This window comes from Brassica napus, chromosome C9 (genome assembly GCF_020379485.1).
Source record: "Brassica napus cultivar Da-Ae chromosome C9, Da-Ae, whole genome shotgun sequence".
Classification (NCBI taxonomy): domain Eukaryota; kingdom Viridiplantae; phylum Streptophyta; class Magnoliopsida; order Brassicales; family Brassicaceae; genus Brassica; species Brassica napus.
In genome coordinates, this window is record NC_063452.1 from 64,126,714 (window position 1) to 64,407,490 (window position 280,777).

Here is a 280,777-nt window from a genome sequence, read left to right on the forward strand (position 1 = left end):
CATTCGGGACATTAATAATCATAAATGTAGTGTGGCAAATAAAACATAATGATCTCTAATGATCAAATCACTGATATGACGCCATATTTTATTTGTTTTCACACATTATTAATTAGTATAAATTTCCATTGCCAATTAAACAATATAAGAAAATCTCCTATATAGAGCGTTTAACGTAAAACTCATATTTCGTATGGATCTAACACAATACAATGTATTTAGAAAATTTAAAACAACACTAAAAAGTTTAGGCTTCAGTATATAGAGCGTTTAGCGTAAAACTCAATATTTCGTATGAGTTTATACATAGATTTTGAAAAAAATCAAAAATATAACAATATTGTTTTAATGCATAGTTGCATCCTAAACTAACATATGATGATGGTCAAAGAGGATTGGAACGTTTGTTGTCTATGTTTATGTAGAAAATAGCGATTTTATAAATGTTATCCACTAATTTTGGGATTACATGAAGTTTTACAAAATTAATTGATAGAAAATTAGAAAAATGTCAATGTACCATGAAAGAGAGTTTAAATAACATTAATACAAATTTAGAATGTGGTTACAAATTTTAAAATAACGCTAAAGATTATAGGCTTCAGTATATAAAACATTTACCAAAAACTCAATATTTTCGTAGGGGTTGTTATGTTAACACATAGATTTTGAGAAAATTTCAAATTTTTTGACAATATTGTTTTAATGCATAGTTGCATCATGCACTAACATATGATGATGTTCAAAGAGGTTTAGAGCCTTTGTTGTCTCCGTTTTTCGAGAAAATAGCGATTTTATAGTGGTTGTTCCACCTATTTAGAGAGTATTATGAAATTTTACTAAATTAACTGATAAAAATTATAACGATTCTCATATACCATGAAAGAGAGTTTAACATACATTAATACAAATGTAGAATGTGGTTAGAAATTTTAAAACAACACTAAAAAGTTTAGGCTTCAGTATATAGAGCGCTTAACGTAAAACTCAAAATTTCGTATGGGTTTCTACATAGATTTTGAAAGAATTAAAAAATATAACAATATTGTTTTAATGCATAGTTGCATCTTTAACTAACATATGTTGATGGTCAAAGAGACTTGAAACCTTTGTTGTCTATGTTTCTCTAGAAAATAACGATTTTATAATGGTTAGTCCACTAATTTAGGGATTACATGAAGTTTTACAAAATTAATTGAAATAAATTTAGAAAGATGACCATGTACCTTGAAAGAGAGTTCAAATAACCTTAATACAAATTTAGAATGTTGTTACAAATTTTAAAATAATGCTAAAGATTATAGGCTTCAGTATATAAAGCATTTACCAAAAACTCAATAACACATAAATTTTGAGAAAATTTCAAAACAAAATTGACAACATTGTTTTAATGCATAGTTTCATCCAGAACTAATATATGATGATGTTCAAAGAGGTTTGGAGCCTTTGTTTTTTCCATTTTTCAAGAAAATAACGATTTTATAGTGGTTATTCCACATATTTATGAAGTATTATGAAGTTTTACTAAATTAATTGATAAAAAATTTTATAAAGATTCCCATATACCATGTAAGAGAGTTTAACATACATTAATACAAATGTAGAATGTGGTTAGAAATTTTAAAACAACACTAAAAAGTTTAGGCTTGAGTATATAGAGCGTTTAACGTAAAACTCAATATTTTGTATGGGTTTATACATAGATTTTGAAAAAAATCAAAAATATATCCATATTTTTTTAATGTATAGTTGTGAAGATGGTCAAAGAGGCTTCGAGCCTTTGTTGTCTATGTTTCTCTAGAAAATAACGGTTTTGTAATGGTCAGTCCACTAATATAGAGATTACATGAAGTTTTACAAAATTAATTTATATAAAATTAGAAAGATGCACATGTACCATGAAAGAGAGTTTAAATAACATTAATACAAATTTAGAATATTACAAATTTTAAAACAACGCTAAAGATTATAGGCTTCAGTATATAAAGCATTTACCAAAAACTCAATATTTTCGTAGGGACACATAGATTTTGAGAAAATTTCAAAAAAGTTGACAATATTGTTTTAATGCAAAGTTGTATCCTTCACTAATATATGATGATGTTCAAAGAAGTTTGGAGCCTTTGTTGTCTCCGCTTTTAAAGAAATAGTGATTTTATAGTGGTTATTCCACCTATTTAGGAAGTATTACGAAGTTTTACTAAATTAATTGATAAATTTTTTATAAAGATTCCAATATACCATGAAAAAAAGTTTAACATACATTAATACAAATATAGAATGTGGTTAGAAATTTTAAAACAACACTAAAAGTTTAGGCTTCAGTATATAGAGCGCTTAACGTAAAACTCAATATTTCGTATGGGTTTATATATAGATTTTGAAAAAAAAAATCAAAAATATAATACTATTGTTTTAATGCATAGTTGCATCCTTAATAAACATATGATGATGGTCAAAGAGGCTTGGAACCTTTGTTGTCTATGTTTTCTAAAAATAACGATTTTATAACGGTTAGTCCACAAATTTAGGGATTACATGAAGTATTACAAAATTAATTGATATAAAATTAGAAAGATGCCCATGTACCATGAAAGAGAGTTTAAATAACCTTAATACAAATTTAGAATGTGGTTACAAATTTTAAAATAACGCAAAAGATTATAGGCTTCAGTATATAAATCATTTACCAAAAACTCAATATTTTCGTAGGGACACATAGATTTTGAGAAAATTTCAAAAAATTCGACTATATTGTTTTAATGCATAGTTGCATCATGCACTAATATATGATGATGTTCAAAGAGGTTTGGAGTCTTTTTTGTTTTCGTTTTTGAAGAAAATAGCGATTTTATAGTGGTTATTCCACCTATTTAGGAAGTATTATGAAATTTTACTAAATTAATTGAAATTTTTTTTATAAGGATTTCCATATACCATGAAAGAGAGTTTAACATACATGAATACAAATGTACAATATGGTTAAAAATTTTAAAACAACACTAAAAAGTTTAGGCTTCAGTATATAGAGCGTTTAACGTTAAACTGAATATTTCGTATGAGTATAAACATAAATTTTGAAAAAATTGAAAAATATAACAATATTGTATTAATGCATAGTTGCATTTTAAACTAATATATAGTGATAGTTAAAGAGGCTTGGAACCTTTGTTGTCAATGTTTCTCTAGAAAATAACAATTTTATAATGGTTAGTCCACTAATATAAGGATTACATGAAGTTTTAAAAGAATAATTGATATAAAATAAGAAAAATGCCCATGTACCATGAAAGAGAGTTTAAATAACATTGTTACAAATTTAGAATGCGGTTAAATTTTAAAATAACGCTAAAGATTATAGGCTTCAGTATATAAAGCATTTACCAAAAACTCAATATTTTCGCAAGAGTTAACACATATATTTTGAGAAAATTTAAAAAAATTTAAAAATATTTTTTTAATTTATAGTTGCATCCTACACTAATATATGATGATGTGCAAAGAGGTTTGGAGCCTCTGTTGTCTCTGTTTTTCAAGAAAATAGTGATTCTATAGTGGTTATTCCACCTATTTAGGGAGTGTTATGAAGTTTTACTAAATTAATTAATAAAAAAATTATAAAGATTCTCATATACCTTGAAAGAGAGTTTAATATACATTAATACAAATGTAGAATGTGGTTAGAAATTTTAAAACAACACTAAAAAGTTTAGGCTTCAGTATGTAGATCGTTTAACGTAAAACTCAATATTTCGTATGGATATACATAGATTTTGAAAAAATTTAAACCTATAACAATATTGTTTTAATGCATAGATTCATTTTAAACTAATATATGATGATGGTCAAAGAGGCTTGGAACCTTTGTTGTCTATGTTTCTCTAGAAAATAATGATTTTATAATGGTTAGTCCACTAATTTAAGTATTACATGAAGTTTTACAAAATTAATTGATATAAAATTAGAAAAATGCCCATGTACCATGAAAGAGAGTTTAAATAAAATTAATACAAATTAAAAATGTGGTTACAAATTTTAAAATAACTCGAAAAATAATAGACTTGAGTATATAAAGCATTTACCAAAAACTCAATATTTTCGTAGGGAGTTAACACATATATTTTGAAAAAATTTCAAAAAAAATTGACAATGTTGTTTTAATACATAGTTGTATCCTGCACTAATACATGATGATGTTCAAAGAGGTTTGGAGCCGTTGTTGTCTCCGTTTTTCAAGAAAATAATGATTATATTGTGGTTATTCCACCTATTTAGGCAATGTTATGAAGTTTTACTAAATTAATTGATAAAAAAATTTATAAAGATTCCCAAATACCATGAAAGACAGTTTAACATACATTAATATGAATGTAGAAGGCGGTTAGAAATTTTAAAACAACACTAAAAAGATTAGGTTTCAGTATATAGAGCGTTTAATGTAAAACTCAATATTTCGTATGGTTTTATACATAGATTTCAAAAAAATTCAAAAATTTAACTACATTGTTTTAATGCATAGTTGCATCCTAAAGTAACATATATGATGATGGTAAATGAGGCTTGGAACCTTTGTTGTCTATGTTTCTCTAGAAAATAACGATTTTATAATGGTTAGTCCACTAATATAGGGATTAAATGAAGTCTTACAAAATTAATTGAGATAAATATAGAAAAATGCTCTTGTACCATGAAAGAGAGTTTAAATAACATTAATGCAAATTTAAAATGTGGTTACAAATTTTAAAATAACGCTAAAGATTATAGGATTCAGTATATAAAGCATTTAACAAATATTTAACACATAGATTTTGAGAGAATTTCAAAAAATTTGACAATATTATTTTAATGCATAGTTGCATCATGCACTAATTTATGATGTTATTCAAAGAGGTTTGGAGCCTTTGTTGTCTCCGTTTTTCAAGAAAATAGTGATTATATAGTGGTTATTCCACCTATATAGGGAGTATTATGAAGTTTTACTAAATTAATTGATAAAAAATTTATAAAGATTCTCATATACCATGAAAGAGAGTTTAACATACATAAATTCAAATGTATAATGTGGTTAAATTTTTTAAAACGAGACTAAAAAGTTTAGGCTTCAGTATATAGAGCGTTTAACGTAAAACTCAATATTTCGTATGAGTTTATACGTAGATTTTGAAAATATTCAAAAATATAACAATAATGTTTTAATACATATTTGTATCCTTAACTAACATATGATAATGGTCAAAGAGGCTTGGAACCTTTGTTGTCTATGTTTCTCTAGAAAATAACGATTTTATAACAGTTAGTCTACTAATTTAGGGATTACACGAAGTATTACAAAATTAATTGATATAAAATTAGAAAGATGCCCATGTACCATGAAAGATAGTTTAAATAACCTTAATACAAATTTAGAATGTGGTTACAAATTTTAAAATAACGCAAAAGATTATAGGCTTCAATATATAAAGCATTTACAAAAAAACTCAATATTTTCTTAGGAGTTAAAAAAATAGATTTTGAGAAAACTTTCAAAAAATTTGACAATATTGTTTTAATGAATAGTTGTATCCTGCACTAATATATGATGATGTTCAAAGAGGTTTGGAGCCGTTGTTGTCTCCATTTTTCAAGAAAATAGTGATTCTATAGTGGTTATTCCACCTATTTAAGAGGTATTATTAAGTTTAACTAAATTAATTGATAAACAATTTATAAAGATTGCCATATACAATGAAAGAGAGTTTAACATACATTAATACAAATGTAGAATGTAGTTAGAAATTTTAAAACAACACTAAAAAGTTTAGGCTTCAGTATATAGACCGTATAACGTAAAACTCAATATTTCGCATGGTTTTATACCTAGATTTTGATAAATTCAAAAATATAACTATATTTTTTTTAATGCATAGTTGCATCATAAACTAACATATGATGATGGTCAAAGAGGCTTGAAACCTTTGTTGTCTATATTTCTGTAGAAAATAACGATTGTTAGTCTACTAATTTAGGGATTACTTGAAGTTTTACAAAATTAATTGATATAAAATTAGAAAGATGCTCATGTACCATGAAAGATAGTTTAAATAACCTTAATACAAATTTAGAATGTGGTTACAAATTTTAAAATATTGGTGAAGATTATATGCTTCAGTATATAAAGCATTTACCAAAAACTCAATATTTTCGTAGGGGTTAACACATAGATTTTGAGAAGATTTCAAAAAATTTGACAATATTTTTTTAATGCATAGTTGCATCCTGCACCAATATATTATGATGTTCAAAGAGGTTTGCACCTTTTGTTGTCTCTGTTTTTTTTAAAAAAGAGTGATTCTATAGTGGTTATTCCACCTATTTAGGTAGTATTATGAAGTTTTACTAAATTAATTGATAAAATATTTATAAAGATTCACATATACCATGAAAGAGAGTTTAACATACATTAATACAACCGTAGAATGTGGTTAGAAATTTTAAAACAACACTAAAAATTTTAGGCATCAGTATATAGAGTGTTTAACGTAAAACTCAATATTTCGTATGGTTTTATACATAGATTTTGAAAAAAATTCAGAAATATAACTATATTGTTTTAATGCATAGTTGCATCCTAAACAAACATATGATGATGGTCGAAGAGGCTTGGAACCTTTGTTGTCTATGTTTCTCTAGAAAATAGCGATTTTATAACGGTAGTCCACTAATTTAGAGATTACATGAAGTTTTACAAAATTAAATGATATAAAATTATAAAGATGCCCATGTACCATGAAATAGAATTTAAATAACCTTAATACAAATTTATAATGTGGTTACAAATTTTTAAATAACTCAAAATATTATAGGCTTCAGTATATAAAGCATTTACCAATAACTCAATATTTTCGTAGGGAACACATAGACTTTGAGAAAATTTCAAAACAATTGACCAAAAATTGCTTTAATGCATAGTTGCATCATGCACTAATATATGATAATGTTCAAAGAGGTTTGGTGCATTTGTTGTCTCTGTTTTTCAAGAATATAGCAATTCTATAGTGGTTGTTCCACCTACTTAAAGAGTATTATGAACCTTTAATAAATTAATTGATAAAAAAATTATAACGATTCCAATATACCATTAAAGAGAATTTAACATACATTAATACAAATGTAGAATGTGGTTAGAAATTTTAAAACAACACTAAAAAGTTTAGGCTTCAGTATATATAGCGCTTAACGTAAAACTTAATATTTCGTATGGGTTTATACATAGATTTTGAAAGAAATCAAAAATATAACAATATTGTTTTAATGCATAGTTACATCCTTAACTAACATATGATAATGGTCAAAAAGGCTTGAAACCTTTGTTGTCTATTTTTTCTCTAGAAAATAACGATTTTATAACGATTAGTCCACTAATTTAGAGGTTACTTGAAGTATTACAAAATTAAGTGATATAAAATTAGAAAGATGCCCATGTACCAAGAAAGATAGTTTAAATAACCTTAATAAAAATTTAGAATGTGGTTACAAATTTTAAAATAACGCAAAAGATTATAGGCTTCAGTATATAAAGCATTTACAAAAAAACTCAATATTTTCGTAGGGTTTTAACACATAGATTTCGAGAAAATTTCAAAAAATTAACAATATTGTTTTAATGCATAGTTGCATCATACACTAATATATAATGATGTTCAAAGAGGTTTGGAGCCTTTGTTGTCTCTGTTTTTCAAGAAAATAGTGATTCTATAGTGGTTATTCCACCTATTTAGTGAGTATTATGAAGTTTTACTAAATTAATTGATAAAATATTTATAAAGATTCACATATACCATGAAAGAGAGTTTAACATACATTAATACAAATGTATAATGTGGTTAGAAATTTTAAAACAACACTAAAAAGTTTAGGCTTCAGTATATAGAGCGTTTAACGTAAAACTCAATATTTCGTATGGTTTTATACATAGATTTTGAAAAAATTCAAAAATATAACTATATTGTTTAATGCATAGTTACATCCTAAATAACATATGATGATGGTCAAAGAGGCTTGGAACCTTTGTTGTCTATGTTTCTCTAGAAAATTGCGATTTTATAACGGGTAGTCTACTAATTTTGAGATTACATGAAGTTTTACAAAATTAATTGATATAAAATTATAAAGATGCCCATGTACCATGAAATTGAGTTTAAATAACCTTAATACAAATTTAGAATGTGGTTACAAATTTTAAAATAACGTTAAAGATTATAGGCTTCAGTATATAAAGCATTTACCAAAAACTCAATATTTTCGTAGGGGTTAACGCATAGACTTTGAGAAAATTTCAACATTTTTGACAATATTGTTTTAATGCATAGTTGCATTCTGCACTAATATATGATGATGTTCAAAGAGGATTGGAGCTTTGTTGTCTCCGTTTTTCAAGAAAATAGCAATTCTATAGTGGTTGTTCCACCTATTTAGGGAGTATTATGAAGCTTTACTAAATTAATTGATGAGAAAATTATAGCGATTCTCATATACCATGAAAGAGAATTTAAATACATTAATACAAATGTAGAATGTGGTTAGAAGTTTTAAAACAACACTGAAAAGTTTAGGGTTCAGTATATATAGCGCTTAACGTAAAACTCAATATTTCGTAAGGGTTTATACATAGATTTTGCAAAAAAAATCAAAAATATAACAATATTGTTTTAATGCATAGGTGCATCCGTAACTAACATATGATGATGGTCAAATAGGCTTGCAACCTTTGTTGTCTATTTTACTCTAGAAAATAACGATTTTATAATGGTTAGTCCACTAATTTAGAGATTACATGAAGTATTACAAAATTAATTGATATGAAATTAGAAATATGTTCATGTACCATGAAATATAGTTTAAATAACTTAAAAAAATTTAGAATGTGGTTACAAGTTTTAAAATAACGCAAAAGATTATAGGTTTCTGTATATAACACATAGATTTTGAGAATTTTTTTTAAAACGTTGACAATATTGTCTTAATGCATAGTTGCATCCTGCACTAATATATGATGATGTTCAAAGAGGTTTGGAGCCTTTGTTGTCTCCGTTTTTAAAGAAAATAGTGATTCTGTAGTGGTTATTCCATCTATTTAGGGAGTATTATGAAGTGTTACTAAATTAATTGATCAAAAATTTATAAAGATTCCCTTATACCATGAAAGAGAGTTTAACATTTATTAATACAAATGTAGAATGTGGTTAGAAATTTTAAAACAACACTAAAAAGTTTAGGCTTCAGTATATAGAGCGTTTAACGTAAAACTCTATATTTTGTATGGTTTTATACATAGATTTTGAAAAAATTCAAAAATATAACAATATTGTTTTAATGCATAGTTGCATCCTAAACTAACATATGATGATGGTCAAAGAGTCTTGGAACCTTTGTTGTCTATGTTTCTCTAGAAAATAGCGATTTTATAATGGGTAGTCCACAAATTTAGAGATTACATGAAGTTTTACAAAATTAATTTATATAAAATTATAAAGATGCCCATGTACCATGAAATAGAGTTTAAAAAACCTTAATACAAATGTAGAATGTGGTTAGAAATTTTAAAACAACACTAAAAAGTTTAGGATTCAATATATAGAGCGCTTAACGTAAAACTCAATATTTCATATGAGTTTATACATAGATTTTGAAAAAAAAAATCAAAAATATAATAATATTGTTTTAATACATAGTTTCATTCTAAACTAACATGTGATGATGGTCAAAGAGGCTTGAAACCTTTGTTGTCTATGTTTCTCTAGAAAATAACGATTTTATAACGGTTAGTCCACTAATTTAGAGATTACATAAAGTTTTACAAAATTAATTCATATAAAATTAGAAAGATGCCCATGTACCATAAAAGATAGTTTAAATAACCTTAATACAAATTTAGAATGTGGTTACAAATTTCAAAATATCGCTAAAGATTATATGCTTCAGTATATAAACCATTTACCAAAGACTAAATATTTTCGTAGGGGATGCTTCAGGGTTAACACATAGATTTTGAGAAAATTTCAAAAAATTAAAAAATTTGACAATATTGTTTTAATGCATAGTTGCATCATGCACTAATATGTGATGGTGTTCAAAGAGGTTTGGAGCCTTCGGTGTCTCCGTTTCTCAAGAAAATAGTGATTATATAGTGGTTATTCCACCTTTTTATGGAGTATTACGAAGTTTTACTAAATTAATTGATAACAAATTTATAAAGATTCACATTCTCATATACCATGAAAGAGAGTTTAACATACATTATTACTAATGAAGAATGTGGTTAGAAATTTTAAAACAACACTAACAAAGTTTAAGCTTCAGTATGTAAAGCATTTAACGTAAAACTCAATATTTCGTACGGATTTATACATAGATTTTGAAAAAAAATCAAATATATAACTATATTGTTTTAAGGCATAGTTGCATCCAAAAATAACATATGATGATGGTCAAAGAGTCTTGGAACCTTTGTTGTCTATGTTTTTCTAGAAAATAACGATGTTATAAGGGTTATTCCACTAATTTAGGGATTACATGAAGTTTTAGAAAGTTAATTGATATAAAATTAGAAAGATGCTCGTGTATCATGAAAGAGAGTTTAAATAACCTTAATACAAATTTAGAATGTGGTTACAAATTTTATAATATCGCTAGATTATATGCTTCAGTATATAAAGCATTTACCAAAAACTCAATATTTTCGTAGGGGTTAACACATAGATTTTGAAAAAATTACAAAAATTTGACAATATTGTTTTAATTCATTTTTGCATCATGCACTAATATATGATGATGTTCAAAGAGGTTTGGAGCCTTTGTTCTCTCCGTTTTTCAAGAAAATAGCAATTCCATAGTGGTTGTTCCTCCTATTTAGAGAGTATTACGAAGCTTTACTAAATTAATTGATAAAAAAATTATAACAATTCTCATACACCATGAAAGAGAATTTAACATACATTAATAAAAATGAAGAATGTGGTTATAAATTTTAAAACAACACTAAAAAGTTTAGGCTTCCGTATTTAGTATATAGAGCTTTTAACGTAAAAACAACACTAAAAAGTTTTGGCTTCAGTATATAGAGCTTTTAACGTAAAACTCAATATTTCGTATGGTTTTATACATAGATTTTGAAAAAAAATCAAAAATATAATTATATTGTTTTAATGCATAGTTGCATCCTAAAGTAACATATGATGATGGTCAAAGAGGCTTGGAACCTTTGTTGTCCATGTTTCTCTAGAAAATAGCGATTTTATAATGCATTTACAAAAAAAACTCAATTTTTCGTAGGGGTTAACACATAGATTTTGAGAAAATTTTCAAAAAAATTGACAATGTTGTTTTAATGCATAGTTTCATCCTTCACTAACATATTATGATATTCAAAGAGGTTTGGAGCCTTTGTTGTCTCCGTTTTTCATGAAAATAGCAATTCTATAGTGGTTATTCCACCTATTTAGGAAGTATTATGAACTTTTACTAAATTAATTGATAAAAAAAGTTATAACGATTCCCATATACCATGAAAGAGAGGTTAACATACATTAATACAAATGTAGAATGTGGATAGAAATTTTAAAACAAAACTAAAAAGTTTAGGCTTTAGTATACAGAGCGTTTAACGTAAAACTCAATATCTCGTATGGTTTTATACATTGATTTTGAAAAAAATCATAAATATAACTATATTGTTTTAATGCATAGTTGCATCCTAAACTAACATATGATGATGGTCAAAGAGGCTTGGAACCTTTGTTGTCTATGTTTCTCTAGAAAATAGCGATTTTATAATGGATAGTCCATTAATTTAGAGATTACATGAAGTTTTACAAAATTAATTGATATAAAATTATAAAGATGCCCATGTACCACGAAATAGAGTTTAAATAACCCTAATACAAATTTATAATGTGGTTACAAATTTTAAAATAACACTAAAGATTATAGGCTTCAATATATAAAGCATTTACCAAAAAACTCAATATTTTCGTAGGGGTTAACGCATAGAGTTTGAGAAAATTTCAAAAATTTTGACAATATTGTTTTAATGCAAAGTTGCATTCTACACTAATATATGATGATGTTCAAAGAGTCTTGGAGCCTTTGTTGTCTCCATTTATCAAGAAAATAGCAATTTTATAGTGGTTGTTCCACTTAATTTGAGAGTATTATGAAGTTTTACTAAATTAATTGATAAAAAAATTATAAAGATTCCCATATACCATGAAATAGAGTTTAACATACATTAATACAATTGTAGAATGTGGTTAAGCCCTCTATATACTGAAGCCTAAACTTTTTAGTGGTTGTTCCACTTAATTTGAGAGTATTATGAATTTTTACTAAATTAATTGATAAAAAAAATTATAAAGATTCCCATATACCATGAAATAGAGTTTAACATACATTAATACAATTGTAGAATGTGGTTAGAAATTTTAAAACAATACTAAAAAGTTTAGGCTTCAGTATATAGAGGGCTTAACGTAAAATTCAATATTTCGGATGGGTTTGTTTATACATAGATTTTGAAACAAATTCAAAAATATAACATTATTGTTTTAATGCATAGTTTCATCCTAAAGTAACATATGATGATGGTCAAAGAGGCTTGAAACCTTTGTTGTCTATGTTTCTCTAGAAAATAACGATTTTATAATGGTTAGTCCACTAATTTAGGGATTACATGAAGTTTTACAAAATTAATTGATATAAAATTAGAAAGATGCCCATGTACCATGAAAGAGAGTTTAAATAACCTTAATACAAATTTAGAATGTGGTTACGAATTTTAAAATATCGATAAAGATTATATACTTCAGTATATAAAGCATTTACCAAAAACTCAATATTTTCATAGGAGGTTAAGCACATAGATTTTGAGAAAATTTCAAAAAAATTTTACAACATTGTTTTAATACATAGTTGCATCCTGCATTAATATATGATGATGTTCAAAGAGGTTTGGAATTTTTGGTGTCTCCGTTTTTAAAGAAAAATAGTGATTATATAGTGGTTATTCCACCTATTTAGGGAGTATTATGAAGTTTTACTAAAGAGAGTTAAAAATACATAAATAAAATCGTAGAATGTGGTTAGAAATTTTAAAACAACACTAAAAAAGTTTAGGCTTCAGTATATAGAGCGTTTAACGTAAAACTCAATATTTCGTAAGGGTTTATACATAGATTTTGAAAAAAAAATCAACAATATAACTACATTGTTTTATTGCATAGTTGCATCCTAAACTAACATATGATGATGGTCAAAGAGGCTTGGAACCTTTGTTGTCTATGTTTCTCTAGAAAATAGCGATTTTATAACGGGTAGTCCACTAATTTAGAGATTACATGAAGTTTTACAAAATTAAATGATATAAAATGATAAAGATGCCCATGTACCATGAAATAGAATTTAAATAACCTTAATACAAATTTAGAACGTGGTTACGAATTTTTAAATAACGCAAAAGATTATAGGCTTCAATATATAAAGCATTTACCAATAACTCAATATTTTCGTAGGGGGTTAACACATAGACTTTGAGAAAATTTAAAAAAATTGACCAAAAATTCTTTTAATGCATAGTTGCATCCTGCACTAATATATGATGATGTTCAAAGAGGTTTGGTGCCTTTGTTGTCTCCGTTTTCAAGAAAATAGCAATTCTATAGTGGTTGTTCCACCTATTTAAAGAGTATTATGAAGCTTTACTAAATTAATTGATAAAACTATTATAATGATTCTCATATACCATTAAAGAGAATTTAACATACATTAATACAAATGTAGAATGTGGTTTGAAATTTTAAAACAACACTAAAAAGTTTAGGCTTCAGTATATATAGCGCTTAACGTAAAACTTAATATTTCGTATGGGTTTATACATAGATTTTGAAAAAAATCAAAAATATAACAATATTGTTTTAACGCATAGTTACATCCTTAACTAACATATGATAACAGTCAAATAGGCTTGAAATCTTTGTTGTCTATTTTTCTCTAGAAAATAACGATTTTATAACGATTAATACACTAATTTAGAGGTTACTTGAAGTATTACAAAATTAATTGATATAAAATTAGAAAAATGCTCATGTACGAAGAAAGATAGTTTAAATAACCTTAATAAAAATTTAGAATGTGATTACAAATTTTAAAATAACGCAAAAGATTATAGGCTTGAGTATATAAAGCATTTACAAAAAAACTCAATATTTTCGTAGGGTTTTTTTAACACATAGATTTTGAGAAAATTTCAAAAAATTTAACAATATTGTTTTAATGCATAGTTGCATCATGCACTGATATATGATGATGTTCAAAGAGGTTTGGAGCCTTTGTTGTCTCTGTTTTTCAAGAAAATAGTGATTCTATAGTGGTTATTCCACCTATTTAGGGAGTATTATGAAGTTTTACTAAATTAATTGATAAAATATTTATAAAATTCACATATACCATGAAAGAGAGTTTAACATACATTAATACAAATGTAGAATGTGGTTAGAAATTTTAAAACAACACTAAAAAGTTTAGGCTTCAGTATATAGAGCGTTTAACGTAAAACTCAATATTTCGTATGGTTTTATACATAGATTTTGAAAAAATTCAAAAATATAACTATATTGTTTAATGCCTAGTTACATCCTAAACAAACATATGATTATGGTCAAAGAGGCTTGGAACCTTTGTTGTCTATGTTTCTCTAGAAAATTGCGATTTTATAACGGGTAGTCCACTAATTTAGAGATTACATGAAGTTTTACAAAATTAATTAATAAAAAATTATAAAGATGCCCATGTACCATGAAATAGAGTTTAAAATAACCTTAATAAAAATTTAGAATGTGGTTACAAATTTTAAAATAACGCTAAAGATTATAGGCTTCAGTATATAAAGCATTTACCAAAAACTCAATATTTTCGTAGGGGTTAATGCATAGTCTTTGAGAAAATTTCAAAAATTTGACAATATTGTTTTAATGCATAGGTGCATTCTGCACTAATATATGATGATGTTCAAAGAGGTTTGGAGCATTTGTTGTCTCCGTTTTTCAAGAAAATAGCAATTCTATAGTGGTTGTTCCTCCTATTTAGATTGTATTATGAAGCTTTACTAAATTAATTGATAAAAAAATTATAACGATTCTCATATACCATGAAAGAGAATGTAAATACATTAATACAAATGTAAAATGTGGTTAGAAGTTTTAAAACAACACTGAAAAGTTTAGGGTTCAGTATATATAGTACTTAACGTAAAACTCAATATTTCGTAAGGGTTTATACATAGATTTTGAAAAAAAATAAAAAATATAACAATATTTTTTAATACATAGTTGCATCCTTAACTAACATATGATGATGGTCAAATAGGCTTGTAACCTTTGTTGTCTATTTTACTGTAGAAAATAACGATTTTATAATGGTTAGTCCATTAATTTAGAGATTACATGAAGTATTACAAAATTAATTGATATAAAATTAAAAAGATGCTCATGTACCATGAAAGATAGTTTAAATAACCTTAATAAAAATTTAGAATGTGGTTACAAATTTTAAAATAACGCAAAAGATTATAGGCTTCTGTATATAACACATAGATTTTGAGAATTTTTTTAAAAAATTTGACAATATTGTTTTAATGCATTTTTGCATCATGCACTAATATATGATGATGTTCAAAGAGGTTTGGAGCCTTTGTTGTCTCCGTTTTTAAAGAAAATAGTGATTCTATAGTGGTTATTCCACCTATTTAGGGAGTATTATGAAGTGTTACTAAATTAATTGATCAAAAAATTATAAAGATTCCCTTATACCATGAAAGAGAGTTTAACATTTATTAATACAAATGTAGAATGTGGTTAGAAATTTTAAAACAACACTAAAAAGTTTAGGCTTCAGTATATAGAGCGTTTAACGTAAAACTCAATATTTCGTATGGTTTTATACATAGATTTTGAAAAAATTCAAAAATATAACAATATTTTTTTAATGCATAGTTGCATCCTAAAGTAACATATAATTATGGTCAAAGAGTCTTGGAACCTTTGTTGTCTATGTTTCTCTAGAAAATAGCGATTTTATAATGGGTAGTCCACTAATTTAGAGATTACATGAAGTTTTACAAAATTAATTGATATAAAATTATAAAGATGCCCATGTACCATGAAATAGAGTTTAAATAACCTTAATACAAATTTAGAATATGGTTACAAATTTTAAAATAAGGCTAAAGATTATAGGCTTCAGCATATAAAGCATTTGCCAAAAACTCAATATTTTCGTAGGGGTTAACACATAGACTTTGAGAAAATTTCAAAACTTTTGACAATATTGTTTTAATGCATAGTTGCATTCTGCACTAATATATGATGATGTTCAAAGAGTCTTGCAGCCTTTGTTGTCTCCGTTTTTCAAGAAAATAACAATTCGATGGTGGTTTTTTTTTTTTTTTTTTTGAAACACAAACTTACTTTCATTAAAAACTCAATCTTCTTCCGTACAACAAAAAGAGGGAATCATCCATCTTCTTTTTCCATAAGCATAAAATGCAACAAATAAATAAGCTAAACGAGATAAGTCTTCAACCAAAGATGACAACGAATTCGAGACGATGCTTGAATGCGTCGGGGAAGCTTTCACGACAAAGTCGGACAGCTTAGAATTAATCACAAGTGACGTTGAGAGACAGTTCTCACCAACAAGAAAAACCGAAGTAGTCTCGATTGCACCTTCAGGCCCCGTACAGACCGCTCCACAAGGTAACAAACCGGTGAGTAAACTGAAACTAAAGCTCGAAAAAGAATCCGAGAAATTTGCTCCATTCATAAAAAGAGATATGGTAGTGAAATACTCTCCGCAACAGAGGAGGAGATGGAAGTTGTGCGCAAACAACATGACCTTACTAGTTTTTGATGGCTCAGAGCTGGACGCCGGAGTGGATTCCCACCTACATCGGACACCAGATTCACAAACAAATGGCTCAGAGCTAGACGTCGGAGTGGATTCCCACCTACATCGGACATCAGATTCACAAACAGATGAAGACATGGTTGTAAGGTTGTCAAGGACGGTATAAGTTTGCCAAACAAACTCGGATCTGGTCGGAGGATGCTACGGATCTGGCGCTGGAAATGGAGGGAAGCAAAACCCGAGAAGATTTTGGACTCAGCTTTTCCTTGTTGAAGAAAGGGAGAGCACAAGTGATGAACATGATGCTCCATGGCAGATTGAAGAGCTTGGACAAAGCCTTCCGTGTGACTTGTCCGTCGGCGGTAAACCATGGGTTCAACGGAGATTACCCCCCATAAACAAAGCACAGCAGCGGTGAGAGAGTCCTCCTGACTCATTGCTGGTGAACAAAACAAACGATAGGGAAGAGACACCAAGAGGACGAGAACGGAGAACCAGATCGATGGTCCTCGTCGCGTGCTTCGTCGGGATCTCCTTCTTCCTTCACAGAACATGAAGAGAAACAAAGCAGAGCTAAAACAAAGCAGTAGCGTGAAGAGCAGAGAGCAGAGAAGAGATGGTGGCCAGCGCTGGCGATAAAGAGCCTCACCGGCGCCGGAGATCGTGAATCGCAAGGTCTCCTCGATGTTCGTGTCTGAGAGAGCGGCTAGGGTTGTAGGGTAAACTCAATAACAATTCTATGGTGGTTATTCCACTTATTTAGAGAGTATTATGAAGTTTTAGTAAATTAATTGATAAAAAAACTATAAAGATTCTCATATACCATGAAAAAGAGTTTAACATACATTAATACAAATGTAGAATGTGGTTAGAAATTTTAAAACAACACTAAAAAGTTTAGGCTTCAGTATATAGAGCGTTTAACGTAAAACTCAATATTTCGTATGAGTTTATACATAGATTTTGAAAAAAATTCAAAAATATAATAATATTGTTTTAATACATAGTTGCATCCTAAACTAACATATGATGATGGTCAAAGAGGCTTGAAACATTTGTTGTCTATGTTTCTCTAGAAAATAACAATTTTATAATGGTTAGTCCACTAATTTAGAGATTACATGAAGTTTTACAAAATTAATTCATATAAAATTAGAAAGATGCCCATGTACCATGAAAGATAGTTTAAATAACCTTAATACAAATTTATAATGTGGTTACAAATTTCAAAATATCGCTAAATATTATATGCTTCAGTATATAAACCATTTACCAAAGACTGAATATTTTCGTAGGGGATGTTTCAGGGTTAACACATAGATTTTGAGAAAAATTCTAAAAATTAAAAAATTTGACAATATTGTTTTAATGCATAGTTGCATCATGCACTAATATGTGATGGTGTTCAAAGAGGTTTGGAGCTTTCAGTGTCTCCGTTTCTCAAGAAAATAGTGATTATATAGTGGTTATTCCACCTATTTATGGAGTATTATGAAGTTTTACTAAATTAATTGATAACAAATTTATAAAGATTCTCATATACCATGAAAGAGAGTTTAACATACATTATTACAAATGTAGAATGTGGTTAGAAATTTTAAAACAACACTAACAAAGTTTAAGCTTCAGTATGTAAAGCGTTTAACGTAAAACTCAATATTTCGTACGGATTTATACATAGATTTTGAAAAAAAATCAAAAATATAACAATATTGTTTTAAGGCATAGTTGCATCCTAAAATAACATATGATGATGGTCAAAGAGGCTTGAAACCTTTGTTGTCTATGTTTTTCAAGAAAATAACGATGTTATAAGGGTTATTCCACTAATTTAGGGATTACATGAAGTTTTAAAAAATTAATTGATATAAAATTAGAAAGATGCCCGTGTATCATGAAATAGAGTTTAAATAACCTTAATACAAATTTAGAATGTGGTTACAAATCTTAAAATATCGCTAGATTATATGCTTCAGTATATAAAGCATTTACCAAAAACTCTATATTTTCGTAGGGGTTAACACATAGATTTTGAGAAAATTACAAAATTTTGACAATATTGTTTTAATGCATTTTTGCATCATGCACTAATATATGATGATGTTCAAAGAGGTTTGGAGCCTTTGTTGTCTCCGTTTTTCAAGAAAATAGCAATTCTATAGTGGTTGTTCCACCTATTTATAGAGTATTAGGGCCTAACTACTGATAGGAATGGTAACCCGATGGATCTTAATGCTCGGCCCTCCCTCGTGAAGCTTTACTAAATTAATTGATAAAAAAATTAGAACGATTCTCATATACCATGAAAAAGAATTTAACATACATTAATACAAATGTAGAATGTGGTTAGAAATTTTAAAACAACACTAAAAAGTTTAGGCTTCAGTATATAGAGCGTTTAACGTAAAACTCAATATTTCGTATGGTTTTATACATAGATTTTGAAAAAAATCAAAAATATAACTATATTGTTTTAATGCATAGTTGCATCCTAAAGTAACATATGATGATGGTCAAAGAAGCTTGGAACCTTTGTTGTCCATGTTTCTCTAGAAAATAGCGATTTTATAATGGATAGTCCACTAATTTAGAGATTACATGAAATTTTACAAAATTAATTCATATAAAATTAGAAAGATGCCCATGTACCATGAAAGAGAGTTTAAATAACCTTAATACAAATTTAGAATGTGGTTACAAATTTCAAAATATCGCTAAAGATTATATGTTTCAGTATATAAACCATTTACCAAAGACTGGATATTTTCGTAGGGGATGCTTCAGGGTTAACACATAGATTTTGAGAAAATTTCAAAAAATTAAAAAATTTGACAATATTGTTTTAATGCATAGTTGCATCCTGCACTAATATATGATGGTGTTCAAAGATGTTTGGAGCCTTTGGTGTCTCCGTTTTTCAAGAAAATAGTGATTATATAGTGGTTATTCCACCTATTTAGGGAGTATTATGAAGTTTTACAAAATTAATTGATAACAAATTTATAAAGATTCTCATATACCATGAAAGAGAGTTTAACATACATTAATACAAATGTATAATGTGGTTATAAATTTTAAAACAACACTAAAAAGGTTTAACCTTTAGTATGTAGAGCGTTTAACGTAAAACCCAATATTTCGTATGAGTTTATACATAGATTTTGAAAAAAATTCAAAAATATAACTATATTGTTTTAATGCATAGTTGCATCCTAAAATAAAATATGATGATGGTCAAAGAGGCTTGGAACCTTTGTTGTCTATGTTTCTCTGGGAAATAACGATTTTATAATGGTTATTCCACTAATTTAGGGATTACATGAAGTTTTAGAAAATTAATTGATATAAAACTAGAAATATGGCCGTGTATCATGAAAGAGAGTTTAAATAACCTTAATACAAATTTAGAATGTGGTTACAAATTTTAAAATATCGCTAGATTATATGCTTCAGTATATAAAGCATTTACCAAAAAGTCAATATTTTCGTAAGGGTTAACGCATAGATTTTTAGATAATTACAAAAAATTTGACAATATCGTTTTAATGCATAGTTGCATCCTGCACTAATATATGATGATGTTCAAAGAGGTTTGGAGCCTTTGTTGTCTCCGTTTTTCAAGAAAATAGCAATTCTATAGTGGTTGTTCCACCTATTTAGAGAGTATTATGAAGCTTTACTAAATTAATTGATAAAAAAAAAATTAACGATTCTCATATACCGTGAAAGAGAATTTAACATACATTAATACAAATGTAGAATGTGATTAGAAATTTTAAAACAACACTAAAAAGTTTAGGCTTCAGTATATATAGCGTTTAACGTAAAACTCAATATTTCGTATGGGTTTATACATAGATTTTGAAAAAATTCAAAAATATAACAATATTGTTTTAATGCATAGTTGCATCCTTAACTAACATATGATGATGGTCAAATAGTATTGGAACCTTTGTTATCTATTTTTTCTAGAAAATAACGATTTTATAATGGTTAGTCCACTAATTTAGAGATTACATGAAGTATTACAAAATTAATTGATATAAAATTAGAAAGATGCCCATGTACCATGAAAGATGCCCATGTACCATGAAAGACAGTTTAAATAACCTTAATAAAAATTTAGAATGTGGTTACAAATTTTAAAATAACGCAAAAGATTATAGGCTTGAGTATATAAAGCATTTACAAAAAACTCAATTTTTCGTAGGGGTTAACACATAGATTTTGAGAAAATTTTCAAAAAAAATGACAATGTTGTTTTAATGCATAGTTTCATCCTTCACTAACATATTATGATGTTCAAAAAGGTTTGGTGCCTTTGTTGTCTCCGTTTTTCAAGAAAATAGCAATTCTATAGTGGTTATTCCACCTATTTAGGAAGTATTATGAACTTTTACTAAATTAATTGATAAAAAAAGTTATAATGATTCTCATATACCATGAAAGAGAGTTTAACATACATTAAAACAAACGTAGAATGTGGTTAGAAATTTTAAAACAAAACTAAAAAGTTTAGGCTTTAGTGTACAGAGCATTTAACGTAAAACTCAATATTTCGTATGGTTTTATACATAGATTTTGAAAAAAATCATAAATATAACTATATTGTTTTAATGAATATTTGCATCCTAAACTAACATATGGTGATGGTCAAAGAGGCTTGAAACCATTGTTGTCTATGTTTCTCTAGAAAATAGCGATTTTATAATGGATAGTCCACTAATTTAGAGATTACATGAAGTTTTACAAAATTAATTGATATAAAATTAAAAAGATGCCCATGTACCATGAAATAGAGTTTAAATAACCTTAATACAAATTTATAATGTGGTTACAAATTTTAAAATAACGCTAAAGATTATAGGATTCAGTATATAAAGCATTTACTAAAAACTCAATATTTTCGTAGGGGTTAAGGCATAGAGTTTGAGAAAATTTCAAAAATTTTGACAATATTGTTTTAATGCAAAGTTGCATTATGCACTAATATATGATGATGTTCAAATATTCTTGGAGCCTTTGTTGTCTCCGTTTATCAAGAAAATAACAATTTTATAGTGGTTATTCCACTTATTTAGAGAGTATTACGAAGTTTTACTAAATTAATTGAAAGAAAAAATATAAATATTTCCATATACCATGAAATAGAGTTTAACATACATTAATACAAATGTATAATGTGGTTATAAATTTAAAAACAACACTAAAAAGTTTAGGTTTCAGTATATAGAGCGCTTAACGTAAAACTCAATATTTCGTATGGGTTTATATGTAGATTTTGAAACAAATTAAAAAATATAACATTATTGTTTTAATGCATAGTTTCATCCTAAAGTAACATATGATGATGGTCAAAAAGGCTTGAAACCTTTGTTGTATATGTTTCTCTAGAAAATAACGATTTTATAAAGGTTAGTCCACTAACTTAGGGATTACATGAAGTTTTACAAAATTAATTGATATAAAATTAGAAAGATGCCCATGTACCATGAAAGAGAGTTTAAATAACCTTAATACAAATTTAGAATGTGGTTACAAATTTTAAAATATCGATAAAGATTATATGCTTCAGTATATAAAGCATTTACCAAAAACTCAATATTTTCGTAGGGGGTTAAACACATAGATTTTGAGAAAATTTCAAAAAATTTGACAATATTGTTTTAATGCATAGTTTCATCCTGCACTAATATATGATGATGTTCAAAGAGGTTTGGAGTTTTTGGTGTCTCCGTTTTTCAAGAGAATAGTGATTATATAGTGGTTATTCCACCTATTTAGGGAGTATTATGAAGTTTTACTAAATTAACTGATAAAAAATTTATAAAGATTCTCATATACCATGAAAGAGAGTTTAACATACATAAATACAAATATAGAATGTGGTTAGAAATTTTAAAACAACACTAAAAAAGTTTTGGCTTCAGTATATAGAGCTTTTAACGTAAAACTCAATATTTCGTATGGGTTTATACATAGATTTTGAAAAAAAATAAAAAATATAACAATATTGTTTTAATGCATAGTTGCATCTTAAACTAACATATGATGATGGTCAACGAGGCTTGAAACATTTGTTGTCTATGTTTCTCTAGAAAATAACGATTTATAACGGTTATTCCTATGATTTAGGAATTACATGAAGTTTTACAAAATTAATTAATATAAAATTCAAAAATGTCCATGTTCCATGAAAAATAGTTTAAATAAAATTAATACAAATTTAGAATGTGGTTAAAAATTTTAAGATAACGCTAAAGATTATAGGCTTCAGTATATAAAGCATTTACCAAAAACTCAATATTTTCATAGGGGGTTAACATATAGATTTTGAGGAAATTTCAAAAAGTTTGACAATATTGTTTTAATGCATAGTTGCATCCTTCACTAACATATTATGATGTTCAAAGAGGTTTGGAGCCTTTGTTGTCTCTGTTTTTCAAGAAAATAGCAATTCTATAGTGGTTATTCCACCTATTTAGGAAGTATTGTGAAGTTTTACTAAGTTAATTAATAAAAAAAAAGTTATAACGATTCTCATATACCATGAAAGAGAGTTTAACATATATTAATACAAATGTAGAATGTGGTTAGAAATTTTAAAACAACACCAAAAAGTTTAGGCTTCAGTATATAGAGCGTTTAACGTAAAACTCAATATTTCGTATGGGTTTATATATAGATTTTGAAAAAATTCAAAAATATATTCATATTGTTTTAATGGATGCATCCTAAACTAACATATGATGATGGTCAAAGAGGCTTGGAGCCTTTGTTATCTATGTTTCTCTAGAAAATAACGGTTTTATAATGGTCAGTCCACTGATATAAAGATTACATGAAGTTTTTCAAAATTAATTGATATAAAATTATAAAGATGCTCATGTACCATGAAAGAGAGTTTAAATAACATTAATACAAATTTAGAAAGTGGTTACAAATTTTAAAACAACGCTAAAGATTATAGGCTTTAGTATATAAAAAAACATTTACCAAAAACTCAATATTTTCGTAGGGGTTAACACATAGATTTTGAGAAAATTTCAAAAAAGTTGACAATATTGTTTTACTGCATTGTTGCTTCCTGCACTAATATATGATGATGTTCAAAGATGTTTGGAGCCTTTGTTGTCTCCGTTTTTAAAGAAATAGTGATTTTATAGTGGTTATTCCACCTATTAGGAAGTATTATGAAGTTTTACTAAATTAATTGATAAAAAATTTATAAAGATTCTCATATACCATGAAACAAAGTTTAACATACATTATTACAAATGTACAATGTGGTTAGAAATTTTAAAACAACACTAAAAAGCTTAGGCTTCAGTATATAGAGCGTTTAACGTAAAACTCAATATTTCGTATGGGTTTATACATAGATTTTGAAAATTTTCAAAAATATAACTATATTATTTTAATGCATAGTTGCATCCTAAACTAACGTATAATGATGGTCAAAGAGGTTTAGAGTCTTTGTTCTCTCCGTATTTTCATGTGTTTCAAAAAAAAAAAGTCTCCTAAAAATTTTAACAAAAAAACAGTATTAAATCCATAACATAACATAATGCAAATAAACACACACAAGTTCTTATTTTATTTGTTTCTACACATTATGACTACACATAAGTTCCCATTATCATCAATAGTAATATAAAACTCCTTCAAACTAAATTCTTTGAGAAATATTATTTTTCCTAAAATAGTTTAAAATCTACAAGGAAAACATATTTAAAACAAATAAGCAACAAGCAAAGACGTTCTTTTATTATTTTTTAGAAAACATAAAAATACGCTATATATTTTTTTCTATTAATGGATTGACTAGGAACAACTTAGTATTATAATTGTGGAATACATTAATTTGTTTATTATATGCTCATTATGGAAACAACACAACCACTTTTAAGTTGCAAATATAAAATTAACAAACCAGAAAAAAAAAATATTTGAATTTGTTGAATTACAGAAGATAAGCAAAGGCTGTAGTAGTGTGTACTTGTATCCGAATTAACAAGCTCTCACATTCTTTGGGTTCCATAACTTATCCAACCAACCTCCTTCTCCACCATCAACAACCTTGTTGCTCTTCTCTTCCTCATCTCTAGATAGACTCCTGAGTGGAAGCAGCTGCTTCTTGCCACCACTCCTAGGCGAAGAAGTTTCCACAATCTTCGTCACCATCTCCAACACCTCACTCATCTTCGGACGTGCCTTTGGGTTCCTAGCAAGGCAGAGGTTGGCTAGGACAGCTAGTCTCTGAATCGGTTTGATCAAGTATTTGCCTTCAAGCCTCGGGTCTATAATGAGCCTAAACTTCTTTGTGTCGCTTAAGTAAGGTCTCACCCATTCAAGAAGCTTCTGCTCTCCTTTAGGCCTGTTCTTGTCTAGTGGCCTCCTTCCTGTAATGAGCTCGTAGATGAAAACTCCGTAACCCCACACGTCGCTTTTCGATGTCAGACGACCTGTCTGGATGTATTCTGGAGCTGCGTAGCCCATTGTTCCTACCACCTGTTAAACCCCATAAACAACTTAATGATTTTGTATCAAACCAAATGAAGTGTGAAATGTACAAAAGACTTACACCAGTAGAGACATGAGTTGATCCTGGTTCAGGACCTAACCGAGCCAACCCGAAATCCGAAAGCTTTGCTTTCCAATCCTCGTCTAGTAGAATGTTGGAGGACTTGAAATCTCGAAATATTATCTACAAAATTATATTGAGTCGTAATCGAGTCTGTTTATGTTGATGATAAAAAAAAAAAAAAAAAGAGTTCATGTTCCTTACTTGGAAGTCCATTTCTTCGTGGAGGTATGTTAAACCCCGGGCCGCGTCTTGCGCTATTCTCAACCTGAGATCCCAAGTAAGCACAGTCGGCGAACGTGGAGCTAAATGAAACTCGACGCTTTGGTTTGGCATGTATTCATAAACCAAAAGCCTCTGGATCCCACGTTCGTCGTCTTCTGCGCAATGACCCAAAAGCTTCACCAAGTTTGGATGCTCCACCACCCCAAGAAAGTTAACTTCCGTCACCCACTCCTTATGACCCTGCAACCCTCTCTTGCCGAGCTGTTTCACCGCGACTTCGATTTTCTTGGAAGGGTCTTGCGAGCTCTTGATGGTTCCCCAGTAGACGCAGCCGAAGCCGCCTTCGCCTATCATAACGGAGCGGCTGAAGTTCTTGGTGGCGGATTTGAGATCAGCGATGGTGAACTCTCTGAGGTTGTTTTCTCTAACGGGCAAGGAGGTCCTCCCAGTGGATGATGAAACCATGCTGGTTCCAGAGCCGTTAGTAGAACCGTTAATGGTGAAGCCAGAACGGTGGTCGGAGAGGGGTGAGAGAGGTTTAGGGCTTCTCTGTTCGTCTCTCTTGTTGTTGTCTCCGTGAGGGAATAAGAAGCACTTCTTCATTCTCCCGAGGAGAGGAAAACACCCACGTGGCTTCTCCACTGAAGACAAAGACAAAGACAAGAAGTAAAGTAATCAAATGAACTAGTTACTTAGTTCGATTCATTCCTGATTTGATCTATTGAATCAAACTGATCAACAACAACACAGAGAATCCTATGAATAGTACAAAGATAGAAAAAGCCCCAAAATTTATTTAGCAAACGAAACCTAAGCTCACCTTTGAGATCTTTTGAGTACATAAACAATTTTTTTCTCAGGATAGCGAAGCGAAGGAGTTAGATTACAAAACTGGATTGAGGAACTGAAAGAAAAATCTATATGAAAGGGTCTTTTGATATGAATTCGGAAATAAAAGTTGGAAGAAGAAGAAGAAGACGAAGACGACGACTAGGAGAGGAGAGGAAGAAGTCAACGTTCTTGACTGCAAAAGCACACGACTTGTTTTTTCTTTTTTTGTTGTTTTAACTTTTAAGATATATACACACTTATTATTAATAAAAATAAAATACATACTTTATTTTTTGTTAATTTTAGATTTTAATTTATATTTTATTTTTAAAACAAAATGTATTAATTAAAGTTAGAACATCAATTTTAATATACAAAGAAAAAACTAAAATACTGTATTTAAATTCTCTCTTTTGATCTCTTGGTTTTAAAACTAAATTTGTGGAATATATATATATTCCGTACGTAAATATTCAACATGGAGCTTGGATTTATTGTTTCGTGACAATGATCAGACCAATGAATTCCATTTGCATCTTTTTAATATGAAAAAAGGTGAGTAAATGTTTTATCATTCATGTGTCTCATCTTATATGGGAGAGAACTGTGCAACTAAAGCACACAAAATAAAGTTGTATTCATCACACTTCAAAAGTTTAATGCGTCTTTGTCATAAATCGAGCACATGTTCGTTTTTGCTGAATTGGGTATGAACAAGGGATATGCCAGTGCGAATGATGAACGTATTACTGCTGTATTAGCACACCGTACGTGCTGCATAAAAAGAAAATACATATTTGAAACCGAAAGAGTCGAGGTGGCATAGTTCGCACACGAAGTCAAGAACCATTTATTTGGGCTCAAGATGGGTCAAGAGTGTAAGTGAATAGGCATGCTTCATGCAGTATAACATAATCACATTCCAATGCGAAAGCAGGAAGCATGCACGTTTTTTTTTTAAAGCTTTTTTCATCCTACAATGTTTTGATATCTTCATCAAATCGCATTAGATATTAACTAAAATGTAGTCTAAGCCCATCACTTATCTCCTCATAAATATATGTCCGGAGGACGTGAGATTTTAACCACAATGAACCTTCGTCACGAGAAACTTAATTTGGAAGTTACGTTCCTGCTTTCAGTTAATTCCACACGGAATATCAGGAAGTCATATGTTGAACGGCTATGAATGAATCTATTCTGATCGAAAGGTTAGTAATGGTCTCTCCTTTCCTTAAAGAGAGAAGCAGAATTAAGCAATGGGATGAATCACCGGCCTGTCCATCAGAATATCCAACACAAAACAAAACACAATAAATAAGAAGAAAAAAATGGATGCCACCACTTAAGAAAATTAATATTCTAGTAGCAATTTAGTTATACTCAAATAATACGTAGATATGTACTTAAGTCGATGAAAAGTTAAATCTCAAGATTTACATCTAGAGTATCATATTAAAATTAAGTCGTAGAAATGTTTAATAATGTAGCCAGTACTTCTCATCAGTTACATCTAGAGTATCATAGATAAAGATACCTATCATTCCTTCAAAGATCAGACAATTTGCATTTGTGAACAAGTATTTCGAATTCAAATTTTAATTAACGCCATTTATTTACGGGAATCTTCCTGCATGCATGCATGACAAGGATACACGTATTTGTTAATTTTCTTTGTTAAAGTTTCCGAAGGAGACACTTCGGCTACACGATACTCGATACGTACTACTAACAAAGCATGTACAGATTACATGTATGCAATTCTGAGTATGTTAACAATTTCCTCCGTAAAACATCTCACGGTTATGCAAATTATGTTAGGCATCCACCGTATATTAACACAAAACATATGGTCAACCACCAATAATATATAATAATGGTTCATGGTTGACAGCCTTTAACCACTATTGAACATGCTTACGCGTGATACCATGATTTATAAAATACTATAGGTGTATGTTAAGATTTTGGTAATCACCAGTGACACATCACGATGGTTAATTCCAGCATTACAAATCGGTTCGGATAAGATACATATTAATTAGTTTAATAATTTGATTATATTTTAGCAGTATTTTATTTTGGTAATCGCCAGTGACACATCACAATGGTGAAATCCAGCAAAACAAATCGGCCATTCGATTTATATAACACAACCAATTTACCTTCAAGTTATACACATATAACGAATTCATGCATACACCTTGTCTCAAATTTTGAATTTAAAAATGCTTAGAATTCTTCATTTTGGATATCGATGATTACATGAACAACTTTAAGAACGAGGGTAACATATCGATGCACTATGTCCAAGAGTCTTATCCCATTTCTCATGTCTTTTAGATCTTATCTTCCTCCTACATTTAATCAAACCGTGGGGACCCTTATTTTCACAGCTTCAAAAATAATGCATTTCTCCTTTTAATCAGAAACAGAAATGTTTCTCCATAAGTTTTAGTTATTTGTTTAATATTTTGATAAAGGTTTCCTACATAAAAACTACACAAAGCTATATGAATTACTTGATATGTGGGTATAAACTTCCAACTCAAAAATCAGCTGAGAATGCATAGGGTAGTCTACATCATCATTCATATATTAGATTATGCTATTTCTTACATTACCAATGAATACATGTGTACTGTTTGCATCTGATTGGGATTGATAGCCTTATTGTTTCACTTTCAATCAAAGTGGTACTAAAATCGTATGTTGATAAACTGGATTTGAATATAAGAATAAAAATGAAGAATAACCTAATTAAAGTGATTCTACCACTTAGCATACTTGTGGCTGAATGGAGATGCGTGTACACTGTACAGCACTTACGGTCTCCTGTGTGTTTTTTTGTGCAACAAAGGATTACATTAATAAGTGGTACATGGGCTCCTGTGTGTATTTTATCATAATAAATGGAGATGCGTGTACAGCATGTACTTTTATGTATATATGGGCAAACACACAAATACTTTACTATTTTTTACGGTTTTCTTTATTAAAGAAGGGGTTATATATTAGTATTATTTTTAGTTGCCCAATAGTTGAGTGCCAATGCGAGCCATGCCGATAGAGATTGTTTGTTTTCATGAGAAATTAAAAGATTACAAAACTAATAAATTAGGGAAGATGCATGTTCGTACGATCTCGTATGTCAAAGTACAGCATGGCCGTAGTTGACAAACGAATGACACATATTATAGTTTTTTTAGTAAATATCATATGAATATTTATATATTTTTTTCATGGTAGTAAAGTATACGGAATGGAACATTCACATAGTTTTCATAATAACTAATCATGTAGATCATGTATTATTGCAAAAGAAGACGACATGGTCCAAAACAAATCATTAACAATACACACATATAGTGGACCTACGTTTATGACTTTGTGTGTATATATACAACGTACGAAACTAGTACCTCTATACATTTCATCTCGCACTAACCTCCTAAGAAAACGTCCATCTCTCTCCCTCTATATCTCTCTTCTCTCTCATAAATCATAACCATGATGAAGAAGAGCAAGCTGATCACAAAGGCATGGAAGCAAATGTCTAGCAGAGTAGCGAATCGTCGTGCTTCGACCGAGAACCTTCATATACCACATGACGTACCAAAGGGACACCTAGTGGTGTACGTAGGCAAAGAAGAGGAGAGTTACAAGAGGTTCGTCATCAAGATCACGTTGCTTCACGATCCCACCATCAGGGCTTTGCTTGATCAATCGAAAGACGAAGCTTACGATGACTTCACTTCAGGAGACTCTAAGCTCTGTATCCTTTGCGACGAAACTGTCTTCCTCGAGGTCCTCCGTTGCGTTTCTCCCCGCTAGTCTTGAGTCTTGATCTTGATGAGTCTCTAATTCGAGTAAAGGTTTAGTTTTTCGGCTAATGTAACACGGGTCCTCTTGAGATCTATGTAGAGCTAATGAAGACATTTGTAATATGAACCATTTTTAGCTGATATAAGCCCTTATTGATTGCGTTGCATCAACATATCATATACTTCATATTACGGAGCAAGATATAATTTTTCTCAACCGAATGATATTAAAGTATCAATGATTATGGTAAATAAAAACAAAAGCCAAAAAAAAAAAAAAAACTCGTTGAGAGATTGTTGAATCAAAGATACTTGTTTTTATTTGGAAGATATCACAAAACTGAGGATGGCTCAGTATATAATTTAGTTGAAGTCGGGCTTCTCAGGGTAAGTGCAGCCAGATCTTTGGATCACCACGTTAGACGCGTAGCATCCGGCCTTCACGCACTCCTCAATCGATTTCCCTTTCACCAACTGTGACATGAATCCTCCCACAAATGCATCACCTGCCAGAGGTATGTCCACAGACAACGGTTAAGTTGCTTGAAATGACAAGGATGCGCTTATTCTATGGTCATATCACTAAGCTTATAGTTGAATGTTGGAGGTTTGGCTATTAAATGAGTACCTGCACCGTTGGTGTCAACAAGCTTCTCCTTTGAGAGAGGGATCACAGGGTATTTCGTGACCTTTCCATCTTCAGCAACAACCACTGGGTCTGCGCCCTGTGTAATCACGGTGGTCCTCTTGTATGTTCCTGTGGCCTTGGGTAGCTGTGAGATCTTGACAGCTATTTGTTCCACATCTTCGGTCTATATATATATATATATAAACATGTAAACAGGTTAAGTTTTATTATTTCTGTAATAGAAAACAGAAGCAGCTTGTTGAAGTTTAGTCGTGTAAGAGAAATAGTACCTCCCAGCCATGAACCTTGGAGAAGGTTCTTGCCTCTGTCTCATTGCCAAAAACAAAGTCCATGTACCTGTCCGAGCAATGCAGGGTGCTTTTAAGTACATTTACGCAATCATAAAATCTTTAATATCATAACAAATGATTAGGTATTTCTTACGGCAAGAACTTCTCCTGCGCATCTTTGAAGAATTCACAGATGAATGGAGCAGAGAGGTTCATTGTGAACACCTGAAAGATTAGTGTCGAGGATGTTATTAATACAAGTAAACGAGTCTGGTGAAACAGGGTCTAATGGAATGTAGGATCAAATGTAGTGTACCTTGTTGTTAGCAGCAGCGTGCTCAGATACCAACTGAATGGATTCGGGAGACACCGTGAGGAAGAATCCAGCGATGTAGTAGAACTTGGCCTTCTCAACTACACAGAAACATATTTGAAGACATATCATGAAGAAATAGAAACAGATCTTTTTAACGGGAAATGGATCTTACCCAATGCCCAGTTTTCAGGCTTCTTAAGGTGCTCAACCTTGTAGCAGTTAGCAGCTGAAAGATTGGCAATAAGCGACCTCTCTCCACCAACAACACAGACACCGCAGGTTCCAGTAGGTGCTGACTCATCCTCATAGTAGTGAACCTGATACACAGAGAATACTGTAATGTTAATACACCTTGGTTTCAACAACTATGCCCAAAGACAAAAAGAACATAGACTCAACATGAAACCAGAGGAGACAAGGACATAGGGTTTACATTGACACCAGCAGCTGTAGCATCCTTCTTCATAGCCTCGCCGTATTTGTCCTTTCCAATGGAACCCATGTAACTGGTAGCCCCAGGAATTTGAAGCATCCACTGCAGGTCAGCAAGTGAAAAAAACACCCTTGATTTTAGCAGTTGTTCACACATACCAAAAAGAAAGCACAAGAAGAAGGCAAAAGAATGTACCTGAGCCACTTTGATAGAGTTCTGAGTAGCACCTGAAAAGGAATGAATAAAGAAAATATCATCACCTCCTTGTCAAGGAATATACGATTAAAGTTTTAAGAGGATACTCAAAAAAAAAAGAAAAAAGATGAAATACCTCCGGCAATGTATTCAACATTGAACTTGCTACTCATCTCATCATACCTATAAAAAAAACAAAATTGCTTCATGTATAATAAAACCCATCAACTATGTGTTTAACAATGAATTTGAACACAGTGTGTCAAAGGGTAGCCGTAAAAGATAAAACAAAGAAAGATTAAATATCCTTTTTGTTACTTGTCAGTTTATATATAACATGATAAACATTATTGATTACAAAGCCTAATTTAACCAATCAATATGCAACATTATTAAAAAAGACCTTTGCGTTTCCCTACTCAATCCATATTAAAATTTTGACTCACGAAACCAAAATAAAAGTTGGATACACGACTTGTAGCGAACGATTCCACTAACATGAAAACAAAGTTTAAACGTAGACCAAAAAAAAGCAATAATGCTTACATGGGCAAATGTTTTTCCTCGGCGAGAATCGCATTGTTCAGCTTGACGTCGTATCTGTTCACATCGGAAAAGATTTAAACGATCAAATCTAGATTCGAACGAAACGACTGCGATAGAAAGAAAAAAAAAACAAACAATAGAGCGATTTGAAAAGAGAGGGATCTGACTTGGTGAGAAAGTCCTCGTCGACGACGGCAGAGATGTCGAGGAGTGGGTTGCCCATCCCGAGGAGGATTCCATCGTAGTTAGAGGATGACATGATGATGAATCTGAGAAGAGAGGTTTAGATTCAGATCCGCTTTTTATTTGTATCAGAGGAGGCGAGTTGAGTGGTGTGTGAAGGCGTCTTGTTTATATTCAAAGAGCTCGCGGAAGGTTGGTACACCTACGACATTTTCTTCTCCCTTATTGGGTTTCTTTTTTTTAATTAAAATCGTAAATGTGTTTATTTTGTCGGTAGCCTTGGTGGGCCGAGTAATTATGCCCATTCATTGAATGTTAGTTAATCTAAAATTTCCACAAAAGAATGATTTTTTTTTTTTCCAAATTGAAATTTTATTGAACCACTGGGCCTAGCCCACGGCCGAGGCCCAAGACCACTCGCTTACAACCCACAAAACCCAAGAAAGACATTGGCAACAGAAAAAACCGGCCGAAGCCCAAATAAGACACATGGCCCAAGGCCCACAAACGCTGCGCCGTGGTTGCTCTGGACGCGCGGGAAGGAAGCAGAGCAGAACACGTGCTATGATCTGGATGATCCGCCCTCCACGTGTCGCTCGCCTCAACTTATTCGCCCCATCCACGCACAGCCACCGACGCTTTCCACCGTCACAACTATTCGCCGGAGCTCCGAACCTAAAGAGCTTCCGCGCCATCGGATTTCTACGCCGCCTTGTCACCCCGCAGGAGAGTTCAATCGTTGAACGAGATCTCTTCCGCCTATGAACCACCGGAAACCCTAGACAAGAACGACGAGAACTACCGCTAACCTTCTCTTCAAACAAAAGAAACCGTCGCCGGAGATCTTCTTCTTGAGATCTTAACCGTTGCGACCCACGACTCACCTCAACCTTCAACAAATCGAAACCGTCACCTCAACCCAAAAGACCCGGGATTCCACAACGACAGCGCGGAGCTTTGTTAGCCTCCACCCTCCGTGACCAAAACCGGCGAAGAAGGAGCTGATTGAGCCTCCTCTTCCCAAAAGCTAGAGCGGCGACGGTAGAACTGAGGAAGCCTCCACCCCATCCCGCAACAAGATGATGGATCTAGGTTAGCCTCCATCTTCCGGGTTAAACGACTACAACATGCAAGCCGCTCCATCTCCACCACAATCCTTCAGAACGGCCGCGCCGTTACTCCAAAGCCGACTCTCCTCACATGGAAAACCTCGGCGTCAGAGCTCCGACAAGGCAACCGTTGATTAACGTTTCTCCCAATTGTTGTTGAATCCTTCCTCCGATCGATCAATAAAATCATGGCAGAGATGGAGAGCCTCGATCCCGAAGGAATCGACTCAGTCCGGATGATGTGGAACGTCTGGCCTCGCAACAAAGTCGAAACCAGCAAGTGCGTCGTCCCCGTCGCGACCTGCATCTCCCCGATCCGCTACCACCGCGACATCCAATCCGTCCCCTACGCTCCCCTCCGCTGCCGCACCTGCTCCGCCGCCCTCAACCCCTTCGCGCGCGTCGATTTCTCCGCCAAGATCTGGATCCCGAAATGGTCTCTTGAAGGGGGCTGAGATTTTGTAATTAGTTTTTTTTTTTTTTTTAAACATCATTCTCTAACGTTGAGTTATGGTAGCAGTATCTCGAAAACTAAATACTATTTAACATTTTTTTCCATGCGAGGACTGTACCACGTTTGTAACGATCAATTGATGTCAATAACAACAAACAAAGATAAACAAGTTGGTAAAAATAATTCAAGCAAGAAACCAAAACTCTTTGTCAGAAAACCATCATCCTTTTTCCCTGTGTTAATAATCTTGCCTTACGGCAGCAGCACAGAAAATTGTAAAGAACACGTGTTGGAGGCAGAAACAATGAACTTCCAAAGGGTATAAAACTTCATTAGCCAATACCTTTTTATTCTAATCGTAATCGAGAAAGGAAAATTCGATAAAGAATTTGAGTATTTTTTTACGATTGTTTCAGAGATGGTCACAGATTGCCTTTGTGAAGTCCGTGGTGGTGGAACTTCCTCCAAGATCCGCGGTTCTGTATTTTCCCTCAGCTATCGTGTTGATGATTGCTCTGTGGATCTGTTCTGCTTGTTCGTTCAGCTTCAGGTGACGCAACATCATCACTCCACTCAGTAGCAAAGCTGTTGGGTTCGCCAAGTTCTATACATCATTGCCAAAGCAAAAAACGACAAAAGATTAAAACGAAAAAGATCATATACTAAGGCCATTTGAAATCAAGTTCATAACGAGACTAAGCTACTAACTTGATAAGCTTCTGACTACAAGACTTGATGCAAGTTTACTTGCTATTGTTTACCTTTCCAGCGATATCAGGTGCAGAACCGTGAACTGCTTCAGCAAGGGCTACACCATCTTCCCCTATATTACAACTGTGTCAAATATAAAAAAAAAAAGCATTTCAATTGATTTAGCTCATAATCACACTTTACATAACTACTACTCAAGATGAAGGAACAAATGTTTCACCTTGGAGTCAATCCTAGTCCTCCAACCAATCCAGCACACAAGTCACTGATAATGTCACCATAAAGGTTTGGCATCACCAACACATCAAACAGTGCTGGGTTTTTCACAAGCTACAAGGGCATCCTCAAGACTATCATTCACATGTTCCACACAAAACAATAACGAAACTTTTCCCAAAGTAGGCTAGCTTACCATCATACAGCAGTTGTCAATGACTACTTCCTCGTAAGTTATCTCAGGATACTTCTCAGCAACCTCACGACAACACTGCAAAAGAAGACTATTGAGACACTTATACACATAACAGCATTGACCTCCTTATAAGAAAATGGGTAGACCTTGAGGAAAAGACCATCAGTTTTCTGCATAATGTTAGCTTTGTGAATAGCGGAAACCCTCTCTCTTCCATGAGTCTTAGCATAGTGAAACGCATACTCGGCAACTCTCAAACTCGCCTGGCGTGTAATGATCTTAAGACTCTCCACCACACCTCTAACAACCTATAACAAACACAACTCCAGAAAATCAGAAAAACAATTGTCACAAAAAACTAACCATAATTACTCAAAACTTAAATAAACCTGATGCTCGAGTCCACTGTATTCTCCCTCAGTGTTTTCCCTAATGGTGATGAGATTAACATCATCGTAACGAGTCTTGTAGCCAGGAAGACTGTAGCAAGGCCTAACATTGGCGTATAGATTCAGCTCTTTCCTAAGAGTCAAATTCAAAGAGCGGTGACCTTTCCCGATCGGAGTAGCCATTGGCCCTTTCAAACCGACTTTGTTCCTACGCACGGATTCGAGACTCTCCCAGGTTAAGAAACTCTGCGTTCTCGGATCTATCTCGGTCCCAACGAAGTGTTCTTCCCAATCAATCGGCACACCGGCCGTTGTAAACACCTGGATCAAATATCAGTTCCCATCAATCAACGATCAATACGTAAGGATGATGATGATGATTACCTTTTTGACGGATTCAGCGATCTCGGGGCCGATCCCGTCGCCAGGGAACAAAGTTGCGGTGATTGGAGTGGTGGAGGAGCAGAAAGCCCTAGCGACGGAAGTGGTTGCGGTTGAGGTGGATCGGCTTCCGATCAGCCGTTTCGCGAAGGTTGCTGCCATGGTCATCTCTTCAAGCACCAAAAGGACGCAGAGAAATGATTCGAGAGGGAGACTTTCTGCGTTGGGACTAAAAGTTTTTGGAAGACTTTTCTTTAGAGAGAATATTATAAAAACGGCATGAAGTAAGTACGCTAAAGTACAAAACGTAACGAAGTGTTTTCTCAAAATATCTAGGCCCAGTAAAGAGCTTATTTGTTTCCGCATTGGCCCAATAACGAGTGAAATACACTTCATTGAACTTATTGAACAAAGTACAAGTTTACGTCATATTATTACATCATTACAAACAACGTTTGCTAAACCTCCGGTGTAGCTTTTTGCGGCGGTGCAGGTGCTGGCATACCAGCCAACGGCGGACCGTAGTGAAGCTGCGACGTACCTTCTCGCCGGCCGATTTTTCTTCCGATGAGGTAAAAAGCGATAGCCACGATCAAGAGGAGAAGGATCGCCGAAAACGATATGTAGATCACAAACGCCATTAGAGTTGTTGCTCTTCTGCTGGTTCCTTTTCCTTCAACTTGAATGATTTAAGTAACCACTAAGACTGATAATTATTGACTCATGCGGCCACGTGTCAAAGGAGATTTTAACCATTCAAACCGACGAACTAGTTTCTGAATCCGGAACAAATTACACAAACCGGATTCGGTTTTGTAGCTATGGTCCGGTCCTATATGATATGTATGGATAACATAACACTCGATAACATATAACATTACAACCAACTTAACAAGAAAGAAAAGTTCTGAAGCAACAAAAATCCCTTCTTTTTTTCTTAATACACAATAACGAAGCAGAGGTTTTGATTCTTCGGCTTCTTCTCGACGTCTCTTTGATCATCATGAGTTTCAAATGGTCCTTCTTCAACCCATTGGTCCGTACACAGACGCTGCAGCATTCAGGCCCTTTCTCGAACCGGGTCCATCTTGATTCATACCGCCCGGTTTATTCGATAACCGACGCTTATACCGCTTCAACACGGAAGCCAAATTCTCTTTCCCCTTTGGGAAAGCCACGTCTCCAGCAGCTGTACCGGTCCGGCCTTTCCTACAAGAGATTGATATCTCAACGTCTTTGATTAGATCAAGAAGTGTGACTGCTGTTGTGCATTTGCCTTTGGCTGGTCTTGCAGCTGGAGGTAACATTCCGTTAGAAGCTGAAGGCGGACTCGCTCTTTGTTGGCTCGCCGGAATCTGAAGGCAGAAGCATGGTGTCATCGGTGTCCGCAGCTTTGCGAACGCCGGTTCTATAACTCCCTGTTGAATCAAATTTTTAGTCAAGCTTGCGGATTCAGTGAAGAAGAGAGAGTGTGAGGTTTTTTGTTTTTACCTGAAGGCGGTTGAGAACGTAAGTGTACTTCCCCCAGAGCTCAGGACGACTCTCCATGAGAGACAAGTCAAGGACACGGTGGATGCACCAAACTCCAAAGCTCACAATCAAATCAGCTCTCCAAACGCAACCATCTCCACAGTTCGGAACGGATGAAACCTGAGGCTCGCCCATGTGACCCACTTGGTTTGCTTCTCGCGTTTCAGCTTCATAGATAAACTTCTCTCTCGCAGCTACCTTGTCAATCAGTTCTTCATCGACTCCATCGCTTTGCCCAAACAACCATTCCGATCCTTCCAGTTTAATAAGCTTCAGTATACAATTCCTGAACGACTGAAGAAGCTTAGCCTCTGCATCAACGGTAGAAGCGTTGTTGTTGTTGTCTATATTTATCGGAGCTGATCGATTCCTGACTTCCTCACCAACAGCGCCGTTCCTCTCCGCTACACCAAACTGCTCAAAGGGCTGTCTGGACCAAAGCGATCCAGTCCCTGTTGTTGCACTCTGCGGCATTGTATATGCATCTCTGTAGCCTCCTCTTGACTGAGAAATGGTTTCATAACCCGAGGCTACTCCAACCCTTGACCCCAAATTAGAATATAATGATGATGATTCATTGCTTAAACGACCATACGAAGAAGCGCTATACCCTGCTCCTCCTCCTCCAGTTGATGCATCCCAGTATCCACTCTTGTTGTTTGGCGAATGCATGTTCCTTGCTGACATAGACAATCCCGATATATCTGGCATGCTACTATACTTCTTCTCATTAGCAACTACGGCGTTTACAGAATCGGTGTTTCCAGAAGATGGAACACCGTAGTAAGATCTTTCGGATTGTCGCGATAAGTTTCTAGACCCAGCAAAGTTCTCAAAACCAGGAGCTGGTCCAGGGGTTAGACCATTCTGAGACTTCTGTTTTAAAGCTAAAGCCAGTTGCTGTGTATAGCTCAATGAACCCAGGGCCATAGATCGAGATGTTGGGATCTCTCCACGGGACTGTAAAGCTTCAAGCCTTTCTTTTGCCAAATTGTCAACATAGGACTTAATCTGGTATCCATGAATTGTAGCTGGTTGTTGGTGTTCCCGAGACTCTGAGGACGATGGAGCACGCAGGCTAGAGTATCTTCTCTCACTCAATTCATAAGCATTATTATTATTGGCAGTGTTACCATATGCAGTCAACATCTGCATACGGTTGACCAACGGTGATGATGATGGTGATGAACCTCTTTGTAGTCCATATAAAGAATCGATACTTCCAGGTGCCCTCTGCTGCTTCAGTGAATCATACAAACTCGAATTCATCTGTGGTTCCAATCCCTTTGTTGTTGGTGACATGCAATATCCACTGCTAGTGTTGTCCCTTACAAAAGAATCCACTTTCACAGGAGAGGGTGACTTTTGATCAGCGCCAAACAACTGGTCTAGTTTCTTTGCCCTGGCTTCAGCTACTAATTGCCCATGAAAATCATATAAATGTCCCCAAAACTCATCAAGAATCGCAGACAAGTGTCGTCGAGCAGCACGACCCAAACCTTGCAACCGGGAAAGGCTTCCGGCACCACTTCCCCCTTCCTCGCTTCTTAGGCTGCGGAATGAAGGCGGACCGTCAGATACAACAGCAGGAAAGTTGCTTGCAGGGGAGGCAGCTTGGGTAGCTTCTTCTGTTTCCCATGAAACTCCTTCAACGTCCTTTGCAATGAACTTGATATTATTCTCCATGCTAACAGTCTTCTCCACCGGACTCGTCGGTTCAATCTTTGCCATCTTTGTTTCAACAACCAAATCCTTATCATCAGTAACCTCATTGATCACCGTTGACTGCAAAACTGTCTGTTCCTTCACATCTGAGATTTCCCCAAAACTAGTAACTTGAGAGGCGGAGACTTTCACGTCCAACTTGCTTTCCTCTAGAGGACACGAACGGATTTTCTGATCCGTCATTAGAATGTTATCTGGCAGATCATAGACCGAGCTAGTGACAGGCGTAGTATCTAACTGATCTTTCACCCTGCTTTCCAGCTGCACTGCCGATTCTTCTTCATCCTGCCTTGTTTCAAGTTTTCCAGTTTCCTCTTCTTGAACAGATGGATAAGATAACGCATTTTGAACATCCATGTTCCATATCTGAGCTTCTACTAGGTTACTGGCAGATTTCAGCGGCGTAGCTGCAAGCCAGAGCATCAGGCATAAGGATGCACAAGACGATACAAGCAACGTGGTGTACTGAACAGAGGTGCCCGTCAAGGTGTTCCATCTCAAACCGCCAGCCCAGTCACTGTTCCCAAATACCATTTCCACAACGAAAACGACATTCAAACCCATAAACCCCAGAAGCGTTGCAAGCGCAAGGAACTCGCCGACCTGCGAAATTTTGTGGACACCCATTATTTGCCTGGACGAGGCAATGCGGAACAGCGGTATTGCAGCGGACGGCAGCATCATCGCCACGAGGACCTGGGTGAATATAAGTAGCTGGTATATACCGTCTGCACCGCATGTCCACACACAATAAAGGGCAGGAGCAACTGCGAGGATTCTGATAGTAGCACGATGAAGCCAACCAGGTATTTCTATCTTCAGGAAGTCATGCAGGACAGCTTCTCCACCGAAAGCCCAAGCTAGTGCCGTGATTTGACTAGAGAAGAACAAGAGCATCAAAAAGACCAACGGAAGGAGTGGACTCCCAAATACCTGTGCTCAACAATCAAGAACCAAAATAGTTAATAATCAGACTGTCTTCCTAAAAAACGAATTAATTGTCAGAACAAACCTGCTCCATCAGTGACATGGCGTCCTGAAATGTCAGTACCACAAGGCCAGTACTGTGGAACACATTTGCTGCTGCATTCATCAGTACATAATTCACAACTGAAAGTCCGCTGAAGACACAAAAGATGGCGAACAAATGGTCTTGACACAAGCTGCTCTTGTCGGCATCCGACGAAGATGTACTTCCCTGCAATAAAGCGTTCACTGCTTAGTAAGACTATTGTTGCTCAACAGAATTACAGAGATTCATAGGAAATAAGAAAGAGGTTACCCCAGCAAAATAAGAATGGATGTAAAAATTGTGAGGCGCGACGCTTGCTCCAAGAAGACCCATCAGTGCGAATGTGCTTTCTCCATTCAAGCGAGTTAACACCCCGTTCATAGAGAATGGGATCTCCGACTGACTCAGCAAGACACCAGAAACATATAGAAATAAAACCAGGCCTGCTGAGCAAATGGATACTGTATTTGCCATCCCATTTTCCTGTAAAATTTTGGATGCATATCAGCTATTTTCCAAATAATGAGCACGGAAAAGAAAACAGAGAAAAAAAAAAGGAAGATGAGAGGCCAGTCATACAAGGAAAGAGGCGAAAACAGGGAAGAAAAATGCATCCATGGCGGCTAAAAACACTCCAGTGGATAAGTCCACCCCTAAGAGAAGGTTAAGTGCATGTGCAACACCCAAAACCTGTTCAAATTGAGAAGCTCAAGTCAGAGGGATAGAATAATCATTTTCGCATTAAATATAGATTTTAACTTTTAAGACTGTAAGTAACTACCATGGTAAGGTCGAGTAGAATTGCAGAGAATTCCGCCTGAACGCCCAAGAACATGCACGTCCACTTATCATATTCTTCATTGCAGATCTGTCCAAGTAAACAACATTAAAATGTTAGAGAAGGTGGGGGGGAACAGATGGTATAATTGCACAACTAAAATTCATTCCAAAAATAGCAAATCTGACAACAACAACAACAACAACAACAAAGCGCAGAGAAAGAGTGAACAAATAAATACCTGAGCTAAGTTTCTACCAGTTGCAACGCTGATTAGAGCAGCTACATACTGACACAAGATGGCAGCCAAATTGAAGAGGAGAGTAACAGCCACCAAGTCATACCCAAAACGGGCACCTCCTTCTATATTCACAACCCATTTCCCAGGATCGATATATCCGACAGAGACCAAAAGGACTGGTAACAGAGCAGGAACCACTCGCTGGATGAACCCTCCTTGCTGAGGAGGTCTCACACTCACAGTCTCACCTTCCATCCTATATATCTATCTGAAAATAATAATAATAATCAAATTACTCAAGAGGAAGGTTAACAACACTAACAAATCAATTTGGTAGTTACACTGAAAGTAGACTCACCGAGTTATATATAAATAACAGATTATATTATGATCTTAATAACCCCTTCCCCCTGCTAAATTAAACTCCCTTTGATCCGCAGATTCTTCTGTTACTATGAGCTGTCGCCTTGCTTTACAGCTCCTGTAGTCTTTTACTTAAATAACCGTAAGATTCCTCCTAGTAACAACCAACCAGTGGGAGCTTTTTAAGTTAAAGTCAATGCAAGCTTCCTTGAGCTAAGTCGGCCCAAATGGAGCCAAGAACAAAATACACACTCCCATATGCTCCTTAAACCATCCACAAACAGCTTCAGAGCTGAAAACAAAAACAAAACGGTAAAATATCTTCAATCTTAGTAAGCTCAATTAATTGGAAACAAAAAAATAGCGAATCCCAACGCAGCTTCAGTGAATTGAAGATAAACAGAATCGTAACGGTGACGAAAAGGTGAGATCCGCGTGCGTATGATGTACGCATTTAGATTTTCGAGATAACAAAAAAAAATAGAGGTCAACCACAAAAAAAAAGATACACAAAGAAAGTCCCCACAGTAGAAGAAGATTAGCTTCAATCTCCCTCTCATTGATTTTTTTTTTTTTTTTTAAACTAGATCAGAGAAAACAATCCTAACGTCTGCGATTCCAGAAATATCGAGGGGGGAGAGATCTAGCTCGAATACGATCCACCTAGCTGAAACGAGTATATCATACGAGGATGAAAGTACGTACAAAATCCCAGAAATTAGTTAGGGTTTCTGTAAAGAAGAGATAGTAGTAACCTGTGAAATCGCTATGATCCCAAAGTTTGACCTAGTAATTATCCAGTGAGTGGGAGAGAGAGAGAAAGAGAGAAGTCTAGAAACGGATCTTCTCAGAGAAAACTCTTATAGGTAGAGAGAAAAGGAAAGAGAGAAATTAGAGATCAGTTTCGTCCCAGAGAAAGAAAAGATGAGATAAAAAAAAGAGATCCAAAATTATATAAAATTATATATTTACATACACACTCACATTATGGGTGCTTGTGCCACCTTCAGAGAGAGAGAGAGAGAGAGATATTTTACTGTATATAAAAAACAAAATTAAAGAAAGTAATATTCTTTTTTCTTCTGACAAAATAATAAACGTCTTTTTAATTAAGTTCAGTGTTTACAAATATCTTAATGTTTTTTTTTATTTTTATACTCATCGTTAGTTTTTGATTCCAATATAAGTGGACAAGAGATTTATATTAATTTTAATATTCTGGTCCCCCTCTCATTGCATTGTTGATCAAAACTAATATTATTACCTTTTTAATATCAACTTAACATTTTTAAATTGCTCTATCAAATAACTATTTCTCGTAAGGGCCATCAGAAGAATGAATATATCAATTGACTATTTGCAAATGTTAGCTTCGGATGTATAGGATAGGCCTTTGATTTTTTTTGTTAGGTGTAACTTAAATATATATGTTATATACTTGTTTCACTTTTAACGTAACTTTCTAATAATAATTTATACTTTTTAGTTTATCTAATTTTTATAAGCAAATCTAAAATATATAAATACTTTTAAAATCCATGCAAAACTTAACTTAGTGGTCTGAAAATTTGGACTTCTAGATATATTACATTGTTCACTTAGTCAGCTTGTGGTCTTTCTGGTCCAGGATCGACACACCTGAACGGCTACTAGCTATTACTCTAGCTCGGTTAACAACTTCATGATTTCTCCGGGAGAATATAGCACAAGTCATTCTATAAGAAAAAGTTGGACTAATTAGAACAAGCAAAATAAAAGAAAGAGTTGGTCTTTGTTCTGGCCATAAACTCTTTTCAGACCGATAGATTTCATTTTGATGTTAGCATTAAATGGTTTTAAAATTTAGAAGAAATATACTCCTGATACTTGAAATTAAATGCCTGAAAATGTTCCATAAATTACAAATCTACCATTTACATATAAAATAATAAAATTGCGAGGGACAAAATTACGTTATTTGACACAATATAACAAAAGTTTTTGGTACAAAGGGAAGTTATTTAAGTTGTTGACTACGAAACAAATGGAAGAATAAATGAGAACGTTAATGTCGTCCATGAAATATATAAAACCGGCAATTAAAACAGGATTGGTTAGTATACTCCACGTAATGCTAAAAATAGCATGTCTTTATATGGAAAGCTTTTATGTATAACTAAAATAGATATCATAGATGTTACAAGAAAACTAAAAAAATAATAGATATCATACGTTTTTTTTCTTTTGGAACATAGATATCATACGTAAATATGTGTGTATAACTATGTATACATATTTTACCAAAAAAAACTATGTATACATATTTAATTATATTTTCCAAGCGCCATGTTTGCTGTCATTTATTATTTTCATTTTTTTTAAAATAAGTTATTTTTCATCTTGCTAATTGTCATTTGAAATAAGTTATATTTTTAAATAAGTTATTTTTCATTTTGTCATTTGATTATAATCTACTGGAAAGTAACTTTTAAATCTCATAAGTATTTGATAAGGCGATATCTTTTGGTCTTTAACAAAAAAAGAAGAAGAAAAAACTCATTAGTACTAGATGTAACATAATTATCATGATAACTTGCGTCAAACAAAAATATAAATTACATGTATACTCATATGGTTTAAGGTGAAACAGTTAATAAACCATATCATAATTTACTAACCTGAACCAAACTAACGAAACAACAAATCAAACCAAAAACCAAAGAAGAATTTCTCCTACTTATAATCAAATATAATCCACGTGTTCGTAATCATCTCCAACATAAATGGAAGTACAGCTTGGGCTTTCGTTACTCATACATTGTACCTTACTATATTTCCCGATTGGATTTGTTTTCCACTTTTCATTTAAGTTGTCCCTATATATTTAACTTACTCATCACTATCCATGCTCTTGGCATATATGTATACTGGATAGGAAGCAAATTTAAATACAAGAAACTAAGACTTTGCAGCAATGTAAAGAACATGGGCTTCTCCCAGTCCTATGTTTGATGTATATGTTCAATGAACCATAACATAGAAAGTACACTTGTTTTTATATACACTCACATTATACATAGCTTTAATTGTTGAAACAAAAACAAAATGAAATTTCTAATGTCAAAAACAAAAATTAATTGAAGATAGCTTCATGATTTGATCAATAAATCAACTTCAAATATTTTAAAAAGCCTCAGCAATGTTGCTTGGGCAGTTAAGTAAGCGTAAACACCCAAAAAGGGAACAAAGCTACATGGTACAGATCATCCATCAGCTTAAAGAATCTTTCTTGTCTCTCTTTTTTAACTAGATCGTAATCTTTTGGGCTTTGTGTCCAAATAATTAATTATTATTAGCGTATTAATTAATTGGATTTTGTAACATAACCTTTCATTAGTGTAAGAGACAATTGAAATTATTTTCCTTCCTGGTTCACTGAATCTCTCTTGGACTTAAAACACATGCAGGGTGGGTTCATAAGAATTAACGATATGATCATATTCTAATTAACCTCGAAACAAGATACGTCAGTTACAAACCAAACTCGCTAATTTCTTAGTTAACCAGTTTGATTCAACGAATGTTTTAGGTTAAACAAGTGGCTTTTCTTTATCTTTCGGGTTTCTTTCATTTACTAGAGTTTTTTTTGGAAACGATAAGGATAAGATCGATTCGGAGTGTTTTAGCCTTTTAGGCAGAGATATATGTTAACAATGTGACATTATGTTATGATTTATTTATAGTTAATGATTAGTTGACTCGTGACTTGTCACTTGTGAGAAGGTGGTAGCTCAGGTAAATATTTAGAAAATTGATTTCGAAACTCTAAAGAAAAGTTATACAGTTAAATATTATAACAAGATTTATGGAGCAAAATTATGTAATATCACAAGCGATATTGTAGTCTAACAAATTTGTTTATGTTGATTGATTCTTTTTTTTTTGAGCAAATGTTGTTGGTTGATTCTAAATATCATATATTATCAACAAATTGTTTTAGTTACATACTACTAGGCAGTAGACAATTCACTAGAAAAGGTTCAAGACTAATGAGTTTCACTCTATAAAAGATCCCACATGAAAAAATGTATGGTATATGATGACCAACCGTTGCCCGTTGGTCATCTTTTTTTCCTTCTTAACACAGCCAGTAATTATATTTTTAGCAACCAAGTGTTAATGGATATCAGGGTTACATTAATCTCAAGGAAAATGCAGTTATTAGCCATATAGATATGCTAACACATTCCATTTGGGCTTGTGGACATTACATTACTTGGGTTTACTTAGCATGATAATGAGCTGTCTTATCGTTTTGCAATTTGCGTATGGACGTTTGGACCAAAGTGTGGTCAGATAATTCAACAAACTAGTATTACTCTGACCGGTCAGTAGCGTAAATCCTGATAAATTGATAAACAAAGCAAAAAAACATGATTCAAAGACCAGTCATTTTCCCTTACCCAATAACATCACTATATAATTGCAATGTTTACCCCAATAAAACTAATTATATATAGACTATAAACGATTGTCTAAGCAACATGTAAAGCTGAGTTAAGAGCATCTTTATCCCTAAAACCTCATTTAGATTTTTATTATTATTATTTTTGTTTTTCCTGATTTATAAAAAAAAAAAAATTAAACTCGAATCAATCGTGGACCGCTACGTGTCAGTGGAGTCCACGAACAGTTCAAGAAGCGTCCCTTATTTCACAATTTTTGGCAACGGCTTTTGTTTTTTCAGTAGGGCCTACACCCACTTTTTTGTTAAAAACTCTTTCTAAAGACTATGGATAAAGATGTTCTAAGTTTGTTATAGGAGGATTGTATACTAATATCGAAATATTACCGAAACAATCTTCAAAAAGCAATACACAGTTATTTATTTACACGTAGAATAGGTGAATTCTCAAAATGTAAAATGTAAAAAACTCGGTTTTACGGAATTTATATTTGATTTTGAGGGCTTATGGAACAAGTACAAAACAGGTATGGGTAGACATCTTTTTTTTTAAACACTATTTTATATATTCCAAAAGATTACAAGAAGGATCAGAGTCAATCCCAATTAAAACAGAGTTTTAAAAACAGAACAAACCAAACTTGCTTTTAAACATAAAGGTGTCTAAGCCAAGCTGGAAACCCAATAGCAATATAGGATTGAAAGAGATCCTTAGAGACTACACTATTAGCGATTTGTGTAGCCCCTCTGAGATCTTTGTGTGCTGCCCATGAAACACGCCAATTCAAAAAGCTTTGGAACATTGGCATGAGTTTTGAGGTATAAAACTTGAGAGCTGGCCATGCTGAAGGCTTGACGATTGCTTTGATGAGATCATGATCTTCACCACTGAAAATGACTGAGTTATAATGAAGCGATTTCATACTTTCAATAGCCCAGCTCCAGCTTTCAAAAGATGCTTCTAAACGACTGTTAATGCTGGAAAAGGATCTTCTACCATGAAGCATCACTTTACCATCTGCATTTGAAAGAATCCAAGAAGCTCCACTTTGATTCCTGTCTTTGTCCCATGCCGATCCAATTTCACATTTGAGCCATGATATTGGAGGAGGTTTCCAACCGAAAATGATCCTCTTCTTTCTTTCAAGATCAATTTGACATTCCTGTTTTTCCATCGCCTTGACTAGAAACCAATGATCTGTTTCTTCATATATTGATCTGATAAGGGGAGGACCTAAGGATAACCTGTTTTCGAAGAAAAAGGAGTTCCTGTTCTTCCATATTGACCACAGGATCCAGGGACCACTTCTTCTGATTGAATGGGGAACATTCTGGTTTATCCTTGTCTTTAGAACATAGTAAATGTTGGCGTAGATAGAATCGTGATCAAACCCATTTCGCGGAACAGGGAAGTTGGAAGAAGCCCATGTTTGTTTTGCTACCGTACATGTAAACATGACATGATTAATGGATTCTCCTTCTAATCCACAAATTTGGCATCTTGTATCCACTTTCATTCCTCTGTTGATGAGGTTATCAGCCACAGGTAACGCTCCAGAAACTGCTTTCCAAAGAAACATCTTGATTTTTGGTTCTGTTTCTAGAAGCCAAATATTATTCTTGATTTCATTCAAAGAGGGTAGAGCTTGACCCAGTGCATAGGCTTCTTTAAACGTTTCTTTTTCTGCAAACCAGTAACCCGAGCGAACCGCATAATCTCCAGATTTAGTATGGTTCCAACAATAGAAATCCGGACTATCAATCACTGGTTTAATCTTCAGGATGAGCTCAATATCTTCTTGATAAAATAGCTCCTCAAGTTTTTGCATATTCCAGTTATGGGAATTGGGAAGCAGGAGATCAGAAACTCTGAGATTCAGATCAATCAGTATGTTCTTCATCAAGGGAATGCGAAGTCTATCTCCGTCCACAATCCAGGGTGAAGACCAGACAGATAAAGTTTGACCATTACCAACCATATGCCTTAAACCTTTAGCCAAAAGTTCTCTACCGTGCAATATGCTTCTCCAAGCGTAAGAAGGTCTAGATCCCATAGAAGCAGATAAAAAGTTCCCTGAAGGGAAGTATCTACTCTTTAGAAATCGACTGAGAAGAGATGACTGATCAGATAAGATCCTCCAAGCTTGCTTTGCCAAAAGAGCTTGATTAAATAGCTCGATATCTTTAAAACCCATCCCTCCTAACTGTTTTGGAACACATAACTTATCCCAACTTAACCAGTGGATTTTTCCTTTGTCCTCGGATGATCTCCACCAAAAAGCAGCCATAGCAGATGTGAGGTTTCTACAAGTTGATTTTGGCAACCTGAAGCAACTCATAGCATATATAGGCATAGCCATAGCAACTGATTTGAGAATAATCTCCTTACCGGCTTGAGAAAGGAACCTTGTATACCAGCAAGACATTCTCCCTTTCATTTTGTCTTGGATATAGGCTAGTATTTCAATTTTTGAACCACTGAAATACTCCGGCAAGCCTAAGTATTTTCCAACTCCACTTTCCGAGAAAATGCCAAGCTTAAGCTGAATCTGCTTCCTTACATCCAAACTGATGTTTTTTCCAAAAGTTAAGGAAGATTTCTCCAAGTTGATGCTTTACTGTACTTACAAAGTATGGTTAGACATCTACTATAAACATTCTTGAATAAAAGAGTCTTGAACCGAAATATTGATATTTTTTAATTTTTTAAAAAATCATGGTAAACGAACAAGTCAAAAATATATTAGTTTAAAGCTCAGATATCAACTTCGAAGGTACTCCATATTATTAACAAACGTTACGCTGATCCCCCAACGTCTTTCAGGAAGTTGCTTAAAAGCCTTCTTCTTCGATTATATGTTTTCAAATTTTCTTGATAATGTATTTTAGTCCGTTTTTCACATTAATTTCTCATTTAAAGACGTAAACATGAGTATTTTATATATATTTTGAGAGATTCACCAACCTATTATTTACACCATGACGCTATATAAGAATTTGTACTCGGCCACAATATCTTCAATACAATCTACATAACCAAAAGCAACACGAGATTTAATACAAAGTACAATCTCATCATTGCATAAAACCGGAAAATTAACCGGAAATGAAGATGATTCGGTACCCGAGTTTTATGCAATCTCATCATTGCATAAAACCGGAAAAGTACCCGAGTTTTCTCTTTCTCTTCTTGTATCTTCTTGGGTTTCTTGGCCAATCTCCGGTGGATGCAGCGGTGAAGAAGTACCAATTCGATGTACGTTTTCAACTTCCTGGTGACAATAAGTCCAAACACAAATTATATTGGTTTAACTAAACCGATTTATATGTTTGAGTTATATTCGATGTGTAAGGTTATGCATAATGTTTGGCAATTTGGAACAGGTTCAAATGAAGAACGTAAGCCGGTTATGCAATGCTAAACCGATTGTCACTGTCAACGGAATGTTCCCTGGACCAACGGTTTACGCAAGAGAAGGTGATCGAGTCATCATCAACGTCACCAACCATGTACAATACAACTTGTCCATCCATTGGTAAAGTCTCTCTTTCCTACGTCTCAAACCGGTTTAGTCATATTTATATAAACCAAAATGTAACGGTTTGATTTTCTTATAGGCATGGGCTTAAACAGTACCGGAACGGTTGGGCAGATGGTCCAGCATACATAACTCAATGTCCGATGCAGACCGGACAGAGTTATGTTTATGATTTCAACGTAACCGGACAACGTGGGACTCTCTGGTGGCACGCACACATCCTCTGGTTACGAGCCACCGTGTACGGAGCTATCGTCATCTTGCCTCAGCCAGGAAAACCGTATCCTTTCCCACAACCCTACCAAGAAACCAACATAGTCCTCGGTTAGTGAAAATAAAATAACCGGTTTAGCCTGGTCTGGTTTAATTTACCGAACTTTTTCTCATTTCCCGGGGTTTTTTTAAATATAGGAGAGTGGTGGAACGGAGACGTTGAGACGGCGGTTAACCAAGCCAACAAGCTGGGCGCACCGCCTCCGATGTCGGATGCTCATACCATTAACGGAAAGCCCGGACCGCTCTTTCCATGTTCCGAGAAACGTAAAAAAAAAAATTAACCTCATTAAACCGGTTTAAACCGGATTAGATCTTTTTCTTTTACGCTAAATCGTTTGTTTTTATATTAGACACATTCGTGGTGGAGGTGGAAGCAGGCAAAACATACCTTCTAAGGATCATCAACGCAGCGCTAAACGACGAGCTGTTCTTCGGTATCGCAGGCCACGACATGACCGTGGTGGAGATCGATGCAGTCTACACTAAACCGTTCACAACAAAATTTATTCTACTCGGACCAGGTCAAACCACAAACGTTCTAGTCAAAACCAACCAGTCTCCAAACCGTTACTTCATGGCAGCGGCTCCGTTCATGGACGCACCAGTATCAGTAGACAACAAAACCGTAACCGCGATTCTTCAATACAAAGGCGTACCAAACACGGTCATACCGATTCTACCAAAGCTTCCTTTGCCTAACGACACATCACACGCTTTGGACTATAACCAAAAGCTCAGAAGCCTCAACACGCCAAACTTTCCAGCGCTTGTCCCTTTAAAAGTCGACCGTAGATTGTTCTACACGATCGGTCTAGGCATCAACGCGTGTCCGACGTGTGTGAACGGAACAAATCTCGCGGCTTCGATAAACAATATAACATTCGTTATGCCTAAAACTGCTCTCTTGAAAGCTCATTACTTTAACATCCCGAACGTTTTTAGGACAGATTTTCCTGATAGACCGCCTAAACCGTTTAACTACACCGGTGTGCCACTCACGGCTAACCTCGGGACTTCTACGGGGACTAGACTGAGTCGAGTTAAGTTCAATACGACGATTGAGCTTGTTTTGCAAGATACCAATCTACTAACCGTTGAGTCACACCCTTTCCATCTTCACGGTTACAACTTCTTTGTGGTTGGAACTGGTGTTGGAAACTTTGATCCCAACACAGATCCTGCTAAGTTTAACCTCATTGACCCGCCTGAGAGGAACACAGTTGGAGTACCCACCGGAGGGTGGGCTGCCATCAGATTCAGAGCTGATAATCCAGGTAAGATAAGTCAATGCACATATATGATGAGAATGATCATACTCCCTCATTACGTAAAATGCATGTTTTGAAGAAAAAAATGTTTTAAAAGATATATTTTTATTTTTATGCATATTTATCAATTAAATGTAATTTTGTTTTAAAAAAATTACGTTAACTGATTTTTATTGGTTTAACTAGATAATCACAAAAAAAGATGCATTTATTTTTATTAATATGTGTGAAAATCTTAAAACATTTATTCTATTTTGAAAAGGAGGGCTTATATGATAAGCATATAAACTGATCAATGCATATGTTGTTGTAGGTGTTTGGTTTATGCACTGTCACTTGGAAGTCCACACAATGTGGGGTTTGAAGATGGCTTTTGTCGTCGAGAACGGGAACACACCTGAGCTTTCTGTTCTACCACCGCCCAAAGATTATCCGTCCTGTTAAGAATCTGATTCTTTGTTCATTGTATTTTCATTGCTCTGTTGATTTGTGTGTTTGAGATTGTTTCATGTGGTGTTGCACAACAACAGCACCACCACAAAGTTTGCATAAGAAATGTAACTAAATGTTTTCAAACAAAGATCTTCAATAAGTCAACAACATAAGAACCTAAAACCAATCAAATCTCTCAGCGAGATGCTAAGAGAAAGATGAAAGCTTTTGAAAAACAGAGTATCTTCAAGAACAAGTAAAAACAGAGCTACTCTGTTTCGATCTTTTTACCTAAGGGAATAAAAACAGAGATACTCTGTTTCAAAACAGAGGATTTATCTGAGCCGGTTCTTGCTAAATAGCTGGCTTTGCTTGATCCTTAGGGTTGAAGCATTCTGATTTCTTCTTGAAGTTAAGCTTCCTCGTAAAATTCTTCCAGCTTCTCTTCGACCTCACCAGCTTCTGAAGCTCTTCTTTCATGTTCATACACTCTTTCTCCAGCTCACAAACCTTTTCCCTCACGTTCTCACCTCTTGGTTTTAACAAAACACCATTGCCCCCACTTTGATGCAGCAGCTCAGGGTTGTCTAGATTCTCAGAGACAAAGAACCATCCCGATATAGACGTCCTGAGCCTAAGCTGCTCGAAAAACAGAACCTGAACGATCACACGAAGAGGCAGCCTCTCGTTCTGAGCCGCATGCGTGCTAGCTTCCAGTGAGAGCTTCTGGCAGTTCATGAGTCTGCATATCTGCTCTCTTTCTGAATCCGTAATCCATGCATGCGCCTGCAAAGTAAAGCCTCTCAAAAAAATATTAATACAGTAAAAACTTCATAAATTAATAAAATTTGGACTTTGATAATTTATTAATTTATACTGTTATTAATTTACGTAATCTTTTTTATTTTTTAAACTTATATATTTTGAAGTATGTTTTATGTGAAATTAAGAAAAAACTTGATTTTGCTATATATGTATTAATTAAATTTTACATATACAAATTTTATGTTATTCTTTTTCGATATTCGATTATTGGTGCATTGAATGTACCGAATTTTTAGGTTTAAAATGACAAAACAACATCACTATTTTGATATATACTTCAATGTGAATAAATATAAACTACCCAATATATTTTTATATTTATATAAATTATATATATATAATATAGTAATTACTAATTTATGTTTATATTGGGATCATATATACACATAAAAAATTTCAAAAAAAATATTATTGTATCGTCATATTTTACACCGGTCCAACTCGGACTATTAAATTTATTAATTTTTAGGATTTATTAAGTACTAATTTATGGAGTTATTACTTTACTAACAGCAAACACAACATTGTGGTTACCTTCAAGTAGACGTCTATTGCGTGATAAACTCCATCATCAAGTGGTCTTGCGTAATCAGGTATCGCAGCAGCGATAGCTTCGAACTTTGCTAGCTTTAGGTTAACGTCAGGTGCCACCTCAGCGAGATAACCGTCGACAAGAGTTGCTACCAACGTTGTAGGCGTTAGCAAATCGTCTCCATCCTTCACCAAATCACCTTCAGTGATGGAAGGAGAAGGGACAATGCCTGCTTGTTCTGTTGAAGAGACAAACTGTTCGATCATTCTCAGAACGCATTCGACGTCGTAGAGGGTCTCGGAGTATCCCATGTTCGGTATGAGAAGATCCACTAGAGCAGCTTGGTCCAGCTGGTTACCGATCCTCGTCTCGAGATCTTCTTTCGAGGATTGGCTTGTGTGAAGCACCATTGCAGTTTGGAGCAGCCTGAGGAGAAACTTTGTCGGGTTTACGCCTTTCTTGTTAGGAAGCAACTCAACTATCTCCTCGAGAGTGGTTTTTTGTTCGGCTTCTGAAGGACTCGTTGTTGTCTCGATCGCTTCTCTGTTCATCAGAGGGATATGTTTCCTTGTGTAGTACATAACTGCCATCGCGATGCACTCGTGCTTCATCCCTCGCGATTCGATGGCTGTGATGAGTCTTTTGAAGAGAGGCAAGATGAGGAGAGAAGCATCGTCGAACCACCAGTCTTCACCGTTCGGTTGCAGCATTGAGATACCGTTCCAAAGATGCGTTTCGTCTTCGTACTTCTTCTTTCCTAAAAGGCTCGGGTCAGCACAGGCCTTGCTAGCTAAAGAATCGACGCACCTGTATTGGAGTTAATAGAGAACCGGTTAGCCATGTGGTTATGATAATGTGACTTAACGTTCTGTTACAATTAATATCTACTTATATACTATATGAACCCGGTTTAATACAATCATAACCACGTGGTTAACCGGTTCTCTATTAACTCCAATAACCTGGAGATGATGTTGAGATCTTCGGCGTGGTCGGTGACTTCCTCGCACGTCTGAAGAGCCTTGATGGAGTCGGTCCAGTTGCTAAACACTTCGTTGAGGAAAGTTTCTGTCGTACCGACAAGGTTCCTTTCTCCGTAGCTATCGGTCATGTCGAGATAATCGGCTGCGCATCTGAGGGCGACGACGTTGAGTGCGGTGAGCTCGATTTTGACGCCGTAGCAGAATTTTGTAATGAGTTCGAACGTTTTGCCGCCTCCTGGTATCTCGTCTAGAGTTAAGACACATGCTGATCCGTCGTCGTTTGATGACTCTTCGATTAGTCTCTCAAGAAGCCCACTTCTAGAGAGCAATGGGAACTACACACCACAAACCAAGACACATGAAATGACACACGATCAGAAGCAGCCTAGCTCAATCATCAAGCTTTCACATTATGCAAATTAATATATAAACTAAACAGAGCCAGACTTGAGATTTTTGGGCTCTATTTGTAACAAAAATTTATACAAACTAATTCATAATTTTCACAAAATTTAAGAACAAAAAATCATATTTAAATATTTTTTATATTATTCATATCTAAATCTTAATAATATGATCATTTTTTTACCTTATTTTATATATAATTTTTATATCTAAATGTCAAAAATACATATTATATATATAATTTTTTTCTAAAAAACAATGTGGGGCCTCATAAAAGTGGACCCTCGTTAAAATGTTGTAAAATCTTCCTTACAAGCCCCGCTCTGACAATAAACTGTTACCTTGTGAAGGTGAAACTTCATGTCTCCAACTTCAATGGTAACATCACTCACGAGTCCAGTAGTGCAAAGCCTACAAAACAAGAGAGCTATAATGAGTATGTAATGAAGAACCCATCTTGATTTCAACAAAAGGACGAGAGCTTTACGTGAACCGAAGGAAAGCCATTTCGATTCAGGACAAAAAATTAGAATTTGGAAATGGAGTACCAGGTTTGGCCTTCGCGATGGAAAGCTTCGGATTTGGAGCCAAGTCTCATAAACGCCATTTTTGGAAGAAGAAGATCAATCTCAGAGTCTTCTGTGCTCGTAATGATATATAGTAGTAACAACAGAGAGGTGAGAGAGTAGGAGACAGGATTTTTCGGACAACGATCGTCATCTATTTTTAGCAGATTATACAGAGAGAGAGAGAGAACGAATCTGTAGCAGAAGAGTGAGGAGAAAAGTGTGGTCTTTGGACTTGGAATTTTTCGCCTCTTGAAAACTTCAATCCCGAAAACCGGTACTTAATTTTCCCCCGCTGGTCCGGTTTAACAATTTTTGGTTTAATATTTACATTTTAATTCAAGTCATGATTGAGTTTGGTTCTGAACGTATATATAGTCCACAAGGATCGTACTATTATGCAGGTGTGTGTTCATTTCATGTACTTTCGCTTTGATTTTCCAATTTTTCTTTATAATTATTTTCCCATTTCAAGATATTTGTACCACTAAGGTTACAATTCATTGTATATAAAGTACATTATGGAGTACAATAGATGTTTTTTAAAATGTTAAAAATCTGATAAAAATACATTTCAACATACACAATGTATCTAAAGTACATGTTGGAGTACAAATTTTTATTGTTTATGTTTAAATGTTAGGCAACATCTCACATCTCTTAGTCACCTAACATACCTTTCAATTTCTTAACCATAAATAAAAATCTTATTTAAAAATGTGAAACAGACATTGGAATTTTAGGTAAGTAATCTTATATATTAAAATAGAAGTTACTTCTTTCATGTGTGATTTTTTTTTTAATTTGAACCATCACTTAGAAATCTTATCAAATATATTTTATTAAGACTAATAATACATAGAATCTTTAAAATACTTTAATCATGATATCTTTTGATATCTTTTCATTTTAAATATAAATATATTTATTTTAAAATTTTAACAAATCTGTTTTAAAATTTTTTTTACAAGATCTTCATTTCGAAATTATATTTAAATATTTTCACTAATTTCAAAATTAGTTTGAAATATTATTATACATTAATATATTCAATTATCGTTTATAAAATGGAGAATAAAAAATTCTAGAATATTTTATCTATTATATAATCATAATCAATCATATTAAAAGAAATTATTATATTGAGCTAAATATAATAAAATTATATTAAATTTATATATTTATATATTTTATTTTCGTAAGTATAAAATATTTATGTTCAAAAATAAAATCTAATACTTTGGTAAGATGAGTTAACATTAGTAAACTATATAATACATGTATAAAAATTAACATGTATTTCTTTAAAGTTAATAATATGAAATCTTTGTAACTATTTTGATCATAATATATTTTCATTTTAAATATAATATATATTTATATATTATATTTTAAAAATTCTAATAAAAATGTGTAAAAATATTTTAACAATAACTTAATATATTTTAAATTATCGTTGATAAAATGAAAAATAAATATGATAATAGTATATTCAATTGATAAATTTTTTAAATTTATAAAATTTATTTTCATAAATATAAAATATTTATTTAAAAAAATAATATGATGATAGAGCGGCTTAAAATTAGAAAACTATATAATACATGTCTAAAAATTGACATATTTTAGATTTTTGTATATACAATAATATATTATCTAAAATAAATAAGCTTAAAAATATTAGTAAAAAGAAATCCAGCTTTGAAAGATGGATCATAATTTAGCATAAATTAAATACAAAATAATTTTCAAATATTTTTTCTCATGAATATATTAATTTGCTTAATAACTAAATGCAAATACAATAAGATAAATATATAATAAGAAGTGGCAAATATAATTATAACATATAAATTATAAAATTACTGTATTTGAAATAGTTATATAAACATTTAAGTATATGATTAACGTTCTAAAACAATAATTTATGTATAGAAAAATGAAAACAAACATCCGCGCGGTTGCGCGGGTCAAAATCTAGTTATTAGGTTGTATGGAAAGTTTTATGAATATCAAAGTATCAAACTGATACGAATTGCATTACTGGATTTATTTAGCTCAGGTTAGTAGAGTTTACCAATTACCACCATAGTTAAAGCAAGTCAACATATAAGCAGCTTCTTGATGGGCCAATGACTGAGGATCATTATAGCACAACAAACTGGGCTTTTAAAACAGTTCTGGCCTTTTAACACATATAAAGTGCAACTCATAGTCTTTGGGCTCGATAAAGACTACATTTTAGGCCTTATAGTATACCAAAATATAACCTGTTTGTAAAAAAAAAAGGCAAAAGTGTTATTTTTTAATTATTGAATCTAACAATCTTAACTGTATTTCCTAAGATTAGGTGAAAGTTTTAGGAGCTGAAATAATTTTAGCAAATTAGCTTTTTTTTATATTTTTGGTCAATTGTAGATAAGTTCTATTTTTAATAGAAAATCAAATAGACGAGAATCTTATATACCAAATATTGTTATGTTAATATCAAAAAAGAAGATATACTATCATTATCAATTAGTAATTTACTATTTATTAGGATTGCTTATACTTGTTGGGTTGGGTAAACCAAGCATATTCTTAGTGGCAAAGAATATTTTTTGTAATTAAATAGAAAAAATCTGGTAGATAAAAAAAGTAAATATAAAAACATAAAGGAAAGATATTATTTGAGTTTGGCCAGTGGGTGCATAATAAGTCATCAATGACCTAATCCAACCACCAATGGATGTTTCTGGTTGAGTCGGTCTTTGTAAAACGAACGGTTGTTAACATAGACACGTGTAAAATGACTTTAAATGTTAATTTTAATATCAAGAGATTTTCTCAAATTGATATTTAACATCTTTAACAAAAACTCGGCTATATAAGAAAACCTTCTCGCTACGGATCAGAATCGTCCCTTCGTCTCTCTCTCTCTCAGATTCAACATCAAATCTCTCGAGAAAACCTAAATCGCTCTTTCGACTCTCTCTTTCAAGGTATACGCTTCAACGATTGCTTTTGTTTTTGATTCCGCTAATGATCTTTCGTCTCGTATCCTGTGTTGCTTAGATAATCGATTTGTAAAATTCTTTGTTTGTTTCATCAATCTAGCTTCTTGTTTATGAACGATGATGATTAGGATCTCAATCTGTAGTTTCTTCTGTGAATTGCATGATCTAATTCGATTTAGGGTTGTAATCGCCTGGAGAAAACGACGTTGTCTCTGTACTTGTTGCCTAGATACGGTAGCTGAACGATTCTAATCTTGGCTGAGTGTTTAATATTTGTTTTCTTGTTTGCAGATGCAAATTTTCGTGAAAACGCTCACCGGCAAGACCATTACTCTCGAGGTAGAGAGCTCAGACACCATTGACAATGTCAAGGCTAAGATCCAGGACAAGGAAGGCATTCCTCCGGACCAGCAGAGGCTTATCTTCGCCGGTAAGCAGCTTGAAGATGGAAGGACTCTCGCTGACTACAACATCCAGAAGGAGTCGACTCTCCACCTTGTCCTCCGTCTTCGTGGTGGTATGCAAATCTTTGTCAAGACCCTGACTGGTAAAACGATCACCCTGGAGGTTGAGAGCTCTGACACAATCGATAACGTCAAGGCGAAGATCCAGGACAAGGAAGGGATCCCACCAGACCAGCAGAGGCTTATCTTTGCCGGTAAGCAGCTGGAGGATGGACGCACACTCGCTGACTACAATATCCAGAAAGAGTCGACTCTCCATTTGGTGCTTCGTCTTAGAGGTGGTATGCAGATCTTTGTCAAGACCCTCACCGGCAAGACTATTACCTTGGAAGTTGAGAGCTCTGACACAATCGATAACGTCAAGGCGAAGATTCAAGACAAGGAAGGGATCCCACCAGACCAACAGAGACTCATCTTCGCTGGGAAACAGCTCGAGGATGGTCGTACGCTTGCGGATTACAATATCCAGAAGGAGTCTACCCTTCACCTTGTGTTGCGTCTCCGTGGTGGAATGCAAATATTTGTGAAGACTTTGACAGGCAAGACTATAACCTTGGAAGTTGAGAGCTCAGACACAATCGACAATGTGAAGGCTAAGATTCAGGACAAGGAAGGGATCCCTCCGGACCAACAGAGACTCATCTTCGCTGGTAAACAGCTTGAGGATGGTAGGACTTTGGCTGATTACAACATCCAGAAGGAGTCGACTCTTCACCTTGTGTTGCGTCTTCGTGGTGGAAGCTTCTAAGCTTGTTGATCTGTGTGGTCAAAACTGGTGTTCTTTGAGCTTTGTTGATGCACTTGGGAGGTGATCTCTGTTTGCTTCTGCAAAAATTGGATCGTCTGTGTCAATGTTTTTCATTTTCTGTTTTCTTTATTTTCTTTTCGTTGTGAACCTTTCGGTTGGGATCGTAATGGCCCTGCCCTTTATGTTTCAAGTTTAAATAATAATCCAAGTGCATTATTAACTTTTGTCTATGCTTTCAAGTCGCGACTATTATTTACGATGGACTCGTCTCTGATACGCTTATTGTTGTATAGGAGAGAATCAAAGATTTTCTTGAACTCGCTGGCGCTTACATGGTTAATGGGATTTGTGTTTCTGCTCATATGGTGAAATTTGATATGACTAATTAGTCAACTAGTTGATTACTACTAACTCAAGAATTTGAAACCTGTGGGATTAAGAAAAATCTTGGACAAGTAGAGAGAAGACCGAGAAGAACCAACAGATGTGTTTCATAGAATTCCTTGATGAGTACCTCGAAACATACATACACATTTGTTATTTTCTTTATTGTATTTTATTTTAGCAGGTGTCAATTCTCAATGCTTACCTAGGCCAATATATATATATTAGTTATGTTAGGACTATATTAATGCTCTTCAAATAAAAATATTGGCTGGACAACGAGATAAGTGTATGATCTCACACGCCAACGAGATAAAAATATTACCACTTGACTACAACTCTGTATGCGACAGTGTTATTGCCACTTCTTCACATTCCATAACACTATTCGATTTTGATTGCTCATTCTTTATTCTACCAGACCATTGTTTTCTCAAAATCTTGATTGTTTTCTTTGTGCTACTGCGTGTTGTTCATAAGTCAATTTATGTAACCATTTAATATCCTAGCTCTCGAGATAACTTTTATCACACAGGTTTGCGTTTGCTGAATGGTTACTAGGAAATTTAAATTTTCTGTTTCAAGTAGTGTATTTGCGTTTAAAACCAGTCGGCTCTATTTGTCAAAACTTACGAAGCAAGTAACGCGTATTAACGAGGGAAAAAGGAATATTACAACTTTTTGACAAAACCAAGAAAGAGAAAAAAAAACACTCTGCTGATTGGTGCAGAAAGAAAATGCTGTCAAATCTTGAACTCTATGTTGCAAAAGCATATCAGAGAGTGGGAGACACAGAAATAGAAATTCCAATAACTTTCAATGAATGTATCATTATTACTCTTTTTCTATAAAGAAAAGAAAAATATCACTTCAACTTTTTAATACAGTATGTTATTGAGTGTTTCTCATAGAAAAATGTATAAACACGTATCATTTCTATCTGAGGACTTTTGTGGCCTATAGTACAAATCGCGACCTTCAAAAGACGTGACACTTGGTATATGAAACATTTTGAGTAGATGTTTTGTGGAGAATTTAGGTTTTGATTAGGTGTAACCATCTGTTTTTCCATTCAAAAATTTTTGCAAACTAAAATATGATCCGTCTTATATATTAGTATTATATATTTGGACTGCATGCAGTCAAGATTTGTGAGTAAAATAAAAAATCTGCCATGTACAGTAATCACATTGCAATTGTGGATTTCTTTCATTTTTATTATTAAATTTCATTTTTTTTCATATATTACAATTGTTGACTTTTATGTTCTGAGAATAACTGTTAAATTAATTATCTAATAATTTTGTTTTGAACTAAATAATTCAATTAATTTTGATGTACATTAAATTTATTTTCCAATTAATCTTTAACTGAGCTATATATTATAAATAATTTTCATATTTCATATTTGTGAAGAAAAACTAATTGATTAAATTTTAAAATCAATATAAAATCTACCTTTTCTAAAGTAGTTTGTTTGAATTAGTTGAAAATATATCTGATTTATTATAATATTTAATGAATTCAAAACAACTATTTTAAATAATTTAATTTAATTATAAATACGAGAAAATCTAATTATAAATTAAATAATAATTTATGTTTTTTGAAAAGTAATTTTAAAATTATTTTACTCCGTTTTTTATCAAAATAAAATTAATTTAAAATATCCACAATGAGATACATATTTAATTTTAAAACTCAAAATAACAATATATATGTTTAATTTTTTTTATTATATTTTAAATAAAGTATTTTTAAAATAACGATTTTTAATTATGAAAATATCTAGTATTATAAAAGATTAATTTAAATTAGCAGAATACTTTGGACCACTTTTTATTCACTTTTTCCATTCAAACATACGTTTTGAACTGGTAGATCCGCTAGATCCACACTTGAACTGCTAGATCCGCTTGATCCACTTTTGTTCCGCTCAAAACGCTTGATCCCCTAGGTGCGCAACGCTTGAGCCCCTTTCTCCATTCGGACCCTTTTAAAATGTTGGAGTGTCTAATCCTGTTTTTATATGTTGGTTGGTTTGTGACCTGTTTATAGATTGGTTGGTTTGTGAAAAACATTAAAATCTAATATGTTGAATAAAATATGAATTCAGAATTCTTATCTAACAATACATCCCTCAGTTGAAATACTTCTGATATAAATATTTAACATTCGCTTTCTTTCTTTCCTTTATTCTAATACATAGTTAACAAATGAATAATTTGACAAGATTTTTGCTTCTGTTTAGGTCACCGTTCAACAGATCTTATATTTTTGTGTATCTTATAATGTATATGATTAATCATTACATATTATGAAAATATTCCTATACAATTGCTTATGTTGTTTTTGATTATTTTTTTCTCGAGCGCTTTTGATTGATTTCATCATTGAATTTTTGTAGTTATGCAAGGAAATACCAATTAGTTTTTTTTTTTTTTTTGACATCCACGATCCAGAAATACCAATTAGTTTCAAGACACAAAAACATAAAATTATCATTTAACATTACCGAACACGAACAAGGATAGGATGATCAAAACTTCAGAAAAAAACAAGAACAAATATGCAAAAAAAACAAGAGGATATCGAAAAATTCTCCTTCGGACCGAAACTATAACCGATCCTAAACCCCCCAGAAAAACACGAAGTCCTCCTTATGTTTTAAGTAATTAAGTAATAGTTTTGACATAATCTATAATATTACCTACTAGAGTTTTATTATTAATCCTATAGTTGATATTAATCCTGAAACCCAATCTTCTCCCAAATCGCGTTCCTCAATAGCCTTAGATCTCTCCCCTTATCAGTTCCACCAATCCCTTCGTGCACCGTGAACGAAGATCCCCTCCGCCGCGCTAAATATTCGTGCGGCGGAATCATTCGTCTTCCGCCCGTCGTGTCACCGTCGTTGATCTCTTCATCGTCCTCGTCGTCTTCGTCGCTGTCGTAGTCTGGCATCACAACATGGCTCCTATACTCGCTCTTCAGGATCTTCGACCAGTCGGGGATGTTAACCGGAACCGAACCGGTCTTTGCCGTTTTCCGGTTGTCTAAACCGGAAGAATCTGCGACTTTCGCTGGTTTTCTCCTCAGTCGCGAGATTGATATCGATCTCTTGGCTTCAAATGAACTCGGCTTCTGATGATCGCCTAAACTGTGAATATCAGATTCGTCGAATTCAAACACATTCTTGTCGTTTTCGGACATAACTGGTTCTGGTTGTGGATAGATGTGTTTTGGCTTGGCAAAAAAATGCTTCATTGACGCCATTGATGATGGAAAAGAGAGCTATTCTGGGTTCTGTGATCAGCTTGTCGCCGACGACTCTTTGGTGGGTTTTGTTAAGTGAAGGAGTTGAGATCATTTTATAGAGAGATGTGGGTGAAGAAGATGAGCCCATTGGTTATGTGAGTTTACGACTTATTACAAGTAAACGACAAAGAAAAGTGTTCAGGTGTGGCCAGTCTCACGTTCTTATCGTGAGCTCTTTACCTCCTGATTCTCACATTCTCGTCCATTGTTTTTCTCTTTATTATAAAAAGTATAAAAACTTAGTAAGGATATGCGATCTAAATTAATGGAATTATACGTTTTCATTTAATTTCCAATACTATCTAATTTTAAAAATCACCATCAAATTTATTGCTGTTTGATGCATTCATAAAACTTGATACTATTGAGTATTAAATGCTGTTAGATATGAAGTTTGTTGATATACAGTTAATTAGTTAACAATCTTCTAAATTTCTATTTAAATTAAAGTGCTGCTGATATGTATTTTATGTAAATTTATTTTAAAACTCCTTTTTTTAAGATCAGATTTCCACTAATGTTTTTAGCTTAACCTTGGCTTGAAAAAGATATTGCTTATTTATACCGAACCAAATTTAGTCTATCTAATTTGTTGATATACAGTTAAATTAATTAACAATCTGCTAAAATTCTATTTAAATTAAAGTGATGTTGATATTTATTTTATGTAAATTTATCTTAAAATTCCTTTTTTAAGATTTGATTTCCACTAATGTTATTAGCTTAACCTTGGCTTGAAAAAAAGATAATTGTTTAATTATACCGAACCAAGCGTGGTCTATCTAAACCATTGATTGAACCAATTTAACCGGTTATCTACAAAGGGGGAAAATCTATTAGTCCTTCTTCCTCGTTCCCCTCCGGCTTCACATTATCTCCGATCTTCCTCATCGGCCAAAAGGTTTGCGTCGAGTTTCTCTCTTTCAATTGTTTATTCCTGATCAAATCGCAGTCTTATTTAGATTAGAGATCGCGAGTGGTTCATTGTATCGATTAGAAACCCTAATCTGTGTAATTAGCTGATTAAATGATCTGTTGTAGGGGAATGGCTACAGCTACGTATCCGCCGCCTCCTCCGTATTACAGACTCTACAAAGATTACTCTGAGAACCCTAACTCTGCTCGTCTCCAAGTGAAGGAACCTACGTTTGTTTCGGTGGCAATTATACTGTCAGATTCTCTCCCTTGGCATTTCCTCTTATCAAAGTTTCAAACTTTGTGAGTTTCAGTTTATAATTTTTTTTTTTTTTTTTTTTTTGCAGACGGAGGATGTTCTTCCAAGCTTAGAAGAGCAAGGAGTTCCACAGCTTTATCCCAATGATTCAATTGTTGGTATGTCACTTACTTAATTTATTGTAAATGCTTTTAAGCTTCTTGTCTCTTTGTTTTGTTGATTAGATTCCATTGATCTTGTGTAGATTACAAGAAGGAACTCCGGTCTTTAAATAGAGAGCTACAGCTACATATACTGGAGCTTGCTGATGTTCTCGTTGAGAGGCCTTCTCAATATGCCAAGAGAATTGGTGATATATCCTCAGTCTTCAAGAACTTGCATCACCTTCTCAATTCCCTGAGGCCTCACCAGGTAAGAAGCTCTCATCCCTCAATTTTTTTACAATTTCATCGGTATTGTGTTTAGTAGTTTTTTTTGTCTTCTCTTTATGATCAGGCGAGAGCAACGCTTATTCACATTGTGGAACTTCAAATTCAACAGCGGAAGCAAGCTGTGGAGGACTTTAAAAGGTTTGTGATGCTTTTAACTTTTATGTCTTAATGTTATCAAGATCAGCCCATTAACTAAGTAGTCTTTAAAACTTCTTTGTGTCAACACGATTAATTGGTGATAGTGTTGATTTGGTTGAGTGCAGGAGGAGAGAAGAAGTACAGCGACTTCTAAAGGATGCTTTCATCACTTTAGATGGACAATAGAGTTTTTTTACCCATTTCATGTGAAACTTATTTCTCTGATTGCGACCTTCCAAGCTTATTTGACCAAGACTTGAGTAGATACAGTGTACATGGATTGTATTATACCAGAATCAACCGCTTCTTTTCTTCTTGAGAAAAAGAATGAATAAACCGGTTATATAATACTCCCAGAATGAACCGGAATTAGATATGAATTGATTGGTGTGTTGGTGCAAAAAGACTCAAGTGGGATTGTCCCCATGGGAACATAACCCACACTCCGCGGTTTTCTTTTTGTCAACAGACTCCGTGTTCAAAGCTGAATGACACGTCTTATTATCTTCACCTCTTATTCAGTAAAATAAACACGTCGGATTACTTCACGTGGACTATAATAGGGACATGACTTGTTCACTCGATAGTTCTATTAAAATACTACCATTATTTGATTCATTTGTTTCCACTATTATTTATTGTTTGTTCTTGTTAAAGATAAAACAAGAACGAATTTCAAAACCAAAAATAGTAAATAAATAAAATTGTTGTTTCTGAGAGAACCAAAAACGATTGGACATCACATAATCCCATTTTTGTTTTGTCTGAATTTCTCACATCATCCCAATTTTATTATCATAAAATGCTATTATATATTTCCAAATGTCTTGTTATAAATTTTAGACTACATAAAAGTGGACGCATGCAATGTGAGAGGTCATAATGTATGATTACTTTTTTAAGAGTTGAACATAAAAATATTAATATGTATCTAAATTTCAAACCCGTAATTCTTTTTTTGTTATCTGTTAAATCTATACTGTTATTTGAGAAATGAATTTGCTTATTTGTCAATTTCTCCATGATTTTAAGGCTAAGTCATTAGTTTTAATAAATAATTTTAATTAAACTATAATCAAAATATAATTCATTATTTATCTGATTACAAATTAATATTAAAAAAATTATCTCGAAAAAATAAATGAAAAACGTTTTTGAAAAAAGAAAAGATAGTTTCATATATTTATTTTGTGTTTATCTACATCTTTCGTTCTTATTCACTAACTTTTATAATTAGTAATATATATATATATATATACATATAATAATTAGATTTATCGTTATACTAAAATATTAAAAATATGTTTATAAAAAAATAACAAAAATGATTTTTTTTTTTTGCTATTCGTGTTTTTTTCTAAATGTTTTTATTGGGAATGTAATTATCTTTTAAAAATATTTTCAAAATATCTACCTCCAAAAAGAATATTTTAAATTTTTTAATTTAAAATTAACTCTAATTCCTTTTATGTTTTTCAAGAATTTCAGAGAATTATAAGTTTGTTTAAATTACAATTTCTGTAAAAGACTATTATGTATAGAAAAATGTGATTCTATTTTTATAAAAATTGTATATTCTAAAAAAAAATTGTTTTAGTTATAATTATTACAGTTTGAAAGTTAAAAGACCATTTTGAAAATAAGAAATTATGATTTTATAATAAAGAAATACTATTTTAATATCTATATTTAGAAGAAAATAGCAATCTCTGTTTTAAATTTAAAAAAATAGAGATTGACTATATCATATTTTTCCTCCATTATAGCATTTAGAATTAAATATTAGAATAAATAACAAATGTTCTTATCTTATATATTATATATTAACAAGATATGAGCCCGGATTTTTGTTTGATGTTTTAATTTAATAAAAACCATAAAATAATAAATCATTTTATTATAGTATTATGATTATTTTTTGCATATGGTGTTCGAGATTTATTTTATAATTAAAATCTGTTTTCACACATAAGTTCAAGTTAATATTTGTATTTTATAATTATGGTGCATAGATAAGTTGTTATAAACTTTATACTAAGGATTAGAGAAAATACTATACATAAACATTTAAATTGAACACAATCCGCAATAAGAAATGAAAAGTAAAAAGAAATGAAAGTTAAATGCATCAATTGAATCAATGACAACATTATACATGTTCTTATGTACTAATTTAATGCTTTATTAAATAAGTATTTAAAATTTTATTTTGCTAGGATTTTTAAAAAAAGGAAAACATTCAATTTTATAAATCCCCTTTTTATTTACAATTAAAAAATATTAAATACTCTTTTACAAATTTGTTTAAGATTTTAGAAAATGTAAATTAAAGTCATATAACCTATTACAATTATCTTCTCTTTAAAATTTCAGAAAAAAATATATTGCTATCAACTAATTATTTTTATTTATTAATAAATATTTTTAAAATTGCTATTTTTATAATTCATATCCATACTAATTTACACTTCTTTTATTAATTGAATAATTTTTAGTATCATGTTCATCATCAAACATTCTCTTAAAAATAATATCAAGTAGTTTTTAGTATCAAACATTATACAAATTTGTTTTGTTTAGGATTTTTTTTAAAAGGAAAACAACTATCAAATATTCTTTTACAGTTTTGTAGGATTTTAGAAAAGTAAATTAATACTACATAATCTTTTACTATTATATTTTTCTAGGATTTAAAAAATAAAATTTCTATCAAATAACTATTTCCAGTTAATATTAACTATTTTTAAAAGTTGCAATTTTCAAAATTCGTTTTTTTTTCAGTATCATTAATATTTTTACAATTTTTCTTGTTAATTGAATAATTTTTACTATAATGTTTAGCATTAAATTTTTGAAGTAAAATTGACTATTACATAAAATTTTACAAGTTTTTTTAATTGGTTAAGATTAGAAAAGAATTTTCTTTTAGAAGTCTCTTTTATTTAAGATTTTAGGAAAATAAGAAGTTATTTTCACATAATGGAAGTTTTTATTGACACGTTCTCAATTTAATTTTTTAATTGACACATATCATAATCATATCAGGTGAAATATTTGAAGTTAATTTTGGTTTGTATTTTTTAATAAAAAATTATTAAAAATTAAAGTTAATTAATTATAAGAAAAAAATAGATTACTTTTACGTTTTTATTTTATTTAGAATTTTAAAAAGGAAATTAATAATTTTATTTCTTTTAGAGTTTTATACTACTATTTTATTTTTAATAAAAAAATCTGTTTAATTATTTATATATTTTGTCTTTTACATACAAACTCATATTTATATATTCACACATACTTATGAATGACAATAACATCAAAATTAAAAGTTATGCTAGCATCATAAGATGTAATAAGGATAATAAAAAGTTGAGTTGTATCAAAAAATTAAAAGAAAATACCCAGGGAATAATTTTCATGTAAATATTAAATGTTTTGTAAAAATAATATGTGGAAGCTTAAACCTAAATATAGATGTGAAATATTTGTAGCTATGTTTTGTCATAATTTTTTAACATATAATTATCTATAAAAAATGAAAGTTATTTACTTATAAGAAAATAATAAGAGTACTTTTACAATTTTTTTTAATTATGCTTTTATAAAAGTATTATTATTTATTTTAAAGTTAGTTTTTCTTCATGTTTTTATTAAATAATTTATTGTACTTGAAAGATTTTACAATTTGTTTTTTTTTAACATTTATTTCTTAAAAGTTAATATTTATCTTTTATAATTCTCAATTTTCGTATCTTTTAAAACAAACATTATAATGAAAATAATAAAAACAATAATAATAATAATAGTAATAATAATAAGACTATTAAATAATACTTCATCTGTCTTATAATAAATGTCATTCTAGCTTTTTTTCTTGTTACACAAAAATTGTCACTTTACAATTCCAATGCAAATTATACTTACTTTCAGCTGAAAATTAATTGCAAACTGCATTGGTTTTATAAATAATTTTATTTATGTCAAATACTATTGGTCAGAAAGATGTAATTAATAACAACTTACATATATTTACGCTACTTTCTTAGTCTGTGTGAAAAGTGTCAAAGTGACACTTAGTCAGAAACGGAGGGAGTATTTATAATTAATTTTAAAGAAAAAATGTTTTTGTTATTTTAGTATATATATTTTTGACTATGATATAGTTTAACACATGTCACAATCATGTTAATTAGCAATTTTGAAGAACTAAGCTCAATATAATCTTTTATAATTATATTTTCCTTAAAATTTTAGAAAATAAAAATTATATTAAATAATTTTTTTTCAAATCTATTTTTTGAGATTTTGAAAAAGGAAAATTTCTAAAAAAATTACTACTAAATATTTTTTTAAAATCGTGTTTACTATTAAATAATTTTTAAAAATTCGTTCTTATTATATATATTTTTAATCATTATATATTTAAACACATGTCACAATATTAGAAGAAAAATTATTATCAAATAATATTTTGCCATTATCTTTTGATTAAGATTTAAAAAAAGAAAAATTACTATTAAATAATATATATTTTTAACTATGAGATAGATTAACACATGTCACAATCTTAAATATATAATTGCTATGTGTCGCGATCTTGTTAATTAACAACTTCGAAGCAACAAACTTTATATAATAAGATGCTTTATTTGTCAACATGTTTGATCTGTTTGAGTGTTTATTCAATTATTATGAGAAGTATTTCACAATATAATTATACGATATCAATGTTTTATTTTTTTATTAATATAATATGTATTGTTGGTTAGGTTGAACTTTTTTTTTTACTTTTGATTTATTTTGAAATTCTATAGTTTTTGGTAATTGATTATGAATTAATATAATAAAAATTGTTTAAAGATAATAACCTATTTTAGAATAATAAATATTGACATTATTATACAAAATAATTTTTTTAACTAATAAAAGATAAAAATTAAGAAATTGAAAGATTCATAAAAATATTATAAATTTAATGTTTGATTGAAAAATTTTGATCATTAAATTTAATAATAAATTTATTATTAAATATCTATAAAGAATTATGTCCGCATGTGCGGGCAAAACACCTAATTATATTAAAAACATGAAATTTTACCCAAGCCAACAAAACACACTTTCCTTCTGGAGTTGAAATCTTTTAAGAGCCAGACAGATAAAAGCACTACAAAGATAAAACAAATTAGAATACTAAAACAGTTGATTCTTGAACAATTGATTTTTCACTAAATATTATTTCACTTTGATTAACGTTTTCTTTATTCAGTCTACCTTTAGCTCGAGTTTGTGCTCAATTTGATTGATATGACTCTTTAAATTATACCATTTACAATGTATTTTTTTATGGAGGATAACAAAGAAGACCTGGGCCAATAATAGGTGAGATGTCGCTTGTCAGCAAAAGCTGGCCCACTGGACATCATCTCATTTTGAAACGATCTTTCAGATGTCAATATCTTGACGCGTCACCCAGGTCCCTCAATTCCATTATTTAATTTTTTTAATGTAAACCTACAGTATGGACAAAAGATGCCAGATTTTTACAACGCGCACGTACATTGTATGCTTATCAGTTATCATCTTTCTACTACTACTTCTAATTACTAGTACGTTATGAAAATGAAAATGCAATATCCAACTAACAAGATAATAATATAAAACATATATAATTGGTAAATATGCTGGACAATTTTCTGATAATAGCAAAACACTTTGGGATCGCGAATAAATATTCTTGCTAAGATCGTGTTCAGTATGAATTTTAACTGTAGTTTAAATATAAATATGTACTTGTAAAGACTTTCGTTGCCAATGCAGTACATATATGGTAGCTAACAGTCTTTGACAAAAAAAGACCAATGCAGTATACATATGGTAGTAGACTAAAAAAGGTAGTAGACTGGTATAGCTGTGAAATTGTTGGATATCATCCACATCTCCATGATTTTCTGCGAACGAAGAAACTACAATTGGTACTATATTAGCTAGTTTAATGTATTTTCGAGTCATATATGTATACTGTTGAAATAACGTGAACAGTAGCGTGGCCAAGAAATTATTGGCCGATAAGACCTCTCCATAATTAGAGCTTTAGATAACTTGTAGCAAAACCGAAGTACCAATGGAAAAAACAAATGAAAATAATGTTAGCTAAGTCAATAATTGAGCTTCTTAATTATTAAACATATATTTGGCGGTATATACTTCTTTATAACTATATACCTGATCTATAATTTCCTACGTTATTTTTAAAAAGACAGCCAGCCATATATATTATCATAATCTTATTTGTTTTTACATATTTTCTACTTTTAGGATTTTATTGCTGCTTTTTGCCCAAACAAAATAATTCTTGGAAAATGTCATATATTTGTCAAGTGACCTGCTTGTTGCACCTTTGTATCTGCTATATTTAAGAACTCGACACTGATTCATTTTACATTTAAATCAAATTTCAACTAAACTGATGAACCCAAAAAGAGAGGAACAGAAACACATAGAATATCGAAATGTCTAGTAACAACTTGGCACCTACCTATTCAGTTATTATATAATGTTATGCAACCTATATTATAATGTTATATCAATTTACAAGGTACACACAAAATCAAGAAAATATTCTACATGTCAAGGAACAAAAGCAAAAGGACTGATATCAATCTTTCATCTATCCTTATCTTATCCAATCTTTTCAGGTCATTGACTATTGTCCAATTAATCTAAATATTAAAAAATTACGCATCCAATATTTATATATTTTATATACATTGCTAATATAACTTTAGTTATATAAAATTTGATTAAATTTCCAAGTGGCATAAACGATTTAAGCCAATATTTAAAGAAGATGGTTTGTTGACAAAAAAGAAGAAGATGGTTTACATCATCACTAAAATTGTATAATTTATTTCTACTTTTCCAGAGTATTCGTCTTAATTTCGAGATTTTTTTATCAAATTGTTATGCATATGTTATTATTGTTATTGCTTTGGAAAAATACGAATACAAGACGAATCTCTACTCTTAAAAAATGTAAACGTACGCACATTATCTGAGGAATTTTTGAATTAGCGCCGAGAATAAGCCACTTTGCCTAGAGTGATTAAAATGCATCTCTGGACTATGGGCCTCATTTAATTCTCATAATACTAAGCATTTCATCTCATGGGTTTCTAATATCATGAACCCACATGAATAAAAGTATAAACGAGCCCTTGATACTCTAGTGTGTGCCTAAATAATTGTCTGCACTGCTTGAAACGCTTAATCATAGTTAAAGCTGAAATAGTGATTAGAAAAACGACATACGACGCATAAGGATGGGTTGATTTAACTGCACAAAAGCGACATACGACGCAGAAATAAATATCTTAACACTTGAAAGAAAAGTGTAGGAACGTAAAGAGACACGCGTGTCTCTCATGCACTACCAAAAACTCATGCAAGACAAAAAAAACTAGAGGTTCTAGAATATTCTTGTTTGTTTCATCGTTTTGTAATTTATAGCAAACAAGACCAAGTCGTCAACAAACAACGTCCTTCACTATGGATCGTCCATTTGTCTTGCTTTCAAATCAACCAATCATTCGCTCTTTCTCTATTTATACATTCAACAATAACACTTCTTCAACCTAAAACGTAGTATTTTGAATTTAATTCTGCAGCTTCAAATCTAACTCTCGATCGAATATGTGTTTCTTTGATATTCGGCGCGATCAAAATTTGACGGTGGTGAAGATGGATGTGGCTTGGTGGATGGAAGCGGCTCCTCCGCAGATAATTTTCCCTGAGAAGCCATCAACTTGTCCGATTCTAGAGACCATTTTAGAAGAACGAGAGACCGAAGAAGACGATCATGAACATGAAAAGGAAGACGTCTAATGATCATTTGATCGACATTTCGTCTTGATTATAGATAGACCCGACCTTTGGTTGTATTTTTCTATGAATGTATAAGACGAGATTTTGTATATTTATAAATCATATCATAAATCTTATGATAATTATATAATAGTCCTTTTGGGGTAAAATATCTCATGATAATAGTTCTTTGTGTGTGTGTTTTAGAACTCTTATGACTCGTAGTAATTAGATGATCACTTCAAATATCACCCACCCATACAAAATGTTTAGTTCGAGCTAATAGTTATCTTACGCGTCACTCCTCTTGTTCTAATCAGAAGCGAGGCAATCTCGATATGAGATATACATTTTTTTTGATGATCCGCATATCCGAACTAGAAGTCCTACCTAATCACCTGAACCAATTCATCAGTGACATGCAAGCTCTGGTACGTTTAGATATCTACGCCGTCTTACTACACATATGAATAAATCTAATTGTTAAATTTCGAACCAATGACACTTAACACAATTTTTCGAACCCACTGTACACATTTCTCCACGTGACTTTTGTATCTTGTTCTTTTACCCCCTTGCATGTTTTTTTCCTCATTTTTGGTTGTATCCTTGTTCAAACTCCTTTTGCATTAAAATTTTATCAACAATCTTTTATGGAAGTGACTGGAAGAGGCTTATTTCTACAGTCTTCTTTTAAAACAATCATGTTTTTTTAATTGAATCTAAATGCAAAACATTATAAAATGAAATATAAAATATTGCTTCTAAAACTTAATTTCTCTAGAGTTTTTATTCAATGCTTTAGAAAAATCTACAACAAAAGAAATTAAAAGCCATAACTAAAAATCTAAACATAAATCTTAAAAAGCAAAAAAATAAAGCCACAACTTCAACCAATCAAACCCTATATAATCATAATCCAAGATTTAAAATCTTATTCTATCTAAAATTCTTAAGGAAATATTTTGCTGTATAAAGTGGGAGGATATTTTTTAAAATCAAAACATTACAAAATTAGAATATCAAAGAACTATAAAGGAAAACTCTGACTTTTGACTGATACGTAATCCCGCCAAATTCAAGCTTTAAACAAATGTTTTCGACCAAACCTAGCTACCACACACCACTTTCTGAGTCTGAGAGATCTATCATGGGGAATATCTTCTGCTGCTGTCTCGGAGCTGGTGGAAGAAGACGGAGGAGCAATGTAATTCCTCCCGAGGCGACGGAAACAACTCCTCTTCGACCACATCCACCTAAGACTCCAGTTAATCAATCTGTATCCCCCGACGTCGTATTCTCCGCCGGGAACTATGTCGGGGGGCGTACGAACATCTGAATCCGCCGCCTCCTGATGTCGTGGACGAAAAAGCCGTCACGATTCGCAACGACACCAATCTGAAGAAGGAGACTCTGAGCCTCGAACCGGACACGGTTAACCCGGGTCGTCTTCTCGTCGCATTCACGTTTGAAGCACTCGTCTACGGAAGGTTTTAACATAATTTTCAAAAATAAGTCCCATCTTTTAAAGTACTAAACGGAACATATTATATTATTTTTTATATAGTTTCTTCAAAGAATAATATCTTTGGAATATATACTTTTACATTTGCCACAAATATATTGATTTTTTCCTATATGTTAGGATATAAATATGAAATGACGGTATATCTTTTGAATCATATATACTTTGGCACAAAGATAATAAAAACAATATTTTTTATTTAATACAAATGAGTTGTATATTGCCGAATACATATTTTAAATCAACTTGTATAACGCATATATTGATTTAGTACTTAATCTATGCTTTACTCACTAAACTAATAAAAAAATTAATTGACTTCTAATAAATCAACAGACCATTATTTTGATCTGGTCCGGTATAAAAAATAGTTGAATAATCAATTAAAATTGATTAACCAACTACCTGTATGTTTTGGCGTTGCACCATCGTCCTACATATATATGTGTTGGACAAGCCCCAACGTAAAATTCAAAACCAATGAAATATTGTTCTGTACATGACATTGAAACTTATACAGAATAATAAAACAGTTGAAACAAATATGTATCGAGCACTACAACTATTATTATAGTTTAGTATAAAGGATATAGTAGTGGGTAGTACGGAACTCATAATAGAACAATATTATTATGAATTTTTGTCATGATTTCTTTTCGAAAATTCGTCATATGAATTGTATACATAAAATATTATTATGGTTTGTATAAGGGATATGGTAGTGAGTGGTGCGTATAAATCTTACCAAGTTGTGTAGCAATACTTTCTAAAGCTGTCGAAATTTTTTTTGTTGGTCTAAGGTTATATGTGTACTTAATTATTGGGTAGATTTAAAGATATACATGAATTTATTATATGTTTGATTAATAAATTTCTCTAGAGAATAAAAGGTTAGTCCGGGTTAGTCCAAATTAATTATAAGATTGCCACATAAGCAATGTAGAAACCTAAGGGATTGACGACTTATCAAGATTAAAATGTAATTAATACAAAATAGAAGATTACATTTTTTCGAATGATCCTTAGATAATGTACACTAGAAAATTTATAAATTAATATTTAATAAATTGATATTTGATAAATTAATAAACACCATAAATTAATAAATTTTTTCTGGTCTCAAATTGGACCAATTCATAATATGATACAAATCGATAAAATAATAAGATAATATTTTTTTAGAAAATTCTACGTAAATATATGGTCTCCTTAAAATTATAAATTAATAATTTATATGTATATACATTTTATATAAGTATCAGCCAACCATTACATTGTTTATCTTTATATTTCTTAACACTTAATATATTTTGATGAGATTTAATAATATTATATCTAAAACCGTATTTAAATTCTATGAGACATATTTCATATACACTAAATAATATAATAAAACTAATATAAGTGTCAAATTTCAAAAAGATAATTAATGTATATAGACTAAAATCAAGTATTTTTCTTATTTTATAAAAATATATTTTAAATAGAAAAATCTAAAAATGAAACTTTTTGTAAGTTAATAACTCTATAAATTAATAAAATACCAAAGTCCCAATATTATTAACTTATACAGCTTTACTGTATATAGGATTAAAAGAAAGATTAATATCAATTTTATTTATCTATATATATTAGAAGAAAAATAAATTAAAATATCCACTTAAACTATAAAATATTATGGAAAAATCGCATTTTAAACACTGAGAGTGTCACTTTCTAGCACTTTAAACACCGAAGTTTTTTGACTAACACTTTAAACCTTCAAAGTGACATTTTTATCAGTTCATAGGCGACCGGTACTGTTCATTTTACAGGTTAAAATGATGACGTGTCGGTTTTTTTTTCTTAAAAATAAAAAATAAAATAAAAATACGTAAAAATACAGAAAAATTCGAATGAAAAGGTAAAAAAAAATAGTAGCTACAGAAAAAAAAAATAGTAGCTACAGAAAAAAGAAGTTTAAAGAAATATTTTTAACGTCGTCAGCAAAACACTAAACCCTAAACCCTAAAATATTAAACCCTAAATCCTTGGATAAACCCTAAACTCTTGGATAAATCATAAGTTCTAAATCAAAAACACTAAACACTAAAACACTAAACCCTAAACCCTAAACCCTAAACCCTTGAATGTTTTAGTGTTTAGTGTTTTTGATTTATCTAAAGGTTTATAGTTTATCCAAAGGTTTAGGATTTAGTATTTAGGGTTTTGAGATTAGGATTTAGGGTTTAGTGTTTTAGTGACGACGTTAAAAATATTTTTTTTTTTGTAATTACTACTATTTTTTATTTTTTACTTTTTTTCTTTTAAAAACATAATATAACTTGACAATATTTTGTTTTCTTTTTAAAAAGATATCAAATATAAAATAACACAATCCTATTTGTTGGTAAACCTTAGGGGATGAACCCAAAAATAAGTCAATTTAGAATATCAAAGAAAAAACAGACTTTGACTATGACTGATATGTAGTCCTGCCAAAGTCAAACTTTACACAAATGTTTTCCACCAACCACCCAACACAATTAATATAAAAGGCGAACTTGGCTTTCATCACAGAAAGACACACCACTTATTGAGTCTTAATTACATCACTCAGTTAGTCAGTTATGGGGAATATCGTCGGCTACTTCAGCATAGGATGGAGAAGAAATGTTCCTCCAGCGACGGAAACGTCTACTGTGCAACCACGATCACCTTCACAGAGTGTAGTTAATCAATCTGTATCCTCAGCCTCGAAGTCGAAACCTTCTTCGTCCAGAACTATGGCAGAGCCGCATCGCAGCGGAGGAAAGTGAGATTAAGCTAAGTGTGATGAAGCAGTTGCTATTGGTGAATGGGACCAGTTATAAGTTGTAGGACATTTAATAATATCCAAACTTTATGACATGTAATGTAATATTATGCAACTTTGTGATCATACTCGTACTTTTATTTTATACAATCCTTCTTCAATATATATGTGTCCTCTCTTGTGCATTGCTTCTTATTTTTAGTAGACATATAACAGCGAAGAAGGTAAGACAAAGGCAAAGGTTACATTCATCATCTTAGGCCGCTTAAACACCAATATCGAAAACTAACTTTGACATGTTACGAGTTACGACCACCTATTTACTAGCAAAAATGATAAAATACATGGCTGTAAATAAAGATATATACACTACGTACGACACACTGACAAAAAATATTAAGAATCAATACTATTAGAACAGAATCACTAAAAAATCTGCTTACAGAAAATCATAGTTGAACTACTACATTTATTTAACTTCCTATTATTTTGCATATAAAAAACTTAACTATTATTACATTTACACTCAAACTTAACATATTATTTAATTTATTTTAAAATAAATTATCATAAAAGATATTCTGATATCCGTAAGAATCTTTTTTAGGATTGTATTTTGATATTTTTCAAAAAATAAAATACTTAATTAGTATTAAGCACTATTATAAATGAATATTAATTCATTTTTTATTTGATAGAATAATAAATAACATTTTATAATATTTATATATGCATAATTCATATTCATAATTAAATATTACACCAATTAATAAATATAAAATAACTTAATCCAATTATTAAATATTTACATATACATATTAACATATATTTATGAATTTTACAAAATACTTCAACTTATTAAAATAAAATATTAAAGTAATATATTTAAAGTAACAAATAATATATATTTTAATATTTATATTTAAATTAGAATGTTAAAATATAATTTAATATATTTTCATTTATAAATATAAATACTAAATTTAGTTGATATTACTATTATTTGATTATATGATACATCAACCTATAGGTTATGTTAAATGACCCTAGATAGTCCTAAACCAAGTTTTTTTTTCCAAATATGGACCCCAAGGTCCAATTTGACAAAAATGTTTCATTTAGTGATAATAAATTACCAGGTTACCCTCAATCTTAATTTAACCTAAATTATTAAATAATAAAAGAAAAACATTTTGAAAACTTTTCGTAAGTTTTGTCGTCGTCTCCGATGAAGCTGTGCCATCGCCTCCGTCTCGCTGCCGCCGCCTCTGTATCGTTGTCCGTCGTCGTTTGCGCCTCTGCATCGTCCTCGATCGTCGTCATATGTGCCTCTGCATCGTCCTCGATCCATCTTCGTCTGCACCCTTACATCGTCCTCGATCCGTCATCGTTTGCGCCTCTTCATCGTCGTTGATCCGTCGTCGTCTCTGTATCTCATTATCTCGTGTCTGCGATCTGATCAAGGTATCATCATTTCCTGTTCATTATAAATTGATGATATGTTGTTGCGATTGAATTTTCTAGTTGTTTCAAAACTTAAGTTTGGATTGTCGTCATCTTAACTTTCTAGATTCATAAGTTCACTTAAGTGTCTATGCGATTGGATTTTCTAGTTGTTTTGAAACATAAGATTGGATTGTCGTCATCTTCACCTTCTAGATTCACAAATTTACGTAAATGTTTATGTGGTTTGTCTTTTTGAGATTTGCTTATGATTTTTTAACAGATTTTCGAACTATGGCTGAAGTTTTTTGTGTTTGTGGACAATGAAGCTCAAAAGAATCCCTCCAGTGGGAGTTTAATCTTGATAAGAATAGGAATGCATCTTTTATTTACATAGAAGAAGATCTTCAGTATGAAGATTTGGTGAAGATGGTCTCCAAAGATTTCGTTGGACTTGGACTTGAAAAGTATTATTGAAGGTTTTCCCCCAATCTCCATAGAAAATACTCGTCAACTCATAAGTTTCATCGGCAAATTAGATCATTTAATGGAATCTGTCGGTTGTGTGTTAAGGTTTGTTGTTTTGTTTCAAATAAATTATTCAGGAAAACTTTCCTATTTATGTACTAAACCTTCCAAAACAACTTGACTTCTACAGGTTATTACCGATTCAGCTAGCTGTACCAAGCAAACTATTGATACATTTGCTTCTACTACTCCTTTGAACGATATTCCAACTTTTGGTTCTACTGTGCATAGAGAAAAATAGATACATTGTTTCTAATTTCTTTTTCTTTTTGTGTTTGTATGATTTTCTTCTTTCTTAGACTATTCATGATAGACTTCCTGATCATGTACTAAACCTTTCAAACAAATTGAATCTCGCAGGTTATTACTGATTCAACTAGCTGTAACAAGCAAACTACTGATACATTTGCTTCTCCTACTCCTTTGAATGATATTTCAGTTTTTGGTTCTACTGTACAGAGAGAGAAACATGTACATCGTTTCTATTTTTTTTTTTGTGTTTGTATGATTTTCTTCTTTCTTAGACTATTCATAATAGACTTCCTGATCATGTACTAAACCTTCCAAACAAATTGAATCATGCATGTTATTACTGATTCTGCTAGGTGTAACAAGCAAACTATTGATACATTTACTTCTGCTGCTCATTTGAATGATATTCCAGTTTTTGGTATGATTTTCTTCTTTCTTAGACTATTCAGGATAGACTTCCTGATCATGTACTAAACCTTCCAAACAAATTGAATCATGCAGGTTATTACTGATTCAGCTAGCTGTACCAAACAAACTACTCATACATTTGCTTCTCCTACTCCTTTAAATGATATTCCAGTTTTTGGTTATATTGTGCAGAGAAAGAAACATGTACATCGTTTCTATTTTTTGTTTGTTTGTTTGTGTTCGGATAATTTTTTTCTTTCTTAGACTATTCAGGATATACTTTCTGATCATGTACTAAACCTTCCAAATAAATTGAATTCTGCAGATTATTACTGATTCATCTAGCTGTAACAAGCAAACTATTGATACATTTACTTCTCTTGCTCCTTTGAATGTTATTCCAGTTTTTGGTATGATTTTCTTCTTTCTTCGACTATTCAAGATATGCTTACGGATCATGTATTAAACCTTCTAAACAAATTGAAATTTACAGGTTATTACTGATTCAGTTAGCTGTAACAAGCAAACTACTGATACATTTGATCCTCCTGCTATATGATTGAAATTTCCTATTTGTAAATAGATTTTCAACTAAAGTGATGAACCCAAAAGCATGGCCGGCTCTGAGAATTTGGGGATCCAAGACCATTTAGTAAAGATTTCAAAATTTAGGGGGTTTAATTTTTTTTTTTTATAAATCAGGGGCCTATTTACATATAAAAAAATTCAAAATTTTTAGAGACTCAACACGAATGTTTCATTAGGCTTGGTCCAGGACCACCCCTGCCCAAAAGAGAGAATCAGAAACACATAGAATCTTAGCAAAAAAAAAAGAAAAGAAACACGTAGAATATTGAAATGTCTACTAAAAACATAGCACCTACGTATTCAGTTATTATATAATGTTATGCAATCAATATTATAATATTATATCTGTTTACAAGGTACACACAAAATCAAGAAAATATTCTAACATGTAAAGGAACAAAAACAAGCGGACTGATAGCAATCTTTCACCTATCCTTATCTTATCCCAACTTTTCAGGTCATTGACTACTAATTGTCCAATTAATCCAAATATTAAAAAATTAGGCATCCTACATTTAAATATTTTTTATATACATTGCTAATATAACTCTAGTTATATAACATCTGATTAACTTTCCAAGTGGCATAAACGATTTAAGTCAATATTTAAAGAAGATGGTTTGTTTGACAGAAAAGAAGATGGTTTACATCATCACTAAAATTGTATAATTTATTTCCATTTTCAGAGTATTCGTCTTAATTTCGAGATTTTTTAATCAAATTGTTATGCATATGTAGTACGTCTCAGTAATTGTTATTGCTTTGGAATAGGGTGGACATTTTACCCGATACCCGAAGCCGCATCCGAATCCGACCCGAAAAACCCGAACCGAAATCCGAACCGAAGTAGAAAAATATCCGAACGGGTATTAAGTTAGGAGAGATTGGATATCCGAACCTGAACGGGTAATATCCGAACCCGAATGAATATCCGAAGATAAACGAACATATGTATACTTACCCTTATATTTTTAGTTTACATCTCTTATTTTTTTTTAAAATATTTATATTGATGTTACACATACTTTAAGATCATAAGTATATATATAATTATGGAGAAAATGATTTGATATTCATTTAAAATGCATGTCAAACTTTTTGTTTCATGTATTAACAAAAGTTACATTCAAAGATTAAAAAAAATGCCCAAATTAATATTTATTTGTTTTTGAAATATTATCTCCAAACCTATTAATCATTCAATCTATAAAAAATAAAAAAAACAGTTAAGTGAAATCTATATTTTTAAATACAATAAACTTAAAAAATGAAAAATTTATTTTTTTTTCCTTTTAAAATCTAAATATCCGAACCCGATTCAAAATAACCGAACCCAAACTAAAAATACCCGAACCCGACCCGAAGTACAGAAATACCCGAACGGGTTCTCTATCCCTATACCAAATACCCGAAAATCCGAAATACCCGACCTGAACCCGAACAGGTATCCGAACGCCCACCCCTACTTTGGAAAAGATGTATTTTTTTTTTGGTCGAACAAACATTGCATTCATAATCTAAAAGCATAAGTTACACTTCATCGACGGAGAGATTGTCCACTGCAGCGAGAGCTGACTTTGCCACCAAGTCAGCCTCTGAGTTTTCTAGACGAGGGATAAACATGAAAGAGATTGTTTCAAACAGAGAGCTAAAATAAAAGATGTCAAATAATATCCCATAGAGCGCTGGTCTTGTTTCCTTTGTCTTGATCATGGAGATCAGAACTCGAGAATCAGAGTACACCGTCAAGGATCGAATATTCGACGAGGCAGCCTTCATGACTGCAGAACGAACAGCTATGGCTTCTGCCATCAGAGTAACTCGCCACACCATAACCCGTTTTAGTAGTATATATTCCTTTAGGGTCTGGGAGCCAAACGATAGAGTCGTCCACCGGGGAGGAGCTCGTAACAATCTTAAGTATCTTCTCTTCATAAGATGTAAGAAAATAAGAATACAAGACGAATCTCTACTCTTAAAAACTGTAAATGTACTCACATTATTATCTGAGGAGCTTTTGAATTAGCGCCGAGAATAAGCCACTTTGCCTAGAGTGATTAAAATGCATCTCTGGACTCTGGGCCTTGTTTAGTTCTCATAATACTAAGCATTTAATCTCATGGGTTTCTAATATCGTGAACACATATGAATAAAAGTATATACGAGCCTATGATACTATAGTGTGTGCCTAAATACAGTCGTCTACACTACTTGGAACGCTTAATCAATAATCGTACGTTAAAGTTGAAATAGTGATTAGAAAATCGACATACGACGCATAAGCTTGGGGTGATGTAAACTGCACAAAAGCGACATACGACGCAGAAATAAATATCTAAACATTTGAAAGAAAAGTGTAGGAACGTAAAGATACACGCGTGTCTCTCATGCAGTACCAAAAACTCATGCAAGACAAAAGAAAAACTAGAGGTTCTAGAATATTCTTGTTGGTTTCATCGTTTTGTAATTTATAGCAAACAAGACCAAGTCGTCAACAAACAACATCGTTCACTATGGATCGTCCATTTGTCCAGCTTTCAAATCAACCAATTATTCTCTCTCTCGCTATATATGTCCTTGAACCATAACACTTCTTCAACCTAAAACGTAGTATTTTGAATTAATCTGCAGCTTCAAATCTAACTCTCGATCGAATATGTGTTTCTTTGATATTCAGCGCGATCGAAATTTGACGGTGGTGAAGATGGATGTGGCATGGTGGATGGAAGCGGCTCCTCCGCAGATAATTTTTCCGGAGAAGCCATCAACTTGTCCGGTTCTTGAGACCATTTTAGAAGAACGAGAGACCGAAAAAGACGATCATGAACATGTTAAAGACGACGTTTAATGACCATTTGATCGACCTTTCGTCTTGATTATAGATAGACCTTTTGTTGTATTCTTCTATAAATGTATAAGACGAGATTTTGTATATTTACAAATTATATCATAAAATCTTATGATAATTAATAGTTATTTTTGGGGTAAAATATCTCATGATATTAGTTATTTGTATTTTTTTAAGAACTCTTATGACTTGTAGTTAGATGATCACTTCAAATATCACCCATACAATATGTAGTGTTCGTGCTAATAGTTATCTTAGCGTCACTGAGCCTCTTGTTTTAATCATATCCCAACCAGAAGGCACTAGTCCCCGTGGAAATTGATTTACCGGCGCCATTTATTTTACGTGAAAGTTATGTACCCATGCCGCCTTACCACGCAGAAAGATAACTATAAATGGTAGGTTCCTAATTTGGGCGTTTACCACATTTCGGAACCCACCGTAAATATTTTCCCATATGACTTTTTTTATCTTTGTTTTTTTTTAACCACTCTGCATGTTTTATTTCTCATTCTTGGTTTGTATTATAGTTCAAAAATTCCTTTTGCATTGAAAATTATCAACGATCTTATATAATCATAATCCAAGATTTAACATCTTACCGTATCTAAAATTCGTAAGGAAATATTTTGCTGTATAAGGAAGGGGTGGGATGCTTTCAAAACGTTACAAAATTAGAATATCAAAGAAAAAAAAAGGAAAACATTGACTTTTGACTGATACTAATCCCGCCAAAATTCAAGCTTTAAACAAATGTTTTCCACACAACACAAACTGATATAAAAGCCCAACTTCGATTTCATCGCAGAAAGACACACACCACTTTCTGAGAACCTGAGAGATCGAGATCATGGGGAATATCTTCTGCTGCTGTGGTGGAAGAAGGCGGAGGAGCAATGTTCCTCAGGAGGCGACGGAAACAACTCCTCGTCAACCACATCCACCCAAGATTCCAGTTAATCAATCTGTATCCCCCGTCGCGACGTCGTATTCTCCGCCGGGAACTATGTGGGGGGCGTACAATCACCCGATGCCGCCGCCTCGTGATGTCGTGGACGAGAAACCCGTCACGATTCGCAACGACACTAATCTGAAGAAGGAGACTCTGACCCTCGAACAGGACCCGGTTAACCCGGGTCATCTTCTCGTCGCATTCACGTTTGATGCACTCGTCTCCGGAAGGTTTAATCTTATTACCCACTTGCGTTGGTTCTTGTCGTAAAGTCTTGAGTCTTTATTGAATATTAGTTAACCCTTTTGTCTGTTTTGGGGGAGAACACAGGATCACAGTCGTTTTCTTTGCGAAAGAAAGCGAAGAGTTCCAGCTCACAGCAACAAAGGAAGATACGTTGCAGCCAATCACATTTGGTTTTGAGAAAGGAATTGGTCAGAAGTTCATACAACCATCTGGAACTGGTGTAGACTTATCTGTCTTTGAAGATTCAGAGCTATTCAAGGAGGCAGAAACAGATATTTTCCCGCTGGCAATTAAGCTGGAGGCAGCTCCAGAAGGAGGAAAGTCATCTAGATGCATGCAGATTACCCAAGTGACTTATGTGAAGGAGGAAGGTGAGATTAAGCCAAGTGTGATCAAGCAGTTCATATCGGTGAATGGGACCAGGTATGAGTTGCAGGATATTTATGGGATTGGGGACGCTGTTGATGAGAATGCAAGAAAGGAATGCGTTATCTGCTTGTCAGAACCACGCGATGTGACGGTTCTTCCTTGCAGACACGTAGTATGTAATAAAGTTTATACTACTGAAGTTCTTTTTTGTGTTGTGGAGTTTTGAATTGGTTTATGTGTGTAACAGTGTATGTGTGTCGGATGCGCTAAGGAGCTAAGGTTTCAGACAAATTTGTGTCCGGTTTGCAGACAACATGTAGAGAGGCTTTTGAAGATTCCCCCGCTAATAGATTAAAAGCAGTGGAAGAAATGGAGATGGAGATGAACAAAATTATTTAAGCAATCAACTTGTGTTTTGTAATAATTATGCAACATTATGATCATATATCTATATATTCATCAGATCCTTTAATATTTTTGGTACTATGCTCATAAATCCCATTTGTGTTTTAGTAATTTTTAGGTCTAGTCGATTCGGTTTCTTTCAAATTTGGTTAGAATTGAACTATAACTAATGTCTGGAAATCGCTCCAAAATACTTTTAAGAAACTTTTAAAATTAACAAAAAAACTCAAATATATAAATTATTCAAAAATTTAATTAAAGCTAGTTAAAACTATCTAAACTAACTAAAAAGTATTCAAAATACCGAACATGAAAATACCAAGCTCTTAAATCCCATTTAAATCCCATTCGATATTTTTGTATAACGGTTTGGATCTGGTCTTGGATTTTTGGTTCGTTTTAAGGCCGGAGTTTCAATTTGGGGTAAAACACGCATTCCTATTTGTATCTTTGTTTTTTTTACCACTTTACACGTTTTTCCTCATTCTTGGTTGTATTCTAGTTAAAACTCCTTTTGAATTGAAAATTATCAACGATCTTTTATATAATCATAATCTAGGATTTAAGATCTTATCTTTCTCTAAAATTTTTAAGTAAATATTTTGTTGTATAAGTGGTGGGATACTTTCTGTAATCAAACATTACAAAATTGGAATATTAAATTTTTTTTTTTTTTGACTTTGACTGATAAGTAGTCCCGCCAAAGTTAACTTTACACAAATATTTTCCACCAACCACATAACACAATTAATATAAAAGCCGTACTTCGTTTTCATCGCAGAAAGACACACCACTTTTTGAGTCTTACATCACTCAGTTACATCACTCAGTCATGGGGAATATCTGCTGCTGCTGCACCAAAGGAAGGGGAAGCAATGTTCCTCCGGCGACGGAAACAACTACTGTTCAACCACAATCACATTCACAGAGTCTAGTTAATCAATCTGTATCCACAGCCTCGAGGTCGTCTTATTCGAACCATTCTTCGCCGGCACCTCTGCCAGAGCGGTATCGTGACGGAGGAAGGTGAAAGATTAAGCTATATTGTATGATGAAGCAGTTGCTATTGGTGAATGGGACCAGATATAAGTTGTAGGACATTTAATAATATCCAACTTTTATGACATGTAATATTATGCAACTTTATGATCATACTCTTCCATATATTTTATACAATCCTTCTTCGATATATTGTGATGATTTTTTTTGTTATATATAAGAAAATAAAATTTTAATACATGGTATTTAAACTGATCATATATTTATTTATAAATATTTAAATTATTATACCCGCACGTGCATGCAATTTTTCTAGAAAATAAAAAGTTAGTCCGGGTATTGACGACTCATCAAGATTAAAATGTAATTAATACAAAATAAAAGATTACATCTTTTTAATGATCCTCAGTTAATATACAGTAAAAACTCTATAAATTAATACTTGATAAATTAATAAACACCATAAATTAATAATTTTCTTCTGTTCCAAGTTGGACTGGTTCAAAATATGATACAAATCGATAAAATAATAAGATAATGATTTTAAAAAAAATTCTATGTAAATATGTGGTCCTATTAAAATTATAAATTAATAATTTATATGTATATACATTTTATATAATTATCAACCAACCATTACACTGTTTATCTTTATATTTCTTAACACTTAATATATTTTGATGAGATTTAATAATATTATATCTAAAACCGCATTTAAATTCTGTGAGACATATTTTATATACACTAAATAATATAATAAAACTAATATAAGTGTCAAATTTGAAAATGTTAACTAATGTGTACAGACTAAAATCAAGTATTTTCCTTAATTTATAGAAAGTATATTTTAAAATAGAAAATCTAAAAAATAAATCTTTTTGTATATTAATAACTCTATATATTAATAAAATATCAAAGTCCTAACATTATTAATTTATAGAGTTTTTACTGTATATAAGATTAAAAGAAAAGTTAATCAATTTTATTTATCTATATATATTAGAAGAAAAATAAATTAAAATATCCACTTAAACCATAAAAATACTATTATGGTTTGGGTAACTTGCCCTCTGGGTCGTACCAGTGTAATATCTTATGTATCTAAAATTCTCAAAAAAAGATTTTATTGTATAACTGGTGGGATACTTTCTATAATCAAATTATTACAAATTTACAATATCAAAGAAAAAAACAGACTTTGACTATGACTGATACATAGTCCCGCCAAAGTCAAACTTTACACGAATGTTTTCCACCAACCACACAACATAATTAGTATAAAATCCGAACTTCGATTTCATCGTAGAAAGACACCACTTTTTGAGTCTTACATCACTTAGTCATGGGGAATATCTTCGCCTGCTGCACTGGAGGAAAGGGAACAACGGAATCAACTAATGTTCAACCACAATCACATCCACAGAGTGTAGTTAATCTATCCTCAGCCTCGAAGTCGAACCATTCTTCGCTGACAAGTATAGCAGAGCGATACAATCGTGGCTGAGGAAGGTAAGAGATTAAGCCAAGTGTGATGAAGCAGTTGCTATTGGTGAATGGGACCATATATAAGTTAGGACATTTAATATTATCCAACTTTATGACATGTAATATTATGCAACTTTGTGATCATACTCTTTACTTTTATTTTATACAATCCTTCTTCAATATATATGTGTGCTCTCTTAATGTGCACTGCTTATTTTTTTAGTAGACATAAAACAGACAAATGCAAAGGTTACATTCATCATCTCAGGCCGCTTTAACACCAAGTTTTTTTGTTTTTCCAATATTGAAAACTAACTTACATGGCTGTAAATAAAGATATATACATACACCACGACACATTGACAAAAAGTAATAAGAATCTATGTTTAAAAGGTAATAGTGTTACAAAAATAATGAAAAAGTTTATCTTTATTCATAACATAGATGTTTCTTATATAGGAGATTACACCGTCATAGATAAATAGAAAGATTACAAATCATAATCTCTTGGTTATGAGCCATCCACAATCTGGTTCATAACACTCCCTCTTGGATGTCATAACCATTTAGAGCTTGTAATGTGCTTTAATGTTGCCTCATTAAAATCTTACCAGGAAAACCCAATTGAGACAAAACCATGGTGAAGGAAAAAGAGTACAACACACATTACTCCCCCTGATTTGGACATTACTGAAGGTCCCTTGGACCTCTCCAATTTTCTGCAATCCGTGGGTGATGAAGATCTTAAGCAGAATATGTTTCGTCCTCGAACATGATAGTTGGTTCTTCTTTACCATCGGCCATGCCACAATCTGATCGAACATATTGAGTCATCGATCTCAAATACACACACACGAAATCTTGGATGATGTTGCTGTGATATGCGTGTACCACCATGTGTAAAACATAGCATGTCTGAAAACAAATCAACAAAACCAAATAACCCCTCTCTGGGCTGGTTAGTATAAAATAAACCAAAATCAAAGGCTTCTTCATCGTCCTTCTTATGGACCAATCAGATCAGTGTCTAAAACAAGACTTCCGCATCGTCCATCTCAGGACTAAATGGACTTCTTTATCGTCCACCTTTGGACTGAATGGATCAGTGTCCAAAACAAATGATCTCACGCCCATGTACTAGATAATGGGTGAGACTGGTCCATATTAAATCTCTTGAGTACCCTTTTCTGTATATACTATTTGATGCACAAGGATTTCATTGTTAATGTACTCAAGCTGTAATCCAAAACAAAACTTTGTTTTCCAAGATCTTTCATCTCAAACTCTTTCTTGAGATATTCAACTGTTTGCGAAATTGTATCCAGAGGTTCCTAGGATATTCAGATCATATACTTTGATGATTGTCAATATTGTTCTCGAGAACTTGATGTACTTTCAGCTCAATACCCTCTAGTACTTTCATTATCTAGTGGACCATATAAATATGCAGTCACTACATCAACTTGCTGCAAGTCTAATTTTCTCTCTTATATAGCCAGACTTATGAGAAATCTAAAAGTAATTGCATCCACCACATGAGAGTATGTCTCCTCATAATCTATTACTGGTCTTTGTGAGAATCCTTGTGCAACATCAGTTTTATATCTCACGATTTCTATTCCTCACAAGACCCATTTATATCCACTGGTTTTAACATCATATGGCGTCTTAATCATATGGCCAAATACACATTTCTTCCTTAAACTATTTAACCCCACGTTTCCATTCAATCCAATCTGTTCTACGAGTGCACACTCTTATATTGACGTGGGTTCATGATCCTCACTTATATTCATAAATTCAAGTGCTACCTTGTATGCAAATAAATCATTTTATGTCGACATTCCTTATTGGTTCCATTATGTTCCAGACATGATATAATCGATTGAGATTCATTATTATCAGGACCTTTAATACTTTGCAGCTTGGCGTCCCAAGCTACATTGTTTGGTACCTGTACCTTAGAGCCGGCCGGCCTTATCTCCATGTCTGGGATGGTTTCCTTAGTAACCTCTGATTTGGATTTTGATTATCATTCTCTGCACCTTTCTTTTGTTTCCGAGGATTCTTATCTTTTGGAACCTATTGGTCTACCATGTTTCATACGTTGTCTAGACTCTGTAGCAACTTGACTGTGTCTCTTCTTGGACATCAAATTTGTTGGTGCTTTACAAGCTGGTTTATATATGACTTAGTCATTCTTTTTCGGGTCAGCAAATGTGTCTGGCATTTGATTAGCTAGCTTTGTAAATGTATAATCTTTGGACGTCTATTTCACATTCTTTAGTCTGAGGATCTTGCCAAGACATAGATGGTTGATTCCATTCTATTTCTTTTACCATTCTTTTACCAACTTTATTATTTTTCTCCTCCTGGTCTTAAAATAATCTGTGTACCTGGCCTCAAATATAATCACCCATAGTTGGCTCAAAGTACTTTATTATTGTGGGAGAATCATGTCCAACATATATTCCCATCCTCTTTTTGAGGTCCCATCTTAGTTCTCTGTGGTGGAGAAATTAGTACATAGACAACACATCCAAATGTCTTATGATGGGGTATGTCTAGCTCTTGACCCTTTAATAATTGTGATAGGGGATATCTATGCTCACTAAATGGCCTGATGCGTATTAACTTAGGTGCATGTAAATTTTGTGTGGCCCAAGCTGTGAATGAGAGTTTTGACCTCATAAGTTATGGTCTATCATCAATCAGCTATTTGCGTTTTAAAAAATTTCGGCCAAGCCGTTCTTGGTATGGAACCCCCATGGACATACCATAATCATTTAAACGCTTGGGACATGTATTCACCAGTATTATCTAGACATGTAGTCTTTATTATGAAAAAGGGGCTCGTAGCCGTTTTACTGGTGATGGCCTAATGAGTTTCCCTTGTGTACATTCTACACACGTGAGATTTTTTGGGATAACTCTTCTTATCTTTTAATGTGTGCCTTTTGAATATCAATTTTCGCATCATGTTTGGACCAGAATGGTCAATCCGGCCGTGCCATAAAGTGTATATTTTCGCAGGCTTTTAGCCTCTATCATACTGATCTATGCATAGTCTAGGTCAGTAGAGAATGCATATATAGTCTTTAGGACTTATTATGGCCTTGGGCGATTTTATACATATATCTGAATGAACTCTTTGTTTCCTTCGCCTATTGTTTCAATATGGAAACCATTCATTCTTATATCTTTAAAACTCAATAGGCTGCTCTTGCTCTTAGAGCTGAGTGAATATAAGGCATCACTGATTTCTAGATGCATACCCTTAGGCAATAATATATTAGCCTAGCCATAGTCTTCTTTCAGACTGGTGATACTTGATTTAGTACTTATATTGGCGTTTTTCAGTGTACTCATATAGAAAAACCATTCATTCATTTAATCTAAGCAGACAATGTAATAGAAATAAATTCAAGGAGATAAAAATCAGAGAAATCATACAAGCAAAGCAATCACACAAGTTTGATGTTGAAATCAGATTATCAACTTGATTCTTTTAGGCAATCATAAGTCTCATATTCTATAAGATCATCTTGATCATGTTTAAAATTATTTTCACCATATTTATAGACCAAGTGGGTTTCAGGATTCTTCCATTTCAGACTCTCTTTGGGAGTCCTTCATATCTTAGCCCAATGGTTCCCCATTCCACATCTATGGCACACTGATTTGGTCGAGCTTTTGTGGTTTAAAGGATATACCACGGCCACTGCCTTGACCATGGCTCAAATTGATTGATACCATTATTTCTCAATTCACTGTTTCTCATCAGTAATCCATTATTGTGCCCAACTAGCAATAGACTCATCCACAGACTTATAGTCCTGGATTCTGGGATTCCTCCAATCAATCAGGGCCTTTGGTAATAACACTGTTCTTTGGTGATCATATCTCGATTTTTAACTCTGTCCAAAGGTCTAGAGGATTCTCTATAGTCAGATACTGATCTTTGAGACTCTTAATTAGATGATGGCTAATAATTAATATTGCCCTGTATCAATCTTTCTCATCTGGCATTATCGCCTTTTGTGATTTATTTACCAAGTCCTTTGACTTTAGGATAAACACAGTATCCAGTGCCCATTTCAAATAATTATCTCCTGAGAGATTTAGAGCAGCAAAATCCAAGTTGATTTTCGACATCTCAAATCACATATCAATCAATTTTAGATCTCATAAAATATTTAGCATACGGCCATAAACAAGACATGCTATCAAGTCACTACATTTCTAATAAGCAAACAAGCCACACGGCCAAAGGTGATATAATACAATAAGGCCACACAGCCAAAGTGATATATGATGCATAATAAGTCACACAGATTTATTAAGCAAGGGTATCGACCAAACAAGCAATTTCTATATGTTTTCATGCGGCCATATGGTTATAATGCAAACCTAGCATACTGATTCTATATGTACAAAAGTGAAATTATGGAACCTCAATTTAAAACAATCAGATCATGCAAATGTGATAATAATCAGATCATGCGCATAACATAAACATGTTGGTCAAGATGATATATGATGCAAACTGGCCACACGGCCAAGTAGATATGATGCACTCATTCTTAGCAATCGGATTCTATATGTGCAAGGGTAATATTAAAACATTCAATCAAGGTTTAACAATTAATCAATCAGTTTCAGGTATGAGATTTAGCTAGACTAACAATCAGATTCAATTATGTTTTATCAAGACTAGCAATTGGATCAATAATCAAACGGATTCAAGCATTACACAATTTAGGGTTTCGATCCAAAAATAGGGTTTCATCATGAAAAACCAAAACAATCAGCTTTAAGGCTGATTCTATCAATTTTATTAATCAGTTTCAAGGCTAATATTAGCAAGATGGAATCAAGCAATCTGATTTTAGGAATACGCAAATTAAGGAGCTAAGGTTTCAAACAAATTTGTGTCTGGTTTGCAGACAACCTGTGGAGAGGCTTTTGAAGATTCCGCTAAAAGATTAAAAGCAGTGGAAGAAATGGAGATGGAGATGAACAAAATTATTCAAGCAATCAACTTGTGTTTTGTAATAATTATGCAACATTATGATCATATATCTATATATTCATCAGATCCTTTAATATTTTTGGTACTATGCTCATAAATCCCATTTGTGTTTTACTAATTTTTAGGTCTAGTTCGGTTCGGTTTCTTTCAAATTTGGTTAGAATTGAACTATAACTAATGTCTGAAATCGCTCCAAACTACTTTTAAGAAACATTAAAAATTAACAAAAATACTCAAATATAGAAATTATTCAAAAATTTAATTAAAGCTAGTTAAACTACCTAAACTAACTAAAAGGTATTTGAACTAACGAACATGGAAATACCAAGCTCTTAAATCCCACTTAAATCCCATTCGATATTTTTGTATAACAGTTTGGATCTGGTCTTGGTTTTTCGGTTTGTTTTAAGGCCGGAGTTTCAATTTGGGGTAAAACACCCATTCCTATTTGTATAAAAATTAAAACTATAATATATTAGGCTATAAAATTATTATATATAAATAAAATAAATAAATATATTAAAATGAAATAATCACAATGATTTCTTAATTAGTTTATAAGTTTAGTTCCTTCCTTTTTTATGTATATAGAATACCAATTTGTTTTTATTGAAATCGAGTTCAATTCGAGAGTTTTGATTAAAATTATATCTTTTGATTTTTTTCCTTTATAACCTGAGTACTTAGCTGAGACCCACATTTTGCATGGAGTGAGACGGGCATAAAAATTATATATCCTAAGTAGGGTTGTTCAATAAGGATTTCGATTTGATTTCAGTTTAGTATTTTTTTGGTATTTTGGTTTATAAAAAATAGATACCATATTAAAATAATATCTACTTTAATTTTTTTTTTTGGGTTATATAATTGTCGATTTTTTGTTTATTTGATTTTATACCAAAAACTTATTTTATAACATTTTTTCAATTTAATTTTGTATGATTCAAATTTGAATTTATTAAACAATACTTTAATTTTTATATATGATGTTTTCTATTTTCTTTAACTATTAAAATATTAAATAAATTATAATTTCATAAGGTGAAAATATTAATAATATCATAATATTATTAAATAACTAATTTTAGCACAAATGTATGTCAATGAAAGTCTTTACTTAAAATAACAAATTATCCAAATTAACGTCTTAAATATCGAGATCATATCAATAAAATAAACAATATATATATATATATATATATATAATGTAATTTACATATAACTATATCACTATATTGTAATTAATCAGTTTATTTGGTTTGATCTATTTATATACCGAATCATATTCATGTATCACAGTTTTTAAAAATAGTATCTATTTGATTTATACAGTATTACAAATACCAAACCACTTTCTCTATTTAGGTCAGTTTTACTGTATTGACCACCCTTAATTCAAAGACTGAATCATACATAATTTACAAAAGTGTTTCTTGTACTAACTCGTAGGTAATATAAACAAAGTTTTTATTTCATAATTAAACCTTAAAATAATGTTCAAAAATAGGTCACATCTTTCAAAGTACTAAACAGAACATATTATATAATTTTCGATATAGTTTATTCAAAGAATAATATCTTTGGAATATATACTTTTACATTTTCCATAAATATATTGATATTTTTCCTATATGCTAGGATATAATTATGACATGCCGGTATATGTTTTGAATCATATACACTTTGGCACAAAGATAGTAAAAATATATTTTTATTTAATACAAATGAGTTGTATATTGCCGAATACAAATTTTAAATCAACTTGTATAACACATGTATTGATTTAGTACTTAATCTATGCTTACTCACTAAACTAATAAAAAAATTAATTGACTTCTAATACATCGACGGACCATTATTTTGATCTGGTACGGTATAAAAAGAGAAATTCTTGGGTTCACCTCCTGGAGTGAACCTCTAGATTCACCAACCAATAGTGTTTGAGTATTAGATATTTGATATTTTTTAAAAAAGGAAATATAATTAAATATCTAAATTAGATTATATTTTTAAAATAAAATAATAAAAATACATAAAAATAGTTACAAAAAATAAATAAATTAATATTGTTAAATCTTCAGCAAAATACTAAACCCTATACCCTAAATACTAAACCCTAAACCCTAAACGTTAAACATTAAACTTTGGATAAACTCTAAACCGTTGGAAAATCTTAAAATTAAATCCTAGAGTTTATGATTTATCCAAGGGTTCAGGGTTTATCCAAGGGTTTAGGGTTTAGTGATTAGGGTTTAGGGTTTAGTGTTATTAAGATTTAGTTTTTAATGTATGATTTAGGGTTTAAAACTTTCCAAAGGTTTACGGTTTATCCAAGATTTAAGGTTTATAATTTAGGGTTTGGAGTTTAAGATTTAGGGTATAGGATTTAATATTTTGCTAACGGTTTAACAATATATATTTTTTTTTGTAACTATTTTTATGTATTTTTATTTTTTATTTTAAAAATATAATCTTATTTGGAAATTCAATTTTGTTTCCTTTTTTAAAAGATATCAAATATCAATTACTCAAACACTATTGGTTAGTGAATCTAGAGGTTCACCCTAGGTGGTGAACCCAAGAATTTCTCGTATAAAAAATAGTTAAATAAGACTTTTTCTTGGGTTCACCCCTAGGTGAACCTTTAGGTTCACCAACCAATAGAAAGTTGTCATTTTAGATCTAGTATCTTTTAATTAAGGAAACAAAATAACTTGCCAAATTATATTATGTTTTTAAAATAAAAAAATAAAAAATTAAATAAATAAAAATAACAATAGTTCTAAAAAAAGATTATTTAAAAAAAAAAATTTATTTTTAAGATTTAGAGTTTAGTGTTTAAGATTTATAATTTAGAATTTATCCAAATGTTTAGTGTTTTTCCAAGGGTTTAGGGTTTACCTAAGGGTTTAGGGTTTACCCAAGGGTTTAAGGTTTTCCCAAGGGTTTAGGGTTTAGGATTAGAGTTTAGGGTTTAGTGTTTTGTTGACAACATGTTTAGTATTTTTCCAAGGGTTTAGGGGTTTACCCAAGGATTTAGGGTTTAGGATTTGAGTTTAGGGTTTAGTATTAGAGTTTAGTGTTTAGTGTTTTGTTGACAACATTATTTTTTTTTAATTCGTTTTTTATATATTATTTTTATTTATTTTTAAATTTTATTTTGAAAAGATAATATAATTTGCCAAGTTATTTGGTTTCCTTAATTAAAAGATACTAGATTTAAAATGACAATTTTCTATTGATTGGTGAACCTTTAGGTTCACCCTAGGGGGTGAACCCAAGAATATCTCTTAAATAATCAATTAAAATTGATTAACCAACTACCTATATGTTTTGGCGTTGCACCATCGTCCTACATATATGTGTTGGACAAGCCCCAACGTAAAATTCAAAACCAATGAAATATTGTTCTGTACAAGACATTAAAACTTATACAGAATAATAAAACAGTTGAAACAAATATGTTTTGAGCACTACAACGTATACTTATCTTAATAAAACAATGCATACAACTATTATTATAGTTTAGTATAAAGGATATAGTAGTGGGTAGTACGGAACTCATAATAGAACAATATTATTATGAATTTTTGTCATGATTTATTTTCGAAAATTTGTCATATGATTGTATACATAAAATATTATTATGGTTTGTATAAGGGATATGGTAGTGAGTGGTGCGTATAAATCTTACCATATTGTGTAACAATACTTTCTAATGCTGTCGAATTTTTTTTGTTGGTCTAAGGTTATATGTGTAGTTAATAATGGGTAGATTTAAAGATATACATGAATTTATTATATGTGTGATTAATAATTTTCTCTAGAGAATGAAAGGTTAGTCCGGGTTTGTCCAAATTAATTATAAGATTGCCACATAATCAATGTAGAGACCTAAGGTATTGACGACTTATCAAGATTAAAATGTAATTAATTACAAAATAGAAGATTACATTTTTTCGAATGATACTCATATAATATACAGTAGAAATTTTATAAATTAATATTTGATAAATTAATAAACACCATAAATTAATAATTTTCTTGGTCCCAAATTGGACCAGTTCAAAATATGACACAAATCGATAAAATAATATAATTTTTGAGAAAATTCTACGTAAATATATGGTCCCATTAAAATTATAAATTAATAATTTATATGTATATATATTGTATATAAGTATCAATCAACCATTACATTGTTTATCTTTATATTTCTTAACACTTAATATATTTTGATTAGATTTAATAATATTATATTTAAAACCGCATTTAAATTGTATGAAACATATTTTATATATACTAAATAACATAATAAAACTAATATAAGTGTTAATTTTTTTTTAAAAGATAATTAATGTATATAGACTAAAATCAAGTATTTTTTTATTTTAAATAGAAAAATCTAAAAAATAAAACTTTTTGTAAATTAATATCTCTATAAATTAATAAAATACCAAAATTCCAATATTATTAATTTATAGAGTTTTACTGTATATAGGATTAAAGAAAAATTAGTATCAATTTTATTTATCTATATATATTAGAAGAAAAATAAATTAAAATATCCACTTAAACCATAAAATATTATTATGGTTTGGGTAACTTGTCTTCTGGGTCGTACCATGGGTCGTACCAGTGTAAGATCTTATGTATCTAAAATTTTTAAGGAAAGATTTTGTTGTATAAGTGGTGGGATACATTCTATAATCAAATTATTACAAATTTAGAATATCAAAGAAAAAAGCAGACTTTGACTATAAATGATATGTAGTCCCGCCAAAGTCAAACTTTACACAAATGTTTTCCACCAACCACACAACACAATTAATATAAAAGCCGAACTTCGCTTTCATCACAGAAAGACACACTACTTTTTGAGTCTTACATCACTCAGTCATGGGGAATATCTTCAGCTACTTCACCACAGGATGGGGAAGCAATGTTCCTCCAGCGACGGAAACAACTACTGTTCAACCACGATCACATTCAGCGACGAAAACAAAAACAACTACTGTTCAACCACGCTCACATTCACAGAGTGTAGTTAATCAATCTGTATCCTCAGCCTCGAGGTCGTATTATTCGGCCCATTCTTCGCCCAGAACAGAGTCGTATCGTGGCGGAGGAAGGTGAGATTAAGCCAAGTGTGATGAAGCAGTTGCTATTGGTGAATGGGACCAGTTATAAGTTGTAGGACATTTAATAATATCCAAACTTTATGACATGTAATGTAATATTATGCAACTTTGTGATCATACTCTTAACTTTTATTTTATACAATCCTTCTTCGATATATATGTGTCCTCTCTTAAAGTGCATTGCTTCTTATTTTCTAGTAGACATAAAACAGCGAAGAAGATAAGACAAAAGCAAATGTTACATTCATCATCTCAGGCCGCTTAAACACCAATATTGAAAACTAACTTTGACATGTTACTAGTTACGACCACCTATTTAGTAGCAAAAATGATAAAATACATGGCTGTAAATAAAGATATATACATGAAAGTACATGGCTGTAAATACATGGCTCTAAGAGCACCTCCATTGGAGGCTTTTAGAGAGGGTTCTAAAAAAAAAATCAATAAAAATAAATGAAAAAGAAAATAAAACCAAAGAACCGGTGCCAAACTAAGGGGTTTTGGAATCACTACACACCCCATACGTGCTCTGTTCTTATTGGCCGCCTCTCTTTCTTCTTTGATGGTTTTTTTTTGTGTCTGAGAAATCTAATGTTGTTGCTCTCCTTCTCCAAATCCGTTCATTGAAATCACCTTGTAGGTTCGAATTATTTGAGTTTTTGTATTGATTTGAAGCTTGTGAATCTCGTTGGAAGTGAAATTTGGTTTTGCTGATGAGATTAGCTTTGATGATGAGATTTGAGATTATCTTTGACTTTGTATTTGTTTGTATAGAGATAGCTTCTCACATGAAAGTAATTGGGCGTGATTAAGTTTCCAGATGGATTACCTCCTACTACGTCGACAAGTATGTGTTTTTTATCTTTTGCTTCAGATTCATAAGTATATATCTTTTGGAATAAAGGTTGATAACTTATGTTGAAAATAATATATAGGGAAAAAGGAGAATCTTTCAGAGATGGAGCAGCAACTGAAGAAGACAGAAGCTGCTCAAAGGCGAAAAGTTCAGATTGAGAAGGCTGCAAGAGAGTCCGAGGTTAGTGTTATTTCTCTATCATCGCTATGAGCATCTAAAGTATTGGTAAGCTCATGACAGGGATGGTCTTGGTTTTGTTTCTTCAGGCAGAGGCCATTAGAAAAATTCTAGGACAGGATTCGAGCAGGAAGAAGCGTGAAGACAAAATTAAAAAACGGCTTGATGAATTGGCTCAGGTACACAGAGAAGCCCACCTTATTTTTGATACGTTATTTCTGAGTAAAAACTGAGATGCTGACAATTTGTGTCATATGCAGTGGCGGATCCAGAAAATAAATATTGTGGGGGCAAAAATATACCATACACTTCATTAAAAAAATTAATGTTTTATTAAGTTTGCAACAAAAAAAAAAACACCAAATATGATAAAAACTCTTACAAAACAACTCTACGCTTATTCATCTTTTGAAACCTTTGTATCACTTTCTCATTTGAAACCGAGTCAAGCAACTCTTTTTCAACAAAGCAGACCATACAATCACTTAGAAACTGATCTCCAATTCGGTTACGTGCAGCTGTTTTCACTAATTTCATAGCTGAAAAACATCTTTCAACACTTGCGGTGGCAACCGGCAAAGTTAGAACTAACTTTAAAAGCCTGTAGACCAAAGGATGTGCAATATGCTTTTGAGTTTTCACCATCAAACAAGAAAGATCTCCAAGATTCTCCACACTCTTAAATCTTTCATCTCTACGTATATTATCAATGTAGATATCAAGTTGCTGCTCTAGAGATAAAATCTCACCATAGGTAAAATCTTCTGGATATAACTTAGCTAATCTCATCAGCTTCTCCTTGTCAAACCCATAAAACGAATCAGTCGGGCTTAAAGCAGCCATACAAATAAGTAGATCAGTGGTTACCTCTGTAAAACGATCATTGAACTCTTGAATCTGTAAATCTAGAACTGTGCAAAAGCAATTGACCTTATAATGATGCATATTGGTTATGTTGCTTCTCTTTCTTGGATTCTTTGGATTAACAAAATCGTCTTCCATGATGAGCATTCCAGCATTATGTTTCTTACAAAAAGAAGCAATTTTATCCATAAGCAAACTCCAACCATCATCCCTAAGCTTTTGCAGTTCTCTTTTAGTAGATTCCACCAGTGACATAGCGTTCAAAATATCTTGATCTTTCTCTTGCAAAGCCAATGACAAATTTGCAGTGAGCCCCAAAATAAGCAACATTAGATGCAAATAGAACACACAATCAAATGTGTGAAAATATTTGAGAAGACCACAAACTTGACGTTTCTGTAAGTCATCCATGCCTTCTTCTTGGACATACTCAAGAACTTTAATGGTAGTAGAAAATAATTCTTCCAACCTCAACAATGTTTTGTGATGAGAACCCCAGCGAGTATTTGCAGGTCTTGGTAAAGAACGTTCCTGATTCTGTCATGTCCCAGTCTTAACTTCACCACTACTGATCTGTTTTTCTAATTCTTCACGCTGAATTTCTCGAAATATATCTTGTCTTTTACAAGAAGCCCCAACAACATTCAACAATGTAGAAATCATATCAAAAAAAGTCAGCAATGTCAAAGTGTTTTTTTGCAACTGCCACCACAACTAGCTGAAGTTGATGAGCGGAACAATGAACATAATATGCTGAGCTGTTTTCTCTAGCAACCAATGATCTCAAACCATTAAACTCACCTCTCATATTACTAGCTCCATCATAACCTTGCCCTCTCACCTTTTTGATGCTCATCCCATATCTAGCAAACAAATCATCTATAGCAGATTTCAAAGCTAGAGAAGACGTTTCTTTTACATGAACAACTCCAATAAATCTTTCTTTGATTGCTCCTCTTTTATCAACAAATCGAAAAACAACGCCCATCTGCTCCTTATGAGAAACATCTGAAGACTCATCAACCAGCAAGCCAAACACATCATGACCAATTTCTTCTAAAATAGCTTGTCGTACTTCTTCTGCAAATGAATGGACAATATCCTTTTGAATTAATGGAGAAACCATCTGATTATTTCCTGGAGCATTACTCAGAATGACCTTACTTATGGTTTCATTTTGTTCTCCTGTGTATTTCAGAGAAGCTGCAAGAAGTTTCCTTTATTCACAGCTTCTTCTTTTTCGAAATGGCCACGGAAAGATAATCCTTGTCGTAACAAGAATCTGGAAGCATCAATCGAAGCAGTTAAGCGAATGCGATACTCATTTTTCACCTTATCATCTTGCTTAAACAAAACATGTACTATAGACTGATTTTGATTCATCAAATCCTCACATTTCTGAGCAGCAATAATATGAAAACTGTTGGGCGGTTTACCCATATGAGTACGCAATCTATCTGGCTTATTCCAACTATTAAACCCTTCTTTCACAAATGCATCACTTCCACCTTGCATCCGTATCTCATCTTTAAATAGATAGCAATATAAACAAAATGCCCTTTCTTTTGATATGCTATACTCTAGCCAACTACCATATTGATCAAACCAAGCTGGATTGAATCGTCTTAATGAACCACTTTTCAATATTTGTTTAAATGTATGACCATAAGGTTGACATGGACCTTTAGTTAGATATTTGCGTCTAACCTCGTCTCTTTGATGCGAAAGATACTCCATTATATCTTTTCTTTCACCAGGGTCAGATGGCAAATCTTCAATATCGGCATTATCTATTGGAGGAGATTTTCTTTTGTCTTTCCTTTCACCAAGGTTAGATGGCAAATCATCAGCTTTGGCATCAGATTCCGGAGGAGGTACTTTGTTGAAATATTTCTCCATTGAATTTAACTGTAAAAAAAAATATGTTTAGCAAAAATCAGTAGAAGAGTTTAGTTTATATAATTATAATAGGGTGTTTTAAGCAAACCTTTAAAACTCTGAAACATTAATATAAGAGCAAAAAAAAAATTACCACTGTTTCTTCACACAGAGACGATGAACGAGAAGATGAGTAGATTAGGGTTTTTAATTCTAAATTAATTAAGTACTTTAACTATAATTAAGTAAAGTTTGTAAAACAAAACATATTAACAATCAGTTTGGGCCTTCAAATTTTGTATGGACTGTAAAGGAGGGGGCAGAAGAATATTTTTTTTATGGGTGCAATTTTCTTTTTGTTAAAACAAATCTTAATTAAAAAAAAATTTCATGGTGGCAGCTGCACACGAGGAAAGGGCCTCAACAAGCTACATCAGGACAATAATGGGTCCTAATGGAACAACTGTTTAATTTCCCATTGACAAAGTGCCTAGCCTGTTTGATCCCAAACCATCTGGGTATGGTTCTTTTTCACAAAACTCTGTTTAGTTATGTCTCATATATGTTAATGAGAACAATTGCTAAATCAGATTATTAATGAGTTCATGACAAAGCTTCCTCTCTGCAGTCTCAAATGTTACAAGGCAGTTCAGGAGCAGCATCAGTAGCAGACTGCACCGGTTTAGATATTGATTTGATTTTTTCTGATACAAAAGGTCAAGAACTCAGCTCTCTGAGGTCATCCGTATTGAGAGTTTTAAACCCAGGTTCACACGCTTCCCAAAACAAAAAAAGGTCAATTCAAGGTCTTGCAGGTTCACGCGTAAGAGACGGGTTCACAACTATTTCGTGGGCCCCACGACGCGTGGCGGCCCGCGATTGGTTGGGCTTTTTACTTCTTTTTTTAAGGAAATCAAACGAGAAAAAGAAAATAATAATAAAAAATTAAATTGGTGAACCCCTCCTAAGTTTCACTAATGCAGATGCCCTGAGTTTATAGAGATTACATGACATGTTTTAGTTTTTCTTTTGCTTTGCTTCAGACTTGTCTGATTGGATATAGTTCATTTTTCATATGTGAGATGAGCTCATGTTTATTTGAATTTTTATTTAGGCTTTTCTTTCATGTTTGTTTAAAATTTCTAATAATAAATTTGTATTTCTGTTTTTAATATGTTTTAAGTCATATTTGTTTAAATTTTATGAAATCCAATAATTTATAAGTTATATAAAATTTAAATTTAATAATTCAATTTCTAAAATAAAATAAAAATTAAGAACCTCATAGGAGTTCTCCCAATGGACCTTCTCAAAACTAATTACAATATTAAAGGTTTTAAACTTCATAAAGTACACAATTAACTATTAAATTAATTTTAAGAACCCATTAGAAGCTCTAACCAATGGAGGTGGTCTTAAATCCTATTCAGATATTTTTGTATAATGGTTTGAATGGAGTCTCGGTTTTTCGGTTCGAATTGAGGTCGGAACTTTGGTTTGGGATAAAATCGCCTATGCCTATTTGTATCTTTGTTTTTTTACCACTTTACATGTTTTGTTCCTCATTCTTGAATCTTGGTTGTATTCTAGTTCAAACCCTTTTGCATTGAAAATTATCAACGATCTTTTGTATAATCATAATCCAGGATTTAAGATCTTATCGTTATCTAAAATTTTTAAGCAAATATTTTGTTGTATAATTGGTGGGATACTTTCTATAATCAAACATTACAAAATTAGAAAATCAAAGAAAAAAGCAAATTTTGACTTTGACTGATACATAGTCCCGCCAAAGTCAAACTTTACACAAATGTTTTCCACCCACCACATAACACAATCAATATAAAAGCCGAACTTTGCTTTCATCGCAGAAAGACACCACTTTTTGAGTCTTACATCACTCAGTCATGGGGAATATCTTCTGCTGCTGCACCAGAGGATGGGGAAGCAATGTTCCTCAGGCGACGGAAACAACTACTGATCAACCAAGATCACATTCACAGAATGTAACTAATCAATCTGTATCCACAGGCTCGAGGTCGTATTATTCGGCCCATTCTTCGCCCAGAACAGAGTCGTATCGTGGCGGAGCAAGGTGAGATTAAGCCAAGTGTGATGAAACAGTTGCTATTGGTGAATGGGACCAGTTATAAGTTGTAGGACATTTAATAATATCCAAACTTTATGACATGTAATGTAATATTATGCAACTTTGTGATCATACTCTTACTTTTATTCTACACAATCCTTCTTCGATATATATGTGTCCTCTCTTAAAGTGCATTGCTTCTTATTTTCTAGTAGACATAAAACAGCGAAGAAGATAAGACAAAGGCAAAGGTTACATTCATCATCTCAGGCCGCTTAAACACCAATATTGAAAACTAACTTTGACATGTTACGAGTTACGACCACCTATTTAGTAGCAAAAATGATAAAATACATGGCTCTAAATAAAGATATATACAACACGTATGACACGTTGACAAAAAGTATTAAAAATCAATACTATTAAAATAGAAGCACTAAAAAATCTAATTACAAAAAATCATAGTTGGACCACTACATTTATTTAACTTCCTATTATTTTTCTTATAACAAACTTATCTATCATTACATTTACACTCTAACTTAACATATTATTTAATATATTTTAAAATAAATTATCATAAAAGATATTATAACTTCCCGTCCGTAAAACGGACCGATCCTAGTAAAGGTATATACACCACGTACGACAAGTTGACAAGAAGTACTAACATGGACAAAAAGAAATTAGCGATTTTATAGTGGTTATTCCACCGATTTAGAGAGTATTATAAAGTTTTACTAAATTAATTGATAAAAAAATATAACGATTCTTATATACCACGAAAGAGAGTTTAACATACATTAATACAAATTTAGAAAGTGGTTAGAAGTTTTAAAACAACACTAAAAAGTATAAGCTTCAGTATATAGAGCGTTTAACGTAAAACTCAATATTTTCGTAGGGATTAACACATAGATTTTGAGAAAAATTCAAAAAATATAACAATATTGCTTTATGCATAGTTGCCTCCTGTACTAATATATGATGATAGCCAAAGAAGTTTTGAACATTTGTTGCCTCCATTTCTCTAGATAATAGTGATTTTATAATGGTTAGTCAACTAATTTAGGGAGAATAAGAAGTTTTACTAAATTAATTTCTTAAAAAATTGAACGATGCTCATGTACCATGAAATAGAGTTTAGCATACATTAATACAAATGTAGAATGTGGTTAGAAACTTTAAAACAACACTAAAAATTATAGATTTCAGTATATATAGAATTTACCAAAAACTCAGTATTTTCGTAGGGGTGTTAACACATAGATTTTGAGAAATTTTCGAAAAATATGAAAATATTGTTTTAATTCATAGTTGCATCCTGCACTAATCTATGATGATGTTCCAATAGGTTTCGATCCTTCTTTGTCTCCGTTTTTCACGAAATTAGCGATTTTATAGTGGTTATTCCACCGATTTAGGGAGTATTATAAAGTTTTACTAAATTAATTGATAAAAAAGTATAACAATTCTCATATACCACGAAAGAGAGTTTATCATACATTAATACAAATTTAGAATGTGGTTAGAAATTTTAAAACAACATTAACAGTATAAGCTTCAGTATATAGAGCGATTAACGTAAAACTCAATATTTTCGTAGGGGTTAACACATAGATTTTCAAAAAAATTCATAAAATATAACAATATTGTTTTAATGCATAGTTGTCTCCTATACTAACATATTATGATGGTCAAAGTGGTTTGGAACTTTTTTTGTCTCCGTTTCTCTAGAAAACATCGATTTTATAGTGGTTAGTCTACCAATTTAGGGAGTATTATGAAGTTTTACTAAATTAATTGACCAAAAATTAAAACGATGCCCATGTACCAAGAAAAAGAGTTTAAAATACATTTATCATAATATAGAATGTGTTTCAAAATTTTAAAACAACACTAAAGATTATAGGCTTCAGTATATAGAGCATTTACCGAAAAATTCAATATTTTCGTAGGGGTTAACCCACAGATTTTGAGAAAAATTCAAAAAAATGGAAATTATGTTTTAATGCATAGTTGAATCCTTCACTAACATATGATGAAGGTCAAAGATGTTTAGAACCATTGCTGTCTCCGTTTCTCTAGAAAACATCGATTTTATAGTGGTTAGTCCACCAATTTAGGGAGTAATATGAAGTTTTACTAAATTAATTGACCAAAAATTAAAACGATGCCCATGTACCATGAAAGAGAGTTTAATATACATTTATAATAATGTAGAATGTGTTTAAATTTTTTTAAAACAACACTAAATATTATAGGCTTCAGTATATAGAGCATTTACCGAAAAATTCAATATTTTCGTATTAACCCACAGATTTTGAGAAAAATTCAAAAAAATGGAAATTTTGTTTTAATTCATAGTTTAATCCTTCACTATCATATGATTAAGGTCAAAGAGGTTTAGAACCTTCTTTGTCTCCGTTTCTCTAGAAAACATCGATTTTATAGTGGTAAGTCCACCAATTTAGGGAGTATTATGAAGTTTTACTAAATTAATTGACCCAAAAATTAAAACGATACCCATGTACCATGAAAAAGAGTTTAATATAAATTTATAATAATGTAGAATGTATTTAGAAATTTTAAAACAACACTAAAGATTATAAGCTACGGTATATAAAGAAATTACCGAAAATTCAATATTTTCGTAGGGGTTGTTAACCCATAGATTTTGAGAAAAATTCAAAAAAATAAAAATTCTATTTTAATACATAGTTGCATCTTTCACTAACATATGATGAAGTTCAAAGAGGTTTAGAACCTTTGTTGTCTCCGTTTCTCTAGAAAACATCGATTTTATAGTGGTTAGTGCACCAACTTGGGGAGTATTATGAAGTTTTACTAAATTGATTGACCAAAAATTAAAACGATGCCCATGTACCATGAAAGAGAGTTTAATATAAATTTATAATAATGTAGAATGTGTTTATAAATTTTAAAACAACACTAAATAGGTCAAATGGAAATTCAAAAAAATGGAAATTTTGTTTTAATTCATAGTTTAATCCTTCACTATCATATGATTAAGGTCAAAGAGGTTTAGAACCTTCTTTGTCTCCGTTTCTCTAGAAAACATCGATTTTATAGTGGTAAGTCCACCAATTTAGGGAGTATTATGAAGTTTTACTAAATTAATTGACCCAAAAATTAAAACGATACCCATGTACCATGAAAAAGAGTTTAATATAAATTTATAATAATGTAGAATGTATTTAGAAATTTTAAAACAACACTAAAGATTATAAGCTACGGTATATAAAGAAATTACCGAAAATTCAATATTTTCGTAGGGGTTGTTAACCCATCGATTTTGAGAAAAATTCAAAAAAATAAAAATTCTATTTTAATACATAGTTGCATCTTTCACTAACATATGATGAAGTTCAAAGAGGTTTAGAACCTTTGTTGTCTCCGTTTCTCTAGAAAACATCGATTTTATAGTGGTTAGTGCACCAACTTGGGGAGTATTATGAAGTTTTACTAAATTGATTGACCAAAAATTAAAACGATGCCCATGTACCATGAAAGAGAGTTTAATATAAATTTATAATAATGTAGAATGTGTTTATAAATTTTAAAACAACACTAAATATTATAGGCTTCAGTATATAGAGAATTTACCGAAAATTCAATATTTTCATAGGTGTTAGTTAACCCACATATTTTGAGAAAAATTCAAAAAAATGAAAATTCTGTTTTAATGAATAGTTGCATTAAAGAGTTGCATCTTTCACTAACATATGATGAAGGTCAAAGAGTTTTGGAACTTTTGTTGTGTCCGTTTCTCTAGAAAACATCGATTTTATAGTGGTTAGTCCACCAATTTAGGGAGTGTAATAAAGTTTTACTAAATTAATTGATCAAAAATTAAACCGATGCCCATGTACCACGAAAGAGAGTTTAAAATACATTTATAATAATGTAGAATGTGTTTAGAAATTTTAAAACGACACTAAAGATTATAGGCTTCAGTATATAGAGCATTTACCGAAAAATTCAATATTTTCGTAGGGCCACAGATTTTAACAAAAATTCAAAAAATGAAAATTCTGTTTTAATACATAGTTCCATCTTTCACTAACATAGGATGACGGTCAAAGAGTTTTGGAACTTTTGTTGTGTCCCTTTCTCTAGAAAACATCGATTTTATAGTGGTTAGTCCACCAATTTAGGGAGTGTTATGAAGTTTTACTAAATTAATTGACCAAAAATTAAAACGATGCCCATGTACCATGAAAGAGAGTTTAATATACATTTATAATAATGTAGAATGTGTTTCAAAATTTTAAAACAACACTAAAGATTATAGGCTTCACTATATAGAGCATTTACCGAAAAATTCAATATTTTCGTAGGGGTTAGTTAACCCACAAATTTTGAGAAAAATTCAAAAAAATGAAAATTCTCTTTTAATGCATAGTTGCATCCTTCACTGACATAGGATGAAGGTCAAAGAGTTTTGGAACTTTTTCTGTGTCCGTTTCTCTAGAAAACATCGATTTTATAGTGGTTAGTCCACCAATTTAGCGAGTATTATGAAGTTTTACTAAATTAATTGACCAAAAATTAAAACGATGCACATGTACCATGAAAGAGAGTTTAATATACATTTAAAATAATGTAGAATGTGTTTAAAAGTTTTAAAACAACACTAAAGATTATAGGCTTCAGTATATAGAGCATTTACCGAAACATTCAATATTTTCATAGGGGTTAACCCACATATTTTGAGAAAAATTCAAAAAAAAGGAAATTCTATTTTAATGCATAGTTGAATCCTTCACAAACATATGATGAAGGTCAAAGATGTTGAGAACCATTGCTGTCTCCGTTTCTCTAGAAAACATCGATTTTATAGTGGTTAGTCTACCAATTTAGGGAGTAATATGAAGTTTTACTAAATTAATTGACCAAAAATTTAAAAGATGCCCATTTACCATGAAAGAGAGTTTAATATACATTTATAATAATGTAGAATGTGTTTCAAAATTTTAAAACAACACTAAAGATTATAGGCTTCAGTATATACAACATTTACAGAAAAATTCAATATTTTTGTAGGGACCCACATATTTTAACAAAAATTCAAAAAAATGAAAACTTTGTTTTAATGCATAGTTGCATCCTTCACTAACATAGGATGAAGGTCAAAGAGTTTTGGAACTTTTGTTGTGTCCGTTTCTCTAGAAAACATCGATTTTATAGTAGTTAGTCCACCAATTTAGGGAGTATTATGAAGTTTTACTAAATTAACTGACCAAAAATTAAAACGATGCCGATGTACCATGAAAGAGAGTTTAATATACGTTTATAGTAATGTAGAATGTGTTTATAATTTTTAAAACAATACTAAAGAATATAGACTTCAGTATATAGAGCAATTACCGAAAAATGTTCGTAGGGGTTGTTAAACCCACATATTTTGACAAAAATTCAAAATTTGAAAATTCTGTTTTAATGCATAGTTGTATCCATCACTATCATAGGATGACGGTCAAAGAGTTTTAGAACTTTTGTTGTCTCCGTTTCTCTAGAAAACATTGATTTTATAGTGGTTAGGCCACCAATTTAGGAACTATTATGAAGTTTTGCTAAATTAATTGACCAAAAATTAAAACGATGCCCATGTACCATGAAATTGAGTCTAATATACATTTATAATAATGTAGAATGTGTTTAGAAATTTTAAAACAACACTAAAGATTATAGGCTTTAGTATATAGAGCATTTACCGAAAAATTTAATATTTTCGTAGGGGTTAAACCCACAGATTTTGAGAAAAAAAAAAAAAATAGAAATTCTGTTTTAATGCATATTTGAATCTTTCACTAACATATGATAAAGGTCAAAGAGGCTTAGAACCTTTGTTGTCTCCGTTTCTCTAGAAAACATTGTTTTTAGTGGTTAGTCCACCAATTTAGGGAGTATTATGAAGTTTTACTAAATTAATTGATCAAAAATTAAAACGACGCTCATGTACCATGAAAGAGAGTTTAATATACATTTATAATAAAGTAGAACGTGTTTAAATTTTTTAAAACAACACTAAATACTATATGCTTCAGTATATAGAGTATCTACCGAAAAATTCAATATTTTCGTTGGGGTTAGTTAACCCACAGATTTTGAGACAAATTCAAAAAAATGAAAATTCTGTTTTAAAGCACAGTTGCATCCTTCACTAACATAGGATGAAGTTCAAAGAGTTTTGGAACTTTTGTTGTGTCCGTTTCTCTAGAAAACATCGATTTTATAGTGGTTAGTCCACAAATTTAGAGAGTGTTATGAAGTTTTACTAAATTAATTGACCAAAAATTAGAACGATGCCCATGTACCATGAAAGAGAGTTTAATATACATTTATAATAATGTAGAATGTGTTTCAAAATTTTAAAACAACACTAAAGATTATAGGCTTCAGTATATATAGCATTTACCGAAAAATTCAATATTTTCGTAGGGACCCACAGATTTTGAGAAAAATTCAAAAAAATGGAAATTATGTTTTAATGCATAGTTGAATCCTTCACTAACATACGATGAAGGTCAAAGATGTTTAGAAACTTTGTTGTCTCCGCTCCTCCAGAAAACATCAATTTTATAGTGGTTAGTCCACCAATTTAGGGAGTATTATGAAGTTTTACTAAATTAATTGACCAAAAATTAAAACGATGCATATGTACCATGAAAGAGAGTTTAATATACATTTAAAATAATGTAGAATGTGTTTAAAAGTTTTAAAACAACACTAAATATTATAGGCTTCAGTATATAGAGCATTTACCGAAACATTCAATATTTTCATAGGGGTTAACCCACATATTTTGAGAAAAATTAAAAAAATGGAAATTCTATTTTAATGCATAGTTGAATCCTTCACAAACATATGATGAAGGTCAAAGATGTTTAGAACCATTGCTGTCTCCGTTTCTCTAGAAAACATCGATTTTATAGTGGTTAGTCCACCAATTTAGGGAGTAATATGAAGTTTTACTAAATTAATTGACCAAAAATTAAAAAGATGCCCATGTACCATGAAAGAGAGTTTAATATACATTTATAATAATGTAGAATGTGTTTCAAAATTTTAAAACAACACTAAAGATTATAGGCTTCAGTATATACAACATTTACAGAAAAATTCAATATTTTTGTAGGGACCCACATATTTTAACAAAAATTCAAAAAAATGAAAACTTTGTTTTAATGCATAGTTGCATCCTTCACTAACATAGGATGAAGGTCAAAGAGTTTTGGAACTTTTGTTGTGTCCGTTTCTCTAGAAAACATCGATTTTATAGTGGTTAGTCCATCAATTTAGGGAGTATTATGAAGTTTTACTAAATTAACTGACCAAAAATTAAAACGATGCCCATGTACCATGAAAGAGAGTTTAATATACATTTATAGTAATGTAGAATGTGTTTATAATTTTTAAAACAATACTAAAGATTATAGACTTCGGTATATAGAGCAATTACCGAAAAATGTTCGTAGGGGTTGTTAAACCCACATATTTTGACTAAAATTCAAAAAAATGAAAATCCTGTTTTAATGCATAGTTGTATCCATCACTAACATAGGATGACGGTCAAAGAGGTTTAGAACCTTCTTTGTCTCCGTTTCTCTACAAAACATCGATTTTATAGTGGTAAGTCCACCAATTTAGGGAGTATTATGAAGTTTTACTAAATTAATTGACCAAAATTAAAACGATGCCCATGTACCATGAAAGAGAGTTTAATATACATTTATAATAATGTAGAATGTATTTAGAAATTTTAAAACAACACTAAAGATTATAAGCTACGGTATATAAAACAAGTACCGAAAAATTCAATATTTTCGTAGGGGGTTAACTCACAGATTTTGAGAAAATTAAAAAAAATTCAATAGTTAACCCACAGATTTTGAGAAAAATTCAAAAAATGAAAATTATATTTTAATGCATAGTTGCATCTTTCACTAACATATGATGAATTTCAAAGAGGTTTAGAACCTTTGTTGTCTCCGTTTCTCTAGAAAACATCGATTTTATAGTGGTTAGTGCACCAATTTAGGGAGTATTATCAAGTGTTATTAAATTGATTGACAAAAAATTAAAACGATGCCCATGTACCATGAAAGAGAGTTTCATATACATTTATAATAATGTAGAATGTGTTTAGAAATTAAAAAAAAAACACTAAATATTATAGGCTTCAGTATATAGAGAATTTACCGAAAAATTCAATATTTTCGTAGGTGTTAGTTAACCTACAGATTTTGAGAAAAATTCAAAAAAATGAAAATTCTGTTTTAATACGTAGTTGCATCCTTCACTAACATTGGATGAAGGTCAAACAGTTTTGGAACTTTTGTTGTGTCCGTTTCTCTAGAAAACAATGATTTTATAGTGGTTAATCCACCAATTTAGGGAATATTATGAAGTTTTACTAAATTAATTGACCAAAAATTAAACCGATGCCCATGTACCATGAAAGAGAGTTTAAAATACATTTATAATAATGTAGAATGTGTTTATAAATTTTAAAACAACACTAAAGATTATAGGCTTCAGTATATACAACATTTACAGAAAAATTCAATATTTTTGTAGGGACCCACATATTTTAACAAAAACTCAAAAAAATGAAAACTTTGTTTTAATGCATAGTTGCATCCTTCACTAACATAGGATGAAGGTCAAAGAGTTTTGGAACTTTTGTTGTGTCCGTTTCTCTAGAAAACATCGATTTTATAGTGGTTAGTCCACCAATTTAGGGAGTATTATGAAGTTTTACTAAATTAACTGACCAAAAATTAAAACGATGCCCATGTACCATGAAAGAGAGTTTAATATACATTTATAGTAATGTAGAATGTGTTTATAATTTTTAAAACAACTAAAGATTATAGACTTCGGTATATAGAGCAATTACCGAAAAATGTTCGTAGGGGTTGTTAAACCCACATATTTTGACAAAAATTCAAAAAATGAAAATTCTGTTTTAATGCATAGTTGGATCCATCACTAACATAGGATGACGGTCAAAGAGTTTTAGAACTTTTGTTGTCTCCGTTTCTCTAGAAAACATTGATTTTATAGTGGTTAGACCACCAATTTAGGAACTATTATTAAGTTTTGCTAAATTAATTGACCAACAATTAAAACGATGCTCATGTACCATGAAATTGAGTCTAATATACATTTATAATAATGTAGAATGTGTTTAGAAATTTTAAAACAACACTAAAGATTATAGGCTTTAGTATATAGAGCATTTACCGAAAATTCAATATTTTCGTAGGGCTTAAACCCACAGATTTTGAGAAAAATTAAAAAAAAAATAGAAATTCTGTTTTAATGCATATTTGAATCTTTCACTAACATATGAGAAAAGTCAAAGAGGCTTAGACTCTTGTTGTCTCCGTTTCTCTAGAAAACATCGTTTTTTTAGTGGTTAGTCCACCAATTTAGGGAGTATTATGAAGTTTTACTAAATTAATTGACCAAAAATTAAAACGACGCCCATGTACCATGAAAGAGAGTTTAATATACATTTATAATAAAGTAGAACGTGTTTAAATTTTTTAAAACAACAGTAAATATTATATGCTTCAGTATATAGAGTATTTACCGAAAAATTCAATATTTTCGTAGGGGTTAGTTAACCCACAGATTTTGAGACAAATTAAAAAAAAAATGAAAATTCTGTTTTAATGCATAGTTGCATCCTTCACTAACATAGGATGAAGGTCAAAGAGTTTTGGAACTTTTGTTGTGTCCGTTTCTCTAGAAAACATCGATTTTATAGTGGTTAGTCCACAAATTTAGAGAGTGTTATGAAGTTTTAATAAATTAATTGACCAAAAATTAGAACGATGCCCATGTACCATGAAAGAGAGTTTAATATACATTTATAATAATGTAGAATGTGTTTCAAAATTTTAAAACAACACTAAAGATTATAGGCTTCAGTATATATAGCATTTACCGAAAAATTCAATATTTTCGTAGGGACCCACAGATTTGGAGAAAAATTCAAAAAAATGGAAATTGTGTTTTAATGCATAGTTGAATCCTTCACTAACATATGATGAAGGTCAAAGATGTTTAGAACCATTGTTGTCTCCGTTTCTCTAGAAAACATCGATTTTATAGTGGTAATTCCACCAATTTAGAGAGTAATATGAAGTTTTACTAAATTAATTGACCAAAAATTAAAACTATGCCCATGTACCAAGAAAGAGAGTTTAATATACATTTATAATAATGTAGAATGTGTTTAAAATTTTTAAAACAACACTAAATATTATAGGCTTCAGTATATAGAGCATTTACCGAAAAATCAATATTTTTGTATTAACCCATAGATTTTGAGAAAAATTCAAAAAAATGGAAATTTTGTTTTAATGCATAGTTGAATCCTTCACTAACATATGATGAAGGTCAAAGAGGTTTAGAACCTTCTTTGTCTCCGTTTCTCTACAAAACATCGATTTTAGAGTGGTAAGTCCACCAATTTAGGGAGTATTATGAAGTTTTACTAAATTAATTGACCAAAATTAAAACGATGCCCATTTACCATGAAAGAGAGTTTAATATACATTTATAATAATGTAGAATGTATTTAGAAATTTTAAAACAACACTAAAGATTATAAGCTACGGTATATAAAACAAGTACCAAAAAATTCAATATTTTCGTAGGGGGTTGGTTACTCACAGATTTTGAGAAAATTTTAAAAAATTCAATAGTTAACCCACAGATTTTGAGAAAAATTCAAAAAAATGAAAATTCTATTTGAATGCATAGTTGCATCTTTCACTAACATATGATGAAGTTCAAAGAGGTTTAGAACCTTTGTTGTCTTCGTTTCTCTAGAAAACATCGATTTTATAGTGGTTAGTGCACCAATTTAAGGAGTATTATGAAGTTTTATTAAATTGATTGACCAAAAATTAAAACGATGCCCATTTACCATGAAAGAGAGTTTAATATACATTTATAATAATGCAGAATGTGTTTAGAAATTTAAAAAAAAAACACTAAATATTATAGGCTTCAGTATATAGAGAATTTACCGAAAAATTCAATATTTTCGTAGGTGTTAGTTAACCTACATATTTTGAGAAAAATTCAAAAAAATGAAAATTCTGTTTTAATGCGTAGTTGCATCCTTCACTAACATAGGATGAAGGTCAAACAGTTTTGGAACTTTTGTTGTGTCCGTTTCTCTAGAAAACATCGATTTTATAGTGGTTAATCCACCAATTTAGGGAATATTATGAATTTTTACTAAATTAATTGACCAAAAATTAAACCGATGCCCATGTACCATGAAAGAGAGTTTAAAATACATTTATAATAATGTAGAATGTGTTTATAAATTTTAAAACAACACTAAAGATTATAGGCTTCAGTAATAGAGCATTTACGTAAAAATTCAATATTTTCGTAGGGGGTTGGGTTAACCCACAGATTTTGACAAAAATTCAAAAAAATGAAAATTCCGTTTTAATGCATAGTTGCATCCTTCACTAACATAGGATGACGGTCAAAGAATTTTGGAACTTTTGTTGTGTCTGTTTCTCTAGAAAACATCGATTTTATAGTGGTTAGTCCACCAATTTAGGGAGTATTATGAAGTTTTACTAAATTGATTGACCAAAAATTAAAACGATGCCCATGTACCATGAAAGAGAGTTTAAAATACATTTATAATAATGTAGAATGTGTTTAAAAATTTTAAAACAACACTAAAGATTTTAGGCTTCAGTATATAGAGAATTTACCGAAAAATTCAATATTTTCGTAGGGGTTAGCTAACCTACAGATTTTGAAAAAAATTCAAAAAAATGAAAATTCTGATTTAATGCATAGTTGCATCCTTCACTAACATAGGATGAAGGTCAAAGAGTTTTGGAACTTTTGTTGTGTCCGTTTCTCTAGAAAACATCGATTTTATAGTGGTTAGTCCACCAATTTAGGGAGTGTTACGAAGTTTTACTAAATTAATTGACCTAAAATTAAAAACAATGCCCATGCACCATGAAAGAGAGTTTAAAATACATTTATAATAATGTAGAATGTGTTTAAAAATTTTAAAACAACACTAAAGATTATAGGCTTTAATATATAGAGCATTTACCGAAAAATTCAATAATTTCATAGGGGTTGTTACCCCCAGATTTTGACAAAAATTCAAAAAAATGAAAATTTTGTTTTAATGCATAGTTGCATCCTTCACTAACATAGGAAGAAAGTTAAAGAGTTTTGGAATTTTTGTTGTGTCCGTTTCTCTAGAAAACATCGATTTTATAGTGGTTAGTCCACCAATTTAGGGAGTGTTATGAAGTTTTATAAAATTAATTGAACAAAAATTAAAACAATGCCCATGTATCATGAAAGAGAGTTTAATATACATTTATAATAATGTAGAATGTGTTTAAAATTTTTAAAACAACACTAAAGATTATAGGCTTCAGTATATAGAGCATTTACCGAAAAATTCAATATTTTCGTAGGGAGTTAAACCCACAGATTTTGAGAAAAATTCAAAAAAATGAAAATTCTGTGTTAATGCATAGTTTCATCCTTCACTAACATATGATGAAGATCAAAGAGGTTTGGAAATTTTGTTGTCTCCGCTTCTCTAGAAAACATCAATTTTATAGTGGTTAGTCCACCAATTTAAGGAGTATTATGAAGTTTTACTAAATTAATTGACCAAAAATTAAAACGATGCCCATGTACCATGAAAGAGAGTTTAATATACATTTATAATAACATAGAATGTGTTTAGAAATTTTAAAACAACACTAAAGATTATAGGCTTCAGTATATAGAGAATTTACCGAAAAATTCAATATTTTCGTAGGGGTTAGTTAACCCACAGATTTTGTGACAAATTCAAAAAAATGAAAATTCTGTTTTAATGCATAGTTGCATCCTTCACTAACATATGATGAAGGTCAAAGAGTTTTGGAACTTTTTTTTTGTCCGTTTCTCTAGAAAACATCGATTTATAGTGGTTAGTCCACCAATTTAGAGAGTGTTATGAAGTTTTACTAAATTAATTGACAAAAAATTAGAACGATGCCCATGTACCATGAAAGAGAGTTTAATATACATTTATAATAATGTAGAATGTGTTTCAAAATTTTAAAACAACACTAAAGATTATAGGCTTCAGTATATAGAACAATTACCGAAAAATTTAATATTTTTGTAGGGACCCACAGATTTAAACAAAAATTCAAAAAAATGAAAACTCTGTTTTAATCCATAGTTGCATCCTTCACTAACATAGGATGAAGGTCAAAGAGTTTTGGAACTTTTGTTGTGTCTGTTTCTCTAGAAAACATCGATTTTATAGTGGTTAGTCCACCAATTTAGGGAGTATTATGAAGTTTTACTAAATTAATTGACCAAAAATTAAAACGATGTCCATGTACCATGAAAGAGAGTTTAATATACATTTATAGTAATGTAGAATGTGTTTAAATTTTTTAAAACAACACTAAAGATTATAGGATTCAGTATATAGAGCATTTACCGAAAAATGTTCGTAGGGGTTGTTAAACCCACATATGTTGACAAAAATTCAAAAAATGAAAATTCTGCTTTAATACATAGTTGCATCAATCACTAACATACGATGACGGTCAAAGAGTTTTGGAGCTTTTGTTGTGTCTGTTTCTCTAGAAATCATCGATTTTATAGTGGTTAGTCCACCAATTTAGGAAGTATTATGAAGTTTTACTAAATTAATTGACCAAAAATTAAAACGATGCCCATGTACCATGAAATTGAGTTTAATATACATTTATAATAATGTAGAATGGGTTTAGAAATTTTAAAACAACACTAAATATTATAGGCTTCAGTATATAGAGCATTTACCAAAAAATTCAATATTTTCATAGGGGACCCACAGATTTTGAGAAAAATTCAAAAAAATGGAAATTCTGTTTTAATGCATATTTGAATCATTCACTAACATATGATTAAGGTCAAAGTGGTTTAGAACCTTTGTTGTCTCCGTTTCTCTAGAAAACATTGTATTTTTAGTGGTTAGTCCACCAATTTAGGGAATATTATGAAGTTTTACTAAATTAATTGACCAAAAATTAAAACGACGCCCATGTACCATGAAAGAGAGTTTAATATACATTTATAATAATGTAGAACGTGTTTAAAATTTTTAAAACAACACTAAAGGTTATATGCTTCAGTATATAGAGCATTTACCGAAAAATTCAATATTTTCGTAGGGGTACCCACAGATTTGGAAAAAAAAAAAAAAAAAATTTAAATTCTGTTTTAATGCATAGTTGCATCATTCACTAACATATGATGAAGATCAAAGAGGTTTGGAACTTTTGTTGTCTCCGTTTCTCTAGAAAACATCAATTTTATAGTGGTTAGTCCACCAATTTAAGGAGTATTATGAAGTTTTACTAAATTAATTGACCAAAAATTAAAACGATGCCCATGTACCATGAAATTGAGTTTAATATACATTGACAATAATGTATAATGTGTTAAGAAAGTTTAAAGCAACACTAAAGATTATAGGCTTCAGTATATAGAGTGTTTACCGAAAATGTTAATATTTTCGTAGGGTACCCACAGATTTTGAGAAAATTTCAAAAAAATAAAAATTTCGTTTTAATGCATAGTTGCCTCATTCACTATGATGAAGGTCAAAGAAGTTTATAACCTTTGTTGTCTCCGTTTTTTCTAGAAAACATCGATTTTATAGTGGTTAGTCCACCAATTTATGGAGTATTATGAAGTTTTACAAAATTAATTGACCAAAAAATAAAACGATACCCATGTCCCATGAAAGAGAGTTTAATATATATTTATAATAATGTAGAACGTGTTTAGAAATTTTAAAACAACACTAAATATTATAGGCTTCAGTATATAGAACATTTACCGAACAATTCAATATTTTCGTAGGGGTTAACCCACAGATTTTGAGAAAAATTAAAAAAAATAAAAATTATGTTTTAATGCATAGTTTCCTCCTTCACTATGATGAAGGTCAAAGAGGTTTATAACCTTTGTTGTCCCCGTTTTTCTAGAAAACATCGATTTTATAGTGGTTGTTCCACCAATTTATGGAGTATTATGAAGTTCATTAAATTAATTGACCAAAAAATAAAACGATACCCGTGTCCCATGAATGAGAGTTTAATATACATTTATAATAATGTAGAACGTGTTTAAAAATTTTAAAACAACACTAAAAATTATAGGCTTCAGTATATAGAGCATTTACCAAAAAATTCAATATTTTCATAAGGGTTTAACAACATATCATGAGAAAAATTCAAAAAAATGAAAATTCTGTTTTAATGCATAGTTGAATCCTTCACTAACATATGATGAAGATCAAAGAGGTTTGAAACTTTTGTTGTCTCCGTTTCTCTAGAAAACATCGAATTTATAGTGGTTAGTCCACCAATTTAGGAAGTATTATGAAGTTTTACTAAATTAATTGACCAAAAATTAAAATGATGCCCATGTACCATGAAAGATAGTTTAATATATATTTATAATAATTTAGAATGTATTTATAAATTTTAAATCAACACTAAAGATTATAGGCTTTAGTATATAGAGCAATTACCGAAAAATTAAATATTTTCGAAGGGGTTAACCCACAGATTTTGAGAAAAAATCAAAAAAAATGAAAATTCTGTTTTAATGCATAGTTGAATCCTTCACTAACATATGATGAAGGTCAAAGAGGTATATAACCTTTGTTGTCTCCGTTTCTCTAGAATACATCGATTTTATAGTGTTAGTCCACCAATTTAGAGAGTATTATGAAGTTTTACAAAATTAGTTGACCAAAAATTAAAACGATTCCCATGTACCATGAAAGAGAGTTTAATATACCTTGATAATAATGTAGAATATGTTTAAAAATTTTAAAACAACACTAAAGATTATAGGCTTCAGTATATAGAGAATTTACCGAAAAATTCAATATTTTCTTGGGGGTCTTAACCCACAGATTTTGAGAAAAATTCAAAAAGATGAAAATTTTGTTTTAATGCATAGTTGAATCCTCCACTAACATATGATAAAGTTCAAAGAGGTTTAGAACCTTTAATGTCTCCGTTTCTCTAGAAAACATCGATTTTATAGTGGTTAGTCCACCAATTTAGGGAGTATTATGCCAAAAATTAAAATGATGCCCATGTACCATGAAAGAGACTTTAATATACATTTATGCAAATGTAGAATGTGTTTAGAAATTTTAAAACAACACCAAAGATTATAGGCTTCTGTCTATAGAGCATTTGCCTAAAAATTCAATATTTTCGTAGGGGTTTGGAACTTTTGTTGTCTTCGTTTCTCTAGAAAACATCGATTTTATAGTGGTTAGTCCACCAATTTAGGGAGTATTATGAAGTTTCACTAAATTAATTGACCAAAAATTAAAACGATGCCAATGTACCATGAAAGATAGTTTAATATAAATTTATAATAATGTAGAATGTATTTATAAATTTTAAATCAACACTAAAGATTATAGGCTTCAGTATATATAGCAATTACCGAAAAATTTAATATTTTAGAAGGGGTTTACCCACATATTTTGAGAAAAATTGAAAAACAAATGAAAATTCTGTTTTAATACATAGTTGAATCATTCAATAACTTATGATAAAGTTCAAAGAGGTATAGAACCTTTGTTGTCTCCGTTTCTCTAGAATACATCGATTTTATAGTGTTAGTCCACCAATTTAGGGAGCATTATGAAGTTTTACTAAATTATTTGACCAAAAATTAAAAAGATGCCTATGAACCATGAAAGAGAGTTTAATATACATTTATAATAACGTAGAATGTGTTTAGAAATTTTAAAACAATACTAAAGATTATAGGCTTTCAGTATATAGAGCATTTACCGAAATATTCAATATTTTCGTACCGGTTATTAACCCACAGATTTTGAAAAAAATACAAAAAAAATGAAAATTATTTTTTAAAGCATAGTTGCATCCTTCACTAACATATGATGAATTTCAAAGAGGTTTAGAACCTTTGTTGTCTTCGTTTCTCTAAAAAACATCGATTTTATAGTGGTTAGTCCACCAATTTAGGGAGTATTATGAAGTTTTACTAAATTAATTGACCAAAAATTAAAACGATTCCCATGTACCATGAAAGAAAGTTTAATATACATTTATACAAATGTAGAACGTGTTTAGAAATTTTAAAACAACACTAAAGATTATAGGTTTCGGTATATATAGCATTTACCTAAAAAATTCAATATTTTCGTTTGGGCTGCTAACCCACAGATTTTGAGAAAAATTCAAAAAAAGAAATTTTTTTTTAATGCATAGTTGCATCCTTCACTAACATAGGATGAAGATTAAAGAGGTTTGGAACTTTTGTTGTCTCCGTTTCTCTAGAAAACATTTATTTTATAGTGGTTAGTCCACCAATTTATGGAGTATTATGAAGTTTTACTAAATTAATTGACCAAAAAATAAAACGATGCCCATGACCCATGAAAGAGAGTTTAATATGCATTTATAATAATGTAGAACGTGTTTAGAAATTTTAAAACAACACTAAAGATTATAGGCTTCAGTATATAGAGCATTTACCGAAAAAATCAATATTTTCGTAGGAGTTAACCCAAAGATTTTGAGAAAAATTCAAAAAAATGAAAATTCTGTTTTAATGCATAGTTGCATCCTTCACTAACATATGATGAAGATCAAAGAGGTTTGGAACTTTTGTTGTCTCCGTTTCTCTAGAAAACATCGATTTTATAGTGGTTAGTCCTCCAATTTAGAGAGTATTATGAAGTTTTACTAAATTAATTGACCAAAAATTAAAACGATGCCCATGTACCATGAAAGAGAGTTTAATATACATTGATAATAATGTAGAATGTGTTTAGAAATTTTAAAACAAGACTAAAGATTATAGGCTTCAGTATATAGAGCATTTACCGAAAAATCAATATTTTTCGTAGGGGTTAACCCACAGATTTTGAGAAAAATTCAAAAAAATATAAATTCTGTTTTAATGCATAGTTTCATCATTCAATAACATATGATGAAGGTCAAAGAGATTTAGACCATTGTTGTCTACGTTTTTCTAGAAAACTTCGATTTACAATGGTTGGTCCACCAATTTAGGGAGTATTATGAAGTTTTACTAAATTAATTGACCAAAAATTAAAAAGATGCCCATGTACCATGAAAGAGAGTTTAACATACATTTATAATAATGTAGAATGTGTTTAAAAATTTTAAAACAACACTAAAGATTATAGGCTTCAGTATATAGAGCATTTTCCGAAAAATTCAATATTTCCGTAACCCACATATTTTGAGAAACATTCAAAGAAATGAAAATTCTGTTTTAATGCTTATTTTCATCCTACACTAACATATGATGAATGTCAAAGCGGTTTAGAACCTTTGTTGTCTCCGTTTCTCTAGAAAACATCGTTTTTATAGTGGTTAGTCCACCAATTTAGGGAGTATTATGAAGTTTTACTAATTAATTGACCAAAAATTAAAACAATTCCCATGTACCATGAAAGAGATTTTAATATACATTGATAATAACGAAGAATGTGTTTAGAAATTTTAAAACAACACTAAAGATTATACCCCACAGATTTTGAGAAAAATACAAAAAAATAAAAAATTCTTTCTTAATGCATAGTTGAATCATTCACTAACATATGATGAAGGTCAAAGAGGTTTAGAACCCTTGTTGTCTCCGTTTCTCTAGAAAACATCGATTTTATAGTGGTTAGTCCACCCATTTTTGGAGTATTATGAAGTTTTACTGAATTAATTGACCAAAAATTAAAACGATGCCCATGTACCATGAAATAGTGTTTAATATACATTTATAATAACGTAGAATGTGTTTAGAAATTTTAAAACAATACTAAAGATTATAGGCTTTCAGTATATAGAGCATTTACCGAAATATTCAATATTTTCGTACCGGTTATTAACCCACAGATTTTGAAAAAAATACAAAAAAAATGAAAATTATTTTTTAAAGCATAGTTGCATCCTTCACTAACATATGATGAATTTCAAAGAGGTTTAGAACCTTTGTTGTCTTCGTTTCTCTAAAAAACATCGATTTTATAGTGGTTAGTCCACCAATTTAGGGAGTATTATGAAGTTTTACTAAATTAATTGACCAAAAATTAAAACGATGCCCATGTAACATGAAAGAGAGTTTTATATAAATTTATAATAATGTAGAATGTGTTTTAAAATTTTAAAACAACACTAAAGATTATAGGCTTCAGTATATAGAGCATTTACCGAAAAATTCAATATTTTCGTTGGGGTACCCACAGATTTTGAGAAAAATTCAAAAAAATAAAATTTTTTGTATTAATGTATAGTTGAATTCTTCACAAACATATGATGAAGGTTAAAGAGTTTTAGAACCTTTATTGTCTCCGTTTCTCTAGAAAACATCGATTTTATAGTGGTTAGTCCACCAATTTAGGGAGTATTATGAAATTTTACTAAATTAATTGACCAAAAATTAAAACGACGCCCATGTACCATGAAAGACAGTTTAATATACATTTATAATATTGTAGAATGTGTTTAGAAAATTTAAAACAACACTAAAGATTATAGGCTTCAATATATATAGAGCATTTACCGAAAAATTCAATATTTTCGTAGGGAACCCACAGATTTTGAGAAAAATACAAAAAAATAAAAATTATGTCTTAATGCATAGTTGAATCCTTCACTAACATATGATGAAGGTCAAAGAGGTTTAGAACCTTTGTTGTCTCCGTTTCTCTAGAAAACATCGATTTTATAGTGGTTAGCCCACCCATTTTTGGAGTATTATGAAGTTTTACTAAATTAATTGACCAAAAATCAAAACGATGCCCATGTACCATGAAAGAGTGTTTAATATACATTTATAATAATGTAGAATGTGTTTAGAAATTTTAAAACAATACTAAAGAATATATGCTTCAGTATATAGAGCATTTACCGAAATATTCAATATTTTCGTATGGGTTATTGACCCACAGATTTTGAAAAAAAATACAAAAAAATGAAAATTATGTTTTAATGCATAGTTGAATCCTTCACTAACATATGATGAAGTTCAAAGAGGTTTAGAACCTTTGTTGTCTCCGTTTCTCTAGAAAACATCGATTTTATAGTGGTTAGTCCACCAATTTAGGGAGTATTATGAAGTTTTACTAAATTAACTGACCAAAAATTAAAACGATGCCCATGTACCATGAAAGAGAGTTTAATATACATTTATAATAATGTAGAATGTGTTTTAAAATTTTAAAACAACACTAAATTATAGGCTTCAGTATATAGAGCATTTACCCACAGATTTTGAGAAAAATTCAAAAAAATTAAAAAAAAATTGTATTAATGCATAGTTGAATCCTTCACTAACATATGATTAAGGTTAAAGAGTTTTAGAACCATTGTTGTCTCCGTTTCTCTAGAAAACATCGATTTTATAGTGGTTAGTCCACCAATTTAGGGAGTATTATGAAGTTTTACTAAATTAATTGACCAAAAATTAAAACACACCCATGTACCATGAAAGACAGTTTAATATACATTTATAATAATGGAGAATGTGTTAAGAAATTTTAAAGCAACACTAAAGATTATAGGCTTCAGTATATAGAGCATTTACCGAAAACTTCAATATTTTCGTATGGGGTTAACCCACAGATTTTGAGAAAAAATCAAAAAAATGAAAATTCTGTTTTAATGCATAGTAGCATCATTCAATAACATACGATGAAGGTCAAAGAGGTTTAGAACCTTTGTTGTCTCCGTTTTTCTAGAAAACATCGATTTTATAATGGTTGGTCCAATAATTTATGGAGTATTATGAAGATTTACTAAATTAATTGACCAAAAATTAAAACGGTGCCCATGTCCCATTAAAGAGAGTTTAATATACATTTATAATAGTGTAGAATGTGTTAAGAAATTTTAAAACAACTCTAAAGATTGGAGGCTTCTGTATATAGAGCATTTACCGAAAAATTCAATATTTTTGTAGGGGTTAACCCACAGATTTTGAGAAAAATTAAAAAAATTCAATAGTTAACCCACAGATTTTGAGAAAAATTCAAAAAAATGAAAATTATGTTTTAATGCATAGTTGCATCTTCCACTATGATGAAGGTAAAAGAGGTTTAGAACCTTTGTTGTCTTCGTTTTTCTAGAAAACATCGATTTTATAGTGGTTAGTCCACAAATTTTGGGAATATTATGAAATTTTACTAAATTAATTGACTAAAAATTAAAACGATGTCCATGTACCATGAAAGAGAGTTTAATATACATTTATAATAATGTAGAATGGGTTTAAGAAATTTTAAAGCAACACTAAAGATTATAGGCTTCAGTATATAGAGCATTTACCAAAAAATTCAATATTTTTGTAGGGGTTAACACATAGATTTTGAGAAAAATTCAAAAAATATAACAATATTGTTTTAATTCATATTTGCCTCCTATACTAATATATGATGATGTCAAAGAGGTTTGGAACCTTTGTTGTCTTCATTTCTCTAGAGAAAAACGATTTTATAATGGTTAGTCCACTAATTTAGGGAGTATAAGAAGTTTTACTAAATTAATTTCTTAAAAAAATTAACGATGCTCATGTACCATATATACAAACGTAGAATGTGGTTAGAAATTTTAAAACAACACTAAAGATTATAGGTTTCAGTATATATAGCATTTACGAAAAACTCAATATTTTCGTAGGGGCTAACACATAGATTTTGCGAAAATTTCAAAAATTTTGTAAATATAGTTTTAATGCATAGTTGCATCGTGCACTAACCAATGATAAGGTTTGGAGCCTTCGTTGTCTCCGTTTTTCAAGAAATTAGTGATTTTATAGTGGTTATTCTATCGATTTAGGGAGTATTATAGAGTTTAACTTAATTAATTAATAAAACAAATTATAACGATTCCTATGTACCACGAAAGAGAGTTTAACATACATTAATACAAATGTAGAATGTGGTTAGAAATTTTAAAACAACACTAAAAAGTAGAAGCTTCAGTATATAGAGCGTTTAACGTAAAACTCAATATTTTCGTATGATGATGGTCAAAGAGGTTTGGAACCTTTGTTGTCTCCATTTCTCTAGAGAATAGCGATTTTATAATGGTTATTCAACTAATTTAGGGAGTATATGAAGTTTTACTAAATTAATTTCTAAAAACAATTGAATGATGCTCATGTACCATGAAATAGAGTTTAGCATACAATAATACAAATGTGGAATGTTGTTAGAAACTTTAAAACAACACTAAAGATTATAGGTTTCGGTATATATAGCATTAACCAAAAATTCAATATTTTCGTAGGGGTTAACACATAGATTTTGAGAAAATTTTGAAAAATATGTTAATATTGTTTTAATTCATAGTTGCATCCTACACTAACCTGTGATGATGTTCCAATAGGTTTGGATCCTTCTTTGTCTCCGTTTTATAAGAAATTAGCGATTTTCTGGTGGTTATTCCACCGATTTAGGGAGTATTATAAAGTTTTACTAAATTAATTGATAAAAAAATTATAACGATTCCTATATACCAGGAAAGAGAGTTTAACATACATTAATACAAATTTAGAATGTGGTTAGAAATTTTAAAACAACATTAAAAAGTATAAGCTTTAGTATATAGAGCGTTTAACGTAAAACTCAATATTTTCGTAGGGGTTAACACATAGATTTTGACAAAATTTCAAAAAATATAACAATATTGTTTTAATGCATAGTTGCCTCCTGTACTAATATATGATGATGGTCAAAGAGGTTTGGAACCTTTGTTGTCTCCATTTCTCTAGAGAATAGCGATTTTATAATGGTTAGTCCACTAATTTAGGGAGTATAAGAAGTTTTACTAAATTAATTTCTTAAAAAATTTAGCGATGCTCATGTACCATGAAATAGAGTTTAGAATACATTAATACAAATTTAGAATATGGTTAGAAATTTTAAAACAACACTAAAGATTATAAGTTTCAGTATATTCAGCATTTACCAAAAACTCAATATTTTCGTAGGGGGTTAACACATAGATTTTAAGAAAATTTTGAAAAATATGACAATATTGTTTTAATGCATAGTTGCATCCTGCACTAACCAATGATAATGTTCAAATAGGTTTGGAGCCTTCGTTGTCTCCGTTTTTCAAGAAATTAGCGATTTTATAGTGGTTATACTATAAGCAGAGTTGATCAAGTTACAGTCATTGTACAAAGGTTTTTTTTTTACCAAATAAATTTAACATTCATTCAAAAAAATGATGAAGTTACGGTCATTGTAAGAAGTTTTTTTTAGTGAATAAATTTAACTTCAATTCAGAAAAAAAAAAGTTGATCAAGTTACATTGTGTTGACTGCTCTTTTTGCTAGAAAAGAGAGCGTACACTGCCTATTCGCCGAACACGTTCTGTCCCAACGCTCATCGACAAAGATGGTAACGTGACGCCTGTAGGGGTTCTCCGTGTGATTCCTACTCCTCCTCGTGTGGATACTGAGAGTCTAGAGATGATGCATGAACATGACAATGGCGGAGAAGATGTTCCTGAAGAGGAAGCTCTGTGCAGAATCTGCATGGTTGAGTTAGGACAAGATTCAGAAGCTTTCAATATGGAATGCATGTGCAAAGGAGAACTAGCTCTTGCCCACAGAGAGTGCACTATCAAATGGTTCACTATCAAAGGGAACATAACATGTGACTTTTGCAAACAAGACGTGAAAAATCTTCCCCAGACACTTTTTCGTGTGAAGGATCCTCAGGACCGGTCTAGTAGAGAAGTAGAGCATACAGGGATCTCAGAGATTATTAACGAATGGCAAGGTCTTCCGAGTCTTGTCATGGTAAACATGCTTGCATAATTCTGTTTCCTCGTGCCGCTTTTGCTCATGGAAATGAAATGGAGTGTTGTTCCAGTAGCTTTGCCATTCGCTTGCATTATTGGTCTTCTTGCACCAGTGACATCTACAACAATGGGTATATATTAACCTTTTTGAAGTAAATATTGTTATTAGTTATTACATTAGTCTATGAAAGATAATTTTTGGTGCATGCAGCGAAGAGGAAGTATGTGTGGATCTTTGCAACCATTCAGTTCAGTTTCGTTGTCCTTTTCAGTCATGTCTTCTACTCAAGAATTTATGTAATGTTTCACTTAGATAGTTTTTTTCTTTTTTAAAGTGACCTTGTTAGAGCAACTCCAATGGAATTTTAATATAAAGTTCTCAAAATATATAAATATTAGTATTTAACTCATTAACATGTATGCAGGTGTGGAAGCCCCCTTAGTCCATCGGTTTGACTAAGGGTTCATTAATGCTTCTACACCATGAGGTCTGGGGTTCAAACCCCAGAAAACGTAAATTATGCAGATTATGGAGAAAAAATGTTACAAGAGATCTTCAGCATGGTGCATGACGTACCATCAGACATGAATCTTATAGGATGGCTCAGAGTGACGCAGTTAGACGTGTATTCTCATATGGTGGTAGAATTGTCGGCTGTAGACTTGTCTATGTATATTTCTCATCGATGTAATAGCATAATTAATCAGACGTTAAGCATTCGGTTTAACATGTATGCAGGTTAAGCAGCCGGTTTACTGCATTGTCGTAGCCACTATGGTTGGATTTGGACTCACCATGTCCGGCACAGTGGTTATTACAGTGTTTATGGAATGGAGGAGAAGTAATTCTCATCACCAGCCATCAAGCACTCAGGTGGCTACACCACCGTTTCAGACAACAGAGTAGGAGATTCTAAATGGGATTGAAAACTATAAACTACTTGCTCCGTTTCTTACCGATTGCTACTTTGACATTTTCTACATAGATTAAGAAAAATGATTGAAATATATTTATGTTCATATTAATTATATATGTTTGATCAATAGTATTTGAGATAAATAAAATTAATTTTAAAATCTTATAATTTAATTAAAAATTTAAATAACTCTTTATTTAACAAAAAATGTTAAAATAACATTAATCTGAAAGAGACTCTGAGTAGGGCTGTTCAATATGGCAAAACCGAACCGTACCGAACCGAACCGAACCGAAATAGATAATATGGTTTGGATTTGGTATATACCATACAAACCGAATGGATTTGATTTTTAAAAAACCGTAGGATTTGGATATGGTTCGGTATATAACCGATAAAACCGAATAAACCGAATAAAACCGATCTAAAAATAGAAACATGTAAATATGTATATATTTTATAACAACGTATGAAAATTATAAGTTAATTTTTTTGCTAATAACTATTACCATATTTTTTACAGTAATAAAATAGTCCTGATTTGTAAAACACTTGAACTATAATTAAATAACAATTCATCGCAAACATGCTTCTTATTTTCTTAGTCTTCTTTTGATCTTTTTGCTTTAATTTAGCATTGACTAAATTGAAATAAAGATTATAAATTTGATGATAACAATTAGTGGAAATTCTTCACAATTTTTTTTTATCTATAAACGAATAGAGTTTCGTGTTTAATATAATAAACATGACTTTAATGAACGCTAAATATGAAAGAATATAATAACTTATTTTTTGTGCTTCGTGCTTCAGTTTTATTTTTTGTTTTTTATTTTTATTATCAAAATTTTGAGCTTTGATTTTAATTATAGATTTGATTATTTTATTAGATGATAGAAACATTTTTTTATTTTTGTTCTTTTATTTAAACTTATAATATTTTTTAATAAATGAATGTGTTGACAACAAGACTCTAAAATTCATATAATATGATCCCAAAATAAAGAATTCTGTTTTTTGGTATAAAACCGAATAAACCGAAAACCAACGGTATATAAACCGAACCGAACCGAAGTAAATATGGATTTAGAATGGTAGTTATATTTTACTAACCGAAATACCGAAAAACCGAAAAAACCGAACCGAAACCGAACCGATATCCAGATTGAACACCCCTAACTCTGAGCCTCGAACCCGACCCGGTTAACCCGGGTCGTCTTCTCGTCGCATTCACGTTTGATGCAGTCCTCTCCGGAAGGTTTAAATTTTTTTTCCCACTTGCGTTTGTTCTTGTCGTAAAGTCAGTCTTTTATTGAATATTAGTTAACCCTTTTGTCTGTTTTGGGGGGAGAACACAGGATCACGTCTTTTTTTTTTTGCGAAACAAAGCGAAGAGTTCTAGCTCGCAGCAACAAAGGCAGACACTTTGACGAAGATTGAGTTACAAGGGTGTCTAGTCTTCCTAAAAAAACAGACATACTGAGAAGAAGATAAAAGGCAAAGGCGAGATTGAGTTACATAATCTTCCTAAAAGTGTTAAACAAACACTCTTCTGGTTCTCAGAGATATATAGAAGTATGTTGATGCAGTCTGGTTTGAGGTTCCAAAAACTCTTAAATATCTAAATTACCTAAATGTATAAGAAATTAATAAATTTAACTAATTCAGATATTTTTGAATCATAGTTCAGATTTTTGGTTTAGTTTAGATTGTACCCGAACATGAAAGTACTAAGCTCTTAAATCCTATTCAGATATTTTTGTATAATGGTTTGAATGGAGTCTCAGTTTTTCGGTTCGAATTAAGGTCGGAACTTTGGTTTGGGATAAAATCGCCTATGCCTATTTGTATCTTTGTTTTTTTACCACTTTACATGTTTTGTTCCTCATTCATGAATCTTGGTTGTATTCTAGTTCAAACCCTTTTGCATTGAAAATTATCAACGATCTTTTATATAATCATAATCCAGGATTTAAGACCTTATCGTTATCTAAAATTTTTAAGCAAATATTTTGTTGTATAATTGGTGGGATACTTTCTATAATCAAACATTACAAAATTAGAAAATCAAAGAAAAAAGCAAATTTTGACTTTGACTGATACATAGTCCCGCCAAAGTCAAACTTTACACAAATGTTTTCCACCAACCACATAACACAATCAATATAAAAGCCGAAGTTTGCTTTCATCGCAGAAAGACACCACTTTTTGAGTCTTACATCACTCAGTCATGGGGAATATCTTCTGCTGCTGCACTAGAGGATGGGGAAGCAATGTTCCTCAGGCGACGGAAACAACTACTGATCAACCAAGATCACATTCACAGAATGTAACTAATCAGTCTGTATCCACAGGCTCGAGGTCGTATTATTCGGCCCATTCTTCGCCCAGAACAGAGTCGTATCGTGGCGGAGCAAGGTGAGATTAAGCCAAGTGTGATGAAGCAGTTGCTATTGGTGAATGGGACCAGTTATAAGTTGTAGGACATTTAATAATATCCAAACTTTATGACATGTAATGTAATATTATGCAACTTTGTGATCATACTCTTACTTTTATTTTATACAATCCTTCTTCAATATATATGTGTCCTCTCTTAAAGTGCATTGCTTCTTATTTTTTAGTAGACATAAAACAGCGAAGAAGATAAGACAAAGGCAAAGGTTACATTCATCATATTCTCAGGCCGCTTAAACACCAATATTGAAAACTAACTTTGACATGTTACGAGTTACGACCACCTACTTACTAGGAAAAATGATAAATACATGGCTGTAAATAAAGATACATACACCACGTACGACACGTTGACAAAAAGTACTAAGAATCTATGTTTAAAAAGTACTACCTCCGTTCCCGAAAGTAAGATGTTTTAGATTTTTTTCTTGTTCCACAAAGATAGATTTTCTATATTGTTAAGGTACTTTTTTATACTTTTGAGGAACATTAATTGAGAATATTTGAATTGATTAAATTTCATTGGTGGAAAGTTATTGGAAAGTGTATAATAAAGTAAAAAGTAATTTACATTATAAACATTTATTAAATTTTTAATAAGCGTGCATACTCTAGAAAATCTTACTTTTAGGAACAGAGGGAGTAGTATATTGTGACCCCCAAAAAAAAAGTAATAGTATATAACTTAATATGAACAAAAATCCAAACCCAAATCTACTCTTATTAAAGAGAAACGGTGGGGGCATTCACTGAATCAACGGATGTCAAGACCATACATGATTGAAGATTTGTCATCATTTTAACTCGAAAGGGTCCGACAGATTCATCCTTTAAACTGTTGTTTCTGGGTTTAGTTACTTTTGAACTAGGATGATGGATGGTGATCAAGATACAACTCGTCGCCGAGTAGAAGAACATGATGATGGTTCCTGCCAAGATGTTTCTCCTGCTGTAATGGTAGAGTTTTTCTCTGTTTTTAGCTGAGCCCTTGAGATCTTTTTTGAAAGACTTATAATGGTTTCTCCTTGATCGACCTTTTGTGAGGGAATCCAAGTGAATAATCATCTTCTTCGTTTTTGTGTGTTTTGTAGAATGGAGTTTCTACTGAGATTACTGAAGAGATATCACCAAGCCAACACGAAAGATGGCGAGACCTTGTGTTTGATATACAGTTTAGAGCACAAGAAGACGATTTCCTGACGGCAGATGGTTCCTTTACTCCTACTCCTAGTCCTGTCTCGAAAAGGCTCACGTTCTCTCCCATGGCAAGTCCTAGAATAGGGAGACGCGTTGGTTCCATGAGTCCTTCCTCGGCTAATCTAAAGAATGCCTTCAACTTCAAGAACCGGAACAACAATGCAGATATTGAGGAAGGTGTGGCATTGGTGTTTGACGGCAGAGAGAAGTCTAATGTTCCAAGAACATGGTCTCTCACTAATCTCTTAACTCCTAGAAAATCCAAGAAGACAGAGTCTTTACCTGCTACCCCTTTAGCTCACTCAAATCCAGAGTCCATGCACGGGAGCTATGCATTTTATGATCAATTTACATCCATGGTCAGTATCCTTTCTTAAAGAACTTGGTTATACTATAAGCAAAGTTGATCAAGTTCCAGTCATTAATAAAAGGTTTTTTAGTGAATAAATTTAACATTCATTCAAAAAAAAGTTACAGTCAATGTAAAAAAAGTTTTTTTTAGTGAATAAATTTAACATTTTTTCAAAAAAAAAAGTTGATCAATTTACATTGTTTTTGACTGCCCTTTTTGCTAGAAAAGAGAGCGGACACTGCCTATTCGCACACTGCCTATTCGCCGTACACGTTCTGTCCCAACGCTCATCCACAAAGATGGCAATATGAAGCCATCATGCCTTCTTCGTGTGATTCATACTCCATCTCGTGTGGACATGCATGAACATGACGATGGCGGAGAAGATGTTCCTGAAGAGGAAGCGGTGTGCAGAATCTGCATGGTTGAGTTAGGAAAAGATTCAGAAGCTTTCAAGATGGAATGCATGTGCAAAGGAGAACTAGCTCTTGCTCACAAAGAGTGCACTATCAAATGGTTCACAATTAAAGGGAACATAACATGTGATCTGTGCAAACAAGAGGTGAAAAATCTCCCCATGACACTTCTCCGTGTGGAGGAGTATCCTCAGGACCGGTCTAGTAAAGAAGCAGAGCATACAGAGATCTCAGAGATTATTAACGGATGGCAAGGTGTGCCGACTCTTGTCATGGTAAACATGCTTGCGTACTTTTGTTTCCTTGTGCAGCTTTTGTTCATGGAAATGAAATGGAGTGCCATTCCAGTAGCTTTACCATTCGCTTGCATTATTGGTTTTCTTGGATCAGCGACATCCTCAACAATGGGTTATAATATTTAAGAGTTCTTGAAACCTTTTTTCGAATTAATATTGTTAATTCATTAGTCTCTGAAAAGGTGATTTTGGTGCATGCAGCGAAGGAGAAGTATGTGTGGATCTTGGCAACCATTCAGTTCAGTTTCGTTGTCCTTTTCAGTCATGTCTTCTACTCAAGAATTTATGTAATGTCTCACTTAGATAGTTCTTTCTTTTTTTCAAGTGACATTGTTAAAAGCTTTGGTTCTCACAAATTCTCAACAACTGGTATGCAGGTTAAGCAGCCGGTTTCGTGCATTGTCTTAGCCACTATGGTTGGATTTGGACTCACCATGTTCGGCACAACGGTTATTACCATGTTTATCGAATGGAGGAGAAGCCATGCTCACCACCAGCCAACAAGCACTCATGTGGCTACACCACCGTTTCAGACAATAGAGTAGGAGATCCTACATGAGATTGAAACTATAAACTACTCGCTTTGTTTCATACTGATTGCTACTCTAACACTTTTCACATAGATTAAAAAATGATTGAAATATATTTATGTTTTTATCAATTATACATATTTGATTAATAGTATTTGAGATAAATAAAATTATTTGTAAAATCAATAATTTGATTAAAATTTTATAACAAGGAAAAATATTCAAAAAGGAGTATGTTTAAAGTTGAGACAGTGTTAAAGATTGTGCTATCATGTGTTATTGTTTTGATTCTAAATGAAATAAACATTAAGATTGCAGTTGAACAAAAACTTTCTTGATGAAAGAATGCAACATGTGTTTTGACTCGAGTATAGTTTGAAAGAAAAAAACTGAGTCTTTAGGTTACATGATGATGCCTTCATGCCTAAGTTAGAAACCAAAACCGCCAAAACCACCACCACCTCCACCACCGGGAAAACCGCCCTCGAAATGGAAGGTGTATCCACCACCTCCACCGCCGCCAAATGGATCAAATCCTCCATGATGGCCGCCACCTCCGCCCATCTCTTCAAGATCCTCTCCTCTGTCAAATCTCGCCCGTTTATCGTCATCTCCAAGAACCTGATCAATTTTACAAAAGTTAGATATTATACCCTCTCTCTCTGTATGTGTAAGTGAATGTGAAAGAGATTTTTGTTATTTGGGAACCTCATAAGCTGCAGCGATCTCCCTGAATTGGTTCTCAGCTTCTTCTCTATTGTCAACGTTTTTATCAGGATGCCATTTCAGAGCAAGCTTCTTGTATGCTCTTTTGATTTCAGAGATGGATGCAGTTTTGGAAATGCCAAGGATCTTATACCAATCTTTTCGTTTGCTCATCTTCAGTGCTTTCTCTGCTCTACCAAGTGCTTCATGTATCTCCATATCCTAATAACATTTAAACATGTGTGCTGCTGAGTTCTAAAAGATCCAAAGTTAAGGTTATAACAAAAGTAAAAGCTTTAACCAAACCTGGGAGCTTTGAGCTGCTTGCTTCAAATCCTCCACAGCTCCTTCCCAATCTTCAAGCAACAGTTTAGCTTCTCCCCTCTGAGGAAGTGGTAATAATCAGATCAATAACCTGATGATTTAATGAATATTATTTAATTGTTATGAAACCTGATGTAATGCTTCGGTGAGTTCTGAATCAATGTTAAGTGCTTCGTTGCAGCTATCTAAGCCTTCTTTTCCACGGCCAAGCCTCACGGAGACCTTGCACAGTCCAAGGTAGAGATGAACGTTATGCGCAGTGTGTTCAGGGTCCATAGCTATAGCTGCTTTGTAGTCCTCTATCGAAACTCTCAACTTTCCTTTGCTTGCATTATCTTCTGCCTGCAACAAACAACAAGTGGCTGGTAAAGCTCAGTGTTCTAATAGGAAGACAAAAGAGGTTTGAAGGAGGACTCACGCTTTTTGTTTTCTTGAGAAGTTTTTTGAGTCCGAAGTATGCTTTCTTCAGCTCGCTGTGTTCTGGATCAAGACGAAGCCCTTTTTGGTAATGCCTGAAACAGAGAGTTTATCAGTTTTGGATCCAAACACTCTCTCTGATTGAAATAAGTTTGAAGTTAACCTTTGAGCAACATCATGATCTGCTAAATAGTAATAGGCACGGCCACGAAGGAGAAGAGCTTCAAGGTTGTTTTCATCTTCCTTGAGGATATAACCAGTCTCTGAAATTGCAGCTGAGTAGTCTTTAGACACCATAAGGAGCTTGACTTTGAGAAGCTTTGCCTGTAAGTGAAAAAAAAACGATGTTGACGATGAGAAACTTTAAGATCAAAAGAGTTTAAGAGTTATTAAAAAGATATTAGAAATAGGATCGATCACCTTAGAGCACGCTGGGGAGAAGACAAGAACAACTTTATCAACAAACTCAAGAGCCTTCCCAATGTCCTTCGATTCATAAAGAGAAGAAGCAGTCTCCAAAGCACTCTTAGCTTGATGAAGCTGAGAGAGCTCTTTCTCAGCATTGGAATCGCCTGGATGTAGCTCTAGGTACTTATGGTAGCTATTTTCAGAGTCTTCGTATCTACAGCACTTGAACAGTAAAATTCAGGGCCTTTTCAAATGAAAACGAATGCCAACCTTTCCTTACCTGCAAAAATGACGAAGGACGGATGCACGTTTGAAATAAGCATCAGAAAGTGCAGGGTCTACTTCAATAGCAGCATTGAGATCATCCAGGGCATCGCTAAAACGCTTGACCTTGATGCTTTGTGAAGCCCTCTCAAATAACTCAGCTGCATCTACAGATTGACCATCTGTACAAAAATTACATAAGCAAAAAAAATTTAAAAAAGAACACACTCAACGACCATAGTGAAATGCATTCAGTGACATACAAAACAGAGTCCTCATCTCGAATCCGATCCAATCACAAGGAACCCTCAATATCCTCCACATAGCGAAGGAGATTGCCACAAAGAGACGAGAGGATGGAGAAACTTTCCAGAAAATATAGAATCAATTCGCCATTTCATGCAAAATTCTAAACCCTAAACATTCCCAAATCAACTAACATCGATTTTATCAAACGAATCCAGAAAAAAATTACCTAAAGCGGAGACGAGAGGATGGAGAAGAAGAAGCTGGCAAGCGAAGACGAAGTTGAGGAGAAGAAGAGTGTACGCCATTCCTCTCCACGCTAAGATATCCATACCCGACCCGATTCGTAACAGATCCATTCTCAATTTCAATTCATAAACATACAAGTGTGTGTATACGCGACCTTACACCCCCAAATGATTTGGAGTGTTCTGAATCAGAGAGGCGAACGAAGAAGAAGAATCTCTGATTCAAGCTCGCACGAACTCGCGTTTTCAGATTATCGTCCTCGATCGATTTTTAAGCTTTAGATTTTGATTTTGCAGTGCGACTGGTAAGAACACGTTGGTTTATCCAATAAATATGCTCCACGTGTAGCCTGTTTTAAGTAGGTCCTACTACCGTATACGTCTGCTAATGAAAAGCTAACACGTGTGAATGAGGTATTTACACGCTGGCCTAACTCTGCCACGTAAGGTTACTAGGCTATTGGGCCCCTAATGAGATTCTACACGAGATTTAGAAAATTGAGGGTCATAAATAGAACCTGACGAGCTCAATATGGGCTTTTGTCGTATTTTATGGGCCTATAATGTCAGTGTTAATAACCGGTTCAGTAACAAATTTTAACAAGAAAAAAGAGAAATTCAGGTTTAGCAAAAACGTACGAAATCCTATCTCCATGAAATAAATCGGATTTTTATTTCATTTTTTTTCTTCATAACTCTCTTGATTTGGATGAAAATAAACATTACTTTTCCAAAACGTTATTATTCTTAAAATGCTTTTAAACTTTAAAACTAGCTATTTAAATAGTAAAATAACATATAGAAATTAAAGGCCTACATATATAGCGATGTTGGTAGAGTGCTCTTTCTTTTCATGAATCCTTGCATTTCTGGCTTATGGTTAGTGTGGCACTTAGGCTTAGTTATTGGTGGGGAAATTAACTTTTACAATTATATATTGTGTTTGACAATGAAAAAGGAATAGTGCATGGATCCACAAAACGACATATTTCATTTTTTCTCTATCTCCTGTGGATGAGTTAGAGATAAGTCAAAATAAAGACAAGGCCTATATGTCTACTGAAAGCTGATATCGTTAAAAATATATTTAGTTTTTGCAGAATCCAAAGGAACATAGACCTCCCATCTCGAGAACATGGGTCTGCATCAAGTTACCTATATTGAAAGGAAATTTAAACAATAATGTCGTTTTTAGGTTTATGTAGTTCTATATAAAATTAAAATTGCTTCACGGATTACAGATTATAAAGAAACAGTTATGTAAACCTACGTAACTGAGATATTACTATGACGTTAAAAACTATAAGTTTACTTCTTATATTTTACCTTTGATGCGACATTGTGGTCAAGGAGAATGTTTTTAGGTTATTAATTGTGATATATCAAATTTGTTTGTGAATTAAAATTCTAGACGTAATTTTTTGGATTTGAGTGGATCATCATGAACATCAGAACATACCACAATATAACGTATGATTCTATGAACGACGTAACCAGTTTCTCTTCATATGCATCACTACATTCAAGTTGACAATGAAAATCATTATCTGGTAGTAAATAGCCTGGAAAGCCTGAAGATATACGGACCAAATACTCGAATATCCCAATAATTGTAATAAAGAAAACAGATAACATTTACAAAACGACAATATTGCGAAATACAAACCCATGCATGTCATGGTATAGATATATGATGATCATCATGAACATATTAAAAAGTACATAACATATAATGTAGGACAATGTCTTGTCAACCTTTGTCCCTACATTCCGACCGCTTCACAAGGGGGTATGATTCTTAGACTTGTCTCCTCAAAGAAACTTCCAGTCCTAAACCCCAAAAATTGTCCCACCATCTCTCTCGTGATCAAATCTAATAAAATCAGTCAATCGATCAACCCGACGATGGAGCAAATCTTGCAAGTTCCTGAGGCAAAAACGGACGGTGACCAGTTTGGTGAGGGTGGTGCTCGTTGCTCACTCCAAGAAAATCCCGGGTTAAACCCATTTGCTGAACCGGGTTTGTGCTTGACCGGTTTGATTGAAATCGATAGTTATTTTCAACACTATTATGGGTATCTCTTGGGACATTGGTGTTGAAGTTGTTGTTGAGTTGTTGTTGGATCATCACTGGAGAAGATGATCGAGGAGGAGGATGAGAGGCGGCGGATGAGGATGACGTCATTGTTGGGCCGGCGAAGATGGATGGAGCCGTGGTGGAGTTGCTTCTAGTGGATCCCATTTGTGCAGCTTTTTGTAAGAGAGCAGTGGCAGACATTGGGGAGAGAGGCTTGTTTTGTTTGGTTTCGCAGGAGGATGAGAAGAGTGGGGAGAAAGAAGAGTCTTTCGGAGTTTGGTGTTGTTGTTGTAGTGATGGTAGTGAAGCTGAGGTTTGTTGTGATGTTGAGGATGATGATAAGGTAAAATTAGGGTTTGTGGAACTAGTGGGAATTTGGAATTGTTGGTTGTGGTGGTGGCCGGAGAAGACAGGGAGGACTGATGATGAAGACAACGGAAAGAGATGGTGGTTCCCAGAGGAGGTCATTTGTACCATCTCGGATAAACCTATATGAAATTTAACATTTAAGCAAACAAAAAAATTAATATGAAAATTAGGAATATGATTGACATGAGATATGATGTACCTTGCGGATGCATTCCAGTTAGGTCATTTCCGAACCCTAAACCGAACTGAGAGATAGCAGCATTAATGTCGGGATGATGAACCCCTCGGTGGACAAATCCATGTGGAAGATTTGGATTATTCATAACATGTGAATCATTTCCAAAATTAAGATTCGTCGTCATCGTTGTTGTAGAGATCGCTGAATTATTACTAAGTGAACTCATCCTTGCACCTTCTTCTGTCAATGCATCGCAGAACGCTCTATGCGTAATGAAACTATCTTTCCTATAATAGAAAACGATAAAGGTTTTTAGATAAATTAATTAACAAGATGTGATAATAATAATAATAATAAATTTAACAGTTGTAAAAAAAAAAAGAAGTCAGACAATGGCATTGATTACTAAACATAGCCTTGAATTTGAGATCATTTGTAAAACAAACAAAGACATTCTTGCCGGATGAAGCATTTATTTCTCCTATGCAAAATCAAGACATGAAGACAGAAACAAACACAAAACTCGATTATTAAAATAAAAAGCATACTGTAAAACACTAAAACTCATCAGACATTTGTACATGTGTGTTTGTGTTGTCGATATATATATATATGTATAGTTCCTTGCCATGTTGATCGTGTGAATAGAGGAAAAGAGTGAAGCCAAATAGACATGTACACATACAAACACACAAAATAAATAGATGCTCATACCATCAAAATTTGTCATCGAATATCATACTCATAATTCATAAAGTATGCAGCTTTTTTGTCAAAATCTTAGACTAAAATAAAATAGTGCTCCCCAAAAGTCAGAAACTCTTCAATTAATGCTCTGCACTCTATCAAACTTCTCAACAGTATCAAATCACAAGACATGTACACACACAATCATACATACACTATAGCTAGATATCAAACATATACATCATTTATTAGTTTCTAATACTTACATTATTTCAATGCCTTGTTGTCCGATATTGCAATAAAAAGACTACCGAGTTCGAGTATAAACTTAATTAACTTCTACATCGACTAGCCAAAAGCCAATACCAAATAAATGATCAAATGTAGTAGTACCTGGAGAACAACGTGCCACAGTCGCACTTATACTCACGAGTGCCACAAGTTTTCGCGTGCGCCTTCCAATCAGATTGAACAGCATATTTCTTAGAACACTTTTCGCACTTAAACTTCTTTTCGCCGTGCTTGCGGCTATAGTGTTTCTTGATTCCAGTGAGGTCTCCAAGGGCCCTAGAAGAATCATGGTGAACACAAGTCTTGATAGGACATATGTATACTTTCTTCTTTATCACCTCTTTGTTGGACCGTTGCTTCAGCTTCCATGGAAGGTTGTGGCCACGGCGATGGAGTTGTAGGTTCTGGTCCCTTTGAAATCCTTTGTTGCAGATCTCGCACACGAATCTGTTTGTTGCCATGAGGGTGGTTGGCGATAGAGCGATGACATCCGCATCTGGATCTGTCCATATATATGTGTATAAATATGATGTACTATTTTCTTGTAATGAATATTTTGTTATAATGAATTCAACGATCTCTTACTTATATAGAGACCATAAAAGAAACAAACATATACGTATGTTGACCATTCGGATATAACCAAAGAATGGAATATACACAATATCCATATGCATATACATAAATATATGGGTAAGTATTTTAGCAAAACATATATATATATATATGGGTAAGTATTTCAGCAAAACATATATACAAATATATATATAAGTATATTGTGATGATGATTAAGGTGGTACCTGGGGTGCCAGGCTGATTTCTCTTCTTCTTAGCTGATGAAGAGTTTGGTTTAGCATTAGGGTTAGGGTTAGAATTAGGGTTTATGTCCTGGATATGCTGCTGAAGATGATGAAGATGCTGTTCTTGATGGACAAACCCTCCCATGGAAGATGAAATAGAAAATGGATCTCCTGGAATCATCTGCATATTTTTGTTCTTGATGTAAAACAGAGCTAGAGAACAAGAACTGGGTTTTGTTTTTTTTTGTTTTTATAAAACTTTGCAAGAAAACAAGAAGGTGGTCAGGAGATTTAGAACAGTATACAAACAAAATAGATAGTTAATTAGGGTTTAGTTTGTAGAGGGAGAACAAGAACAAGAGCATATAAGTTTCTTTTGGGATTTAGGGCTTGAGAATGTTTGAATGTGCTTGACTCTTTGGTTATGCCAAATGACAAGAAAATACCAAAGAAGATGAGGAAGAAGGCACGAAAGTATATGTATATATAAAGATTATATTGAAAGATGATTTGTTATTTAAAAACAAAAAACAGAACTAACGCATGAATAAAGTTTTTTTTCTAAATAATGGAGAGATTTGGGAGATGTTCTTATAGAGACCTACTTTTTTTCTTTTGGTTTAGTTGATCTATAATTTATTTCAAAAGGGAAAGTAATTGTTTACAATAGTATATAATACTCAGTTCAAAAAAAAATAGTATATAATACTAGTAATTTCTTCGGAAATGCCAGTCTCTCCCTTTCTAGCCGATCGCAGTTACATAGACACACGTGCATGTGTAAATCTTTTTTTTTTGAACTGGCTTTCATGTGTTGTTGTACATCTATGGGGTGTTTAAAAGTTGGGGGAATTTTTTTAAGGGAGATCCACATTGATACATTTATGATATTGTTATAAAAGAAGTGTATGTATATATGTTTTAGTTATGTTATGTCGATATTTTGGAATTTAATCATTTTATTAAAAGAAATTAATACATTTGAATAATTAATCTGTATGATTTTAAATGATTGAATTATTAATTATTACATTTATCTATCACTTTTTATTTGATATTTATTAAATTTATCTATCAGTCATAACTTATAAGATTTTAGTTTCTGGTATTTTTGTTATTTATGATAAGTTTAGTTATTTGTTGTTGATCCTTATATATATAGAATTGTTCATTTTACCATCTTCAAACACATATATGCATCTTATATATTAAAACAGAAGTCATAACCTTAATTCAATGTGATTTTTTAAAAAATGGACCTAATGGACCTATTACTAGAAAGTCATGTTACATTTAATCTCTAATCTTATCATTATTATAAGTCTAAATAACTCACTTTCAAGATTATAGGAACTAAATAATATGTCTATAACACAATAATGCTACATTATAGGAACTAAATAACTATCAATCATTTCCAAGCAAAAAAACGTGATCTGGAAAATCTGTTATCAATTTTTACTCATATATCATATACTATCGTGTTTGAAAGAGACTCCAAGGAGCAGAAATATTTCTCGAGACTTCTACACCTAATCAAGTACCTTTTTAGAACTAAACTAATTTCACATTGATTTGTGTTTTGTATATAGTTTATTTACAAAAAAAATTAAATGTTTAATTGAATTCTTTATAAAATTTACACACGAAGCTTTAAGTTTAGTTTTTGTTAACTTTCTTATTTTGTGAAATGTTTAATTATTGGAGATGATAATATTTTAATATTTTCCAAATTCTATTTCTATTTATTTATTCAATAATGAAATACTAATCCAACAAACAAAAAAAATATATAAGAAGAAATAAACACATGTGAAAGTTTGAAACAATTTATTTGATGGAGAACAAGTATACTCTAATATTATTATGTTTGAACAACCTTAATATACTCGATAATATAAATCTACGAAGCTAAAAGTTTAATTTTTTATTAACTTGTGAAAGTTTGAAACAACCAATTCAATACAAAAAATATGGCAAAATTATTATGTTTTAAAAAGTGATAAACACACCTCATATATATTATAATATATACCAATTAAGAATTGAAAACAAAATGTATATATAAAAATAAATGAAAACAAATACCCGAACACATACATATATAAACTCCTTTATATGTGATCGCCTAAATATGTAAAATACTCTTTTTAAGTCTGAATCTTTATCTTATTTATGATAATATTTTTTGCATGGTAACACAGAGTTGCCTTTCAAGTATGGTTTCTTAACGATATCAATTTCATTAGGTTAATAAAATCTTAACACTTCGTTGATAGATTTAGTTGCCAATTCCTCACAGCAGTTTTGTTAATTAATTTATGGAAAACTATGTTAATATGTACTTGCTATGGTTTGGACCCATATATAATTTTAATTGAACATAGTTTCAACTCCTACTTTATTATAAGTAGTAAAAGTTTTGTACATCCAAGAAATTGTATTTCACAGAGGAAAATGTTCTGTGTCCCAAGAACAAAGCATATAGGTAGATACAAAAAGTTCCCGGTTTTTTAAGGGAGCACCATCTTTGACTCCCAAAAAGTTTTAGGAACTCAAAAAGCCTTTTTGTAATTTGTATTCGTTCAACTATAATCTATACAAATATTAATTTTTTTTTTTTAAACTGGAAGTGTAAACTATGATTCATTGTCATAACTCATATGCCAAGAAAAGTGACTTAGCTTTCAACTAAATGTGATTTAGTGTTTTTTCTTTTTTTTTTTTTTGAAACACGATTTAGCGTTTTTTCTAAAAGTGATTTATGTTCAAATGTAATTAAGTGTACACGCAAGAGAAGTCAACATGTGGTACGAACGATCAGTATATTGACACGAAAACAAAGATCTACTGATGACCATCCCAGATCTATTGTCACCAATAATACAGCGATCAAATGATATATAGTCTAGTACTATTTTTTTTTTTTGAATCTGAAGCCTATTACTATACTACACGTAGTAAAACTATGTAAAAGTCTTGTTGGAAGCAGAACATGGTTCAATCACAGGTGAATTATTTATCTTTTGTGCTATCAATTTGAGCATAAAAGAGTAAAACAGGTCTGAAATATTACGAATTTGGATTTCCAAAATAACGATCATGCGCGTGGACATAATAAAGCTATTTGATAGATCTTGAATGGACTAAATGCTTTCTTCTATCAACTTATCATACAAGTTAGATCTTCCTAACTTCTTCTTCTTTAGGTTTGCGATATCGAGGAAGTGAGAAGACAGGGGAATGCCTTTAAGGAGATACTGGAAAGAAATGATTAAGGCATAATTACAGAGTTGGCCCAAACATGGCATGTTGCATGTTGTTTTGTACTGTGTTAGAGAGAGGATCTTTGGCATTTCCCGATGAAGACGATAGGACAGTCCGTGACGCCTGTCTCTCTGTCTGTGGGACCCTCTTTCTGAAGCTATGATTTTCATGCACATTTCTCTTCTTCTTTTTCTATTATCGAGTGCTCCCTTAGGTTCAATAAAATTTTTAGTATTTTTACACATATTAAAACACATTAAATTGTCATAATAAATGTATCGTTTTCTATAATTTTCAATTTTAAATAATTTTTAACCAATAATAATTCAATAAAATCAATTAATTTTTTTGAAGTTTACAAAAATTTTCATAGAAAACACTAAAAATACATCTTTCTGAAACAATTTTTTTTTTTTTAAAAGTCTATCATTAAGAAAATGAGGAAGTATAATATTTTCCTTTTAATCTTCAGTCATATAGACTTTGACTGAATGGTATATCTAGCGCAACCGTCATTAGTGGAAAATGTGATTCCTAGTTAAGCTGTAAAACTGCCAATCAGGTAAATCTATATTTTCCTATATTTTCTCTAATTACTATTCAATTAAAAGTAAAGTTAAACTCATTGTTGGGCTACATTTTATGAAAGTAGTTCTTGTGTTTCATTTTTCCTCTTTTTTATTTTCTTTCATTTCCATCTTTTTTTGTTACTTTCATTTACTCCAAAAGTTACCAATCACACTCCTAGCAGTTCATGAGCATCATGGTGATAACTATAACTGTTACTTCCAGTTTTTAGATTTGGATCCAAGTCTTAAATAGTGATGGCTTTCTAGTATTTGCTTACGCTGGTATAAACATCTTTTATATATTTTTGATTGTATTACATTTTAAAATTGCCTACTGAACATGGTTTACGTTTACAATTTTGATGCTTGATAAAATAATTATAGAATTTTCAAATTCAACGCTTAATATGTGTAAGAGGTTGTTATCTGAAGGATTGAAGGTGATGGTTTGATATATCTCTATTTCAACTCATTTAAATATCGATAATGTTTTTTTAATAAATAGATATATTATTTGGAAGTTATATGTTTATTTTATATTTATATAAACAGTTTTGAAAGGTGAATGCAAGTTTAAAATTCTCTGGCATCCCCACACTTCGCGCGAGTCCACTAACTACTACAATTACATCAAAATCATTAAGAATATTAAGGTCTGTTTTTTTTACTGGTAAAAAATCTTTGAAAAAGGTAACGCAGACATGCATATATGAGAAGATCGACGGTAGTATTAAATATAATTTCTGATAGTTAATTCTCGAAATGTAACATAAACGAACAAGTGTACAATAATTATACATATTTTATAGATTAGATTACATTGAAAATTCCATAAATAATGCAACTCAACCTCTATTTTGGCTTTTTGTGTTTGCCTTCTTTTGGTCCATTGGATGCTTTAATATTCCCTTCTTGGTATCCAAAGTTTGTATATACGATTTTAAAATCTCATTATTTAGGTTTATCATATGTACTTGATACGTCTATACAATTATACAAAATAAATTATTTTTGATTCAACCGTAAATTCTGGAACTAAAACTTTGATTCCAATATAAATCGGATTTATCTCTATATCTACTTATATAAGGTTGTTTACAAAGAGTTGGATTTGTATCTTTACAACACAAAGTTAGCATAAACATTGTTATATAAGCGTCATATTATGACTCCACTTGTGTCTTGTTAATTACTTACTTTGTGTAACAATTGTATTTGAATATGGATGCTGGTGTTGTTATAAAACTCCCTCCGGTCAATATTCAAATAAGTTAGACGTCACGTCATTATAAAAATATGATTTAGACGTTCCAAACAACATGATGGATATATAGCATATCTGCAAAAGTTGGTTTCTGGTTAAAAACTCGGAATAAAAGTTATTTTAGTTTACTTTGAAAGACAGAAAAGTCGCGGGCTGTGTTTCAGCTAGAACACAAGGAACCGACATGATTCTACCGACCCTTGAAACACTATACATTCTCTTTGGATTAGGTTGCATGGCCCTGTAAGGCTGTAACCTGACACATTTAACACTCTTGCCTATCCACATACCCGCGAGATAACACTTTTGTAGTATTTGGGCTAAAGTGGTTTGCAACCCAAGTCCATAACGTATAGCAGCGCGGTTTTGTACTTAAAATAGGACTATGCAGCAGTGAATAGTATCTTACTGTTTGTTCATTAAACAACTCCGAAATGATTTGAAAACTGTAAATAATGTGTAACTAAAGAAATACACACAAGAGTGCTTGAATCCCGAGACGAGAGATCAATAAGTCATTAACTTTTTCTCTTTATGTTTATGAAGCAATGTCTCTTTCAATATAGATCAAAGAAAATGGAAGTAAAGATGACACAATAAATAATAAGTGTGAAGAAGGCTCTTCTTCTTGTGAGTTTCATGTTTATACGAGCAGCTAATCTCACCAATGTCATAAAGTCTTAAAACAGTGGCTAAACAATGCTTTCCCGACCTGCAATACATGAAGCAAATAAGACACGTTTAAGAAATGATTACAAGAAACTGAATCAGATCTTCATTTGTTGGCGGCATTAAGCAATGCAAAAAATAATAATAATGTTACGAGGGATGATCAGATTAGCTAAATGAGCTACAAGAAGAATGACTTGAACTGGTTAAGTTCTACTATCATTGAACAACAGAGATGGGAGAACAAATTGTTTTTCTTTTTCATGTTTCCATTAGTGTTTCAATGAATCAATCAAACTGCTTGAATATACTTCTCAAAATCTTATAATCAGCATGCAGCAAGCATTCAATGAACGAATACACATGTCAAAAGTATGGCAAGCAAGCAGATGGATCCACATCTACAAGGACCAGATACTCCTTAGTACAAAATCTAAAACTGCGCTAAAACCGTAAAATGAGAAGACAAAAGAAACAAGCCTGGTTCTGAAAACTTCTGGATAAATTCATTTCATTTCATTCACATTCACATTGTACATCATGTGTTTATCTACTGCTAAAAGTGCCACACTTCCAACGAACGAAGCTAACAGATTCATATCCACAACTCGACTAACTACTTCCACTCGTTTAATTCATCCTATAGCAAAACAAGATGAACACAGTGATGAAATTTCAGAAATTACCAGAAAAATCAAATCAATCAGACTTAGTGGTGCCCTCCAAGTTCTTCCTAGCAGCCCTAGCATTATCATACTCAAACTTCAACACATCAGGAATATGAGAAGTATCCTTAACACACAGCATCCTCCCCAACGCACTCTCCTCAATCACCTCAAAATAACGATACAACACACTATTCACCACCCAGAACCAACTCCCCCCAACAACCGCCCCCAACGCCGCCCCCGCGAAAACCTGCACCACCGTGTGATACCCCAAATAAACCCTAGAATACATAGTAACAACAGCAAGACACCAGTGCAACAGATTCAGAATCCATCTGCTCCTCAACCCGAACCAGAACCCGATCCCTTTGCACCCCATCAAGCTGAAGTACGTCGCGAAGAAGAACATGAACTGCGAGTGGCTCGACGGCCACCCGTGCGAGTCGCAGGCCTCGAGCAGGGCGCACGTCTCGGGGCGGGCCTGCTCGACTGTGGTCTTGATGAACTCGTTGATGAACTGCGAGATCACGAGGCCTACGCCGAAGAAGATCCCTTGGAGCTCGCGGCGGAAGAGGAAGTGGGAGACGAATCCGCCGAGGCTGATGAAGACCGGGACGAGGGAGATCCACGCGAGGAAGTGGCCGAGCTGATCGCCGCGGCGGTAGCGGACGTGTGTGAGAGTTACGGCTTTGAGCTGCTGTGGTAGGTCCATTTGGGTGGGTAGATCCAGAGGAATCTTTGAGCTTCTTCGTCTTCTCCTTCCTTAAAGTGACGGAAACGTGGATGAGAAAGAAAATGCCAGACGGTGAGGCTCCGGAGGAAATGTGGATGCGTGACACGTGTCACGTGCGTCACGTTACATTACGGTGTACGCAAGCGACAAGTTAGAAGTCGACACGTTATGTATAGGGTTTGCCACATCAGCAAATGCAGGTTTGGTCAGTTTGCTTTTGAGATCGCCTTTGGATTCAATTATTATAATAAAACTTTAAAGTTAAATTGCTATTTGCCGACAAAAGACGAAGAAGCTGAATTGCTACTATTTTTTTTTCAATTTTATCGTTGACCAAAATAAATAAAAATTGCTATTTTATCTATACTTGGAAATACAAACCAGTCATTCAAAAGAAAAAAGGAAATACAAACTTGTTTTATACTCCTTAGCTGTGAAACCTAATTGTCTCACCAACCCTAAAAGTTAGAGATGGTGGACGAGACACGAGACGGAGACGGTGGCAGCATCATCGCTAGACACAGCTCCGATTCTCCCCCAGACACCAAACCAGTCGACGAAACAGTGGAAGGTGTTGATATCATCAGCTGTATGCCGCATGAGATCATCCACCATATCCTCTCGTTTATTCCAACTCAGTACGGGATCAGAACTTCCGCCTTGTCCAAAGCATGGAGGCATGTTTGGTGCCACACACCTTGTCTCGACTTTGATTGTTTCAACAAATATGGACATTGGGTAAAGTTTAAGGGTCGAGATATAAACCAAACCCTACGTTCCTACAGAGCACCGAAAATCACGAGGTTCAATCTTAGTTCGTGCATGCATTACCGTAACCCTCAGAGTGAGATGAATAGCTGGATGGAGTTTGTTGTGTCCCGTAATGTGGAAAAGTTGTATCTGGTCTTGGATGGTTCTATTCATTATCGTTTACCAGATTTCTTTTATCGTAGTTCATCCTTAGAGAAGCTCAGCGTGAATTTTGATATGATTCCGGAATGCACAGTGTCTTGGAAATCTCTAAGGAAGTTGGCATTGAGGAGCTGTAATCTCAATGATGAATCTATTGATAATATTCTCTCTGGCTCTCCAATGCTTGAAACCTTGAGACTGATTTACTGTACTGGACCTCAGCGTCTTGATCTGAGTAAATCACGTACTTTAAGGAGATTAATTAAAGATTCATTGGTACGAAGGGCATATGGATATTGATCGGAACGATGATCAAAGGCTAGACGAGATTGTAGCGCCTCACATCAATTATCTGAAGTTGAAAAGTTCTTATAAACCATTGACTTTAGTCGATGTCTCTTGTTTGATGGAAGCTAATCTTGACATCTTCAGGAGACATTCATCTTCCTGGCAATTAAACACTCCTTTCAGAGAGAAAGCTGATTTTCTTCAAACAGGGGTCTTAAAGATGCTAGCAAAATTACAAAACGCAGAAAGGCTTTCTTTTGGGGGTTCCCTTCTTCAGGTTTGTATGCTCATCCTCTCTAGTTATTTTCTATAACGTAGAATCACTGTTTGTTTGATGATTAATTAAGGTTTCATTGTTTAACAAAACGTTTAAAAGCCAAATAAACATCATCCGTAATATGAACGCTTATTAAATATCAAGCTGGTCTGTAACAAACATTTTCATTAACCCGTGAGAGGTTCTCATTGTTTTTGCTAGATTCTGTCTCTCGCTGAGCTCCGTGGTGTTTCTTTCCCTACGTTCAAGGTCCAAACATTGACGCTTAAAACCAGGTTTGCAAAATCTTCTGTTCCTGGTATAACAAGGTTACTACATAACTCACCTGGATTAAAGAAGCTAATAGCAGTACCAACACACATTGATGACATTGACATAGAGGTATTTTTCTTTTCTTTTATTGTATAGTACAAAGACAATGCATGCTATTATGCTAATATGTATGTATGCGTTGGAGTAACACTTTTGATGCTCTGCAGGATTGGTATCTGGACAACTATTTGGAGTCACAAGGCTTGAATCCAGATCAATGTTGGAGATCAAAATATGATGTGTTTCCTACCTCAGATGAGTCTGATGATATGATTGTACGTAATGAGGAATCATCGTGGGAACTCGTGGTGTCGTTCGTTGAAATGATGCTGAGAAATGTAACGACACTAGAGATGTTGGTGGTAGGGTTGAAACATATTGACCGGAGTTTTAATGATTCAAACTTGTTAGAAGATTTGCTTCAGATGCTTCCTAACAACAATTATGTCTCCATCGTGCTCAAACGCTAAGCATTTATATGAATGTTACAACATTTTCAAGAATCTTACGTAGAGAAGTTAAATGATATATATATGTATGTGTGTGTGAATATCAGAGTGAAATTTGCAGTTGAAATTTTGGGTGTGTAATAGTTTTGTTTTGTTTTATTTCTCTGTTAAACTAACCATTACATGGCGTCTTTCTCTCAACCAATATGTATGTTCATTAAAAGCTTAGAGATAAGACTGCTAACTAAAAGAACCGAAAAAAAATTGTACACATTATATGTGATTTGAGTTTAAAAAATAATAGTATTGATTATTTGGGTTGTACGCAGATCGAAACAAATATGCATTCCACCTGATCTTTTGTGTGTACTTTCTAGGAATATATGTAAATTAATACTATGGCATGACCCTTGAGCTGTTGAGCATGTGACAGCCTGTAGCTTACCCACAACGCTGAACTTGAGGAACAAAATGAATAGAGAAGGATGATCCGATGATATAAAGATTCAAGGGGTATAGTAAATCCATACATTTAGGCTTGAAAACACAAGAAGTAATGGGAAAGTTTTACTTAAATCTCTTGCAAATTTAGGCTTAATTTCTGAGCATGGTGGGTTTATTCAAATTCAAGGGTTGATGGTCTATCTCGAAGATGACTTTGTTGGAGAGGATGAAGAAGGGCTTGTAGATCCTGAAAACATGAGCCGGAACAAAATGCGATTCAAATACGATGATGATGATTGATTATGCTGAATGAACGTGGGCTTTTATGTATGTACATGGAACTGTTTTGCACCTTCTTTCTACAATAAACAACTTGAGTTTGGGTTTGACCCACGCAGTTATGCATGTATCGTTTGAAATCGCCTTTGGATTCAATTATAACTAGAGGGTCATCCGTGCGGATGTTAATTTTTATTGTTTTATAACTAGAGGGTCATCCGTGCGGATGTTAATTTATAAACCCATAAATTATTTGGATATTTTTAGGTTTCTACAAATCTATTCGGACCCGGAAAGATCCGAGTCCAAACTCCGTCCGAAATTAAAAATATCCAAACAAAATTTAATTTTAAACCCAAAAATCCGATATCCAAAAAAACTGATATGTACCCGATGGGTACCTGGATGCTCATGTCTAACTGATTTTGTAAACAAAAAAAAATTATTAGTCGGTTGAATTCTTGTCATGAATGAATCAATTTCATTCAAACTTGTTAAATTATTTAGGTTAACACGTAAAATAAATGTTGTCAAATTATTATGATAAATATAATTAATGAAGTAATTAGGCAGAGCGAAAAAGGAATGTATATGTAATAAAAATACTTAAAATATATAAGTTCTATTTTGTATTTTGTAAAAAATAAATTCGAATTATTTGAAAAAGACAATAAATAAAGTGGTTTAAATTAGTTAAAAAGAAAGAATAAGATGTAAAAAAAAAATTTAAAATATGTAAGTATTTTTTTGTATTTTAGTTTTAATATAATATATTGGTGCCCAAGTTAATATTAATAATTAATTAAAATCTTGAAGAATATTGGTAGTATCCGTGTATTGTGTTTTCTCTATATTTTATCTTCCAAATCGATTGGTTTGCTTGTATTAAATGATATTGACTGTTACTCAAATTTGAAACTCATGAATTAATCATTTTTTCTTCAAAATATGTAAAAAAAATATGAATACTATTATTTATTTCGTAATGAAAATAATATATTGGAAATTAAACGTATTCATATTCAGCCTTCTACAAAATATTTTTAAAAGAGATGTATTTTAAATGGTAAACTTCATATTATTGTGATGAAATCCTAAATTGCAAGTAAACATCTTTAGAATATTTCTTTTAACTGTTTTACAAAATTTGATTACTAACGTTTTGTATAATATGAGAGATAGGCAAGATATGTGTTTTTTTTTTTTTTTTGATAAATCCTATCGGCTGATCCGGTCGGCCTCGGGAGGAACACACTTAGTTATAAAGAGTGGACTGACTACCACACTGCATAACCCAAGTTTAGAATACCTTCCGACTAATGCCAGAGGGTGAACCGATCATCTGTTACGATCAGTGTTTTTAAAACCAGACCGACCCGATGGTTGAACCAGGTTCGACCATGACCCAGATACATAGCCGGGTTGAGTCTAATAATTGGTTCGACCATGAACCGTCACGTAGTCAGATTGGATTTCAGAGTTATTAAACTGATAAAAATCATTTAAAACTATCAAAAATATATAAAACATCCATATAAACATAAAACTAGATTATATTTACAATATTTATGTTTTAAATTCATTTATATTTTAATTATGTATCATATTTACTAACATTAATTTTAAATTTATACACTAGAAATATATTAACTCAGATTATTGAAGCAAGTTTGACCCGGTCGAACCATATTGAACCGTGACCTAAAAATTATCCGGTTCTGCTTCCGGTCCGGTTTTAAGAATATTGGTTACGATCCACTATGTAAACCACTTGGGCCGAAACCCAAACTCAGACCGGCCAAGATAATGTATCGTATAAAGATAATATTAATTGTTGGCAGGAATAGATTCAGGGTTTAACGATATGTCTGAGGTATATACTTTATAATTTAGTTATCTTTTAGGGGTTGTATAGTATATAGTTATGCTTTAATGGTTTTGTGTATAGTTATTATTTTGCTTTCAACGGAATAAATATAGAGTTTAGTTTACGTGTAAAAAGTTGATTTACAAAAAAAAAAAGAAGTTGATTTACAATACACTAAAGAAAGTAAATAATAGTGGTTAAAACTTTTGATTGTGTTTTGTAGCATAGGATAGGAACGTTAATAATTGCTAAATCGTTTGTCAAAAAGGTCAATAAATACTGCAATGTTATTGGCTACTAAATCATGGATAACGATTTGTTTATTTTTTGATAGATTTTAATTAGTTATGTTAAACTAAAATATAGGAATGGCATGGTATGTAATTACCAAAGAAAATCATGGGCAAAATCTTATTCGTACTTCAATTTTAATAGAACCGAAAACGAACCCGAACGCTCACCCCTAATCACTATTATATATCCCATATGTGTCATCATAGGTTACAAAAATATGTGTTATCATATAATTAATCGTATTTTATACGTACCATCAAATAAGTAATCTTATAATTAATAATATTTTATACGTACAATCATATAAATAATCACATATATTATATTTTTAAATTTTAATGTGAAATATAAAAACCATAATTTAAGTTGGTGTTTGAAATTGAACTTTGTATTGTACTATATATATTATATATATTGAAAACATTTTTATAATGGTTATTGAAAAATATGTTAGTAAAAATCAAATTTTGAATATATTTTTGATGTAAATCAATTTTAAATTACTATTTTGATTTGAATATGTATATCAAGTAACATAAGTCTATTATTTTTTAATACAATGTAATGGACTTCTAATTTTTTTAATAGCATAAGTCCATTACTTTTTTTTCCTAACTTACTGTTACCTACGTTTCCAAACATCATTATATTTATTTTTTTACTATTATCAATGTTGCCAAACAAAAATTTAAAGTACTTCTACTTTAATAAAATAGATGTTAAACTTTGGAAAAAACGCGTAGTTGTTTTCAAAATTAAATATATTTTTAATGAATTTCTATATAAAATAGTGTTAAGGTTTGGGCACATTAGGCCCGGCTCAAGAAATAAAATTGATCTTGTGCCACTTTAATTGTTTTTTGTTTAAATTAGTATGTAATTTTGAAAATTAGACCCTCAAATGTATAAAAACTTCAAAAATTTGATCCTAAAATAATAAATAAATTTTAATAAAAAAGATAGGACCATGTGCATATGCACCTAGTGCACATACTCCAAGCTGGCATTAGGCACATTTATCCAGAATTGCGAACCAAACTGTTCCAAACTGAAAAATAGCATAAACCAAAACTGAACTAAATATCATAAATAACCAAACAGATGTATATTTTTAGTACCGAAAAATTGAAACGGAACCAAAAAGCAAATGGATACCTGAGCATTTTTTCTCGAAAATAATATTAATGATGGAAATAATCATTGTTATCGTAGCAGTTAATACATTTGGACTGAAATCATAATAGCGATAACTTCCATTTTTTGGGATTACTTGATTAACAAGTAAATCAGCACAGCATTAGATCTTCTATTAACCCAAGTATATTAGATATCTTCGAACTTTTCACCCCATCTCCATGTATCTTTGAGCCAGTTGATAACTTCCATGTTCATAGTTTCCCGATGGACCAGTTTGCTCACATTCTGATTGTCTCCTTCAAATATGATTTGTGTATAACCTCTGCTCCAACAACTCATCATTGCTACTGATAAGGCTTGTAGTTCACTTTCCAAAGCATTCCTTGGGAAACCTGTTTTAGCTTGACCTCCTCCTTTATAAACACTAGTAAAAAAAGTGATATAGCCACGTTTTTTTTGTGGCTATGACTGAAATTTTGTAGCTATATGACAAATTTGCTACGAAATGCCACTAAGGATAAAACGTGGCTATACGATCGTAGCAAAAAAAGACACGTTTTACTACGTTTTACTACGATTTGCTACGAACGTAGTGAAAAAAATCGCGTTTTACTACGAAATATGGGCGGTTTAGCTACAAAACCAAACCGTGGTTAAAACGTAGCGGTCTTGAAGATGCTAGCGGCCTTGACATTTACATTGGACATTCACATTACCGTGGAATATACCCTCCTTTCAATCTGAAAGCTGATATTTTTCAAACAGCGGTCTTGAAGATGCTAGCAAAATTACAAAACGTAGAGAGGCTTTCTTTTGGGGGAACCCTTCTTCAGGTTTATATTTTTTACCATCCTATTTCTAGTTAACTACGGACGGCTAAAACTTTCTATGGCGTAGAGTCACTGTTTGTTTGATGATTATAAGCATTTGTAATAGGTAAAGATCAAGTGGCTAACTAGTTTGTGACAAACATATAGATTTATATGTTTCACTAACCCGTACTTGACCTTCTCATCATTTTTGCTTGATTATGTCTCTCTCTGAGCTCCGTGGTGTTTCTTTCCCAATTCAAGGTCCAAACTTTGACGGTTGAAACCACGGTAGCAAGATCTGTTATTCCTGGTATAACAAGGTTACTACATAACTCACTTGGATTAAAGAAGCTACTAGCAGTACCGGCAGTATACACTTGGGTAATTAACGAAAATGTCTTTTTCTCTTATTTTCTTGTATACAAGTAAAAAGACAAAGAACAATTCTCTCAAATAACTATTTTTAAGTTTTTGTCACAAAAATAACACTAAGAAAAGAAAATAACCAAAATAGTCCATTTTTATTTTGAAATTTTATATATTTAGTTTTTATTTTTTTTAAATTTGAAACAATATCCCCAAAAACACACCATTTAACTCTAAACTCTAAGTCTAGATTAGTTAACTTTAAGGTAAAAATGCATTTTTACCCTTTAATAACACTTATTTTGGTCATTTACAATGCAAACTATCTTTATATATATATAACTAGGAACACTTCACGAGTCAATTTATTTTGCTTTTATCCGGGGCTAATCCATATATATGATTGGTATTTTGTAAAATTCACTTGTGGTAGTATATTGAGTAACATTTTGTATGCTCTACAGCTATTTGGAGTCACAAGGCTTGAATCTGGATCAATGTTGGAGATCAAAATATGAGATTTTTCCTACCTCATCTGAGTTAAAGGGTATAATTGTACGTGATGAGGAATCAACGTGGGAAGTAGTGGCGTTGTTCGTTGAAATGATGCTGATAAATGCAACTAAAGTAGAGATGTAAGTTCTAGGGTTGAAATATATTGACCGAAACTTTAATGATGCAAAATTGCTTGAAGAGTTGCTTCAGATGCGTGCAACACTTCCTAGCAACAATAATGTCTCCGCTCAAACGCTAAGTATTTGTATGAGTGTTTTACTCACTCTTAATTTGTACAACGTTTTCAATTAATCACTTGGAGAAGTGAAATTGTTTTTGTATATGTGAATTTTTTGTGTGAAATTTTGCAGTTGAAAGTTTGGGTATTTAATAGTTCTTTTTGTATTATTTATCTGTTAAACTAACCATTACGTCTCGTCTTTCTCTCAACCAACTCGTATCTTCATTAAAAGGTTTTTAGAGATAAGATTGCTCTAAAAAACGTGGATTTAGAAATCTGCATGTTATCTATCTCTGTATTTAGGATCATCCCTCTGATGTATATTAGCTTATATACTTCTTGACCTTATTTAGATAGGAACCTTACCATTGCATTGCATTGCATCTAGCAGCTGTTACCTTTTTTTATGTATTATTTGTGAGGTTTCAAGCATTGTAATGTAACAAAGATTTCAATTGGATTCAATTGAAGAGTTGTGATTTTGTTAGTCTAATCTCTTGTTATGTTTCTGACTCTAAATCAGTTGTTTTTACTCTTTCTCTTGTTCTCATTTTTGAATATTCATTACACATGTGATTTTATATGATTCTGTTGATCTATGTACGTTTTTTTAAGTTTTTATACACACAGAAGATATTTAAAAGGAAAAAAACAAAAGGGATATGTAGCTGCTTCTAGTCAAATAACCGTAACCACAAGTTTGATCAAAGAAGATACTCTCTTCTTCTTCAAATCAAACCTCATCCACCCAAATACAAGATATGCCTTCGAATCTCGACAATATAATGAACATTCAGAATCGAGTTCGTGATAAAACAATACATCAACAATCGAAAGTTGACTTGATTGAGAATATAAGTCAAAAATTTAGAACAAATCAAAATTTCAACTAATTGTTTTTTTTTCGTTTATGATTTGTATTTGTATTTTTAATATGTTTTTATGTCATTTTTATTTAAATTTTTATGTATGCTTTTCTTTTAAATCATTCAACTTTAAAAAATTTAATTTTTTTTTTAAATTAATTTTTAAAAACCTCAATGATGAGGTTATCCCAAGATGAAAAAATTAAATAGATTAGCGAAAGTTTTAAAGTTATCAAATCACAAAATCTTAAGAACCCATTAAGGTATCTAATTAGGGCTGGGTTCGCGGGTCAACCCGCCCCGCATGACCCGCCAACCCGCGGATCTATTCTATTTTTTAAACTCAAAATTCCGACCCGCATAACCCGCGAAAGAAAAATCGTAAACCCGCACCCGCCCCGCTAAGATTGCGGGTAACCCGCGGGGCCTGCATATAATATTAAATTTAATAAATAATTATTATTTTTTATCAATTAATTACTTTTTATAATAAAAATTATACATTTATATTTTAAATTATATAATTTTCATTAATTTATATATTTTTTACATATTTTTATTTTTATTTTTATTTATTTTAAAAAATTTTAGAAAAAAATAATATTTTTTTTATTTTGCGGGTCGGCGGATACCCGCGACTCAAATTTGGTTGACCTGCACCCGCCCCGCTAAAAATCGATTCAAGCCGCACCCGCACCCGCATGCTGAAATTTGTAAATCGATCGACCCGCACCCGCCCCGCGGCGGTTCAAACGGGGCGGGACCCGTGGGTAATGACCCAAATTCCCAGCTCTATCTCTAATGGATGGAGGTGGTCTTATATTCGGTTTAATGGGCGGGTAAGCGGGCGCTAGGGAATGGATCTAATTAGGGTCAAACTCTATCAAATTAGGGTTCGTAATTGAAAATTTTCTCTGGTGTGATTCAGAATCAAACCCTAGTCCCGAACTGTGCTCCAGCTTCTCCAATGGCAGATGATGATTCCGCAGCTAATCGAAGAGACTGAATCAAGTCTTCAGGTTGATTTTTATATCCTCTTCGACGATTGAATTTTTGAATCGGTGTTTGAATGTTGCGGGGCAAAGAAGGCGGCAACAAGCCGTTACGGCGGGTACTATTGGAGATGATGAGGAGCATCCTCATGTTGAGAATGAGATGATGATTGACGAAGAGCAGCCGGTTTTGGAGGCTCAAACTAGTAAAGCCGTGGAAGAGCTCAAATCTACTGTTCAGTATCAGTAAGTGAATCCTGTCAACGCCTAGGGATTGATCAAATGAGATGTTCTGTTGCCATTATAAGTATCTACTTATCTTCTTTTTTCATGCAGAAGAGGGTGACTGCTCTTCGGGAACTCAGGCGTTTACTATCGAAATCTGAGTTCCCTCCCATTGAAGCTGCGCTCAGTGCTGGTGCAGTGCCTTTGCTTGTGCAGTGTCTTTCGTTTGGCTCTCCCGACGAACAGGTTTCTTACATATATAATTGCTCAGCACTTTAGTGTACATTTTGAATATTGTAGGTTTATTTGTAGAGATTTATTTTTAAGTTAAGAGATTATTCCAAGCAACTAATATGCATTGAAATAAGACGAATTTAAGTAGGTTTGTGATCTTTTGATCTCACTTGTGTCTAATTCCAGTTACTTGAGTCAGCTTGGTGTCTTACAAACATCGCTGCTGGAAAGCCTGAAGAAACAAAAGCTCTATTGCCTGCATTGCCGTTGCTCATTGCACACCTTGGAGGTTTGTACTGGCTACACTAAGTCTGTTATTATTACTCTTTTTTTCTTTTTGTTGGATTCAATTTTTTTAATGCTTCCATTTATGTTCAGAAAAAAGCTCTCTGCTGAGCAGTGTTCTTGGGCAATTGGTAATGTTGCGGGGGAAGGAGAAGATTTGAGAAATGTTCTTTTGTCTCAAGGGGCTTTGCCACCTCTAGCACGTATGATTTTTCCCGACAAGGGTTCAACTGTAAGAACAGCTGCATGGGCATTGTCAAACCTGATTAAGGTGTGAAAAAGTCTGTCTCTTGTTTCATCACATTGTTACATAGTAATCTAATTATGGATTAGTATAGGGGCCTGAATCAAAAGCGGCAGCACAACTTGTCAGAGTCGATGGGATGGTTGACGCAATTCTCCGACACTTGAAGAAATCGTGAGCAAAGTTTCATCTCTCTTATCTCTTATTGCAGCAAGTGATAATTTTATCTTAAATGTTTTTGATTTTTGGATTCAGGGATGAAGAAATTGCAACGGAAATTGCTTGGATAGTTGTTTACCTTTCTGCCCTCTCAGATATCGCTACAAGTATGCTTTTGAAGGGAGGCATTCTTCAACTACTAGTCGAAAGATTAGCAACTTCAAATAGCCTGCAACTTCTCATTCCGGTAACTTTCCGAGAGTCCTAATTGTTCCCAAGAGATAGGATTCTAGTTAGTACAGTTCATATATTACCGTGGATTATGATACTTGAGTTTAATTTCAGGTTCTACGAAGTTTAGGCAACTTTGTTTCTGTGGATCCGAAAGCAATGTTAGCCATCCTTATCGGTGGAAAGAACACTGAAGATTAGTAACTGTTAATTATTTCGGTTGAAACACCACATTACCTTAATCATTTCTCTTGTTCAAGATACTGACATTCCGGATCAAATTCCAGAGAGTGTCATTGGTGTGCTTGCAAAGTGCTTAAGGAGCGAACACCGTGTCTTAAAGAAGGTCGGTTCGTTTTTTCTATTTTATCTGAAGATTGCGTTTTCTTCATCACTGAACTCAGTTTTGTAGGAAGCTGCGTGGGTGTTATCTAATATAGCTGCGGGATCTATTGAACACAAGAGAATGATACATTCTACTGAAGCAATGCCATTGTTGATAGGGCTTCTTTCGACATCACCATCACCCTTTGACATAAGAAAAGAAGTTGCCTATGTCTTGGGAAATGTGTGTGTAGAATCTGCAGAAGGAGACACAAAACCAAAGATAATTCAAGAGCAGTTGGTCTCCATTGTTAGTGGCGGTTGCCTCCCGGGTTTTATTAATCTGGTCAGATCTCCTGATATTGAAGCTGCTAGGCTTGGTCTTCAGTTTATTGAGCTGGTAAGCAACTAACTGAATGGTCTTAAAAGCTCAGTGAGAACCTAGTTGAGTTAGCTTCTATGTTTTGATTCAATCTAGGTATTAAGAGGAATGCCAAACGTAGAAGGTTCAAAGATTGTGGAAGGAGAAGACGGCATAGATGCAATGGAAAGGTTCCAGTTCCATGAAAACGAAGAGCTGAGAGTCATTGCAAACAGTCTTGTGGATAAATACTTTGGTGAAGATTATGGAATCAATGAATGAAATCTCCTCGGAGTTTAGGGTAAATCCCTGTGAGAATAGAAAGAAAGAAAGAAAGAAAGAAAGTCTGGATGATGGAATCAAAGAAAACCAGTCATCGTAGCTTTGCTTATAAGGAAAGAAACTGAGAGAGAAAGAGTTGACATCATTGGGGCTAGGATCTTTTTTTTGGGTTGTGTTGTTGTATTGACATGGTGTAATACAGTTTTGTCTCGCCCGGTGGGTTTTTTGTATTAATGTTACAAGCAGGCCAATGAGCGCATGAGTAGTAAATTGCTCAATTCCTATTGGCGCAGAAGGTTAAACTCTAATCAATCAATAAATATTTTTTGAGCAACTAATCAATCAAATTATTGTTGTTTTTTTTGTTTCTTTAAGAAAATAGATGTGGCTTTAGATTTTTACCATTATGCAACTATTAGAATTTAATTGATATTATTTCTTTCTTAAGTCAAGTAGAGGTTACAGTGATAAATTATTATTATTATTTTTTTTTTGTTTAACCAGGTGGTGGGTTCGGGCCTTCGGCCCTACTCCCTCCTCCTAGGTCCGGAGCCATCCTGCGTCTGTACCGGTTAAGGTCCTGGACACTCCTCCCACGGTGGATCGAACCTAGGAGCGCAACAACACCAACGCCTGCGCTTAAACCAACTGGGCTGCCACATCCGTGGTTGCCACATCCGTGGTTACAGTGATAAATTATTGACATGAATTACATTGAAATCATATAACAATACTTGTATAAAACGAAAAAAATGACACTTAATATGAAATTCAGAGTATTAAATAGTTACCATCCACTCAAATTAATTGAAAACTAAGGTAATATATTAAAGAGTCATATTCTTATATGACGCCGGGGGAAGGGGGAAGGGGGAAGGGGGAAGGGATTTTATCTTTGCCCCGGCTTTGTGTAAAGAATTGATGCAAATCTATCTTTAATCTAATAGACGCAGCAAAATATATTAAAGAATCATACTATTAAAGAAGTGCACGAAGGTTTTAGGATTTGGATTAAGTTAATCTAACATTAAACCAATGTTTCAATGCAAGATAATGATCAATGGGGATACTGTCTTTTCGTATTCCCGCTTCAACTTCTGTGCTTTTAATAATTTAGGGCTGAGTTTCTTCCTCTCTGGCCACTTCCTCGCTCTGTCTCTCTTGTGCCCTTTTTGACTAATTGCTCTCTAGCTTTGAAGAAGAAGAAGAGAAAGAGATCCTGGGTAAGGTTCTCGTTAAAAGTCCCCATTTTGTTTGGTTAAGAACATAAGATTTGTGAAGAAATTGCTGTAAATCCGAGACTTTTTTTTAAAAAAAATTGTTATTTTCTTCGGGGCAGCTTAGAAAGATTCAAACTTTAGGTTTCTGCTGGTTAGAACGTTGTTGATTTCTCTTCTATTGTACATTTCTGACTCAAAATTGTGAAAAAATTGCTGGAAACCCGAGGCTAAGAAGCGCTTAGAACGAAAATGGGTTTATGATTTCTTCATAATCTGTGAAAAAGTTTGTAAATTTGAGCTCTAGCGAAAGCCTGGGGATGATTCTGTTTGTGTTGTTTCAGGGTTTAGGGTTCGAAGGCCATGTCTTCTGCTCAGGAGGACTTGTTGTTGACAACAAGACACCAGATGCTGATGGAGAATCACGAGAGCCTGAAGCAAGACTACGCGAGTCTCGAGCAAAGGTTTAAGCTTGTGGAAGATTTGAATGCGATGATGAAGCCGCGTCTTCAGAATCAGAACCAGTCTAAGGAGCTACGCTTGCTCAAGGATCTCGAGAGGGAGAGGAAGGAGAAGGAAGAGTACAAGAAGATGGTCGAGGTCCTTGAGGCCACGAACAGTGAACTGATGCTCAAGAACGAGGAGCTTTTGACTGCGTTGGAGAAACAAGAGGAGGAGGAGAAGAGGCAGGAGGAGAAGTTTGATGAGTTGGCGAAGAAATGTGATGAGATTGAAAAGGAGTGTTCGCGTTTACAATCGATCTATGATGATGGTAAGAGACTCAACGGTCGTCAAGGGAAGAGCAATGTGGGTTTGGAAGATGATGTCTTTGTGGTGGGTGAGAGTCATAATGTTGTGAACAACAACAACAACACAGTGGATGGTATGTTTGATGAAGCTCTGCTATATATTTGTTATGCAAACAAAAAAAAGTTTTGCTTTGAATCTCTCTCTCTCTCTGTGTGTGGGCAGATGCGATTGTGCTCAGTGACGAGAGTGATGCTGAGACTGATAAACACACAAGAGAGAGCAACGTAAACACTCCATTGCGTGGTGTTATAAAACAAGAAGAAGAAAGCAGCAATGGAGTAAACTCATCACAAGTAAAGCGTTCATCATCATCATCAAAAGCAAAGCATCCATCATCATCATCAAAAGCAAAGCATCCATCAAGCTCCTCCTCGTCGTCATCATCATCATCATCATCAGATGTATATGTTGTTTCGCTTAAAAGATCCAGGGATGATGGTTATAACAAGACGTTGTAGAAGCCGTCGGATGCAGAGAACAGAAAGTGAATTAAACAACTTGGAGGAGATAGACTTGCTAGGGTTATTATTTAAGTTTCTTCTTGTTTAGGTGAATTCTATTTGTTTTCAAGTACTACTTAAGACCGTATATATATACGGAGTATTCGGGTTAATATCTAATCTGCTTTCCTAATCCATGCATGGTTTTAAGTTATTTTTATTTTAGATTTGATTGTTGAGTTCATTTACCTACCATATGTCACTTTGCTTAAAACGGCATTAGTATCGTATTAGGAATTTAATCATCCACTAATGAGGAAGTGGTGGTTTTATACTCGTAATAATTAAAATACTATTAATTATACCAAAACTTTAAATGTTTAAATGGTGGGAATCGTCGCTCGCTGCTTCCCATTTCTACACCTCGCGCTCTCTCTCTAAACCTCCTTCATCTTCTCTCAACCTCCTTCCGAGCGAGCAGAGCAATTCTTCGCTCTTTTTCATCGCGTTTGCTAAATCGTAAGTTTTCTCTCTGTTTCGTTTGTCGATCTCGATCTAGTTGCTCTTCGGTTCTATTGTAGAATCTTCAGAGTAGGTTGTTCGTGAATCGAGAATCTGTTGCGATGATCTAGGTAGGAGCGGATTCGATCGATTTGATTAGAATCCTTAATCGAAACCTGCTTATGTTCATGAGAATCGTTTCCAACTGCTGCAGTTTAGGTGATCACTGAAAATGGAGGAGGAAGGAGGAAACGGAGGGTCTCGGAAACGCGTGAGACCATCTGTATGTTTCTTATCTTCCATTGATGATGATATGATTCTCTAGTAGTGGATTTAATTAGATACTCTTTTTTTTGATAGGATGAAGAGGAGAAAGAAGGAGAGACGGGAGATGGAATGAGCCTTGATGAGAATGAGACGACGAAACTTGTTGCTTCTGATGAGATGGAACTTCGCATTTCTCAAATTCTCGACAAGATTGAGAGCTTCACTCAGACTGTAAAAGCTTTGTTGAATAACAAACGCATTTTTGGATATGTTCATCATCACTGATGATTATGATTCTTCTTGCTGTAGGTTTCTAATCTGCTAGATTCAGGGAAGACAATGCTCAAGGAACTCAGTAACGAATTTGAAGAACGCTTGATCATGTAAGAATGAGAGAGTCTATAAGGTTTATGTATGTACATAATTGAGATGTTGATTCACTCATCTGCCGTTCACATACATGAAACAGGATACACAAGGAACATGTTGAGAAATGGCAGGAGGAGATCAAGGAGTTGCGTTTGCTTGATGCATCAAACGAGGAGACTACTTCCCTCTTGCACAACGCTCGCATTCTGATTCAGAATCCTAACATTGACGCTTAAGGTAACAGTCTCAAACCCATAAAGGACGTACTTATCAGCCATTACAAAGAACAGATTATCTTCTGCCGAGTGGTTTAAGAACATATTATATTACGTTAGACCAACAATCTATGGTTGGTTGGGAAATTTAGTTTTGCACAATTTAAAAACTTATGTGAGTTCTTCAAGTAAACATAGAACAATCTTATCATGAACCTTCTCAGATTAATTACTCCGAGACCAACCCATTCAATTTTTTTTTACCTGAGACTCAGTCTTGATGATTTAAGAAATTAGACAAATATCTGCATAATATACATGTTTCTCTACTGAGTCACCGAATCTTCAGAAAGAATACTACTATCATAGCATATTTTTAGTTCCATCAAAATCCAGTAACTTCCCATCCTCTTTACAGATCTTTAGTGCTGTTTTTAGTTCTTGTTTTAACTCTACTGCTTTAAGGAAATTGTATACAACCTCTTTTTACTGGCCGTACTACTAGTTTCTGATCATCGTCTACATGTTTAGCTCCTAAGTTATTTGCTGCCTTTGTTCTATAACCTTGTTTTTTAATTATAATATTTAACCATTCAAACAACATAGAAAAAAGTATTTGCTAGTATAAAATATTGAATAAGTTCACCAAGGTTGTGTGTACCAACCTATATATAAAAACTGTATTCACTGCAATAAAAAGTATGGGTTACTAAAAAGAAAAAAAAAAAAAAAGTATGGGTTACTCATGATAGTGAGTTTTAGGTGTTATTTAATCGTTTACCGTCATCCTTTAGCAAAAAAAGAAATAAGAATAAAATAAAAATCTTCTACCATTGCGTTATGTTGCAAAACGACAAGACATCATGTCGGGTCGTTACCAAACTCTCTGCCTCATCTATCTATTCACAGGCTAACGGCCCTGACTATTTTGAATGACCCACTGACATTACATATAACGCCAAACCGATTTTTTGTTCAATTTACACTTGCTTTTGTTTCCCAATTTCTATTGGTTCATAAATATTATTAGTCAAAATTAAAACAGTAGATATAAACATAAGGTTTGTTGATATATATATATATATATATATATATATATATATATTTCACTTGCTACCGAAAAACAAAGTGGAGCGCGGAATAAACGTTTCATAAGGGAACAAATTGATTCCTATTTTCGTGACAAACATGTTAGAATTATATTTTAGGTGAAATGTCTGTATCCCCAAATCAACTACCAGTTTTGGCGATAAGTTAAATATTATAAATTATCAGAAACATATTTTAAAACATATACAAATGTTGGAATATCGCATGTTTAGGTGAAATTATTAAATTCCAACGGCTAATTCTCACTTATTTTATATTCATATATGATAATATGAGAACAGCTTTATTATTAAAAATGTTTTCTGTTAAGAGAAGACTCCACATGGAGTGATGGGAAATTTAAGATGCAATTTTGTTTATAATAAGGAAATTAGTAAGAAGACTGGTACAAGCTGGCCAGTGATAATAAAACTCATTGGGTTTATCTTTTGGTTCCAAAATAGTCAATGATCTAGGCAGGTATACTTAATCCATATCACAAAATTAAATACTGTTTCAATAATCATTTAGTTCCCTGGGGCATGAATTTAGGTATTATATGTCAAATATACTATTTGATCACTCATTTATTTGAATTTTATTTAGAAATCAAAGTCGGTGGATAAAGCCAAATGGAACATTCAATTTTAGTTTCTAATTTTTTTTTGGAAAAAATACATAGATCAAACCTTTCAAATTTGTAAATTTTTTTTTTACTGAAACCTTTAAAAAATCGCTTGTAGTCTCTAAAACTAGAATTGTGGTGGAACTGACCATAAAATAGAATGTGGTGAATAATGATCCACTAATTTTCATGATATTTGTCAATCCTGATAATACTAACATTATACAGGTGGCTTACTAGAGCATACTGTATTTAAAATGATAAAAGGCTGTCTCATTGGGGGATATTTTCGTTCACATGTTTTGTCGGTTCTACTTCTAGTTATGTAAGCGTGTTTTAGCTAAACGATGTTATACTAATGCTAATAATTTTACGAGAAAACGATGTTGATTCAAAAAATATACTCCCCCGTCTCGAAATAGATGTTGTTTTAGAGCAAAATTTTCATTTCAAAATTAGTGTCGTTTTATGATTTTAATGTAAAATTTATTGACTTTTTATATATTCTAATCTATTTTTCTATTGGTTGAAGTCTGGTTTGGTAATGATATTTTTATCTAGTAAATAGATAAACTTAAATGTTTTATTAATCTGTGTGTCGAAGTCTAAAACGACAAGTAAAATAAAACGGAGGGAGTATTGATCTTACTGGATAACGTTATTTTTATCAGTTTTAAATTTAGATGGTCACTCTATTGCCGATCCCATTATCTTGACAAACTTTAATTCATTGAATACATCGTTCATCTTTGTTAAACTTCATTAAATGTTTGTTGGAAAAAACAAGAATCATTTAGATATCGTTGACATCATTGACAAGTTAATGAAGCTTAAAGAACTAAACTTATCATTATTTTAGCATAAACTAATAAATCACCACAACAAGTTTACCTTTAGGAAAAAAAGTAAAAAGAAAAGGAATAAAGAAGTGATGATACAAATTACAAGCTGGTAAAAGGAAAAGGCAAGTGGGATCCATAAAGGGGGGCCCCAATAAGTGGCTTCACGCACAAACACACACATAAACACCTTCACTGACAGCTTTTGAATCCTTCTCTGTCTCCTCTCTCTCTCTCGGCAATAATGATAACGTGAAGAAGAGGCACCTCAGCAAAGATCTAAAACTCACCCGCTCCCATTAGCCTTTTCGTCTTCTTTCTCCGGTTAGTTAGCTCACAGAGCAGCGCGCTTGAAGTGCTTGGACTCTCTCGAGCGTGTTTTTTTTTGTCTTTAAGAGCTCTTCCTCTTCTAACAGATCTGGTGTTACTGTCTACCGCAGGTACGCTTCCTGTATGTTAGTCCTTGAGTTTAACAGAAGAATTTCGCTCATAGATATGGAGATCTGGCAATAATTTTAATTTTTTGTTCTAACTTGAAGATACTGATTTAAGCTTAGTGTATTCTTGCGTGTTTGCTCAGGAGGAATGTGTTAGAGATGACTACTAGATTAAGTTTTCTTTGAAATAACTTTTTGTTTTACTTAAATCTCTGTGAAGGATCACATAGAGGACGGTGAAGAGATGGGCAAGAAAGCAAAATGGTTTTCTAGCGTCAAGAAAGCATTTAGCCCAGATTCAAAGGTAATTAATGAAAACTTTGTGAGTTTATAAAAATTAAGCAAATTCATTTGTCTCTTGACATCTTTGTTGTTTAATGTTTTTTTTTTTCAGAAGTCGAAGCACAAATCACCGGAGAGCCCAAATGGTGTCATCTCTAACCTTCCCCCTCTAACGGAGAACGCCAGGCAATCTCCTCCTCCTCCTCCTCCTCTTGAGGTGAGAGTAGCCGAAGTGGTTGCTGAACGGAACCTGAATCTTTCCCCTCCTTCCACATATGCTACGACCACTGATGTTCTTGTAGTCCCATCTTCATCCTCCGCTCCTCCTCCTGAGGTGGTGGTTCGTCCTCGTGCTCGGTTTGCTGGAAAGTCAAACGAAGAAGCGGCTGCAATCTTGATCCAGACTGTATTCAGAGGCTATTTGGTATGTTCTCTGGTTCCTGGATCTTTCAGTTGTTTTACTCTTCTGTTTCGTTGTGGTGTATATATAACTTTTGTCTTTGCGTGATACAAGGCAAAAAGAGCAATACGGGCAATGAGGGGTTTGGTGAGGCTTAAGACATTGATGGAAGGATCTGTTGTGAAACGTCAAGCTGCAAACACTTTAAAATGTATGCAGACTCTCTCCCGTGTACAGTCTCAAATCCGAGCTAGGAGAATCAGGATGTCAGAAGAGAATCAAGCTCGCCAGAAACAACTCCTTCAGAAGCATGCCAAAGAGCTTGCTGGCTTGAAGGTAGTCTCTCTTTCTTACAATTTCATCTCATCCACTTTATAATCTTTGAGTCTTGCTGACTTATGCTAATACATTCTCTTAGAACGGGGATAATTGGGATGATAGCATTCAATCAAAGGAGAAAGTTGAAGCGAATCTGCTGAGCAAGTACGAGGCAACGATGAGAAGAGAAAGGGCATTGGCTTATGCATACACTCATCAGGTAAATCTCATCAATATTGAAACTGTCTTCGTTTAAATGATGTGCTGATGATTAAATGCTGCAGCAAAACTGGAAGAACAATTCTAAATCTGGTAATCCGATGTTCATGGATCCGAGTAATCCGACATGGGGTTGGAGCTGGTTAGAGAGATGGATGGCTGGTCCTGGTCGGCCATTGGAAGAACCAAACAACGACAATGCCGCTTCAGTCAAGAACTTAACTCAACCAAACACACCATCATCCGCAAGAGGTGGCACTACTCCAAGAAACAGAAACAAAAACAAATACAGTTTCTTCTCTCCTCCAACTCCCTCAAGACTAAACCAATCCTCCAGAAAATCTAAAGAGGATGACGACGCCAAAAGCACGATCTCGGTTCTGTCCGAGAGGAACCGTAGACACAGCATCGGTGGTGGTTCATCACTGGTCAGAGATGACGAGAGTATGGCTGGATCACAGGCTCTACCGAGCTATATGGTTCCGACTAAATCAGCTAGAGCCAGGCTGAAGCCGCAGAGTCCGTTAAGTGGTAGTACCACACAGGAGAACGATGGGATTGCAGACAAGGCGTCGGCTAAGAAACGCCTCTCTTATACGAATTCACCTGCGTTGCCTAAACCAAGGAGGTTCTCAGCTCCACCTAAGGTGGAGAGTGTCGCCGTGACCAATGGAGGAGGAAGCTGAGCTATTTATGATTTGTCTTTAAAAAAAAAAAGATATATTTTCCACTTTATGGTTATGTCCGAGATTGTTGCATGTTGTTATGTGGTTCCCTTTCATTTTGTAATTCATTTGTGCAGAGTGTAAGCGTCTGTTATTTAAATTTACTACAAATTTTTATTATTCGACGATAAAGTTTACCTTATAACTTCAAATTTTTATTTTATTCTGTTGAATATTTCATAGATTTTGTATATACTGAAAAATCCTTTCAATGGCGCCATTTGCGACATCTTTGTTCTATTTTTCTGCAGCATTTTTATTCGAATGTGTGAATTGAAATATGAGGTCGTAACGATGTCTTAAAAAACAGGGTTAGGAGTCTATAGACGATCCTCTGAAGGATGAAGAAGGTCTTGCTTGACTCACTCACCTAACCGACCTCAAAAATATAAAATTAAGACAAGGAGAGGACGTGGCAGACCTCCTTTTTTTTTTTTCCCTCTAGAAGAACCCTAAACCCATCCGCATCCCCCAATTCGATAAATTTTTGGAGAAATTATCATTTCCTTCATCCTATTGATACGTGAACGATGGTAAGTTGTTGGGTCTATCTATCCCTTCTTCCCGTTAAATCTCGATGTTCTTCATCATAGATGCTCGTCGGAAAATCATGATTAGATGTGTGCTTATTGCCCAAACACCTCCGGAATCTCGTTTTTTTTTTATATATTGTTTTGGTGGTTTTAATAATAAAAAAGATATACGGAGAGGATATGTCTTTGCTCATCTTCTCTTTGATTCCAAAGTTCCTTTTTTTTTTTTCTTTTATTATTTTGTATCTGAGGTTTTACTTGTGTTTGTGGTTAAACAGGAAACGCCAATGGTTGCAGGTGCTGCTGTAGCGGCAGCTGCTTTAGCTGGTAGATATGGTATACTGGCTTGGCAAGCCTTCAAGGCCAGGCCACCCGCGGCTAGGATGCGCAGGTTTTATGAAGGTGGTTTCCAAACTGCCATGACACGGCGTGAAGCTGCTCTCATTCTTGGTGTTAGGTTTGTCATTCATTCCTCTTGCTTCTCAAATTGAAAAAATGGTCTAGCTAGAGTATGTTTAATAAATCCGACAAAGGCAATTGCACATTTGATTTAGTAGGTTTTGAAATTCTGAGAAGAACATTATAAAAAGATTTGGTAAGTGTCCTCCTGTGGTTTGACTGTGTGTTTGTGTTTATGGTGTTTTAACATACTAACAGGGAGAGGGTTGTGGCGGAGAAGGTGAAAGAAGCTCACAGGAGAGTGATGGTTGCAAACCACCCTGACGCTGGAGGTAGTCACTATCTCGCTTCCAAGATCAATGAAGCCAAAGATATTTTGCTTGGCAAATCCAATAACTCCGGCTCTGCTTTTTGATTGATACCAAACCCAATATGAAACTCTTTTTCATTTGATTATGTTTCTGAATTTAATATATATGAAGAATCATTTTTTATGGGTTCTTCTTATCACATCCATGATTAACTAACAGAAACAAAAACTGCGACACTAAGAGAAATCTTTTTAGTTAAATGTGTGACAGTAACAGTAAGTAGCAGACGTGCTATAAGAAATTGGACTGAATCCATCAGACAGACAACTGTAATATCAGAACGAGAAAAGCATTGACAGATTCTCATTCACCACTACTTGTAGAATGCAAAATGTGATCCAAAATAAAATTCTGTTTGGTGTAAAAACCCTATAGAATCCGAAGCAAAAAAAAAATATGTAGCTATCATTTCTATAGTTATCCACCTCTTTACTTCTTTACTCTTTGGTGGTTGTTGTAGCAGCACTAGTGTCCTTATGTGCGGCCTCTGTTTCGACTAGCGTCTCCTTTGTTTCTCTTACTTTCTCCAGCTGCCCTTTTGGTTCTCCGAATAAAGCATAGAAAATCTGTCTATGGCACTCATCACAGAAATAGAAGAACGAGAAGTGACCTTCATTTGGAATCTTATGTACAGTAGCTTCCGGTATCATCCTGCCAATGTAGTTACTCATCGATGGTGGAGCAACCCGATCTTCCATTCCCTGCAAGGACTCAAATTTAAACTTATGTTAAGATACACGAGACAGATTAACTAAAATAAGTTCTACAGATTTAACTATGGCGCAGAACTTACCTGCCATATGTGAATGGGTCTTCGAAACCCGACAAGTTCACATTCAGCTTCACTGTACATTGACATGAGCCAAGAGAGGACACCATTGGTTGTACATTTCTTCTGAGTGCGGAACTCTGAGAGAGTAAAGCCCCAACTCGATACTTGAAGCACGGATTCTTCTACAAATGGCTTTGTGATCCCTTGACGGACGGATTCCTCCACGTTCCTTTGGTAAAATTCTTGGAAAGTTGGGTCTTTGAGTAGAAGCTTATCCTGAAAGAAAGAAGACCAGTGCTAGCAAATGAGACTCTCTGCTTTGTTATCTAACCACGGATGAGAATTATACCTTTTCTCCTAGAGAAAGTGACATCCACTGATCGAGATGATCAAGTTTACCAGAGAGAAATGATCTACGGTAGAAGAAAGGGAGAAGGGCTGGAAACCGGCGAGCTAAAAAGTACATGAATTTCCTCTTGGTTAACCATTGCTCCCATGTTTTCACCATCTCTTCCTTGGCCATGCTTGGCTCATAAGGATTGATCACCGGAGCCACCATTGCAGCTCCTATAGTTTCACAAAACCAAACCCATTGAGCAACACTCTAGCCGATTCCAATACAAGTTTTTCTTGCAAACAATCACAGTGTCAAATGAAATGAAGCGTATAAGTCGTTATAGGGACATTGTTAGTACCTGCAATTTTCTCAGGGAAGTACTTCATTGCAGCCCATGTATGCATACTACCAGTAGAGTAGCCGAGCAACCAGAATTTCTCATCAATTCCAATAGCAGCCGCAAGGTTAATCAAATCCGAGGCAGATGAGCTAAGGTTTCGACTTCGGTGAGGATCACTCTCTCCAAACCCTGGAAGATCATACGAAACTAAACGGACACCATACTCCACAAGCAGTGACTTCTTCACTCCAGGTATGCCTTGAATAAGAAAAAAAATTCAACCATTAGAAGGCAAAAAACTAAACGTAAACAGAAACTGATGAAAAACTAATTGAATATACATTACCTGCAAGCCGAGAGGAGAGAAACGAATGAGGAGTAAGTAAAGAGTATCTTGCTCTTTCAGCTGGAACACCAAGCTCTTGGTAAGCTAAGTATCTACCATCAGGAAGCTGCACACGAGCTGCATTGGTGGGATGTACACGCAGTTTCCTTATCACCGCCACTGGTCTATCCTGCTCTGGGCTAAAGCTTAACGCTGCACTTGCAAAGAAGAATATGTCACAATGCAAGGAACATAGAGTCTCTTAATACATTTGTAAAACGGCATCCAGTTACCAGGCTTAGTACATGTTACTATTTGTAAAACGGCATGCAGTTTAATCAGGCTAATTACTAACTGTGAATGAGAGACTCTGAGAAGAACTAACACATTGTGATGATTTACCTGCGAGAGCTAAGAGGAAGACGAAGAAGATCACAGGCCACGCGTGAACCGGATCGCGATCCTCCGGCAAGTACTCGTTCATGAAGCTGAGCTTCTTCGAAACTCGAGCCGCCGGTTTCGCGAGCTTCCGCACGACGTACGAGTCCTCGGTGACCACCGTCTGCTCCACGATGTCCTTGCATCCTTTGGCGAGGTGGAGAAGCATCTCTCCCCATGATTTCATAAACCCCGTCACTTGATCTTTCAATGTCTCTCTCGCCTCGGATCCGGATCCATCCAAGTAACCCGACGATCTCTTCGAGGCGGATTCGGTAACGGCCGTCAAATCGATCGGCGCTCCGTCGTACCGCAATCCGGCGTCGACGAGACTCGCGAGCTCTTCCTGCCACGTAGGCACTCCTCTAATCTCATCCATCTTCGATTTTAAAATCCCTAATCCGAATTCTAAACCCGAACCACTGTAAAAAAAAAAACAGTTATATATATAAATTTTAAAGAAAGATGCGAGAGAATGAATGAGGTTGACACCTTTACAAAGCGTGAGTTTCAAGCTCTCTCTCAGTAACGAATCATTATCTCTCTTTTTTTTACTAAAGAAAGCGAAAGGAGACAAAAGTTTTCTCTTACCTCCGATTCGTATCTTCACCTAAACTTTATTCTTCCTTTACAATATTCTCCGTCGCCTCCTTGATTTGACTGGTGGCTACTAAGGTAGAAAGTCACACTCCGCCATTGACGAGATTCTCCGGCTCTCTCTCTCTCTCTTTGAAATTTCCTCTTTTCGTATTTTGCTGGCGCATTAATAAAATAGAAAGATGGACCACAGAATCGAAATTGCCTTTTTTGAAATAAACGGTTGTTGTTTGTACACGTCGGTCTCCGTGGTATCGACGGTTAAGTGGTGGGGGACCGGCTCAGCCAGTGAGTGTTGTACGGGGTGGGTTACTACTTTTGTGTGGCCTCGTTTACCTGTTAGAGCCGGTTTTTGTAAAGAGTGTGAGGCTGACGTGGCGGAGGTTGTAGGTAGGTTGCATGTGACTTGTATTCTTTAATAAGATAAAGGAGTATTTATACATACACGAGCGTATACATCATGTTCAAAAGAGGTTAATGGCAATTTATAAGCCCAATATGAGATGGGCCTATTATTTTATAAATGGGCTGGGGTATCGCTGATCCTTTACATATATTAGGAGTCACTAATAAAACTAGGTTTAGGGTTTTCAGTATCTACTCTTGCTTGCCGCATCAACCTCTTTGCTGTTGATCTTCACCTCCTTCGACGAACAAACATGGGGTACGTTTCACCTCTCTTAGATCCTTCTTCTCTCTGCTGTTATCTGTTTCTGTGAATTACGAGGGATTTAATCGAGTCTGCTATTATTTTCCTGCTGGAAATGGCTTCACGAGTCACCTTTTTGTTTTCATTGTGGTTTCTGATTATCATTGAGTTATGTAATGATTGTGAAGCAATGCGTCTCTGTTGATTATAGTTAAGTGACCGTCTTTCATCGTGTGAATGCTGATTTGAATCGCTGACTGAATGTTGGACCTGTTAGTTAAATCCATCTTTTTCCTTAATGTTTTGTTGTTGATGTGATGATGATATGGAACAGTAAGACAAGGGGTATGGGAGCTGGGCGCAAGCTCAAGAGGCTCCGTATCAATCAGAGGTGGGCTGACAAGCAGTACAAGAAGTCCCATCAGGGTAACGAGTGGAAGAAGCCTTTTGCTGGTTCTTCCCACGCCAAGGGTATTGTTCTTGAGAAAATGTAAGGCCAATCAAAAATATAGTAATTTTAGTTTAGATATTGGAGCTGATGGGTCTCTTTGATTTGATTGATTATTCAGCGGTATTGAGGCTAAACAGCCTAACTCTGCTATCCGTAAGTGTGCTAGAGTTCAGCTTATCAAGAACGGAAAGAAGATTGCCGCTTTTGTCCCCAACGATGGTTGCTTGAACTACATTGAGGAAAATGTAAGTCTGATCGTCTTAAAGCCTTTGTAACTGATCATTTGACATTAGTATTTTTTTCTGTCAAAATGTTGAATTTTCCTCTGTTGCTGTTGTTGTTGCAGGACGAGGTGTTGATTGCTGGGTTTGGTCGTAAGGGTCATGCCGTCGGAGATATTCCCGGAGTCAGGTTCAAGGTCGTCAAGGTTTCTGGTGTCTCACTCTTGGCCCTCTTCAAGGAGAAGAAGGAGAAGCCAAGATCTTAAGATATTGCATCAAGCTTTTGAAATTTGTTTTGATGTTATAAGCACCTTTTGTTAGTTCAGTTTTTGAAAACTCTTATGTTCTGTTCTATTCTACGCAAAGGTTCCTGAACTCGATGTGTTTAATCACTTTTTCAATGAATCTTAATTTATAAAATATTTCTGTCTCATCATCAAATATACTAAATGTTTGTGTTTTTTTTTTTCATTTTTAACCTTTAATTCAAAATCTCTTATTGTCACACTAACCTTTAATCTTAATTTATATTCAAATAATTTGATGTGTTTAAACGTTCATAATGGAGCCAACTTGTTAACTATACAATTCTACAGAAAAATCGAAATACAATTAATCTGACGTCAGAGAATACATATACAATCTTCTGTGTGATTCAACTCTAAAGCCTTATTATGATACCTATTTTAACAAATGGCTTTTGCTTAAATAACTAATGCTACAAAGTAAATTACGAGAAAGTGTTGGATACATTTTGAACATGGCTTTGCTTGATGGAAATGAAGACATTGCGCTTGTGGGAAAGTCTTGTAGCCATTGCAACAAGCTCTTCAAAACCTGATGCATCAAGGTAACCCACCAAGAGCACAACCATTGTTTCCAGACTTCTTGTGCTTCTCAGCAAACGCTCCACGAACGAAGCCACAAGATTGGACTCTGCGTACTTCCCCACCAACATTGAAATGGTCTCCATAGATCCCGGGAAGGCCGTGTCTTTTGATCTCCAGCATTGACGCTGGTTCAAGCTATGTGAACGCAAGTAACTGTTCAAATGTGCTTCCTGCGACACAGGAAAACAAAATATTCATAACAAAATAAATGTCAACATCTCAGATACTAACAGTATATTAGAAGGATGATAAAAAGAGGTTTTTAGTTGGTAAAGATACCGATATGATGCTGCATTTCACGGTATGAATCGTTAGCTTTCGTAATGCAGGTGAGTTCTGTAGAAGCCTTGTTATACCAGGAACAACAGACCGAACAATCATCGTTTCAAGAGTCAAACATTCGACCTTGAGCGTCGGGAAACGTACATCACAGAGCGCCGCAAGAGACAACATCTAAAAGCCACATGCACATAAACACAAAGTACAACAAGACAAGATCCATTGGTCAAAATTTACTTCGAATGTTCATTTACTTATACCTTATTGGCTAACATATACCTGGAGAAAGGTAGCACCAACGGTAAGCTTCTCAACATTCTGCAACTTCGCCAGCATCTTCACCACGTTCCCTTGAAGAAAATCACCAGTAAGTGTTCCAAGATCGCAGAAGTAAATGTTCAAATTAGCTTCTTTCAAACAAGACACATCCACTAATCTACACGGTAACCTCGAGTGTCTCAATCTCAAACAATGCACATGCGGCGCCACAATCTCCGTCGGTCCGAGAAACCAATCGCTCCGATCAATCTCCAATCTCACCACACGCGGCGAACGGCTCAGATCAAGACACCGAAACTCGTCGCAGAACATCAGCTCCAAGCTCTCAAGCAGCGGACAGCCAGAGAGAATCTTGACAAGGGCGTCGTCGGAGAGCTTACAGTAACTCAAAGACAAGCTCTTTAGCGACGTCCACGACACGTCACGCTTAGGTTTCATCACAACGGATCCAGACTCGATCAAGAGCTCCTTCACGGTAGAGTTGGCGTAGAAGGAGTCGGGGAAGTCGTAGTCCCTGACACGTGTATCACGAAACTCGAGAGAGAGCTTCTCCGCGTGACGGTTGACGGCGAACTCGATCCAGGTGTCGACGTGCTGGATCCTATTGGCTAAGCATGTTCGGAGGTGAAAGGTCGCGACTTTGGGAGACGAGAAGGTGGATAAGGTTTTGTTTATCGATCTGGCGACCACTCTGTGGCTGTCGATGGAGAGGGAAGGGGTCTCGGACCAGACGTGTCTCCATCGCTTGGACAGGGCGGAGGTTCTGATCGCTGACTTTGTCGGAATTGAGGAGAGGATGAGGTGGAGAATCGCGTCTGGTAGAGAGCTGATGAAATCGTGACCGTCGGTTGGATCTTCGCCGTTCATTTTGTTTTCGGTGAGGGATGATTGGAAAGGGTTTCAACGGCCTCCGGTAGTGACGCCGTTTTGCTGTCGGGAAATTTCAGCCGTGGCTATTATCCATCCGAGTCTCAAAATATCTTTTTGTGTGTAAAAAGTGGTGTTAAATGTCGCTATATATTTGATTAGCGTATTCTCGTGAAAATAATAAAAGTTAGGTACTTAAAAGGTAATATTTTCATAATATAAATTATTTATTACAAAATCTGGTTTTAAACTTTTAAAAACACTGTTGCAGAATAGTGATAGATTTCATGATAAGTGAGAATCAATACTATGGATTGGTTTTTGAGAGACAGAGTGTGTGGTGTATTCTTGGTGCGAACAATGAGTTGTTACTTGAGCATAGTGGAGACCTTGTTGTTGCGTGAAAGTGATGAAGCAACTTGAAACAGCTCGTGCAAAACTTTGTTACAACTTACAAGGATAGAGGAGAATAATATAAGTGAACACAAGAACATCAAAGCCTCTGATGACACACATAGATTTGACTTTATTGTAAGCGTTCCTTAACTTGATTTATACACTTGACGTGTAACATTTTATTAGTTGATTCATCTACTGAGCAATCTTATATCTAAAGCTTATAAATATGAGCAACACCCAAATATACTCCTGTAAAATTTTACTCAAAAAAGTTCATATATAAAAATAATTCAGTCTTTGTGTTTCACTCTCTAACATGTTTTTATAATATTAAAAACCAAATAACACACATAATACAAATATTTAGCGTTTGAGCACAATGGAGACATTATTGTTGTTAGAAAGCGTTGGAATCATCTGAAGTCCAAACCATCTTGCATCACTAACAACATATTCCAACCCTACCACCAACGTCTCTAGTGTTTTTACGTTTCTTATCACCATTTCCATGAACGAAGCCATGAGCTTCCACATTTCATCCTTACAACGTATCATCCTACAAAACTCAAGTGAGGTAGGAAATACCTCATATTTTGATCTCCAGCATTCATCGCGATTCAAACCTTCTGAATCCATATATCTGTCCAGATCCCTGTCCTGTAGAGGATAACAAAGTTATCACAAAAGCATATAACACTTGTGACTGTTCAAAAAGATCAATTTTATATACATTAGCGCCGCCCAATAAAAAGTGAAAGACATTGTCCATGGCACCTTCCTAGTCAGTTACTAGTTTGCATGGTCTTATTAAAATACAAGAAAATGAAAGATGTTTATGAGGAAAAAATACCTGTATGCCGACCTGGTATCCCGCGTGTGCTATTAGCATTTTTAGCTCAGGTGAATTCTGTAGTAACCTTGCTAAACCAGGAATAACATATCTTGTAAAATTTGTTTCAACAGTCAAAGTTTCAACCTTGAACGTTGGGAAAGGAACACCATGGAGCTCAGCGAGAGAGAGAATCTATCAAACACAATAAAAAAGGGTCATGATAAGCTAATGAAATATAAATCTCTACTTTGCAAGAACATACGCATATTGGCTTTAAAATTCTTTTAAGACAATGAAACTAAAGATAAATAATGAATACAAAATAATGGTTAGGCTCGTGCATAAACTGTTATCCCCAGTACAAGAGAAGGTTCCATAGTCTTATATTAATCATCAAATAAAGAGTGACTCTGCGACATATAAATTTTTTAGCCGTCCTTAACTAGAGAATGGTAAACAAAGTAATTAATATACCTCAAGAATGGGTCCGGTAAAAGTAAGCCTCTTAACGTTTTGTAATTTTGCAAGCATTTTTAACACCATGGTTTGGAGAAAATCAGCATTCAAAAGACGGCAAAGGTTCACTGAATCAATTATGTCAATGCTAGCTTCGGTCAAAGAAGAGACATCCACTAAAGTAGGTGGTGGCTCACTAGAGTTGCTCAAACTCAAATAATGGACGTGCGGAGCTACAATCTCGGTTGGCCCTGGGCACCAGAGAATCTTTAGTCTTCTCAAACTAGGTGATTTACTCAGATCAAGACGTTGAGGTCCTGTACAGTAATCCAACCTCAAGGTTTCAAGAACTGGAGAGCCAGAGAGAATATTAGCAACAGATTCATCGTAGAGATGACAGTCCCACAATTTTAACTTCCTTAGGGATTTCAAAGATACTGTGCATCCCGGAATCATCATATCACAATGCCAAATGCAGAGCTGCTTTAAGGAGGAACTGAGATAGAAGATCTTCTCGAAAACGTGATTAGGGTAACAATCGAAGAAAAGAGACAGCTTCTCCACATTGCGGGACACAACAAACTCGATCCAGCTATTCATCTCGTGTTCACGTAAATTTCGTGGCATACGAAGATGACAACTCGTGATTTTCGGAGCCCTGTATAGAATTAGGGTTTGGCTTATATCTTGAGCCGTCAGCTGTCGCCTAATTCCATATCTGTGGAAACAATCAAAGTCGAGAAAAGGTGTCTCGCACCATACATGCCTCCACCCTCTGGACAACACCGACGTTCTGATCGCATACTGAGTTCGAATAAATGAGAGGATATGGTGAAGGATCTCAGGCGGCATCGAGCTGATCATATCAACACCATCGACTGAAGGATCCATTGCACGTTTGATTTTGCGGTACCAAGGGTTTCTATGACGATTTCTTTATAAAGCTCGATCGAATTCAAGAATTTTTAATAAGAATAACTCTTTTATTAATCTTAAAGAAAATAACTCAAAACCTTAAACATTCAAACTCATAAGTTATGTCACACTTTGGCATTTCCTTGTATTTTTTTTTTTTTTTTTTTTTTGAAACACAACTTTCATTAAAACTTAACTTCAAGGACTACAAGGGAAAGAGGGAATTAGACATCTTCTTGAAGACAAATCATAAACTAAAATGAAAAATGAGATCAAACAGGATAAGTCTCCATATGAAGTTGACAGCGAATTCAAAACAAAGTTTGAATGCGTCGAAGAAGCTACAACAAAGTCGGATAGCTGAGAAATAGTCACAAGTGACGTTGAGGGACAACCCTCACCAACGAGAAAAACCGAAGTAGTCTCGATTGCACTTTCTGGCCCCGTACAGACCGCTACGCAAAGTAACAAACCGGTAAGTAAGTTGAAACAAGGACTCAGCAGAGAATCCGAGAGAGCATCTCCGTTCATAGAAGGGAGGCATAGTTGTGAAAAACTCTCCTCGTTTGAGGAGGATGATGAAACCCATACCAGAGTTGGTGAACCCACATAAAAATTCTTCCAAAAGAGATGATATTGTAATAATCTCAGCTTATTGATCCCGAAGAATCCATCGAACATCTTTAATATAACCAAAAAGACCATAACCACAGCTATATATCGCATGTTTTGATTTGAAAATATGGGCTTTAGGTTCTTGGTAATCACCTTAGCAAAATTCGAGACGTCGTTGATCGAAATTGAAGGTCGGAGATGGTGCAGTAGCCGTCGACTGAGAGATAGATGGTACTCACCGGCGGAGAGACGAGCTCACCGGAGCAAGCTGAGTGACCATCGAACCCAGATGTAGAGAAAGACGTTCGGTGATGATATGCAGATCCGCCGTTGAGGAAGGGGCACGCAAGGGGAGATGGCAGCTCACTAGGAGGAGAGGAAAGTGAAGATCTTCCGATGAGATTCGGATCTGAGCTTGAGTTGCCTTGCACTCTAGCACCATATGAGTAGAAAGGAGCGACATGCGGTAGTTTTGCTGTCTCACTTCCCGGAGATGGAAAGCAAGAGCTTGAGCGTTGAGAGCTTAGCTCCATGATAAGTTGAAGAACTCGGCTAAGGTCGACAGTATAGCTTTTCCGTAGACAGCCAGAGTGAAGTTCACCAGGAAACGTTCCCGTGAACCTGAGAACAACGGTGGTGAGAGAATCCTCTCGACTCATCGCTGGAGAGCAGACCGAGCAAGTAAGAAGAACCGTCAGGAGGACTATAGTGGAAACGAGGAGCCGAAGCTCATGTCTCCGACAAAGGCTCCGTCGGGTATCCTTTTCTTCGGTTTGCAAAAGGCTACGACTCCGTAGCATCTGAAATTTGAAGTGAGCAGCGAACAGTGGGATGAAGGCAGAAGACAGCGGCGACGAGAGAGACCAGCGACGGCGGGAAAACGCGTCGCCGGCGCCGGAAGACATTGAAATTCGGTGTACCTCGAGCCCCGTGCCTGGGAGCGTTTAGGGCGAACTCTGTAGGTGTACCGAATATTGTTTAACCTTTGGCATTTCCTTGTATAAAGATTATAATTCCTAATCTTATTAAGTTTAACATATTTACTCATAAATAAGTATATTTCCTAATCTCATAACTCAACCATGATTAGAAACTTGAAACTCAAGTTACTTCAAGCTTAGCTCAATAACTTATACCATAGTTATGACACAATTGGCACTTTTTATCTAGGGTTTATTACAGTAAACTTAAGAAAATTTGCAAAATAAAATAAAATAAAATAAAATAATTCATTTTTCTCATAATTATTACTAATATTTAAATCACATTAAAAAAAAACTTACAAAATTCAGTTTTCTCAAAAATTCTGAACCACAATCAAAGCCTGTATTATCGTTTATCAGCTAAGAGAAAAGAAACAAAAAAATATTATGAGTTTACAAATCTCTTTTGGAATGCCTTAAGCAAGGAGTCAACAAGGAGCTGCTTTACAGTAGAATTGGTGTAAAAGCCATCAGGAAAATCGTAATCCCTGACACGAGTATGACGAAACTCAAGAGACAGCTATCAATGTTTATCGTCTGGTAACCACTCTATGAGTGTCGAGTGAGAGAGAAGGTGTCTCGCACCAAACATGTCTCCATCGTTTGGACAAGACGGAGGTTTTGATTGTAGGCTTTGTCGGAATAGCGGAGAGGATAAAATGGAGAATCGCGTCGGGTAGATTCCATAAGTGAGCATCAATACTATAGTTTTGAGAGACAGAGTGTGTATTCTTGGTTTCAACAAGAGTTGTTGATCATCATTTTAGAGACCTTGTTGTTGCGAGAAAGTGATGGAACCACTAAAAACAGCTCTTGATATTTTTTGTTACAAGGATAGAGGAGAACAATATAAATGAACATATAAATCCAGGCTCAAGAACATCAAAGCCTGGTGATACCAATATACATTTGACTTTCTTGTAAGCGTTCCTTAACTTGATTTATTTACTAGACGTGTAACATTTTATTAGTGAATTTACCTATTGAGCAATCTTACATCTACAGCTAGCTTTTAATGAGTAGACACATTGGTCGAGAGAAAGACACTGACGCAATGGTTATTTAGGCAGAGAAGCAACACCCGAAATAGTACTCCTGTAAAATTTCACTCAAAAACTTCATATATGTGTTTTGTTTCACTCTCTAACATGTTTTGAAATATTAAGACCAAACAAAAGTCTGATACAAAATATTTAGCGTTTGAGCACAATGGAAACATTATTGTTGTTAGAAAGTGACTGAAGCATCTGAAGCAACTCTTCAAACCATCTTGCATCACTACCTTTGGGTTTATTACATTCCAACCCTACCACCAACGTCTCAAGTCTTTTTACGTTTCTCATCACCATTTCCATGAACGAAGCCATGAGTTTCCACGTTCCATCCTTACAACTCATCACACTACCAAACTCAAGTAAGGTAGGAAATATCTCATATTTTGATCTCCAGCATTCATCCGGATTCAAACTTTCTGAATCCATATATCTGTCCAGATCCCTGTCCTGTAGGGGATAAAAAAAGTTATCACAAAAGCATACAACACTTGTGATTGTACAAAAATATTAATTTTATATTGATTAATCCCAAAATAAGTTAAAGACATTGTTCTTGCTTTCTTGGCACGTTCCTAGTCAGTTATAGTAGTTTGCATTGTCTTATTAATAAAAAGAGGTTTAGGAGAAAAAAAATACCGGTATGCCGAACAAGCGTGTCGCGTGTGCTATTAGCTTTTCTAGCTCAGGTGAATTTTGTAATAACCTTGCTAAACCAGGAATAACAGATCTTGTAAACCTTGTTTCAACAGTCAAAGTTTCAACCTTGAATGTTGGGAAAGGAACACCACGGAGCTCGACGAGAGATAGAATCTAGATAGCAAAAAAGAAAACGATGAAAAGGGTCATGATGAGCTAATGAAACATAAATCTCTACATTGCAAGAACTTACGCATATGGGTTTAAACGTTTTTAAACAGTGAACCCCTTAATAATTTAAACATCAAACAAACACTGACTCTACGCTATAGAAAGCTTTAGCTCTACTCAATTATAACTAGAGAGTGCAATAAGAATGGTAAGGAAATATACCTGGAGAACGGTTCCGGTAAAAGTAAGCCTCTTAACGTTTTGTAATTTGGCAAGCAATTTTAGCACCATGGTTTGAAGAAAATTAAGATTCAAAGGAGGGCTGTAATTGTCCACGACAATGTGAATTCTAGCTTCGGCCAGCGAAGAAACATCCACTAAAGTACATGGTCCGTCATTAAAGCTTTCCAAACTCAAATAATGGAGGTGTGGCGCTACAATCTCGGTTGGCTCTTTGCGCAAGTAAATCACCAGTCTCCTCAAACTACGTGATTTACTCAGATCAAGACGCTGAGGTCCTCTACAATAGTCCAATTCCAAGGTTTCAAGAACTGGAGAGCCAGAGAGAATATTAGGAATAGATTCATCATTGAGATTACATTCACCCAATGTCAGATTCCTTAGGGATTTCCAAGACACTACTGCTATCATATCAAAATTCCGAATGCAGAGCTGCGTTAAGGAGGAACTGAGAAAGAAGATCTTTTCTAAAACGTGATCATTAGGAAGACCATCCAAGACAAGAGACAGCTTCTCCACATTGCGGGAGAGAACAAACTCGATCCAGCTATTAATCTCGTGTTCACGGATATTTCGTGACATACTAAGATGAAAACTCGTGACTTTAGGTGATCTGTAGGAACGTATGGTTTGGTTTATATCTCGAGCCGTCAGCTGTCGCCTATGTCCATGTATGTAGGAACAATCAAAGTCGAGAAAAGGTGTGTGGCACCATATATGCCTCCATCCTCTGGACAAGGCAGAAGTTCTAATCGCGAACTGAGTTGGAATAAACGAGAGAATGTGGTGGAGGATCTCTTGTGGCATCGAACTGATGATATCAACAGTACCATCCACTGAAGAATCCATTGCACGGTTGATTTTGTGGTACCTAGGGTTTCTATGACGTTTTCATCGTAGCTGCCGTCTCAATTGGCTTTTCATCGTAGGGTTTATTTGCTTGGTTACAGTAAACTTAAGAAAACTAGTTGCATAGCGCGGGGTCGGCTACATTATAGGTGTATTGTATAGTTTTGTTTACGGGATTTTATTGTTTTTTGTCTATAATGTGATTGATGGGACTTTGGATATTACATAAGTTGATGAGTTTGATATAAGAATGAACGATGAAGTCATATGTTGATATTTTTATATCTTATATGTTCAAAGTTGAGGGTGATGGAACTTGTTAGTGTTTACTTAGGTAGTTGTTTGTATATAAATCAAATAGTGCATGGAAAAAGATAATAAATTTAGATTTAAAATGTTAGGGTTTCAAAATAACTGAGCCTTGAATCTGTGGTTTAGTCTAATACTGAAAAAACTGTTAGGATTTCAACTCCTTTTTTTTTCTATGTCGGGAATGTGGGCACTAATTTCCCGATTCATGTAGGTAAAATTGTTTCTTAGTTTGTGAGATTGAAAAGCGTAGATTGATTTTAAGCATGATTGATGAGAGGTTTACTTGCATCAGCTTCGTCTGCCGTGGGTGTTGAGTTTCGTCGGCGCCAGATGTTAGACATGCAAGAGAGAAGATCTGAATATGTTAATTTCGTGTTTTGTTTTTTCTTCTCTCGTGTTTTGTGGATTCCACTCTTTGCTCAGGCTGTACAAAAGATGAAGTCTGGCTAGGCCGTCTCACTTCTCTGAAGTATTCCCTTGATTAACCTCCCACCAACATCTATCTTCTGATTCTGTCTTGAAGTCGATGAGCTTCCAGAAAAATTAGCTTTCATCTGCTGTTCCGCTTGGAATGGAGAGTTCTGAAATGCCGCATAAAAAATATATTGGCAAATAACTAATGATTGTCAACAACTATCACTATACTAAATAGAAAATAAATCAAGGTTTTTTGTTCTGCACAAACTAAAATCTTACAACAGGGTTGTCACGGTCTTTTTTCAGGAGCAAGATCTTTTTCTTCCCAGAAACCATAGTCAATGCAATTCTTGGGAGAGAGCTATCCATGACAGAGGCTAAAGTTGCGTAGATGAAAAAATAGATCAGAAACACAGTAGATTTTTTCAGATAAGGAAAATATGGGATAAGTTGTTGACTAATTACCAGTTTCAGTTGTGGGTATGTCATTCCACTTGAATTTGCCTGATTGTAATCTTGCTTGGAGCTGCCAAATATGCCATGTTTACCAATTTCTAGGTTTGTGTTCGCAATCACTTAGAGCACCTAGCAACCTCAAAACGATCGACTTTCACAATGGAATCTGCTTTCAAAGATGGCATGTAATGATTAGCATGTCTGACGGGAGTAAACCCATGAATCACGGAATCTGCAAATAGTATTATCCAACAAAGAATCAGGAAATAAATTAAAACAATTATGTTAAATAAGTGTGATAAATCGAAGATTAACTTACCTTTTCATCGAGGAAAAGAACCGTGATTCCCACAAACTCCCTGTCTTTCTTGAAGTTCAGGGAATCCCAGAAGCGGAGGAAGCCAGAGGCTATGCTCTGACTACTAAGACCAAGACGGAGAGACTCGAAGGTTGAGTGTCGGACGCCGGGACGCCGGTTTGACGAACTGGAGAGGCAGAGAGAAACATTTTCTAAAAGATGGTTAAAGCTAAGAGGAATCAATGAGTTTTGTGGAGATGCAGATTGAGTTCATCAAAGATGAGAATCATATATATATGGTTTACAGAGAGGCTACAAATCAGGAACATTTATGATCAAGCGATTTAAGATGGAGACATGAAGAGTTCACCGGTGAAAAAATAGATTACGAACATACACACGGCGCAACTCTATAACTCAGACTTGTTTGAGACAATGATGAAAATAACCCATATTAAACTACAACAATTTACAGTATAGGAAAACCATAATTGTTGCAAACTTAAGCTTTTTTCATATAACGTGATGAATCTCATTTAAAAATGAAACCCATAACACACTTGTAGGCCCGACCCTCAGAGGAAGCCGAAGAAGCAATGACTTCCGACCTTCATAAATATATATTAGGTTCGGCCATCAATGTACAAAGGTATCAGTTAGCTTAGTGGTATAAATGTTGGTGTTTATATCTCAATAACCCGGGTTCGAGCCATAGGCTTGACACTTTTTTACACTTTTTAAAAGTGGAGCCCACAAAACGATGACGTGGCGCGCTGAGGAGTGAGCAAAAACTGATCTATTTTTTTTTTTTTGACAACATCAACTAAAAAACTAACTAGAAACTCCAACCGGTATAGCAAGCCAAACCGGTGGGATTGAATCAGTTTCTCATAACTTTTATATTTAACTTATATTAAAAAAAACTTACATAATTCGATTTTTCTCAAAATGCCAACAACCTAATTCTGAACCACAATCCAAGCTTGTAGTATCGTTTATTAGCTAAAAGAAAAGAAACAAAAAAATATTACGAGTTTACAAATCTCTTTTGGAATGGCCATAAGCAAGGAGTCAACATGGAGCTGCTTTACAGTAGAATTGTTGTGGAAGTGATGTAGCGGAAGCTTCTAGGATAGAACTAGAGATCCGTTGATTCTGAGAATACCCGAAAAACTAGAATAACACAAGGATCTTATTTAGTCTAAGAATATCTAAGATCAATATCTTCTTATATTCGTTGAGATCACTAATGATCTAAGCCGAAAACAAGGATTAAAGAAAAATCTCTTAACTTTTATTAATCAAATCATAAACTCATAAATTACATAAAACCATGGCCTCAAAAGACTATACATAAGAAAACATAAAAGCCCTAAAACATTAGAAATAATTATCTTAATAATAAATAAATTCTAAACAAAACACTAAATAAATAAGATATTTATTCTAAATATCTTCTCTACATCATTCTCTCCGGGCTGGAAAGATTCGTCCTCGAATCGTAACGGTTGTTGGCATTCATCTTTTTTCTTCTTCTTTTTCTATTGATAATATTTTCTAAATAAAAGAACATGATTCTTTCGCACCATCACCTTAATCTTCAAATCAACAACCTCAGCGTCAGAGCCGTGCGAGCAATAATAGCATACATAAGCGATCAAAAGATATATGCCTTCATTCGTAAAAAAAAAAAACTTTAAAAAGTTAGTCACTAAAATTCTTTAATTAAAGTGTTTTATAAGAAAAAAAATGAGATGAACGTCCTTTGTTAACATGATCTTTAAGTTTGAGGACATCTACGTGAAGTTGTTTCGTTACCGTAATTTCTGTAAAGATTTTTTTTAAAAAATCTTTAAGCTTTTAAAAGTAAATTTGATATTTAATTTGTGAACTAATATAGTGGATTAATAAATGTCATTCTTTGTTGTGGTTCATATTTCTGCTTACTAATATTATAAAGTTTTAATGTTTAACCCATATAAGTATATATTATTACTTAAGACTAATAAGTTAAATACTAATATGTTATTAAGTGTTTTTTTTAAAGAAATGATGCCCTATGCCCTTTGTCAAAAAAAAAAAAGAAAAATAAATAATGCCCTACGCCAATGTTTCATTTTGGTGAATGGAGGCACGGCTCTGCTCAGCGTAGCATCTCACAAGGAACTGGAATTTTGTCTTCATGCGATCTTTCATATAATAAGACCAAATCTCCAGTCTCCACTATCCATTTGTTCTCGTGAATTTCCACATTTCTCAAAAACATGCCGTGTTTTATGAGATTGAATGATTTAAAATCTTCGTGCTCCTTATTATACCGACATGTTAAAATCGGGCTATTATTTCCAAAAGCCCAATTAGCACAATAATCTTCACAAATTGAATTGCGTAACCCTAAGCGGGTGCCGTCCATGAGAAGAAACCCAATCGTTCGGAGAAGAACTTCATTGTAAAGATTGTTTAGCTCTTGGTCATCCAAATCATTTTCTTCAACTTGAATCCAACCTTCGTCATCATAAACATCGAATATTGGATCACCATGAATTTCTCTGAAAACAATTTGTTCACTTTCGACGAACAAACTCTCCATGATTCCAGAATCGAGTTTTGATTAAGAAACTAAAACACCAGTTCTGATACCACCTGATGTAGCGGAAGCTTTATAGGGATAGAACTAGAGATCCGTTGATTCTGAGAATACCCGGAAAGCTAGGATAACACAAGGATCTTATTTAGTCTAAGAATGCCTAAGATCAATGTCTTCTTAAATTCGTTGAGATCACCAATGATCTAGCCGAAAACAAGGAATAAAGAGAATTCTCTTAACGTTTATTAATCAATCAAAAACTGAATACAACGCTAGGCATAAGAAGCCTATACATATAAAAACACAAAAACTATGAAAACCAAATAACCTTAAAACGATTAAAAAATCTTTAAGATAATTCTAACTAATTAAGATAAATACTAAAAATACAATAGACAAAATAATCAAGATATTTGAAATATATCCAAATATCTTTCTGCATCATTTACTGATGTAGAAAGGCATCCGAGCGATCTCCTCTGGTTTCGCAACAATTTCTTTCTATCATGTTTCTAAATCAGACAACTTTGTTGCCGATGGTTTAGCAAAAAGGCTCTCCAAGCCCATTTCTCTTTGTAACGAACATCATGATTTGGGCCATCGTTTTGGGCTCATCTCTTCTTCTTAGTTTGCTAATGAATTATTCAGTGACAAAAAAAAAAAAGTTTAGAATTGATTTATTATTAAGATAATTATCTCTAATGTTTTAGGGCTTTTATGTTTTCTTATATATAGTCTTTGAGGCTATGGTTTTATGTAATTTATGAGTTTATAATTTGATTAATAAAAGTTAAGAGATTTCTCTTTAATCCTTGTTTTCGGCTTAGATCATTGGGATCTCAACGAATCTAAAAAGACATTGATCTTAGGTATTCTTAGACTAAATAAGATCCTTGTATTATTCTAGTTTATCGGGTATTCTCAGAATCAACGGATCTCTAGTTCTATCCTAGAAGCTTCCTCTACATCAGTTGGTATAAGAGCCAGGACTTTGGTTTTTCAATCAAAGTTCGATTATGTTATATGCCATGTTGTTTGGGTGTTTTTACTATCCTACAGACAAAAATCCGTTTGTTTCATCTGAAATTTTACACGAGGAGTTCAGAGAAATTCATGGTGATCCCGTGTATGATGTTTATGATGATGAAAGTCAGATTCAAGTGGAAGACATTGTCAACGACAATCATGGTCAAGAGAATGTTGTTGAAATTGGTCTTCACGTGGTGGAAGATGTGGATCCAATCATTCACGTCTACGATGAGGCATATATGCTTGGTGACGTGTATGGTGAAGAAGATGCCAAAACCATAGATTACATCTTCGGTGATAAAGTTTTTGAAACTTGCAAAAGATCAGCAACGGTCTGGAACGTTATAACACAAACCGTTTTGAAAAGAGCATTATGTGTTCTACGTGTGACTTATTACTTCTTTGGAAAAAGTCAACTTTTGTCATCTTTCAAACGTGACAATACAATAGAATCTTTATGAAGATTTTCAAGCTTGCAAGGAAGTTTTATGTTCGAGATCGTAAGTGCGCGATTTTTATCGTCGATGCATCAAGGGCTAAGATTCGAGGACGAATCTTCTCCAATCCGGAGAGAATGATGCAGAGAGATATTTGGATATATATATTTCAAATATCTTGATTATTTTGTCTATTGTTGTTTTAGTATTTATCTTAATTAGTTAGAATTATCTTAATGATTTTTTAATCGTTTTAAAGTTAATTGGTTTTCATAGTTTTTGTGTATTTATATATATATGCTTCATATGCCTAGCGTTGTATTCAGTTTTTGATTGATTAATAAAAGTTAAGAGACTTTTCTTTATTTCTTGTTTTCGGCTAGATCATTGGTGATCTCAACGAATTTAAGAAGACATTGATCTTAGGAATTTTTAGACTAAATAAGATCCTTGTGTTATCATAGTTTTCCGGGTATTCTCAGAATCAACGGCTCTCTAGTTCTATCCCTATAAAGCTTCCGCTACATCAAGAAGCCATCAGGAAAACAGTAATCTCTGACACGAGTATCACAAAACACAAGGACAGCTTCTCCGCGTGATGGGTGATGGCAAACTCGATTTCAAGTTGTTGAATCCTATTGGCTAAGTTGGTTCGAAGATGAAAGCTTCTGACTCTGGGAGCCGAGAAGCTAGCTAAGGTTTTGTTTATCGATCTGGTAACCCATTGTATGGCTGTCAATGAGAGATAAGTTGTCTCGGACCAAACATGTCTCCATCGCTTGAACAAGACAGAGGTTCTGATCTGTGACTTTTTTGGAATAGAGGAGAGGAAAAGATGGAGAATCGCGTCTGGTAGATTTCATAAGTGAGCATCAATACTATGGTTTCGAGAGACAGAGTGTGTGCATTCTTGGTTTAAAAAAATCTTAGGAATGGTTTTGCACTTATGTTTTGTTTAGGTATAAAAAGGCATGACTCAAATAGTTGGGGTCTAAACCTCTTTTAACATCATCATATGTTAGTGAAGGATGCAACTATGCATTAAAACAATATTGTCATATTTTTTCAATTTTTTTCTAAATCTATGTGTTAACCCCCTACGAAAATATTGAATTTTTGGTAAATGCTTTATATACTGAATCCTAATCTTTTTAGAGATATTTAAAAATTTATAACCACATTATACATTTGTATAAATGTATGTTAAACTTTGTTTCATGGCATATGGGAATCGTTATAATTTTTTTATCAATTAATTTAGTAAAACTTCATAATACTCCTGAAATAGGAGGAATAACCACTGTAAAATCGTCATTTTCTTGAAAAAACGGTGACAACAAAGACTTCAAACCTCTTTGAACATCATCATATGTTAGTGAAGGATGCAACTATTCATTAAAACAACATTGTCAAATTTTTTGAAATTTTCTCAAAATCTATGTGTTAATCCCCTACGAAAATATTAAATTTTTGGTAAATGCTTTATATATTGAAGCCTGTAATATTTAGCGTTATTTTAAAATTTGTAACCACATTCTAAATTTATATCAATGTTATATTTAAACTCTCTTTCATGGTATATGGGCATATTTTTAAACTTTTATCAATTAATTTAGTAAAACTTCATAATACTCCCTAAATAGGTGGAATAACCACTTTAGAATCACTATTATCTTAAGAAACGGAGACAAGAAAGACTTCAAACCTCTTTGAACATCATCATATGTTAGCGATGGATGCAACTATGCATTAAAATAATATTGTCAAATTTTTTGAAATTTTCTCAAAATCTATGTGTTAACAACCGCTACGAAAATATGAGTTTTAAGTAAATGTTTTATATACTGCAGCCTATAATATTTAGCGTTATTTTAAAACTTGTAACCACATTCTAAATTTGTATCAATCTTATTTAAACTCTATTTCATGTTAAATGAGTATCTTTTTAATTTTTTATCAATTAATTTAGTAAAACTTCATAATACTCCCTAAATAGGTGGGATAACCACTATACAATCGCCATTTTCTTGAAAAATAGAGACAACAAGCTCCAAACCTCTTTGAACATCATCATATGTTAGTGAAGGATGCAACTATGCATTGAAACAATATTGTCAATTTTTTTTATATTTTCTCAAAATCTATGTGTTAACCCCTACGAAAATATTGAGTTTTTGGTAAATGCTTTATATACGGAAGCCTATAATCTTTAGCGTTATTTTAAAATATGTAACCACATTCTAAAATTATATCAGTGTTATTTAAACTCTCTTTCATGTTACATGAGAATTTTTATAATTTTTTATCAATTAATTTAGTAAAACTTCATAATAATCCCTAAATAGGTAGAATACCCACTGTAGAACCGCCCTTTTCTTAACAACGGAGACAACAAAGGCTCCAAACCTCTTTGAACATCATCATATGTTAGTGAAGGATACAACTGTGCATTAAAAAAATATTTTCAAATTTTTTGAAATTTTCTCAAAATCTATGTGTTTTTGGTAAATATTGAGTTTTTGGTAAATGCTTTATATACTGAATCCTAAACTTTTTAGAGTTATTTAAAATATTTTAACCACATTATACATTTGTATTAATGTATGTAAAACTCTCTTTAATGGTATATATGAATCGTTATAATTTTTTATCAATTAATTTAGTAAAACTTCATTATACTACCAAAATGGATGGAATAACCAGTGTAAAATTGCCATTTTTTAAACTCCCTTTTATGGTACATGGGCATATTTCTAATTTGTTTATCAATTAATTTAGTAAAACTTCATAATACTCCCTAAAAAAGTAGAATAACCACTGTAGAATCGCCTTTTTTTTTTGAAAAACGGAGACGCCAAAGGCTTCAAACCTCTTTCAACATCATCATATGTTAGTGAAGGATGCAACTATGCATTAAAACAATATTGTCAAATATTTTAAAATTTTCTCAAAATCAATGTGTTAACCCCTACGAAAGTATTGAAGTTTAGATAAATGCTTTATATATGGAAGCCTATAATCTTTAGCGTTATTTTAAAATTTGTAACCAAATTTTAAATTTTTTATCAATGTTATTTAAATTCTCTTTCATGGTACATGAGCATCTTTCTAATTTTTTATCAATTAATTTAGTAAAACTTCATAATACTCCCTAAATAGGTGGAATAACCTCTACAGAATCGCCGTATTCTTGAAAAACGGAGACACTAAAGGCTCCAAACCTCTTCGAATATCATCATATGTTAGTGAAGGATGCAACTATGCATTAAAACAATATTGTCAAATTTTTTGAATTTTCTCAAAATCTATGTGTTAACCCCTATGAAAATATTGAGTTTTTGGTAAATACTTTATATATTGCAGCTTATCATCTTTAAACCAATTCTAAATTTATATCAATGTTATTTAAACTCTATTTCATGGTATATGGGCATCTTTCTAATTATTTATTAATTAATTTAGTAAAACTTCATAATTCTCCATAAATAGGTGGAATAACCACTGTAGAATCGCCATTTTTTTTTAAAACGGAGACAACAAAGGCTCCAAACCTCTTTGAACATCATCGTATGTTAGTGAAGGATGCAACTATGCATTAAACAATATTTTCAAATTGTTTGAAAATTTCTCAAAATCTATATGTTAACCCCTACGAAAATATTGAATTTTTGGTAAATGCTTTGTATATTGAAGCCTATAATCTTTAGCGTTATTTTATAATTGTTAACCACATTCTAAATTTTTAGCAATGTTATTTAAACTCTCTTTTATGGTACATGGGCATATTTCTAATTTGTTTATCAATTAATTTAGTAAAACTTCATAATACTCCCTAAAAAAGTATAATAACCACTGTAAAATCGCCTTTTTTTTTGAAAAACGGAGACACCAAAGGCTTCAAACCTCTTTCAACATCATCATATGTTAGTGAAGGATGCAACTATGCATTAAAACAATATTGTCAAATATTTTAAAATTTTCTCAAAATCAATGTGTTAACCCCTACGAAAGTATTGAAGTTTAGATAAATGCTTTATATATGGAAGCCTATAATCTTTAGCGTTATTTTAAAATTTGTAACCAAATTTTAAATTTTTTATCAATGTTATTTAAATTCTCTTTCATGGTACATGGGCATATTTCTAATTTTTTATCAATTAATGTAGTAAAATTTCATAATACTCCCTAAATAGGTGAAATAACCACTGTAGAATCGCCGTATTCTTGAAAAACGGAGACACTAAAGGCTCCAAACCTCTTCGAATATCATCATATGTTAGTGAAGGATGCAAATATGCATTAAAACAATATTGTCAAAAATTTTGAAATTTTCTCAAAATCTATGCGTTAACCACCCCGTATGAAAATATTGAGTTTTTGGTAAATGTTTTATATACTGAAGACTATAATCATTAGCGTTATTTTAAAATTTGTAACCACATTCTAAATTTGTATCAATGTTTTTTAAACTCTCTTTCATTGTACATGAGCATCTTTCTAATTTTTTATCAATTAATTTAGTAAAACTTGATAATACTCTCTAAATGCGTGGAATAACCATTGTAGAATCGCCGTTTTCTTGAATACCTCAGACACCAAAGGTTCCAAACCTCTTTGAATATCATCATATGTTAGTGAAGGATGCAACAATGAATTAAAACAATATTGTCAAAAAATTTAAAATTTTCTCAAAATCTATGTGTTAACCCTACGAAAATATTGAGTTTTTGGTAAATGTTTTATATACTGAAGCCTATAATCATTAGCGTTATATTAAAATTTGTAACCACATTATAAATTTGTATCCATTTTATTTAAACTCTCTTTCATGGTACATGGACATCTTTCTAATTTTTTATCAATTAATTTAATAAAACTTCATAATACTCCCTAAATAGGTGGAATAACCACTGTACAATCGCCATTTTCTTGAAAAACGGAGACAACAAAGGCTTCAAATCTCTTTGAACATCATCATATGTTAGTGAAGGATACAACTGTGCATTAAAACAATATTTTCAAATTTTTTAAAATTTTCTCAAAATCTATGTGTTAACCCCTACGAAAATATTGAGTTTTTGGTAAATGCTTTATATACTGAATCCTAAACTTTTTAGAGATATTTAAAAAATTGTAACCACATTATACATTTGTATTAATGTATGTAAAACTCTCTTTCATGGTATATATGAATCGTTATAATTTTTTATCAATTAATTTAATAAAACTTCATTATACTACCAAAATAGATGGAATAACCAGTGTAAAATCGCCATTTTTTTGAAAAACGATGACAAAAAAGCTCAAAAACTCTTTGCACATCATCATATGTTAGTGAAGGATGCAACTATGCATTAAAAAAATATTGTCAAATTTTTTTAAATTTTCTCAAAATCTATGTGTTAACCTCTACGAAAATATTGAGTTTTTGGTAAATGCTTTATATACTGAAGACTATAATCATTAGCGTTATTTTAAAATTTGTAACCACATTCTAAATTTGTATCAATGTTATTTAAACTCTCTTTCATGGTACATGAGCATCTTTCTAATTTTTTATCAATTAATTTAGTAAAACTTCATAATACTCCCTAAATAGATGGAATAACCATTGTAGAATCGCCATTTTCTTGAAAAACGGAGATAAAAAAGGCTCCAAACCACTTTGAACATTATCATATGTTAGTGAAGGATGCAACTATGCATTAATACAATATTGTCAAATTTTTTGAAATTTTCTCAAAATCTATGTGTTAACCCCTACAAAAATACTGAGTTTTTGGTAAATACTTTATATACTGCAGCCTATAATCTTTAGCGTTATTTTAAAATTTGTAACCACATTCTAAACTTTTATCGATCTTATTTCAACTCTCTTTCATGGTACATGGGCATCTTTTTATTTTTTTATCAATTAATTTAGTAAAACTTCATAATACTCCTTAAATATGTGGAATAACCTCTACAGAATTGTCATTTTCTAGAAAAATAGAGACAACAAAGGCTTCAAACCTCTTTGAAAATCATCATATGTTAGTGAATGATGCAACTATGCATTAAAAAAATATTGTCCAATTTTTTGAATTTTCACAAAATCTATGTGTTAACCCCTATGAAAATATTGAGTTTTTGGTAAATACTTTATATACTGCAGCTTATCATCTTTAAACCACATTCTAAATTTATATCAATGTTATTTAAACTCTATTTCATGGTATATGGGCATCTTTCTAATTATTTATTAATTAATTTAGTAAAACTTCATAATTCTCCATAAATAGGTGGAATAACCACTGTAGAATCGCCATTTTTTTTTAAAACGGAGACAACAAAGGCTCCAAACCTCTTTGAACATCATCGTATGTTAGTGAAGGATGCAACTATGCATTAAACAATATTTTCAAATTGTTTGAAAATTTCTCAAAATCTATATGTTAACCCCTACGAAAATATTGAATTTTTGGTAAATGCTTTGTATATTGAAGCCTATAATCTTTAGCGTTATTTTATAATTGTTAACCACATTCTAAATTTTTAGCAATGTTATTTAAACTCTCTTTTATGGTACATGGGCATATTTCTAATTTTTTTATCAATTAATTTAATAAAACTTCATAATACTCTCTAAAAAGGTGGAATAACCACTGTAGAATCGCCATTTTTTTGAAAAACGAAGACACCAAAAGCTTCAAACCTCTTTCAACATCATCATATGTTAGTGAAAGATGCAACTATGCATTAAAACAAAATTGTCAAATATTTTAAAATTTTCTCAAAATCAATGTGTTAACCCCTACGAAAATATTGAAGTTTTGATAAATGCTTTATATATGGAAGCTTATAATCTTTAGCGTTATTTTAAAATTTGTAACCATATTTTAAATTTTTATCAATGTTATTTAAACTCTCTTTCATGGTACATGGGCATCTTTCTAATATTTTATCAATTAATTTAGTAAAATTTCATAATACTCCCTAAATAGGTGAAATAACCACTGTAGAATCGCCGTATTCTTGAAAAACGGAGACACCAAAGGCTTCAAACCTCTTTGAATATCATCATATGTTAGTGAAGGATGCAACTATGCATTAAAACAATATTGTCAAAAAATTTGAAATTTTCTCAAAATCTATGTGTTCCTCTGTGAAAATATTGAGTTTTTCGTAAATGTTTTATATACTGAAGACTATAATCATTAGCGTTATTTTAAAATTTGTAACCACATTCTACATTTGTATCAATGTTTTTAAACTCTTTTTCATGGTACATGAGAATCTTTCTAATTTTTTATCAATTAATTTAGTAAAACTTCATAATACTCCCTAAATGGTTGGAATAACCATTGTAGAATCGCCGTTTTCTTGAATACCTTAGACACCAAAGGCTCCAAACCTCTTTGGATATCATCATATGTTAGCGAATGATGCAACTATGAATTAAAATAATATTGTCAAAAAATTTGAAATTTTCTCAAAATCTATGTGTTAACCAACCTACGAAAATATTGAGTTTTTGGTAAATGTTTTATATGCTGAAGCCTATAATCATTAGCGTTATATTAAAATTTGTAACCACATTCAAAATTTGTATCAATCTTATTTAAACTCTATTTCATGTGAAATGAGTATCTTTTTAATTTTTTTATCAATTAATTTAGTAAAACTTCATAATACTTCCTAAATAGGTGGAATAACCACTGTAGAATCGCTATTTTTTTGAAAACTGAGTCAACAAAGGCTCCAAACCTTTTTGATCATCATATGTTAGTGAACGATGCAACTATGCATTAAAACAATGTTTTCAATTTTTTTGAAATTTTCTCAAAATCTATGTATTAACCTCTTCTAAAATATTGAATTTTTGGTAAATGCTTTATATTCTGAATCCTAAACTTTTTAGAGTTATTTAAAAATTTCTAACCACATTATACATTTGTATTAATTTATGTAAAACTCTCTTTCGTGGTATATAGGAATCATTAAAAAATTTATCAATTAATTTAGCAAAACTTCATAATACTACCCAAATAGATGGAATAACCATTGTAAAATCGTCATTTTCTTGAAAAACGATGACAAAAAAGCTCCAAACCTCTTTGAACATTATCATATGTTAGTGAATTTTTGGTAAATACTTTATATATTGAAACCTATAATCATTAGCGTTATTTTAAAATTTGTAACCACATTATAAATTTTTATCAATGTTATTTAAACTCTCTTTTATGGTACATGGGCTTCTTTCTAATTTTCTATCAATCAATTTAGTAAAACTTCATAATACTCCCTAAATAGGTGGAATAACCACCGTAGAATCGCTATTTTTTTGAAAAACGGAGACAACAAATGCTCCAAACCTCTTTTTACATCATCATGTGTTAATGAAGGATGAAACTATGCATTAAAACAATACAGTCAAAAAATTTGAAATTTTTTCAAAATCCATGTGTTAACAACCCCTACGAAAAATTGAGGTATTGGTAAATGTTTTATATACTGAAGCCTATAATCTTTAGCGTTATTTAAAAATTTGTAACCACATTCTAAATTTGTATCAATGTTATTTATACTCTTTTCCATGTTACATGGTAATCTTTCTTAATTTTGATCAATTAATTTAGTAAAACTTAATAATAATACCTAAATTGGTGGAATAACCACTGTAAAATCGTAATTTTCTTGAAAAACGGAGACCACAAAGGCTAAAAACCTCTTTGAAAATCATTATATGTTAGTGAAGGAAGCAACTATGTGTTAAAAATATATTGTCAAATTTTCTGAAATTTCCTCAAAATCTATGTGTAACCCATACGAAAATATTGAATTTTTGGTAAACGCTTTATATACTGAATCCTAAACTTTTTTAGATTATTTAAAAATTTCTAACCACGTTATACATTTGTATCAATGTATGTTAAACTCTCTTTCATGATATATAGGAATCGTTATAGTTTTTTTTATCAATTAATTTAGTAAAACTTCGTAATACTTCCTAAATTGGTGAAATAACCACTGTAAAATTGTCATTTTCTTGAAAAACTGTGACAACAGAGGCTTTAAACCTCTTTGAACATCATCATATGTTAATCATCATATGTTAACGATGGATGCAAATATGCATTAATACAATATTGTCAAATTTTCTGAATTTTTTTCTCAAAATCTATGTGTTAACCCATACGAAAATATTGAATATTTTGGTAAATGCTTTATATATTGAAGCTTATAATATTTAGCGTTATTTTAAAATTAGTAACCATATTCTAAATTATATCAATGTTATTTAAACTCTCTTTCATGGTACAAGGTCATCTTTCTAAATTTTTATCAATTAATTTAGTAAAATTTCATAATACTCCCTAAATAGGTGGAATAACCACTGTAGAATTGCTATTTTCTTGAAATACGGAGACAACAAAGGCTCCAAACCTCTTTGAACATCATTGTTAGTGAAGGATGCAACTATGCATTAAAACAATATTTGAAATTTATTTGAAATTTTCTTAAAATCTATGTCTTAACCCCTACGAAAATATTCAGTTTTTGGTAAATGCGTTGTATATTGAAGACTATAATCATTAGTGTTATTTTAAAATTTGTTACCACATTCTAAATTTGTATCAATGTTATTTAAAATCTCTTTCATGGTACATGTGCATCGTTCTAATTTTTTATCAATTAATTTAGTAAAACTTCATAATACTCACTAAATAGGTGGAATAACCATTGTATAATCGTCATTTTCTTGAAAAACGGAGACAACAAAGGCTACAAACCTCTTTGAACATTATCATATGTTAATGAAGGATGAAACTATGTATTAATACAATATTGTCAAATTTTTTGAAATTTTCTCAAAATCTATGTGTTCCCCTACAAAAATATTGAGTTTTTGGTAAATACTTAATATACTGCAGCCTATATTCTTTAGCGTTATTTTAAAATTTGTAACCACATTCTAAATTTGTATCAATGTTATTTAAACTCTTTTTCATGTTACATGGTAATCTTTCTAAATTTTGATCAATTAATTTAGTAAAACTTGATAATAATACCTAAATTGGTGAAATAACGACTGTAAAATCGTCATTTTTTTGAAAAAGGAGACAACAAAAGCTAAAAACCTCTTTGAAAATCATTATTTGTTAGTGAAGGAACCAACTATGTGTTAAAAAGATATTGTCAAATTTTTTGAAATTTCCTCAAAATATATGTGTTAACCCATACAAAAATATTGAGTTTTTGGTAAACGCTTTATATACTGAATCCTAAATTTTTTTAGATTATTTAAAATTTTTTAACCACATTATACATTTGTATCAATTAATTTAGTAAAACTTCATAATACTCCCTAAATAGGTGGAATAACCACTGTAGAATCGCCATTTTCTTGAAAAACGGAGACAACAAAGGCTCCAAACCTCTTTGAACATTATCATATGTTAGTGAAGGATGCAACTATGCATCAATACAATATTGTCAAATTTTTTGAAATTTTCTCAAAATCTATGTGTTCCCCTACAAAAATATTGAGTTTTTGGTAAATACTTAATATACTGCAGCCTATATTCTTTAGCGTTATTTTAAAATTTGTAACCACATTCTCAATTTTTATCAATTTTATTTAAACTCTCTTTCATGGTACATGGGCATCTTTCTAATTTTTTATCAATTAATTTAGTAAAACTTCATAATACTCCCTAAATAGTTGGAATAACCGTTGTAGAATCGTTATTTTCTTGAAAAACGGAGATAACAAAGGCTCCAAACCTCTTTGAATATCATCATATGTTAGTGAAGGATGAAACTATGCATTAAAACAATATTTTCAATTTTTTGAAATTTTCTCAAAATCTATATGTTTAACCCCTATGAAAATATTGAGTTTTAGGTAAATGTTTTACATACTGAAGACTATAATCATTAGCGTTATTTTAAAATTTGTAACCACATTTTAAATTTGTATCAATGTTTTTTAAACTCTCATTCATGGTACATGGAGATCTTTCTAATTTTTTATCAATTAATTTAGTAAAACTTCATAATACTCCCTAAATGGGTGGAATAACCGTTGTAGAATCGCCGTTTCCTTGAAAACCTGAGAAACCAAAGGCTCCAAAGCTCTTTGGATATCATCATATGTTAGTGAATGATGAAACCATGAACTAAAACAATATTGTCAAAAAATTTGAAATTTTCTCAAGATATAAGTTTTAACAACCCCCACGAAAATATTGAGTTTTTGGTATAGTTTTATATACTAAAGCCTATAATTATTAGCGTTATATTAAAATTTGTAACCACATTATAAATTTGTATCAATTTTATTTAAACTCTCTTTTATGGTACATGAGTATTTTTCTAATTTTTTATCAATTAATTTAGTAAAATTTCATAATACTCCCTAAATAGGTGGAATAACCACTGTACAATCGCCATTTTCTTGAAAAACGGAGACAACAAAGGCTCCAAACCTCTTTGAACATTATCATATGTTAGTGAAGGATGAAACTATGCATTAATACAATATTGTCATAATTTTTGAAATTTTCTCAAAATCTATGTGTTAACCCTACAAAAAAATTGAGTTTTTGGTAAATACTTTATATACTGCATCCTATAATCTTTAGCGTTATTTTAAAATTTGTAAACACATTCTAAATTTTTATCAATGTTATTTAAACTCTATTTCATGGCACATTTGCATCTTTCTAATTTTTTATCAATTAATTTAGTAAAACTTCATATACTTCCTAAATAGGTGGAATAACCACAATAGAATTGCTATTTTTTTGAAAAACGGAGTTAACAAAGTCTCCAAACCTTTTTGAACATCATCATATGTTAGTGAACGATGCAACTATGCATTAAAACAATGTTTTCAAATTTTTTGAAATTTTCTCAAAATCTATGTGTTATATTAAAGTCTCCAAACCTTTTTGGTAAATGTTTTATATGCTGAAGCCTATAATCATTAGCGTTATATTAAAATTTGTAACCACATTCAAAATTTGTATCAATCTTATTTAAACTCTATTTCATGTGAAATGAGTATCTTTTTAATTTTTTATCAATTAATTTAGTAAAACTTCATAATACTTCCTAAATAGGTGGAATAACCACTGTAGAATCGCTATTTTTTTGAAAACTTAGTCAACAAAGGCTCCAAACCGTTTTGATCATCATATGTTAGTGAACGATGCAACTATGCATTAAAACAATGTTTTCAATTTTTTTGAAATTTTCTCAAAATCTATGTATTAACCTCTTCTAAAATATTGAATTTTTGGTAAATGCTTTATATACTGAATCCTAAACTTTTTAGAGTTATTTAAGAATTTCTAACCACATTATGCATGTGTATTAATGTATGTAAAACTCTCTTTCATGGTATATAGGAATCATTGAAAAAATTTATCAATTAATTTAGTAAAACTTCATAATACTACCTAAATAGATGGAATAACCATCGTAAAATCGTCATTTTCTTGAAAATCGATGACAAAAAGGCTCCAAACCTCTTTGAACATCATCATATGTTAGTGAAGGATGCAAATATGCATTAAACCAATATTGTCAATTTTTTTGAAATTTTCTCAAAATCTATGTGTTAACCCATACGAAAATATTGAATTTTTGGTAAATGCTTTATATATTGAAACCTATAATCATTAGCGTTATTTTAAAATTTGTAACCACATTATAAATTTTTATCAATGTTATTTAAACTCTCTTTTATGGTACATGGGCATCTTTCTAATTTTCTATCAATTAATTTAGTAAAACTTCATAATACTCCCTAAATAGGTGGAATAACCACCGCATAATCGCTATTTTTTTGAAAAACGGAGACAACAAAGGCTCCAAACCTCTTTTTACATCATCATATGTTAGTGAAGGATGCAACTATGCATTAAAACAATATTTTCAAATTTTTTAAAATTTTCTAAAAAACTATGTCTTAACCCCTACGGAAATATTCAGTTTTTGGTAAATGCTTTGTATACTGAATCCTAAACTTTGTAGAGTTATTTAAAATTTTTTTACCACATTATACATTTGTATTATTGTATGTCAAACACTCTTTCATGGTATAAGAATCATGAAAAAATTTATCATTAAATTTATTAAAACTTCATAATACTCCCTAAATAGAAGGAATAACCATTGTAAAATCACCATTTTCTTGAAAAACTATGACAAAAAGTCTCCAAACCTCTTTTAAAATCATCATATGTTAGTGAAGGATGCAACTATGCATTAAACCAATATTGTCAATTTTTTTGAAATTTTCTCAAAATCTATGTGTTAACCCCCCTACGAAAATATTGAATTTTTGGTAAATGCTTTATATATTGAAGCCTATAATCATTAGCGTTATTTTAAAATTTGTAACCATATTCTAAATTTTTATCAATGTTATTTAAACTCTCTTTTATGGTACATGGGTATCTTTCTAATTTTTTATCAATTAATTTAATAAAACTTCATAATACTCTCTAAATAGGTGGAATAACCACTGTAGAATTGCTATTTTCTTGAAAAACGGAGACAACAAAGGCTCCAAACCTCATTGAACATCATCATATGTTAGTGAAGGATGCAACTATGCATTAAAACAATATTTTCAAATTTTTTAAAATTTTCTCAAAATCTATGTGTTAATAACCCCTACGAAAATATTGAGTTTTTTGTAAATGCTTTGTATACTACAGCGTACAATCTTTAGCGTTATTTTAAATTTGTAACCACATTCTAAATTTTTATCAATGTTATTTAAACTCTCTTTCATGTTACATGGACATCTTTATAATTTTTTATCAATTAATTTAGTAAAACTTCATAATAATCCCTAAATAGGTAGAATAACCACTGTAGAATCGCCATTTTTTTGAAAAACGAAGAAAACAAAGACTCCAAACTTCTTTAAACATCATCATATGTTAGTGAAGGATGCAACTATGCACTAAAATAATAATGTCAAATTTTTTGAAATTTTCTCAAAATCTATGTGTTAACCTCAACGAAAATATTGAGTTTTGGGTAAATGATTTATATACTAAAGACTATAATCATTAGCATTATTTTAAAATTTGTAACCACATTATAAATTTGTATCAATGTTATTTAAACTCTCTTTCTTGGTACATGTGCATCTTTCTAATTTTTTTATCAATTAATTTAGTAAAAGTTTATAATACTCCCTAAATAAGTAGAATAACCATTGTAGGATCGCCGTTTTCTTGAAAAATGGAGACACCAAAGGCTCCAAACCTCTTTGAACATCATCATATGTTAGTGAAGGATGCAACTATGCATTAAAACAATATTGTCAAATTTTTTGAAATTTTCTCAAAATCTATGTGTTAGCCCCTACCTTAATATTGAGATTTTGGTAAATGTTTTATATATTGAAACCTATAATATCTAGCGTTATTTTAAAATTTGTAACCACATTCTCAATTTTTATCAATTTTATTTAAACTCCCTTTCATGGTACATGGGCATCTTTCTAATTTTTTTATCAATTAATTTAGTAAAACTTCATAATACTCACTAAATAGGAGGAATAATCATTGTATAATCACAATTTTCTTGAAAAACGGAGACAACAAAGGCTACAAACCTCTTTGAACATCATCATATGTTAGTAAAGGATGCAGCTATGCATTAAAACAATATTGTCAAATTTTTTGAAATTTTCTCAAAATCTATATGTTAGTCCCTACCTAAATATTGAGATTTTGGTAAATGCTTTATATATTGAAGCCTATAATATTTAGCGTTATTTTAAAATTTGTAACCACATTCTCAATTTTTATCAATTTTATTTAAACTCTCTTTCATGGTACATGGACATTTTTCTAATTTTTTATCAATTAATTTAGTAAAACTTCATAATACTCCCTAAATAGGTGGAATAACCATTGTAGAATCATTATTTTCTTGAAAAACGGAGATAACAAAGGCTCCAAACCTCTTTGAACATCATCATACTAGTGAAGGATGCAACTATGCATTAAAAAAATATTGTCAAATTTTTTGAAATTTTCTCATGTGTTAACCCCTACGAAAATATTGAAGTTTTGGTAAGTGCTTTATATCTTGAAGCCTATAATCTTTAGCGTTATTTTAAAATTTGTAACCACATTCTAAACTTTTATCAACTTTATTTAAACTCTCTTTTATGGTACATTGGCATCTTTCTAATTTTTTGTCAATTAATTTAGTAAAACTTCGTAATACTCCCTAAATAGGTGGAATAACCACTGTAGAATCGCTATTTTCTTGAAAAACGGAGACAACAAAGGCTCCAAACCTCTTTGAACATCATGATATGTTACTGAAGGATGCAACTATGCATTAAAACAATATTTTCAATTTTTTTGAAATTTTCTCAAAATCTATGTGTTTACCCCTACGAAAATATTGAGTTTTTGGTAAATTCTTTGTATACTGCAGCCTACAATCTTTAGCGTTATTTTAAAATTTGTAACCACATTCTAAATTTTTATCAATGTTATTTAAACTCTCTTTCATGTTACAAGGCATCTTTCTAATTTTTTATCAATTAATTTAGTAAAACTTCATAATAATCCCTAAATAGGTGGAATAACCACTGAAGAATCGCCGTTTTCTTGAAAAACGAAGACAACAAAGATTCCAAACCTCTTTGAACATCATCATATGTTAGTGAAGGATGCAACTATGCATTAAAAAAATATTGTCAAATTTTTTGAAATTTTCTCAAATTTTATGTGTTTACCCTACGAAAATATTGAGTTCTTAATAAATGCTTTATATACGGAAGCCTATAATCTTTAGCGTTATTTTAAAATTTGTAACCACATTCTAAATTTGCATCAATGTTATTTAAACTCTCTTTCAAGTGACATGGACATCTTTCTAATTTTTCATCAATTAATTTAGTAAAACTTCATAATAATCCCTAAATAGTTGGAATAACCACTGTAGAATCGCCATTTTCTTGAAAAAAAGACAACAAAGGCTTCAAACCTCTTTGAACATCATCGTATGTTAGTGAAGGAAGCAGCTATGCATTAAAACAATATTGTCAAAAAATTTGAAATTTTCTCAAAATCTATGTGTTAACCCCCCCCCCTATGAAAATATTGAGTTTTTGGTTAATGTTTTATATACTGAAGCCTATAATCATTAGCGTTATTTTAAATTTTTTAACCACATTATAAATTTTTATCAATGTTATTTAAACTCTCTTTCATGGTACGTGAGAATCTTTCTAATTTTTTTCAATTAATTTAGTAAATTTTCATAATAATCCTTAAATATGTGGAATAATCACTGTACAATCGCCATTTTCTCGAAAAACGGAGACAAAAAAGGGTACAAACCTCTTTGAACATCATCATATGGTAATGAAGGATGAAACTATGCATTAAAACAATATCGTCAAAATTTTTGAAATTTTCTCAAAATCTATGTGTTAACAACCCCTACGAAAATATTGAGTTTTTGGTAAATTCTTTATATATGGAAGACTATAATATTTAGCGTTATTTTAAATTTTTTTATCACATTCTAAATTTGTATCAATGTTATTTAAACTCTCTTACATGTTACATGAGCATCTTTCTAATTTTTTATCAATTAATTTAGTAAAATTTCATAATAATCCCTATATAGGTGGAATAACCATTGTAGAATTGCCATTTTCCTGAACAACGTAGACAACAAAGGCTCCAAACCTCTTTGAACATCATCATATGTTAGTGAAGGATGCAACTATGCATTAAAACAATATTGTCAAATTTTTTGAAATTTTCTCAAAATCTATGTGTTAAGCCTTACGAAAATATTGAGTTTTTACGTTAAACTCTCTATATGGCATGTGGCAATCCTTCTAATTTTTTTATTAATTAGTAAAACTTCATAATCCCTTCTTAATCAGTGGAATAATCACTACAAAATCGCTATTTTCTTGAAAAACGGACACAACCAAGGCTCTAAACGTCTTTCAACATCATCATATATTTGTGTCGAATGCAACTATGCATTAAAAAAATATTGTCATATTTTTTGAAATTTTTTCAAAATCTATGTGTTAACAACATTTACAAAAATATTGATTTTTGGTAAATGCTTTATATATTGAACCCTATAATCTTTAGTGTTGTTTTAAAATTTCTAACCACATTCTAAATTTGTATTAATGTATGATAAACTATCTTTCATGGTACATAAGCATCGTTATATTTCTTATAAATTAATTTAGTAAAATTTCTTATATTCCCTAATTAGTGGACCAACCATTATAAAATCATTATTCTCTAGAGAAATGAAGACAACAAAGGTTTCAAACCTCTTTGACCATGAACATATATTAGTAAATGAGACAACTATGCATTAAAGCAATATTGTTATATGTTTTGATTTTTTCTTAAAATCTATTTGTTAACGCACTATATACTGAAGCCTAAACTTTTTAGTGTTGTTTTAAAATTTCTAACCATTTTCTACATTTTTATTAATGTATTTTAAACTCTCTTTCATAGTATATGAGAATCGGATTTTATTAATTAACGTACAAAAACTTCATAATACTCCCAAAATCGGTGGAATAACATTATAAAATGGCTATTTTCTTGAAAAACGGAGACAACAAAGGCTCCAAACCTCTTTCAACATCATCATATATTAATGCAGGATGCAACTATGCATTAAAACAATATTTTCATATTTTTTGAAATTTTCTCAAAATCTATGTGGTAACCCCCTACAAAAATATTAAATTTTGGTAAATGCTTTATATACTGAAGCCTATAATCTTTAGTGTTGTTTTAAAATTTATAACGACATTCTACATTTGTATTAATGTATGTTAAAATCTCTTTCATGGTTAATGAGCATCGTTCAATTTTTTTATATAAATTAATATAGAAAAATTACATATACTCCCTAAATTAGTTGACTAACCAATATAAAATCGCTATTCTCTAATGAAATGGAGACAACAAAGGTTTCAAACCTCTTTGACAATCATCATATATTAGTATATGAGGCAACTATGCATTAAAACAATATTATTATATTTTTTGAATTTTTCTCTAAATCTATGTGTTTACAAAAATATTGAGTTTTACGTTAAACGTTCTATATACTGAAACTTATACTTTTTATTGTTGTTCTAAATTTTCTAACTCATTCTAAATTTCAATTAATGTATGTTTAATTCTCTTTTATGGTATATGGGAATCGTTCTATTTTTTTATCAATTAATTAGTAAAACTTCATAATACTATCTAAATCAGTGGAATAACCACTACAAAATTGTTATTTTCTTGAAAAACGGAGACAACAAAGGCTCTAAACCTCTTTCAACAAAATCCTATATTAATGTATGATGCAACTATGCATTAAAACAATATTTTTATATTTTTTGAAATTTTCTCAAAATCTATGTGTTAACCTCTGCAAAAATATTGAATTTTGGTAAATGCTTTATATACTGAACCATATAATCTTTAGTGTTGTTTTAAAATTTCTAACCACATTCTACATTTGTATTAATGTATGCTAAACTCTCTTTCATGGTACATGAATATCGTTCAATTTTTTAAAAGATTAATTTAGTAAAATTTCATATTATCCCTAAATTAATGGACTAACCATTATAAAATCGCTATTTTCTAGAGAAATACAGACAACAATGGTTCCAAACCTCTTTGACCATCACCATATATTATTACATGAGGCAACTATGCATTAAAGCAAAATTGTTATATTTTTTGAATTTTTCTCAAAATCTATGTGTTCCCTACGAAAATATTGAGTTTTACGTTAAACGCTCTATATACTGAAGCCTAAACTTTTTAGTGAAATACTACACTGGTTCCTTGGATAAGAAAAAAGGATTTGCAGCTCGGGTGCTCTGCCAAATAGCCGCAGCATACGCCATCGTATACATATTCTACCGTCCTCGCCAGTGGACTCCAACGTCTCTACCCTCAAAGTTTGGTCACTTCGTCGGTATATTAGATACATGATGGTCACAAAGGCGTTCAGGTATGCTGCAGTTTTTAAATCGTTTAATTGATATGAGCAATAGGGAGTTTAAAGGCCAACTTTTCGAAACAAAGTAGAAGGTGGTACTTCGGCGTTTTCTGGTGGTCTTTCAAGACAAGTCCATCAAGAAAATGATCAAACAAGGGCCCAATGATTGACCTGAAATCTCGACTGTTCTAGAGAGTCTCTCTAATATTGTGTATCTTGACTATTTATTTGTTACTAATTGTCTGAAATCTTTTAATGGTTTTTGTAGCTCGATGCTCATTTTGTGGAATATAGACAGCAAAGAGATTATGGTAATGAAAGGTATTATATACTCAAACAACATCAAAGAAGCCAAGTATAACAAAGGCAGTCAAGTCGTCATCATTACCTTACCCGCTTATTCCCTTCTTGACGAGCTTCTACACTATATCAAATCCAGTTCCACCGGTTTGTTGCTCAGTACCTTGCAATATGGTTACACGAACCGTATCTTTAGAGATTCTCTGAATCATACATGCTGTGCGTTTTCATGTAGATGACAGTGTAAGGGAGATAACTACAAATAATCTTCCTAAAAGACCATCTTTGATTGGTTTTCGAATTCGTTTCTTATCATTAAATACCAGGCTGAAGCAGCAAACCTATCTGAAGAAGAAGAGTATCTTGGAAAGTTGGTATTGCTGTTTGGAGATTAAGAGAGACTTAAAAGCTCTAATTCTCTTCATTTGACAGGAACTAAGAAAAGCTGAGCTTCACAACTAAGCTTGCAGGTAAGCATATAATAAAAACTTCACATGTAAATGAATGTCGTTTCGCTTTAACCTATGTTCGGTTTTGTTTCAAAGGCTTCAAGGATGCCCAAATCAATATCAAGATATCCAACATTCAGAAGACACTTTAACCACATGGAACTTTGGAAAAACTTTAAGTTATGTTTGGATGTGGTAGTTGTATGTATATATGATATGGGTTTTATTCGAAATAGATTTTTTGCAAGTTGCTATCTAATGTATGATGGCTTTGGTGGAAATAGGATTCTTGCAGGTTGCTTATTATTGTCATGATACAATCCATTTGGCTTTGGCTGAAGAAATCCAACGTCTTAAAGAATAATTTATAAAATAATGTAGATGGGTATGTTGTGGGATATTGAAGATGTGCCTTAGAGAACACGTAACTGAAATTTTTGTCACTTTAACGTTAATACTATTTTTAAAACCATTAATGTTAATAAATTCTGTACTTAAATGTGATTGGATAGTTTTTTTTTTTTAGTTAAATGTATACCACTCCGATAGAAAACTAATTAATTTTGTTTGTAATCTTCACTTAGAAAACATACTTCATCTGTTTCTTAAAAAAAATGTCATTTAGAATTTTATTTTCGTGTCGTTTAGTATTTTCAATGCGGAATTTTAAATAAATTTTCATTTTTAACTTCATTTTGTTAGTGAATTAATTAAAAAGCAAAAACTTTAGTGTGTGAACAAAGAATAAAATAGAATTTTAAGTGATTTCTTAATGCATGAAAAAATTTCCAGTGACACTTTTATTAAATACAAGAAGTATATTTATTATTTACAAAGCTTTACCTATGATGAAAACAAAAAAGATTACTATTTAAATGGACAGATATATATATATATATATATATATATATATCTAGAAATTTCATATAAATGTTAATCTGTAACTACAAAAACACTTACAAATTTCTTAACATTTTTCAAATGTTTTTACGAATCTTTGACTACAAAAATAAACAAACAATTAGTTATGTTATCATAAATACACTGTCCTCATAGCAAATTAAATTTAAACTTCTGCGTATGGCCATATGGTATTACGGTTTACACATAGCTCGACAACTTCACATTCACTGACAATGATCTAATAAAAACCGATGACACCACCACTGGAAAAATCAGACACACCCCACCCTCACCGTATATTCATAAATTGATATGATTAACAAATTTTAAATTAACACAGAGGCTGAACATGAACGGAAACTAACCAAAGTTTTTTTTTTTGCTGAAACCAACCAAAGTTTCCCCACATCAGCCTGTAAATTATTACAAAGTCAACAAAAACTTCAAAATCCACAAATCCACTTGAAATCTGACCTACAACATCATCATCTCGGTTAGATCAACTCATATAACAAAAAAAATGCCCCACCAAATTTTCCTCAAATGAATAAATAATTCCAAAACAATAACATAACAACATTCAAATCTCCCCGAAGAAGCTCACTTGAAACATTCCTCAACCAGCAGAAAGGGAAGCATGAAAACCAATTATCAGAAAGCATCTAAAGAGTTCAGTTCTAAAAACTCATGTCCTGCAACTACGATTTAAAAAAAAAATATTTTTAAGGGTTTCAACTTCAACACCAGCTCCTACCATCCCAGTTCATTACAATAATAAAAAGTTCAAATCATAACTGACTAGAAACACTTATTAAACATATAATCAACAAATTCATTCCAACATCCTTAATCAATAGCCTATCATATAATCTCAGCCCACCAACTTCCAACACTACAGTGGAAGAACTCAATTATTGGACCACAACATGAAAACTCTAACCACCACACTAGCTTAGCACATATATAAGCCATTTGTATCTCTTTACAAAACAACCTAAGTTCAGAGGTGGCAATCGATAATGGAATAAAAGCACCATATTTGACCTTAAAAACCTAATAAGTATATATAATTTTGACATTATCCTTATCAATGGCCATGTTAGCCATTGCCACACTAGCACCTCTCTGTACTTGCATTTAAGACACTAGCTCCTCTCTTTCTTTCAAATATTATTAAAGTATATTCCTCAAAGATTTAATTTGCAATTTTAACAAAATTTCAAATATCATCGGAAATTTTATAGAAAAAATATGAAAAAACAATACACAAACACGTGCAAGAAAAAATTCACCAAAACAAACCTCCCCTGAGCCATATTGTTTACAAACAACATTAGGCTACAAGTTCTCAACATCTTTATACTATACAGAATATTAAAAATTGGCAAATATCATAGCCAAATACTATTTCACTATTGGGAAATATCAAAGTTTTTGCTTAGTATTTTCCACAAATTCATAGTAACATTTCCCCTTCTTTCATCAATCCCCTCTCTATGACCTTAAAGACAACCCTAAGCCAAAACATTTACTATGTTACACCCACTATATTTACGATACACACATTACATAAAACTTTACACTAGCATGCCAAACACATAAAATACAACCATATTAAAAGCTCTATATCTATTGACAATGAAAATTATCCAACAAAATCATAAATTTTAAACCGAACAGCCCGCACGAAACGCGGACAAACCACTAGTAACTTAATAAATTTACAAGCAATGGCTAACAATGTACGTGCTGGAGGACCTAAAAAGTTTGTTGCTAATGGCTGGCATTTATTGTGAGTATCCAAAGCTTCGAAAGTAGATTAAAAGATTACAGTCTACATACGGAAATCATGGGTTCAATTCACTTGGTTCGAATTTTAGCTGGGCAGTCTCACAATAATACAAAAAGTAGGTGGAAGGCTGGACGCTGAACACTTTCTTTTTGTAGAAGTATCTACTGTCTACTTAAAGCATTATGATACAATAGAGACTGTATGATATTTCTTTTTAGTTAACAACACCTAATCATAACGCTTAAGTATACATCAGTACTTAATCATATCTAAAACTATATTTTAAGATACTCAACACTATTATTTATCATTTTATTATATTTTGAGAACTTCTCACAGAGATCCTCAACCTCAACTAAGGTGTTTTACAATACTATATACTCTTTAACAGAAAAAGTTGGCGGTAGTACATACGCATACTAACGTATTAATGTTATGTATGTAGTTTCAACTCCGTATTGAATATTCACACATGCTAGACTGCTAATAACAGAGGTCCAGTCATTAACTGCAAAGTTTACAACCATTACGGTTTAATACTTGCTACCTTTCCGCATCCAACTGCAAATCTTGGACAAAGGTCAAATGCTCATTAAAACTCCATACTTACATTTTACGCAACTGAGAAAAAAGAAAATGGATAAAGAAGATTTGTAAAATAGTTTCAATTAAAAGCAGGTCGGCTCAGATTGGATATGTATCTACATATTACCGTTGGTTTTCTTTTATGAAATTAAAGAACATCTCTTATAGTTTTCAATCAATTAATTACAAAGTTAATTTGGCTTTATATAATACATAATTTTTTATGTTCCTATATATAGAAGAGGACTAACTAATGCCAACTTCACAAATAAGAGCTAAAATGAAAACAATAATCCACAAGTCGATGATCGCCGGAGTACAGAGCGTCATGCCGGTGGAAGTGACGCAACAACGTGAAGTCCGTTCCATATCAGTCGAAGATCCCGTCGGAGCAGGAATATTCCGGCGAACACTAAACATAGTTACGTACTACAAACAAGCAGGTGATAGTGGCGAGAGAGGGTGGTTAGTCGCCGGTTGGATAAAGGAGTCGTTAGGGAGAGCCTTGACCGAGCAGCCGTTGCTTTGTGGTAGACTGCGGCGGAGGAGGACGACGAAGGGAGAGGAAGATGGTCTGGAGGTGGTGACCAACGATAGTGGCGCTAGGCTGGTAGAGGCTAGGTTTCCGGCAAGTTTGCCGGAGTTTTTTGAAATGGTGAAGAGAGACAAAAACAGAGCTGAAGCAGAGACTGTCTTCTGGAGAGACATTGATGAAGTTGATCCTCAGTTCTCTCCATTGTTCTATGTTCAGGTAACTAATCAACAGTAAAACTATTCATAAGATAATGGTCAAAATAACATAGTAAGTAAACTGAGTATTCAGAAAAAAAATAGTATAATATAACTTTACAAGTGTAGTAGAGTTATATTATATATAGAGAAATTCTTGGGTTCACCCCCTAGGATGAACCTCTAGGTTCACCATCCAATAGTGTTTGAGTATTTGATATTTGATATCTTTTAAAAAAAAGAAATAAAATTGAATATCAAAATTAGATTATATTTTTAAAATAAAATAATAAAAATACATAAAAATAGTTACAAAAAATAAATTAATTAATATTATTAAGTCTTCAGCAAAATACTAAACCATATACCCTAAATCCTAAACCCTAAACGTTAAACCTTAAACTTTGGATAAACTCTAAACCGTTGGAAAATCTTAAACCCTAAATCATACATTACAAACTAAATTTCAATAACACTAAACCCTGAATCCTAATCACTAAACCCTAAACTCTTGGGTAAACTCTGAACCCTTGGATAAATCATAAACTGTAAAGTTTAATTTTAAATATTTTTGATTTAGAGTTTATGATTTATCCAAGGGTTCAGGGTTTATCCAAGGGTTCAGGGTTTAGTGATTAGGGTTTAGGGTTTAATGTTATTAAGATTTAGTTTTTAATGTATGATTTAGGGTTTAAAAATTTCCAATGGTTTACGGTTTATCCAAAATTTAAGGTTTATAATTTAGGGTTTGGAGTTTAGGATTTAGGGTATAGGATTTAGTATTTTGCGGTTTAACAATATTTATTTATTTATTTTTTGTAACTATTTTTATGTATTTTTATTGTTTTATTTTAAAAATATAATCTTATTTGGAAATTCAATCTTGTTTCCTTTTTTAAAAGATATTAAATATCAAATACTCAAACACTATTGGTTGGTAAATTTAGAGGTTCACCGTAGGGGGTGAACCCAAGAATTTCTCTTGTATATATATAGATATAACAATTATATTAGAGCTATATATTATATCTTAACACTTTTTGATCAGCTATTTCTATTGATATTGTTTTCATTTTTTCAACTTTTAAATGTGGTTGAGGTTGTTTTTGGTATTTATATATCTTAATAGGTGACTAATTTTGAGAGTGGTGGATACTCCATTGGGATAAGCTGCAGCATCCTAATAGCTGATCTCCTCATTGAGACAGATTTCTTGAAAAAATGGGCTAAAATCCAAAGCTCTTTGGCTCATTCTCAGACCACACTCAAACCAATCTTCTACCTCCCACCAGTCAAAAGAGATAAATTCATCAATGAACTTCCTAGGCCAGTCTCGGTTCTTGACCGCGGTGGACCCCTTGTAATCCGGGCCAAAACATGCTCGAAAACGCCACTAGCTTGCATGAAAAAATCTGTTAAAGCTGCTGAGGATGTATTCTTGTTCCTCAAGGAACAAAGCGGTGGCGAAAATAATACTACTGAGCGTCATGGTATGAAGGTAGAGATACACTCGAGAGATGTAGCGATTGGCGATTGCGATTGTGGTGACCATTTAGAGGAGACAGATGTTGGAGTACTGCTTGATGTGAGTTTAGTGTTCGAGGACAAGTTTGAATTCAATTCATGTTGGGTTGGGTCTGTCGCGAAAGGGGTTGTGCTTATCTTCCCATCTACTTTGGGAGGTACCAAGTCGCTTGTCAAATTTATTGTTGCATCGCCAAAAAATGCGACTCATTAATATCAGTGGCATTATTATTTAACTTTTTATTGTGTGGTTTGGTTTCTAAGATTAAATAAATCGACGATGATAATAACTCCTTAAAAAAATATGGTTTGTTAGAATAATGTCTTGATAATCTTTACGTATTTTTATCTTTTAAAACCAAGGATACCTATATTCGCTTTGATTAATTCAGATCTTTAAGTAGACTTTCACTAATACTGATTGTTATGACGAAGATGATCAAAGAGATCTATAATAATAAACGGGGGTTTTTTCTCACTTCCTGCAGCCACGTCCGTTTTTTAGGGGTGGGCACATGTCGCCACGTGTCGGCGCTTAATTGGTTACGTTTTTTTGTTTTTTTTTTCCCTTATTCGGTTTGGGCTCCGGCTTATGTGTTGTTTTTTTATTTGTTTTGTCACGGCCCATCTTGAACCCTGCTCTTATGAACTGATCTTGCCCAGGGTTTTCACGTCTCGTCTTCGTCTTCTACCTTCTCATCATCGAACGCGAGACGCAGAAATTCGAGCCTGTTCAGTATCCCTAGCGCCTCCGATTTCAATAACTCTGCAACTTAACTCCACTGAGCGGTAGAGAAGGTGAGAGCCACCACTGGATCTCTCTCTCTCTCTCCCGTGTTGGATCTCTCTCTCTCCAGGCACTGTCACGTTTACATCTCTCTCTCTCTCCCTCTCTCCCTCTCTCTGAGTTTTGATTTCGTTTTGTTTTTGTCTTGGTAAAGAAAGTTGGAGGAAGCAGAGAAGCTTGATGGAGGAGGACGGAGAAGAAGCTTCACGAGGTGGAGGAGGCTGGACGAACAGACAGCGGAAGAGGCGGGATGAAAAGGCGGAGGAGGAGGCATGACGCTCAAGTTTGCCAGCGGTGGAGAGTTCAACAAGAAGATGGCGGCCTCTTGATTAGGTTTAGTGTTGTATTTTTAGTTTTTTTTTTAAATTTTGTTTAATGGTATAAACCAATTTAAAATTACAAACCGGTTCAAATATTTTGTAAACCTGTTTTAATATATACATTATATGTTTATCTATATTCTAGAGTGATGAGAGGACGAGATCTTTGTAGATGCAGTTTTGAGTGATGAGGTCTGACACGGAGGCCAAGCCGTGGACGTTAATGGCAGCATAGAAGCTGGAGACAGCTTCAGAGTTCAGACACAGATGTGGGAGCTGTTCGGGACGCAATGTCGATGGCTGTCTCCCACCACGCAGCTGATTTTGCAGACGGACTACAAGATGTGAACAATTGCCACCGAGTGACGGTTGTTGGTTTCAAACTATTGCCAGAAAGGTGAGTGAGAAGTTTCATCTCATTGGTTACATATATTTGTATATATTCTACAAATATATCTTTTTATTCCTCCACTGCAAGGTATATCTTTTTATTCATCCAAGTATGCATCTTTATGGAGTTTTGTAGCTTGTGATGAAGTGTTTAGTGTAGCCAATCTTAAAGCTTCATTCGTGGAGGAGTTTAAGTCTGAACGTTCTTTAAGATTTGAATAGTTTTCATTTTTGAAGGATTTGGTAAAGATCCCAACATTTTAACGTTAACATGTGTGGATTCACAGGTTTATTCTTTGGACTGGACACCTGAGATGAACCAGATTGTCAGTGCATCTCAACAAGACACGCTCAGTTAGAAGAGAAAAGTGATGGAAAAGGGAAAGACACAACCAAAGGGCCAATTGATAAAGTGCTGAAAATGCAATCGTTTAGATCTTGAAAAGGTCAGACTTTAATAATACGATTAGTTAAATTCTATTATTATATACTAATATATATCTAAATGGGTATATCACTCTGCCCACCTGCACCAAAACAAACTCACACGCTCACAGGTTTATATATACTATTTATGTATAATTTAGATACTGAAAATGTGGGAGATTGGCACATTTCTCCATTAGAGTTACTCCACAGTGGTCCTTTGCTTGATTTTGATCTTCTTCCAGGATGTTGTTCTTCAATGGCTGCCTTGAGTTTACCGTCTCTACCAAATGTCCTTATCTCAGACACTTGTGGAGAAGCTTATGGTCTCTGTGAGTAACCAACTTGAACCATAGATCTACATAGATAGTTCGTTGTTTGTCTCATATAGTTTTGTTCATCAATTTTCAGGTCAAAGCTGCAGAGCCTTTTCCTTCAATCGTTGCAGCATCTAAAACTATTGCAGTGGTTTCATCTGGATTGTGTGGAGATCACGGAGATGCCATACATTTGACAACAATAATGCTATCGATATCAATGAACATAAAATTTTCTCCAACTCTCTCTTTTTCATGTTACCACCACTCCATTATAAGAAGCTATCTAGAGATTTTTTTTTTCTGCCAACAGCTATCTAGAGATTTCATACTTCATAATAACTTTAAAAATTGAAAAATAATCTACATTTTCATCTTTTTAGTATCTAGATCAAATCTATTAACGACACATTTAATAATTGATGAAATATTTCTAATTATTTTCAATCGAACCAAGTTCTTTTCACCAAAATTTCTTTGAACATATAATAATATAGTAAATACGTAAATATAATTCAAAAATATATAGAATTCTGAAGAAAAAAAATTAGAGTAAGAGATGTAAAGTTTTTTTTTGAACACGAGATTAAAAGGTGCTTCCTACATTAGAAAAAAACAATAGTTTGTTCCCCAAAAGTATACATAAATTAACAAGAAATTAAAAAAAAACACAACTAATGACTAATATATAAGCAGAACAGAAATCTAATTAGAAATTCTGGAAAATGAAAAAAATAGAAAATATACAAATGAAACGATAAAACATATAGTGAAAGTGCACAATATAGCTTGAAATTTTAAAATTAGTCAACGATTAATAATTGTGAAAATACATCATATCATTTTCATATATAAATTTCAAGCATACATAGAGAAAATCAAAAAGATTTAAAAGGGAAATCCATTTATGATATTGTTTTTAACGTTTATCAAACCAAAGACAGCAAAAATAAAAAATAGTGAATCTTACATAACTTTTTTTTTCTATTTTTAGTCACCAAACTGAAGTTTACAGAAATTAATAAGAAAAAATGATGGATAAACAAAATTTAAAATAAAAAGAAACACTTAGAAAAATAAAAATTCCCAACATGTAAAGGACAAAAAAAAATAAAATTATTCGAACTAAATAATATAATAAAAATTCACAATATAACCTAAAATATATAACTTCCAATAATACATAGGAAAAACTCATAAAATCAAATATTATTTATGATAATGCTTTTCCACGTTAAATCTAACTAAACGGGGCCAGAGTTTAAAAGGAAAGTAGTGGATCTTTTGGAATTTTCTGTTTTTTATGGTGGCAACATTTAAGATAATGGAAATTAAAAACAAACTCTTGGAAGACCGCAATCAAGAATTTGTATATAATCAAAACCAAGAGTTAAAAAATAGTAGGAAAAATAAGCAAGAAAAAAATAAAACAATAAACTTGTGCTAAGTGCATAAAAACTGTAGAACAATTGCAAAAGAAATGTGTGATACCAAGCACAATTTTAAGGCTATTACATCCTATCAAATACTAAAAACACATCCAGCTTCATTACTGAATGAATAAAGAAAACAACGTGTTAAATCAAAACTTTGATAATACTAACATCTTCAGAAACAAACACGATAAAATTTACATGAAGATAAAAGTATAAACGTATTTTAGATAAGTCAAATAAAAATGGTTTAAGCAAAAATACAAACTACTCTATTTTTACTTGAATATATAGGAAATAATCAATCACATATGAGGTTGTCTTTCTGGTAATCAAATAAACACAATACTAATGAATTGCGATAATTACAAATGAAACAATATAAGGATATCTATATGATAGAAAATCAAACGTTCCTTACGCAATGTCCCTACTATGAAGAACAAGACAAAGGGAACTAATAGGATCTTTATAATGCCACCAAGAAGTTGCAAGTTCAATGATCTTGAAAGTAGATGCAGTGATTGTTTATATTACAAGCAAATAGATAAATTCTTGGAGACAGTTAACCCTTTATAAGAACAGCCTCCATTTATGGATCCATTTCGGTTCTTCTCAATTTTCCATTCCAATGGTTTCAATTTTTAATAGTTTTGCTTTGTTGATCCCATCACAGACGGTGTTTGAGTTTCCATTACTTTTTATAAGAAATGCAACATCAATTTGTTAATTATTAACTCTATGATTCTATGAACAAATCAATTTGATTGGAATGCTAAAAAATAAGATTATAAACAAACAAAAAAGTAAATGACAACAAAAATTAAAATACGTATTTCAAACAGTGATCGTCTAAAAATACATTTCTTCTTTAATAACACCTACTTATTTTACGTTACACTTCTGTTATTTAACTCATCTTTTCAATAACATATTCAGCATACAGATAAACTGTTACTAAATGCAATCATCTAAACTCAATTCCATCGTACAAACAATAATCATGTCAACCACATAATCAGCTTTGAGAGTCCAAAATATAAAAAACCACAACTAGCCAGTCAATCATGGCTTAAAAACATACAACTAGAATACACGTAAACCACATCTAACCTATATAATATGTTATACGTAGCAACCTATTAATATAAACACAAACAACGAAATCAAACATAATTAGTTTTCGTATACATAATCCTTCTACACCCTAACATTCTTAAAAACCATAAACGTTGTTATACACTTCTCTTGAAAATGCTAATATACACATAATGAAAATATACAATAATATAATTATATATATGACACGAAAAGCATATCCTGCGATAAGCATAAGATCATTTTCTTTCGACGTATTTTCATTTTCATTTCTGTGAACATACTTCTTTTACTAAGACCATAAAATGAATTGTAAATTCACGTAAAAACAAAACATACGAACCCCGGAATACCACTAGTTGGTTTATAAAATTGCGAATTTTAGGGGGAAAAAAGAAGCAAAAGAACTAATAATTGAACCGAGTTTAAAACATGTTCATACTCTTTAAATTAAAAGACATAACAACTCCAGAGATTAAATCCAACACAAATGAATATCATAAAGCGACAACCAAAATCTTTGCCTAAACACGATACAACTACTGACTGGCTCCGAGCCACTTGGTGAAGTTATCAAATTCGGTGTAATCACTGTCAGAGATCATAGTCTGGTACCACGCCTTGCCTGCAGCTTTAATAGCCTGTGCCTCCTCCTAGAGAAAAAGAATACAGCAAAATGGTTAAATAAATGAGACGGCTTTGCGATTCTAATTCACAACACCTTATGACATTCCTAAAGGGAAACGAGACTATGAAATGTTCAGAAAAGAACATGAGCTTCCCTCCAGAACCAAGCTTCATCAATCAAACAACAATTTCAAACAACAAAATCACATATAAACAACACAGCTTATTTACAACGCATATGAGTTCAACAAGATTAGTACCAACATAGTATAGATTACTTAGCACAAAATGATATAATCCATTAGAAATGACTGACAATTCGTATACGTGAAAAAAGGTATAGAGAAAGGAGAGCGTTGAGTTTACCTTAGTGACGGGTTTCCTCTTCTTCTCCAACTTCTCCTTCTTAGACTTAACCCTTTGTGCTTCAGCCAACAAAGACATCCTCTTCGCGGTCTTAGCATACGGATTCAACTTAAGCATCACATTAAGATTCTTCAAAGGATTCTTCTTCATCACAGCCCTCTTCGCATCCTTCTTAATCGGCTTCACCACGCTCTGAACCTCATCAGAGTTAATAATCCTAGCCAAATCAGCATTCACCATCTTCGCACGAGGCAACACATAACCCTTCTTCTTCTCAGACGGCTTCTCAAACGAGCCGTAGATAGACTCAAGCTTCTCAAAAGCAGACTTAGTCCAAATCACAAACCTCCCAAGGTGACCACCAGGAGCTAGCTTCAACAAGTTAAGCCTCTCCACGTGACAAAGCTCAACACCAGTAATGTTCCTAAACGCTTTCACAATCTTAGCTCCCTCGGTTCCGAAAACAACAAGAGGACCTTTCCGACAAATGTAACGACGGTTCCTCATCTTACCTACACCAGACCTAATCCCGATACTGTCCTTAGCCTTCTCGGCGTCATCGTAAGCACCGATCTGCTTCAAAACCTTGATCGCAGCGGAGGTCTTCTCAACAGCCTCAGCTGAATCGCTAACAACGAGAGGCATCTCGGGGACGTTCTCGATCTTGTGACCACGAGCCATCACTAGAGAGGGAACAGCTGTAGCCGCAATGGCGGAGACGATCGCGTGCCTCTTCATGTTGACGTTGACGCGACGGTGCCAGCGTCTCCAGATCTTAGTCGGAGCGAACATCCGACCACCACGACACATGTTTCCGAAGGCTGCTTGACCGGCGCGGTGAGTTCCGCCGCCGGGAACACGAGGGATACGGGAGACGGCGCGTCCGGTTCCCCAGGACTCGGCGGAGGTCTGGTGACCGGCTTTTTTGGAGACGGCGTAAGGCTGGCGGCTGTTGTTGGAGATTTGGGCGTGGACGAAGCTGACGATGTCGGGCCTCACGGGGGCTGTCATGACGTCGGGCAAGCAGACTGTGGTGGATTGGTCGGTGGACATGTCACCGTCGAGTCCTTGGACGGAGACTAGAGGGCGTGCGGCGGCGGCGGCTGCCATTGTTTTTGGAGGGAAATGAGGATTTGGGATCGAGGCTGTGCGTTAGGGTTTTTGGGGAAATATATATATAGTAAATGGTTGATGTATCTGTTGTCTGAAAATCTATTGTCTGAAAAGCCCATAGGCCCAAATATAATAAAAGCCTAATTTCTTGGGCCTTTCCTCAAATTTTACTGGGCTATTGAACGAGTTGGAAAACTGGAGATTTTAATACAATACTGAATAGTTTTATAGTATTAATTAGTTTGGAAATGTATAATCCTTGAAATCGAGGGTAAAAGGGCTGATATATTAGTCTGAATAAATTTGGAATAAGAGAATACTATTTAGTTTTATATGTAATCTTTGCCTCTGATAGCGTATGTGTGCATTTAATCTGCTGAACATTCTGAACTTCTGCTACAAAACATTTTAATTTCTAAGTTCCCCATTTTCACTTGTGATATTTTGAAACAAGATCTATTAGAAACACGCCAAAGACTTGGCTGACTCTAGAACAAGATGCAACAACTCTTTTGTAAACAGAATTGGAATCCATGTTTTGGTGCGAAAAGCCTCTAGAGACTTAGCAAGTAGAACATTTTACATTAGTCGCGCAAACTTTAATCAAAGAACTATCAGTAACATAGGATAACCATTACCTTTATATCGAGAATCATAGTGTTTGATTATTCCTCGTCGTCTGAACTCTCCTCGCTGCTGTATTCACTGCTATCATCCTCCATAATGTCAAGCTGAACTTCTCGGACATGTATGACATCAGGCGGCCTGTGAAGTCCCTGAGGAGGCCGCACTTGTTGCTGCTCCTGTGCTCTAGGCGCGGGAACCAACTCAGGCGGTAACACGACAGGGTCTCCTGGTTTCCATCCAGGAGGCGGAGCCGGCAAACGCCAATCTTTCGGCAGTTCCACCGGCATTCCCGGTTTCCATCCCGAGGGAACTGCGATGTTCGGTGGAAGCAGGCCCTGAATCGCAGACAGATCTGGAGGAGGTGGTGGCGGCTCCATGAGAGCTTCTACCTTCTTCTCAATGTTCTCCACGGTTTTCGGTAGACCGATGTCGAGATCAGCGAAGGCGTAGAGCTGAGAAGCTCTCATTTGCTCGTCTTGTGGAGCTGGTGGCAATGCGCCACGGAGAGGCGCTTGCCCTGCGCCGAACTCAGGAGGAGCGAATGTTGTGTAGCTAATCTTGTGAGCGTAGGCTAAGATGTCCTTAAGCTTGAGCTGAGAAGAAACTGTTGTGGAAGACTCATTGTCATTCTCTTCGTCTTCAGTTTTGGTTCGTTTTGGCTTGCGGTAATCGGAGTAATCGTCGACGAGCATATCGAGAACACGTTCAGCTTCCTTGAGCTTGTTGGCGAAGGCGAGGAGAGACGAATCTTTTGATTTGATCTCACGCGCGAGCTTCTGCTTCGCGTCCTGGAGATCGAGGATCTCCTGAAGCTCCGTGACGGCTTCGAAGAGCTGCGTCTGGAGGGAATTGAACTGAGAGAGGATCTCCTTGGTTGACGAAGGATTAGGGATTTCAAGCGGCGGAGGCGGCGGGAGCGAGTGCGACGAGGTGAGGAACGAAGGGAGGGAGCCGCGAAAGGCGGAGAGCCAGAGCGCGCGATTGGGAGAGACGTCGAAGAGTTTGGATGATAAAACCGCCATCTGCTGGAGAAGAGCCTGCGCTCGGGGGAGCGGCGGAAGGAGTGATAGCAAAGCGGAGGAGGAAACAGGCGCCGAGGAAGAGGATGAGGCTGCGGCTACGGAGGAGGAAGGTGGTAGGTTAGGAGGTGGTTGTTGGATCTGTTGTTGTTGGTGGTGAGATTGGGAGGATGAGGAGGAGGTTGGATGGCCATGACGAGAAGGCGTTAGATTTTGCACGGAAGGAGAGCCAGGGCCTGTCAGCCCTAGTCTCGCCGGAGATTGACCGATCTGATGCTGTAGCATCCTCGCCGCCGGCGAAAGTTAGAGAACAATCTAGGGAGAGTACATCGAAGAACTTCCTTTAGTATATAAGATCGACGGTTGTGATCAGTTGCGAAAACACCCAAACTTTCAAACCTTCGTGCCAGGACAGAGGGTTTAAAAGACCCTTGCGGCCCATAAAGACCCTCTCGGCCCATACCAATGCGATCCTTTTATGGTTACCGTTAACCGAGTTTTCAGAAAGAGAAGCTGGGTACAGATATAATGCAATAGTTTGGATACATTGCCTTTGGTTTCAGTATATGTGTGTATGACCAAAAAAAAATACAATCGTGACTACAGATTTCAAAACGCATGAACAAATAAATAGATATCATTTTTTTTTACTACATACACACACATTGATAAATATATAGAGATCTACCATTCACCGAACTGGTTCTGACCAAAACTGCCATATTCCCCTCTTGGTCAGTTATGTTCTCCTCAGACAACAACCGCAAGCAGCATCTGACACAATCCACCGAATGCAGAGAGATTAGATAGACAACTGGTAAGCTCCTTAAGAGAAATGAGATGAGGATTATAGGCAGCAGAGGGGCGAGATCAAAACGACACTTACTTGATAGCTGATAGACAGTTGTTGTGAGCAAGAAGTTCCCCAAGAAGATATATCACTTGTTTGGTTCTTGACCAGAGGTCCCGCACTACCCCCGCTAAGAGCTTAATTGTTCAGGACCTTCCCCTGCAGCATCAGAGTATTCAGACTATTTCAAGGTTAAATTACTTCTCTTGCAAGAACATCAATCCAGAAGTCAGCAGTTCATGTGTGTAATATATATCTCACAAAGCAATCAATCCTCATCTTAATCATTAAAATTCTAAACACAAACCAAGATAGAAATAGACTTATTTCCAACGAGCATGGAAGCTATGATCAACGTAACACTTACAGCAGGTTCGAAGTCCGGGTTTGACAAGTTCACTGTGAGGTTTCTCATCAATAGCAGAACCTGCAAGGCATACTGCCATTAGTGAAGGGTACTCAAGGAGAACGCAGAGTTCAAGACACGCTTAAATGATGAATGTATCACTGTCACACACATCATTTAACTTAAAAAGGCAATCAAGCAGGTTCTAACTCACAGTTTCGAAATTAATAGGATCCATTTCCTTGAGCTTTTTCATGCGGCCTTTGCTGTCAGGATCGAAGACACTCCCAATGAAGTTATAAACTTCAGCAAAATCAGGAAGACCTGCCAAAAAACAACCAATTACAACAATGTCTACCATAAAATAATAACTCAGAAGCAGTTCCGGAATTGTTTGAATAATTACCGTGCATTGAGGGAGCTTGATTCGCCGTCTTGGAATCTGATACTGTTCTGCTTGAGCTTGCTATACAAGATGCTGAAGGACTACCCTCACTTGTTGAGCCATTCGATTCAATAACATCTGAAACAAGTAACATATTTAGCATATGAACCTTCACCATGTGGAGCAACTCGACGGCCAAGCAAAAAAAAAAAAAAGAGTGTAGATGAGAGTGCTTGCCTTCTCCTCCACAAAGAGTAGTAAGTTCATCTTTTGGTAGAATAACCTCGCTTACGGCTATGTTAAGCAATGCAGAGGTATCATCATCCCATGAAGTATATCCAGGAACATTATTTATTTGAGTAGGAAAGGACATGGAGACATGAAGCGACATTTGAGCTGCAAACAATTGAGTTTAGTTAAGATTGAGTATATAACTTCATATCTCCACCCAAGTCAATTTTAGTAATAATAGAACTAACCATTCTTAGATGCCTTCTGAGGATATGGATGAGCGGCTTTGCGTTTAGGCCTAGGGGGTGGCACGTGTGCTAAGGTCCCGTTTTTCTCGACCTTCAAAAAGTATTTTTGGGCATGGCTCCTGATCTGTAGCAAAACAAGAAGGTTAAGTGCCAATGTATAATATATACACCAGAGTCCAAAGCAGCTGATATCAAACCTGAATAACTGTCTTTGAACCAACAAAATCTTCAATCTTTTTCCAGTCACGATCAAACCTAAGGTCGAAAGAAAATTGCCAGAGACAGGTAAGTAGTATCAGCAACAAAGTGTCTGAATAAAAGACAAAGTAGCTTCTGCAAAAGCCCATTTTACAATACTAACCCCTGTCTTATTAGTGTATTAATCACATACTAAGAAGAAATGAAACAAATTTAAGAAAATTCAGCTACAATTAGAACTAATGACTACACAAAATCAGCAAACCAAATCCATGGTCGGAGAAGAGAGAAAAGAGGTTTTACAATTGAAGAGCTTCGAGAAACTTATCGTGCTCTCCTTCAGTCCAACTCTCTCTAGACTTGGTGATGGTGTAAGCTTTCCTCACCTTCTTCTCCGGAGCTTCCGTCGATAATGAATTCACCGTCAGATCTGTAGACGTTTCCGTCGGTCTTTCTTCAGCGATCACCGGATTGCTTGAAAGCGACGAAGTCATCGGTTATTCTTCTCAAGATAGCGATCGTTTAGAGAGAGAGAGATGAGGATTATCCACATGGCGGGCAAGAAGTTGGTGATAAATATGTGGAGACGGTTCGCTTCGAATTTGAGGCCATCCATTTTTCTTTTTCATTTATTAAAAATTAAATGTCAAACCGGTGTACTGTACCACCACAAACCCGGTCCGGTTCAGTAGTCGTAAGAACAGCCTCTCAAATCCAATCCAAAATCGAATTAAAAAAATTTGAGAAAATAAAAAGCAGAGAGAGTGAGCCAGAGTGATTGATGATGATGATCTCAACCGTTGGCGAGGAATGAGAGACCTTGTCATCGTCTTACCCTCCTCCTCCGTCATAACCAATCCTCACCACCACCACCACCGTCGCCGCTACGCCACCGCACCGGAGCACAACCGTAAAACTAAATACACTTCTTCTCTCACCAAGCAACTGCCACTGCCTTCACTTTCCTCGGCGAATCATCTCTCAAATCACTTCCCCGACGCCGTAACATGGACTCCAGACGGCTCCGTAGAGTATTACGCCGATTTCGCCTCGAAGCTCGCCGAGGACGGCCGTATCCAAGACGTAGCTCTCATCGCCGAGACCTTGGCTGCAGAGTCCGGAGCCAATGCGGCACGATTCGCTTCGATGATTGATTCGCAGCTCTTATCGAAAGGGATTGCATTGAATCTTCGACAAGGGAAGGTTGAGAGCGTGGTTTACACTCTGAAGAGAATTGAGAAGGTTGGGATTGCTCCGTTGGACCTCGTCAATGATGACTCGTCTGTGAAGCTGATGAGGAAGCAATTTCGCGCAATGGCTAACTCTGTGCAAGTTGAGAAAGCTATTGACTTGATGGAGATACTTGCCGGTATATATACTATATAAATATATCAATCTTGCTGTTACATTGTTGCTGTTGAAACAGACTTTGAACCTCGGCTGATTGATATTTACAGGTTTCAGATTCAAAATCAAAGACCTGGTGGATCCGTTTGATGTCATCAAGGTTTGTGTTGACATTTCCAATCCCCAGTTAGCTCTTAGGTAAGGCTTGTTTTGTTGTCTCCTCTTAGAATTATTTAATTTTATGGTTCTGAAATGCAGAATGTAACTGTTCTACTGTTGATTCTTATTTTTTTGCTGAGCCATTAATCATAAGGATGATGAATAGAGTGTGTGTGCTAATGATTTTGAATTTTTGATGAATATGCAATGCAGATACGCATGTCTTTTGCCGCATACAGAGATATTGCTTTGTAGAATTATTCTTGGTTTTGGGAAGAAAGGAGATATGGTCTCTGTAATGACAGCATATGAAGCCTGCAAACAGATTTTAGATGCTCCTAACATGTATATATACCGCACTATGATAGATGTTTGTGGCCTGTGTGGTGATTATGTCAAATCGAGGTACATATATGAGGTAATTCTCTTTAGTGGACCATTGAGGTGCAAATACAGAAGTGCATGCGTTCTGAATCTTTTTTATTGGGTGAAATTCACTTTTGTCTGCCATCCTGTTATTGAGAATTGAAATTAACTCAAATTCTTGTGGCAGGATCTTCTGAAAGAAGACATTAAGCCAAATATTTATGTTATGAACAGTCTAATGAATGTTAATTCCCATGATCTTGGGTACACACTAAAAGTATACAAGAATATGCAGGTGTGTTCTTCTTTCTCTCTTAATAGCACTATGTTCTTTATAGCACTATGTAATTTAAGTGAAAAGATATGGAGTAGGTGAACTTTCCTAGGTAGTTTTTTGACTTGGTAGGTGCTATTTTGATGTTGCTTCTAGATATTAGTGGGTGAACTGTTTCAGATTTAGGAGTGAGTATTGACTGACCTTCAAACTCTACATGTCATGCGCAGAAACTTAATGTTACAGCTGACATGACATCCTACAACATACTACTGAAAACATGTTGCCTGGCTGGACGGGTTGATCTCGCCCAGGACATATACAAAGAAGCAAAGCGAATGGAATCCTCTGGACTTTTGAAGTTGGACGCCTTTACATATTGTACTATCATAAAGGTATAATATTAGCATGTTTGTTAAACTAAGGCTACCATTTTTTTTTCTTTTCTTTCCCTTGAGTCTCTAAGTAATGCCTCGAGATCAGGTTTTCGCAGATGCAAAGATGTGGAAAATGGCTCTAAAAGTCAAAGAGGATATGCAATCTGTTGGTGTAACCCCAAATACTCATACATGGTCGTCGTTAATCAGCGCATGTGCCAACGCAGGTTTAGTGGAGCAGGCAAATCACCTATTTGAAGAAATGCTTGCATCTGGTTGTGAGCCCAATTCTCAATGTTTCAACATCCTACTGCATGCTTGCGTTGAAGCTTGCCAGTATGACCGAGCCTTTCGTCTTTTTCAATCTTGGAAGGGAAGCTCCACAAAGGAAGCCTTCTATGCAGATGATATAAGTAGTAAAGGTGGCATTTCAAACCCAAATAACTTGAACCATCATGGTACAAGGTCTTTGCTGAAAAGCAATTCTTCACCTTATATCCAAGCTTCAAATAGATTTTTCTTCAAGCCAACAACAGCGACATATAATATACTCTTGAAAGCTTGTGGTACCGATTACTATAGAGGAAAAGAATTGATGGACGAGATGAAGAGCCTAGGTCTTGCACGCAATCAAATAACATGGTCGACTTTGATTGACATATGTGGAGGTTCAGGAGATGTAGAAGGTGCTGTACGGGTGAGTCAACTCTTCTCTTGATATTTTTTGAAATTGTTATATGCAGAAATGTTATAAGTTCCCTAACAGAAATTCTTCTTCCAGCACAGATTCTGAGAACTATGCATTCAGATGGAACCAGACCTGATGTTGTTGCCTACACAACAGCTATCAAGGTTTATTCTCTATCTTAGTAGTGCTGACATTTCTCCCTTGTTCTTAGTTATTGCTCAACTCAGAGGTGTAAAGAGTCAACATGTTGTCTTGTAGATATGCGCGGAAAATAAAAGTTTAAAGTTGGCATTTTCTTTGTTCGAGGAGATGAGGAGATATCAGATAAAGCCAAACTGGGTAACTCTCCTTGTCGGATGGCTTTATTGCTTTTTGTTCTCTTATTTGCTGTATATTAATTCTTCAGCAAAATGATTTGACTGTTTACGCCACCTTAGCAGCAGACCGAAATTAAGTAAATAAAGTCTTGTAGCTAATACGGACTGCATTTAGCTAGGACAGGGTAAGCAGTTTCTCAGTTGTTTCACCATTTCTGATACCAGAAATTTGTTTCTCAGGTGACCTATTATACGCTTCTCAAAGCACGAAGCAAATATGGTTCTTTACTTGAAGTGAGGCAATGCTTAGCCATATATCAGGACATGCGAAAAGCAGGGTAAAGTGCAATCAAGTTTTATAATATACTTCTATTTCTCGTTTGATCGTTTTGTATCTTCATACAAGTGAAGAGACGTTCCTCTTTTCTCACAAGCAAAACCACTATACTGCAGGTATAAACCTAACGATCACTTTCTTAAGGAACTTATTGAGGAGTGGTGCGAAGGAGTCATTCAGGAAAACAGCCAAAGCCAAAACAAAGCAAGCGACCAGGAAGGTACTGACTTTGGGAGACCTGTTAGTCTACTCATTGAAAAAGTAGCTTCACACTTGCAAGAGAGAACATCCGGACACCTTGCAGTTGACCTTCAAGGACTTACCAAGGTAAGCTAATGATGCAATCAACGAGGCACGGAAGTATTTTATGTGCTTATACTCCTATCAATTCAACTCCTGAAGCATTTATGCTCATGTCAAACTTATTCATCCATTAACAGGTTGAGGCTCGACTTGTTGTTCTAGCAGTTTTGCGAATGATCAAGGAAGACTATACGCGAGGTAAAGAATCAATACACATAAACCAATACATCCTCTCTCTTGCATTTACTGTTTTGACTCACTAACCACTACAAATTGGATCATACAAGTATCACATGCACTATTGTAACTAACTGAAACTCCCTCTTGCAGGTGATGTTGTGAAAGATGATTTGGTGATCATCCTAGGAACCGGTGAAGCAAATACCGATCCAGGGAAGCAAGAGGTTGCTGTAAAAGATGCGCTAGTAAAGCTCCTGAAAGATGAATTGTCTCTGGTGGTTCTTCCTGCTGGACAAAGACGTGTGCTAGATATAACACAGGATGCAAGATTTGTGGATGATGCAGACCAAAATACAGAACATACTTCAGAGAATACCAAGTCGATTGTCGGTATGTCCACTACGAGGAGGCCTGCAATTCTGGAGAGGTTGATGGTGACGAAGGCGTCCCTGCATAAATGGCTGCAGCGCAAAAAGTAGCTGATCCTGACTGGTACGTAACTAATCATCTTTGTATTCTATGCAAATTTCAAACTAAATTGGAGAAAAATAATGAGGAAAGATTGCAGAATATCTTGATGCAAATATCTGTGTACATTCAGAATAAAGCAGCTTACAAATATCTTCCCAGTTCTGTGTAAACCCATACAACACAATTTAAATTGCAATAACTCATATCAGAAAACTTGTTGGTCTCTAACTGATCAGTAACTCAATAAGAACAGCAACCTGAAGATCAGAGCCAATCCTGCTGCTGCAGTTTCAGGGGCAAGTAAACTTCTGATAAATACTGGAAACCAAAAGAACTCAACGCCTGAATCTCAGCCTTCTGCTTTGTCTTCACCATCAGGTTAAGTTCTTCGACCCACCCGGGATTCTTCTTCACGAAATCCTCCTCTAGCATATCCTTCCCGGTCTTGATATCCTGCTCTGTCATCGGCAACCTACACTGCTCAGGTATCTTGTACTTGTCCAAATCACTTGGCCTGATCCCAAGCCACTTAATATCAGGTGTAGTCAAGTTTGCACTATCGTAAGACATGTTCTTCGACCCGCATCCATAAACCGACAGAATCTTCAACCCGTAAGGATCACTATCCACCAAGGCGAGCACCGGAAGCTTGAGCTCCATTTTCATCTTCCTCAAGAACAGCCTTGTGGCTACATCGGGCTGGCCTTTTGCAGTGACGATGATGCAGGGGAACCGGTTGTAGAATCTGTCTTCAGCTAACCTTATGTAAGCTGCATCTTTCTCAACTAAGAGTATGAACATAGCATCACTCTGCATGTCTCCAACTCGATCGATGTTCGGTGGAATTGCTTTCCCACCCATCCCCATCTTTGTGCAGTCGATCATGTCTCCGTTGTCACTGAATATGAGCCTTCCCACCACCACACCTTTCTCTGCTGCAATTACATTGAGGCTTGACCTTGTGCAGCCGAGCATACACGACACATCGTCCAACACAGCATCGCTCTGTGTCTGGTCCTGAAATTCATCAAGATTGCAAATTTTCAAAATATTCCAAACTGAAACTACTTTGTTCAACTACACAGAATAAAAAAGTGACAATCTTTATTATCAAATATGAGAGTAAAACTGAAAGTTAGAAACTTTACCTGGAAAAGCTTAACGTCAGTGTAGAAGAGATCACGCTTGGTGACGTGGATGTTCCTGAGGCAGAGTTGGTGGATAAGGGCGAGGATCCGCGTGGTGATTGTAGTTTTCCTGACGGAAGATACTGACGCAAAGGGACGGAGGGTAGATTTGTCTTTAAGCACAATACGGTCAAGCTCGGGGACATAGAGCTGGTTAGATGCGGCGCGCGAGGGAACGCTGAAGGAGAATCCATCTCCCGCGAGGATAGAACGGGCGATCTGAACGATGACTGTCTCTATTTCCGTCTGGACGGAGGAGAGGGAGAGATCCGCAACTTCACGGCAGGAGGATGAGAGGGAGAGGTCGGCTAGAGTTAGCGGTTTCGATGAAGACGAGGAGGAGGCACCGCTACTTCCCGCGGCGGTTAGAGAAGTGGAGATGTAGGATTTGAGAAGTTTCAGGATAGCTTCGTCTGATTCGAGGATGCTTTTGAAAGGAAGATCCTCCTCTTGGGAATCTTTAGCTCGCTTTCGCTTCTTCTTATCCGCCATGACGGTGACGGAGATGCGGCGGCTGAGAGAGTTCTGGTACTAACGATGGCGGGAAAATATTACACTAGGTCAACGTTTCTAGTGAGTGAAAGGCTTATTCTAGGTCTATATAAGCGATAAATAGAAACGATTAGTGATCTATCCAGTGAGGGAGAAACAACAAGAAGTCGATATGTTCGAGTGGTTAAGGAGATAGACTTGAAATCTATTGGGCTTCGCCCGCGCAGGTTCGAACGCAGCTGTCGACGGTTAATTTTTATTTTGTCCTTATATTACGGCCCATATCTTAAGCCCAATATTAGTACATCTACAAAATCTTTAAACGGCAGCCTCTTTGGCCAGAATCAAATCGACGGTCCAGATGAGATTAAACTTGGCGTTCCCCACCCACTACGCGACGTGTCAACCCAAAAAGATCTAAGATCCGCCACTAGCGACCGGAACGAGTGTTTTTGATATGCTCCACGTCAGCAATCCCTGCGAATACGTGATGTGGAAATATCCGATCAGACGTGGGTCTTATCGGACGTTCGGGACCTCTAGTTTTATCCACGTCAGATATTTCAATTTTCATTTCTTTTTTTTTTTTGGTTCCGCGACAAAACTTTCTAATATCTATCCATCTCCGGGAAAAAAAAAACTCCGTGGCTTATGGTCGTCTCCGATAACCACTCTCTGGGAGATAAATCAAATTGGCTCACTCTCTTTGTGTAATTTGTTCTTTCTGTAAGCAGAGAGAAGCTCAGATTCTCTTTGTGTATTTGCTTTCCTTTTTTAATTATTGATTCCATGTTTCTCTTTCCCAATCGTTAGCTGCTTGTGGTGGATCCGTATTGCTGATTTGCAAAGGTAGAACTCGATTCTTCGCTGGAGAATTTGATTACTGTAAGATTTGGAATTCAGATGATTTTGTTTGATGTGATTAGGTCGAGAATCGAGATTCAGTTTTTAGGTTTTGATGATTTTGCAGTAATCAAATCTTTGTTTAGTTAGCTTTTTGCGTTTATCAAAATTAGGGATTCAGGTTTGTTCTTAGAGTGGTGAGGAGAAGCGTTTTAATATTTTGATCTCATTTTGAAACACAGGGAAGCAGAGCTGGTGTGATGAATGTTAATGAGGAGGGTGAGGGTTCGCGTTACCCAGTCACTGATCAGAAGCCCGTTGAGACGAAAGAGAGGCTTAGTGGAGAAGATAAAGCTAATGGAATCGTTATGGATGTGAGAAACGGGAGTGCAGTGGGCTCAGGTGGACTGCAAATTCCAATTTCGCAGCAAACACCGGCCACTGTTTGTTGGGAAAGGTTTCTTCATGTGAGAACCATAAGAGTGTTGCTGGTGGAGAATGATGACTGTACTCGTTATATCGTTACCGCGCTTCTTCGTAATTGTAGCTATGAAGGTAACTTTTGAAGCCTATGTGTCTATATTTGCATCCGTTAATTGATAATTAGAAGTAACTTTTTTTTTTAATTTCATGGCAGTTGTTGAGGTAGCTAATGGTGTACAAGCTTGGAAGGTGTTGGAAGATCTAAACAATCATATTGATATTGTGTTGACGGAGGTAGTCATGCCTTACTTATCTGGTATTGGCCTCTTATGCAAGATTCTGAATCACAAATCCCGTCGGAACATCCCTGTCATTAGTGAGTTCTTTATCTCTTGTCGTTGTACATCAATCACTTCCCCTGTGATGCTTTTTAACTACATTCCCCTGTGAGATTTGTTGTTGCAGTGATGTCATCTCATGACTCAATGGGGCTGGTCTTTAAGTGCTTATCAAAAGGAGCAGTTGACTTTCTCGTTAAGCCCATAAGAAAAAACGAGCTTAAAATCCTTTGGCAACATGTTTGGAGAAGATGTCAGAGTGTACGTGCTTTGCTCATATTTGAAACACTGTTGGGAGTTGTTTCATCTGTTTGATGTGATGAAGTCATTGTCAAATTATTGATTTCCTTGTTTGTTGTTCACAGTCTAGCGGCAGTGGAAGTGAAAGCGGAACTCATCAAACTCAAAAGTCTGTGAAATCAAAGAATGTTATAAAATCTGACAACGATTCAGGACGCAGTGGTGAGAATGAAAATGAGAGCGATGGCCTGAATGCTAGTGATGGAAGTAGTGATGGCAGTGGTGCTCAGGTTAGAAAAATGTGCAATATCAATAATCTAATATATTATCTGATAAGTTGCCTTCCCCGTGAATGGTAGAAGAGCTTAACTAACCAATTGTAGAATTAAATGATGTTAGCCAATTCTGAAGTTTTATTTGTAAAATCTAGATTTGTTTTTGATATATATATATTTTCTTCAGAGCTCTTGGACGAAAAAAGCTGTGGAGGTTGATGATGACAGTCCACGAGCGGTATCTCCATGGGATCGAGTTGATAGCACTTGCGCACAAGTGGTACATTCCAACCCCGAGGTTCCCGGTAATCACTTGATCGCAGCACCTGCTGAGAAGGAGACTCAAGAGCAAGATGAAAAATTTGGTAAATAAAGGAAACTGTGATCTCTCAGTTTCTTCCATACTCTTCTTTATCACAAACTTTAAAATATGTTATTGAATAAATTTTTTTTAATAATTTTTGCAGAAGATATCACAATGGGTAGAGACTTGGAGATTAGTATTCATGGAAATTGTGATCTGACACTGGAGCCAAAAGATGAACCCTTAACCAAAAGCACTGGCGTTGGAAAAGGACCTTTGGACCTCAATAGTGAAAGCCGTTCAAGTAAACAAATGCATGAAGATGGAGGCTCAGGCTTCAAAGCTATTTCTAGCCACCTTCAAGATAACAGAGAGCATGAGGCGCCTAACACACACTGTAAAACTGTAGACACCAATGAAGCTGCCATTAAAAACCCCGAAGAGCCAATGCACGTTGAACATAGTTCAAAGAGGCATAGAGGAGCTAAAGATGATGAGACGATAGTTAGAGATGACCGCAATGTGCTGAGGCGTTCAGAGGGTTCAGCTTTCTCAAGGTACTTATGTAGAATCATGAAAAAAAAAAAATTAAAATTTCTGTTTTTATATATAACGGTTATAATGTTATATTGTTGGACTTGAACAGGTATAATCCAGCCTTAAACAACAGTAAGCTTTCTGGCGGGAACTTGGGAAGCAATTCTCGTCATGATAATAATTGCCAAGATCTTAACAAAAGGACTGAAGCGGCATGTGATTGTCACTCAAACATGAACGAGAGTCTCCCTAGCAATCATCACTCCCGCGTCGGTAGCAATAACGTGGAAATGAGTTCCACAACTGTGAACAACGCTTTCACAAAGCCGGGAGCTCCGAAAGTAAGCCCGGCAGGATCTTCATCAGCAAAGCGTTCATTGTTTCAGCCTCTACCGTGTGATCATCATCACTCCTCTCATAATCTTGTTCACGTTCCTGAGCGGAAGTTACCACCACAATATGGATCGTCAAATGTATACAATGAGACGGTTGAAGGTAACAACAACAACACTGTGAATTACAGTGTGAATGGAAGCGGGTCTGGTAGTGGTCATGGAAGCAATGACCCATATGGAAGCAGTAATGGCATGAATGCTGGAGGATTGAACATGGGAAGTGAAAATGGTGCTGGCAAAAGCGGGAGTGGTGATGGTAGTGGAAGTGGAAGTGGAAGTGGGAATGTGGCAGATGAGAATAAGATCTCTCAAAGAGAAGCTGCTTTGACAAAGTTCCGTCAGAAGAGAAAGGAGAGGTGCTTCAGAAAGAAGGTAATTTGATTGTTACATACTTGTGTGTTATGTATTATATTCATAATTTAAGATACACAGTATAACATATACTAACGCTGACAGAAACTTAAAGATATAAATCCATTGCATTTGAAATATTGTCAATTGTTGCCTTAGTGGGTGATAGATAAAAAGTGGTTTGTTATTTTACTCAGGTGCGATACCAAAGCCGGAAAAAACTAGCGGAACAACGACCTCGTGTCCGTGGCCAGTTCGTCCGAAAAACAGCTGCTGCAACGGATGATAACGACATAAAAACGCCGAGGGATAGCTAACGGGGAAAACTGCTAAAACAACACTTGTCAGCAGGAAGAAAGAAAAAACTTGTAAGGTTCTCATCATCCATGTTGGGATCTATCTATCAGTCTATATATCACTTCTTTTTAACAATTTTTCTTTACCCTCAAAAGTGTGATTCTTTGATACTACTACACTAGTATTCCACGAACACACACGACAGACAAATTGATTGTTTGTTATTTTGTCGTCGTATAGTGTGGTTTGTGGATTCAGGACAGGATTTGGTTCATGAGTTGAGGGTGTGGTTGTAGATGTTGTAAACTTCTGTAAAACAATAACCCACTGTTTGTTTGTATAAGCTATATTGGTTTTGGAGCATATATATTGTAGTTTACTGATATTATCTCCTTTCTTTTGTTTTTCAACAAATATTTCAACTCCATTTCTAAAAAAGAACACTCTTATATCAATTGATTGCAACCGCTATGATGAACTACGGTTGTTGCGTATACAAGTTGTGTGTGATTAGTCACTACAACTTGGGAAAAAATATTCTATCTTGTGTGTTGAAGCTTGAGAAAAAAATAAAATTCGATGGGTAGTTAGTTGGTTCTACTTTGCTAGAAACCCAATTAATTTACCTATATTATTATTTACGAAGTGATTATTCGCATTTCTCGCTATTAAAAATTAATATGCTAAAGTTTTTACTATGCTTACATGTGTAGGTATCTCTACAATTTTGTAAAGCTCGTTTCTTTAATATTCACTTGAGATAAAATTAATTATTATTTTTTCCTATAATATTTATAATTATTTTTAGTCAGGTATATCGAAATAGATAAATTTGTGTGAAAGTAGAATTTCAAAGACAACTTATTGAATTGAGTTTTTTTTTATTTAAGAAATATGAACTGTGTTTAAAACATAAACTTTAATTATCACACGTCTGTTTGAAAACTTATATTCTCTCTGTTTTATATTAAGTGTCATTTTAACATTTTTTCTTACTACAGAAAAAATGTCATTTTAAAATTCTATTGCAATTTTCAGCTTAAAATTAATTACAAATGCATTGATTTTATAAATACTTTTATTTATCTCAAATACTATTGGTTGAATAAATGTAATTAATAAAAACTTAAATATATTTTAATCCGTGTGAAAAATGTAAAAGTGATATTTCTTATGAAACGGAGATATAGTATAATTTCCAACTGGTACTTAGGAAAGGAACTATATCATGTTAAATATTTTTTATTATAATAAAAAAGAGGGAAAATACATATTAATCAATCAAATATGCAAAATTAGATAGAAAACGTATATGCATTGGAAAAGTTTATAATTTCCACTCCCAAAAGCAAATATCGAATGCGTCGCAGAACCTACGTATAGGATTTCGATAAGGACGGAATTGATTGATGTTGTACTGTCCATTTTTCTTCGGATCGCACATTATCTTACAAGAGGTGTAACATATCCCTGGAATAGCTAGTTTCGGTACTTTTATGCATTGGTTCATGATACAATTTTTCATACATTCCTTTGTTATGATGGAATCAGAAACTTGTGCTGAAAGCAACATTGTAAATAAATTTACAACAATGAAGGCGCAGTAAATACTCTTTGACACGTGAACTGCCATCATGTGAATATACAAAACTTCGAGACAATTTTTTTTCTTGTTTGTTTATTTTAGTGAGAAAATAGATGATTTGCTGAGGATGTGTGCATGATCATGATGATTTATATAGTAATTTTTTTTATCAAATTTTGGAAGTTCGTCATAAATTCACTTTATTTCCTCATCCGTTTTCTATATTTGACGTTTTTTTTTCATTTCAAACCTGATAACGTTAGTTTTTATTGTAAGATTTATTAGTTTTAAGTTATTAAAGCATTTATATTTAATAATTTGCTTTGTTATTAGTTGAATTGTGGTTTTCTAGACAAATTATTTATATCTTATTTTAAAAAATAAATATTTTGTTAATTTGTGTATACAACTATAAAATGTCAGCTAAATAAAAATGGAGGGAATATTATTTTGTTAATTGGTTTTGTTGATTATGTGTTTTGAAAACTTTAGTGTATAATATCTTTGGTCATTTAAAGAACTATTTTGTATCAATAAATGTAACTAATTTTCATATTGTCAATTTTAGCTTACAAACACACATACAGAAGTGTCATTTTTGTAGCCACATCTTTCTCTGAAAAGTGAACATATTTTAAAACTCATAATATTTACCTATAGTCAAACCCATGACACGTTAATTTGTATCAAATATTCACAAACATTTATTTGAGTTTTTGGTAAATACTTTGTATACTGCAGCCTATAATCTTTAGCGTTATTTTAAAATTTGTAACCACATTCTAAATTAGTATCAATGTTATTTAAACTCTCTTTCATATTAGATAGGCATATTTCTAATTTTTTAACAATTAATTTAGTAAAACTTCATAATAATCTTTAAATAGGTGGAATAACCACTGTAGAATCGTCATTTTCTTGAAAAACAGAGACAACAAAAGCTCTAAACCTCTTTGAACATCATCATATGTTAGTGAAGAATGCAATTATGCATTAAAAAAATATTGTCAAATTTTTTGAAATTTTATCAAAATCTATGTGTTAACCCCTTCGAAAATATTGAGTTTTTGGTAAATATTTTATATAGTGCAGCCAATAATCTTTAGCGTTATTTTAAATTTTGTAACTACATTCTAAATTTGTATCAATGTTATTTAAACTCTCTTTCATGTTACATGAGAATTTTCTAATTTTTATCAATTAATTTAGTAAAACTTCATAATAATCCCAAAATAGGTGGAATAACTACTGTAGAATCGCCATTTTCTTGAAAAACGGAGAAAACAAAGGCTTCAAACTTCTTTGAACATCATCATATGTTAGTTAAGAATGAAACTATGCATTAAAACAATATTTTCAAATTTTTTAAAAAAATTCAAAATCTATGTGTTAAACCCCTACGAAAATATTAAGTTTTTGGTAAATGCTTTATATACTGAAGACTATAATCATTAGCGTTATTTTAAAATTTGTAACCACATTTTAAATTTGTATCAATGTTATTTAAACTCTCTTTCATGGTACATGGGCATCTGTCTAATTTTTTATCCGTTAATTTAGTCAAACTTCTTAATACTCCCTAAATAGGTGTTATAACCACTGTAAAATCGTCATTTTCTTGGAAAACGGTGACAACAAAGGTTCCAAACCTCTTTGAACATCATCATATGTTAGTGAAGAATGCAACTATGCATTAAAACAATATTGTCAATTTTTTTGAAATTTTTTCAAAATCTATGTGTTAACTCCTACGAAAATATTGAATTTTTGGTAAATGCTTAATATATTGAAGCCTATAATCTTTAGCGTTATTTTAAAATTTGTAACCACATTCTAAATTTTTTATCAATGTTTTTTAAACTCTCTTTCATGTTACATAGGCATTTTTCTAATTTTTTATTAATTAATTTAGTAAAACTTCATAATAATCGCTAAATAGGTGGAATAACCACTGTAGAATCGCCATTTTCTTGAAAAAAGGAGACGACAAAGGCTTCAAACCTCTTTGAACATCAACGTATGTTAGTGAATGATGCTATTATGCATTAAAAAAATATTGTCAAATTTTTAAAATTTTATCAAAATCTATGTGTTAACCCCTACGAAAATATTGAGTTTTTGTTAAATGCTTTATATAGTGCAGCCAATAATCTTTAGCGTTATTTAAAATTTGTAACCACATTCTAAATTTGTATCAATGTTATTTAAACTCTCTTTCATGTTTTTTTCTAATTTGTTTATCAATTAATTTAGTAAAACTTCATAATAATCCCTAAATAGGTGGAATAACCACTGCAAAATCGCCACTTTCTAGAAAAAAAAGAGGAAACAAAGGCTCCAAACCTCTTTGAACATCATCATATGTTAGTGAGGGATGAAACTATGCATTAAAACAATATTTTCAAATTTTTTGAATTTTTTTCAAAATATATGTGTTAAACCCCTACGAAAATATTGAGTTTTTGGTAAATGTTTTATATACTGAAGACTATAATCATTAGCGTTATTATAACATTTGTAATCACATTCTAAATTTGTATCAATATTATTTAAACTCTCTTTCATGGTACATGAGAATCTTTCTAATTTTTTATCAATTAATTTTGTATGACTTCATAATACTCCCTAAATAGGTGGAATAACCACTGTAAAATCGTCGTTTTCTTGAAAAACGGAGACACCAAAGGCTCCAAACCTCTTTGAACATCATCATATATTAGTGAAGGATGCAACTATGCATTAAAAAAATATTTTAGAAATTTTTGAAATTTATTCAAAATCAATGTGCTATAATCATTAGCGTTATATTAAAATTTGTAACCACATTCTAAATTTATATCAATGTTATTTAAACTCTTTTTCATGGTACATGAGCATCTTTCTATTTTTTTATCAATTAATTTAGTTAAACTTCGTACTACTCCCTAAATAGGTGGAAAAACCACTGTAGAATCGCCATTTTCTTGATAAACGGATACACCAAAAGCTCCAAACCTCTTTGAACATCATCATATGTTAGTGAATGATGCAACTATGCATTAAAACAATATTGTCAAAAATTTTGAAATTTTTCTCAAAATCTATGTGTTAACCCCTACAAAAAATTGAGGTTTTGGTGAATGTTTTATATACTGAAGACTATAATTATTAGCGTTATTTTAAAATTTGTAATCACATTTTAAATTTGTATCAATGTTATTTAATCTCTCTTTCATGGTACATGGGCATCTTTCTAATTTTTTATCAATTAATTTAGTAAAACTTCTTAATACTCCCTAAATAGGTGTTAGAACCACTGTAAAATCGCCATTTTCTTGGAAAACGGTGACAACAAAGGCTCTAAACCTCTTTGAACATCATCATATGTTAGTGAAGGATGCAACTATGCATTAAAACAATATTGTCAATTTTTATGAAATTTTCTCAAAATCTATGTGTTAACTCCTACGAAAATATTGAATTTTTAGTAAATTCTTAATATAGTGAATCCTAAACTTTTTAGAGTTATTTAAAAATTTCTAACCACATTATACATTTGTATTAATGTATGTTAAGCTGTATTTCATGGTATATGGGAATCGTTATAATTTTTTTATCAATTAATTTAGTAAACCTTCATAATACTCCCTAAATAGGTTGAATAACCATTGTAGAATCGCCATTTTCTTGGAAAACGGTGACAACAAAGACTTCAAACCTCTTTGAACATCATCATATTGTTAGTGAAAGATGCAACTATGCATTAAAACAATAATGTCAATTTTTTGAAATTTTCTCAAAATCTAAGTGTTAACTCCTACGAAAATATTACATTTTTGGTAAATGATTAATATATTGAAGCCTATAATCTTTAGCGTTATTTTGAAATTTGTAACCACATTCTAAATTTTTTGTCAATGTTTTTTAAACTCTCTTTCATGTTACATAGGCATCTTTCTAATTTTTTATCAATTAATTTAGTAAAATTTCATAATAATCCCTAAATAGGTGGAATAACCACTGTAGAATCGCAATTTTCTTGAAAAACGGAGACAACAAAGGCTCCAAACCTCTTTGAACATCATCATATGTTAGTGAAGGATGCAACTATGCATTAAAAAAATATTGTCAAATTTTTTGAAATTTAATCAAAATCAACGTGTTTAACCCCTACGAAAATATTGAGTTTTTGGTAAATGTTTTATATAGTGCAGCCAATAATCTTTAGCGTTATTTTAAAATTTGTAACCACATTCTAAATTTGTATCAATGTTATTTAAACTCTCTTTCATGTTACATGAGAATCTTTATAATTTTTTTATCAATTAATTTAGTAAAACTTCATAATAATCCCTAAATAGATGGAATAACCACTGTAGAATCGCAATTTTCTTGAAAAACGGAGAAAACAAAGGCTCCAAACCTCTTTGAACATCATCATATGTCAGTGAAGGATGAAACTATGCATTAAAACAATATTTTCAAATTTTTTGAAAATTTTCAAAATATATGTGTTAACCCCTACGAAAATATTGATTTTTTGGTAAATGTTTTATATACTGAAGACTAAAATCATTAGCGTTATTTTTAAAATTTGTAACCACATTCTAAATTTGTATCAATTTTATTTAAAATCTCTTTCATCGTACATGTGCATCTTTCTATTTTTTTATCAATTAATTTTGTAAAACTTCATAATACTCCCTAAATAGGTGGAATAATCACTATAAAATCGCCGTTTTCTTGAAAAACGGAGACACGAAATGCTCCAAACCTCTTTGAACATCATCATATATTAGTGAAGGATGCAACTATGCATTAAAACAATATTTTGGAAATTTTTGAAATTTACTCAAAATCTATGTGTAACCCCTACCAAAATATTGAGTTTTTAGTAAATGCTTTGTATACTGAAGCCTATAATCATTAGCGTTATATTAAAATTTGTAGCCACATTCTAAATTTATATCACTATTATTTAAACTCTCTTTCATGGTACATGGGCATCTTTCTATTTTTTTATCAACTAATTTAGTAAAACTTCGTACTACTCCCTAAATAGGTGGAATAACCACTGTAGAATCTCAATTTTCTTGAAAAACGGAGACACCAAAGGCTCCAAACCTCTTTGAACATCATCATATGTTAGTGAAGGATGCAACTATGCATTAAAACAATATTGTCAATTTTTTGAATTTTTTCTCAAAAACTATGTGTTAACTAACCCCTACGAAAAATTGAGGTTTTGGTAAATGCTTTATATACTAAAGCCTGTAATCTTTAGCGTTGTTTTAAAATTTGTAACCACATTATAAATTTGTATCAATGTTATTTAAACTCGCTTTCATGTTACATTTAACATGGGAATCTTTCTAATTTTTTTTATCAATTAATTTAGTAAAACTTCATAATAATCCCTAATTAGGTGGAATAACCACTGTAGAATCGTAATTTTCTTGAAAAACGGAGAAAACAAAGGCTTCAAACCTCTTTGAACATCATCATATGTTAGTGAAGGATTAAAATATGCATTAAAACAATATTTTCAAATTTTTTGAAATTTTTTCAAAACCTATTTGTTAACCCCTACAAAAATATTGAGTTTTTGGTAAATGCTTTATATACTGAAGACTAAAATCATTAGCGTTATTTTAAAATTTGTAACCACATTCTAAATTTGTATCAATGTTATTTAAAATCTCTTTCATGGTACATGGGCATCTTTCTATTTTTTTATCAATTAATTTAGTAAAACTTCATACTACTCCCTAAATAGGTGGAATAACCACTGTAGAATCGCCATTTTCTTGAAAGACGGAGACACCAAAGGCTTCAAACCTCTTTGAACATCATCATATGTTAGTGAATGATGCAACTATGCATTAAAACAATATTGTCAAATTTTTTGAAATTTTATCAAAATATATGTGTTAACCCTTACGAAAATATTGAATTTTTGGTAAATGCTTTATATAGTGCAACCAATAATCGTTAGCATTATTTTAAAATTTGTAACCACATTCTAGATTTGTATCAATGTTTTTTAAACTCTCTTTCATGTTACATGGGAATCTTTCTAATTTTTTATCAATTAATTTAGTAAAACTTCATAATAATCGCTAAATAGGTGGAATAACCACTGTAGAATCGCCATTTTCTTGAAAAACGGAGAAAACAAAGGCTCCAAACCTCTTTGAACATCATCATATGTTAGTGAAAGATGAAACTATGCATTAAAACAATATTTTCACATTTAAAAAAAAAAATCAAAATCTATGTCTTAACCCCTATAAAAATATTGAGTTTTTGGTAAATGCTTTATATACTGCAGACTATAATCATTAGCGTTATTTTGAAATTTGTAATCACATTCTAAATTTGTATCAATGTTATTTAAACTCTCTTTCATGTTACATGGGAATCTTTCTAATATTTTATCAATTAATTTAGTAAAACTTCTTAATACTCTCTAAATAGGTGTTATAACCACTATAAAATCGCAATTTTCTTGGAAAACGGTGACAAAAAAGGCTTCAAACCTCTTTAAACATCAGCATATGTTAGTGAAGAATGTAACTTAACCATTATAACAATATTGTCAATTTTTTTGAAATTTTCTCAAAATCTATGTGTTAACTCCTACGAAAATATTGAATTTTTGGTAAATGCTTAATATATTGAAGCCTATAATCTTTAGCGTTATTTTAAAATTTTCATTGTTTTTATCACTTGTTTTTAACAATTTTTAACAATTTTTTTTACTATATCTATCAGTCTATATATCACTTCTTTTTAACAATTTTTCTTTACCCTCAAAGTGTGATTCTTTGATACTACTACACTAGTATTCCACGAACACACACGACAGACAAATTGATTGTTTGTTATTTTGTCGTCGTATAGTGTGGTTTGTGGATTCAGGACAGGATTTGGTTCATGAGTTGGAGAGTGTGGTTGTAGATGTTGTAAACTTCTGTAAAACAATAACCCACTGTTTGTTTGTATAAGCTATATTGGTTTTGGAGCATATATATTGTAGTTTACTGATATTATCTCCTTTCTTTTGTTTTCCAACAAATATTTCAACTCCATTTCTAGAAAAGAACACTCTTATATCAATTGATTGCAACCGCTATGATGAACTACGGTTGTTGCGTATACAAGTTGTGTGTGATTAGTCACTACAACTTGGGAAAAAATATTCTATCTTGTGTGTTGAAGCTTGAGAAAAAAATAAAATTCGATGGGTAGTTAGTTGGTTCTACTTTGCTAGAAACCCAATTAATTTACCTATATTATTATTTACGAAGTGATTATTCGCATTTCTCACTATTAAAAATTAATAAGCTAAAGTTTTTACTATGCTTACATGTGCAGGTATCTCTACAGTTTTGTAAAGCTCGTTTCTTTAATATTCACTTGGGATAAAATTAATTATTATTTTTTCCTATAATATTTATAATTATTTTTAGTCAGGTATATCGAAATAGATAAATTTGTGTGAAAAGTAGAATTTCAAAGACAACTTATTGAATTGAGTTTTTTTTTATTTAAGAAATATGAACTGTGTTTAAAACAAAAAATTTAATTATCACACATCTGTTTGAAAACTTATATTCTCTCTGTTTTATATTAAGTGTCATTTTAACATTTTTTCTTACTACAGAAAAAATGTCATTTTAAAATTCTTATGCAACTTTCAGCTTAAAATTAATTACAAATGCATTGATTTTATAAATACTTTTATTTATCTCAAATACTATTGGTTGAATATGTGTAATTAATAAAAACTTAAATGTATTTTAATCTGTGTGAAAAATGTAAAAGTGATATTCCTTATGAAACGGAGATATAGTATAATTTCCAACTGGTACTTAGGAAAGGAACTATATCATGTTAAATATTTTTTATTATAATAAAAAAGAGGGACAATACATATTAATCAATCAAATATGCAAAATTAGATAGAAAACGTATATGCATTGGAAAAGTTTATAATTTCCACTCCCAAAAGCAAATATCGAATGCGTCGCAGAACCTACGTATAGGATTTCGATAAGGACGGAATTGATTGATGTTGTACTGTCCATTTTTCTTCGGATCGCACATTATCTTACAAGAGGTGTAACATATCCCTGGAATAGCTAGTTTCGGTACTTTTATGCATTGGTTCATGATACAATTTTTCATACATTCCTTTGTTATGATGGAATCAGAAACTTGTGCTGAAAGCAACATTGTAAATAAATTTACAACAATGAAGGCGCGGTAAATACTCTTTGACACGTGAACTGCCATCATGTGAATATACAAAACTTCGAGACAATTTTTTTTTCTTGTTTGTTTATTTTAGTGAGAAAATAGATGATTTGCTGAGGATGTGTGCATGATCATGATGATTTATATAGTAAATTTTTTTATCAAATTTTGGAAGTTCGTCATAAAGTCACTTTATTTCCTCTTCCGTTTTTTATATTCGACGTTTCAGGTAGTTTTTTTCATTTCAAACCTGATAACGTTAGTTTTTATTGTAAGATTTATTAGTTTTAAGTTATTAAAACATTTATATTTAATAATTTGCTTTGTTATTAGTTGAATTGTGGTTTTCTAGATAAATTATTTATATTTTATTTTAAAAAATAAATTTTTTGTTAATTTGTGTATACAACTATAAAATGTCAGCTAAATAAAAATGGAGGGAATATTATTTTGTTAATTGGTTTTGTTGATTATGTTTTTTGAAAATTTTAGTGTATAATATCTTTGGTCATTTAAAGAACTATTTTGTATCAATAAATGTAACTAATTTTCATATTGTCAATTTTAGCTTACAAACACACATACAGAAGTGTCATTTTTGTAGCCACATCTTTCTCTGAAAAGTGAACATATTTTAAAACTCATAATATTTACCTATAATCAAACCCATGACACGTTAATTTGTATCAAATATTCACAAACATTTATTAAATTTAGAAAGAGAAAAAAAAACGAAAAGTCCAGCGAATGGCGTATCCATATTTTCAAAGTTCTGGACTGTCATCGAAGAAGATAGAGAAGCTAATGGGTTGGATCCCGTGTTCAGGGAAGAGGTCTAAGAGAAGGAGGAACATTGACGAAAAGCTCAGCAGGACTTGCTCTGTCTCTACTTCAGGTGGTATTGCTCTGTCTAGAGCGATGCTCAATCACATGTTTTCGATTATGGGTTAAAACCCTTCTCTTCTATGACGAAATTCTAGAAGCTTTAGTCATTACCTAGCTGTATGATTCCTCTGAGCCACCACTTGCTAATGCTGTTTTTTGACTTTTTTATGACTTCGATTTCAGTAGCTCTGATCCAATTATGTTACTCTTGAAGTATATTTTTATTCGTTGTTACATTGTTTCTTCCCGGTTTATTGTTACTGCATAATAGATTATCCTCCAGTAGGATAGTTTCGCTGAAGTTTTGGATTAAGCTTTTTTTTTTTAATGAATATTAATCGAATGTAATTGCATGTTTGCGTTACTTGAGTTGTACTAGTTTAAGTGTAAACGGGAACTGTTACTATTGTTGGTCTTTCGCTATCAAGGATGATGACTTTGATTCTTGACTCACAAAGATTCGTATTTGTTGATTTAAATCATTGATCTTGAGACACACTTGTAGTGGCTCAGCTTAAGCTGAGTAATCTTAATTTTTCTTCAGGCTTTTTTTCTTTCTTTTCTTTTTGGTAGAGAAATCTAAGGCCAGATCGTTGGTGAGCGGATCCAAAAGCAGAGGGTCTGACAATGTTGTGGCACAAAAGTTTACATTCTCTGAGCTAGCTACTGCCACTAGAAGCTACAGGAAAGAATGCCTTATAGGAGAAGGAGGATTCGGTAGAGTTTACAAAGGATACTTAGCAGGCACTAGCCAGGTTCTTGGATTCCACGAACACACACGACAGACAAATTGATTGTTTGTTATTTTGTCGTCGTATAGTGTGGTTTGTGGATTCAGGACAAAGGATTTGGTTCATGAGCTGCACTGCTAGAGGGTGGGGTTGCAGATGTTGTAAACTTTTGTAAAACAATAACACCACTGTTTGTATAAGCTATTGGTTTTGGAGCATATATATTGTAGTTTACTAATATTGACTCCTTTCTTTTGTTTTTCAACAAATATTCTCTTCTTTTATCAACTCCATTTCTAAATAAGAACACTCTTTCTCTTTTTTAGAAATCCCCAATCTCGTTCTTTTCTTACGAACCATAATGAATCGATCTGGGAAAGAGGAGTTGTGTCTAATCGGGTTTAATCACTTGGGCCGGGTTGGGTTTGCTTAAAATAGACTTAATTTAAAAATATTACGGAATGATCCTTTTAACTAAACTTAAAATCAATTAAACATGTTTATGATGTTGCCACCATATTAGTCTTTACTTCCTACTTGATATGTTTCTCACCATAATAGAGTATAATTGCTGTAGGTAGCAAACTTTTTTTCTATCTTTTATTATAAAAAGAGGTACAATACATATTAATCGATCAAATATGCAAAATTAGATATAAAACTTATGCATTGGAAATGTTAATAATTCTCACTCTCACACTTAGCAAATTTTCTTCTCGAAAAACCAACCTAAATTGTGGCATAACCTACGTATAGGATTTTGATAAACGTTGATGTTGTATTGCCCATTCTTTTTCGGATCGCACATTATCTTACAAGAGGTGTAACATATGCCTGGAGTAGCCTTTTCCGATGTTTTTATGCATTGGTTTATGATACAATTCTTCATACACTCCGTTGTCATGATGGAATCAGAGACCTGTGCTGAAAAAAATAGTGTAAATAAATTTACAGTAATAAAGGCACGGTAAATATTCTTTGACACTTGAACTGCCATCATGTGAATATGCAAAACGTCAAACAGTATTTCTTGTTTGTTTGCTTATTTTAGTGAGAAACGGGATGATTTGCTGAGGATGTTTGCCTGATCATGATGATTTATATAGCAAAATTGTTTTACCAAATTTTGGAAGTTCATTAAAAAGTCACTTTATTTATTCCTTCCGTTTTTTCATATCTGGTGTTTTAGAAAAATTTTCATTCTAAACTTGATGATTTTTTAAGTTTTTATTGTAAAATTTATTAGTTGTAAGTTACGAAACCATTTATATGTTGTAATTTTGTTGTTATTGGTTGAATTGTGGTTACGTAGATAAGTTATTAATATTTTATTAAATTGAGTGTACAACTATACATGTCAGCTAAATAAAAACTACTGAGGGAATATTATTAATTGAGTATTATGTTTTGAAAACTTTACTGTATTATATATTTGGTCATCTAAAGAACTATTTTGTATTAATTAATGTAACCAATTTTCATATTGTCAATTTTAGGCTTTTAGCTTACAAACACACATACTGAAGTGTCATTTTTGTAGCTCATAATATTTGCATCTAGTCAAACCCATGACAAGTTAATTTGTATCAATCACGATTCACAAACATTTAAATTTAGAAAGAAAGAAAAAGATCAAAAAGTCCAGCGATTGGGGAGTGTCCACATTTTCAAAGTTCTGGACTTCTCTCACTTTCGAGATCATCGAAACTAAGAAGAAGAAGAAGAAGAAGATAGAGAAGCTAATGGGTTGGATCCCGTGTTCAGGGAAGAGTTTTAAGAGAAGGAGGAACATAATTGACGAAAACCATGCCTCCAGTCATCTACTGGGATTTGAAATGCTCCAATATTTTTCTCGGGATGACTACTATCCGAAGCTATCTGACTTTGGTTTGGCTAAACCTGGCCCGGTGGGTCACAAGACGTTTATACGGATACTGTGCTCCAGAGTATGCGATGAAAGGCCAGTTAACGCTCAAATCTGACGTTTATAGCTTCGGTGTGGTTCTTTTGGAGATTATAACCCCGTAGGAAAGCCATTGACAGTTCAAGATCCAATGACTGAAGGTAAATACCCTCCACGAGGATTGGACCAAGCACTCGCTGTAGCAGCAATGTTCGTGCAAGAGCAACCAAAACTAAGACCTGTCATTGCTGATGTTGTCACTGCACTCACTTATCTCGCTTCCCAAACATTTGTTCCTATGGCTCAGCCAGCCAAGGCTCCCTTTTCGCATCTGGGACTCCACCTAGGTCTGAAAAAAACAAATCCCAATAATTATTTTCCCTAAAACCGATCCTGAGCTTTTTTTTTTTTTGATTGGGATAGATTTTCAGTATATAGTATTGAGTAATGTCTTAAGAGCTGTGTTGTAGATAATGTAAGAAGAAAGAGAATTATATAGTGTTCGGTTGTAGCCTTGTAGGTGATGTTTTTTCACATGTAATGTTTTGTAGCATTTGTTTCAGTATATGGTATTTTGAGTAATGTCTCTATTTTCATTTCCAGAAATGTTGTATTACGTGTTATAGTTTTGACACAATGTTTTGATCGTATTATCATCTGTGTTTGTGTTTACTGCTATAAACTGCGATGCTAGTGTGTTAGTTTCTTGATCTAGCGATAGAATCATAGGAGAAACATTGTGGTTCTGTCGGAACAGAGCATGTCGGAAGCTAGCTGAACGAACTATCTTCTTACAACACTCAACACTGTCTGAAAAGGATCAAGAATGCAAAAAAGAAAAACGAAAAAGTTCAAGTAAAAACATTAACTCATCTAGTAGAAAAAGTTCGATAATTTCTCAGAGTTTTTTAGTCTAGCGATAGAATCATAAGAGGTAACATTGTGGGTTCTGTCGGAACAGAGTATGTCGGAAGCTAGCTGAGCGATCTTCTTACAACACTCAACACTGTCCGAAAAGGATCAAGGATGCAGTAAACCGACAAAGTTCCAAGTAAAAAAACATCAACTGACAAAACCACCCCATGACTGATCTAGTAGAAAAAGTACGAGACTTTCTCAGAGTTTCAGAAAATTCAACAAAATAGGATCTTTATAAAAAAACCATAATCCCAAATTTGACCAAAACTCATAAAAAAAAAACAAGACTTTACACTTCCTTTGTCTCTCCCATCCATGGAGTCAACAAGAAGAGCTTCTCGATAGAGGAATCACTGATGGGTAGCCTCGGATGCGACGCCCATGGCGTCTTGAACGACGCAGAGTTCAGCAAACCTATGCCTTCGATCGGTTTATACGTAGCCATCGCTTCACTAATCTGCGCGCTAGCCATGGCCGCCGACCTCCTCCACGGCTTCCGCCACCGAAAATTCTGGTTCCCCTGTAAGTACTTCTCCCTCAACGCGACTTCTCTCACTTTCATCGGCGTCGGGATCAAACTCTCAGTAGATCTCAACACCTCCATGCCTAGTCGCCACGACCAGCTATCCAAGCTCAGCAGCAGCGTCTTCGTCTGCACAGTGATGGGCAACTCGATGCCTTCACTAGGTATAATGGACAACAAAGATCTTTTAATGAATCTCGTGGCCTTAGCGATCCTCGTGGTCACAGACGTCGTCAACATCTGTATTCAGCTAGGTACGGGAGCCATCTACGTCTTCAAAGAAGAACACTTCATGGTCGTCCTCCTCATGATGCTTATGCTGCTGATCATGAGTTTCTCCGCGACCACGGTCCCCACCACGAAGAGGATCTTGGAGACCAAGTACAAGAAGAAGTACGAGGTGGCTTTGAAGTGTCCTTTGGCTACAGAGAGAACAACTGTATCCAAAAAGATTCAGCAAGATTTGTCAAAGTTCTGGATGATGGCTCACACTAGTAGTCCTCAGTTCGTGATGGCACGTTCCGTCACGTGCACTGCTTCTGGGTTTTTCTGTCTTCTTAGCGCCGTTACGCTTGGTGAAGCTGTTGTCCGGTCTTACTTGCTGAGACCGGGGACGACGATGCTTGAGTTTTGCCGAGGAGATTCTGATTATAAATGGTCGACCTCTCTGGTTCTCGTTTGTCAGGGGAGTGCTGTGGCTGTAGGGACTGTCGCTCCTGCGATTCGTTGGTTTACAGCTGTTAAGTTCAGGTGTCCGATTCGAGGGAGTAGGAGTTATAAGGAAGAGTTTCGAGTTGAGAGTTACTGGACGCAGTGGTTCTCTGAGAAGAAACAACGTCCCTTACCCTTAAGCCGTCTTTCGATTCTCAAAGATCGCAGCTGCAGGAAGACAGCGCACGACGCGAAACGCTGGCTGTTGGATGTGTGTATAGGTGTGCAGTATGTTATAGTGTTTGCCAGCAAGATCATCCGTTACGTCTCTGTCTACTGCGTGAGCAGAATCTTGATTTGTCTTCATTTGGCGTTTAGAGCGACGGGTAGAAGTACAGTCTCTCACGTCGACTCGGAGATGTCTGGTGGTGGTTCGAGACAGGAGCTGGCGAGCTTTGTACTGCATCTCGAAGGAGAGGACGAGCTTGTGGATTTAATGGTGAGGAGCAACAGGGAGGCTACTGATCATTGGGTAAAGAAGGGTAGAAAGAACCAGCCGGTGAATCTGATAGAGCTTCTGGAAGCAAATACGAAGATTTCGAAAGGGTTCGAAGGGATCAGAGAGTTTGACAGCAGCGAGGTGGCTTCTCTTGCCCCATCGGGAGAGCCGCCTAACTGCTGGGCTCTCCCGTTGGTGACAATGACAACCATAGCTCTATCTCTCCCCAACGTCAAGCCTTGTTCCGTTAAGAGGTTGCTTAACGCTGTCAACGAGGCGTTAGACTCTGTCAACAAGTTTGAATGCGTCTTAGATACAGGAGGAGAGTTGGCTAACCTCAGGAAAGCTGCTGAGGTGGTTTGGCTAGGAGTTGATCTCTACCATAAGTGGTTCGATGTGGATCTTCGGAAACTATCTAAGCAGGAGAAGACTCCAGAAGAGACGCTTAGGGAGCTAGCGGAAGTGGCGAACAGAGAGTTTTCGGAGTCGTGGCAGATGAACCTGATGGTGTGTATGAAGCACAAGCCTTCTCACTGGCCTATCAAGACTCTAGCTGCCAACTCCATGTACAGAATCTGTCAAACCATTCTTCTCAATTACGAAACGAGGGACTACGGAACAGGGGAAGCTCTGTTGAGGAAGCTGGAAACCACGATCTCGGACATAGTTTCAGGCTGTTTCTGCAACGTGGTGCAAGTTGTATCGGTTAAGTGTTTGGTTACGGCTGTTGAAGTGAGGGAAGAATCGGTGAGAGGAGCGGCTCTGCATCTCGGAAGAACGGAGAAGATTCTAGAGATTGTAGAGAGAAGACGATTACCTGAACTGAGATGTGATCAGCTGAAGAATATTGATGAATGGAGAGCGTTCTACAAGATGAACTCTTCTGACTGTAGTAGCAGAAAGACAGTTTCTTCTGAATCAAATGAAGTGTGCATCACTGTTGACTAATTTGTAAAAAACTGTTTGTAGATAAGAGACCGTTTTATGATTGTTATTGGTGATGATGCACTTCACATGTAATAATTATATGTATTACTTGCGTGAAATGTATCAGTATCTCACTATATGTTATTGAAGAATGTCTCTGTTTCTTTGTCAATGGTGAATGTTAATATCGATTATTGATGAACAACAACAGTTGATCTGTATTTTTACTATTTTACTACATCAATTGGTTCTTCTAACTTCATATCCCATGGATTTATGTACTTGACGCGTAGATTTTTCTTTTAAAAACTCTTTAGTAACACATTGTCTATGGTAAGTTAGACAAGAAAGTACACAAATAATGATAATTTTAGAAATTTTTTCGTTTCAGTAGAATGGAGACATTATTATTGTGAGAAAGTGTTCCAACTATCTGAAGTTGCTCTTCAAACCATTGTGCATCATCAAAGTACCTACTTCTCAACCATACAACCATATTCTCTAATGTCTTTGCATTTCTCAGCACCAGCTCCATAAACCAAGCCAAGACTTTTGACGTTGCAACATTACAACCCAACATTGAATAGCTGTCATTTGAAGGAGCAAACACCTTATATTTTAATCCCCAATACTGATCCAGATTCCTACTCTGTAAAACATAAAAGGTCATCCAAAATGTGATTTTAGAAGAAAAAAATATCACTTCCATATCCAAGCAAAAGTGAAAGACATGGTTACTATTAGTTCGCAAGGAAATAAAAAGGCATAGTTTCCGGCAAAGGTACCATTATGTTGTAGCCGTGCATCATGTATACTGTTAGTTTCTTAAGCCCAGGTGAATTTTGTAGTAACCTTGCTATGCCAGGAACAGATTGAGCAAACTCCGTTCTTTTTTTTTTTTGATCAAACAAGATTTTATAGATAACTAATCTCCATCAGAAGAAGTGTTTACAAAGATGATAACAAAGCCATACTGGCTAACAAATTTGCTGCAACAAAAGGCAAGCAGAAACACAAAGATAGAAGCAATCATTATACATAAACAGCTAACATTGCAGAGACGTCCTCGTATCTCGACAACACTAGGTTTAAGCAGTGGAATGACGCCATAAGCAACAAAGAACACACTTAGTGATCTAATGTTTGTGACTGGTAGTGCAACTAGTGCATGACTAACAATCGTAACACTGGCTACAATAGCAAGGGCGCTGTGACACCAAGATGCTGAGCCTTTGAATAGTACAGAGAGCGAATCATCTGTAAAGTAATCTTCCAATCCAAAGTCTGACCGTGCAACACATGAGCAGCAACAATACAAAAACCATGGTAATAGGGAAGTTGAAGTTGGTTTCAAAAGAGTGGTGATAATCAAGATCTGAAACCAGCAAGTAGTAGGCAAACACTCTATAGCAGAGTAAAGAGGAGTAATAAGCAACGAGCACTCTATAACAGAGTAGAAGGAAGTAATAGGCAGTGAACACTCTATAGCAGAGTAGAGGATGGACTCAACTATCATAAAGGACCCAATAGTTGGATGGGAGTTATCGCATAGAGAAGTATAAGGTAACAATGGTGTCTCTGGCGAGGGAAGTCTAGCGGCAACCACGTACTTGGCAGTGATGGAACAGAGACAAGTTACAAGAACATTATGAGCACTTCTGGACTCAGATGTCGAAAATGGGAAATCCAGATCTAGAGATTGGGCCAATGCTCGAGGAGATAAACTGGAGAACGTGATGAGGAAACAAAGAAGAGCATGTGCATCTGGAGGGTCTGGTGGTTCCGGCGGCTCGATGGGAGAGATAGATCCAAGCAGGGAAAACTTACACGGTGGTGGATCCGGAGGAGGCCTGAACTGTGGCGGGAGAGGAGCAGTTACCATCAGAAACATCAAGGAGGGAGCTTCTTCAGAGGAGAAACCTAAACGGTGGTGATGGAGCGGAGCAGATCCATCCAAGCGACGCACATCGGGAACCGGGCCTGAGAGGTTTCTTCTAGGGCTCTTTTTTGCTTGCCTTAGTTTAGCAAACTCCGTTCTAATAATCAAAGTTTGGACCTTGAGCGTTGGGAAAGGATCACCACGGAGCTCGGCCAGAGATAGAATCTAACAAAAAGGAGATGAAATATTGTGTTAGCAAGTTCTTGATTTAAACACTCTTCTTTTTAACAATGAAACCCTCAACATATATACCCGAAGAAGGGTTGCCCCAAGAGTTAGGCTCTCTACGTTGTGCAGTTTTGCTAGCAACTCCAGCGCCAGGGTTTGGAAACAATGAGCCGTGGAATCAAGGAGTATATTAATCCTAATGTAAAGGTGTGCCTCGGTCAATGAGGAGACATCCGTTAACGTAAATTGTTTGTCAGCGTATACTGTCAATTTCAAAAAATGGATGTGTGGCGCTACAATCTCAACTGGTCCTGAAGGATCCAGTTCTCGTCCTGGATGACTATGATATATCTCCAGCCTCCTCAGACTCAGTGACTTGCGCAGATCAAGACGCTCAAGGGAACGGCACGCATACAATGTCAAGCTTTCGAGAACTGGACAGCCAGAGAGAATATTATCAGTGGATTCTTGTCCAAGTTTACACTCAATCAGTGACAAGTTTCTCAGGGACTTCCAAGACACTGTGCATCTTGGAATCATATCAGAAAAGGGCAAGCTCAAGCTGAGTTGCTTTAAACCCTAAACCCTAAACCCTAAACCCTAAACCCTAAACCCCATCTGTCTCGCCTATTTTCCATGATAACTATGATTTTCTTAGGTTTTGCTTTAATTTGTTTGCAGAACACGTTTCTTATTAGCACGTTAATACATATACATATATAACATATTGGTTGCTTAAATAAGATAATTTTTTTTGTTAGCATGGTGACTATTTTCCTTTTTAATCTCTTGACCAAAAAGGAAAAAAAAAAAAAAATTTAATATGCAAAGTTAAGTTTTACGATCCCAATGTTCATTGTTGTGATTATCTACTAACTTGGCTAAACAATCAATTCGGAAGATTAGAAGATGAACGCTTTGTGTTTCCAAAACTTGTGAGTACACACAGATTGAGGTTTGGTTGGCTGCTTTGAGAACCTACCAGTTCATATATAAAGATAGTGTAGTTTCTAGAAGATGCTAAAGCACTTAATCTGGCAAGTAGCTTGTGGAGTAAAAGTCAACACAAACAACTTGCATTTGTTCTATCACATAGTGTGAAGAGATAAGTGAGAGGGGCAACTATTTCCTATGTGCGGTTCTTGATGTCCTCAAAGGAGAAAACTCATTTGTTGTTGCCTCTTGAGATGGTAGCCTCGATGTTGTAAGTGATTTGCATAAACAAATGATCGATGTTGATGATGCAGTATTGAAGTCCTTAGATATTTTTCAGTCGGTGGTCAAAGAGAAATTTCTTTTATCTGAAATTTTTTTCATTTTAACTTCGTAGACCTGTTATTTACCTTGTTGTTTGTTTGTAGATTGCTCTAACAGATTCAAAGATTATTCTGATTTAGAGTTCGAGGATCAACTTGCTAAACCAACTCACTGGACTTGCTGCTTTTGACTAGATCTCCTATATTCATCGTCCACTAAAAAATTTCCCACGTGTGAGTCTGACAGAGCGGTGGCTGCATTGAATCAGGGTTGATGCGCGGTCAGTCTCAAAAATGAAGTTTTAGGTATAGAAAAGGTAAAGACGAAAGAGTTTCCTCCTGTCTTTTTTTGAGTTGTTGAGTCCATATATTCTATTGATATGAGCGGTGATGTTCGCGGGTTGTTCTTGGTGGAGAAATGATGGTTTTGGCAAAGAGGTTCTCTTTTGTTGATAGTATAATAAAACAATGACATATGTTACAGCCAGAGCCGACTTAGGCATAGGGGTAAATTTAAAAATCAAATTTGGTAAAACACACACAAATAAGAAAATGCATAAACTCCAAAAAGGAAGGATCAAAGTGAATTTGTATTCATATGACAACATGCCTGCTTCAACGATTTTGTCAACTTTAGCATCACTGATTCCTTTAATCTGCAAGAGATCTTTCCTCGGAGTATATGCAACACCTTCAACAGTGCCAGAGACGAGCGTCCCCAAGCTTCTTCACATCAACAGAAGCCATACCTGCCGCCTGAAGATTGAAGAATCAAAGAGAGCATTAAAAACATTGATTCATAATAACTCAGAAGACCCACATAGTTTATACTTCAAAGATGTTAGCTTTATCTGAATCAAACAAAAACCCTAAAACTATTTCACTCTACAGTCCGTAGCGAAACCTAATTCTCCGTTAGATTCACACATCACGAGAACGAACAAAGGGTGGAAAAAGCAGAGTTCTTTGGTGATTTTAAGCCAAACCCATTTCGAGTAGCACTAGATCTGTGGGAGATTATGCTCCGAGAAGGTGAATTTCTGGAGAAATCGTACCTGAAGCTGTTCGACGGGGAAAGGGCCGTGCTGGGTCTCTTCATCGTCTTGTTGCTGAACAGTGTTTTGGTTTCTACGCTGCTCCATTGTCGTCATCGCTCTCGATAGCACCGGAGAAAGCGAGAGGGAGCAAAAGGAGATTTTTCTGAGTGGAGGGAAATGGCGAAATTGTGAAAATGAATTGAAAGAAGCGCCACAGCCACTTAATACTGTTATGCAAAGGCTTCTCCAACAAGTCTTGGGACAAGCTTTCCTTATTGGACCTCATTCGCCTTAGCTTTTAAAGCCCATAGTTACTTTTTATAGAGAACCATAAAATGTTACATTTCCAAATTTTCCTAGTCCTATACTTTTTTCTTAACGACATATTCGATCAAAAAGCTTAGAAATATGTCATCAGAAGTTTGTGAATGACTTGTGTAAAATTTTCAGTTTTTCTTTGTTAATAATCCTTAATGACATATGCATGATTTACCATTTTTGCCAAATTTCTTTTCAAAAAAAAAGCCAAAGACTTTCAAGAGATTTAGAAGATTTCTTTTATTTTTGAAATAGAATTTTTCATGTCTAACTTTTTTCTATTTTAATAAGGTTAACCATATATATATATAAGCTAGTTCTCTCTTGAACTTAAAAGAAGAAAAAGAAAGTTAGAGAGAACAAAATTTTGGTTTTTTTGAAGAAACAATATGGATGCTAAGATTGGTTACATCATAACTTGCGCCATTGTGTTCGGTTTGATCTTTTTGGTTGTTCTCTGGCATTTTGGATGGATTTGGTGTGGCGGCAACCGCCAACAAGTTGGGCCCGATGATGGTGGTTTATAAGTATTTTTGTTTAACTATTGTTTTGGTTTTAAGCTGATTTTATGTTTTTTTAACGAAAAATCTATATTTTTTAGCTATCGAATAGCATATCAGTAATGTAATGCTGCAATATTAAACAGTGGAGTTTTTCAGTTTATTTATTTATATTTAATAAAATTATAGTTTTGTGTTTACATACTGTCTAGCTATGTTACTTTTTTTCAAGACAGTATTTGATATTTTCCAAACCTCTATTCAATTTCAAAGTACTTTCTTTTTTTTCCGTATGATATTTGCTCGGTCCACAAGTGATTTAATTTGAATTCATTATATATACCATCTGTAGAGCTGTTTGAAAACTATGGTTCTTAATTAAATAAAATTTTCAACGATGAAACTTCTCTTTCCCACTAATAGAAAACGTCCAAATTCAAATAAGTAAGGGGTGTGAGTCCTGGGCCCCAAACATTTTTTGAATAAATAGTGTAGGAAAAGAGGCCAATTTTACAAAAAAATAAATTAAAAATAAGGATCCATAAATTTTAAAATTATTCATAAATATATGTTAAAAAAATATTTAAAACTATATTGTCCGCCGGGACAGAATAGCCTAGTGGTAACACTAGAGTGAACTGGATCCCAAGGCACCTGGGTTCGAGTCCTCTGGGATTCCGGAGACCGTCCGTGACAAAAAAAAAAAAAAAAAAAAAAAAAAAAAACTATATTGTCCATGGGTCCAAGATATCTTTGAGACGACCTGGTTACAGCGTGTTCCTCATGACTGAGATTATATCTTGTGCTCATGTTATGGTTCATGGTTACCGTGACCAACACGGATATTCATTCAATAGAAAAAATATATTGGGCCCATGGACCGGAATACTTTGATCCGATCCGGCCCATAAAAATCGATTTTCTTAATTAGACGATAGTACCCCTTATTTGGAGAGAGACCGGCCTCTTCGACGGATTTATCAATCTCGAAATCTCGAAATAGATAATCTCACAAATCTCTCTCCCTAGTCGATTCACCATGTCGAGCTCTACGGCGGAGAATGGCTCGGGGCTTACTAAGAAGATCCTCGACCTCAACACGGCGGAGCCAGATGACATCCTCGACGGAGGAGAAGTCAAGGGATTATTATCCGATTCTACTGATGAGAAGAAGGACGGAGCCGAATCTAAGTCTATCGGAGCTGGCTCTGGTGATGTATCATCACCCGTCGATGATGTTCAGAAGAAGATTCGACGTGCTGAGAGGTTTGGCGTTTCTGTGAAGCTAACCGAAGAGGAGAAACGCAATTCTCGTGCTGAGAGGTAACATTAGGTTTAAGTTTATTCGTTTGATTTCTCCTAGATTTATGGTTTCTGGAATGTATAATTGAAACGTGTTTCACTGTCGGTTACAGGTTCGGGACTGTAGCAGCGGTGAAAGGCTCAGAGGGGACGAAGAAAGCTGAGGAATTGAAGCGAAAGGCTAGAGCTGACAGGTTTGGGGTTCCTGCATCATCATCATCATCATCCACTACTAAAGCTGATAACACTGAGGAAGAGGCCAAGAAGAAAGCTAGGCTCGCTCGTTTTGGGAAGGATACTAAAGTTGATTCTGCTGAGGAAGATAAACGCAAGGCTAGGGCATTAAGGTACTTTTCCATTACAGACCAATGTTCCTGAGTTTTAAAGTACTGATTTTGAATTGCTCATCTTTAGGTTTTCAAAGCCTGCTTCTGATTCATCTTCAGAGTTACCTGGGAAGCTTAACGTTGGCAAGGTATAACCACCTTTAACTTGCTTTTTTGTTTTCTTCACCTCTGTTTGAACGAAAGAATAACTAGATTAGCTAACCGTGTGTGTTTTTATATTCTTTGTTTCATCAGGAGGCAGCAGGAAACGCTGCATAAGGTTCCTGAATAAGGTTCCTTCTATCTTTTTAGTTAGGTGAGTTTCACTAAATACTTGTGATTCCGTTGCAAAACATAGTGGTGCCTGGTTTGGTTTCTCGTATCTTACTCCACAATCATTGTGTTTTTTTTTTTTGGCAGGTAGTGTTCTAGCGTTTTATGATTCCCTCTCTGGCTGCTTGATTCTCTCTTTATGTTTCTGAATTAGAAGTCCCCCGTAGTTAGCGTCTTTATTAAAGTCGAAGTTTGGTCGTGGAGCAAAGGTTATGTGGTCATGCAATGGTTCTCTCAGATGGACGGAAGCTAAGTTGTCACCAGATGAGATCATGAGAAATCAACAAAGTAACCTATAGTTCTGGTTGTCTTAGAAAAGGAAATGTGTTAGGACCTAGGGATTCTGAAGTGGCTCATTTTGATGTTTTCCATGTTGCAGGTGCTTGAATTGGTAAGTTAGAATGAGTATAGTGCCTTTATTTCGTTAAACTATTTGGAAATGTGGATGGTCTTTCTAGCACTGCGCATCAATAGAGATTGTTATATGATGTTCTGGAGAATGTGTTCCTAGGCTTGTTAGAAATTAGTAATGTTGAATCTGTTGATTGCTTTTGAGTTCTGACAATGCCTATTTTGCTAGCTTATCCATCAAAAATATATTGCAAAACGGTTGTTTGGTTTGCTTATTCATATGACTTGTCAAGCCGCTACTTCAGAATTCCTTTGTCAATCATCTAAGACCTATCATTAGAACTATAGAAGTGCTTGTTGGTTTCTATTTCTCTGGTCTCTATGGCAGTGGAAGTGAAGGGGCGTTGAATCTCTGTTCGTGGGACTGGGACTTTGCTGGCTTTCTGATGCTACACAATTTCTTATGCGTCTGTAATAGATTTTAGATAAAACTTTGTTGTTAACTTTGAGTCAAGCGCCAGAAAACTTTTTATAAAGGGAATGTAACATTCAGTTTTTTTCGAAATGTTGTTATTACATGTCGTTTATGTTACGTGTTATGCTCAAAACACTATTTTATTGCTTCTGAAAAACTACCAGCATTGACAATTGATGAGGTCCCTCCTGTGTAATTGCATACAGGGGTAAATTTGAATTTATGTTTTCATAAAAAAACAACATAACATTATCAAAGATATAAATATTTGTTCTAGCTATACTAATTATGTGGTTCATGCTGCCGGTTCCAATTTCTTCTGCCTCTTAGGCACGACACAGGCAATAATGTAGTGATAGATAGGTTCATGGGTAGCCACCTCTAATTGACAGTGGAGAAGCCCAACCATTGGTTTGTGTGTTGAGATAGACCACAATAACAGTTATGTCATCATGGAAATGCCTTCGGACACCAGGAAGGATCTCTTGCAAGTCAGAGTATCTCATCTCTCTTTTCTTTGCTGCTTCCTTCAGTGCAGCTTTGAGTAGTCTCCTTGCAATTCCCTGGAGATTATGAAGATATTAACAAACAAATCTTGCATGCAAATTGTACTAACAAAGAAGTATCCCATTTAATATGAGTGAGACTTAGGCGTGGAACTTACTTGGCGAGGGGAGCTATGTACAATATCAACAGCTTCCTGGTTGCTAAGATGCTCCCAAAGCCCATCTGAAGCAAGAATCATAAACTCGTCTTCTGGTTTAAGCCTAGTAACCGTGACTGATGGATCTGCGCTAAGGATTGGCTTGGTGAAATATTCTGCTACTCTGTATTTGGGCAGCAAGGGCTCTCTGTTGAACTCTGCTCTTTTGAGATATGCATCCCCTATTGATTTTGTGACCTGATTAAAAGTAAAAAAAACATATTTTCACGTGAGTTTTACATCATCATGATTTCTTAAACTAAAGTAATAGTGTACCTGGATGATGCCTTTCACACGCCACATGCGGTGCTTCATCACAAGGATGTTAGGGTCATTAGGATGCATTGACCATAGCTCTTGCCTCGCGGACTCTACATTGGCATTGTGCTCTACTGATAACTGAACAGCTCTCACTCCACCACCTCTCTCATATCGTCCCAACACAGCCCTTGAGTCTCCTGCGTTTGCCATGTACACCAGACCGTTGCATATCACTACCGCCAAGCAACATGACCCCACTGATGCCATCTGTGGGTTCTTCCGCCATTGCTTCTTCACCGCCATGAGAAAATCTTCATCCGTCTCTGAAAATGCGTTCCTGATCACCTCCTCTGATATCTCTCCACCCTCTGAGGCAAACTCTGTTGATGTGTGAAACATGAGTGTTAGTGTGTCTGACAGTTTCAAGAATGAGAAAGGCGGTGTGTGTCTTACTCTTTAAGTTGGGGAAGAGGTTGTCTGCAATGAATCTAGAAGCCTCTGGACCTCCATGACCATCGTAAACTCCAACGAACGTGCCTTGAACTGCAAGGTTGTTGAACGTCAATGGCCCTGATTCGATCTGGCACTGATCTTCCATCACACTGTTGGCTTGGATCATCGCCATTGAAAACTCTCCAAAGGCGTGAAGGCCAAGGTCTTTATACCATGTCAAGCCATCATTCTTTGTTGGACTGATCTTACTTCTCTCAGTACCGGAACCTATTCTCCAAAAGGGTTTAACCATCTTCGTGCACTAAATTAATATATACAGGTAAGACTATAAAGATTGCATTTGGTGTGATAACAAGTAGTACAAGTGATGAATGTTGAATTATGAGTTTCAAGTTCAAGTAAGGGACCTATATATATATAGCCGTGGAAGCCCTAGAGTAAATAGAAGGTGTTGGAGACTATGGGAAGTGGCCAAAAATGTTATGGGTCAAAATAACTGAATTAAATGAGTCTTGAGAGTTGAGACAAGAGGGCAGTAGTTTAAAGTGGATATTCAGAGATTCTCTTCTTTCTTTACTGTTCAATGTTCATTCTCTGTCTTTAGTATGGTTTAAGTAAAAGCTGTCATATTCTACTTTCTGCTATATTTAATTCATGAGATGTTTTCCCCCTCTTGAGATAATCTTTCATTTGTTTCTCACAGGTTCAAAATCTTGTAAATGTAGGAAGCAAGAGTGTTCACAGCCGATTTAGTTACTTGATATATTATATATTGTTTGTTAACTTTTGGTTTGAATCAGTGGTGCTATAATGCCTTCATATTAGACTCTCTTTTCTTTGGGTAAAATGTTAAGTTTATATTAGACTTTAAGATGCAGTTGGGGACCAAACTGAGACATATAGATTATGATCATAGTTTATGTGAACTTATATGAGGACTTATAATATCATCATGGAAAATTATGTTTTCACAGTTGAGGTGGTGTGTCACAGTCTCTCTTTAATTTCTCATCTTAGTAAATTATGTTTTTGGCCTTTGGTGTTGTAGTTAGGTAATTTGTGGGAAGAAAATGGATAGAAAAGGAAAGGTCATAGGATGCATGTGTGAGGGGGAGATGAGGGCGCGGGTTTCTGGAGCACTGAACTTGGAACCATTTAACAAGAGCTGAGAGGGACTTAAGAGAGAGGAGAGAAGACATTTTTGTGGGGCGACTGAGGAACACTCTTAGCTGTCTTAACCCCTACTGGTCTTGCCCTTTTCTCAATCTCTTTTGTCTTCTTTGTACTTCAAAAGGAAGTTATTACAAAAATATATCTTTGCTAGTGAGATTTAGATCGAAATTTATTTCATGGATTATGGGGGTTGTAATGAATTTTCCAAAGAGGATGGATCCTTTTGGTATTTTTCCTAAGTTCCAACTTGTATTTGGCCCTCCTTCCATGACCATCATTGTCTCTCCTCGTGTTCTGTTCATAAGATTCCACAGTGTAGTGTAATGGTGGCGAGAAACACTGACGTGTGTTGATCGTCATATTACATTGATGAGTAGTTTACATTAACACTGACGTTTCTTTTCTCTTGATGCTTTGAAATTAGGAATTCAGCAAGTGGAGTTACACAACTTTTACTTCCACTTGTTTTTATTTTCTTATTGACAACGAGTTGTATGTTCTGTAGCTTTTTCGGGTTAGGACCCAAAAACATGTACACGATACTTGTTAATGGGTTTCAATTTTTTCATTCATTTGCTGATATTTGATTTAGCATATGACGGTTTCCACTAGTTGGAGATGGCCAATCTTATCGATGGTGTCGGCTATATCGTGTGACTTGACACAGAATTTAGTAAACAAAATTGAAAATATAGATCGAAAGTCAAATCAAAGAGTGAGAAAATCACGTGTAGGTTAGTCTAAATATAAATAGAAAGAATGGTCCAGGTACATTTTCTCTTCAGCATATCAAAATAACTTTCATAGATGGACCGATTAAATACTGAACATGTGGCATTGGGACTAATTGAAGAGTCCTTGAATGCACCATTACAGTACAATGTATTATTTTATTTTTTTTGAAAAGGAGTGCAATGTATTATTATCATGTGCATGCTCTTTATCCTTGAATTAAATTCCTATCATATAACAATATTAAACAAACTCAGTCTCGTTTTGTTTAAATAAGAAGAGTATATATACGAAAATAAAAAAATAAAACAAGTTCTTATATATATGTTATCATTTTAAAAGAGAGTTGTGTTGACAGCTAGGCCATTCATGCTGCACTGAGTGTTTTGTCTTTTGGTTGAGGGAGCATGGATGTCAGTCTATCTCTTTAGCTTCTTACTTCGTTTTAGTTTTTTATTTCTTTCTCTTGGGTTTAATATTGACCTGAACATTAACAATTAGTTATCCCTTCTTTGTTACTTTGAATTTTGTGTAGAACGAAATGCAACTACAATTCAGAAACCTCTCAAATAAATTGATTTAGACTAAATATTAGTATAGTATGGAATTAACTGTCTACAAACCTAATAACCAACGTTTTACTCTTTTTGTTACTAGTAATGTAACAAGTAACGAAATGTTGTGTAGAAGGTCAGTCAGTAATGTAACCAACGTTTTACTCTTTTTTTTTTTTTGTAAATGTTAAGAACCAACGTTTTACTTGTTATACTAGTGCATTAATATATACCTCATCCGTTTCCTTGCAAAATGTTTTGTAAACAATTTCTAAATCAGTTAATTATGAACGATCTAGTATATATATTATCTTGAAAAGCCGTTCTACGTAAATTTATTAGAGAATTCGTAGCTCGAATTGTTTCTACAAAAGTTATATTGCATGCTTCGAATCAAATTATCATTAGCAAAATGTCTATCAGTTAAGTATTTCCGGTTTTTTTTATTTAAATGCACCATATATGATAAGAAAATTGAATGCCAAACGTCGACGTACTATTTCCAGTATTGAAAATGTCTCTGATGTTATCTATTGAATTTGGAGTATAGTTTAAACAAGCATTTACGTGCATCTCATCTTTCAAGAAACTAGCTTACTATAATGTATTAGCTAATTGAACCTACGTTTTTTTTTTTAAATTGAACCTACCTTTAGAAGAAAGAATCTTCAACGCTAATTATACGCGATTAATCGTACCAACATGTAAGAAAAGAGATCCAGTTTAGCCTATATTCTAACTTTATTCACAAGTTTTAGTAATCACAGATAAGAAAATGAGTAAAGGTGGAGATGTGGACACGTAGAGAACGATAAATAGAATGCATGGCATGCAGGAAACATGAGACAGACATCGTGAAGGTCCCATATTGTCTGGTCTAACCAAACCTTGACATTTTATTACAACACTATCTATATAGTAACTAGCGTTCTTCGTAGTGTCGTAGTACTTTATTTTTTTCATATTACAATCAATCTAAATTCGTATAATACTAGATTTCATTTTGTTATCTAGCTCATTTCTTTGATATTATATCTAGACGTATATACTCTTATCAGATTAATTTTTTACTTTTTAATAGATTATACTTTTCATTTCATCTAGCAGCTAACTATCAATCATCATCGTTAGCAGTTTTATTAAAAATCTGTACATCTAGTAATTGCATATTATAGTCTTTGTAGCTTCAACTCTATAAACTCGATCGGATACGTTGATAATATTTCATATATTTTAGGAAAGTAATATTCGAAAACGATTACTATTTATTTAAGCCTTTTGAAATTTGTTACTAGCTTACACATACTATATATCCTCTAATAGTGAAGTTTCGTGGTTAAGAAATAAAAATTCAAATCATCTATTATAAGCAGATATTATTCGTGATTTTTAAAGATGGAATATATGCACATGACTATGATTACTCTAGCTAGTGACTAGTCAATTGATTGATCAAATTAAAAACGTATATATTGTATTATTGACGGCTGTGCGATTACCAAGTGGAAGATATTTTTATCATTTTCTTTTATACGCATATATATAGTCTCAAGGAATCTTTCTTAAATTCAAAAACACTTTGATAATAAAATTTTTGCACTGGGTAATTTAGCTAAAATCTAACAATTTTAGTAGTTAAACGATCTTTTTACCTTCATTTTGCATATTGCGTGTTCGTCTATTAATTTTTTTTGGGGGGGGGGGGGGGAGTACAGGTACCACCAAATATATTGAAATCTAATAATATACCTTGTTAAACTTCATCTTATACTACTGACATGAGCCTGCTATATATTATATGATATTGATACTCATAAATTTTTGGTTCAAATTCTGTTTGGGTTCAACCGTTACGGTTCAATAAAAATTTATCATTTTCACAATTTTGAGTAAATAATAAGAGAACATAAAGTTAATAATCCGAAGCAGGACAAAAAAAATATTTAATCCAAATTTTAAGCAGAAAGGAAAAAATAAAAAACTTTGAAGTTAAATTGTTATGAAAATAGGAATTTGGCACAGACCATAATGAATGTGATGCCCACTCAAAGCCCAGTAATAATATTACATCAAAAATCTTCCCGAATCGTTTAACTCGCACTAGTTAAGAAAGGCCAATTTTGAAATGTCAAGGTTTAGCTCGCATTAGTTAACAAAAGAAAACCATATCAGACATGATGGATTTTACTTGATATGGTAATGAAACAGTCCCAAGATAAAGAATGGCAAAAAAAAAAACAATATTGGAGTAACAAAGTGATGAGGACATCAAGTCATCATCAGAAAAGGAGAAAGAAATCAGGAGAAAATCAATGGAGAACATGAAGCTGAGAAGAGCTAAAGAAGCCGATCAGGACATACGTGCAATCAAAACGCCGTATCTTCCAAACCAGGAGGAATTTATTCATGAAACCGGTTTTGATGGATTCTACACTCAACAAGAGCACGCGGCGAATTGGTTTCATATAAAAAGGATAAATGTTTTGAAAGATATGCCATTTTCAAGTCAAGGGTGTCCCGACTTGCCTTATTTGGAAGATCAGTGGTTTAATCAGTTGCAAACCAAACATTGGTGACCAGGAGATTTATCTATGCAATCGGGAGACACATCCAAGGGTCCAGAAGAGTCAGGCACGTTCTTAACATGCACCAGAAAGCACCAGATTACATAAAATCAAAGGAGACAATACTTACCATTTTGGATTCTTTCACATTTGGGTGAATAAAGCACCAACGACCAACCTATCAAAGCTACAACGTTTTTGGAGATATTATTAACTCATCAGGAAGTCTTCAGCTGCAGCAGCACCCACCAGAATACTCAGAATCAACCAAGACCAGAATTGCCATTTTCGGAGTCAAAAGCCATCAATTCCCAACAGCTCTTGACTCACCAGGGTTGGAATTATTTCGACCATTATTTCAGCAATCAGAATGTTCCTAAGAAGCTTTCCTACAATTTAAAACCGTCCAGATACAAAGCCATCATTCCAGCCCTTGAATCAAGCTATTGGAACCCCAAAATCCTCCAACATTTAGTCTTCTTTTTGTTTGATTTTCTTTCCTTTGTTTTGTTATTCTGAGCAAGGGCCACGACCTATATAAGCTCACTCTATTGCTTTGTACAAATTACCTTTCAATCAATCAAGAAATTATTCAGTTTATTTTGTTTTATCAAAGTTTGTCTTTGCATATACCTTGAAATCTAATAATATACCTTGTTAAACTTCATCTTATACTACTGAATATATTGAAATCTAATAATATACCTTGTTAAACTTCATCTTATACTACTGACATGAGCCTGTTATATTATATGATATTGATACTCATAAAATTTTGGTTCAAATTTTGTTTGGGTTCAAGCGTTATGGTTCAATAAAAATTTATCATTTTCACAATTTTGAGTAAATAATAAGAGAACATAAAGTTAATAATCTGAAGCAGAACAAAAAAATATTTGATCCAAATTTTAAGCAGAAAGGAAAAACTAAAAAACTTTGAAGTTAAATTGTTATGAAAATAGGAATTTGGCACAGACCATAATGAATGTGATGCCCACTCAAAGTCAAAGCCCAGTAATAATATTACATCAAAAATCTTCCCGAATTGTCGATCGTTTAACTCGCACTAGTTACAAAAGGCCAATTTTGAAATGTCAATGTTTAGCTCGCATTAGTTAACAAAAGAAAACCATATCAGACATGATGGATTTTACTTGATATGGTAATGAAACAGTCCCAAGATAAAGAATGGCAAAAAAAAAACAATATTGGAGTTACAAAGTGATGAGGACATCAAGTCATCATCAGAAAAGGAGAAAGAAATCAGGAGAAAACCAGTGGAAAACATGAAGATGAGAAGAGCTAAAGAAGCCGATCATGACATATGTGCAATAAAAATACCGTATCTTACAAACCAGGAGGAATTTATTCATGAAACCGGTTTTGATGGATTCTACACTCAACAAGAGCACGCGGAGAATTGGTTTCATATCAAAAGGATAAATGTTTTGGAAGATATGCCATTTTCAAGTCAAGGGTGGCCGACTTGCCTTATTTGGAAGATCAGTGGTTTAATCAGTTGCAAACCAAACATTGGTGACCAGGAGATTTATCTATGCAATCAGGAGACACATCCAAGGGTCCAGAAGAGTCAGGCACGTTCTTAACATGCACCAGAAAGCACCAGATTACATAAAATCAAAGGAGACAATACTTACCATTTTGGATTCTTTCACATTTGGATGAATAAAGCACCAACGACCAACCTATCAAAGCTACAACGTTTTTGGAGATATTATTAACTCATCAGGAAGTCTTCAGCTGCAGCAGCACCCACCAGAATACTCAGAATCAACCAAGACCAGAATTGCCATTTTCGGAGTCAAAAGCCATCAATTCCCAACAGCTCTTGACTCACCAGGGTTGGAATTATTTCGACCATTATTTCAGCAATCAGAATGTTCCTAAGAAGCTTTCCTACAATTTAAAACCGTCCAGATACAAAGCCATCATTCCAGCCCTTGAATCAAGCTATTGGAACCCCAAAATCCTCCAACATTTAGTCTTCTTTTTGTTTGATTTTCTTTCCTTTGTTTTGTTATTCTGAGCAAGGGCCACGACCTATATAAGCTCACTCTATTGCTTTGTACAAATTACCTTTCAATCAATCAATAAATTATTCAGTTTATTTTGTTTTATCAAAGTTTGTCTTTGCATAAAATCTGTCTTTATAATTCAGTGAGAGATTCATTGTTTTTCTATTGATTTGTCTTGTATTTTGTTTGTGAGATTCAAGTAACTTCAAAATCCAAAGATTGAGAGAGTCAATCAACCCACCAGATTGAGAGAGTCAATCATTTTCACCACCATCTCTACCATCAGTCCATCTTCCGCACAAGCTTATTTGATCTCTTTGATCTCCATATGAGGACAGGTTCATGGAGTGATTCTGTGCCTACATCACAAAGTATTCGAAGAATATGTGTATTCGCTAACGAGTCGTGAATTTTATTTCTTTGTATATAGCACACATAAATGGTTATGTAATAATTTTAGTTTTGTAATTTTGTAACTTTGATATAATTCAATAAAATTTAGTCGAAGAAAAGAAAAACAACAAAAAAACTTAGTTTTAATATAAGAAATGTTGTCATTAGTCTAAAACCGCGTGTGTCCTTATCAAAATGAAAAAAACTAGCATAAATTCTATAGATCAAAACGGTCCAAACATTCCTATCTGATGCATACTTATAGTACTTGCACATCTAGTATAGATAACGATATACACGTATCATGCACATGTAACCATCACGCCACGTGTAACTCGCTGGTCTTGACGAGGATGTCCCATAGCCGCTGGATCTCGGAGAAGACATCGTCGGTGGGAAGTTGAAACCTACAGAAAGGACACGTGTTCCTCTTGCTAAGCCATGGCAAAATACACTTCCAGTGGAACAAATGCTGACATGGCATTTCACAGACATCTCTTCCTTCTCTCATCTCTTCCTTGCATATCACGCATTCTACTTCTCCGGCGGCGTTCAACACCTCAACCGCGCGTAGCGCCACCACAGCCGCTCTAGCCGCCGGGATTTCATATCCTTCTTTCTCTCCTCGTAGACGACGGTGGTGGTAGCCTCCCATTATGTCGACGAATCTCTTGCACCTAACTAGAGTTTCTATGTAAGGCATCAAGATTCCGGCGTCGCAAGTCCAGAGACCGGAGATACTGTTTAACATAGTGTCAGAGCACATAGCACCGAGGATTTCCCGCCAATTATCAGCTGAAGCTTCTAGAGCATCTGGATCTAGCTGATGCGTTTCGCAGAGAAAAAGGAGGAGCACCACCGCGTCGAGGTCCCGGAGCTTCATCGCGGCGGCGGAGGAGGGGAGAGAGTGGTGGTTGCGGTGGAGTAGGAGAGGGTGGAGAAGAGAAAGGAGGTGAGTAGCGATGAGGAGGGTTTTCTGAGGAAGGGAGAGAGAAAGGAGGTGGCGGAGAGTGAGGGAGAAAAGCGTCGGGGAGGAGAGGACGGAGGCGAGACGACGGCGGTGGTGGTGGGAGAGAGAAAGAATGGTGTGAGTAAGACTCGTGAGGTGTGAAGGAGAAAGAGTAGATAGTGACGTCATGATAATTGTTGTGTTTTCTTCTTCCATATTGGATCTTGTGTGCTTCGTTTTCTCACTTCTCATTGCACTTTTAACCTTTTGATGAATCTTTGCTTATATACATGTATTTCATTGGGGGAGTTTGGTAGTGGTAATAATAAACTATTGTGATTTTTCTATTAGGGAAAAAACAAAAGGTTGTGGTACAAAAGAGATTATTGTCGGCTTTGCTTGTTTGGTTTTCGATTTTTAATTGATTGATGCCAATATGGATTTGGAGAATAAAGGTGAAGAAGCTATGAATGGAGAAGAGTTGGCAAAAGTTCACTTTAGTAACTGTTGGTGACAGGAATAATTAGCTTGCAGACTTTTTCCCAAAAAAACAAATATTTCATCAAAACTATAACAAAAAATTTGGAAGAACAAAAGATTTGTGGGACAATGATCTATAACAGACCAAAAAGACAAAAAGAAGTCTACATAGACCAATTGTGATCTATCATGGACCAAGGGCTGGTAAATTACCAATTTGCCATTAATGAAAGTGGCATGTGAACCATTGGATCAAATAATGGAAACTCTAATCTCGGTCGTCCAATTTTGAATCAAATGCTGAGATCGACCAAATGGGCACACAAAAATCTGGAAAAGGACACTTCTGTTTTTATTTTTTTAATGAATTAATAATAAATCGAAATTAAGCTGAAAATACTATAAAACCTAAAACTTTAACTTATTTACATATCCAACCAACCTACCCCACCCACTAACCCGACCCGCGTGCCCTTCCCGGATCCTTCCCCCTAAATCAAACTAAATCCCTAATTCCTCTTCCCCGACATAACCAACAGAAAAAAATTCACGATCTCTCCCCCTTCCCTCTATCTCATCTCACTAATCAAACTCTACCACAATCATCACGATCTCCCTCTATCTCATTTGTTTCTCTATTTCGTGTTACTCTTTGAAACACTATGGCTCCAAAGACTCGTTTCACCGAACAAACGAACAAAGAAGGTGCGCCGGAGAAGAAGAAGAAGAATGAGTCAGTGGTGGAGAAGAAGAAAGCTGCGGTGGAGAAGAAGAAAGCTGAGGCGGAAAAGAAGAAGAAAGACTCTGTGATAAAGAAAAAACAAGCAGCGGTGAAAAGGAGGAGAGAAGCCGTTAAAAAAAAAAGAGATGCAGAGAAAAAGAAGATTGAAACCGCAGAGAAGAAGAGGAAGCGAGACAGTGGTGTAGACGATGAGTCCTCGTCCAATCCAACCAAGCGGCCTCAGACCGCATCTTCACCAGAACATCAAGCCGATCCTGATCATTATCCGCCACTATCAACGGAGTTACCTTCGCAGGATGATAGAGAGGGTACGCCAAGCCCATCAGTTCCGATTGAGCCACAAAAATCACCTACTCAAACACCCAATGAGGCGGAGAATCCACTGCAAGCTCCAATAACTTCTACCAACAGAGAATCAGGCTCACCCGAGGCTGCCATTAACAATGACGGGCAAACGGTAAACAAATCAATTAAAATGGTTTTGGAATTTTTATGATAAAATTGGACTAACAAATAGGAACCGTGAGCAGATTGGATCTAACAACATAGATTCAAATTCACATGAGGCTGCTATTGGATCTGCTGCCATTGACAACGACGCTCCAAGAACGGTAAACAAGTCAACTTAAATGGTTCTAGAAATATTTATCATAGGGTCGAAAAAAAAAATAAGTAGTGATTATATAAGAAGTGTAACTAGTACAACTAAAAGAATGAAACTAGTTCAACTGGTAATAAAATGTTGTAAAACAGAATCAATGGAACTAGTATAACTAGTACAACCACACTTCTTATAACTAATATAACTGGTATAACTATGAAAAGTATAATTAGTCTAACTAATACAACCGAGTATTAAATTACTAGTACAACTAAAAGAGTGAAAATGGTGCAACTGGTAATAATATGTTGTAAACAAATTCAGGATAACTAGTAAATTTTTTTTTATAAGTAATATAACTGGTACAACTACGCTTCTTATACGTAGTCTGACTAGTATAACTAGAGAAGTATTTTGTATAACTGTTTAATGAGATGGTGTTGTTGTTGTATAACTAGGCTTGCTGGTAGAACTAGTAATATTATTTTTAATTTAATTAGTGTAACTGGTACAACTAAGTGTTTATGTGTTGTATAACTCAGTTATTTATTCTTTGTATTTTGTTTGTATTTTTCAGGTTGAGAGTGATGATATGACCGTAGAAGCTGACAGACCTGCTGGTTTTTTCTTCAATCCGAGCAACTATGGAAAGGGTTGCAAGCTCTCCTCAAGGTGCCATCAACACGATTTTCTGAACAAGACGATTGGTAAGTTGGATGCCTCAGAGAAGAGTTGGTTTCAGGAACATCCTCAGTTCAAGCATATATTCCACATGGATTGTACCTCAACAAGAAAAGTGATGGGATTGTGGATGTTGCTACTTCGTACTATGCATACAGAGAAGGGTCGACAAGCTTGGTTTGGGGTAAACGGTGTTCCAATTAGATACTCTATCAGGGAACATAGCCTCCTCTCTGGTTTATACTGCCACTCATATCCAGAAAACTATCAGAGCATAGGGAGACTGAAGTTTGCGAGAAAGTATTTTAAAGTGAAGAAGACAAAGGATGGGAAGGAAAAGGGTCTGCAAGTGACAGAAGCGGATGTTAAGGAGAAACTTCAGAAGATGAAATTTGATGGTAGTGGCGATCGTCTGAGGATGGCGGTTCTTTACTTTCTGGCTACAGTTTTAAGAGGAAGGTCCAAAGCAGGATACTTCATTGAGTATTTCCTTCTCCAAGCAGTAGAAGATTTGGAGTTTTGCACCGAATTTCCATGGGGCCGTTACACCTTTGATGATTGCATGAAGGAGATTTTTCATGTAAGGGATCATTTTCGTGATGGGATCCCAGAGCATGCACAGTGGGTATTTCCTGGGTTTATCAACCCTTTGGAGGTATATGAATAACATTTTTCATAAGCATATTTGTTATAATATAACTAAAGTGATTGTGTGAAATGATGTGCAGATATTAGCATTTGAATGTATCCCTGTCCTTAGGGAAAGATTCAGAGAGCCTGTTCCAAACTGTTTTGATGGTTGTCCAAGAATGTGCAAATGGAAGTTCAAGAGGACCGGAACAACAGGATTTCCACTTGACATGATTTATCGGACGCTAGGAAACACAAAGGTAAAAGCTTATAATTTTTTTAAGTGTTGTTTATGTCATTTTCTTCAAGTTCATAGTTAATTAAATGTGTAATTTGTTGTTGGTCATTTCAGGAGATTATCAGTGTTTTGGAACCAAAAGGAAATGAAGTAGACCTTTTGTATGAAATAATGGATGAAGGGACTTTTGAAGACTTGGAGCTGATAGATGATTCGGATACGCTAGACATAGCTGTTGACAGTTGGAACAAGATCCTAATGGAACCAGGGAAAAAAATCTTCTGGCCGGATCTATATGAGATGGATGTGAGAACCCGAGAGCAACAAGAGGAGGCAGGAGGCGAGGCAGGGGGCGAGGCAGGAGGCGAGGCAGGAGGAGAGGCAGGAGGCGAGGCAGGAGGCGAGGCAGGGGGTGAGGCAGGAGTTCAAACAGGGGGCGAAGCAGGTCGTGAGAGTTTAAGAGAATTAGAGTTGAAGTTGAACAAAAGAATGGATGATGGATTTGCATTGAGAGACGAAACAATTCGTCTTCTGGAAGCAAGAGTAAAGGAGTTGGAAGAAGAAAAAATCCAGAGAGAAAGTTGGTCGTTCCAGGAGGGCGAGATGTATGGTGATAAGGAGGCTGAGATACTTGGTGATAAGGAGGGCGAGATGCATGGTGATAAGGAGGGTGAGATACATGGTGATAAGGATGGTGATGAGACTAACAAGGATGGTGATAAGGCTGATAAGGATGGTGATGATGAGCCTGATAAGGAGGGTGAGGATGGTGATAAGGCTGATAAGGATGGTGATGATGAGCCTGATAAGGAGGGCGAGGATGGTGATGAGGCTGACAAGGGTGATGAGGCTGAGAAGGATGGTGAGAAGCAGATTGAGGCAGAGGCTGACAAGGGTGATGAGGCTGAGAAGGATAGTGAGAAACAGATTGAGGCAGAGGCTGAGAAGGATGGTGAGAAACATATCGAGGTAGAGGCTGAGAAGTTGATGCAAGGTAAGTCATGATAACATATAACTTCAAATTTTATTTTTAATGATGATGATCTAAGTCAGGATGTATTTTTGTTCAATGTAGATACTGAAGATGGAGATGAGCAATCTACACTTCAAATTATGGCAGACACTGCAGAGAGATTTGAGAAGGCTGCTGCGGAAAAAGCTGTTGTGGACAAGACAGATGAGGTTGTAGATGATGATGCTTTGGAGAAGGAAGGTGAGGTTAGAGTTGATGACGCTTTAGAGAACACAGCTTCGGTTGGAGATTCACAGGATCCTGCTGAGATGCCAAAGAGGGTGCCCAAGCGTTCTCATTTGTTGAGGTCTCCTTTTACGCCAAACTGATTTGGCTGAACTATGTTGTTGTTTTTGGAACTTGTATGTGTTTGTTTTAAAACCTAAAACGGATGAACTTGTATGTGTGTGTGTTTTAAAACCTAAAACTTGTATGTGTGTGTGTTTTAAAACCTAAATCCAAACTTGGTGGTTGAACAGGTTGCAATTACAGGTGGGAAGTAAAACAACATTACAGCATCAACTATGCCAAAAAATATGAAAGTAGTATAACTAGAAAAACTAGTACACCTAGTGTTAAATTAAAAAGTGTAGGACTTATCTGGGAATCCACTTATTTGAAACTCATTATGCACACAAAGTTGTTTTAGTTTTTTAGTTGTACTGGTTTCTACAAAGTTGTACTAATTTATTAGTTATACTGGCTTGCACAAAGTTGTACTAGTTTATTAGTTATACTAGTTTGTACAGAGTTGTACTTTGGCAGTGAAACCTGAATATATTAGTTGTACCAAAGAGAAATACCATTATCTAAGTTGTACCACTCATTTATGTTAACATGTGTTTGCCCGGATACAATGAAATCATCACTATTGTGAAAATACTTGTCATGTATGTTTTTCAAAAAATATGTGGACAAATATGTTAACAAACCTTAAAAGTATAAGGTAGATCAAGCAAACTTTTGTGATGGAGGTAGAAATCCAGAAAAAAAAAAAAAACAATACAAAACACAAAGAAACCTATCCAAACACTTAAAATTAGACCATTTGAATGTTTTATTAATATGAAAAAACCTAAAATAATATTTAAATTTCAGATCCTCCATAGTTGTACTAGTTATTCCAGTAGAACCTATTTTAGTAAACTAGACATAGTTGAACTAGTTATTCCAGTATAACTTATTTTTAGTTTTACTAGTTGTACCAGTATAACAACACAAAAACATGAATGTTAGGTTTAATGAAGTTTTACCAATTGTACCTGTTGTACCTGACAGAAACAACACATTACATAAATAAGTTCTACAACACATAAATAAGTTTCATAACACATAAGTAAGACTCACAAGACTAAGCAAGTTCCATAACACATAAGTAAGACTCACAAGACATAAGCAAGTTCCATAACACATAAGTAAGACTCATTCATCAATTCCATCGCTTCCACTTTCATCGCTGTCAATTCCATCATTCTCACACACCAATGGTGGATACTTCTTCTTTTTCTTCCTCCGATATTCCCCAGCTGATGGAAATCTAGTTTCTTGTAGTCTTCCTTTCTTTCTTTCCACATGCGGAGGGTAGACAACCTGAGATAGGATTTCATCTGGAATTTCATAACTTTCCCATAATGAATGATGAGGCACTGGATATATTGTCTTGTAATATGCCAAAGTCCACTGCTCCATATAATAATACTTAGAACAATAGTCTTCAGACATTTCTCCACGCGCGATGATCGCAGCCTGTGCATGCACACAAGGATACCGATCAATATCAAAACACTTGCACTGGCATGTTCCGTTGCCTAAATCAACATAATAACCTTGACCATCTTTGCCAATCACAGTGTACTGACGTTCAAATCTGTTTAGCTCCATCACCGTGAGCTTTTTTGCCTTCGGATAACTGTGATGCAATATCCCATGCACGTAGGGAATTAGTATCTGTCTCTCTGGAACGCGTAAAGATAAATCACGATATTTGTTAAACCATTCTACCATCTTCCCAATGATCACATCAAGCATTGGCAACAATGCATATTTCCTTGGTTCCTTTAAAACACCATTGATTGATTCAACAGTGTTGGTTGTATCTATGTTGTACCTTTCTCCCGGAAATTGACATCTTGCCCATTTGGTCTCATGAACACTCTCATCTAGATACTCAGCGGCTTGAGGCAACGTTCTCCTGAAATCATTGTAGCTTTTTCTGAACTCGACCTCTGTGTACATACCAGCAATTTTTCTAAACTTTCTGGCAACCCCTTTCTTGTTAACTTTGCTGCATGCTCCGGCAACATTATTAGACAAGTGAAAAATGCAATATCCATGGATCGCCATTGGGTACACCTCGTGCACCTTCTTGATGATGCATTGGTTTCTATCAGTACAAAAAACAAGCTGAGGATCATCTGGTATCAAAGTTTTCAGTATAGTCAAAAACCACTCCCAGCTCGCATTTTTCTCACCATCTACTACCGCAAAAGCGAGGGGATAATGATGATGATCTGGATCCTGAGCAGTGGCAATGAGAAGCACTCCTCCATACACACCCTTCAGGTGAGTTCCATCCATTATTATCACTTTCCTCATTGCTTGAAACCCTTCGATGCAAGCTTTAAGCGCAAAGAACATATACTTAAACTGCTTCTTCTCATCCACTACTAATCTTGTGATGGTACCAGGATTCATTCTTTCTAACATGTACAAGTAAGATGGAAGTCTAGCAAAACTCTCCTGAGGGTTACCACGCAAATCACTGACAGCTTTGTGTTTCCCTCTCAAAGCTGTAGAATATGAAACCGTGACACCTAGTTTGTTCTTCACCAACTTTATGAGAGACTTTGGATCTGGAGTCTTGTATTGGCCTGGATAATCTTCATGCACCACTCCTGCGACCAAGCTTGGTGTTCCTCTTTTCCCCCTCTTGGTTACACTTCCCTCTCCCCGAGTACACGTATGCATCTTTCTATACGTTCTGACACTGAAAAAGGCTGAGTTTTTCAGCCTTGCAGCTCGTAAATACCATCTGCATCCAACCCCACGACATTTCAATACATAAACAGTACGATTCGTCTTGATTATATCAACCTCAAAACAATTCGAATGCACTCCTGCGTCCACTAAATTCCTCAGCTCTTCCTTAGTCGCAAATTCTTGATACAAACTCATATCAATACCATCATCCCACTCAGCATTGACAATTGTGTCTACAGATGGTGTAACAGCCGGCAACTCCTCCCTATCATTCATTTCATCACCCTCTTCATTGCAATCCTCATGCTCATACCTATCTGATTGTCTTGGAGGAACAATTGCTAACTCCTCCAAGACAATCAGATAGGTATGAGCATGAGGATTGCAATGAAGAGGGTGATGAAATGAATGATAGGGAGGAGTTGCCGGCTGTTACACCATCTGTAGACACAATTGTCAATGCTGAGTGGGATGATGGTATTGATATGAGTTTGTATCAAGAATTTGCGACTAAGGAAGAGCTGAGGAATTTAGTGGACGCAGGAGTGCATTCGAATTGTTTTGAGGTTGATATAATCAAGACGAATCGTACTGTTTATGTATTGAAATGTCGTGGGGTTGGATGCAGATGGTATTTACGAGCTGCAAGGCTGAAAAACTCAGCCTTTTTCAGTGTCAGAACGTATAGAAAGATGCATACGTGTACTCGGGGAGAGGGAAGTGTAACCAAGAGGGGGAAAAGAGGAACACCAAGCTTGGTCGCAGGAGTGGTGCATGAAGATTATCCAGGCCAATACAAGACTCCAGATCCAAAGTCTCTCATAAAGTTGGTGAAGAACAAACTAGGTGTCACGGTTTCATATTCTACAGCTTTGAGAGGGAAACACAAAGCTGTCAGTGATTTGCGTGGTAACCCTCAGGAGAGTTTTGCTAGACTTCCATCTTACTTGTACATGTTAGAAAGAATGAATCCTGGTACCATCACAAGATTAGTAGTGGATGAGAAGAAGCAGTTTAAGTATATGTTCTTTGCGCTTAAAGCTTGCATCGAAGGGTTTCAAGCAATGAGGAAAGTGATAATAATGGATGGAACTCACCTGAAGGGTGTGTATGGAGGAGTGCTTCTCATTGCCACTGCTCAGGATCCAGATCATCATCATTATCCCCTCGCTTTTGCGGTAGTAGATGGTGAGAAAAATGCGAGCTGGGAGTGGTTTTTGACTATACTGAAAACTTTGATACCAGATGATCCTCAGCTTGTTTTTTGTACTGATAGAAACCAATGCATCATCAAGAAGGTGCACGAGGTGTACCCAATGGCGATCCATGGATATTGCATTTTTCACTTGTCTAATAATGTTGCCGGAGCATGCAGCAAAGTTAACAAGAAAGGGGTTGCCAGAAAGTTTAGAAAAATTGCTGGTATGTACACAGAGGTCGAGTTCAGAAAAAGCTACAATGATTTCAGGAGAACGTTGCCTCAAGCCGCTGAGTATCTAGATGAGAGTGTTCATGAGACCAAATGGGCAAGATGTCAATTTCCGGGAGAAAGGTACAACATAGATACAACCAACACTGTTGAATCAATCAATGGTGTTTTAAAGGAACCAAGGAAATATGCATTGTTGCCAATGCTTGATGTGATCATTGGGAAGATGGTAGAATGGTTTAACAAATATCGTGATTTATCTTTACGCGTTCCAGAGAGACAGATACTAATTCCCTACGTGCATGGGATATTGCATCACAGTTATCCGAAGGCAAAAAAGCTCACGGTGATGGAGCTAAACAGATTTGAACGTCAGTACACTGTGATTGGCAAAGATGGTCAAGGTTATTATGTTGATTTAGGCAACGGAACATGCCAGTGCAAGTGTTTTGATATTGATCGGTATCCTTGTGTGCATGCACAGGCTGCGATCATCGCGCGTGGAGAAATGTCTGAAGACTATTGTTCTAAGTATTATTATATGGAGCAGTGGACTTTGGCATATTACAAGACAATATATCCAGTGCCTCATCATTCATTATGGGAAAGTTATGAAATTCCAGATGAAATCCTATCTCAGGTTGTCTACCCTCCGCATGTGGAAAGAAAGAAAGGAAGACTACAAGAAACTAGATTTCCATCAGCTGGGGAATATCGGAGGAAGAAAAAGAAGAAGTATCCACCATTGGTGTGTGAGAATGATGGAATTGACAGCGATGAAAGTGGAAGCGATGGAATTGATGAATGAGTCTTACTTATGTGTTATGGAACTTGCTTATGTCTTGTGAGTCTTACTTATGTGTTATGGAACTTGCTTAGTCTTGTGAGTCTTACTTATGTGTTATGAAACTTATTTATGTGTTGTAGAACTTATTTATGTAATGTGTTGTTTCTGTCAGGTACAACAGGTACAATTGGTAAAACTTCATTAAACCTAACATTCATGTTTTTGTGTTGTTATACTGGTACAACTAGTAAAACTAAAAATAAGTTATACTGGAATAACTAGTTCAACTATGTCTAGTTTACTAAAATAGGTTCTA

General features: G+C 33.6%; 41 protein-coding genes, 3 long non-coding RNA genes, 1 other non-coding gene and 6 pseudogenes across 77 annotated transcripts; 28 read left to right on the plus strand and 23 right to left on the minus strand.

Annotated features, from left to right (window-relative positions):
- Positions 1–24,755: 24,755 nt before the first annotated feature.
- On the minus strand, positions 24,756–26,821 carry LOC106424334 (serine/threonine-protein kinase PCRK2-like). Its single transcript, XM_048768375.1, has 4 exons — positions 26,565–26,821; positions 25,724–26,385; positions 25,520–25,642; positions 24,756–25,446 (listed from the first exon to the last, which is right to left on the minus strand). The coding sequence occupies exons 1-4, from the start codon at positions 26,584–26,586 to the stop codon at positions 24,946–24,948; spliced, it is 1,308 nt and encodes a 435-aa protein (XP_048624332.1). The 5' UTR covers positions 26,587–26,821; the 3' UTR covers positions 24,756–24,945.
- Positions 26,822–29,776: 2,955 nt separating this feature from the next.
- LOC106436025 (auxin-induced protein 15A) lies at positions 29,777–30,681 on the plus strand. The gene has a single exon (XM_013876982.3). The coding sequence runs from the start codon at positions 30,086–30,088 to the stop codon at positions 30,407–30,409; it is 324 nt and encodes a 107-aa protein (XP_013732436.2). The 5' UTR covers positions 29,777–30,085; the 3' UTR covers positions 30,410–30,681.
- On the minus strand, positions 30,589–33,226 carry LOC106436024 (adenosine kinase 2). Its single transcript, XM_013876981.3, has 11 exons — positions 32,975–33,226; positions 32,808–32,861; positions 32,398–32,444; positions 32,262–32,293; positions 32,067–32,168; positions 31,806–31,950; positions 31,634–31,731; positions 31,472–31,542; positions 31,318–31,384; positions 31,028–31,211; positions 30,589–30,905 (listed from the first exon to the last, which is right to left on the minus strand). Exons 1-11 carry the CDS (start codon positions 33,064–33,066, stop codon positions 30,763–30,765), a joined length of 1,035 nt encoding a protein of 344 aa, XP_013732435.2. The 5' UTR covers positions 33,067–33,226; the 3' UTR covers positions 30,589–30,762.
- Positions 33,227–34,736: 1,510 nt separating this feature from the next.
- On the minus strand, positions 34,737–36,710 carry LOC106372629 (isocitrate dehydrogenase [NAD] catalytic subunit 5, mitochondrial-like). The gene is made up of 7 exons (XM_048768379.1): positions 36,450–36,710; positions 36,066–36,386; positions 35,823–35,984; positions 35,677–35,751; positions 35,485–35,594; positions 35,315–35,387; positions 34,737–35,157 (listed from the first exon to the last, which is right to left on the minus strand). Exons 1-7 carry the CDS (start codon positions 36,612–36,614, stop codon positions 34,966–34,968), a joined length of 1,098 nt encoding a protein of 365 aa, XP_048624336.1. The 5' UTR covers positions 36,615–36,710; the 3' UTR covers positions 34,737–34,965.
- A 578-nt stretch (positions 36,711–37,288) lies between these two features.
- On the minus strand, positions 37,289–43,071 carry LOC106372628 (ethylene-insensitive protein 2-like). 3 transcript variants are annotated; one of them, XM_048768377.1, is made up of 10 exons: positions 42,851–43,071; positions 42,704–42,762; positions 42,091–42,387; positions 41,733–42,000; positions 41,495–41,581; positions 41,293–41,403; positions 40,984–41,196; positions 40,714–40,899; positions 37,938–40,634; positions 37,289–37,864 (listed from the first exon to the last, which is right to left on the minus strand). In XM_048768377.1, the coding sequence occupies exons 4-10, from the start codon at positions 41,985–41,987 to the stop codon at positions 37,472–37,474; spliced, it is 3,942 nt and encodes a 1,313-aa protein (XP_048624334.1). In that variant the 5' UTR covers positions 41,988–42,000; positions 42,091–42,387; positions 42,704–42,762; positions 42,851–43,071; the 3' UTR covers positions 37,289–37,471. The 3 variants fall into 3 exon arrangements, with proteins under 3 accessions (XP_048624334.1, XP_048624335.1, XP_048624333.1); XM_048768378.1 differs by having other exon boundaries at positions 42,704–42,758; positions 42,851–43,021; XM_048768376.1 differs by lacking the exon at positions 42,704–42,762 and having other exon boundaries at positions 42,851–43,051.
- A 6,478-nt stretch (positions 43,072–49,549) lies between these two features.
- On the plus strand, positions 49,550–52,241 carry LOC106372627 (laccase-11-like). Of its 2 annotated transcripts, XM_048768382.1 has the most exons (7): positions 49,568–49,668; positions 49,714–49,795; positions 49,924–50,075; positions 50,158–50,402; positions 50,490–50,618; positions 50,705–51,628; positions 51,936–52,241. In XM_048768382.1, the coding sequence occupies exons 1-7, from the start codon at positions 49,646–49,648 to the stop codon at positions 52,064–52,066; spliced, it is 1,686 nt and encodes a 561-aa protein (XP_048624339.1). In that variant the 5' UTR covers positions 49,568–49,645; the 3' UTR covers positions 52,067–52,241. The 2 variants fall into 2 exon arrangements, with proteins under 2 accessions (XP_048624338.1, XP_048624339.1); XM_048768381.1 differs by having other exon boundaries at positions 49,550–49,795.
- LOC106436018 (BTB/POZ domain-containing protein At5g03250-like) lies at positions 52,175–55,841 on the minus strand. Its single transcript, XM_048768383.1, has 5 exons — positions 55,348–55,841; positions 55,141–55,210; positions 54,374–54,729; positions 53,414–54,218; positions 52,175–52,840 (listed from the first exon to the last, which is right to left on the minus strand). The coding sequence occupies exons 1-5, from the start codon at positions 55,404–55,406 to the stop codon at positions 52,409–52,411; spliced, it is 1,722 nt and encodes a 573-aa protein (XP_048624340.1). The 5' UTR covers positions 55,407–55,841; the 3' UTR covers positions 52,175–52,408.
- Positions 55,842–58,112: 2,271 nt separating this feature from the next.
- Positions 58,113–59,795, plus strand: LOC125592860 (annotated as a pseudogene).
- Positions 59,796–62,432: 2,637 nt separating this feature from the next.
- Positions 62,433–63,353, minus strand: BNACNNG02970D. Its single transcript, XM_013876964.3, has one exon. The coding sequence runs from the start codon at positions 63,231–63,233 to the stop codon at positions 62,703–62,705; it is 531 nt and encodes a 176-aa protein (XP_013732418.1). The 5' UTR covers positions 63,234–63,353; the 3' UTR covers positions 62,433–62,702.
- Positions 63,354–64,320: 967 nt separating this feature from the next.
- LOC106436016 lies at positions 64,321–65,369 on the plus strand (annotated as a pseudogene).
- Positions 65,370–72,592: 7,223 nt separating this feature from the next.
- Positions 72,593–73,063, plus strand: BNACNNG02990D. Its single transcript, XM_013876973.3, has one exon. The coding sequence runs from the start codon at positions 72,708–72,710 to the stop codon at positions 72,897–72,899; it is 192 nt and encodes a 63-aa protein (XP_013732427.1). The 5' UTR covers positions 72,593–72,707; the 3' UTR covers positions 72,900–73,063.
- A 9,789-nt stretch (positions 73,064–82,852) lies between these two features.
- LOC111211612 lies at positions 82,853–83,426 on the plus strand. Its single transcript, XM_022712837.2, has one exon. It carries the CDS (start codon positions 83,073–83,075, stop codon positions 83,262–83,264), a length of 192 nt encoding a protein of 63 aa, XP_022568558.1. The 5' UTR covers positions 82,853–83,072; the 3' UTR covers positions 83,265–83,426.
- Positions 83,427–83,918: 492 nt separating this feature from the next.
- Positions 83,919–85,578, plus strand: LOC106436019 (probable E3 ubiquitin-protein ligase LUL1). 2 transcript variants are annotated; one of them, XM_048768384.1, is made up of 3 exons: positions 83,919–84,446; positions 84,547–85,007; positions 85,079–85,225. In XM_048768384.1, exons 1-3 carry the CDS (start codon positions 84,115–84,117, stop codon positions 85,099–85,101), a joined length of 816 nt encoding a protein of 271 aa, XP_048624341.1. In that variant the 5' UTR covers positions 83,919–84,114; the 3' UTR covers positions 85,102–85,225. The 2 variants fall into 2 exon arrangements, with proteins under 2 accessions (XP_048624341.1, XP_013732429.1); XM_013876975.3 differs by having other exon boundaries at positions 83,921–84,446; positions 84,547–85,003; positions 85,079–85,578.
- Positions 85,579–97,390: 11,812 nt separating this feature from the next.
- Positions 97,391–99,261, plus strand: BNAC09G07650D. 2 transcript variants are annotated; one of them, XR_007328548.1, is made up of 4 exons: positions 97,391–98,536; positions 98,671–98,743; positions 98,832–98,932; positions 99,019–99,261. It is a non-coding gene; the product is annotated as an uncharacterized BNAC09G07650D (long non-coding RNA). The 2 variants fall into 2 exon arrangements; XR_007328549.1 differs by having other exon boundaries at positions 97,393–98,532.
- On the minus strand, positions 99,256–101,858 carry LOC106426898 (annotated as a pseudogene).
- Positions 101,859–102,055: 197 nt separating this feature from the next.
- On the plus strand, positions 102,056–102,843 carry LOC125592861. The gene is made up of 3 exons (XR_007328547.1): positions 102,056–102,189; positions 102,300–102,409; positions 102,665–102,843. It is a non-coding gene; the product is annotated as an uncharacterized LOC125592861 (long non-coding RNA).
- Positions 102,844–103,578: 735 nt separating this feature from the next.
- LOC106393647 lies at positions 103,579–128,779 on the plus strand (annotated as a pseudogene).
- A 3,004-nt stretch (positions 128,780–131,783) lies between these two features.
- Positions 131,784–133,986, plus strand: LOC106408821. Of its 2 annotated transcripts, none has more exons than XM_013849516.3 (5): positions 131,784–132,021; positions 132,156–132,620; positions 132,837–133,437; positions 133,527–133,612; positions 133,703–133,986. In XM_013849516.3, exons 1-5 carry the CDS (start codon positions 131,935–131,937, stop codon positions 133,868–133,870), a joined length of 1,407 nt encoding a protein of 468 aa, XP_013704970.1. In that variant the 5' UTR covers positions 131,784–131,934; the 3' UTR covers positions 133,871–133,986. The 2 variants fall into 2 exon arrangements, with proteins under 2 accessions (XP_013704970.1, XP_022567732.1); XM_022712011.2 differs by having other exon boundaries at positions 132,837–133,304.
- Positions 133,987–134,173: 187 nt separating this feature from the next.
- LOC106411304 (dnaJ protein P58IPK homolog) lies at positions 134,174–136,765 on the minus strand. The gene is made up of 9 exons (XM_013852046.3): positions 136,449–136,765; positions 135,990–136,155; positions 135,722–135,923; positions 135,465–135,625; positions 135,303–135,396; positions 135,014–135,226; positions 134,867–134,944; positions 134,564–134,782; positions 134,174–134,476 (listed from the first exon to the last, which is right to left on the minus strand). The coding sequence occupies exons 1-9, from the start codon at positions 136,576–136,578 to the stop codon at positions 134,285–134,287; spliced, it is 1,455 nt and encodes a 484-aa protein (XP_013707500.1). The 5' UTR covers positions 136,579–136,765; the 3' UTR covers positions 134,174–134,284.
- Positions 136,766–138,058: 1,293 nt separating this feature from the next.
- Positions 138,059–141,421, minus strand: LOC106407536 (zinc finger protein JACKDAW-like). Its single transcript, XM_013848408.3, has 4 exons — positions 140,870–141,421; positions 140,172–140,571; positions 139,113–139,378; positions 138,059–139,032 (listed from the first exon to the last, which is right to left on the minus strand). Exons 1-4 carry the CDS (start codon positions 141,054–141,056, stop codon positions 138,362–138,364), a joined length of 1,524 nt encoding a protein of 507 aa, XP_013703862.2. The 5' UTR covers positions 141,057–141,421; the 3' UTR covers positions 138,059–138,361.
- Positions 141,422–146,480: 5,059 nt separating this feature from the next.
- Positions 146,481–148,155, minus strand: LOC106407176 (lipid phosphate phosphatase gamma). Its single transcript, XM_013847980.3, has 2 exons — positions 147,325–148,155; positions 146,481–146,681 (listed from the first exon to the last, which is right to left on the minus strand). The coding sequence occupies exon 1, from the start codon at positions 148,016–148,018 to the stop codon at positions 147,338–147,340; it is 681 nt and encodes a 226-aa protein (XP_013703434.1). The 5' UTR covers positions 148,019–148,155; the 3' UTR covers positions 146,481–146,681; positions 147,325–147,337.
- A 120-nt stretch (positions 148,156–148,275) lies between these two features.
- Positions 148,276–151,203, plus strand: LOC106408819 (putative F-box/LRR-repeat protein At3g28410). Its single transcript, XM_048768385.1, has one exon. The coding sequence runs from the start codon at positions 148,511–148,513 to the stop codon at positions 149,249–149,251; it is 741 nt and encodes a 246-aa protein (XP_048624342.1). The 5' UTR covers positions 148,276–148,510; the 3' UTR covers positions 149,252–151,203.
- On the plus strand, positions 149,358–150,298 carry LOC111198211 (putative F-box/LRR-repeat protein At3g28410). The gene is made up of 3 exons (XM_022712015.2): positions 149,358–149,516; positions 149,718–149,897; positions 149,996–150,298. Exons 1-3 carry the CDS (start codon positions 149,358–149,360, stop codon positions 150,296–150,298), a joined length of 642 nt encoding a protein of 213 aa, XP_022567736.1.
- A 6,699-nt stretch (positions 151,204–157,902) lies between the features above and the next one.
- LOC106411414 lies at positions 157,903–160,753 on the plus strand (annotated as a pseudogene).
- A 584-nt stretch (positions 160,754–161,337) lies between these two features.
- Positions 161,338–163,077, plus strand: BNACNNG03090D (uncharacterized protein DDB_G0284459). 2 transcript variants are annotated; one of them, XM_048768389.1, is made up of 3 exons: positions 161,338–161,643; positions 161,984–162,515; positions 162,605–163,077. In XM_048768389.1, the coding sequence occupies exons 2-3, from the start codon at positions 161,996–161,998 to the stop codon at positions 162,898–162,900; spliced, it is 816 nt and encodes a 271-aa protein (XP_048624346.1). In that variant the 5' UTR covers positions 161,338–161,643; positions 161,984–161,995; the 3' UTR covers positions 162,901–163,077. The 2 variants fall into 2 exon arrangements, with proteins under 2 accessions (XP_048624346.1, XP_013705285.1); XM_013849831.3 differs by having other exon boundaries at positions 161,338–161,638; positions 161,977–162,515.
- Positions 163,078–163,251: 174 nt separating this feature from the next.
- Positions 163,252–166,329, plus strand: BNACNNG03100D. 3 transcript variants are annotated; one of them, XM_013848554.3, is made up of 6 exons: positions 163,252–163,401; positions 163,598–163,666; positions 163,744–163,881; positions 163,960–164,033; positions 164,120–164,256; positions 166,177–166,329. In XM_013848554.3, the coding sequence occupies exons 2-5, from the start codon at positions 163,616–163,618 to the stop codon at positions 164,253–164,255; spliced, it is 399 nt and encodes a 132-aa protein (XP_013704008.1). In that variant the 5' UTR covers positions 163,252–163,401; positions 163,598–163,615; the 3' UTR covers position 164,256; positions 166,177–166,329. The 3 variants fall into 3 exon arrangements, with proteins under 3 accessions (XP_013704008.1, XP_013704007.1, XP_013704009.1); XM_013848553.3 differs by lacking the exon at positions 166,177–166,329 and having other exon boundaries at positions 164,120–164,492; XM_013848555.3 differs by lacking the exon at positions 166,177–166,329 and having other exon boundaries at positions 163,295–163,514; positions 164,120–164,492.
- A 532-nt stretch (positions 166,330–166,861) lies between these two features.
- LOC106410308 (protein IQ-DOMAIN 2) lies at positions 166,862–169,331 on the plus strand. 5 transcript variants are annotated; one of them, XM_022712014.2, is made up of 6 exons: positions 166,862–167,111; positions 167,445–167,528; positions 167,622–167,930; positions 168,021–168,242; positions 168,325–168,444; positions 168,509–169,331. In XM_022712014.2, exons 2-6 carry the CDS (start codon positions 167,469–167,471, stop codon positions 169,127–169,129), a joined length of 1,332 nt encoding a protein of 443 aa, XP_022567735.1. In that variant the 5' UTR covers positions 166,862–167,111; positions 167,445–167,468; the 3' UTR covers positions 169,130–169,331. The 5 variants fall into 5 exon arrangements, with proteins under 5 accessions (XP_022567735.1, XP_013706255.1, XP_013706257.1 ...); XM_013850801.3 differs by having other exon boundaries at positions 166,863–167,111; positions 167,619–167,930; XM_013850803.3 differs by having other exon boundaries at positions 166,955–167,227.
- A 65-nt stretch (positions 169,332–169,396) lies between these two features.
- On the plus strand, positions 169,397–170,594 carry LOC106410310 (mitochondrial import inner membrane translocase subunit TIM14-3). Its single transcript, XM_013850805.3, has 3 exons — positions 169,397–169,701; positions 169,980–170,158; positions 170,359–170,594. The coding sequence occupies exons 1-3, from the start codon at positions 169,699–169,701 to the stop codon at positions 170,513–170,515; spliced, it is 339 nt and encodes a 112-aa protein (XP_013706259.1). The 5' UTR covers positions 169,397–169,698; the 3' UTR covers positions 170,516–170,594.
- Positions 170,595–170,648: 54 nt separating this feature from the next.
- LOC106410307 lies at positions 170,649–173,479 on the minus strand. 2 transcript variants are annotated; one of them, XM_013850798.3, is made up of 7 exons: positions 173,275–173,479; positions 172,648–173,105; positions 172,267–172,458; positions 171,939–172,178; positions 171,593–171,810; positions 171,265–171,519; positions 170,649–171,172 (listed from the first exon to the last, which is right to left on the minus strand). In XM_013850798.3, the coding sequence occupies exons 2-7, from the start codon at positions 173,060–173,062 to the stop codon at positions 170,909–170,911; spliced, it is 1,584 nt and encodes a 527-aa protein (XP_013706252.2). In that variant the 5' UTR covers positions 173,063–173,105; positions 173,275–173,479; the 3' UTR covers positions 170,649–170,908. The 2 variants fall into 2 exon arrangements, with proteins under 2 accessions (XP_013706252.2, XP_013706253.2); XM_013850799.3 differs by having other exon boundaries at positions 173,176–173,420.
- Positions 173,480–173,727: 248 nt separating this feature from the next.
- LOC106410309 (40S ribosomal protein S23-2) lies at positions 173,728–175,034 on the plus strand. Its single transcript, XM_013850804.3, has 4 exons — positions 173,728–173,944; positions 174,264–174,419; positions 174,499–174,625; positions 174,727–175,034. The coding sequence occupies exons 1-4, from the start codon at positions 173,940–173,942 to the stop codon at positions 174,865–174,867; spliced, it is 429 nt and encodes a 142-aa protein (XP_013706258.1). The 5' UTR covers positions 173,728–173,939; the 3' UTR covers positions 174,868–175,034.
- A 155-nt stretch (positions 175,035–175,189) lies between these two features.
- On the minus strand, positions 175,190–177,045 carry LOC106411158 (F-box/LRR-repeat protein At5g02910). Its single transcript, XM_013851858.3, has 3 exons — positions 176,050–177,045; positions 175,771–175,944; positions 175,190–175,661 (listed from the first exon to the last, which is right to left on the minus strand). Exons 1-3 carry the CDS (start codon positions 176,914–176,916, stop codon positions 175,332–175,334), a joined length of 1,371 nt encoding a protein of 456 aa, XP_013707312.1. The 5' UTR covers positions 176,917–177,045; the 3' UTR covers positions 175,190–175,331.
- A 140-nt stretch (positions 177,046–177,185) lies between these two features.
- On the minus strand, positions 177,186–180,188 carry LOC106408818 (putative F-box/LRR-repeat protein At3g28410). The gene is made up of 2 exons (XM_048768388.1): positions 178,622–180,188; positions 177,186–178,339 (listed from the first exon to the last, which is right to left on the minus strand). Exons 1-2 carry the CDS (start codon positions 179,492–179,494, stop codon positions 178,094–178,096), a joined length of 1,119 nt encoding a protein of 372 aa, XP_048624345.1. The 5' UTR covers positions 179,495–180,188; the 3' UTR covers positions 177,186–178,093.
- A 2,631-nt stretch (positions 180,189–182,819) lies between these two features.
- On the minus strand, positions 182,820–185,324 carry LOC106408817 (putative F-box/LRR-repeat protein At3g28410). Its single transcript, XM_048768390.1, has one exon. It carries the CDS (start codon positions 184,065–184,067, stop codon positions 183,156–183,158), a length of 912 nt encoding a protein of 303 aa, XP_048624347.1. The 5' UTR covers positions 184,068–185,324; the 3' UTR covers positions 182,820–183,155.
- Positions 185,325–212,735: 27,411 nt separating this feature from the next.
- LOC106450525 lies at positions 212,736–217,544 on the plus strand. 11 transcript variants are annotated; one of them, XR_002663083.2, is made up of 8 exons: positions 212,736–213,415; positions 214,523–215,075; positions 215,581–215,715; positions 215,859–216,037; positions 216,170–216,421; positions 216,702–216,860; positions 217,002–217,172; positions 217,252–217,544. XR_002663083.2 is itself a non-coding variant. In XM_022714283.2 (3 exons), the coding sequence occupies exons 1-3, from the start codon at positions 212,918–212,920 to the stop codon at positions 215,661–215,663; spliced, it is 1,134 nt and encodes a 377-aa protein (XP_022570004.1). In that variant the 5' UTR covers positions 212,736–212,917; the 3' UTR covers positions 215,664–216,161. The 11 variants fall into 11 exon arrangements, 3 of the variants coding, with proteins under 3 accessions (XP_022570004.1, XP_022570006.1, XP_022570005.1); XR_002663086.2 differs by having other exon boundaries at positions 217,086–217,172; XR_002663084.2 differs by having other exon boundaries at positions 216,197–216,421.
- A 2,539-nt stretch (positions 217,545–220,083) lies between these two features.
- LOC106372610 (60S ribosomal protein L4-2-like) lies at positions 220,084–221,844 on the minus strand. Its single transcript, XM_048768396.1, has 2 exons — positions 220,682–221,844; positions 220,084–220,341 (listed from the first exon to the last, which is right to left on the minus strand). The coding sequence occupies exons 1-2, from the start codon at positions 221,789–221,791 to the stop codon at positions 220,228–220,230; spliced, it is 1,224 nt and encodes a 407-aa protein (XP_048624353.1). The 5' UTR covers positions 221,792–221,844; the 3' UTR covers positions 220,084–220,227.
- A 390-nt stretch (positions 221,845–222,234) lies between these two features.
- On the minus strand, positions 222,235–223,830 carry LOC106450523 (mediator of RNA polymerase II transcription subunit 4-like). Its single transcript, XM_013892201.3, has one exon. The coding sequence runs from the start codon at positions 223,723–223,725 to the stop codon at positions 222,460–222,462; it is 1,266 nt and encodes a 421-aa protein (XP_013747655.1). The 5' UTR covers positions 223,726–223,830; the 3' UTR covers positions 222,235–222,459.
- A 115-nt stretch (positions 223,831–223,945) lies between these two features.
- Positions 223,946–226,297, minus strand: LOC106450522 (protein REVEILLE 4). 2 transcript variants are annotated; one of them, XM_013892200.3, is made up of 9 exons: positions 226,002–226,297; positions 225,698–225,755; positions 225,501–225,624; positions 225,259–225,417; positions 225,043–225,159; positions 224,851–224,960; positions 224,658–224,717; positions 224,327–224,449; positions 223,946–224,214 (listed from the first exon to the last, which is right to left on the minus strand). In XM_013892200.3, the coding sequence occupies exons 1-8, from the start codon at positions 226,190–226,192 to the stop codon at positions 224,429–224,431; spliced, it is 840 nt and encodes a 279-aa protein (XP_013747654.1). In that variant the 5' UTR covers positions 226,193–226,297; the 3' UTR covers positions 223,946–224,214; positions 224,327–224,428. The 2 variants fall into 2 exon arrangements, with proteins under 2 accessions (XP_013747654.1, XP_013747653.1); XM_013892199.3 differs by having other exon boundaries at positions 224,327–224,471; positions 226,002–226,291.
- Positions 226,298–226,429: 132 nt separating this feature from the next.
- On the plus strand, positions 226,430–230,675 carry LOC106450518 (pentatricopeptide repeat-containing protein At5g02830, chloroplastic-like). The gene is made up of 12 exons (XM_013892192.3): positions 226,430–227,067; positions 227,156–227,243; positions 227,418–227,622; positions 227,758–227,865; positions 228,075–228,239; positions 228,328–228,918; positions 229,008–229,073; positions 229,168–229,248; positions 229,467–229,564; positions 229,680–229,890; positions 230,004–230,064; positions 230,197–230,675. Exons 1-12 carry the CDS (start codon positions 226,509–226,511, stop codon positions 230,523–230,525), a joined length of 2,562 nt encoding a protein of 853 aa, XP_013747646.2. The 5' UTR covers positions 226,430–226,508; the 3' UTR covers positions 230,526–230,675.
- Positions 230,596–232,831, minus strand: LOC106450521 (DNA topoisomerase 6 subunit A). Its single transcript, XM_013892198.3, has 2 exons — positions 231,666–232,831; positions 230,596–231,534 (listed from the first exon to the last, which is right to left on the minus strand). Exons 1-2 carry the CDS (start codon positions 232,194–232,196, stop codon positions 230,782–230,784), a joined length of 1,284 nt encoding a protein of 427 aa, XP_013747652.1. The 5' UTR covers positions 232,197–232,831; the 3' UTR covers positions 230,596–230,781.
- TRNAS-UGA lies at positions 232,363–232,444 on the plus strand. Its single transcript has one exon. It is a non-coding gene; the product is annotated as a tRNA-Ser (tRNA).
- Positions 232,794–244,812, plus strand: LOC106450520 (two-component response regulator-like APRR7). Of its 7 annotated transcripts, none has more exons than XR_007328554.1 (10): positions 232,806–233,045; positions 233,282–233,594; positions 233,677–233,838; positions 233,928–234,061; positions 234,166–234,330; positions 234,503–234,680; positions 234,783–235,176; positions 235,266–235,923; positions 236,100–236,443; positions 244,671–244,812. XR_007328554.1 is itself a non-coding variant. In XM_013892194.3 (10 exons), the coding sequence occupies exons 3-10, from the start codon at positions 233,300–233,302 to the stop codon at positions 236,217–236,219; spliced, it is 2,106 nt and encodes a 701-aa protein (XP_013747648.3). In that variant the 5' UTR covers positions 232,812–232,922; positions 233,010–233,045; positions 233,282–233,299; the 3' UTR covers positions 236,220–236,584. The 7 variants fall into 7 exon arrangements, 6 of the variants coding, with proteins under 6 accessions (XP_013747650.3, XP_048624348.1, XP_013747648.3 ...); XM_013892194.3 differs by lacking the exon at positions 244,671–244,812 and having other exon boundaries at positions 232,812–232,922; positions 233,010–233,045; positions 236,100–236,584; XM_048768393.1 differs by lacking the exon at positions 244,671–244,812 and having other exon boundaries at positions 232,846–232,922; positions 233,010–233,081; positions 236,100–236,584.
- Positions 244,813–246,769: 1,957 nt separating this feature from the next.
- On the plus strand, positions 246,770–249,913 carry LOC106408816 (annotated as a pseudogene).
- A 642-nt stretch (positions 249,914–250,555) lies between these two features.
- BNACNNG03260D lies at positions 250,556–253,231 on the plus strand. 2 transcript variants are annotated; one of them, XM_013851944.3, is made up of 2 exons: positions 250,556–252,733; positions 252,862–253,231. In XM_013851944.3, the coding sequence occupies exons 1-2, from the start codon at positions 250,816–250,818 to the stop codon at positions 252,951–252,953; spliced, it is 2,010 nt and encodes a 669-aa protein (XP_013707398.1). In that variant the 5' UTR covers positions 250,556–250,815; the 3' UTR covers positions 252,954–253,231. The 2 variants fall into 2 exon arrangements, with proteins under 2 accessions (XP_013707398.1, XP_013707397.1); XM_013851943.3 differs by having other exon boundaries at positions 250,556–253,231.
- Positions 253,232–253,383: 152 nt separating this feature from the next.
- On the minus strand, positions 253,384–256,023 carry LOC106408814 (putative F-box/LRR-repeat protein At3g28410). The gene is made up of 5 exons (XM_048768228.1): positions 256,009–256,023; positions 255,251–255,745; positions 255,086–255,163; positions 253,837–253,940; positions 253,384–253,706 (listed from the first exon to the last, which is right to left on the minus strand). Exons 1-5 carry the CDS (start codon positions 256,021–256,023, stop codon positions 253,430–253,432), a joined length of 969 nt encoding a protein of 322 aa, XP_048624185.1. The 3' UTR covers positions 253,384–253,429.
- Positions 256,024–256,847: 824 nt separating this feature from the next.
- LOC111211121 lies at positions 256,848–257,827 on the minus strand. The gene is made up of 2 exons (XR_002662291.2): positions 257,478–257,827; positions 256,848–257,178 (listed from the first exon to the last, which is right to left on the minus strand). It is a non-coding gene; the product is annotated as an uncharacterized LOC111211121 (long non-coding RNA).
- A 1,403-nt stretch (positions 257,828–259,230) lies between these two features.
- Positions 259,231–261,181, plus strand: LOC106410753 (protein MODIFIER OF SNC1 11-like). The gene is made up of 5 exons (XM_048768397.1): positions 259,231–259,600; positions 259,693–259,926; positions 259,994–260,054; positions 260,161–260,221; positions 260,326–261,181. The coding sequence occupies exons 1-4, from the start codon at positions 259,317–259,319 to the stop codon at positions 260,182–260,184; spliced, it is 603 nt and encodes a 200-aa protein (XP_048624354.1). The 5' UTR covers positions 259,231–259,316; the 3' UTR covers positions 260,185–260,221; positions 260,326–261,181.
- A 7-nt stretch (positions 261,182–261,188) lies between these two features.
- On the minus strand, positions 261,189–262,873 carry LOC106410752 (probable protein phosphatase 2C 67). Its single transcript, XM_013851348.3, has 4 exons — positions 262,482–262,873; positions 262,044–262,408; positions 261,729–261,965; positions 261,189–261,627 (listed from the first exon to the last, which is right to left on the minus strand). The coding sequence occupies exons 1-4, from the start codon at positions 262,771–262,773 to the stop codon at positions 261,430–261,432; spliced, it is 1,092 nt and encodes a 363-aa protein (XP_013706802.1). The 5' UTR covers positions 262,774–262,873; the 3' UTR covers positions 261,189–261,429.
- Positions 262,874–270,056: 7,183 nt separating this feature from the next.
- LOC125592865 (E3 ubiquitin-protein ligase SGR9, amyloplastic-like) lies at positions 270,057–271,423 on the minus strand. Its single transcript, XM_048768400.1, has one exon. The coding sequence runs from the start codon at positions 271,132–271,134 to the stop codon at positions 270,253–270,255; it is 882 nt and encodes a 293-aa protein (XP_048624357.1). The 5' UTR covers positions 271,135–271,423; the 3' UTR covers positions 270,057–270,252.
- Positions 271,424–271,705: 282 nt separating this feature from the next.
- LOC125592863 (uncharacterized protein At3g43530-like) lies at positions 271,706–275,699 on the plus strand. The gene is made up of 6 exons (XM_048768398.1): positions 271,706–272,561; positions 272,635–272,715; positions 273,283–274,041; positions 274,115–274,276; positions 274,369–275,248; positions 275,330–275,699. Exons 1-6 carry the CDS (start codon positions 272,025–272,027, stop codon positions 275,593–275,595), a joined length of 2,685 nt encoding a protein of 894 aa, XP_048624355.1. The 5' UTR covers positions 271,706–272,024; the 3' UTR covers positions 275,596–275,699.
- Positions 275,700–276,688: 989 nt separating this feature from the next.
- LOC125592808 lies at positions 276,689–278,521 on the minus strand. Its single transcript, XM_048768229.1, has one exon. It carries the CDS (start codon positions 278,519–278,521, stop codon positions 276,689–276,691), a length of 1,833 nt encoding a protein of 610 aa, XP_048624186.1.
- A 128-nt stretch (positions 278,522–278,649) lies between these two features.
- Positions 278,650–280,482, plus strand: LOC125592809. Its single transcript, XM_048768230.1, has one exon. It carries the CDS (start codon positions 278,650–278,652, stop codon positions 280,480–280,482), a length of 1,833 nt encoding a protein of 610 aa, XP_048624187.1.
- The last annotated feature ends 295 nt before the right edge of the window (positions 280,483–280,777 follow it).

Coding starts and splice junctions, on each gene's coding strand:
- LOC106424334 (XM_048768375.1), bottom strand. CDS start 26,586: ATGTACTCAAAAGATCTCAAAG. Junction 26,386..26,564: donor GTACTCAAAAGATCTCAAAG/GTGAGCTTAGGT, acceptor CTTTGTCTTCAG/TGGAGAAGCCACGTGGGTGT. Junction 25,643..25,723: donor ACGAAGAAATGGACTTCCAA/GTAAGGAACATG, acceptor ATAATTTTGTAG/ATAATATTTCGAGATTTCAA.
- LOC106436025 (XM_013876982.3), top strand. CDS start 30,086: ATGATGAAGAAGAGCAAGCTGATCACAAAGGCATGGAAGCAAATGTCT.
- LOC106436024 (XM_013876981.3), bottom strand. CDS start 33,066: ATGTCATCCTCTAACTACGATGGAATCCTCCTCGGGATGGGCAACCCA. Junction 32,862..32,974: donor GACGAGGACTTTCTCACCAA/GTCAGATCCCTC, acceptor CGATGTGAACAG/ATACGACGTCAAGCTGAACA. Junction 31,212..31,317: donor CCAAGGTTCATGGCTGGGAG/GTACTATTTCTC, acceptor ATATATATATAG/ACCGAAGATGTGGAACAAAT.
- LOC106372629 (XM_048768379.1), bottom strand. CDS start 36,614: ATGACCATGGCAGCAACCTTCGCGAAACGGCTGATCGGAAGCCGATCC. Junction 36,387..36,449: donor TCGCTGAATCCGTCAAAAAG/GTAATCATCATC, acceptor TATTTGATCCAG/GTGTTTACAACGGCCGGTGT. Junction 35,752..35,822: donor CTGATGGTCTTTTCCTCAAG/GTCTACCCATTT, acceptor CTTCTTTTGCAG/TGTTGTCGTGAGGTTGCTGA.
- LOC106372628 (XM_048768377.1), bottom strand. CDS start 41,987: ATGGAAGGTGAGACTGTGAGTGTGAGACCTCCTCAGCAAGGAGGGTTC. Junction 41,404..41,494: donor TTCTACTCGACCTTACCATG/GTAGTTACTTAC, acceptor CAATTTGAACAG/GTTTTGGGTGTTGCACATGC. Junction 41,197..41,292: donor CTGTTTTCGCCTCTTTCCTT/GTATGACTGGCC, acceptor AAAATTTTACAG/GAAAATGGGATGGCAAATAC.
- LOC106372627 (XM_048768381.1), top strand. CDS start 49,646: ATGAAGATGATTCGGTACCCGAGTTTTATGCAATCTCATCATTGCATA. Junction 50,619..50,704: donor CTTTCCATGTTCCGAGAAAC/GTAAAAAAAAAA, acceptor TTTTTATATTAG/ACACATTCGTGGTGGAGGTG. Junction 51,629..51,935: donor ATTCAGAGCTGATAATCCAG/GTAAGATAAGTC, acceptor ATGTTGTTGTAG/GTGTTTGGTTTATGCACTGT.
- LOC106436018 (XM_048768383.1), bottom strand. CDS start 55,406: ATGGCGTTTATGAGACTTGGCTCCAAATCCGAAGCTTTCCATCGCGAA. Junction 55,211..55,347: donor CATCGCGAAGGCCAAACCTG/GTACTCCATTTC, acceptor CTTGTTTTGTAG/GCTTTGCACTACTGGACTCG. Junction 52,841..53,413: donor CAATAGACGTCTACTTGAAG/GTAACCACAATG, acceptor TTTACTTTGCAG/GCGCATGCATGGATTACGGA.
- BNACNNG02970D (XM_013876964.3), bottom strand. CDS start 63,233: ATGGCGTCAATGAAGCATTTTTTTGCCAAGCCAAAACACATCTATCCA.
- BNACNNG02990D (XM_013876973.3), top strand. CDS start 72,708: ATGTGTTTCTTTGATATTCGGCGCGATCAAAATTTGACGGTGGTGAAG.
- LOC111211612 (XM_022712837.2), top strand. CDS start 83,073: ATGTGTTTCTTTGATATTCAGCGCGATCGAAATTTGACGGTGGTGAAG.
- LOC106436019 (XM_013876975.3), top strand. CDS start 84,115: ATGGGGAATATCTTCTGCTGCTGTGGTGGAAGAAGGCGGAGGAGCAAT. Junction 84,447..84,546: donor GATGCACTCGTCTCCGGAAG/GTTTAATCTTAT, acceptor GGGAGAACACAG/GATCACAGTCGTTTTCTTTG. Junction 85,004..85,078: donor TTCTTCCTTGCAGACACGTA/GTATGTAATAAA, acceptor TGTGTGTAACAG/TGTATGTGTGTCGGATGCGC.
- LOC106408821 (XM_013849516.3), top strand. CDS start 131,935: ATGATGGATGGTGATCAAGATACAACTCGTCGCCGAGTAGAAGAACAT. Junction 132,621..132,836: donor ATGATCAATTTACATCCATG/GTCAGTATCCTT, acceptor CCTTTTTGCTAG/AAAAGAGAGCGGACACTGCC. Junction 133,613..133,702: donor TCTTCTACTCAAGAATTTAT/GTAATGTCTCAC, acceptor ACTGGTATGCAG/GTTAAGCAGCCGGTTTCGTG.
- LOC106411304 (XM_013852046.3), bottom strand. CDS start 136,578: ATGGATCTGTTACGAATCGGGTCGGGTATGGATATCTTAGCGTGGAGA. Junction 135,626..135,721: donor TCTCCCCAGCGTGCTCTAAG/GTGATCGATCCT, acceptor TTTCACTTACAG/GCAAAGCTTCTCAAAGTCAA. Junction 134,945..135,013: donor TCACCGAAGCATTACATCAG/GTTTCATAACAA, acceptor CCACTTCCTCAG/AGGGGAGAAGCTAAACTGTT.
- LOC106407536 (XM_013848408.3), bottom strand. CDS start 141,056: ATGCAGATGATTCCAGGAGATCCATTTTCTATTTCATCTTCCATGGGA. Junction 140,572..140,869: donor AAATCAGCCTGGCACCCCAG/GTACCACCTTAA, acceptor ATATATGGACAG/ATCCAGATGCGGATGTCATC. Junction 139,033..139,112: donor AACTGGAATGCATCCGCAAG/GTACATCATATC, acceptor AATTTCATATAG/GTTTATCCGAGATGGTACAA.
- LOC106407176 (XM_013847980.3), bottom strand. CDS start 148,018: ATGGACCTACCACAGCAGCTCAAAGCCGTAACTCTCACACACGTCCGC.
- LOC106408819 (XM_048768385.1), top strand. CDS start 148,511: ATGGTGGACGAGACACGAGACGGAGACGGTGGCAGCATCATCGCTAGA.
- LOC111198211 (XM_022712015.2), top strand. CDS start 149,358: ATGGAAGCTAATCTTGACATCTTCAGGAGACATTCATCTTCCTGGCAA. Junction 149,517..149,717: donor TTGGGGGTTCCCTTCTTCAG/GTTTGTATGCTC, acceptor TGTTTTTGCTAG/ATTCTGTCTCTCGCTGAGCT. Junction 149,898..149,995: donor TTGATGACATTGACATAGAG/GTATTTTTCTTT, acceptor GATGCTCTGCAG/GATTGGTATCTGGACAACTA.
- BNACNNG03090D (XM_048768389.1), top strand. CDS start 161,996: ATGTCTTCTGCTCAGGAGGACTTGTTGTTGACAACAAGACACCAGATG. Junction 162,516..162,604: donor CAACAACAACACAGTGGATG/GTATGTTTGATG, acceptor GTGTGTGGGCAG/ATGCGATTGTGCTCAGTGAC.
- BNACNNG03100D (XM_013848554.3), top strand. CDS start 163,616: ATGGAGGAGGAAGGAGGAAACGGAGGGTCTCGGAAACGCGTGAGACCA. Junction 163,667..163,743: donor GGAAACGCGTGAGACCATCT/GTATGTTTCTTA, acceptor TTTTTTTGATAG/GATGAAGAGGAGAAAGAAGG. Junction 164,034..164,119: donor TTTGAAGAACGCTTGATCAT/GTAAGAATGAGA, acceptor TACATGAAACAG/GATACACAAGGAACATGTTG.
- LOC106410308 (XM_013850801.3), top strand. CDS start 167,469: ATGGGCAAGAAAGCAAAATGGTTTTCTAGCGTCAAGAAAGCATTTAGC. Junction 167,529..167,618: donor CATTTAGCCCAGATTCAAAG/GTAATTAATGAA, acceptor TTTTTTTTTCAG/AAGTCGAAGCACAAATCACC. Junction 168,445..168,508: donor CTTATGCATACACTCATCAG/GTAAATCTCATC, acceptor TAAATGCTGCAG/CAAAACTGGAAGAACAATTC.
- LOC106410310 (XM_013850805.3), top strand. Junction 170,159..170,358: donor GCTCTCATTCTTGGTGTTAG/GTTTGTCATTCA, acceptor ACATACTAACAG/GGAGAGGGTTGTGGCGGAGA.
- LOC106410307 (XM_013850798.3), bottom strand. CDS start 173,062: ATGGATGAGATTAGAGGAGTGCCTACGTGGCAGGAAGAGCTCGCGAGT. Junction 171,811..171,938: donor CTTCCCTGAGAAAATTGCAG/GTACTAACAATG, acceptor GTGAAACTATAG/GAGCTGCAATGGTGGCTCCG. Junction 171,520..171,592: donor CACTTTCTCTAGGAGAAAAG/GTATAATTCTCA, acceptor TCTTTCTTTCAG/GATAAGCTTCTACTCAAAGA.
- LOC106410309 (XM_013850804.3), top strand. Junction 174,420..174,498: donor GGTATTGTTCTTGAGAAAAT/GTAAGGCCAATC, acceptor TTGATTATTCAG/CGGTATTGAGGCTAAACAGC. Junction 174,626..174,726: donor TGAACTACATTGAGGAAAAT/GTAAGTCTGATC, acceptor TTGTTGTTGCAG/GACGAGGTGTTGATTGCTGG.
- LOC106411158 (XM_013851858.3), bottom strand. CDS start 176,916: ATGAACGGCGAAGATCCAACCGACGGTCACGATTTCATCAGCTCTCTA. Junction 175,945..176,049: donor TTGGTGCTACCTTTCTCCAG/GTATATGTTAGC, acceptor TGTGGCTTTTAG/ATGTTGTCTCTTGCGGCGCT. Junction 175,662..175,770: donor TGAAATGCAGCATCATATCG/GTATCTTTACCA, acceptor CCTGTGTCGCAG/GAAGCACATTTGAACAGTTA.
- LOC106408818 (XM_048768388.1), bottom strand. CDS start 179,494: ATGGATCCTTCAGTCGATGGTGTTGATATGATCAGCTCGATGCCGCCT. Junction 178,340..178,621: donor TTACCGGACCCATTCTTGAG/GTATATTAATTA, acceptor TGTGTTTGATAG/ATTCTCTCTCTCGCTGAGCT.
- LOC106408817 (XM_048768390.1), bottom strand. CDS start 184,067: ATGGATTCTTCAGTGGATGGTACTGTTGATATCATCAGTTCGATGCCA.
- LOC106450525 (XM_022714283.2), top strand. CDS start 212,918: ATGCCAACTTCACAAATAAGAGCTAAAATGAAAACAATAATCCACAAG. Junction 213,416..214,522: donor CTCCATTGTTCTATGTTCAG/GTAACTAATCAA, acceptor ATATCTTAATAG/GTGACTAATTTTGAGAGTGG. Junction 215,076..215,580: donor CTTCCCATCTACTTTGGGAG/GTACCAAGTCGC, acceptor GATCTTGCCCAG/GGTTTTCACGTCTCGTCTTC.
- LOC106372610 (XM_048768396.1), bottom strand. CDS start 221,791: ATGGCAGCCGCCGCCGCCGCACGCCCTCTAGTCTCCGTCCAAGGACTC. Junction 220,342..220,681: donor AGAGGAAACCCGTCACTAAG/GTAAACTCAACG, acceptor CTTTTTCTCTAG/GAGGAGGCACAGGCTATTAA.
- LOC106450523 (XM_013892201.3), bottom strand. CDS start 223,725: ATGCTACAGCATCAGATCGGTCAATCTCCGGCGAGACTAGGGCTGACA.
- LOC106450522 (XM_013892199.3), bottom strand. CDS start 226,192: ATGACTTCGTCGCTTTCAAGCAATCCGGTGATCGCTGAAGAAAGACCG. Junction 225,160..225,258: donor TACTCTTTGTGGAGGAGAAG/GCAAGCACTCTC, acceptor TACTTGTTTCAG/ATGTTATTGAATCGAATGGC. Junction 224,718..224,850: donor ATCCTATTAATTTCGAAACT/GTGAGTTAGAAC, acceptor TATGCCTTGCAG/GTTCTGCTATTGATGAGAAA.
- LOC106450518 (XM_013892192.3), top strand. CDS start 226,509: ATGAGAGACCTTGTCATCGTCTTACCCTCCTCCTCCGTCATAACCAAT. Junction 228,240..228,327: donor CATATTGTACTATCATAAAG/GTATAATATTAG, acceptor CCTCGAGATCAG/GTTTTCGCAGATGCAAAGAT. Junction 229,074..229,167: donor CCTACACAACAGCTATCAAG/GTTTATTCTCTA, acceptor GTTGTCTTGTAG/ATATGCGCGGAAAATAAAAG.
- LOC106450521 (XM_013892198.3), bottom strand. CDS start 232,196: ATGGCGGATAAGAAGAAGCGAAAGCGAGCTAAAGATTCCCAAGAGGAG. Junction 231,535..231,665: donor CTGACGTTAAGCTTTTCCAG/GTAAAGTTTCTA, acceptor GATGAATTTCAG/GACCAGACACAGAGCGATGC.
- LOC106450520 (XM_013892196.3), top strand. CDS start 233,300: ATGAATGTTAATGAGGAGGGTGAGGGTTCGCGTTACCCAGTCACTGAT. Junction 234,062..234,165: donor TTTGGAGAAGATGTCAGAGT/GTACGTGCTTTG, acceptor TGTTGTTCACAG/TCTAGCGGCAGTGGAAGTGA. Junction 234,681..234,782: donor AGAGCAAGATGAAAAATTTG/GTAAATAAAGGA, acceptor TAATTTTTGCAG/AAGATATCACAATGGGTAGA.
- BNACNNG03260D (XM_013851943.3), top strand. CDS start 250,816: ATGGGTAGCCTCGGATGCGACGCCCATGGCGTCTTGAACGACGCAGAG.
- LOC106408814 (XM_048768228.1), bottom strand. Junction 253,941..255,085: donor TGATTATTAGAACGGAGTTT/GCTAAACTAAGG, acceptor AAAAGAACGGAG/TTTGCTCAATCTGTTCCTGG. Junction 253,707..253,836: donor TACAACATAATGGTACCTTT/GCCGGAAACTAT, acceptor TGTTTTACAGAG/TAGGAATCTGGATCAGTATT.
- LOC106410753 (XM_048768397.1), top strand. CDS start 259,317: ATGTCGAGCTCTACGGCGGAGAATGGCTCGGGGCTTACTAAGAAGATC. Junction 259,601..259,692: donor CGCAATTCTCGTGCTGAGAG/GTAACATTAGGT, acceptor TGTCGGTTACAG/GTTCGGGACTGTAGCAGCGG. Junction 260,055..260,160: donor GGAAGCTTAACGTTGGCAAG/GTATAACCACCT, acceptor TTGTTTCATCAG/GAGGCAGCAGGAAACGCTGC.
- LOC106410752 (XM_013851348.3), bottom strand. CDS start 262,773: ATGGTTAAACCCTTTTGGAGAATAGGTTCCGGTACTGAGAGAAGTAAG. Junction 261,966..262,043: donor GTGTGAAAGGCATCATCCAG/GTACACTATTAC, acceptor ACTTTTAATCAG/GTCACAAAATCAATAGGGGA. Junction 261,628..261,728: donor TACATAGCTCCCCTCGCCAA/GTAAGTTCCACG, acceptor CATAATCTCCAG/GGAATTGCAAGGAGACTACT.
- LOC125592865 (XM_048768400.1), bottom strand. CDS start 271,134: ATGAGAAGTGAGAAAACGAAGCACACAAGATCCAATATGGAAGAAGAA.
- LOC125592863 (XM_048768398.1), top strand. CDS start 272,025: ATGGCTCCAAAGACTCGTTTCACCGAACAAACGAACAAAGAAGGTGCG. Junction 274,042..274,114: donor GGTTTATCAACCCTTTGGAG/GTATATGAATAA, acceptor AATGATGTGCAG/ATATTAGCATTTGAATGTAT. Junction 275,249..275,329: donor GGCTGAGAAGTTGATGCAAG/GTAAGTCATGAT, acceptor TGTTCAATGTAG/ATACTGAAGATGGAGATGAG.
- LOC125592808 (XM_048768229.1), bottom strand. CDS start 278,521: ATGAATGATAGGGAGGAGTTGCCGGCTGTTACACCATCTGTAGACACA.
- LOC125592809 (XM_048768230.1), top strand. CDS start 278,650: ATGAATGATAGGGAGGAGTTGCCGGCTGTTACACCATCTGTAGACACA.